This window comes from Lepisosteus oculatus, chromosome 9, assembly GCF_040954835.1.
Source record: "Lepisosteus oculatus isolate fLepOcu1 chromosome 9, fLepOcu1.hap2, whole genome shotgun sequence".
Taxonomy (NCBI): Eukaryota; Metazoa; Chordata; class Actinopteri; order Semionotiformes; family Lepisosteidae; genus Lepisosteus; species Lepisosteus oculatus.
In genome coordinates this window covers 7,969,176-8,237,713 of record NC_090704.1, presented here as the reverse complement: position 1 = coordinate 8,237,713, position 268,538 = coordinate 7,969,176, and the positions used below count along the sequence as shown (strand labels likewise).

The following is a 268,538-nucleotide window of genomic DNA, read 5'->3' as shown; positions in this document are numbered from 1 at the left end:
TTTCATTGTACTTGGAAAAAATATCGATTGCAAATACCACTATTCATTTTTCATACACAGAAAACATTTCATTTTGTTTTTATTTCGTGGCAGGGTATCAATTTCAATCGAACTTCATCACCTGAGGAGAGGTTGTTTTATTTTCCTCGCTTTTCCGCCCCCTGCTGGTACTCTTTCCAAAAGTACAGCTGGCAGATCTTGGCTTTGAATACATTGCTATTAATAAAGACGTCAAATATACACAAATATCTTGTTAAATGTTAAAATGTTATTAATAATGGTCCAATGAAAAAAACATTAAACTCACCTGCAAATAATCAGTAAGGTGTCAGACGTGATCCACTGTATGAAAGTTTTGTGTTTACATTGTGATGAAAACTTTTTTTCTTTCAGGACATCCCTTTTGATGTCTCCCAAGATCTATACTTACTAATACTGAATTTTCATTGGGCAGACCTAAAATGCATCAGCGTGTTTTTATTAGGATATCTATTAAACTCTCGTCCTCATAAGGATTAATACAACCTAATTCATACAAGGCATTACGTGTGTGAGGGGAGGGGGTTGGTGTTGTCTTATATAAATATAAATAGTCTTCCCAATCTAGCTAATACTTATGGGCTCATTCACAGTTGTAGTCTGTTTTATTTGGGTTGGAGCACAAGTCCATTTTTAAGACAAGTCTAAGAAAACCTTGTCATTAATTTGCATTATAAACATTGCAACACTAGACATATATGAAAATAGAATTTTCAGAATTCATATAGTGCAAATAAAAATATTGGTGTTGTTTACTTACCCTTGAGACAAAGGGTAATTGTAGTGTCTTATTATAAAGTAAAAAGAACTGCAGTATTGTAGCCAGTCTTATTGTACCTGTAGTATTATCCACTGCTGTAATGACTTGTAATGTAAAATTGTTTAAACATCCATCAAGTTCCAAATACAGTAACTGGTCCAGAATTTCTTTTTAAAATGACTCTCAGACCAAGGAAATGTAAAAACAGTACACGTTGTTGATTGGTGGTCTGAAAAGATTTAGTACCTTGTAAATATGAGAATTAAAAATTTCAAAGTAATTCAATTGAAAGGATTTCTACATTTAAAAATCATATTGCTGAAAAAATGTATTTGTAATGTGCTATTTTTACCATCAGTAGTCGTGCAGTTTGCTTTGGGTAACAAACCTGATGTATGTCAAAGTGACAAAATGAAGGAACAAATGAGATAAGATGGCATTTTCAGTGTGACAATTGTTGACGTTTGTTTGAACAAATCTGACATATTGCCTACAGTATGTGTGTCAGGAAAACCACATCAGCTTTTTACACACAATCAAGCAATCAGTCAATCAAAATATAATAGCATGAATCTATCTTTCTGTGGCAGAAATTATTCCACAGACATGATTCATCTGACACAAGATGACATGAGAGTAGATAATGATCTGGTTTTGCTACAAACCAGGTTAAAAATTAAGTACACCAAAGCTGAGGGATTATTTGTCTATGCCCAATGAATAATAAACCCAGAGTCTGTAAATATTTTTAAAACAACACTTTATTTTTTACGCAATTTGTAAATATTTTGTTTCTGTATTTTATGTTATTTTTCATACTTGATTGTTGGCATTTATTTGCTTATGAATATATGTACATCACCACCTTGAACTGCAAAGCAAAACATGGAAATTCTTTAGAAATGAAATTTGATTGCAACAACTACAGCTTTTTATTCCAAAGTTTTTTCATGAGAATTTGAGAAGGCCTGATCTGCAATTGAGCTGTCTGATAATCCTTTCACATGACTCGTGCAGTACTTGTGAATATTTTTTTAATCAAATACTATACTATAAATAAAATCTTTTCATTTGAAACTGTTTCAACATCCATGGGTGAGGTAGTACAAATATTATTTTTTGAAAACCAATGTAAATCCTTCTTGCACTTGCATATGTTAACTAAAGTGAAGGGGTTCCAGTGTATGTTAAACAAACTGTGACCAGTGACAAAGAAACAAATTGTGTCAGGGGATTTTTTTTAACTTTGGTTTGTATTACAAATTTTGAAAGAATTGCATTCACAGATTTACGTTAGCAGATAGGAAAAATAAATGTACTAAACCTAATAAAATCACTCTTTCTATGAGCAACAATGAAGAACAATCCTTTTTAAAAAAACTCCTTGTTAGTTAAAGCTCAATAAAAAGATCAATACATTTTAAAAACCTTCATTAGGGTTAGAAACATTGATTCCTTATTTTAATAATATGTGTTGGATTCTGTGTCTCTGTACCAGGCATTGGGACAGCTGTCGTGCCTTTTTCTCCATTAAAATATTCAGTCAAATAAGTGCTTTGCTGTGGAAATTCACTGCTTATCTTATTGTAACCTGGAGACTTTGGACAAAGACAAACATGTTTTTTCTTCATCTTCTCATGCAGAGAAAAACAAAAAATAAGAAAGATCCTTAAAAATGGAACACAGAAATAGTAAGATGCCCACAAAATGCAGAAGCTAGCCTTTGATTGAACTGTTCTTCCTCACTCAGAGTGCTCTACTTGTATCTCTTAGGAGGTATTAGTATTGATAGGGTAATGGTTTGCTGTTGTTTTACACCTGATGCTAGTTGCACTAGATGGCAGACTGTTGCATTCGAAATCCCAGTACAAGCCTGTTATTATTTCTCCCTGTAGTGTACATCATGCCTTTTCAAACCACAGTCCGTTCAATCCAGTGCTTTAGTGCAACCAGCTGAAAATAAAATTGGTAATCATGACTATAACATTTGAAGAGCTGGAATCATGGAAGTGTTGCACTGGTGTTGTCTGGATGGAGTGCCATTGAAGAAGCCCGAGAATACCTTGTTTATACAGAGAAATTCTTAAAGTGTGGACTGATAGATTTACAGCAGCAATCTAAACATTGATCACCCCTGTTGCCTGCCTGACACTCCAGACTCGATCAAGAAACATTGATCCAGACAATAGCTTAACTATTTTTTTTTTCACATCACTCAGAGTCCTAAAGTAAATTAGAAAAAGGCAACACAGGAATTTTAGCTCCATCTTGCAGTTTTACCAAGCCCGTTTTAACTTATCTTTTCAGGAAATATTACGTTTTTCTGTCTAGTCAGGTGACATAAAAATGTATGAAAACCGAGAGTAGGAAAGTTCAACATCTCAATGGAGAATCACTCCAGACTCCTAAAGTAATGATAGAATCAATACTTGAGAGAAACCACAGGGTAGACATGTTTAAAAATCACTGTAATGCAGCTGCATAGAGTGCAATTAGAAAGCAGGAATCATTTGTTGAATACTGTAACATGAAGGAACAAATGAAGTTCCACGCTGAAAGTTAAAGACAAGTCAATAAAGCACTAAGGGTTGGCTGTGGAGTGTTCTTAAGGTGAAGTTTTCTAGACCTGAAAAAGACTCCACAGCTGAAACCTAGTTTTTCTTTTACTTTTTCCATCCCTACTCGAATGTCTTCACTGGAATATGAAGTTGTCTTTGGGCTTGAAATGAAACTGTTGAGGTTGCCAGTGACCCTGGAGGAACAACTTAATAACACCACAGCGAACCCTAAAACCCAGGTTTAAGAGACGGAGGGAAAATGAGCCTGTCTGACTCTATTAAAGCTTGACAGTGCAGCACATGGCTCTGGAAAATGTGCAACAGATGACTTCCTAATCACAGAATAAAGTCTGTTCCGGTACCTCCGGGGACTCAATAAGCAATGTACAGTACCAGCAACAGGGCTGACACCACAGCAGCCTCCAGGCACAGTGGAACACATCTCTATTATATCTAATAAAGTCGCTCATCTGCAGACAAGGTCTTATCTGGTAATGCAGGCAGAACAGCCATACCGTGAAAATCAACGCAACAGTGTTCGCTTAGACTATGTCTCAGAAACATTAACTCAGACTTTCCGTGAATAAAACCTTAGAGAAACTCTTAGATATTTGTCTAATACGAAAGAAAGCACTCAGGGCACAGCTACGGCGATCATTGTGTTGTAGAATGCTATATAATTTAGTGCCTTCACTCAGGTTGTATATCTTTCGAATCTATTTTAATGATCAACCCCTTGCGGTAACCTCTGATTGTAGTTCTACACACAGCCATAAGGGGGAGCTGTGTAATAACCTAAGGGGCTGGATGGGAAGTTTAAGATATTGCAGAGCTCTTCAGCAGTAAATTCAAGAATGATTCCAAACAAAAATATCAAATATAAATATCAGCACAGATTGCATATATTATACTAGGCAATGCCTGATAGGAAATCCAAACACATATTTAGACAAAATCATTTTGTTTTAAAGTTACTTTGCTTAAGACTGAATATTTCAAATTGAATAATGCAAATAAGAGAAATGGACTGAGAACAACAGATTTGCTAAGCAAATGAGCTAGGCTTCACAACACAAAATAGGTTGTACTTATTAAAAATACATACACACTTTAACATTTTTAAAACTAAAGATGTGTTTTTTTTCTTGTTCTCTACTACATCCTTGAAGGCTGCTGTGTGGAGTAGAGGTTAGGACTCAGAACAAGAGGGTCATGGGTTCAAATCTCAGGTGAAATGATACTGTTGTCTCCTTGAATGAGGGACTTTGCACAAATTGTTCCAGAACATTCCCTCCTATATAAAGTGCTCTCCGGCTCATCATATTATAATGAGACATTGTTGTCAATTGACTTACCTGAAAAAATGTAATGAAGGTATAAATCTTAACAAATGTGAACACTTTGTTAAGATCTAGTGACGGAAGTCTCATTGAAGTCACTCTTATTCTTAATACAAAAACACAACACTTGTTTTCGGACATTTCTGCCACGGTGAAAAACTAGAGAGCTCAGAGGTTTGAATGACGACACAGCCAACACGTACTGAATAACAAATCTTATGAAATTGAAAGCTGACCATTACAGTATCAGACAAAGTGTGTTTAATGCTGTGCTTAAAAAGAAATGGTTCTTGGTTTGGCAGACTACAGTTCTGATAGGCTTTAGAACAATTTAAGTGTCTTGAATAAGTAGACACATAGCTCTTCTAATTCCTAAATAAATGTAATCATTCAAATAGATCTTATTCTGTTCTTTATTCTTTCAATTACTTTTAATAGCCTACTATATTTCAATAACTATCTTCCACATGTAAGAAAAGAAAGAGCTGCTAGGATATTTGGCAGACATAATAAAAAAACTGTCCAAAGGAAATTTCTGGATTACATCTCCGTTTGCTATATTTCTTCTTTTACTAGTAACTTGTAAAAGATCAGCCTCTCATCTTCACAAGAGTTGGCCATTTCTTAACAAAGGCCAACAGCAGAAAGGAACCCGCACAAAGTCAATATTAGGAAGTGGGCTGAAAGCCATTCATTTCCCTTTCCTTTTTTTCCTTTTGCCAAGACACAAACCCAGTTTTCTCAGATTTGTAAATGGAAGTTTCTTTCTTTATATGGCAAGAATATATCGTTTTTCTACGAGACCGAAATTCTTTGTTGATGCTAACCTTCAGATAAGGTATACTATGAAATGAAGGAAAAAAACTCAAGAAGATTTTTTTCCTTTCACACAGACTCAGTGGATCGACAGTATTTTATCCTTCCACATGACTTTGTTTCCAGAGCAAAACATTTTGTCTCAGCTGCTGCTGAAACCCCAGCACCAGCCATTACTGTCCAAAAGAGCAAACTACATTTTAAAATAATGAACACAAAAGGGGGTCCCTCTGAGGCCTTAATTCACACACGATTAATTCTGAGCTAAGAATTTGATTCTTAACTTTATTCACAGGTTCAGCATCTCATGTCAAGATTTTACCATTATTGTATCCAGCTTTTCAATGGTCTCATGTTTTTGTTCGTTGTTTTTGTTTTACTGTCCAGGGGAAGGGAAGATCTAATCGAAAACACGGGACAGGCGTTTTGGAATGTTCCCAGATTCCAGTCATAGTGGGGCACATGACGCCTCCACTCCAACCCAAACAAAATAGTATCGCAGCTTTGACTCCGTTATTCAACACTCCAAATCCAGGATTAGAACCGATCTAATCTCCTCAAATCCATCTTTTGTATGCAAATTCTGCCCATGAAACCAGTCTAAAAAGCCCCCTGAGCCCCTAGCTTTGTCTGTGGCAACTCTTGTACTCAGAGCTGTCAGTTACAACAACTGACAACTATGTTCATGGCAGGCATTGATTATGACACCCGAGCGCTTTCTCAACAGGCAGACATGGGATCCTAAAATCAATAGTTGGAAAAAAGCAGAGGCAGCCAGCCAGGAACTGGCAGAGTATTCTGCCCTGCTGAATGACTAACCCTCGTGTGCGGCCACCTCCAGGAAAATGATGACAACCTCCTTTTTATTATTCCCCCACCTCTGCTTGGGATTGCCTTTGTTTGGAAAGGACAAGAAGGAAACTGATTCCGTTTTGCGAATATCTATTATAAGTGACCATAAAAACACAAGAGAGGTTGCTAATGAGAGGACGTCATTTAATCCATTTCTGTTTGTTTGTTTAATTATTTAACTGAGGATGTGATACAGGAAAATGGAGGGCTGACAAATGCAATGGTCTGAGACGCTGCAGTAGAATAAAGTCTTTGCATTTGTTAAGATTTGTTGCTTCATTTTACCGGGTAGGTCAATTTGAGAACCAATTCCCATCTGTGACAAAGAGAGCTGGAGACCCATTTATATAGCATGGCATACAATGGACCAATCTGAGGAAGGTACCTTACTCAAAGGACCAATAGCAGACTAACATGGGGGATTTGAACTCACAACCCTTGGGTCCAGTGTCCTAACCATCATGCAACACTGCCACTTAAACAAACCCAACAAACAAGAAAGTATACAAGCAGTGTCCCAGCCACGATCTGACTTTCCTGGCACAAGTCTAGAGTTTTCAGGTGGAATATGAACACGAACTGATAGGCATTATACTTTTAATATACATTATGTATTATATTTTCACCTTTCAAACAACAAAAAAAATGGTTGGAGCATATAGTGACAAAACACCCAAAATTGCACTATGCATTATTCAGCTTTTCCTGGTTTCCGTGTTGTGAAGTGGAGCATATGTGCCTCCTGTCCTGGCCTGGACACCAGTCCTCTGCAGGATGACTCCCAGCAATTGGTGTTACCCTTTTGTACAGCTGAGAGGACTGGAGCAATGTAGGTCAAGTACTCTGCTTAAAGGCACAGGATCAGTGACCATTCAGAGGATACAACATTGCAGTCAGGAGATCGGTGCCTTAACTACTACTTAATACTCCCCACTGCCCCCCAGTAACACAATACGGGTGCTATAAGTCCAGAGAGGTGCATTGTTATTACTCCGTCAGTCGTGAATTCTAAGAGAATAATGATTGCGATTGAATAATGATTGTCCTTCCATGTGAAAAAGCTTTTTCCATTTGTCTTTGTGTAACCAACGTTTCGGCTTCATATACATCTTCTTGCAAAGCTGAGGAATATATGATAGCAGACATCAGATGTGAAGCAGCTGGCCATGGTTACAGATGAATAGATACCCTCGATATTTCTCAAGCATTATTAACACATGGACTCAAGCCACTTGCCTTAACAAGTTGTGGCAGGCTATGTAAAACTAGATAAACAGGAAAATGACTAGGCCTGGTTGCATAACCTTATGAAATTGATGCACATGACTGCGTTTACCGGAGTAGGAAGAATACATTCTGTATATAATGTGAATGAATCAAAAGAAAAAGAGGAACTTCGGTTTTTGCCTGTGTTGCACAAATTTAACTATACTGCACAAATTTACAGAATTGTGAAGGCAAGGACACGTTTACAAAACAATGTTGTTGACTGCACAGTATGCCTACACCCTAACCCTTCACTGACCTTTTTTTGATCCTGAACAGAAAAGATTATGAGGGGACCTAATTCAAGCTATGAAAATCTTCAAAAGCGCTGCCTTCTGCAGAATGGACAGGGAAAAATAAAGCTGGGGACTCATGAAAACTATGGGGAAGTGCATTTAAAACTGATAGCAGGGAGCTGCCTTTATACAAAGGGTTGTTGGAGTATGGAGCAAGCTACTGAGCTGTATGGTTGAAGCCAGTATCCTGGTTCCTTTTCAAGAAACAGCTGGATGAGATTCTTGGATCAATCAGCTACTACTGTACCTACCAAATGAGCTGGATGGGGGAAATGGCCCAAATATTACGTTCCATATCTACATTAAATCTGACTAGATCTTTAATTAAAGAGCTATTTCTGGGCCACATATACTGTAAAATGTGACAAATAGAGTAAACAAATGGCTCAAAACGAATATTACTTGATGGGTTTTTATGCAATTTAGGATCTAACATCTCATTGAGAGTACTTTAAACTGAAAGACATCTGTCTGAAGCTGAGCCTGGTGTTTCTTGTTGAGATTATCACTGGAGAATGGCTCCTAATCATCTTCCATTACTTTTAAATCATCTTTAGATTTTCTCACATTATTTCAGATTTCCGGCTCCCCTGGACTCTCACCACCTTGTTGGCTTTTATTTGCTCATTTTTGTGGAACTAACACTTTGAGAACACTTCAATGTTTTTTCTAGAAAGTAATGCACTGATACAGAATTTAAAACAAATGGTTTTTTTTTGCATGTGATTTACCACACCAATAAAGACGTGATGCCTGCTGTCACGTTTCACAGGACTTTTCTTTGAATAAATGTTGAGATGTTCTGAGTCTCATAAAGGATTACTATACTTATCAAGGCCAGCAGAGAACAGCTTCTTCTCATCAAGACAATTGTGTCTGTATTTGCCAGTATCTGTGAATGGAATTATAAACAGGAAATGAATGTTCTGTGGGAATGCTGTTCACATCCAAAACCCAGAGTATAGAGCACAATACCTTCAGGTGGCAAGTTAAATTAAACCTCAGTGTTGAGAATATACAGTATTCAGCCACTATCAGATGTAAATGGCTAAGGAAAAGAAACAGAGTTTTCCATTCCTGTGTAAAAACAAAAAATTCTAAGAGCACTCGAACAATTTCTTGAAACGTGTCAGAAAATCTATACTCCTACTCACTGTTTCAGATCCAACTCACGATGGAAATAATGTGCAAAGATCTGGCAGTTGTTGCCTGGCTGATGAAAAATGCACCAATCAACCAAGAATCTTTTATATTACACATCAATTAAAAAAACAAAAACAAAGAAAAGGCATTTTGGAAATGTAGAATGAAAAAGCTAGAGATGCAACAAAGAAACTATAGTGTATAATGATATGTCCCTGAACATGATACATTTCTAGCCTTCCTACAAAATGAACTGAAGATATTTTTTTTTTACATGTGCAGCATCCATCTACACGGTACTGTATGTAAAGCCAAGTTAGTTCAGTTTATATCTGTTGTGATCTAAGTTGTATCATGTAAATTGCACCTCTGTTTTAGCATGGCAGAGCTCCAGGGTAGTTTATTGTATTACTTTCTACTAAAGAGATCACAGCTCCTGAGTGTAGATGAATCACAGCATTCTTATGTGATCACACCACAGCATTTCCTTTCCCTGCAGCAGTACGAAATTGTGTTTTTGGCCTATTGGCTTGGAAATTGTTAATAGTTTTGAGACTTAATGTTCCCAGGTCACCTGCAGGTGATGAAAAACCTATGTAATTGAAGCTGCATTGGTAACTTAAAAATATTCACAAATTAACAGTGGAACATGAACCAAAGGACGCCAGTGGAAACTATGCAGAAGTCTGGAACCTTCTAGCCTATACCCTGGTTTCTTTTAAGAAACAGCTGGATGAGACACTGTACTTGGATCAGTTAGCTAATAACTTCCACATGGATAAGTGAGCCAAATGGCCTAATCTTGTTCGTAATCATTTTAATGTTCTTTATTCATCCATTTTATAACCTCTTCTTTTAAATGATAGAGGCGTTAGTGTTGCCAGCAGGGGGCACTGACCCTGCAGTCTGTGTGGGTGCGAATGCCCCAGTATACTAACGGGGACACTATACTGTAAAAAAGCGCCGTCCTTTGGATGAGACGTAAAACCAAGGTCCTGACTCATTAAAAAGCCCCAGAGCGTTTCTCCTTCCCACTGAGAGCTGGTGTGTGGGGATCAGACTGGCACACTATGGCTGCCATTGCATCATCCAGGGGCTGCACATTGGTGGTGGAGGAGGGGATACCCCATTACCAGTAAAGCGCTTTGAGTGGAGAGCCCAGAAAAGCGCTATATAAGTGTAAGCAATTATTATTAATGATTAATTCTGATAGCAGGGAAACAACGGGCACAAGGCAGGGTACACCCTGGATGGGACACTAGTCCATCACAGGGCAGACACACAGACGCAGACAAGCACACACTCGCACCTAAGGCCAAATTTTTTTTTTCTGGTTCTTATGTAGTTGTAAATAAATCCAACACATGTTGAAAAAAGTTGCTTGTGCTTTTGTTAAAAGGAGAAATAGTATGTTCTAAGTCAGGTCAGTTTTATAGTAGGAAAAATTTCTGGATATCAATGATCGAAATCTTTCCTTTTTTCTGGGGGGGGTTTGCAATGTATTTAATGGCATACTGATAAACTGATAACCAGTAAATTTAGTTGAAATTCACAGTGCCAGAGACATTCTTGGCCACCGAGACAGATTGCATTTTAATCAAAGCAGCAGTGACTCATGAAAAACAATTCGTTTTCTCCAAGGTCGGGGAGCCGGAAAGCCAAAGACAAGGACTGAATGTTTGCAAACACACGTGCAGGAGGCACATGCAAACAGAAAAGCTCGACTGTCTGAGGAACTGCCTGGTTGAGGGAGTTTCAATAGTTTTCTTCCTACCCAGAAAACTCGGATCTGATCCGGGTGAACCAATAATATGGTATGGTTTCACATAACCAAAGTCACGATAGCTCATGAGTAGTAGAATCTTCATTCCTTGGCAGAACAACTGTTTCAACACTGTCTGGCAAGTATACCCATAATGGATCTTTTCTCTACCACTAGAGGGCGCTAAACTGGACAACTGCTCTTCTCATTAGGATCACTGTGATTCAAAGGTCACCAGTTTTTATTTATAATTAATAATAATTAGAATTTCTTACACTTATATGGCACTTTTCTGGACACTCCACTCAAGCGCTTTACAGGTAACGGGGACTCCCCTCTATCCACCGCCAATGTGCAGCCCCACCTGGATGATGCGACGGCAGCCATAGTGCGCCAGAACGCTCCCCACACACCAGCTCTCAGTGGGGAGGAGAGCAGAGTAATGAAGCCAATTCATAGATGGGGATTATGAGGAGGCCATGATTGGTGAGGGCCAATGGGAAATTTGGCCAGGACGCCGGGGTTACTGTGCTTAGGCTTAGGTTTCGATGTGATTGACTCAGGGCGGACGCGAAGGATGGAGCTCTTGCTACTAAAGGGGATCTGCGTTAAGACACCGTGAATTCTGATTTCTGTGGGCACATAATTAAAGCTCAGGCTATTCTGATAACTGTGCCTGGGGTTTTAAAAAGGGAACTGCAACACTTCAACAGTCTCTAACCATGGTGGGACTATAAGAAGCAGGAGACATGCTGAGAGGTGTTATGATACCAAACTCTTCAGGCTGTGCACATAACATCCCCAAGCCTTCTCATTCATTTTCAGCCCTGTAAAACCGATACAGGCCAGAGCTTTATATGCAAAACAATTGCTGAAAAGTAATCCATGATAGTAATTTCACAACCTGCATTGACAACTTTAATTTTCAGTACAAAGGCTATGAAACTCAGTGGTCAATCCCCTGATCCCAACCAGTAATAAAATATTTCTTTTTTATTGCCATCATCGCTGCACTAGTAAACAGTCTACCCTGTGGTATTATGTGGCCTAAGTCCACCTTGACAAGATAGAAACTTCAGTCTAAACACTGTCCACCGCCATTATTTCTGGGACCTTATTTCTGGGACGCCAGACCATGTCATTTTCCGTTCCTCCTGTTTACTCTTTTGTAAGCGTGAGAGACGCTTCTGGTGCCAGAATCTACAGCTGGAGACAAACAAGGGCAGGAACTCAAGAGAGAGAGAGAAAAAAAAACAGGTTCATTCATTTCACTCAAGGACAAAGATTATGGCCAAGGGGACAAAGCTGCTGGACAACAATAGAAAATTATTTACTTGCTGAAGTGAAAGGAGCTGATGGCAGACTGGATTGTGTCGCAATTACCCCTTTGTGAAAACTCACCTTCAAAAGTAATGTTCTTAATCTCACAATGACCTTTAATGTACGTAGGAAGTGATATTAATATCAAGGAACATGACATCATTAACGATGAAAAACACTATACCAATGCAATAAATTAGGAGTAGTATTACTTTGTGTAAAACTCAACAAAAAACTAAAAATAGCAGAAAATACCCCTCCACATTTTAAATAAAAAATAACAATGTTTAGATAGAACTCACAATTTCTTCTCATTTCTGAGTACAGTCAATTTAAAAGAGGTACTGCAAATTTCAATGGGGCCGCATTGAAATTTAAAAACATGACGCTTTGAACTTTTCATTTAGCGAAATGAGGTTAACAGATGCGATATAGTCAGAATGTACAGTAATGGCAATGAGGAATTTCAATTCACTACATGAGTCTCTATGAGACACGACTTGCTTGATATTCTTAGAGAAGCTTGCTGCAGACCGTGTCTGACAGATTTATATGCAGACAAAGCAACAGGATCCTCGCAGGCATGCTTAATCACCATCAGAGAAAAGGCACCAGAATCACGCAGCACAGATTAAATCATGCTGATGTGATTCTGCAAGTATGGTGATGCCAATCTGCAAGGGCATTCACTTGGCCAGCAGCCACTAGCAGATGTATTGTACAGTACCTACATTTTAACTAAGACTGGGGTTACAACGGTGGGTAGCTCCTTTACTAGGATCTCTGATTTAATTTCAATGTACAGCAGAAAGTCCAAAAGAAAATGTCATCCGTTTCAGGAATCAACCTTTCTCCAAGATTAGGGTTCTGAAATGAACTTTGCAGTTCTAGCAGAGTTTCCATAACCTTTTTATTTTATTAATTATTTAATTTCAGTCTTTAAAAAATTCAAAGGTAATTTCACTGTCCTTCAGCAATTGAATTAGCAATTAGCTTTTGTACTGAACACTCCTAAAACATCCTAATATAATCTCCTAAAACAGATCCTAAAACAGATCTCACAATCAGAGATCAAAAAGAGAATAAGCTTTGGCCATTTTATGTGTCTGCTCCTTGCCCACTACCTGCTGTATGCGACAATAATTCCTACTTCCTACATGTCCAAATATCAGCTGGTATAAGCTTTTGTAATGTAAAAACAAAAAGACCTTTCTGTAGCATTAGACCTATTTGTTTTTCAGACACCCACTCTTCTGACCTTAAGGGCTATGGTTTCCTAAGAATTTTCAAGAGCGATTCACATTTTGCAGGCTCAGTTCTGCTCTACAAGTTCAGTCAATTAACTGACCGGTGCTCGTTTCCTGATGTTAAAGAGTTTTACACAACTTAATTTAATTATATCCAGTTTTCCTATAGAAGATAAATAATTATGTTGTTATTAATAACTTTGTCTGATCGGTTTTAAATCGGGGCAATTGTCATAAAAATACAGTACAGATCATAAATAACAATTGTAATAAATTTGCTTGGGACAGATTAACAAATGTACAGTACAGTAATACAATGCTACAGTATGCAGTCAAACCCATTGCATTCTAGTTACAGCAGGTCTCTGATGAACTGTTAAGGCTCTGTTTGGTATTAGGGCCTTCTGTTGCAGCGATCATGCTGAACAAATCACCTTGATAGCACTTGAAAGAGGTACAACGTCAACTTTGCTGGAGGGAGAATAAAAGTACTTTATTATTTTTGCCAGATTAAAGGTGCCATCGGAGAAACGCGTTTTGCATGCTAAAAAGAAGAGAACGAAATCATTATTTAAATCAGAGGAAAGCAACCAAGACCAATCTGAAATGGTTTCAGACAGGAAATGAAAATGACCATACCACCACTCTTTTATTTTATTGCTCTGTATCTCTTAAGATTAAATTAAAAGGGTTTTATGTGAGGAAATGGATGAGTATTGAATAGCAATAAAATTCCCACAAAATTCTCAGACCATTCCTGAGCAGACATCTTTATTTTTATTAATAATAATCAGATAATACGTGATGTAAACAACAAAAAATGGAAGTTGTGGCTTCTTGGCACAGCTTTTGGTTCTATGGTGGTCACTACCATGATTATTTTGTATACAATGTACTTAAGATCATTTTCTATTCTAAGAAAGCACTGATAAGAGCAAATATTGTGAGAAAAAATTCCCAAACTTTGAAAATAAATACGGTTTATTTACGATGGGCAGATAAGATCTGCATTCTTCAGAGGTGATGTCAAAGCAAGGAGAAAAAAATTAAAGATACATATAGCATCAACAACAGCAGCATCAATAGCCGAGGAGTGTATTACAGTATATCACACCTGGGAAGAAAAACAAATTGGGATGATTGTAATTTGATTTTTTACATTGATTTTTTATTCTTTTTAACAGGAATTTAAAAGCTGCTTTTGACAGATACTGTATATGAACTAAACTGTGTGGTAGGCTTTTGGACTTAATTTGAAACTCTTACTGGGTCTGAGATGGGAATTATTTTTTACATTTTTGCTAGTTCCATGTCATTATATATATATATAACATAGGCTTATTAACTTGACTTGACTTTTATATTTGTCTGTACCAAAGAAAAGCAAGGAAATCCAGGCGATTCAGGTACATTTTGTTGTTTGGATCCAGACACGTCCTAACTCAAAAGTATTTGCTTTTAAATAAGATGTAAGCATCTCCAGATGCAATTAGCTGCTAATATTTTTGAGAGATCATTCTATGTCCATTCTAGTCATGAAGAATTAAGGCTTCTGTGAAAACTACTGACATATTTTACTCATGCGATGAGGAGCCCTATTCTCATAGTGCTTTGAAATCAGACAATAACATAGGAGTAAAGGGGTAACCTTGACCAACAAGAAATCTTTTTATTATGCCATTTCTCTAAACATTCAGAACCTCTAGGACTCGCTATTGAGCTACAGAACCATGAATGAATTACTTAACCAAAAGAAGTTACCCACAAACCTGTAAACAATAATCACATAATCAGATAGTCTGTGTTTGAATTCATTTGATTCCTAAATGTTATATTTCAAATCTAGTTGTATTTTATAGTTATATTTTAGAATTTCCTCACACCTATACATGTACAGCAGAATTGAACAGCATCTCTATTTGCAAATTGTGTTGTTAATTACATTTTTACCTTTTCCAAGTCTGCCTTGAGTCTCTCTTCAGTGAAAAGTTTCATTGGCAGAGAGATTATGTTGTTTCATTAACAGATCTTTGATTGGGAAAATGTGGTGGCTAAGGATCTGCGCCTGTGGTTGGAAGGTTGCCGGTTCTTGTCCTGCGGCCGGCAGAGGAATCTTACTCTGTTGGGCCCCTGAGCAAGGCCCTTAACCCCAACTGCTCCAGGGGCGCTGTATAAATGGCTGACCCTGTGCTCTGACCCCAAGCTTCTCTCCATCTCTGTGTGTCTCATATGGCCAATATCACCACACATCAGTTGTAAGCTATAACTGATCTTATACCTTCCTGTTTTCATAGCTGTAGTCACTTCTCTGCCATCTTGCAAGTTTAGTACTTTTATCAAACCGATCCATCCAAAAGCAAATACTGTCTTTTGAGGTGCAAATGATTTTAATTGGCCACTGCCAATGATAGAAAGAATCTATAGAGTGAGCTGGAACTGTCCACCTTTGTATCTGAGGGCGTTTTCATTTGCGTGATGAAATGGTTGTGTAAATGCTGCCCTGTCCTGCTGTGCAATTGACATTTTAGTGCTCTTTTCTTTCTTTTATTGGATTAGATCCTGTTCTGTACAACAGACATTGTATTTAAAAGCATCGTAATATTTTTATTTGACTGGAACAGTCATTCATGAGAGTCAAAAGGCGATCATTTGTGATTTAGAAACTAAAATCCATGTGACCTTACTGAATTCAACAGTTTGAGGAAATTAATGTTTATCGTTTTCTGTGACAAGACAGCATAATTCAATTACTTCCCAGGCCTCTGTTGAAACAGACCTTCACTAGAAAATATTTAACATCATGGGCATAGAACTATAAAGAACTGCAGTACTTTTCCTTAATGTTCTTAGAGGCATTCGGCCTAATCTCATTTCACCTTCCAATCAAAACATGCCTGAACCTAACGACCTGTGTTTTACAGCCAAGCCCATTACTGGTCACAGTATCAATCCATCTGTGAATTGTACGGTCAGCTACATGATACAATCCATATCTGGTTATGTGTGGAAAACTTTGACTCTTTTTTATTGCTAAGCTGTCCAAAACATTAAAAGAAAAACAAGCCAAGCCTTGTTTGGGGTAGGGATTTGAATCAACACAATAAATATGCTGCACAAAAATACAATTCAGACGTTTCTGCCACGATTTTTGTTATATTAAGTAGGCAATGGTTAATAAAGGGATAGAATTAATTATTTATTTGACAGACTATTGTCAATTCATTTGGCAATGTCAGCCAGACATTAGGTACGCTTGTAATCATTGGTCTACTTTTCCATTCACATGTAAAAAATGAATCACATTTTCCATTTAGACTAACTGCCTTCCTCAGTTGTATTGAGAGTTAAACTACTTTCAAAGGAAAGACAGTAATGAAAAAGTTAAAGTATGAAACAACCACATTAAATTACTGCTTTTAACCTGCTATACTTAGCCCAAGCCAAATGAAATATGCAAGTGATTAGAAAGTATGGTGTTAATGCACTTAATGTGGAAACTTACTTCATGGAGGAAATTTGTCAGAGGCAAGTTACAGTAAATATGAAGACACTGGATTTAAATACAAAAACTACAACTAAAAAGCAACCCTTTTAAAATAAAGGAATGCCATTCAAATTCTTTTTAGGTTGAGCATCTAGACTAACCTACTTTCACACAGACAGGGGTTCTCTGTTCCTTGCCAAAACTGGTGACAGCCTTGAGCAAAGCTGCTTTGTCTCATCTCTGGTATGCTTATAAAGTTGTAACTGCTTTCAATAAAAACAAGTCCGGTTAATAAGAATTATCCTTCTATTTCATTGCTTGGTCAATTTTACAGATTCGCATTTAAGGAAAAGCTCATCACTTCAGTGATTTCTGACTAAATTTAACATACACCACTAGTAGCATATTCACCTGATAGTGATATTCTTTATTAACATTTATTCTTTAGGACTAACAGGGCAACAGAGAATCAGTGCTATCAATTTATCTGTAAAGTTTTTATTAGTGTTCTTGACAAAACAAGAAGTAGAAACATCCTCACGTGCAATAAGTAAATGTATTAACATATTTGTGACAGTTGGAGAACATTATGTATAATAAGAACTATAAAATCTATTTAGCAATAAAGCTTTCAAGATTTACCAGCTATATACTACAGTTGCAACCTATACGTTACCAAACAGTTTTGCCTTTTTATTTGTGCTTGTGAATTTTTGCAGCTGTAATACAATCTGAAGATAGATGGAGAAAAATTGTCATACTATAACAGTGAGCTGTGCTTTAAAAAAGTAACCTGAAATTTAGTCATCCAAAAATCTGAAAGACTGATTGCCCTTACTGGTAATCTAATTATTACATATGATGCAGTCAAGAAACCTTAAATATAAATTGTATGTATATATAGAATGTGAACTGAAATACTTTACCAGTCATCCAAAACCTCTTGGACAGTAAATGCTTTTTGATCATGATAAAGAGTTCCACTTCTTTTCTGGGGGAAGTGGGATTTGAGTACTGTCATGACACATCTTGATACCCTGGTCATCCTGTAAAGTGTTCATCTATTTGTCACAAAGTATCACTAATCTTATAACAAGATCTTCACAAAAATCCTGAAAGTCAGAAGACAGAAAAGAGTACACAAGCAAATGACCTGATATAGTCAAGGACTGCTCCAGCAACCTAAAGCTATTAATTTAATACATTCCGTTTAGTATAATACATCTGCTAATGATGTAGAGTAATTGTGCATTCAAGTTGAATGTCTCTTCCAACTACTGCTGCCTTTGGTTTCTGAGATGGTAAACCCTACTGCTGGTCGCATTTCATCTATCACGAATGTTAATTAAATGCAGGGATCTGTAGTGCCAGCAGCAAATTGTCTACCCATGCAAAAGAACAGGGTTTCATTATAGCAGGATCATTGTCTTCGCTGTGATTTGGCAACAGTAAAGAACTTCCATAACCTCAAGACTGCCCTGGCTTAGAACTCACCAAATAATAATTGGACAACCTACTCACCAAGTCATATTGGGACCTGAATTTCAGAAGGATCAGTGACTTGACTACTGGTGATGCTGACTAATGACGTTGTAAATACATTGTCAATAACAAACCTACTGTGTAAGTTTCTCAGCTTTTTGACTAAGATCAAGTGTGTCTCTTAACTACCAGTGAAAGTACCAGTAAAATTAATTCAGACCTGTACCGTGACATCAAAACAGGGCCTGTATATGTGGTCTGTTTCATTTTGTGAGACCCACTGTAACACATATAATTTTTTTTTATTTTACTTGCTAGCAAAATAATGTTATATTCCACCCATCTATTTTCTAAACCACTTTATCCAGTACAGGGTTGCAGGCAGAGTTACAATGTACAATACTGTAACAATATCAATAATGTAATTGGAATAATTGTTTAATGTTGTGGTTAATAAACAAGAAGGGGCATTACCGATATCACGAAAATCATTATTTTATCTGATCAATGAAAAATGTTGCAAAATAAGTATTCTTGTTTTCCTACAATATATTCTCTGCTCCTATTTAGTCTTTTGTGATAGGAAACATAAGTAAGGTGCAAAGAGAAATATATTTTAACTTTATATTGAAATTACACTCATTACCCAAAACAACGTTATTTCTGACCTAACAAAATCATACCACACAGTTTCGTCAAAGAGAAAATGGGACTAATTATGTGTTTCCAGAACTCCATTCCTGCCCATAACATCCTGCACAGTCTTTCACATACAGTCTTGCCAATCCAATACAAAATGAGCAGAAAAGGTTGCTTTCTTCAAAGTTCACTTGAAATCTTGATCATTATTTAGTCCCTTCATTAGCTCAATACATTATCCTTTATTGCTTGCTAAAGTCATTTGGTATCCTAAAATCACTAATCATAGGACAAGTAATTGGTCTGATGTATTAAATGGGGCAAGGTTTGATCATATTATGCTTGGCTGGACAGAGTATGGAAATGGTGTGCATCAAAGTCATTTTACCTTTGGGGCTTACAATAGTAGCTAATAATTGCACTGGTCCTCATATTGTACATGCTTACAATCCACTTGTGAAGAGAAACCCTTTGGTTTGATTTTCTAATTATAAAATGAATTTTTGTTACCAAAAAAAAAGATTTTCACTGCAGTTAATTTACAGGCAGTTCTCTCTGTGGTACTGTACATAGGGAGAGTCTTTCTCATTTACATTAGCCATGCAAATAGATATCCTGCCAGATCAGAGATGGTAATTACTTCTAGGCAGCAAACAATATTCAACAAGCTCTCTGGGACTGTGATCAAGTCTGTTCCACCTGGTTATCGTCAACAAAATCGTAATTTTTGTCAGAATTCAACAGGTTCGAAAGCATCTCAGAAGAGCTACAAAAAAGGCTGTACCCTCAGATAATGATTTCTGTTTAGACACTGTCACATGCTCACTTTGCAAGGGTGATTCAAATTAGCATTCCAATCTAATTTTCTAACCCTGGGGAATACACCATTTCTGTTGTCAGTATTTCAAGTGGGGCGATGTGTCAGAATGTAGTAGCTGTCTAGTGACTAAAAACAAAGATCACATGACAGATTCCCTGTCAAGCTCTGACCAGCTGTCTGACCCTTTCACATTCTCTGGTTCTCCCTTGGTCTTGGATTTTGTTTCTCAATCTCCACGCCATGCATGTTAGGAAAACAAAATGGAAAAACCGCAAAACATACAAAAGCTTGTGGTGACATAATGTATCGCTTAACCTAAATACACATTAGTGGCATGCCTTCAGATACTCTGATAATCTTCTGCAACCACAGGCACCAAAACATAAACTGATCTTATTTATTTTGTTATTAGGATGTGCTATTAACTATACAGGTATTATAAATGTCTTGTTGCCAAGTGATACATACTTTCCAAGTACATTCTGTCCGCACTTTAAAGGTTGCTGACACTGCCAAGCAGGGAAACATGTATCACATAATTCTGGTGTCCTCAGTTTTTTTATATTGACACAGCTAGCGCACTCAATGATTCACTTCGCTGTCAATATGCTACTTTCAGCACATTATCTAGATAACATTTCACAGAATGGGCACAAAGTCCGTTTTCCTTTTGCTTTCATCCAAGTTAACTTTGATAAAATGTGTGTCAGTGATTAATCTATTCAGAAAAGTAAATGAAGTTATTGTAACCTGTTGTGCTGTGGCTTAAGTAGGTTAACTGCATTAGAATATAATGCAACTGGGTTTCAAGAAAACACTTAAGGCAGGAGTACAGTGTACCAGAATTCAGGCTACATTTTGTTAGAACGAAGCTCAGTCTCACACTTTTATTTTTACAAGCAGACGAAAAGGCAGGATATTAATTTTTCTTCAAAATGTGGGTCAGCTTATTATGTGTTGATTAACAGTACAAGCCAGAAACACTATAAGCTGCCAGGAGCCCTCAATCTCATTATGTGTAGGTGTGTTCATTATATTTCAGTTCACCTAAAACATTTTGCATTTAAAGCAATCTGAAATATCAGCAACCCACCCTGCAGACATAAGAAGACGTTTTCTTTCCCCAAAATGTGTGCGTGAGAAAAATAACTGATTAAAAATGGAAGAGTACAGCCGTTTCAATTGGGACCTTACATATGCAAGCTTAGTCAAGTATTCCAAAGAGCAGCACATTTCTAAAGGGGAGGAAAGATTAAAGTAGAGTATTGACACATTGCAAGAAAAGAGCACTACGAAAATCATTATATGAACAACACAGGAGCTTGATTTTTAAGCCAAGCAACATTGCTTGGGTTTCAAGCCACTGCTTGTATACTTTTCCTTGTTAAATTTAAATGTGAAAATGCTTGTGTTATATAATTTAACTTTAATGTTTGAACAGAAATAGACCAAATTAACATTATTTTTGTTTCCACTGCCAAGGATGAGAATGAGTGAAATGGGGCATGGCTGTTAAATGTTTAAATTCTCAATAGGCTGGAAGCTGTCTGGCAAAGACAGCAAAACACTGATCTCAATTGGGATGCATCAGACATAATAGCCAAGACACAGATGGCAAGAAGGCTAGACTCTTGGGCCAGACTCTTCCTGATCAATACTTCTTAGACTGGAGGGGATTTTCTTTTTGTTTGAGCAATGTGGATCTGAACCCAAGCCCTGATTGCAGGGATCTGGCTTCAGAGACACTTACTGTACGGGCAGAATACTTCAAAACATAGAAAGGAGCCTGGAACCTAGGCTGCAGAACAAACATATAGTACAGAAACTCTTTTAGTAATTCAAAATCCAAGTAATTATTATTGTGCTTCTGCTGTTGCTGTTAGTGCTACTGATGATGATCTACTGACCATTTTTTACCCATAAATCAACACTGCTAACAGCCTTTTAAACTAAATATTTACTTTGCTATCATTCACATCATAAGCTTCAAATCCATTAGGAATATTTCAAACATTTCTGCAGACCATCTTAAATGACAACAGACAATTCTTCAGACCATGGGAACATGAATCAGCCAGTGTGAGATTGCTTCATTTACACCTTCTCTCCTTCAACAAGCCTGACTATAAAACAGATAAATTGCTTAAGAATTCAAGCCTGGGGTTAGTACATAGTCTGAATTATACTGACAATAAAGATAAGGCTCTCTGTGTGAGGTGGGTAGCCCTGTGCCTTGTAAAGACATTTGGGTCTCATCCTTGCTAAAGGGTTTCTATCGTTACTCCTATGACATATTTCAGCTCACAAAATATTCACCAGATAAATAATTTATGTTTAAATGAATAATATTTTTAAAGAATTTGAAACCCATCTCATTTATAGGGTGTAGTCTTTATTTCAATCAATTTATAAATCACCTTGGAGATACTTCTAAATGGATTCAGCACTAATTTTCAATCACTCTAAAAGCTTGATGTATTTTTGTGTATAACATCCTTTAGAGATTGCTATTGCTAAATATGTAGAATAAATTTTGGCTTCAAGTGTTTGCTCTTGCAATGCATTTTAATGAGTGAGACGCACACCGTGTGGTATGCAGAATATCTAAGAACAGCTTGATAGTTTATTTTTCCCTGAAGACTGACTGGATCACCAAATGATCAAATGCAATTTCATGCACAAATGTTGACAGATTTCTCGACAGAAATCTTTTTTTATGTACACAAAACTAAGAAACAATATTAAGAGGCGTTTTATTTCCATGGAAAAAAGTGAATATTATTGTAAATAAAACAACGAGGACATGAAAGACTCTAAATATGGACTTAACTGCACCAGAAACACCTTGACCAATAATTCTTAATTATGTAGTAATAACCAATTAACCTGCTTAAATTTCCAAGCTTCATAAAACGTAGTTTCACCTACAGTTGCCCATATATTTGGGTTTCCTGAAAGACTATGAGTCCAATTGCTATCAGGCACTCACTGACACCACTGCCAGTTTCAGTGGGTTTGCAGTTTGCACATCAACATAGTCCATATCCCCATGAATATTGGAAAACAGTATTGATTTACTGTGGTTCCAAGTGTCATTTTGAGATGGTAAACCATGTGTGCATAGAAATAGCCACAAAATATTTAGTTGAGGTAAATCACAAAGTGAGGTTTCATTTGCAGAATCGTATGATCATTCAAAATTAAAAATGAAAAAGACTCTTAGTACACCTTCTACCAGAAACAGGATACTCTTTGTACTCTGTGACATTCATTGCTACACAGCTTCTAGATCTCATTGTTTTACAGTAGATTTCTCTTGGCCCCTTGCCTACACAGTCAAAAGTGAAAGAAATGTATTGCAAGTTGTTTGATCCATTATCAGGAAGTTGCTGATTCCATTTAAGGGCTGTGATAATGCTGAGTCTATCCCAGCAAGACAGGGGGCAAGACCGACATGCAAACTGGACAGCACAACAGTGGATGTACAGATGTGTAGTTTGATTGTTTTCCTGAGATTTCATTTAGCGGATGTGCAGGAGCTGTGCAGTTCCCTGTTTGATTAAGCTTAATCCCATCTCAGCTGGCAAGACTGTCAAGTCAGAAAACAAAATGCTTGACTCTCGAAAGCTCGGTAGGTTGCACACAATCTGACATTTTGAAAATAATTTCAAACAGATGTGTATTTCTTGAGGTAAGGAATGAAGTAACAAGGAATTTAACCTTAAGGTATAGCTAAAAAAACATCGAGGCACCTGAAATAATGATGCGAGCACTGCAGGTCGGATAGCTGCCAGATATACTTCTTTTAAAAAATCCAATTATATTTTAAAACAGATGCCTACCTACAATGATTTGTAATAATGAAAACATGATTTTTAGGCCCTCTCTTTGATTATGATGTACTATAAAATTATTTTTTTCAGATGACATGCCACGTTGATTATTCAAGAGCCATATGCTTCATTTTGTAAGATGAAACAAAACCACAGCATCTTTGCCTATCAGAAATTCAAAAATAGCTGGCAGAAAATGCCTTGAATACTCAGGTATGACTGTTTACCATTCTCTTCCCAGCTCTGAATGTATCCAAGTGTTTGATTCATATTGAATGAGAACATAGGACAATGAGAGTGCAGAACATGTTTAATAAGTCCTGATAAACAGCCATTCAGGACAGTATGAAGTTGTTAAGCAAGTGGTAGCCATTCGGTTGCATTTGTCGGCCGGTTTTATAATGATGAGCTTAAATGCAGTGTGATTACAGTGTATTAATGTATCAGATATTAAGTGCTTTAGTGTTGCCCATAATGATTTAAAAATGTATGAGTCTTTCACTGGCACATATTTTGCCAATATGTCATAAGCACATTGTTTCAAACAAGGACAACTTTTACAAAATGTGTTCTTTGATTGTGACTGTATCTAGCAGGAGATGATTCTACCACAAAAGTAAAAAAAATATATTTTAGTGAGGCTATCCCACAGATAGAGACTTTTCAACTGCCATAGATTAGAGATAACTTGTGATGTGTTCAGGAGCTTATCAACTCAGCCAGCCAAGATCAAACTGTAGATAGGAAAATCTCCAAAGTAAATAGACTAAAAAAGGATCAATACAATGTTTAACAAGTAACTAACACAAGCGCTTCCTCATGTTATGTCATTCTGAACTAACGGTGACTACATTTTGGACCTAGCTGCCACAGTGCCACAAAACACACTGTAATTCTTATCAATTCTTTCTCTTTATTAATTTCAGGAAACATGTTTTTTCCCCTCTCATGTTTTTCATTGTGCTTAACATTTTTTGGCAAAGTGTTGTTCTTTAATTATGGTCTTTTGGAAATTCTGCAATGATGGTAGAAAATCACAAGATCCTGTGCTTGACAAACATGATCATGATGTTTCTGAGGTCTCGGGCCAATTCAGTAATAAAGTTAATTATCATTAACAGACATCCATTTATCATTGGCTCATTTTAAAAAATCACACAGCATAAACCTCGCTGTAATTTAAATAAAAAACAACAGGGGTTTTGTTGTATATGCATGACCTTGTTATAGAATTTTAGATTTAAGTGAAGGAGTGAAAGGAAATTACACAGCTACCAGTCCATTTCATGATTCTCAAGAGAGCTTCTTACAGCACAGAGGGATTCTTGTGAGGAAGAGACTATTAACAGGCTGCCAAGTCATGTGACAAAGAGGTACTGCAGTAGGAAGCTTGGTGTGTATGTCACCCATTTTTATTGTAGTGCTTACCCCCAGAAAAAAAAGATACAATGGAAGATCTTACATTTGTGACTTTGTGAGCATTTCTTCATTTTTATTTTATATTTAGTAGCATGGTTCAAGATGTTATTTTCTGCCTCTCTGGCCTGAATTCAGCAAACTGAAACACTGAGACTATCCATTGATGTTGCAGAATCAATTGGTGACTTTTTCTGCATCTGTCTAAACATTTCATGGTTGATTTCTGGGCGAGATATTGCTGAAAGACAGTGTATTAGCTAGGCAGACATCGTCTACAGAGTTGCAGAAGTATCCACCCTCTTTATACGATATCATTCATTCATTTTCTGACCACTTATTTCAGCTTGGGTCACAGGGGGAGTCAAATCCTATCCCAACAAGCATTGTGCGCAAAACAGGATACAGGCACTGTCATACTCACACCAGTGCCAATTCTCCCAGAAGCCAATTGACTTACCAGTACATTTTTGGACGGTGGGAGGAAACCGGCGCACCAAGAGGAAATCCACATGAAAACACAAAAACATACAAACTCCACACATACAGTATAGCTTCCCAGGTCCAAAATTGAACCTAGGGCCCCAGCACTGTGTGTGGCAGTGTGGGGGCGCAATGCTAACCACTGTGCCAGTGTGTCACCCCACAATATAATCCTCACACATTTATTTTTCTATGGAGCTATAGAAAGTTTGCAAGACATTTATTCTAATGGAGAAAAAAGCTCTGGATGGTTCCTAAAATTAGTTAATTCACTAGATACCTTACCTGGTATTTACTAGGATTAATAGAGGTTTAACAAACTTAGATGATACAGTATTGTTCATCTATAGCAGATAATATTATTTAAGATGGAGAGTGTCAACACTTGCAATTCATTTTCAAGAGACAGGGATTCTGAAGTGCTGGTTTACTTTTTTATGACCTCACACACAGAACATTGCAAAATGACATTTGCTGGCCTACCTGTTGTGAAACTTAACTGGCTTTGATTTGTTAAGACAGTTCCAGCAGTAATTTGTTTCAACATGCGTAACTCCTTACTTCTGTGTACAAATCATTACCTTGGCTCCCTGTTGAGTTTACAATTGATTTTAGGACACTTTGCACTTTTCCAACTGTGTGTCTTTGAAATACACTGGTTCAGCATTTTTTTGCTGAGATTTGAGTATTTGAGATTTGGTATAGACCTTCACTTAACATTAGCTGGCGAAATGCTTTTTACCTGTTTTGTGAAGCAGTTGATTTTAGGGAATTGTACATTAGAACAACTTTGAAATGTAATACCTTTTCATAAAGATTATTTATAATCAGTTAAAGTGGTGCACTGAATTGAAGTGCAATACGTTTAATGTAAAGTAAACACTAGTTTTAGTATTGTAAGATATTGATGGTATCGTATTGGATGTACACACTCACAGCATAAAATTAAATTGAAATTTGTCAACATAAAAGGAAAAATGCCATAACCTGTTTACTGTTAATTGCTGTTAAGTTAAAGTAATAGTTTACTTCACTGTAAATAAATGTTTCAGGACTTTTCAGATTTTTCATGATGATAAATTAACACATTGGGGTTAAGATATTTGTCTTTGAAGATATCAGTAAGAAATAGCACCAGGAAACCTGAACTGCAAATAATTTCAGGGGAGAAAAGATGAAAAATCAAGAGAATTTCACTCAAATGGAAACGAAACAGAAATCGTGAAGCTGGAGAGAAACATATAACATTAAATAGATTTTCATGAAGTGAGGAAGTTGAAAAAATGAAACAATCTTTTCAGTAAAGTAACAGATAATTAATAAAGTAAGAGATCTCAGTTAAAAAGTTAAAGCTCCGTGTACATCAGACCTTCAGTGCCCTCCTATATAAAATAAATCTGTTTTTTCCTAAAAGGACATTATATGCGGGTAGTAGCAGATAATTTTGTACACTTTGGCAAGACTTAGAATAAGAGAAAACAAGAATAATGTCTGCAATGTTCTTATAAGTATATCAGAATAAGGATATCACCGTGGTATACACAGTTTGTAGAGTTTAGCTTCTTATATTCCATTCCTTGCATGCAGTATGCAAAAGCACTGCAAATTACACTCTGTTTTGCATATTTATTTTGCCACACAGCATGAGTGTGCATGTATTTGTTTACACAACACAGTTTTCTCAAAATAAATGTCCTTAATGTAATAACATTTATGAAATTCCATTTTGCACAGTAACAGATACAGCATGCAATAGAGACAGGATTGGTGGGCAATTTAATCCGCTCAGCCTGTCCACTAGGAAATTTGAAGAAAGACAAGAAACAACACACAAGCATAATGTATGTCCTCAGTTGATTTATGTGTTTCCAAAAATAACCGGAGTAAGACTTTGGGTGGTTGAAGCCATGAAGCACAACTTCACAATATAGTAAAAACAGAAATCTTACATAACACAGTAACACAAAACCCGCTGTGTGTTAATGCCTGCATAAAGTCAGCTGCTGGCTTTGTTTTCGTATAAAAAATAACAACAGGGATTTCTTGATACTGAAAACAAAGCACAAATTCTTTACATCAAAAAAATAAAAATAAAAATATTGAAAATAGAAAGTCAACCCTTAATTTTTGAAATGTTCAGAATTGGGGGAATACAAGTCACAGGTAACAGTGCCATGCACTTTCTCAACATGATGTACAACCCCACAGAGCAGAACGACAGCTTTTCATGCCAAGCTAATCAGGTTTGAAACCAAAGACTTCCTGCAATCAGATGGAATTTCACTGGCATCCCCTATGTTAGTGGAAGGCAATGTAAAATGTATGGAGGTCCAGATCTATGACTGTCAAGCACCCTAGAAGTCCCCAGCAGACCTCTAATAAAATTTAAAGAGAAATGGAAAAGCACAAGCCTCATTGATGGAATTGTTTTGAAAATGTTTTTTGTAGGACCGCACCGTAGCACAGCGATTTGCATTGCAGTCTCAGAGCTCCAGGTTTACATCTCTAGATCTGGGGTGTTATTTACAGTGTGTGGAGTTTGTATGTTCACCCCATGTTTGTGTGGGTTTCCTGCAGGTGCTCCAGTTTCCTCACACAGTCCAAAGACACAATGTACAAGTAGGTTAATTGGCTTCTGGACAAATTGGCCCTTGTGTTAGAAAATGAATTAGTTGGATGTCTTTTGAATTAATTAATGATATTGGGGAGTTGATTTATACCTCCTAAGACAGCAAATGCCCATCAATCTCCATATGATCCACCTCTATACTATTCTTCCTTTTGAAGACCCTTAGATTTTGAGGCATGGATATTCTTGGTAGATCGTTTTACACTGTAAAAATGTTTGAAAAACAACCTTTCCTAAGACATTTTTCTTCATACGCAATCAAGGATTTCATCTCTCCCAGGTAGACTTGCCAGGTTCCCAAAATGGAAATTTAAGAGAGTTTTTTTCTTTTCTATAAATAATTCAAACTGTCAGAGCTTGAAAAAAAATCTGCTGAATATAATTCAAATGTAATTTACTGGTTATACTTATATAGGGATTATAACAAGGCATTACAACACAACAAAATCTGCTGTAAGAGATTACTTGCATATATCATTAGTGACATTTCAATTTAGGTTCCCAAAGTTTCTGTTGGCCTTTTTATAGAAACTTGACAACAGGAGGGGCAGAAACAGTAATTGTTTCAGTTTCTATGTGAGATGAAGAAAGAAAAGTGAATTGAACTAAAGCAGTAGATTTCAAACTCACATCGAAGCTGGGAGGAGATGTACAAATTTAGTTCTTTCCGATAAAGACAGAATTAAAACTAAAAACTGGGACAATCCCAGTTTGTACTGGGATGTCTGATCAAGTTAGTCCCAATACACCACTTTAAACCTATTGATACAGGCTTTTCTCACCTCCTGAGTCACGGTATACTACAACTGACACTGTGAAGCACAGATATAGTGTGCAGCCATTTCCCTTGGGTCCAATGAAACACATGTGTTACCCTGATATAGGTTTCTAAGGCCTATAAGTTTGGTAATATTCTTGTGTATTTTCCAGAAAAGGCAAATGATTCATTTCAGGCACAGAAATCCTTTCAGAACAGATACAGCATTGGATGTGCTACTTAAAATTCAAAACAGGTTCTACTGGAATGTCCCCACACTTTTTTTGACCTCTAGCACCACTGCTGCAAAGACACTGAATGGCTTTCGCTACTCATTTTATACCTTAAAGACACATCGTCCATTTATGATACTTTAATCTTAGTTAAAACAGGCTGCTGGCTGTCAGCAACAGTTAATTCAGAAACAGCTTGTTATACCTTACACTTCTTCTTTTCTCTTCTGATATTAGAAGAAGACCGCACTGTTTAATTAAACCGTTCGAAATTACCAAGCAACTGAGCAAATGAAAAAAAGGGACAGTAGGAAGGATATGGCTATGACCCCACTGCTCAAGGAAGGAGTGTAATTACTAAGACTATACATCGGTGCTTACCTGAAATGCCTGCACAACATCTGTCTGGTGAGCTGTGACGTGAGAAGCACTTAATCATCCTGTTGTCATTTACCACCAGGACTTTCTCAAAAGGGTGTTTCAATACACCTCATAGCGCCTTTGAAAAAAGAACACTCTTTAAACACAAAAGAGAGAAAACAAATGTATCTGGTTTGTTATGGAGAATAAAAACACATGGAAAACGTTAGGTTCTAGAACATACATAATAAATATTTTTGTTTTAAAGCAGCTTGGTTGTTATTATGGTTTGTTTTTTTGACATCTGTAAAGTTCAGTGAAATGATCAAGGTTTTACAAAGGAAGGAATTCTCCCTTTCCCTTTTTTTACATGGTCCCTGCGCCGACTATACATTACAGCTGTCTGCATGTCAACATGTTCTTTACCATAGGAAGTGTTGACATCACCTACCAATGCCGTCAGAAAGGTTCCATACAGGATGCACTGAACAAAAAGATTTTCAGTATACTAAACCAAATGCACGACAATCAACGTACATGTATACATTTCATGTGGTGTACAGTAACTGCCAGCAGTATCTTCAAACACACTTTTACACAATTGAATTTTACACAAGCTTTCACTGGGGCACACACTACAGCTGCTTGTGGAAATAAGATGAGGCATTTATTGTCTGTCCATTTTCAAACCGCTACCTCCAAATCTGGTTCATGAGGCAGCCAGAGCCTATCCCAGCAAGCAATGGGTGCAGGGCAGGGTACATCCTGGATGGGACGCCAGTCCACCACACAGTTATTTATTTTAATATGACATTATATATACTGTGTACGTTTGCATGGGTACCTGTAAAACTGGGGTTTATGTATATAAACTACAGTTTCATGTTGTGTGTTGTAATATTGATCCCCAATTAAGTTTTAATGGTCTATGTAAATTATAAAAACATGTTCATATTGAATCCTAAAAGAAAAGATCGAGGAAGGACAAAAAAACAAGACTTCTCCTGGAATCCAGAGAACGGACAAGAGAGATCAGATGATTTAAATGATTTATATGCGAGCCTCTTGAAGGTTTGTGTCTTTGTCAAACCCAATTGATATGGATGAATTATGACCCAATTTGCATACACATTTCTTTTAATTCAAACATTTTCATCTTTTCATCAGTCATGCTTTTTTTAACCTTAGATGCTCTGGATTTGATTGGTGCACTGGCCTTGACATGCTACTTAGTACTGTAGGTCTCAGTCATTTATGAGTGAACTCATTCATAAAGGAATCTGAAAGATAGAACCTAAGACACTGTACTCTTTTTGTTGGCACATTAATTCTTCACAATTCAGTATAACAGCAATAGTTGCTGGGGCAGGGAAACAGCCTGCTTACCTTCCTGTTAAGAAAATGCAACCCATTCAGATCCTTAGTTTTCTTCTATTTAAAATGAAAGAGGGGTGTACAGAATTGAGCTGGTCAAACAGCTTGGGTTAATTTACATGTTTCCACAGTAAATTATCTGACGGGAAATATGACACTTCTCTTCCCACATGACGTTGTTTAAGCTACTTCCAAATCACTTTGGAAAGTAGAATATTTTTATATGTATATTTGTAAAAGAAGCAAAACATCCTAGATATTTCCCATACGTTCCCATAGCTCCGAGACACTTCTATTCATATTATAGTTTATAGTTTATTATAGTTTATTTATTGTCATATTGTGCAATATGACTTGTTTGTGTACTGTTCTGTTCCGGTTTGTTCTTTGTGTGCTCTGGACTGTGAGTAACTCTTCTTAGTGCACTTCTCACTGTACTGATTGTATTGTATGTATTGTATTATTATTGTATCATTCATTACACTGTGGCTGTGTTGTCTGTGTTAAGCTGCTGTTGCACTGCAATTTCCGGGATCAATAAAGTATCTATCTATCTACAGTATGTATCTATGTATCTATCTACAGTATCTATCTGACACTTTAAGCATTTCCTGAAAGGAAATGATCATAAAACGTTAACTGTAAAGTCTGCCATTTCGTTCTAGTTGACACTGCTCTTGCCCCTATTGAATTTATCTCTACAATAATAGCAAAGAGTGGAGACAAATAATGACTGGTTCAGTTGAAATTTGTGCATGACAGGGCTGTAATTTTCCAGGCCAGGCCTCTCGTTAGGAGGTCCGATGCCTTGGTTCCAAAGCAATCTGAAGAGCTTCATACGCAAATGAATTGTAATTTGTTTCTTAACAACAACTGTTTGTTGAAATCTGATCGTGCGAAAAAAGAGAAAGAAATTGCTGTTCTGTGTGGAAATGTCATACTGTTTGTAGCAAAATGTGGTTTTAATAAAAGAACCATAAGAACAGCAATTTCCTGAAGAGTTAGCAGAGGCAGGTGACTTTCCTTTCTAAGTGCAATTGGGAATGCAATTGTACATTCAACAAGATTTATCCACACTAAAGAGTGTGTCACACACATACGTGTCCAAACACATACCTGTACATTGAGTTATCAAGCAACAGGCGTGAGATTTTTGGAGAATAAACTCATTTCGACTATTATTGAAATAAAACGTAACCTCTTTCTTTGGAAACATAGTTAAATGTAATGATTGTCACGTCTTTTTGTTATTGTAATTTCTTATTTAATAAAATGACCACATACATTCCACTATTATTCATGGCTAAAAAGCTTCAAGTTAGGCCTAAATTTCAGTGGAGAAATTTGATATAGCTTTGCTCTTATTAATGATTAAGATGAGATTTACTTTACCACTCTTTCTAATGGAGATCCATGGACTCTAAAGGAGCAGAGACAAGTAAAAAAAAAATACTGCTCAGATTTAAGGCATCAATGTGGGAGCAATATGTTTTCACGTTTGTAGTAGTTGATAGAATGTGAAAATGTTGCCCGTCTGAGATGATGAAACATTCTTTAAAGAGTAGTAGGTTATGATCTGTGAAAACAGAAACTCTAAAGCCGAACAAATACATCTTCCTGGTCCTTGCACTCTTCAAACCAAAGAGTTTTCATCTTGTAATTTTTTTTAAATAAATAATGTACACAGAGTCACGATGCAGAAGCAGGACAAGTAGTCTAAAATGGATGGATGATTTCAGTGAGGGCCACAAAGCAATTCCTTTCCACTGTTCTGAACTCCTGATTTATACCTGAATACAACAGAGACCTATGTACTGCACTTGATACATGTTTGTTTACAGTTGTTGCTTGGCTTTTAACATGGCTCTGCTCATAGAAAGAAAAGTGAGCATCTGTAACCTTGGCTATCGCACCTCTGCTGTCACACAGGGTGCTCATTAGAAGTAGCTAACAATGCTCTTACGAAGCTCATACGTCTGTAGCTGCAGTTTTGATCCAGTAATCCTATTATCATGCACATAGTAACCCTCACCTGTTCTGAGATGTTTAGATCTCCCTTGGCTCTCATAATCTCTGGAGTTGCATCACACCCTACTGTCAGTGATCTGAAATGATCCAAAAAGTGATGGTTCTGCGGTATTTTTGTTTTAAGCTCCGCTCACTGAACTGTCCGTTCCTGTCAGCAGGAAAAGCGAAGTGAAACAATTCAGGCTGCTCACTTTTCACTCAGAGGGGAAGCTTGCTCAGAAAAAAAAACAGGCAACATTTAGAACAAAAAAATAAGCTCGACAGAAAGATTGCAGCAAATCATGCAGTGTTCATCTGAGTCTGATGGAGTTAAAATTAACACCGAACCCCTATTTTGAACAGTGACAGAGGTGAATTAACATCAGCCACTTTGATGTAGGTTGATGTTTTGACAATACACACATATTCTTTGTATAAATATTTAAATATGTGATTTAATCCTTTTCTCTTTCTGCTCGTGACAGTGTTTCTCATACTTTAGCCATAGCGTATCATCGTTTCAGAGTGAAGGGAACAGGTAAAAAGGTTTTCTTTTAAGAAAAGGGTATTTTGCCTAATTTCTTATATGTTTAAAGGACCCTCTATATAAACAACTTAAAAAATACTTTCATGTGGTAAAAATCAATAAATGCTTTAATCTGTGTAGATCAACATGACTTGATCCAGTGTACATACAACAATAGTAGCAGTACTGTTTTATATCATTTTAAGAAGGATTCCCAAATTATGACTTAATTTTCACTTTATGTCAAGACATTCTTTTGTTTGTGTGCTTGTTTCTTTCCCATTTTCAATACTACAAACATAAAAAAACACAATCACAACTCCAGCTGTCAGTGCTGCTTGTGTTCAACAGAACTTATGCCCATCCAATCCATTATCTGGAAACTATCTATCCCTGATAAGTGTTACAGCAATCTGTAAATTTGTCATGAGAGCCTAAGAAAGATTACGGACAAAAGGAGGCCTTTTAGCTTGTCTCGGCGGTTTGGTAAATTTTAAATGTGCAAGCATTTTATCCTAGAATAAGAGACAATGCATCAAAAGACAATTTCTTTCCTTGAACCAGCCCACAAAATGAGAAATTTGCTTGCCTCTTAGCAACAAAAAGCAGTGTGGGTCCACATGTTTGAGATATGCTGCCCAAAAGAGGTTTACTTAAGCATACAAGGATAAAACATCTATTTAATAAGGTTGAAAAAGTATATACTGTTTGTAATCCTTCTATGAATGTTAAAAAAGACAGCTACCATAATAGGTTTGGTGTCAAGGTACCGTTGATGACATGCAATTATCATTCCCAAGCCTTTACATTATGCAAGACCAAACAACTTAGTGCCTCACTCATACATTGCCAAATATTGGAAAAGGTTGATATTTAGTCACCTTAACAAACAGATCAGAAAGGTGGTCACCCCAAAGTGGTTACACATTAGTTCACAAATGTGGTATCTTATCAACCTGAACCGCAATGGTAAGACAGCAGTTCAGATGGCTACTGAGACTCATCAGTGTGGATGGACCAAGAGGGTAGAAAAAAACATGGCCTCCAAAAAATCAATGCACACCAACGTGGAGATTCAGGTTCGGCTGCCTTTTGCACCAGGGTGGCGTTCAGCAAGAATTCAAGCACGTTACAGCTCACACGTCCACATCAGTGCTGATAAATGAAATACTCCATGTAAATCTGAATGAAGAGTCTGATTGTACTCGGATCCAGCTCTCTGGATTAGAGGTTAGGGCTTTAAACTTGTAGGTTTACAGTACCTCCAAGGTGGGACAATGCTGCTATAACCTTTTGCAAAGATTGATTTAGTAGTGTGCCCAGCTCTGTAACAGGCTATAGGTATATAAAAAAAGTGTCAGCCAGATAAATGCTAATGAAGAGAAAAGACAATTTTACTCACTACATTGAAAATGCGAACAGTGTTAAGATATTTCGTGTGTGTAGTTTTATTTTTCTGCTGGTTAGGCCATGCTTCAAATAAAATTCCTTAATTCAGGCACTTTATGATTTCTCAGGTAATGTTTCAAAATAACGCGGTTTATAAGGAATGTTTTAAAAAAACCCAAGTCAAACAATTGCGGACATGTATTCAATAGAACTATTGACGCACAAAAATGTTTTTCCTGCGATAGATGAGAACATTTTTGTTTGAAACAGTTCGGTTTTTAGGTTTTGGAAATGTGCTCATTTCTTGGGGGGCGGAACATCGCGCTTAGCACTACTCAAGACCTTTAACGTTATTCGACAATTCATCCGATAAATTTTTATAATAATAATTGCACTGAAAGGATGTATAGAGACACCTGAGTAAAACGTATCCACGTGTTCTGAGACCTATTCAAACGTTTCACTCAACGAACATAAGGAAAGATGGCCATTTGCTTTAGAAATGTCGAATGATAGTGCAGGTATAATATGTATCAAAACAAAAACGGAATACGCATGACGCGTTTATATGTGTCTGGCGTTATTCACATATTACCAAGACAATTTAGAAACAGGAAACCGCACAAGAAGTAAAAGCTAGAAACCATCTTGCTAGAGCACAGCACAGCCCGGAGCAGCCCCGCCCTGCCGAGCTGCCTGTTTGCGCGCAGCCCCATCACTCTTCCTGACGTCACCACGGCGAGTGGCGGTTCCCCCCCCCAGTCTTTGTTAAGAGCGCGCGCCACGCCAGCTCAGTCCGAGCTCGAGCTGGGAAGCGTTGTCAGGGTGAGCGGAGAAGTAGCGCGCCTCGTGTCCTTTTGCCGGCCGGCCTGTCTGTCTGTCAGCCTTCAGCGAAACGGGAGAATACTGCAGCACCCCACAGCACCAACTCTGAATTTACAGTATGTCTGCTATCGTCTACTGTCAAAGAAAACAGGTAAAGCGTGCCCCTTTTCAAATGTGCGGCAATTTGTAAGTCGAGAGAGTGACGTGTGGCAATTGGCCGGCGATGTGGTGTGGGGCGGCATCGTATTGTTCGTGTCCGGTCTATTTTCCTGTTATAAAATAGAAATGACCGAGACTATTTTATCAAGCCCTATAACTAGTTACAAATGGCGACAGGTTTACGTTTTGCACGGATACCGAAATTCACTTTGATGTATCCGGATGTATAATTCGTCATCTTATTTTTTTTAAGAAGGCCTTGGGGGTAGTAAAGTCGGTGGTCACTGAAAGCTGACTGCTGCACCGAATGTGTTGTCCGTCAGCCTTGACATTAGTGATCGGCTTGTATTTTAAAAAGGTTCGTTGCTTCTTCGGCATCTAGTCGTAATCTGGTTATTATAAAAGCTAGCGGATTGCAGAATGAACTGGACAAATGCACGTGTGATTAAGATGTTCATTTTTTTTTACAGTAGCATGGGCAGCTCAAGAAATCGAATGACAGTCGGGCCCTACCCTCTTCGGAAAATGTGTATCCATTATATTAACACACTTGAAACTTTATTTTGATTAGCTCGTTTTAAAAAAACGCTTTTCACTTGAATACGGTTGTAGTCAGATGGAGCGATTAATGATTTCTTTTGGCTCAGGAAGTTGTTTTAGAGTGTGGTCTATTGCGATGATTTAATCGCCCATCACTTGTATTGTTTTTTTGCTGAAATAGCAGTTGATTTTTTTTTTGTCTGAAGAGAGGCTTCAAGACTAGAGGATGTCTTGTGTGCGGTGTTTGGGCTCCAAGTGGTCTTGTGATCGGAAGGACATGATTCGTGCAGATTTCGTCTTCATTTTAACTAGGCAGCAATATCGTGACGTGCATGTCCTTTTTCATTTCTGTTGTGTAGCTTTAGGGCAGGGGAAGAAAAACGTGTCTGTCTTATATGTTATTCAGTACACGCTAGAATCCCCCCCAAACCAAAAAAGCAGAGTGCGATCTTCAATCTTGCGCACGCCTGACCCAGTTTTCGGTCTCCATAGTGGGGGTAGCTAGAGACGGCACTGGAAACCTTGAGCTGCAAGTTTATTGGCACTGATGCAATCTCTCACTCGAATTCATTAAAACTAGCCTGCTAAACTGATTTACAGTTTAGCCAGCGAATCGGAGACCTGCATTGGGACGTTGTCTCGCTATCTGATTGGAGAGAGTGGCCTTTGGAACAGTGGTCAGGGGGAGAGGTGGGATGACAGCTAGTTCGCACTAGGATCGTGCTTCAGGGTGGTTTGTTAAAGGGACAGTTAATCTAAAAAAAAATAGGACCGATCGTTAAAAAAAATGCACAACAAAATCCTAAAAAAATGCGAATCCCGTTGGAAGACGTCCTTTGTAACGTGGATACAGGAGCACAGAGCGAATTCGTGGTTACAGCTTCCCTAGAGATTGTCCTTCGTGCGAGCACTGCTTTTAATTTCGGGTTTTAAGATTCGTGGGAAATCCACGTTTGCCCTTTCTGAAACGGTGTGCGTGAGATCTCACGCATTATTATATGAAAAGCACATGGTGGCGAGTGTGTACTTCACACCATCGCCATAATCGTCATAATTCTTTCCTGCTAAAAGCAAAGGGTGCGGATTGACAGCTGTCGGACAAGATGTCTGATGTGTGAAAGTGGGGGCGCTTTCAAGACTAGAGGATTGAACCGGGAAACGTGACTGAACGGTTCTTGCTCCGGAATCGGGCAGTTCTGCGGTTTATGACTCAGAAGTACAGATTGCATTGCCGATCTGATCTCGTAGAAGCGTTTGGCCGTGAAATGTAATTTTTTATTCGTAGCGGAAACGCCGCTGGCAAACCGATTTGAGTCGGTTGTTTCTCACTGACCTGGGCTGCTTCTGTCAATGGCATTGCTCCACAGAGCATGCAACGTTTTAGTGGGCCCGCTTTTCCATGACTTAATGTTCTAGTTACAGCGTACTGTCATAAATATCAAATATAAAGGGCTCTCTTGGCACGGCTGGTGTATTACAGTGTCGCCAAAGCAATAATTAGCAAAACATTTACAGGCGCTTGCAACAAAAGCGCTGAGGCTCCCCCTGTTCCCAGGAGAACAGACTGGGCTGCAGGCTCTGTTGAGTTCTCATCTCTCTTTGCTGGCTTGGAAGCTGTGCTGGTTTGGGCAGATGTGGGGATTCTAGTACTGGTAATATCTCTCTTCATGGGATTGTGCAGTGCCTTGCATTGCTACCAGCAATTTGCACATTATCACAAACTGGATTGCGCAACAGAAAATAGGAGTACTCTGCCTGTAGGATGAGTCGGCCGCCTCTGGAGAGAAATATGTACACCTACCCAGGTGAACGATCAACACCGCAGTACAGGAGAAAGTGTTGTGAGAGATGTGTCACGTAGCAACTGTAAGCAGAGTACAGAGCATGGTTGAAGAATGTTCTTGTGGTTGCTTCCTGTGTTGGCAGGTACACACCAGCAGCATTGCGTTTGTTTGTGGTTGGCGTGTTTTCCACTTTGTGATACTGGCTTGCAGAGCTGAATTGCTGCGATTGCAGGGTATTCGACGAAGGTAACATTGCTGGTTAAAAGCTAAAAACAGTCAAATGCTGTGCATTTCCACAAAATGCATTTGCAAAGCCTAAAACAGTAGCCGCCTATTGAGATTTGAGAGAACTGCTTCTGGAACCGGAAATAAGGTGTCTGCTGCACATCTTCAAATATTTACTGATTCACGATAATAGTTGGATGAAAGGTTAGAACTTTCCGGATTTCTCAGACATTGGTTATGATGGGAAGGTTAGATAAATCCAGATTAGTGTGGATTTGTGTGGACCTGTTGTGTTTGTCCAGTCAAGACATTTGCTCTCACATCCGTTTATCTGGTTTATTTTAGGATTACTGTATATTGTAGAGGAATGAATAGGGGTTGTCACACTGAATAATTTTTTTAATTTCTGAACGGTGCAACAAGATAATGCGTTCAATAATACGGTATGTTTTGGCAGTCTTTGGCTTTGTAGTAATTTAGACTCAGGGGCCATTAATGTATGATTTCAACAAAAGTGGTTTGCCTCAGAATAATATGGTTATTTATGACATTTAAAATGGTATACATACTGTATATCATTAGGGAAAGTTGAAAGATTAAACTGTTTGCATTTCAGTAAAAAGCAATGTGATTGCAGTATAGTTAGCCTTTTTCCTCGTTTTTTAAGTTAAAGAGAATAGCCTACTCACTGTGAAAATCAAGAGAACTATTTCTGATGTTCTGAGGCAAGCTCAGAGTTCTAAACCTCCCTATCCTATCCACCGTCTTATTAATGTTGAGTTCTTCTGCAGTTACATGTTTTTAATTCTACAGTCAATTCCAGTCTTCCTTACACAATTTAAAGTTTTATTTGGAAAAACAAAATCTTTGTAAAACCTATTGGTGTTTGTAAGCATTTGGAAATTCCCCATAGCTACTTGAGTTTTTCTAGAATACTCTAGTTCCTGCAGGAAAGTTCCTGAGTTTCTTTGGAAAGCAGCTCATACTATTGTTGGCTAAACCAGCCTAGTCTGGAAAGCCTGAGCAAGATTCTGTTCAGGGTTCATTTTTCCTACTTTTAGAGCTTTGGTAGAAGTTGATAATAAGAGTAACATTAATCTGGTGGCTAGCCTTACACCTGTGGTTAAAAAGCATTAAAATCAAAAGTGTAAAAACATTTTGATTGCTCGTGTCAGAGAACCTAAAATGTTATTTCTAAAACAGTAGAGTAGTTTTGATCAGACCAGCTCTGTGTTCTCAAGGTGGAACTGGGATTAAAGGTGTATTCAACTCAAAGCTTTATGGACTGCTGTGGTGGGAACCCTTATTCATGTGGCTGGTGCTTCACTGCTCTTCAACTTGAAGGGGCCTCTTGAGTCCTTTCATTGTAAAATCAATCTGAGGCAGACGAGGAATCGATTTGTTTATGCTTTGAAGTGAGATACATGTCTTGGCCTAACTCTGGGAACATTCCAAATCTTGAAGCGATTCCTTTTTTTGAATAAAATCTTTCGACACGTATTGTTTCAACACGGCGTTACATGGGTTTTCGTGGTGGAACATGGAAAATGGTAAAACATCTGTTTCGTTATCCTGAAACTATAATCTCCAGCCTGTTGGTGCTGTCTGCCAGCTGTTGCATAACCTGTGGAAATGAGCAAACCAGCTTACATCTGCCCAGTGCCAGCATTCTCCCCACGCACTGCTGAAACCTCCACCATGGGATTGCCAGATTCTTAGGGCTGGGGAGCATAGGAAGTGAAAGTGCTTTACAGACGAGTTGTCCACAAAAATACTCAAATGTTTTTTAATATCAAACACTGTAATCTTGATAAGTCTTAGTTTGAACAGAATCCTGTCTTTTGTAGATATGGGAACAGCAATGTACACTAGGCATACAACACTGCGTAAAGATCCAAGAGTTTTGATGATTACAATCAGCTGATCCTATAGCCACTTCCTGAGCATCGATGCATTTGATTTCTGACTATTCATACTTTATAAATCTGATGTTTATTTTGTCATGCAAGGCTGAACTGAGACTGTATAATCCTGAGGATACAAAGTCACAAATACAGTTCTTTTTCGTTGATTGTTTATTGGTTTTTCAGGGCAGTTCTTTTAAGATGTGGCCTCAGCCCTGACTATATTACAGAGCCTTAAATGCTTGAGATTGTTATTCCTTCCAAGTGAACTTGGTTCATTTTCTTCCTTCCAACAGAATAGGGCCTAGCTGTTTGAAATTGCAGGATTAGGAAACTTGCTCATTTCTATCATGTCCAAGAAGATTTCCTAGATTATATTTGCAGTTCATTTGGTGGCAAGTTCAAACGTGAAAGGGGCAGGGAATCGGAACTGTTGACAAGCAATTTTAAATGCGTCAGGACAAGTTGCATCTTACTACGTACAATTCGAATTTAGTTATTAACTTGTGAAGATGCACTTAAACAGTCATTTTATAAAAAAAGGAAGATTACTTGAAATGATGTACTTTACGTCATGTATCATTCCTTATTACAAACTAGCAGCTCCCATGCTTTCCTTATTTAAAAAGAGATGATCTCGTTTTAACTCAATGATGTAATAACTTTAGAATGACAGACAGGAGGAAAAAAGTCTCTGGCTGTTGTAAATCTCTACAACACTTGGAACAGGCTACAGCCGCTATGAGTGGGGAAAATGAGGAGTAGGGTGTGCTTCTCGATTTACATGCAAGCAAGGCTATGGAACTTTCCTGCAAGACTGACTAGCATGCACTGTCGAGGACATCAGCGTTTGGAGTTCAGATGAAGACAGGCAGTTGAGAAGTGAACGTGGATATTGCCTAGAGGGGAAGTTTGGGCTTACTAATTCCTTACAGAATTATACGGCTATAAGACAATGGTGAAATTCCACGCCAAAAGTTTTATTGATGAGGGACTTCGAAGTACCAACTTTGTGTAAGATTTAAAAAAGATTAGAATGTGGGAATTAAGATGCATTGGTAAAAATCAAGAATTCTATACTATTATGCTAACCTTTTAAAACAGATTTCAGGGCAGTAGAAAAAATAAGATATTATTCAACTAAATAGTGTTTTATTCAAACTAAAGTGCTGATTTGCATAACCATGAAAGATACGCATGGTAAAATGATGACTCTAGCCTGAGCTGACAGTCTTTGGGAATGTAGCTTAAAGTATTGATCCTTTTTTTTAATCTGCTATTGCAGGGCAAGTGCTTGACCTGTGGGAGCTACTAAAAAGCACAGTATAATTTTTGGATTTTCGGCTTGTTTTATCGCCGGAAATCAACTTTGTAACAAACAGAATTAGTGCTGAGCAAACTGTTACTCACATGCTCTGTGGTCATGGTGCTTTTCATTTTGATCTCCTCTAAACATTACTCTTTTTTTTTGTAGGTTATAATGCAGGATCATCGCAGAAGAAACTCATTTCTATAGCCACGGGGATACCAAGGACTTGATTACAGTCAATCTAAGCCTGCTAGTTTTGCACCCCAGCTGCTGTGGCCTGTTTTAGCAGACTGTTGGCTGGCATTTCCTCTAACTCCCTGCTCTGCAAACGAAGACTCGGAACCCATCTTTCTTGGTCTGGTGCCAGTGCCTTCGTTTTTATTTCCCTTGGCTGTCACCAGTATTCTTTTGTCAAGTTGCATCATTCTTCGGTAAGATAATTAATGCATTGGGGATTTGTGCCGTGAAGTCAGACCACTTCGAGTTCATGTTGCCTAAGCATTTCGTTGTGCTATAATACAGTAAAGACGTGATTTGTTTGATCTTTTCTAAGGCCTGAAACAAAGTACCAAAATGGTCCCAAACGGATATTTAATTTTTGAAGACGAAAGCTTCCTGGATTCAACTGTGGCCAAAATGAATGCACTGAGGAAGAGTGGGCAGTTTTGTGATGTCAGACTTCAGGTATGTTTCGTTTACAGTTAATTAGTAACTGTACTAAAAGACCCTGGGAATATATTTATTCAACTGGTCTGTTATGCGTTCTGATATCATTATTGATATTACTAATGTTGCTTTTGACCATTCTTGAAATGTCTGTAGGCCTAGGCCTAGGCATAACAGCATAACTTTGCTCTTAAAGACTGATGGTTTTAAAAATGTACATTTGCACGAATATCGCTGGCCACTAAGAAGAAGAAACCTCCTGACCAATTATTTCTGACGTGCGATTTCATTGGAGTGCAATTTTTACTATCTTTTCAGGTCTGTGGACATGAGCTTATGGCACACCGAGCTGTCCTGGCTTGCTGCAGCCCCTACCTGTTTGAGATCTTTAACAGTGACGCAGAGCCTCATGGGGTGTCCCATGTGAAGTTCGATGATCTGAACCCGGAAGCAGTTGAAGTCCTGCTCAACTATGCCTACACTGCTCAGTAAGACTTGCTTTTTAACTAGTACGCTGCAATAATGGTCATCTTCAAAGGAGCCTTTATAGATCAAATTTGAAAGAGCTTGTATGACAGAGCAGTGGTGTTCCTTGTATCCATGTTACAATTCTCAGAAATCTTAAGGACTCCTAACTTGGGTTATCATAGTTCTTGAGTAATGAGGCACAAATGAGCTTGGCTAGTCTTTCTTAAGTAACTCAGTGGAGTGCATTCTGTACATTCTTGACACTGTTTTTTAAATATGCATAAATCATGCAATATGAATCTTGGAATTGTATTTTCCACTTACAAATGCCAAATACCTTTTTCTGTTACAGACTTAAAGCTGATAAAGAGCTGGTTAAGGATGTGTATTCTGCATCTAAGAAACTCAAGATGGAAAGAGTTAAACAGGTGTTTCTTCCCATTCTTGTGGTTGCTATACAGTTACTGTTGATTAACTGTATACTGTTAATCAAATCTCAGACTATGCATGCATTTGTATTGTAACATAATGTGAAAGTTTTGTTTTTTTTAATTTTATAGATTTCATACATTTCATTACAAGTATATTTGTTTGGAATCCCCAGTCTTTTGGGTTGCTAGTTGCTGTAATATTTAATTTTAGTTACCTAATAGTGAGAAATTAACATGATCTTTCAAATAATTAAACCCTTTTTATTAAATGAATGTAAGGAAGCTAATCGTTAAGTCTATTTGTGCTGTCTAGATCTGCGGTGACTACTTACTGTCAAAGATGGACTGCCAGAGCTGTATCTGTTACCGTAACTTTGCAAGCTCCATGGGAGATGGGCGACTCTTGAGTAAAATTGATGGCTACATCCAGGAGCACCTGTTAGAGATCTCAGAACAGGAAGACTTTCTCAAACTCCCCCGTCTTAAGGTCTGTACATATCTTTTCAATATCCACCCATAGTGATCCTCTAGATTTTAAAATGCTCTGTAATGGACAAATCCTTACGAAAATAAAAACTCCCAAGATGCTTGTGGTTTGTAAGATTCATTGAGGAAGACAAACTACTTCTGGGACAGCATATTTAACTTAATGTACTTTAAGAATGTCTATTAAAATTTGTAAGATATTTAGTCCCTGTAAGGAGTTCTGTATATTTCTTTGCGTTACAGTTGGAGGTAATGCTTGAAGACAACGTCTGCCTGCCAGGAAATGGTAAACTTTACTCCAAGGTGATCAACTGGGTGCAGCGGAGCTTGTGGGAAAGTGGAGAACAACTGGAGTCGCTAATGGAGGAGGTTAGTGTAATAACCAGTTTGTGTTTTGTCTTTCAAACATTGTAACATTGAAGGGTTGATTTCCCTCTTTGGCACTGTTTTTTGGTTTTGGTTTGTTTGTTTTTCTTTTTTTTTAAAGCCTTGGCCCTAAAGAATGTAAATTTTGCAGTAGGTGCCCCTAAACTGAAAATCTGAGGGGTTATCCAGGTGAGCAGAAAGAACCTGTTCAGTCTGTGTTTTTTTTTACCCTTCTTTCTTGCTAAGTGCTTTTTCAGCTCTCCTTTGCAATATTAGCATAAGGAATAGATACAAAAACTGGCAAGGGTCTTACTCGCTATTGATGCTCCTTCCTTTGCAGGTCTTAATATTTTGTAAAGTAGGTTAAAAATTCTAATGGCTCTTCCTCCCCATTGATTTATCTTTCCTTAGGTTTATTAGCCAAACCACTGCAGGATTTGCAAGACAGAAGAAAGCAAGACTGAATCCTCCAGGGTAATGAGTCATAAAGAAGCAGCTTCAGTCCTGCCCACAGCCAAAACACCGCTGCACTTCCATCTGTTGGCAGAATAAAAACAACAACTACTAAACAGACCACACTAATCGTGTTTACTTCTTCCAGCACAATTGCCAAGCTATCGAAAAACGTGCTGTTGGAAGTATTTGTGTCACCTGCCAAGTCTGCAAGCCATAAAACCATTGTAACAAGTTGTGTGCTTCATGGATTATGTTTGTTCAAATCAAGTGGCGCTTGTAGGATTTGATTATTTATCCATTTACTAGCATTTATTAAGTAACCAAATTCAAATCTGGAATTCCAACTACAAATGAAAGGCCGAAAAGTGAAACTTTTAAGCAAAACTAATTTATTGGTATATCACTTTTTTAACATTACTACATGAATTATCCCAAATATTTCAATGAGTACTGTTTACCTACAGTGAGTATAGCAACACTTGTAACTACAGTGTAATAACTATACAGTGCTAAGTGGTTGAGATGCCATAATTTATTGGCACCATCTTGCTAATCTATAGCTGCAGACTTGGTAGTTCGTACATGTTAAACAGTCTGCTTTTCCCCTCATGCAGCTGTTTAACTCAATTGTAAATACTGTTTTTTTTGCCAGAACCTTAAAAACTGTTCTTATTTCTTTGTATGTCTGATTAATGTAGAATATGTTCTGTACATCTGTATTTTCTGTCACTGTATTTGGGATCTACTCATTGATACTGCAAATTGGTATTCGCCTATCGGAATACAGTACAGTAATTTTGTAGTTTATAATTTACTAAACGAATCTGTACGTTTTCAAGAAAACCATCAACAAATTGTAATTATCTGCAAGTTATCAAGTATTTCAAAGTTTTTGTCAAACTATTATCAAGGGTAAGTGCAGCATCAGCCAATTTAGTTTCTACTAACACTGCGTTAGTCTACTGTAGTGTAGGAAACTAGTAAAGCTTTTTTGTTTTTATGGTGAGTAGCAAAACCTTTGAAACATGCATGGTTCTGAGGAGTATTCATTTTCACAATGTTAAAAATTCACCATTTTAGATGGCTGCTTTTGTGATCCTGCCTTAATAACGCCCTCCTTTCCAGCTGTCAGCCATGACGATGGCTCTGTTAATTAATGCTTGATGAGAGAAACCGGAATTACATGGATGACTTTGCATTGGCCTGAAGGTTTATTCAGCGTGATCAAGATCCCTGCAGAGTTTCCTTTAAAGCTGTATTTTCTCTTTAAACACCTCTTCCTCCAGCATCGACCACGCTTGTACCTGTGGGCCTTTGCGGAACAGGCTTTCAGTTCCCCGGGTTTCTGTTGTCATGGAGACAGCCACATGGGTCTTCTGTTACTGTTTTGCAGGTTCAAACGCTGTACTACTCAGCTGATCACAAACTGCTTGATGGGAATCTGCTTGACGGACAGACTGAGGTGTTTGGCAATGATGATGACCACATCCAGTTTGTTCAGGTACAGAACCCACACAGTCTTGGTGATGGTTCAAGTAGTCTTTTATAGCACACCTGAATTGTAGTACTAAACAGCTTCATGGTGTTTAATTGAGTATTTGAAATAAGGAAAGCTTTCACTGGTCTATTTTGCTAATTAGTTGTGTAGAAGCTACCCAATTAGGATAAATTTAATTTTGATTTTCTTGTTAAACTGAGCCCGAACTTTAGGAATTTAAATACTTATCAATAGGGAATTATTTAAGAGAATTATTTGGTCATTTTTGTGGAAATATTAATTGGACAACACTGGAAAATTTCTTAAAATCTTAAGCAGTGATAAGAGGTGGTTCTAAACTGAAAAGCACAGTACTATACATTTAGTCTGTAAAGGTTAGTGTTAAAGAATACATCTTAAACGTTTCTAGAGGAATCTTTTGGTGTGCTATAAAAGATTTACTGAGCAGTGTGAGGTTTGAGGGTAGATTCACATCTTTTAAGGTCTCAGATTGGAGTACACCCTAGCTGATTTGGTGTGTAGTATCCTAGAGGTGGAGGAGACTCCTCTCCTGTTTGTGTCTGTAGCTGCGCTTTGGTTTTGCAGAAGAAGCCCCTTCGCGAGAATGACCACAGGCCAATGAGCAACAGCTCCTCTGGAAGTCTGTCTCCCAGCTCTGTGAATCAGCTGTGCAAGCACGAGTGGAAATACATAGCCTCTGAGAAGACAACCAGTGAGTGAAGGATTAAGCTGTAAAGTAGTCTTTAGCACCCATAAAAGGGGATTTTTAGGATTCTTTGTAATCTCTGTCAATATGAACAAATGATTATAATTGGTGCAGTCTTTTACTCTTAGGCTTCCCATCATTCCCAAGACCAGCACATGCTGGATAGGTTGCAGCTGAACATTAATTTATATAGTTGCAACACTTAAATTGACCTAAAAGGATTAATTGTTTTCAGTTCTTAAAGATACCGGATGTTGCCTTTAAACCTACATTCCATAAGTAACAAGTTCTCCAGCTTTTGAAATGGTTCCAGTTGAGCAACTTGTTAGTTTAGTGACATATTAAAGAAATGACCCTGGCAGGAGTGAACACCAGCAGGTGTATGGGTTCCCAGGAAACCCCCTTCTACTAAGCTGTTCGTGCACAAGTAATTCTTAAGACCGAATTTTTCTTAATTTTCTAAGGTCTCATTACTGTGTAAGTAACGTCCTATTATCTTCACCCTAGACAACATCTACCTGTGCCTGGCTGTCCTGAATGGAGTGCTGTGTGTTATCTTCCTGCACGGCCGAAACAGCCCCCAGAGCTCCCCATCTGGAACACCCTGCATGCTGAAGAGCATGAGTTTCGAGGTGCAGCCAGAGGAGCTGGAGGAGAAATTGCTGTCTCCTATGCACTACGCTCGGTCAGGCCTGGGCACAGCAGAACTCAACGGCCGGCTTATTGCAGCAGGCAAGGCATTGATTTTGGTGATCTAAGGAGGTGGTAAAATCCAACAACCTTGCACAAATGGATTTTCTTAAAGCCCTTGAGGTTTAAAATCCAATCACTGCCTACTGACTCTACAGGCACTCTAGCATATTAGATTTGAATTTATTTCAGTAGTTTTTCTGTAATGAGTTTTTTTAAGTTTACATTTGTCAGGTGAACTGAAAATAGTGAAGTTCTTGCAAGATGATTAAGCTGTGATACTGTTAAGGTTGATAACCTTATACCTTGATTTTAATACCTTTTTGTATAGGTGGCTATAACAGGGAAGAATGCTTGCGTACCGTGGAATGCTATGATCCGGACAAGGACAGCTGGACTTTCATTGCTCCAATGAGGACACCAAGAGCACGCTTCCAGATGGCAGTGCTAATGGTAAGTGTCGCTTCAAATGTCTGCTTCATGCACTTCCCTTCAAAACGGTACTTCTTAGATATTTCTTGGACATGGTTTCCAAATCTCTTTTTACCTGTCTTTCTTAGGGCCAACTGTATGTGATGGGAGGTTCCAACGGACATTCAGATGAGCTCAGCTGTGGAGAAACGTATGACCTGAATGCTGACGAGTGGACTCAAGTGCCAGAGTTAAGAACAAACCGCTGCAATGCAGGTAAATATTTTATGAATTGGGTATTGCGACCCATCCTTGAAACTAATAAATATCTTTAATAAGAAATGGCACTAGAACAACTAGAAAAAGCTATTAAAATAAATAGTAAATGGGCATCTCTGTGTAACTCATTTCACCTGATCTGCTGTGCAGTGGAGTTTCTGTGTCATCCAGGTTGGTGCTGTGCTTCTGGGATGTGTTGTCCTATGTGTCGAGCTCTTTGGAATGAAGAATGCTATACTTCTGTTCTTCTGCCTCACAATGGCTCATGTTTTGTTTTTAGGTGTTTGCTCCTTAAACAACAAACTGTATGTTGTTGGTGGATCAGATCCATGTGGCCAGAAAGGCTTGAAGAACTGTGATGTTTTCGACCCTATTACAAAGATCTGGACAAGCTGTGCTCCACTTAATATAAGTATGTCCATTTTGTTAATAAAACATACTTTTTGGTAACATATTTTAGCACTATCGTAGCAATTTAGTGTAAGAGCAGCTTAAAATCTTTTAAACTCATTTCTTCTTTCAATCAGTTGAACTTTTTTGTAGTGATTACACAAACATCCTACATGCCATACAGTTGGAAGCAGGATTCAAACAAACCCAAGCATGCTCATGGAAGAAATGACTGAATCCACAATATAGTGTATTAGAGGTTAAGGGCAGCAAGTTGTCATTTCAGTGAAGTGCATTGAATTCCATTTCTGGGAGTCACTTGTATAACATTTGTATTGATCTGTATAGGGAGACACCAGGCAGCAGTGTGTGAACTGAACAACTTCATGTACGTCATCGGAGGAGCAGAGTCCTGGAATTGTCTGAATACAGTGGAGCGCTACAACCCTGAAAACAATACCTGGACTCTAGTTGCTCCCATGAACGTAGCTCGGCGTGGGGCAGGGGTGGCTGTGTACGAGGGTGAGTGTTCTCATACTGTTTTTTTTGCAAGGCTTTCCCCACATCCAGTGTAATGATACTGCAAAGTTGACATTTTGTGGTTCAGGAAATCAAAAGTTACAGCAGATGGAATTTTCCTTCTGTGATGCAAACAGAATGTTCATTCAAAAGCGCACATGTCTTTGCAGGAAAGCTGTTTGTGGTTGGAGGGTTTGACGGCTCTCATGCCCTGAGGTGTGTGGAAGTGTACGACCCAGCCAAGAATGAGTGGAAGATGCTGGGGAGCATGACATCAGCTCGGAGCAACGCGGGTGTGGCGGTGCTGAGGAAGTTCATCTGTGCAGTGGGTGGCTTCGACGGGAATGAGTTCCTCAACACCTTCGAAATATACGACCCCGAAACCAATGAGTGGAGTCCCTGCATTGATGCCTTTACCGTTAATTGAATGTGTGCAGCACCTTTCTCAAACTAACAGGCTTAGTGATGTAATTGTGTTTAGTGAAGTTTTACATGTGAGCAGGTTTGGGAGGGGGATTCTTCAGTGAAGATGGGTTTATGAGGGTGGGAAATAAAAATTCAACTGGGTTGCTGACTGCAACATAAATCCTTTGCATATTGCATACAATATATTGTGCTGTATATATTTTGTTTCATTGTTTTTTTTTTTTTGTCCTTATAAGAATGCCAACATTTAAGTACATTCTTTCTGGAGCTGAGTTTTTTTTTTCAGGAAAGGGTTTTTGGAGCAGAACAGTTTTCACGTATGTATTAGGTCATTTTTTCCCTGTTCTCTAGTGGTTAATGCAAGAAGTACTAACCAAGTTTAGAGCAAAATAAATGGTGATAACTAGCTGAGCTTTACGTTCAAGGATTGTTTCTAAATTGGGGAAATTTAACTTTATACTTTAGTTTCTAACTGGGAAAATCTGCAGTTAAGAGCCTTATTCACAAAATTATATGGCTGTTTTGTGTCATTTAAACTAAAGCTGAAAATGCGTATCAATATAGTGTATCTTTTATGATGGCCTTTTTTATATTTTTTATACACAGCTGAGCAATTTACCAATAGATGTAAAACCTAAGTGTCAGATTTTTTTTTTCAAAGCATTAAATTACTTTGGTTGCATCACATAAACATGCTACAAAGCTTCTGCCTTTGCACAGAAAAGTTTGGTACTGCAATTTTACAGATTGTTGTTGAACTGCAATGGCATTTTTGAATGTTAAAAATACACTTGTTCAGTATTTAAAACTTTCTTTCTGGTTGTAATTTTTAAAAGGATTTGGAGGGTGTGAAATTCCATATCACTTTTGTTACAAGCTAATAAGTTAATATTCCTTAACTAATAAACCATATCAACTCACAAAACCTGCATTTTTACTGAGCCTTTATTTTGTTTATTCCAGTGTGAACCAGAATAGAGAGGTGTTGCTATGTAAACGACTCCTCTTCTGGTTAACATTTACAGTACCTAATCAACCTTTTAAGTACCCTTTTTTGGTTTTGTTGTAAAAAATATCGTGCAAGAAATTGACTCACTGCAGGTCTAATTTGAACATTTCGAGCTGGCAGCATCAAATTTCAAAAGGGTTTTGGTGGTTGTGCCATAGTCCATTCCATGATAGTAGCCAAGCTGAAATAACTAGTTTCTGTCTTTAATAGCTCTGACTGCTTTTCTTGCACACACAGTAACCCATTATTCCCAATTTTCTCTAAGAGTGAGTTTTTAATCAGATAAAAAATGTAAAGTATACAAATAATCTTATAATGAAAATGTAATTAGAAGATTATTTCTATTCAAAATGTTCTTCAGTATTGATTTCAATGTTGGAAACCCACATCAATCTTCTTTTATATTATTGTTGGTGTTCTTCCACTTGTAGGCTGTTGGTAATATTTAAGACTTTTTGCTTTCAGTGCTCACTTTTCATCACCTGTTTATGATTATAATAAGATTGGTTTCCAGCTAAAAACGAAGCTACCTGCCAGTTAGGCAAGGAGACACAGAGAATGGAAAATTTTTACTTCTCCGAGTGGAATTAGTATTTCTATTTTAAAAGCAATAAAAAGAAGTAAAAATGCACATAACCTTAAAGAATTGCACTGAAGGGTTTAAAGAGGGGCATTATTCTTTGCGTGGGGCTCTGCTAGGAGCTGCAATTTTGGGTTTAGTATTCTAAATTCATAATTCATGTACCTAGTTCTAAGTCATTCTACAGTAATTTCTGGTACTTTCATTCACAAACGTTTAATCCTAAATCTTGTGAATGAAGCTTGGTGTCAGAGGCTTGGAAGGCCAGTCAATGAGAAGGCTAGACTTTACTTAGCAAGTAATTGAAGTTGGCACTAAGCTTTGCCCTTGTGTTCTTTTGCCTGGGGACCAAGGTTAGCAGCACTTTTATATCACATGATTACTTGAATCACTGCTACATCAGAATTCAGATTCCAGCAAAATGTCAAAGGAAAAATAGAGGCTAAAACAACACCAGGTCAATTCTAGAATGGACTTGAATAACCGCTAGCTAACTTGAATATGAAAGGCCAAAAGTCAACCTGGTACGCCTCTTCCTGACCTAAACAAATACCTAAGGCAATAAATGCCTCTTGCTGCACTTTAATGAAATCACAAATATTAGCAAGAAATATTCTATTGGTCTATAAAGCTGTCTGGAAGTGGTGGACTTGTTAATTTTAATCTAATATTAAACATATTAAAAAAAACATTTATAAAACTAATGGATATTAAACACGAATCCCCCTTTGTTTCATCAAGACTCTATTTTCTTTCAAAGAGCAAGATTCCATGCAAGAAAACAACGAACTAGCATAAACTTGTAATTGCCGTAATTCAGAGCTCAAGAAAATACTGAACCTGTAGTTTTGCTTGCAAAAAAGCCTAGTTGCTAGTGCTACTGCGACACTATCAAGTTACTCCCTACTTAACAGTATGATTAAACACTGAAGTCACATGATAACCCACACCGCATTCCTCCTAGAAAATGACAGCAGGTCTACAGTACTCAGAATTGCACAGTTAGTGTATCAGCTTGTCCTCACTGTAATCAAGCCAGTGAACTGGAATGTTGCTGCATCATGCTGTTAAAGGCACAGCTCCATGCTAGTATGTGATCAAACTGTCACCTTGACCTTAACACGTCCCAGACAAGAGATTAGAGTGAAAATGCAAGCTCTTTTCAGACACTGGTTTTCCTCCATCGGAAAATTACTTGCGTCTGTTTCCTTGTTTAAACATTCTTCTTTGCACCTTGTAATCTCTGCCTGCTTTCGTCACAAATCCTGTAATCCTCTCTTCCTTCTTTTACAACTGCATTGGCTCTCACATGACATGGAATTACAATATGCAAAGGGGAGAGACACAATGCATTCCCGTGCCCACAGTATGCCTCAACTAATCTGTAGCCTCAACTAATCTGTATTTATCGAAGTTGAATAAACATAAAATAACAAAAGGCACTGCGGTACTACTGGGGTTATTTGCTGTGGTACAATATAAACTTCAATTTCTTTTTACCCTTATCTCCCCATCTAGTCCAAGCAGTACTGAATACCTCAGCTGTCTTTGATTTTGAAAGACTAGCCTTTCAGATTTTTAAATTAAGCCAACATTTCATTTACAATGCAACAATAAAATAACTGCACTGCAGGAAACTCATAAATTACACCACCACATATACACAATATATGTTAGTTTCTCAACGACAAAACAATCACTTCGAAGAGAAGTCTTATTTGCACTGCAAATTTCATTATACTATAATCACAACAAGGTAGTCTGATTAAAACCTATGGCATGATGACAAGTAGCAAATGTATATGAATAAACATTTAAAACATCTGAATTTAAACAGTATAACTTCTTAGGTCCCCATCACTTTATGCAAACTGGTGTTTTTATATATATATTACTTAAAAACAAAACCGTATATATGTAGTATAATCATGATGTATATGTAATTACAAAAGTCATGTCTACAATTTAAAAAAAACTTTTTTTTATATAGTCTCAAAATAAACCTTTTTCCACAAACTTCAGAAACTAATCATTTTGCACTGGTTAAAACCACAGAAACTCTTAGTTTTGAGGCTCATCCATGAGGTCGGAGAATCCTGTCGGATACTGAGTATGTTTTACTAGGCTTAAATCTAGAAAATAGTGAATATAGGAGTTTGGAAAAAAAAGCGATGAGTATTACTGCAGTCACACAGGAAATTATAACAAGGCACTTATAATTATAAGGCATATGTTTAAAATTTCCTTTAGAGAAGATATTGAATACATAATACGGATTCAGACTAATTCTAAGAAACTTAAATTCTTAGCCTACTTTTTCACTTAATTTTGTAATGGAATAACCTACACAAACATCTCTGTGGATTAAGAAGAGAGGAGATATTTTAAAACAACTGCCAGATTAAACACAAGACACAAAGTGCAGCACACGCGCTGCAAAGTGGTATGTAAAATAAAGGAAATTTGAGGAAATTCTGCAGAACATATTTCTTTTAATGCATAAAGAACTCCTTTACAATTTAAACAGACTTGTAAAATGTACATTGCATAGTTCTATGAACAATATACATGTACATGTTGTAATTGGAAAAAAATGGAAATTATTTCAAGGTCTCATATACTGTGGTACAATGTACATGAGAGTAATATATACTGTATTTGGTGCCATGCTGTTTTTGTATGAAGCTCAGAATAACATGGTCAGAAAATGAGCAAAACATAGGCACAAAAATGGTTTTACCGGGAAATAAATATTTAATACATGAAGGCTATTACAAAGAGAAAATTACTTCTGTCTGTAATACAGAAAATCCTGAGTAATGAAGCAAAGTTTAAGTTTAACATGAAACTTTGGCTAGATCAGCTAAGATTTTATTAATTCTGGACATGGTGAAACAATATTGCTAACTGATAACATCTCTTATTGAGAAGTCCTTTGGAGGCCCTTAGATTCCCAAACCCACAACTCATTTAACATCCTTTAATAAGGGCGTTGAGTAAGGCAAGGTGTACAAAAGATTGAGATGCACCTGATATGGGCTAACTTTCGAGAACAGCGCATTTCCAGATTAACGCTCACTTTGAAGTTCTTAAATGTTTGTGTGCCTCTCAACAGATTCACCTGACAAGACATCCTACCTGCCACAAAGAGTAAAAACTTCATCAACTATTGGACAGGGTGCCTGGAACACCATGACAAAGTGATTAGTGTAGTGGCACTGTATAAACAGCACTGGCTTCAAATATATTCATGGCAAAGCATAACTTCAGTTTAGCATTGCTTTCCTAGTCTTCATTACACTGACACACTTCTTCATGATATCAGAGGTCGTGCAGATAGGTTGGACTGATGAGATAGGGGCCCCACTTCTGCTCATGGAAAACGTAATTTAACATAATCGGTCAACACACCAATATACAACATCTTTGGGAAATGGAAGGACAATGGATAACCCAGAGCAAGTTCCAGTAAATCAAGGGAGATCATGATAACTCCATACAACTTCATACAAAAGGCTCCCCAGCCAGAATCAAACCCGAGACTCTAAACTGTCATGCTAATATGTTGTCCATATTTGACACCTGATTAATCAATACAGTTCTTAAAATGGGGAAAACAAAATTATTCATTGCTTGCACAATACTATTATTGTAGTAAATATCTAACATGCAGTATTTACTGCTGCTGTTTTGCTTGCAAATGTGGAAATGCCAGATCTTTTAAAAAAGATTTTGGATCGATCAACTGTCTTTGCTTGCTGTTAAGACCCTCTTACCACAACAAAGTGAGGACGAATGGGCAAACTTTCTCTACAGTGAGTACAGAGGAAACATCATCTGCTTGGGACCCTGCAAGATCCACAGTGCCTACAGCACATCAGGCTTTGAAAGGTGCACTGATGCTGCTTTTACCGACAGCGCTGCAAGCTCCTAAGTGCCTGGCTAGCTCCATGTGATGCTGTTGCAAAGAAAGTCAAAGCTACCAACAATATTTGATAAGGTAAAAGGAAGATTAACAATCTTAAAACCTTTACTCCTCCAATATCATATAATACAAATCCAGATTGAAGGCCAGAATGGTGGGGTCCCTTTAGTTATTCCCTTTGATGTCTCCTCCTCCCCCCCTTTTAACACTGTATCCTGCAAGAGGGCGGCAGATACAATGAAGCACAAACTGTAATTGCTGTTATAATATGCTTTAATGTGTATTATATCACATTAAAATGAATAAAAACGCAAAATAAAAAGGTTAACCTGGCCATCTCAACCCAAAACCAGCACTGCTTCATACCTTAGACCTCTGGTCTGTCTGCCAGCTTTGAACCATTGAGGACTGGACTATATTGTAGCTCAATCTACACTTGCCTTTAGTGAGCTCATCCACTCATGAGGCCACATAGGGTACCTTGTATAAAGGGCTTTGATTACACAGGGGATATTCACCAGTGCAAAGATTCAAAGAAAGGAGTTTGAGTTTGCTACGTTCCCTGAGAACTAGGACTGAGAAAAACATCTGGTGTTACTTTAAATGGCAGATCAGAGTAATGTGGCAAAGCTGGTAATTAAAACTCACAAAGTAGTGCACATCTCTTCCTACCGCACAACCTCACCAAAGGTGCTGAATCATGCTGCTCAAGAATCAAAGTGCTCTGGTCCAAGCCTGTAGGATTACAGCCCAGGCTCATTCCCAGCCTGAGTGCACACGGTTGTCCTGCACTGCTCCAGATTGATGCTCAGCTCCACCAGCTGGCCCCAGCCCACTTTTAGCTTCTCCCTGAAAGGCACAAGAGAGAGGCTGTAGCACAGGTGAGCACTAGGGTCACTCAAAGGATCAGGTCTGGACCCACACACACAAGAGCACAGCGTTCCATCTGGCAGCCTTTAAATGAAGAAAACCTCTTCTACTGCTTAAACCGGACAGGTGCCATGAATCTTTCACAGCAAAGAGAAAGAAAAACATAGGTATCACTGTTGTGGCGATTCCTGAATGGTTTCCCCTACATCCTTTCTGTGCCGACATATTTCAATTTAAAGAGTCATCACTAAAGGTCTCAACAAATCTCAGTTTAATCATGATGTTCCTTTAAATCAATAGGCATTAACCAGGTAAATTCCAGGCACTGATACCCCATGTCTCATATTTGCTCACCTTCAGAAATATAAGAGGGTGAAGATGTACAGAATCCTACTATCACAGGAGGCCAAGGGGAGACAAACCTCTGAGGGATTAATTACATACACAGCAGTGGCATGCTGTGCTGGTAATTGTTGTGCACAGCAGGTTTCCAGAAAGTGTTCTTTTTAGCTCATCAACCTTTAACTGTGCCTGCGCTAAGCAATTGTTTTTTAACCCCTGATACAAAAATAAAACGGCATTTGGGAATAAAAGGAAAAGGGGAGATTGAAGAAATTGATTATTTTGTATTATTTCAACAGCTGACAAAAGACATAAGACACTCATTTTCCTATCTGCTTCCTGGGGCCTGGAAACAACATTGCTCTTTTAAACAGTTTATTTTACTACTGAAACTGATTGACACGAAAAGAATCAGTTCTGACGAGTCAGTTTAAAGCAGGGGTTTCCAGTCCTGGTCCAAGAGGCCAATGCTGCTTTTCTAAGTCGCCCTACAGTTCTAGCATCTGAAAAGCTGAACTGATCCAACTACACCAATAAAAAAGTTGATTCAAGTAATTAAGAATTAAGCTGAAACAGAAACCAGCAGACTGGTTCTCCAAGACCTGGACTGCACACATCTGATGTCAATCTCCTATTGAGGAGCTGCAGAACAAGTGAATACTTTTATCCTTTATTGGACTGTAATAGTAATAGAAAAACATAAGGCAGGTATACCTATTTGCACATTTTTTTCATTTTGTTTATGAAAATATATTCTAAATAATGTAACATACTGTTAGGAATGCACTGATGATGCTGTTATTTTGCATTACTGTGGCAATAAGTTAATGTGAAATGTTAGAAGTGACAATTTAAGGTTTTGGCATGACTTTGTTTGGAGCTACCTCTCTCTGGGGGAAGAGGGATTAAAGAGGTATATGTACTGGCAATTAATTCTACAACACCAATTTAATTATAGATTATTTCCTCCAGATATACATATGAAATAACAGTAATACCAATTACTTTTAAATCCTCCTATTGTCAAAAAAAACTAACCATGCTTGAATTGCCATGTAAATGCTGTTCACAAAATAATGCAGGCATTTTGTTTTCAAGACAAAGAACTTTCTCATATTACAGTACAGGAATGATAGAGTGATTCTTGGCTAAAGATCCTCACTCAACATACACAGCACAGCCACTTCTGTTGGTTCCAGTTCCTACTTAATGCTTACTTAAGTAAATCTCTCTGAAGCCCAGGTTCGGTTTAAATCAACATCTCTCCTTCCAGATGCAGTGCCACTATTTATAGTAGTGACTGTACCTCCAGGCAGATATGTAGATTTTAACAGTAGCACGCAAGTTTCAACTGGAAAAACACTGTTGTGTACACATCAGCTGTACATAAATTCAATAAAAGGTCACAACACATTTTCATTTCTGAAAGACCAATTAGGTACATGATTCACAGGATAAAAAGAACGTCTGAAAAGGCTTTAAAATATCCTTCATCTGTTCTATGGACTCCGTGATCACATGGAAACATGGAAAAATCAATATAAATTCATACATAAAATAATCCATTGATTCTTCATGAATAACATCTTCCTCACAGTACTGCTTCATGCCGCATCTAGTTTACTATTCAGGCAAAACAAGGGATTGTCCACATCCTGCTATACTGTTCACATTTTAATTTTTACAAACAAATCAGAGCATTTCATCTAGTAGCTTGGACTGAGTTTTTATTTCCAGATAATATAGAGGAAAATAAGCTCAGGATTAAATAACTTACAAATGTAAACCGCATGGCTCTTTTTAATTTGCCTACTGACCTTTAACTTACTATAATCAAATAATTCAAGCAGGTGGTATGGAACATGTGGTCCACTGCCAGTCTCATTAACAATTTCATTACCTTCTGCTGAGGATTACTAGTGCACAGTGGATATTTAATATCCATTACTCTATTTCTGTTGCTTTCGCTCTGCACGTAGCAAAAGTGTGTAGCCTCTCACTTCCAAGTAAAAACACAAACGTGCATAAAAATAGCATTAGAAGCCAAAAACACACTCCCCTGCGGCATTATCAACAATCTATGCTGCTTACTTCTGCGAAAAGGAATAACAATAAAACAATTACAAGACATTTCTCATTGATTTATCATGTACTCAAAATCAAGAACATCCATGACAAACAGTTGTCAGGAAACGATTAGCTTAAAAAGCAGTCCAGCGGGCATCTTTGCCAGACACAAGTACTTTATTATGTCACATGGGTGCTTAACCTCCTTAATAAAATTTTACCACACTTGCAGATGACCTTTTATAGGAGGACTGATGCATAATGTGCTTCTCGTGAAAGTCCACAGTTAAAAGCAAATGAAAAGTCAGAGACTAGCGATTGAGAACAACTCAATCATCATCAATTATTTTAGTTCACGTAGGGAGCTGCATCAGCATGTGTTGGCAGCAAAGGAACACGTAAAGGTTTATTCCATGCTGAAAAGAGAAGAAAAGAAACACAGCATTTTGGCTGTGGAGCCTTTTTCAGGTGTGACGTTAATTGGGTGTGAATAATCAATTATCTTAGACTTCCTTCTAATTCATTGCTTTACGAACATCTCCAATAACCAGTGGATAAGCTTTTTTTTGCATATATCAGTTTCAGAGAGCCCAGCAGTCCTGTTCATAAGGGATATGGCAGTGACCTACCCTTTAATTTTCACCTGCTAGCAATCAAATTGCATCACACTGGCTGGAAAACTACCAGTGCTTGTTAATCTTCAATATTTATTTTGTGATATGTAACAAACACAATCGCAGTGCAGTAAGTGAACTGCCAAATAATAAATAAATAAATCTCACTGTGTCAACCATTTCAGGGACTGATCTGTTATTCTACAATTAAAATACTATTTTAACAAAATATCTCTAAAACAGATATTCTGATTTTGAATATCACTAGGAGCTCAACTGATGCTTTAGTGTTTATTATTCGTAACCTCAAGTTTGTGATCCGTAACCTCAAGTTTGTGATTTTTGTGTGTTTGTGAATTTTGTGAGCTCGCAGAAAAAGTAATTTCATTGCCAGCAGGTACTGCTGCACGCTGCATTGTTGTGCATTTGATAAATAAACTTTGATTTGATTTTATTCTATTTCCAAGACTTATATGGTTCGCTTTTCTTCCAAGGCCTGACAAAAGGATTTCATCTAGATTTCTAAATGCTGTAAAAAAAAAAAATCTCCCTGGCTGAACGACTAAAAGTCCACAAATGAACTACAACTCTATTTTGATGTTTCTGATTAAAATGGCTGGATCAAAATGCCATCCACATTTGTCAGATGTTTGTTTTGACCCCTTTGCAGCTCAGTGAACCAGTAAATCTCTCCCGCTGGGTGCTAGACTTCAACAGCCACCTGTTTTGGCAGCATGTATTATTTATTTTGTAGGGTAATGGGGGTTTCATCATTCCCTGGCATTCAAATGTCAAGAGCCAGAGAACTTCCTGGTGGAGGAAGGGAAGATGATCTGTTGAAAAAAAAAAGACTGACGTTCTGAACGTAAACATAAGGCAGAAGAAGGTGCTTCGCAAATTCATACAAATGTCACCATGGAGACCTACAGTAATAACATGGTGCTGCCGCGGAAAAACACAGGCAATCGCATCCTCTCAGATTTGTATAGGTGAAGTTCAGTGAAGCTTTGAGCACTTAGCAAAACTATTCCACTGCATGGTAATTATTTATACGCTGCATCACTAATGTAACACTTCTGTTTTTCAACATAGCAACTCACCTCCCACTCCTCCAAGATGTTAACTGCTAAGACGACTCTTCTTCAACACTTTCAGCATGACTAGGCTTCTCTAACCGTGGAGAAGGTGCCAGTGGTTAAGATTCTGTTTTTTTGCGGTTGTTGGTGGCCAAGCTTTCTCGCGCTTGTTAAGGAAAGAAGGAACAGTCCTGTCCTAGTCATCCCAGTAGAAAACACGCTTGTGCTTTGTTTGCTATTACTTGAAGGTCCGCAGACGGTTTCTCAGATATTTGAGCAAAATATTTAAATGCAAATATACTGTAATACCTCCTCAGACATACCATTAGTACCAACCAAGTGGTCAGAGAATTCTCAAAAGATCAGCGATGAACAGCAAGCACAGTCTGCATGAGAAATGGGATTATTTACAGTTTCGTTTTTGTGAGTGAAACACAAGCCTGTCTTTCGGGGATATAAAGACACCAGTGGATCTACACTTGTCAGCCTCAAATACCTATCCTTCTACCTCTCCAGCTTCATCTTGGAAGCATCTACCTGGTTGTATTAAATATTGCAGAAACCGCCAACAAAAACCAACTTCACCACAATAATAACAGGGAAAACAGTTCACAACGAACAAAAAGACAAAATTTAGTACACCTAGAAACTAAATCCCATACCCTGTCTGAAGCCTTATTCTAACAAGGACATTGCTAACTATTTCATGTCAGGATTTGCATCTTAAAGGTAAAATGGATGACTTAATGACTCTTCTGATACTCAAAAAAGCTACTGTGGCTATCACCAAAGTAAGATAATCTTGTTCAGGTGCTTAATTTTAGAAATGTATATCCCTAAGAAGAGGAGTTTACAAATGACAGAGTATCAGGGTTATGTAACCGCCCTTGAATCAAGGTAAAGACGGCAAAGAGAAATTGATCTCTTGTTTAGAGAGAGGATATGTAATGCAAGGAGCCCCTTAATCATCCTTCAGACTGATTAACGGGAACTCTTCGGCATGATTCCAGTACCTCGGGTACGACAATGGCTTTGGCTTGAGCCATTCAACCCAAGGTGCTCGTCTCTCACACACATTTGTGAAAGGCACTTTGTGTTACTAATTGTTAATATTTGCTCAAGTGTATGTTAAAGAAAACTAGATCAAACAAGTCAGCCTCACATCACTTCTTTTCCTTGAAGAATAATCATGAAAAAGATTACACGTTCTATAAAAACACTAAAAGAGGCATTTATCACATTCATAAATTGACAGACTTAAACAATTGCTTATTTGAATGACTTTGTGCCTGAACATTTCTCTTGAAATTATTCGCTTTGTCTGTGTTTTTAAGCATTAACATGTATTATTTTAAAAACTTTTATTTTTATTTTTCATGGAGCAAAAAAGGATAGGAAAACACGAGACACATTACAATTCACAATGGGATTGAACAGATTCACTTAAAATACTTTAACTAAAAAATCTGTAGTTGTTGGAGGTGAAAATACTTGAACTGCCCATCAACACTTTTGAATGACATGAATTTTATAGATCTTCCATGATATTTGATTGTTCAGTTACTGGGAACAAAAGGAAACATATTTGAAAAGTGTTGAGGATAGTAAGAACAAATCTAAATAATGTATACACATCTGGGAATTAATATTCCTGGGCCAGGAATAATCATGAATCACAGGTTCACACATTTTCTGAAACATCTGAGTAACAAAATAACTTAAAATTCCTTGAAAATAATTTTCTTATGTTCATCGGCATTGGATCATAGCATGGATTGTGGGCTTACTCTTCTTGTTTTAAAACAGAGTGTATCGGTGCTTAAGCTGGGATTTAGAGTCACTGCCAGGAAAGACTTAGGAGAAAACGATGGAATGCGTCATGTGTTCTGAATCACCAGAATGGAAAGTTCATTGTCAGCTTTCATGAAGAATTCAGGTGCTTATTATGCATTGCACATCTAGTTCCCATTGAAAGGCATGGTGAACAGGTTTTCCACACGTACCACTGAACCATAGAGCCCTGGTCAAAAGAACAGGGTGTAGGAACAATGTACTGAAATCAGATTCCAAAGCACAACACTGGCAACTTGCCCAGACCCACAGTGCTAGTCTGCAAGGATCACTTTAAAGTTCCACTAATGTCGTTCTCATCACGTGCTCAGACTGTGCCCTAAAGCACCAGTCATATGAGGGCTTCACTAAGCATTTACTATGGTAGCTTGATGGATTAACTCATGATTTACTCTTGGGCTCACACCTCAGCTTTCCGTCTGTAGCAACACACACACTATTATTTATGCTGTGGCTGCTGTACAGCTAAGTGGAAAAGATAAATGATGAAGTGGTTAAATCCCAAGCTGGGGATGACTCTCAGAAGACTGGGTCTGGGGAAAGATAAGGCTGATTTACTTCTGCCAGTGGGAGACAAACACCTAACATGTCCTAGTAGGATCTTTATTTAATCTGATTAATGCTCTATAACAGATTTGGCACCTATCCTTTTTCTGACCACTTTATCCAGGGTTCCAGAGGAGCTGGAGACTATCTCGGCAAGCAACTGATGCAACACAGGATTCGCCAGTCCACTACAGGGCAGATGCACAGACACAAACAGGCGAGCACCCAGGGGAAACCCACGCCAACATGAGGAGAACATACAAACTCCAGGCAGATGACACCCCAGTAATGGTACCCATGACGTCAGCGCCTTGAGGCAGCAATGCCAACCAAAGCACCACAATGCCGAAAACAACAGATTATACACTACGGAAACATGATTCTACATGGAATGTCAAGACAATCTGTTTAATAAAAACAAAGGAATTAATAACTGATGTGGCGGGAATGTGTAATGTGTTTGGTGAAATGGGTTATTTCAATATAAATATTGATCAATACTGTCAATATTGATCAATCAAGACTGTCAAATGAGGTCAAATCAGCAAGACGTAGTACTAGTTATGTCACATTTAGAATATTTTTGCTTCATCTACGGTTAGGATAAATAAAGCTGGGCTGTTTCTTAAAGGACAATTGAATACGATGCCAAAGCCTTTTTTAACAAGAACAAAAATTATTGAAGATGTAAAACGGTTTAGTCTCAAGGGCATTAATACTAGTTGCTAATTGGAGAGTCACAATAAGCAAACCTGTAGTTTTTTTCCTTAAGACTTGATTATAAAAGCAATATTTCAAAGCATGGGACACGAAGGACACTTAAGACGCTGATGATATTCTCGTAGTGTATGAAGCTTCAAAGTAAACTGCCGCTCACCTGTACTCCTGCCGAGACAAGCATTCAAACAGCTCCTGCGCTGTAAATCTGGGCTTCATGCTGGCAATCTGAACATGGAAACGGACAGGAATCTCACATCAGTGAGAGAATAACACTTCATATCAATTACGAAATCATTCATGAAACACAGCAGGATTTATGAGCGTCATTATTGTCTGAAACAATATTAATAATGTGGTGGAGCAGTGAAAGCAACAGGATGTGTCGAGGATGTATGTATTGGAAACTGATACTACTATATTAGTGATATAGAGTTAGATACTGTAATCCCAAGTATGAACGTAACCGAGTTTGATGAAATGATGTTGCTGAGTAGTTTACCGGAGCTACAATTTTATACCAGAGCTGTATTTGGTACATGCTTACAAGGATCCCTAATACAGCATTTCATCTTATTGACGATCGCTAGGTCACTATCATAAATTCCATAATTATCATGGCACTGTGTTTGAAAAAACAGTATCAATTATATTCAAATTATTGTGAATCTGGACGGTAGATTTAGAGGATTCTCCCACAAACTAAAGACCTCTCTGCTGCAATACATTTTTACCTGAGGTTACACTGGACTAGACATTAACTCCCCCCCAACCTTAATTACCACCAACTAGCCTTAAACCAAACCGCAGCCTGAACTCAAACCCCTGGCAAGGGTAAAGAAAGCGTTAAATCTAGGGTTATGGTTGCTTCTAACATCATTCAAACACTGCTGCTTAAATGCCATTTGGCAATATTACCTACTGTAAATATACCATGGAGCACATAGTATATGGAGCACAAGTCTTCAAACATAAAAAGACAAAAGTGCAATTCAATAGTCATTATTGATTTATCTTTATTGTGTGATTGTATGGTCAGATACACATTTCCAGTTATAGTTGACTCCATGTGCTAACAGTTATTTCTCACCTCACTGGTGGTAATGAAAGTGTGCAGCACGCTCACATCTTCAAAGCCACTGTCTGATGCCAAAACCCTAAAGGACAATACAACATATCATTCAGAGAGTTTGGAAACCAGCTGAAGATGTATTTTCTTGTATGGAACCTTTAGTCACTGCACAAGTTCTAAAAGAGCAAAATGCATTTTTGAGGCCCCTTCAAGCAGTTTTTGTGAACAGTGAAGAGCCCCATAACTTAGTGTAGCCAACACCACTATTCCAAAACTGTCCTGGCGAAAGAGGAACCTGTTCTAAAGAGCAGGGAAAGGTTATGGTCCTTGAGTAAATAGTGCAGAAAGAAGGGGAAAAAAACACTTTCACCAGGCTTTATGCATTATACATGTCCTTTCCTTTCAGCTTCTGAATAATGGAAAAATCATGTGGCCCATGATGAGTCACTGAGAGAATATGTGATCTGAATGCTGGTGCAGTATCTTTCCGTCTCCTAGGCAACAAGAAGAATTTGCTAAATCTACCCTTCATCAAAGGAATATCAAAGGACAAGCAAACCAACATTATTACACTGCTGTTTAAAACGAAGGAAGTCTGAGTCTGGAATAACAACAGGACTCAGTACAACAACAAAAAATGATCTCTAATAATTCTACTGTCTTTGACCTTCTTATACCACTTAAGAGTTTATCCTGCTTAGAAAAACATAAGAGTAAAAAAGTATTATGCATTTAGTTAGAAATCTATAATGTTCAGTTAGTTGATTTAATTCGGTTATAGTCTTAGATATTTGATGAGAAATAAACGGCTTCATTATCATTCCTTTTAATATATTTAAAAAAAGAAGTCAATAAGTATGTGATTTCATGATTACGTACAAACCTGCCATTCAATATGTACTCATTTATTAATTCACTGATGTATTTCCAGCAACCTCTTTTATAGATTTATATTTGTCTTGTAAACTCTAAAACCACAGAAAATCCAGTAGGAAATGAATTGCATCATTTAAATAGCTGTGACAAGGCAGACAAGAAATAAAGGGCATTTAAATCGAATGGAAACAATGTTTTTCTTTCCCTATGGAAAATCCCCAAAATACAGTAACTAAAGCAACATCTGTATTTGGAATATATGGATGCTTTTGAATACGTGTTCATGCTTAGTTACTGGAATTAAATAAAAGTGATTTTTTTATTGAAATTGTTTTCAACTTTTTCCAGTTTGTGGCTGCACTAGCGATGGCACGTACTGTTTATTCACTGGAGGCTCACAGGGCTGGAGCTGGGTAATTGCACAGGCCGGGGCCCGTCCACACACTGACCTACATTCACACACAACCTACAGCAATCCCAGTGGAGTTAGAGGGCTGTGCTGTTCATAGCAGGCATAGTGCAGGATCCCATGTATAAAAAAGGCATCAGAAAAACTCAAGAGGGGCAAAATAAAAAAGTTTGAGTCCAGGGGAATGACAGGTAAATTAATTGCTGAGCTGTGTAAATCACCAAATTCATAAAACTTCATCTATCCTACAGATTTTATCAAGATACCCAATTGCTGCTACAAAACCACTCTTTATATGCAACTACAAACAGGCCTCTATTTGCAACTGGTCTAATGCTTATACAAGCACATTTATTCCCAAATACATATGTGTGCAAATATAATAATCCTGTATGTATACATACACAATTATGAATATATAGAGGTGGTCAACTGTAAATGGAAAAAAAAATATTTCCTTTTTAACATTTTATTGTATTATTTACATCTGATAATTTGACTACAACATCTTCATGAAATGGTCCATAATTTCTGTCCCTGGTATTTACATATTCTATGGAACAGATCAGTCTTCCAAAGTTGTGGATGGAGCATTTATTTTGATCTGTTATCTTTTTTTAGGTGTTGATAATGTTTTTAGGTTTCTGGGTGTCTGCCACAAATAATATGATACCACATTCTTACAGATCCTTTCACACCTTCAATGCATACATTGCTGTTAACCCCCTGAGATCCCAAGACAGAATACTAATATTTCTGATTCATTTACACCTACTGCTATAGACCTCAAGAAAATTACGCACATACGGTACATGTAATTATACATACATAAACATAAAATACACTGGACTGCATAAAGGAATGCAATGCACCCAATACCCAGGGCTTAACATCAGTATAAATGCACCGAATTATGTCACGAGTTACTTCAGCTCAGCTGAAAACCATTTATTCAACCTGGTCTCTCCTCTGCCTGTGTGCTTGACAGCAAATACAAATCACATTAGCAGATTCCACAGCAAAAGATCCTACTTATTGAGGTCTCTCTCAGACGGGTGATGACGCACTAGCTCTCACTAGTAATGGCATAACATTTTTTATAGTAAAGGCATAGCCCCGATGGAAACTAATGGTTTCACAAATTTCTACCTGTTTAAATATAATGTATATGGCCAAAGTCTGTTTCAATTTCCCCTTTCAAACCAAATCTCATTATTTTTAGTTGAAATGTCAGAATCTACCATAATAAACTGATATAAAAAGATAATTAATTCAATCAAGAAAACACAGTACAAACAAAAATTATGTCATCCCTCAACTCTTTAAGGAACTATAGACAAGAAGAGAATTATTAAAAAACTTACAAAAGTATCCTATAAAATGTTTAGAAGGAACACAATGGTATTCAAACCTTCAATATAGAACACATTTGTCAAAGTATTATTAACAAACCAACCATTTCCACTTTATCTGAAGCTGACTGAAAAAAAACACGTATATCCAATTATGGAAACATAAAACTTTTAAATTCTAAAACTGAACACTCTTATACAAATTCAACAAATCAAATACGTATCAAACCTAACACTTAACTGTATCAGATTGTTTCCTGTTCATAAAGTTACAAAGGAGTAACTGGAAAGGGTTAAAAGCTTCAACACGCAACACTTGTGAAATATGTGAAAGAACAATGTTTCGCAGGCTGTTCTGGCTCCATTTGATCACTGAGAACAAAAGACCCCCCCATGAAAATCTGTTCCACAATTAGCACCACAACTTTAATTTGTATTGGCAGTGCTGAAACCCTGTAAGGCACTGAATATTTGAAGGGAAGGTTCTCTCTAAAAAAATCCATCCTTAAAAATGAAAGCAGCTACAACTACAAGGCACAATACGGAGCAATAAGCTTGAATCAAGCTTAGAAAATGAAAACTTAAAATCTCAATGTCCTTTCACAGACATCTCAATTCCGTTAAGTTTTGTTGTGATTTTACAGGTTCAAATGTGCAGTGACACTTGCCTTTTGTCTGTTTTAATCCACAAGGGTTTTCCACAAAGCTGTCACATCTGTTGTCAAGTGTGGGGGAGTTCAAACTCCCTGGCAAAGCAAATCATTTCTCGATGAATCTAAACATTCCATACTTCGTAACAAAGGATATTTTATGTTGGCTTTGCGGCACACAATGGTGGACACTACAGAAAAAGTAACACATTCAACATATTTCAAAGTAAAATAAATAAGGAATGACATTAAAAAAGGGTTTGAAATGACAGCTTCCTCTCCATTTATATTTTACACTAGACAAAAGAAATTCATTGAATGCAACAAATTGCCCAATCATTTGTATTCAAATGAGTGGATGCTTTGCTTAATGCGTGCCCCTTGTTTTGAAAGATTCACATAAAAATATTATACATATGTGTTTGCATACCAAACCAAAGGAAAGCAGATAAAGTGCAGCTCCAAAAAAAAAGCGAACCCACAGGGAAAAGCACTGACTCCTGTTTTTGTCACAGTTTTTGTCTCTTCTGAAGATACCTATCGATCACTTCTGAGGCTGGGCAACGATGGATGGAACATTCTGCAATATTTTTTCATTTTCTATCAGCAGATGTCTTTGCTGTATGTGAGTAAGATTCAGTAGCTGTGCCATTTGTATGGTGCTGAATGGTGGAGGACTTTTTTCTACGTCTTCAGCTTTCCACTCCAGTTATAAAGGGAGGATGGCTTTATGAATTTCAAGAATCATACAAAATGTGTTTGGCATTTGTGTTAAAAACCTTAACACATATAAGGCCAAAATAGATCTTTTATAATGTGGTGATCACAAAAAAAGGCTTGATCTTAGTCCCATAGGCAAAATAGGAAAAAAATATTGACAAACCAGACATACAGCAGATATTGATTTCTGAACTTACTGCTAATAAGAACTTCTGCCAAACAAACAGAAGATTAAAATGTCTAAATATTCCTTGCAAAAGTTCTAATCTGTTTTATTTTATTCCTTTATATCGAGGATTAAGTGCCATGGTACAAATAAACTACTGCAGGTTACAACAAAGTCTTAAACAAAACAAAGTACTTCTTCAGTTAAGCAGGCAATTGTGCCTTCTGGAAAACCCGAATATAATGATAATGTTTGCCATACTTTCATAAAAAGTAGTGATTCGATTAGCGGTGCAGTCATGCGGGCCTGCTTTGTTTGCACTGCACATGACCTGTCAGTAATGAACATTTACTGTTGAGCGAGTCTTTTCTCACTGCAGAAATAGCCTGTGTCATTTTTCAGAAAGGTTGGAAAATACAAACAAATACTGAATGTGTCATTTTTCAGAAAGGTTGGAAAATACAAACAAATACTGAATTACAGATTTTTGGAGGATGAACAGAAATTACTCGGTAGCTGCTGGACTGGATTACATGTGCTTTGCTGGATTTTAGGCAATTCCAGACATAATACTTTATTTCCAACGTGTGCCACATTGGAAAATTATCACAATACAGTAGCAGTTTTAACTCCAAACAGAGAGAAAAACACAAAATCAGATCTGTATTTCTAAGAAGGAAAAGCAGGAAGCTCAACATTAAATTACTGAGGGCATGATTGATCTAAGATAGCAATTCCTAGAAAATGAAAACGAAAGTGGCTAAATTTCCCAAGCAACCTACCATATATCTTGGAAGATTTATAAATATTTTAACACACAAAAGCCAGAAGATAATAATTTCATGCCTTTTCCCCTTCAATATAGACATAAAAGAATGATTCTAACTGGAAAATACAAAAATCCAATCACCAGTAAACCAATGAGAGGAACACAGGAGAAGCAAGCTTTGCTAAACTGAACAAAAGTAGTTAAAAAAAACTTCAGTTTCACAAGTACTTAGCGACCGTATCACACACTGACCAGACAAAACACCAAACCAGAGCCCTCCAGCCCTGTAGAGGTAAGTTTACATATTAAAACAGTCTTCAAATGTCCACTTCAGACAGTGTATAAACAAAATAACCTTATTTTGAACACAAGGGAGACAACATAGAAAAGCTTATCCTGTTATTTACCCATAAACTATGATATTATAAGATGTAAATGGAAAAATGATGACAAAAAACTAGAGCCTCCCCCTCCAAAAGCATCTTCTTGGTATTTATTGTGGATAATTGGCAATATTTAAGTATTAAAAACTGCCCTGCAATGAACTGATGTGCAACCAAGGTGCAGTTCTACATGTGCCCTGTGCAGTATGTACCTGTATCTTAGAGCCTCAAAACCTGACCTAAATAAGTATATTCTTCCCTAGCTTTGCTACCCAAAAAAGCACTTGATTGTTAAAAATACTGACTAAAGACATATGTCGAAATATGTGGACTATCATGGTCAATACAAAAAAGGATAGCAAATTACAAAATAAGTACATATAAGAAGACAAGGAAAGAAATGCAAAAAAATAATGGCTAGAATTTCTAGCCAAATACTAGAGTTTAATTTCAAGCTAATTAAACTCCAGCACCCAGTTGTACACCTCCCTGTGATAATGCTTAATAGTAAACTTGCTGCACTGCTCGACTTTAGAACCAATTACCTGCACTATTAGTTTCGACTTCTTTTCATGGGGTCTAACACACCAGCAGTTTTCATTGCATCTAAACTTTATGGGAATAAATCCTTAACTGAACCAACAAATCACTTGGACAGACCCTTTGCAATTTGGGAACTAACCTAGGTTATAGAATCACTTAAGCACTCTGGAAAGAAGCTTAGTGTGTGCAAAAAAAGGTCAGGTACCAATGTGGGTCAAAGCAAGTAAAGTAAATACTGGCTAATAGCAATCCCCTCTTCCTTTACCTCTGGAAGGAATCCAGCAGCCCTTTCACGGCAGCCAGGAGTTTCTGCAGGCAGGAGAAAGCCTCATCAGGAGAGGCCAGTTTCTCTCCAGGCCCTCCTGTCCCCTGAGGATCCAGAGGAACCTGGAGGGCTCCTAAGACCGCAGAGCTGAAATTTAGAGAAAATAAAATAAAACAGATCTTGACAAATAACTTTTCTCAGAAGATTATTTTCACTCCAGTTGCCTATGCAGGTTTTTTTATGATATTCTCTAGCATATGAAGGCCATATGCAGTAGCTAGCTACATGATTTGGGTGTTAGGGACTAATGTGCTTCAAGATGTCACTGGTGTGACAGTGTGGCTGAGTCCTTTACTGCTCCTTCTCACTAACCACGATCTCAAGATCAATTCGTAATAATTTTGATAGTGAAAAAACTGACAGAACCTGTCTGATTTGACCCTCTTTCCTCATTTTTTTTCTTTCTTGTGAGATCCCATTTTTTGGTTCCATTTCTTACATTTAATTTTTTTTTAAAGCACTAAAATAGCAGATTCATGGAGGAGGGTTTATTGTTGCAGTAGATGGTAGCTTGTAGGAAGGATGTGAAATACCTCTGAGAGAGGAAATACATTGGACAAAATCAAGGTGCCGCATAAATAAAAACTTTGATATTTGCACTATACTGAAATAAGTAATGGAAGAAAGCAATGTTGTTTTGTTGCCTTTTGCAACAATATGCCCATTTACCTGATCTGACACGCATTGATCCAGATGTTCTCAAAAACAGCCCAGATATCAGCATGAGAAGAGTGTGGCTCCGACAAACTGTGCTCTACTGCCATGAGGGTCTCAGTGTCACCTGGCTGCAGGCTCCTCGTTCCATTCCCTCCTTGGGCAGAATCCACAAGGCCCTCCTCCCCTTGAGCTCTGCAGTCGGGCTGTGATCCCCAAACACAATTCAGCACAAGTCTTTCAACAGATCTGCACCAACTGCTATAAGACACGCCATTTGCAACCATTTTAAAAGAAAAACAGAATTTTGTTAATATTAGTTTCTGGACCTAAAGTATTCTTTGCTGATCTGCATCTAGAAGGAATATGTAGAAAGTGGAAATAGCTATGCAACTAGAGATTAATAGTACAGGGATTGTGTCTATGGATTTCTAAAGCCCTCCAGACAGGATTCAAAGAGGGAAATATTAATAGAGGTGTCCATGCATGAGCAGGAATTGTGACCTAGAAGTATTATGTACTAAAGGGGAACTTAAAGAGACAGACTTTGCTCTCAGTAGCTCTACAGCACCTGCAAGTAAAATGTGTTGAAGGAGAAGGATATGTAACCAGGAGATGCACTAAGGGCCCCAGTCATACCTGAGAAGTGTCTGGCTGCAGCTGTTTCAGGGCAGCAACAGCTTCAAGGAGAACGCTATTATAGCCTGATCTGGAACTGAAACCGTGCAACAGAGCATGGGCTTCTTGCACCACCTGCTTCATGGAACAACTATCAACTGTTCTACCTGAAGAGGAAGGACATGTTAATGCCATATATCTGAAATTGTAATGCATGCCTTTGAATGGAAATGCACAGTTCTCTACAAAACTCTCCATTTTAAAGAGCAATATTAAAACAGATTTTTTTTCTTGTGCTTGAGCAACTTTTTCTACTACAATTAGCACTGCATCGCAAATTTATACTAAGGTGATATCAGATTATTCATAATATGAAATAATCAGAAAGAATTATATTTTATGTACCAAAATGTACTACAACTACAACTTGGTTAAAATGAAAGACACAGATGTGCCGTAAATACAAAGTTAAAACAGTAATGAACCACACAGAATGTATTTAAACTATGGAAAATACATTTTGAAAAATAATAAGTATTTTGCAGTACCTGCACTTTTTAAAAGGCACAGAAAGCAACAGGAAACCAGGTTGTGCAATCTTGAAGCCAGTCTAGTTTATCACTTGTGAAAACATGCTCGTTAGGGTCATAGTTCCTTACACATGAGTGTACACAGACAGTCCCAGTCTGTTAGATGTTTTGAGACAATATCATAACAATGCCATGGAGATTTTAGTCTCCCACACCAACCACCATGTTATGGAATAACATTCATTTACATTGTGAATCGCAAATGACTACAATGTTTTTTTACTTTTATTCTTGGAAATGCAAGTAACTGAAAATGGATTCATGCAGCCAGTTCAAAAATATATTGCTCATTTACTGAAAAAGTTCTCGTATCTGTCCATTCTTCAAAGAGTGTAATACTTTGTGAAGTACTTTGCTTGGCGTACTGAATCATATTAACATTCCTGGTAACAGTGAAACTTACCTGGCATTTAAAACATTTCAAAAACCTCAGCAGATTGTTTTGAGTATCTTAGTTCATTATATCACATTTACCTTTACAAAGGCTGTCGCTGAGGAATTCAACAGAGTGAAGAAGATTCCTGCTGACAATACTTCCAAACACAGCAATCCAGTGTTTCTTAAAGCACTGCAGTAAGTCACTCAGGGACCAAGGAGGCTTTATATACACAATCTAAAGGCATGGAAATACTCAAAGGTAATAATTATACACTGAAAGGTCTGCAGCAAAATAGAAATTAAGTCATTACTTAAATATACATTCTTCATATTTAAGAAAGGTTAGAACACACTGGCATTATAATTTCCTATCTTAAGAAATTCTGAGACTGGACATATAATTATAAATTCTGACATTCCCTGTTTGGTGGCTGTCTGGGCTTTCTTCAATTCTTTGGGAGGTTAATCAACACCTTTAACCTTATCTCTGAACATAACTAGATAAGATAAGATCACTTTATAAGCCCTATACAATTTCTTGCATCAGGAATTTGTCTTTTTCCCCATACCCCAGCTTGCCCTCCATGAGACACACAGACAGGGAGAGACAAGCCTGGGGTCAGAACGCAGGGTCAGCCATTTATACGGCGCTCCTGGAGCAGCTGGGGTTAAGGGCCTTGCTCAGGGGCCCAATGGAGTCGGATTCCTCCTGCCAGCCGCGGGATTCGAACTGGCAAACTTACAGCCACAGGCGCAGATCCTTAGCCACAGAGCCACTGCTCCGCCCCTAGAAACTAGAGACTGACCCTTGCATAACCAGAGCCATAACTATAACATCTAGGCCTGTAATACTACTACTAATTCCTTACACTTATAAAGGGCTTTTCTAGACAATCCACTCAAAGAGGTTTACAGGAGCTGCAGGTGATATAGCTGCTGACTACCCTTGCACTAACAGGACAACCTGTCTACACTTAATCCAAACCACGTATTTGTTTCTAAATCTACTTCTCCCGAAATTGCAGAAAGTATGGGTGGTTTACCTCTAGCCAAAGATCACCAAATGCCTCCTTCATCTCTGCCTCCAAAATCGCACACAGCGCCCCCCTCAGGACTCCCTCGATGGCAGAGACAGAGCTCGCCAGAGCACTCCCTGAGACTGTTGCTTCTCTCGCCTTTTCCTCTGTCACTCTGCTGTTTGGGTCCAGCTCTTCAACGGGAACGCAATATGCTGGTCAATAGTGTCACAATGCCAAACATTTTTTATTTCTTAATTACATTTCAGAGCAAGAGACGTAAAAAGAGACATTTGCAAAAGAAAAGGCAATCTAGGCTAAACCTTAAAATTATTTTTTTTACATTATCCCTTCTAAACATCTTACACAAAGTATCTTTAAAGCGATCTCTCATTTTTTGTCATTCACCTTTGTGTAAGCTAAATCAGAATGAAGATAAAAACAGTAATGGATGATACAGTATATTACAATGAATATGTCTTGGGTCACTTTACAAACTGAAGCCTGGATAGTGGCTAATGGCTTTTTGGAAGGCTTAATAACCAGATTCTTCCTTTAAGATCTGCAATGCAACATTTAGGACAAGCCTGATTTTTGCCACTGTATCATATCCTGTTTAGACTGCAGGAAGTTTTTTTTTTTAATTCCCAAAGATCCACTGTTGTTTCTACAGTACATGCAATTAAACGTGCTGCAAATCTGTACCTGTCTGTGGGTGCCACGTGGGCGGGAGAGACTGGTGCCAGAGTGTATCAGCCTCAGATTTCAGCTTATCAGCTTCAGAAACAAGGTCTGCTTTGCTTACAGCTTTCACACCGCTTAGCAGTGCTTTACTGCACAGATTCTTGTCATTTCTGCAAGGGGGTGAGGAGAAACAAAAAAAAAGTAGGAGGTAGTCATAATAATGCATATGGTGGTAAGAATGGGGAAAAAAAGACCACGGTTGATCAGAAAAACAAGGAGGTCAAAATGCAGCCAAGTTTAGTTATTCCCTGTGAAATAACTGAAGTCTTTTTTTTTTAATGATTGACCTAGTCATAAACCTGGAAGAAAACCAAAACCTGCCGGTCTGGTTTAAATACAATTATACTGATAGAGTTCGGAGAAAGACCCTCCCTGTTACTGTACTCACAGTGGAGGCGTGGCTGGAGCTAAGTAGCGATGCCGTACATACTGTACTGTATGGAGTTCCCTGTAGAAAGTGTCAGAACACATTTGGAAAGACCCCCTTTACTGAAAATCACTTTTCTAGCCTGAAAGGCATTTACTAAATCCAGCTGCCCTTAACAAATGAGAACCAGCCTCTTCATGTTTTAGTCTAAACTACAGTATATTTTCATTCTACATAAAACCACTCAATATAAATCACGAAATGAGGCAAAAACATTTCTCGGGAAAGGTCCAAACTCTATATGAGGTAAATATGAAGAGAAGTAGTTCCTTGAGTTCCTATATTTATAGCAGAAAAAGAACGACTGGCTTTTAAAAATTGGAAAGTGACAAATGTTCAGTGGTGAAAATAAAATAATTCAATGATGACTCAAATAAAGCAGGGTTCATATCCAGCAAAAACTGTAAACAAATATTCCTCCCAATAAAATATTAGGCTGCAAGTGTATGTGTTTAGCATCTTTAAAGGTCAAATTATCATAACAGGTAAATACAAGATTATTAAGATTATCAAGTAACAAAAAATAAACATGACATAGAAAATTATTTTTCTTAACAATCTGGACTGATGATCAGTAATCCTCTCCACAAGGGAATAAGAAGCTGTGGTTTGCTGACACCTCGAAATGCATTTTAGAAAGAGTTGCCCCAGCATCTCACCTGGCCCACCCACAGGGACAGAGAGAGAGAGAACCTCACTCACGTGCATAAGATCACAGGCACTCCCGGGAACAGGCTCTGGTACTGCACACAGCAATGCAGCACGCGATCATCGTTGTTCTCGGCACTCAGGCCACCTGCATGACAAACCAAGCCAGGAGAAAATTGTGCTTTTTTAATTAGCACTCGTGTAACCTCCACTGTCCAGTACAGGAATTCATCTTCTTAACAGAGCACTACTGTGACAAACGGACATGCAGGCTTGTCGGGCTTCTCCTGAGAAGCAGACAGCTACTGTCTTACATTAAAATTGTCTCGGAGGGCAGACGTTTTCTTAATTGAGTTCATGTGCCACCCCTTTTAGAGAAACGTCCATCATCGTAGGTGGTGTTGAATTTTATAACTCATGAGACAAAGTGCTCCCTTTGTGCCAACTTAGATCTTTTTTTACAGTCTTTGCACAGCCGGAAACACACAGTTCATTTAAAAGCAACTTTTTAATACAAGACTTTACACAATCAGCTCACTTGTTTGATGCCACTGAGCTATGGCAAAGAAAGGGGAGGACTAACAGCATGCCAAGTAACTTCTATAATGTTTTCACGATCAATATAAGGGAAAAATACACTGCACTGTTATTTTATTTATTACCATAGCCTATTCTATGCTGAGAGCTCTGCCTAAAATAAACCGGAAATGTGGAAGATAAGACGATGCAAAACTACACTTCAAAACTAAAATCTCAAATTGTGGCCATACTATTGCTTTAAAATCCCAGGTGATCCCTTCGATAAAGCCACTGCTGATACACAAATACACAGAGGGCTCAGGATGACAAATCCGATCAAGCTGACTGAGCAGAACAAAAGCCTTTCAATGCTTCACAACCTGATTTTGCTTCCACAAACTAAACACTTGGCCTTCATCTTATATTATCCCAGACATGAAAACAAAAATAAAAAATAAGGAAATGAGACCATTGCAGTTATTGCTTTTTTAAATTTTAAACAATTCACCACTGGAATACCTTCTAGAGTAAAATAAAGATGATGCTTAGCTTGTTCCTAGTGCCATCTGCTGGTTGGTGCCAGGAATAATCAATATATTTAATAATTTATGTTCATACAGTATGTTACATAAACATTTAATTTATGAAGAACATTTCATTACAGAGAATCGTTATGTGCTTCATATTAAAAGATAAAGTTAAAAGAGGATGAATTAACTTTTCAGCGTCTACCAAAATGAGAAAAGACCTTAGCCAGGAGATTTTTGCGTATGAAATATGAGTACTTCAAGATATTTTTTATATGATCCCGAAAATTGAGAGAAGCATCGAACATTACAGATCCAGAATTACACTTTACTGATACGAAGACAAAGTACTTTATACATGACATAAACAATCAGAACGTTACATTGTTATGGGGCTCAAGAGAAGTCTCAGCAATGGGATTTGGGTCAAACATGTGGACACTCACATATTTTCTGAGACGCCTGCTGCATCGACTGTCCCCAGAACCGAGGCTCCTGGCTTTTCAGGCAGGTGTAGATGAAGTTCACGGCAGGTATGGCCTTATTTACCACATGGTTTGAAAACTTTCCATTCTTCAACGAATCCAGTTCCTGTAGCACCACCCAGGGAATGAGAATGTTGGGGAAACCAAAAACTGGAAAAGATCAGACAGACAGCGAGAAGAAATCTTATGAATGTTTATGGAACTTTAAAAGAAAATACATTAGGCTTACATATTGACAGCATCCATCAAATTACAATCTGACAAACCTCCGAGGCCACATGCTTTTATCTTCTTGACAAACTCAAGGTGACTGAGCAGAATGTTGGTATCCAGAATGATGATCAGGTCCTGATGCCGGTTTTCCTTACCTGCAGAATTTAAGAAAATAAGAGTTTCACATTTTAAACTGGGCTATTGTACCATTGCACTAAACATCTAATCTATCACTTTGTAGGCTGAACAAAATTTCAATCTATTTAGATGTTTTGAAGATTGTCATGTAAATACAGGGGCATACTCATTACTGGGCAACAGAGTTAAGCCCTGTTCACACCCCACATGACATGGGAAGAGGGGAAAATAACCCGTATTTCTGCTGCCTACTTTCACACTGGACATGAGACAACAAGAGATACTAGAGAATTGCAGGTCTGACACTGGGACTGATGATCTGTGTGAAAAAAAAACAACTTGCGTACTATTTTTGCAAGTGTTTCACCTGACAACTACAGTAAGTACATTATCTGTCAGCCATCAATATAAAAACAAAAAAATCAAACAAACAACCCAGCAACTGGAGCAGCAACCCAGCAAATTTCAAACAACTGGTCATACCTCTATGCATGAATAACCTTTGTTTATTTATATAGGTCATACTTCCATGCACAAATAACGTTTGGTTATGTCACATACTGTAAATGTAAAAATGCAAGTACCTTATTTTATTGGTTCAGTGAATGAAAATTATGAGAATCTGATGGGAAAACACAAATTAGTGAACTTGGCTCCTACAGGACACTATTACAGATTTTTTCAATGCTTATAAGGAATTCTGTCTCAAGGATCTGGCACTAATCTATTGATGCAAAGGGCAACTGCAGCTGAGAATATAGCATTATTGTGGAGAGCTTTGCAAAATGTTGGTGTGAACAGACCAACAATGTAAGTATAAATCTTTAATCTGTGTTCCGGGAAGGACACCCTTAGTGCATGTACAAGGCTGGAGAGCTCAACTTACGGAAAGAAAATACGCTCTCTTCCTCGGGGGGATCAATTTCCATGCAGGTCAGCTCCCCATAGCTCTCCACCACATCCCCAGCCAGTAGCCTCTCTGAGCGAGCCAGGTGGAGCTCCTCCACCAGGTGCATCTGCAAATGACCAGAGACCAGAGGACGGGCGACAGAAATCACTGCCTCAAGTAGCATTCAGAAAAAAGGGCTTTCTGCTGCTGCGGGGGTTACTGGTGAATTCAGGGGGTATCATGAGTACCTCTGCCATGGAACAGAGGTCGTTCTGGAATGAGAGAGACCTATAATACATGCAATCAGAGTCAGACCAGCTGTGCTGGCGCTATAGCCAGAACCAGCTTCTCTCACAATATCCAGTCCTGCATGACTCCTCCTTGCAAAGACCTAGCAGATGGGCTCCACTGCAGGAGCCCATTTTGTCTGGTGATCTCCAGGCTGCAAGATTTATCCTGTACTCGGGGGACAGGCGATTACCACATCAGTGGATGGAAACCTGGGGTGAGTGTACCTATAGTGGCACATGAAAGCCTTGCCGCTAAAGTGCCTTGTCTTTAGCTGCAGGCCTACCCATGTCCATCCCCAGCTGGCCCTCTTCCCCCGATATATAATCCCCTGCCTACTGACAGTAGTGTTTAAAGTGGAACTGCAGTCCCAAATTCTCAGACTGGTTATTACTTCTCGGCAACAAAATAAATTGACGGTACAAATTCGCAACATTTCACAACTTCCGACTTAAGCACAAAATCGTGAACTTTGTGAAAGTACTGTGTAGTCGCAAAGTTATCAAGGAGTTTGCGAGAACTGTGACGTGACCCTTCCTGCTCACTAGTCACTGTAACGACTAATGGAATGTGACATACAAGCGAATAAGGACAGGTTTTGAAGCAGACGTTTCACCTTAGAAATGTTTCAATGTGATCCGCATGCAGAGTGAACAAGTAAGTTGTATTTGTCTGCAAAACCGTCTCAAAGTCGAGAGCAATTTTTCTACTGGATTAAACGAGATGTCCAGTGTAACAAGGCCTCTTCACTTCACCAGATTTTGTCGCCTTATTCTGAATCTCATTCTGTGCATACCTGGGAATTTTGTGATTGAAATTGGAGGTTTTACATGTTACTTTGTGCATTTTACTTTCATTGTGGTTTGAAATGCACTCATCCAATGCTGATTTTTTTCTAAGCATGTATTATAAAAATTGAGATTATAATAATAATAATAATAATAATAATAATAATAATAATAATAATAATTGCTTACACCGCTCCACTCAAAGCGCTTTACAGGTAACGGGGACTCCCCTCCACCGCCACCAATGTGCAGCCCCACCTGGATGATGAGACGGCAGCCATAGTGCGCCAGAACGCTCACCACACAAGCTCTCAGTGGGGAGGAGAGCAGAGTAATGTAGCCAATTCATAGAGGAGGATTATTAGGAGGCCATGATTGGTAAGGGCCAATGGGAAATTTGGCCAGGACACCGGGGTTACACCCCTACTCTTTTCGAGAAGCGCCCTGGGATTTTTAATGACCACAGAGAGTCAGGACCTCGGTTTTACGTCTCATCCGAAGGACGGCGCCTGTTTACAGTATAGTGTCCCCGTCACTATACTGGGGCATTAGGACCCACATGGACCACAGGGTGAGTGCCCCCTGCTGGCCCCACTAACACCTCTTCCAGCAGCAACCTTAGTTTTTCCCAGAACGTTTCCCATCCAGGTACTGACCAGGCTCACACCTGCTGAGCTTCAGTGGGTTGCCAGTTGTGAGTTGCAGGGTGATATGGCTGCTGGCCATATGTGGCCTTAGCTGATGTGTGGTGAGCGTTCTGTCACACTATGGCTGCCGTCGCATCATCCAGGTGGATGCTGCACATTGGTGGTCAGTAATAAACTCTAACTTGCCCATTTCCATGCTGTTCATGATGAATGGATGCTGGGCTGATTCACTAACAGTAAAGAGAAATGCAAAATTCTTTGAGGACAAGCCCTGGAAGGAAAAAAACAATACTCATTCAAGGGGAGCCACCTCATCATACCCCCTCCACCGCCTTGTCGCTGTTATGTTTGATAGCTGCTGCTTGAAGAAGAGAAACTCAAGATGACAATGTTGAGAACTACTATAGTAGCGGGAGATAGCCGCAATTAAATTTAAAGAGCTGGTTTTAAATGCAAGTTGATTCTATTGAAAGAAAAAACAAATCTCGGCAAATAAAATGACTACGGGCTACGGAAATGCCCCCATTTCATTTGTTAAGACAAGGCACAGTTTATAAGCTGTATTTAGTTAAAAAGGATGAATCACAGTTTAAAAGAATTCCGTACCTCTTGGTCATTGTCATGGTTGTCTGGTGTTTGAGATGAGCGGCTTGGAATGTCGGCATACTGGTATAAAAAAAAAAGAGTACAAAGACATAAGAAACCTCAGGACACAGATACGCATCTTACTACTCACGCCCCGCTGTTCTTATGGTGCAAAACAAAAGGTCTGAAAGGAACAGAGATGAAGGGTGCTTTTTAATTTTGTTTTTACCGGAATTACATAGAGCAACTGTATGAATGTGATCATTTTATATTCCCGAGTAACCCATTAAGAATTCATTAGGAGAAATCCAGGCAGAAAAGAGAAATGACAATCAATGGAATTTATACCTAGATAACCACATGCAGTCAAGTGTCCGGAAAAAGGAATTCATATGCATTCAATCCTTTTTAGGATTGTACGTGGTAAGGGACACTTATGTGGGAAGGCATGATATTAGAGCTATTAAAATGTATAATTAACTGATCAAAAATACTATATGCAGGTAATAAAATGCAGAGAACAGAACGTCTGCATTTTCAGTACAATTACTGAGTACTAGCATACATTTCTGGTATATCCATGACAATTCGAAGCAGTTATAAGTTATTTGTAAAGGCAACACACCTTGCTAAATGACGACCATGTCCCACTGTGAGTAACTGTCTCTCCCCTTACCCCCTCTGTAGCTAAGCACTCCGCCTTCTCACTGAGGCTGGCTGTCGGCCTTGAGATTCTGGATGAGTGGGATCCTGAAGAAGTGGCCTCATCTTTATTCCGAGACGTTTGCGTGGAGGGCCTGCAGTCTCTACGCAGATCCTTAGCCTTGAGTGCTGCAGCAATTTTACTCCCTTTAATTTTTTTCAACAGCTTTGTAGGAGAAAGCGGAGAAAGTTTCACTCCTGAAAGGGGCTGCTTTTCCAGCCTCGGGGAAGTGACATTATGCCCACCCAATGAAGACCTTTTCCAGGTCTCGCTAGTAGCATCTAATCTACTGCTTTTTTTCCGGATTTTGAAACTAGTAAAACTGCTAGGGGGCTTCTCTCTTGGGCTGCTTAGAGAACCCTCAGAGCTTTCCTGGGAAATTCTCTTCAGCAGTCCTGAGTGTGTTTTGCACCTACTAGTTTTGTGTAAAGTAGCAAGTCCTTCTTCTTGGTTTTCTGGGAGCCCTTTGGTGCTGCTACTTTGTCCCTGAGGAGAAGAGGGGTCACTTTTGGAATACGCAGTATCCTTTGGGGATAATTTTGCACTGGTCCTTGCAAGTTTCCCTCCATCCTCCCGATGTTTCTCAGAGAAGGGCTTTTCTGTAGATTGTCCTCTAGACAATGGCTTTTTTCTGCTGTTGGTCTCTTCTAGTCTGCCAGTGCCACTGTAGACCTGGCTGTGGGCAGTGCCTGTGCTGGAGGGTATTTTCAGAGCCTCCCCAGTGTTTGCGCTTTTTCCCCATGATGTGACAGCGTCCTGCTTTCGGTAGGCTCTCCTAAACTCCCTATCTTCTTTTTTGCCACTGTGGGTGGGTAGGGTTTCCCCTGTGTGGAAAGAAGCTGCCTGTTCCTTCCTCCAGACATCCTTTTGTTCAGAACTACAAGCAGCGAGACAGAATGTTTTTAAAGTTAGAAAACTTCACTCTTAAGAGAACTTCCTTCAGAACCTATGTTGTCTACTTGCCCCAGTGGTGTACATTTTTGTGTGGAGATAAGAGGAATGATATCTTCATTAAATGGCCAGATTTAGCATAAAATTTAGCACAAAGGATTTTTCTTTTTGGCAAAACTGCACCCTTACGACATGTGCCTATATATGTATTCACCACACACGACTGTTAGAACAGCAGTAAAGCATTTAAAAATTAAAAAACTAAACATATATATTTTAATAAAATCAGCTGTCCATGAAACAATGCAGAAGCACAGAAAACATGTTAAAATGTTAAAAACCAAGAAACCATTTTCCATAGAATACTCCTCTTTAAAAGATATTTATAAACTTAGCATATAAAATCAATGTATTGGATTTCTAGGTTGTACTAAAAAATTTTTATAAATGCTTACCTCACACCACGTATATCACAGGTCTTGGAGATCTTTCTTTTTTTAGTATATTCTTCTTTCCATGACGTCTGCAAAATTGTAAATAAAATTTACTTTTGTTAGAGAGTCAAAGCTGAGAAAGAATCCCACTATGGTTTTTCAGTTTCTTTTAACCTAGTGTCCCCAGGTAAACACAATAAACCACATGGAAACGATCAGACTGCAAAATACCATTACAATAGCTTTTCACGCCAATCTGCTGACACCTGACCAACAAATCTCCTCACCTCATCATCGGAGGACGAAGAAGACTTCTTTCTTCCTTTCTCCTTTTTCTGCTTCTTCTTCTTTGACTTCTTCTTTGGCATTTTCCTGCACAACATGCACATGCAATGAGATGCAATCTTTGCTTACTCACTACTGTATATCACCCACATGCTACTCCACAAATGCTTTGCAGAACAATGCTGTGTCCAATATTTCCTTGACATTAGTATCCAAGAGCAAAGTTCCTTGCACTCCATAGATCTGTAACTCAAAACAGGATGTCTTGTAAGCAGATCATTTGCAACTCGTAACTCATGCTGCAGTAAAATACTAATATATACATATTAATTAACAGTCATTCTTAGACATCCATCCATTTTCTAACTGCTCCTTTCAATTCAGAGTTGTGGGGCAAATAAGATGCAAGGCAGAGCACACCTTGGGCAGGTCGCCAGTCCATCGCACAGCAAACACAGAGACACTCACACCTAGGGACCCAAGTAAACCCAAGTAAACACAGGGAGAACACACTGCACAAACACAAACAATACCACCCCAGGAGTTGTAGCCAGGGCCCCAGTTCTGCGAGACAGCAATGCTAACCAGTACATAACCGTGCCACCCATTCTTACACATTAATACAGCTATTTAACTTTCTGCATTTAGAATAGTTGCTTACATTTTATTTACAACTAATCTTTTATATAACTAACAGTAATTGATTTGACCCCAGCTGACGGGTGACAACACTGACAAGAACAAAAAGTGCTTTAAAATAATTTTTTCTATGCCTGGGCATGTGTTGCATCGGGATCAGAAATAACATATACAGTAGTTCATTCTTAACTCTTATTTTCAAAAGATGCATGCAAATTACTTACTGTGATTACCCACACATCATTAGAGACCTCTTAGAGAAATCCGACTGATTGTCGTAACTTATGATGGAGACATGGGTGAATACAGAGATTGATCAGGTGCCTGCAAACTGCAAATAGTTTTAGATTAAACAGGATAAAACGTCTGAGTAACCTGAAACAGCGAAAATACAGAAAAAAAGTAAATATCGCATTGCGTTACTGCTCAAGCAAAAAAAAAAACAGCGTTATCCACCCTCCAACAACCTTAAGAAAATATTAAATCTCATGAACATATGTGTTTTACCTTGTAACGTTAAACTACTTTTTCAGTCTAAGCACCAGTGTATCCCACACGTCTTTGCATTTGGAACTGTGTACATTTACCTTACTTCACTATACAGTATACATTTTATACTATTTAAAAGGAAATACATAATGTTTTCATATAACAAGTGCAAAACCTTCCATTTTTATCTGTTAACATTTCATTCGAGACTTACTGAAACCAACCCGACTGCAATACCAAACTTCCGTTTACACACCGGAGAGAGCGTAGTATTGCAATGGCTTATGGGAAATGTAGTTTTGTTTGTGTATATAACGGAACAGAAAATAGAAATTACGACTGAGAAGCATTATTTGACTGAAATTTGAGGTTTACAGGTATAATACAAAATAGAAACATCTGAATTACATACATTTCAGACATCTAAGTGTGGTAAAATAAGAACAGTATGTAACACAACTTTAATGTAAAACTAAGGGACATTTCGCTGTTTACATTTTAATCTTGTATTTTAAGCAATTTAATATTGTTTTATAATACTAATAATTATTAATAATAACCTTCTTCTAAATACTAAAAGTAGACTGGATGACCACAAGGCTGTCCAGGATATCAACGCAGAAACAGTACAGAATAAAACTCGTACGCTGTTTACGTTACTTTAGTAAAATGGCGGAAAAGAAGGAAGGAGACAATTCGCAACAACACCAGGAGGACGTTCCTAAAAAGGGTAAGAAAACACAACTTTATAAAAATATTTAATACTTAGTAAAAGATATCTGATGTAATTTAAGATTCTCCTTTGATTCTGCATGTGACCCAGAAGTGTTTCTATTTTTGTTCGACTTTTTTTATTAGCCAAAATAACAGAGGGCCTCATCACGGAGCTCCGCCACAGGACCCACTAATAAATAAACGAAATTTCGAGGACTCTAGTCGCGGTTTAAAATATATTTGTGATAACCATGAACTGTAAAATATTTACAATTTAATCTCGTTTATTTAATGTTATTTTTACTTTAAAAAAAGTAGTTGTGATTAATCAGCTTCAATCATGGTCTAGACACGGAGCTCTGCAACAGGACCGTATTGTTGTGGTATTACGCTAACAGTATACTCTAATATATTGACTCGCCCTTTTAATATATTACCTCTCCTCCCCACCAAATATTTATCTTTATTTTCCGCTGAGTAGATTTTGGTAAAAGAACATTTAATTTAAAACATTTGTTTATGTGTTTATGTGTTATGTGTTTACAGTACTCTAGTGTTGGATTATAGTAAGTAAAAGTTGTTTCTTTGCCAGTTTTTCACAGTAATTAAATTACTGCTACTCTTAGCCTTCCTATTTCTTAATGTTTTTGGTTGTTTGTTGTAGTAATTATGACATGAACCCAGGTATATTTATCCCTTACACTTGCGTCTGGCTTTGCCTGCGTATCGTTATTACCCTGCACTGCATTGTGGGAGGGGCTTACCAACACCCTCCTCTGCAACTTCACGCCCTTTGTGCTATGCTAGTATAGAAGACCATTTCTAAACAAAAAACTACAACCTTCTTTCCTGGAGAAAAAAAAACCCAGACATATTTTAGTATGTTACCTATAAAGTACTCCAAAATCTGCAAATTTGAATACAGTACAGAACAGAGATTCCACAGTTCCTGCAGTACTTGAAAATCCAGCTTTGGCCTTTGTCCTTGAAAAATGTGTTGCCTCAAAGTCTGCATGCCAGATACATAAAATAGCTAAACAGAGGCACAGGAAGCACTAAAAAGTCTGTTACACCCTCTTTCTGATAAACAGGTAGATGTGCCGTGCAACAATAAAACTTAGTGAAGGTTTGGAACTGAATACTTTTTTTTATGTGCAGAGGATTCAAGAGACTGCAAAACGAAGGCAGATGATTGCAAATCCAAGGAGTTAAAGCACGAACACAAAGACAATGCAGCAGAGGCCGTTTGTGAGGTGGAAACAAGCAACAGCAATGTCGGAACTGAGCCAAGCCTAGACAATGGGAAGACTTCCACTCTGCTCACTTCCACAGGTGAAGATTATTACCTGTTTTGCTTTCCTAGAAGGTGTTCTGTCCTACACTGGATCGGTAACCGATGACAAAATCATCCTATTTCTAATATTGATTTATTTTCTGGTAAATTTAATGTCAACACAGTGGCACAGTGATCAGCATTGCTGCCTTGCTGGGACCCTGGGTTCAATTCTGGACCTGGGCTGCTGTCTGTGTGGAGTTTGTATGTTCTCTCTCTGTTCCCATAGGGTTTTTTTCCAAGGTGGTCCGGTTTCCCCTTACAATCCCAAAACATACTGGTAGGTTAATTAGCTTATGGGAATACTGGCCACAAGTGTGTGTGCGCGTATTCACCCTGAAATGGACTGGTGTCCTGTCCAGGGTATACCCTGCCTTGTGCCTGTTGTTTGCTGGGATTGGCCCCACCCAAACCTGAATTGGAAGACTTTGTAAGAAAATGGATATTGAATTTAAGCAAAGGGAGACAAAACAATCTTTTGATTATTTGTTTCAGAGAAGCATATTTCCATTCATACTCAATTTGAAGGCCTGGAGAAGCTGGTAGACCTAAATGGAGGTAAGTCATACAGCACATGTCCCTGATTAGATTCAGTCTTGACTTCTGTTCCATCTTTTTTTTTAATAGTTGATATCCACATAGGATCACCTAATGTCATACAATTAAGACATAGGCCTTCATATGTATTCTGAATTCATATAAAAGACAGGGGAGTAAATAGTTTTTTCTATCTTACAGCTGGTAGAAAAGCATGCCCACTGTGCCCTGAAGAGAAATTTAAAGCCTGCTACAGTCACAAACTGCGCCGACATTTACAGAATCTGCACTGGAAAGTTTATGCAGAGTTTGAAGGTAAGGCTTTTCATACTCTAAACCTTTTTAAGATGGTATCCAAAATAGAGTCTGACTCGAGAGGAAGCCAGCTCTATACATAAAGGATGGACTTTATGTCTCTGTTCCAAGTTTGAACAGTGCATAGGTTTCTGGTTATGTGTAACACTGGATTTCTGTTTGTTGTGTTTGATGAAATATCTCAAATTAAGAGTATATTTATATCTTTCATATGAATAAAAGAAATATTTTGAATAATGTTGCACAGAAACCCTTTTCTCCTGAACGCAGATGGGTGTTTTTATGTTCTATGCTTTTGTTATTAACATTGTGACTGAATAAACAGTGACTGTATTGGCTTTCTTCTTGTCCTCATCCAGGACACCGAATGTGTATCTGCCATCTTCCTTGCCGACAGCTCAAGCCAGGCCTCAGCGGAGATCAGGTGTGGTCTTGTCCCAACAGATGTTTTCTTTTCAAACATTGTTCTAACTGTGTTTTAGTTAAGCACACCGTCTGTGCTGTTATTGTAGTGTTCCTGTTGAAGACAATACAGCAGGCCAGCTTCTTCTACTGATTGAGACCGAGATACTGAGATAGTGACCAACCAAGATAATTCCTTACACTTATTTAACGCTTTTCTGGACACTCCACTGAAAGCGCTTCAGAGGTAATGGGGACTCCCCTCCACCACCACCAATGTGGTGATGAAGCCAACTGAAAAACAATAGAAACAGACTTCTTCTATTGACAGTTTTTACACTGCTGACCATTTAACAACTTCTTTTTTTTTTTACATGGCAATGTAACCTAACCAAAGATCTGTCTGGGTGCTGGTGTTGCAGTTATGGGATGACTTCTTTCTCCTCAGCTGTCAAGTCGCCTGGTAGCTCATTACCACTGTGTCGTGTGCTCAGTTACCATCGCCCGCAAGACCGACATGATTAGCCACCTCAAACGCCACGTCAACAAAGGGGAGACCGAAGCGAGTTACACAGGAGCCACTGATGTCCCTTTTGAAATTGAAGGCAGGGGCGTCTTTATTATGATTTGAAATACAGCACAATCTCAAGCACTGACACTGCTCGACATGATCTCCCCTTTCAGAAAGGAAGGCCTGTGGCCATTTTCCTTTAGGATTGTGTCGTTTGTTTTTTATTAGCTGAATTCCACATGAGCTTGCGAGGGATTTTTTTTTGTGGTGGTACATCCGGCTGGAATTACATTTGTGATGGGCTGGACGACAGAGAGCCCACGAAGCTAGTTGAAACAATTACAGAATGAAAACCGATATACAGAGCAATGAAATTTTGGGTCCCTGTAAATGGGATGATCCTTCCCAGACATGGGCCCACATTTCTGTCCACCATGGCCTGTATGCACCACTGGATGTGGTCTTCAGCTGCTTGAGCTCACTAGTATATAACATCATCATTCCTGGGAATGTTCGTCCTGTGTGCATACCAAATTTCTTTGCACCTTTTAGGCCAATCAATTATATTGGCACCCTTTACTAGTCTTAGTTAGAATAGGGTTATATCCCTGTATTTGGTTTGCTGGACTCTGAACAGGTCTAAAGACGAGCCCCTTGGATACTATTGATCATTGCTGCATGTTAATTATTTTTTATCTCCCTAATCTGTGTGTTTTTTTTTCTTTTCTAGCTCCTGCTGGGCAGGCCTATGAAGTAATGAAGGAGCTGGGCACTAATGTCCAGCTCCTTCCCAACCACAACACTCCACAGAAGAGTGACACCTACTTTAACCGCAAAATGAAAATTAATAGGTAAGAGAACACAGACCCTTCCATTTCCTGCAGAAGCCCGTCGTCTGGCATTTTGTCACGCAACATTCACTCATAGTGGACAGAGATTACAAGAAAGATTTTCCCTGAGATACAGCCTGTACAAATCTGCAGTCTTATCGCTTTCTATCAGGCAATAGTGGCAATTTCTTAGAATTGTCATTTACTGTATCGTTTTTTATATACTTTTATAGAGGGGCCTCCAATCCCGGTCATTCAGAGTCCTAGTCCAGCAGTTTTATAGGTAGCCTTTAAATCACTAATTTCTAAAGGTCTGGAAGAATTCAAATATGATCAGATAAACAGGCAGTATCTTAAATTAAGTAATTAAGAGATCATTTGCAAATAAAAACCTGAATATTCTTCAGCCCTCAAAGACCAGTGTCCCTCTCCTTCATTCAGATCATTACTTGATTCAAAACATTACCAGGCCCATTTGCTTCATCGATCAATTGGCTAAACAAGCGTTCTCGTTCTTTAAATCAAAGGCCAGTTAGGGTGACCTAAGAATAACTGGATCAGGGATCTCCATGGCCAGGCTTGGAGACTGTTGCTGGAATTTCTGCGTCTTTCATTTTGTGTACGTGACACATTTCCGCAAGAATCAAGTGACGCGGGCTGCCTGCCTGTTTCTTGTTGCAGGCAGCTGGTGTTCTGCTCGTTGGCGGTGCTCGGAGAAGAGCGCAGCCCACTGGAGTGCCTGGATGCTTTTGGAGCCACAGGCGAGGACTCTTTGCTTTAAATGCTGTGGAAGCCAATGGGGCTCGTCGAGCAGGAAATTGAGCTTGCAGATAGAATAGACGCATTTCAATTCAGAGCAGACTTCGTTCCTAATACAAATGAAAGTCAGGGGCCAAGATTAATAGTGTCTTTGCTGCGTGTGGCATCTTAAGCATCCCATACATAGCAAATTTCATGTTTAATTGATCAATAGCTTACAACTTTACCCAATCTTTAGAAATCGATGATTTGGGGTGACCTGACCTATAAGTCCATATGGATAGGGCCTCTGCAGGACGAAACCTGCTGACCCCTGCCATTGAACATGCTGAAAAATAATGTTTTTTTTTCCTTTATATATTGTAATGTTAACCAGCACAAGCAAGGAATAAACTGTAAACTGCCTCATATTGATATAGATGCCAAAACTCAAGAGGGGTCTAAGCTGGTCTGACCCCATAGGCTGAACAACTTCAAAATTCAAGGGTATTTCCACAGGAGAGACTGAAAACAATTTCCGGAAAAATGCCCCATTGTCAAAGACTTGTGCCGAGTATGCAAATGTCCCATTTCATGCTATGTGCAGTTTTTAAATACACTGTTCAGATAAACTAAACATTTCTGAGCGGGTTAATCGCTGATTATATTGCCAACATGAATGGATAATGTATTCAAAACCTGATAGGCTGCACATTTCTCATGGCTGATTGGTGAGGAGACACTCCTTGTGAAAACGGCATAGAAATGGCTGGGCCATATGGCTTACGCTAAAGATTTCCCGATTGGCTTCGTGAAGTGAATAATGGATGTTAATTTGCCCTGGAGAAGGGTATTGTCTGTCTGCACCCCGAGGCCCGCGTTTATCTGTACAGTTTAATTAGGCCAGGCCCGCCAGCGTGAGCGCATACTGAGCCCGCACGTCTTCCTCGGTGCGCAGGAATCATGGGATTGCAGTGGGCGAAGCACCTGCGCAGCGCCGTGAAGGTCACCATCAACGACATCAACGAGGCCTGCGTGAAGATGATCAGGGAGAACTGCCATCTCAACCACATGAGGGTGGAGGGAAGCCGCGGCTCGAGGCACACCGACGCAGAGGGGCAGGAGCCAGAGGAAGATCCCATCGCCACCGTTGAGGTCACCAAAATGGATGCCAGTGTCATCATGCATCTGCGCCCCTTCGATTACATGTGAGTTGCAGCAGGATCACGGGTTAGGAGTTCAGAAACTGAAATGCTGTATTCATAATATTGATATTGTTAAGTATCGGTAGTTTTAAGTGGGTCAAAAGGCCCTTTTATCTGCTTGATTTGTTTTTTACATGTAGGGTGGAGGACTAATTGTGGTGCGCCAGTAGGTGGCGGTGTGTATCAGCAATGGTAATTAAACATCTTCACATCTGCATCAATGTGGCCAGAACTCCATGCTGTTTCCAGGCATGTTGACTCTCATCTGCCAACCGTTGGACTTTTCTGTTAAAAACAATGGTCATAAACCTGCATTTGGTTAACCCATTAAATCTGAGGAGATCATAGATATAAAGATATAAGCCAGTTTATGTAACTAACAGTATAAAAAACAATCTTTTACAGTTTGTACTTTGCGTTGTGTAATTAATTTGTAGACTTGGTTCATTAATTTAAATTCAGTGACACCGGATTTTGCAGGTTAATCAGGTTTTTTACTATTATTTTTAAAAGACAAATCCAACAGTTGATCAGAGCCCTCCATTCACAAAAACAATGTGGAGTCATGGCCACATTGAGATAGCACCCCCACTTGTGAAAGTGTGTATTAACATTGCTAATACACAGTGCCACCTAGTGGCACACCAGAGTACATCCTCCACATCCTCCATTTGTCGTATGCACAAGTGCAATGAAGTGCTTATTTGCATGTATGCACCAATACAAAGACATTAAAGGAAACACCGAAAACATAAACACAGGACAGCTGCAGCAACAACACATGTAATAACCTATAGCTTATAAAAGAGTCAGATAAGCAGTGTGAGGAAAAAAAACCATCAGTCTAAGCCAGTGGTGGGGGTAGAGTTCAGTAATCTGACAGCTTGTGGGAAGAAACTGTCTCTGGATCTGGAAATTTGTGCCTTTATGCTCCAATAACGCTTACCAGAGGGAAGGGGAAGAAAAGTTAAGATGATTTTTCAGGGTGTCATCAACTTAAAGAGTTGAGTACAAACCCTTAGAACTGGACATTCTGGAAAGTCCGACAGAAGAAAGTACAATATTGTGGTAACTAAAAGGTGTAGTTCCGAAATCGGAACGGCTTTTGATATTTCAACTAAAAACACGTGTTCAGTGTCCAGAATTCCTTTTAATGGCACGAAGTGTCGGCTGGTGTTTTCAGCCACCTGGATCCCTTCGGTACAGCCGTGAATTACTTGGATGCGGCCTTCAGGAATGTTCGCAACCTGGGGATCGTGTCGGTGACGTCCACCGACACTGGCTCTCTCTACTCCAAGTCTCTGAATGTGACGCTGAGGCACTACGGCTGTCAGATTGTCCGGACGGAGTACTACAAGGAGCTGGCGGCAAGAATGGTGGTGGGCACTGTGGCGAGGTAGGGCAGCATATACAGGATGCTTGACAGCACCAAGGGACAAAACACTCATTGCCTGTAATGGGGAAGCTGAGTTGTTGTTGTTTTGCACATTGCCTGTTGTTGTTGTTTTGCACATTGCCTGTTGTTGTTGTTTTGCACATTGCCTGTTGTTGTTGTTTTTTGCACACTGCCTGTTGTCTCTGTCTTTCTTTTGCTACACAATTGTATTGTTGTTGTTGTTTTTTTCTCTTTGTACTACTTACGTCCGAGAGCTAGCTAAATAGCATTTCGTTATACCATATACCATGTATATGAGTGTAATGACAATAAACTGAACTTGAAACTTGAAAACTTGAAACTTGGGTGCTGGGAAAGCTTTCGTTCGAAATCCCTGCGGCCTGTGGATCTTTACAAGTCAAATGTTCCGATTTAAATGGGGGGAGAGTGTTTGGTTTGGGGAGCGTGGGTTTTGAAAAGCTCCTGTTGGCACCAACCTAGAGCCAAAGAAGACGCGACAGCAGCAGAGCGCGCGTGGGTGTGCGCGTGTCCTGACCAGGTTTTGGTCCCCCTTCCAGGGCAGCGGCCCGCTGCAATAAGGGCATCGAGGTGCTGCTGGCTGTGGCACTGGAGCACTTTGTCCTGGTGGTGGTGCGGGTGCTGAGAGGCCCCTCCCAGGCCGACGAATCGGTCAAGAAAATCCGCCAGCTCATCCACTGCCAGTGGTGTGAGGAGAGGGTTTTCCTGAAGGCAGGCAGCATGGTGGAGGGTACGTGCTTCGTTCCCACGTTTTGCATGATGGAAAGGAAGAGCTTTAATGAAAAGGATTAGCTTTGGAAATTTGCATTGGCATGCAGCCGTTTTTTCCTCTCAGCCGATGGAGGTACCCTGTATTCTAATCCTTTCAGTGCATTGTCATATTTTGCACACATCTCCACGCCTGCTTCCTAACCATTGCAATTTACAAAAGCAACAGAATAAGTGAAGAAGTATGGACTGATACCCATTTTACAGGGTTAGAAATGGAAGTCTGGGTGAAGGGTAAACCTGTTAATCAAGCCCCTGAGGTATAAATACAGAACATGGGCGTTTTTATCCAGGCGTTCCCTACTACCACCTCCAAGGAGCTGAGATGTCAGTCCTCTTGCTCATCATGTAGAGGAGGTCTGACTGCTTTGTTCAAGCAGCACAGCTGAACCCATCTCAAGTGGGTTCAGGCTAAACCTGTCTGTCTGGACTTTTCACTCCTCTGTGCTACAGACCTTATTTTTTAAATAGGAAGAATACATATCGCCTTCATCAGATTGTCAGTCTGTTGTCAAGGTAGCAAAAGCACCTGGAATGAGGGAGCTGTTATACAACATGACTTATTTCTTGCACAGGAATGATCTGTCAACTGCTCTACGTTTGGGCCTTCTACAGTTTTTGTAGTTCTAATAAAATGTGTTGGGATGCTGTAGTTAAGAGCCTCTAACTATAAAATAATAAATTTGATAGTTCTATAATTTTGTTATAATTTAAACAATTTATAAAATGAAGGTTTATGTTATGCACAAGTGGTAAGCTTTTGATGGATTGACTGTGAACATTCAGGACTTATTTATTATTCAAGTTCCCTTTGGGTTACTGTTTCTACCTCTCTTTTCTTCTATCCAGAAAACCTCTACAGACAGCTGCCATGCAATTGCCATGAGAGTATGCCAGGCAAGACAGCTGTGGAGCTGGGGCCACTCTGGTATGTAAGGCTTGTGTTGCAGTGGACGTCCTGTGTCCCTGCTTCTTCTTCTTCATCTTCTTCCTCGCCTCGTCCTCTTCCAGGGCTGGATCTCTGTTCAACACTGGGTTTCTGAGACGGATGCTGTATGAAGCCAGTCAGCATGGCATGGACGACATCCTGCCGCTCGTGAAGACGCTGATCTGCGAGTCGGAATGCACGACGCTCAAACAGTTCTCCGTGCATAGCCCTACATCGCACGTCAGCCAAGGTACTCAGAGGCGAGACCCGGCTACCGTGTCCTCCTGCTAACCGACAGCTCCACGTGTGCAGCTCTCTGATTGTTTTGTTTTGTTTTTCATTCCTCAGAAGAATGTGGCGTAGTGATTAAAACCTCTCAGAGAGTGGAAGACGCGTCCAGCAGTAAGCAGTCCGTCGCACAAGGTCCTGAACGGTTGCACTATTGTGCTACCGAGAAGTAGCTGTCCATGCATGAGTAACAGCAAGGGTTTTAGTGCACTAATGGAAACAAATCCCACACTCGTGTGGCCGATGGACAAAACTTTCAACAGAACGTTTAACCCCATACTAATCTATTTAACTCTTTACTGGAATTTGTATATTGTCTGCATGCCTGTAGGAAAAAACAAGAGCTGGAACATTAGGCTCCATGATTACACAGTGTTGACTAGCGCCTTCACCAAGCAGAAAACCTTCTCCTGTGTGAAGAGTCTCTGTATGTCTGCAGGCAAGAGGAAAAGCAGTGAAGAAGCAGGAAATGTGCTGAAGAGGCAGAAATCCGAGGCGCCATTAGAACACCCTCCTTTCTACTACAGCATCCACCGCCACAGCATTAGAGGCATGAACATGCCCAAGTAAGGGGATCTCATTGATTGACCACATCTCTTCGTACCATACAAAACACACGCTCAGTCTACTGCTGCATACAAAATGGAACTGTCCATTGAAGAGTGGGGATGTTCTGAGTAATATTTGAGTAATATGGCTTCATATTCTGTCATCACCTACAAATCTCTTCCTCCCATGAAAGGGGCTGGAAGATATTGCCCGAGTTAGATCTGTCACTTTCTTGAACATACTGAATCGCATCAGGCTGAGAAGTGGATGAAAAACTATCGGGATACCATTATTAAGGAAATTACTGTGCCATCAAAAATGTGGTATGACACCATTGTCAGTCTGTACCCAAATTCCGGCCTTACAAACACTCTGCTTAGAATAGTGTGGAGTCGTCATGTTGTTATTCTGCAAAAGATTCTAAAAATTTCACTTTAATTCAGTGTACCATGTTTTTCTTCGTAGTTTATTCACTCCCTCGCTTTGTCTCCTTCTCACCAGGTTAAATAAGTTCCTACAGTATCTCACAGAAGCGGGATTCAGGGTCAGCCGGACCCATTTTGACCCGACAGGAGTCCGCACAGATGCCACCCTTGCCCAGTTTAAGTCCGTCCTCAGCAAGTACAGTGTGCCCACCTACACCACGACACAGACAGGCAGCCACGCTGTCGGCGCCGACGAAGTCAGTCGCAAGACGGAGTGAAGGACTGCCCGAAATGATTAGGTTCTCCCTACACTGAAACAGTTTGCGAGGCAATTAGCGAGACTTACATACATGTAATGACCACATGAAACAAAGATCAGTATGCACATATAGGCAGACAACAAGGCTGTGCTGCACACAGTTAAAGCAGTATACCTAGAAAAACAGGATTTCTATTTTTACATCAGGAGTATTTAGTCAGCATCTGGGGTTCTCATGGGTCAATTTTGAGACTGTTCAAGAGGGCCCCCCTGCACCTACAAACATAGCAATACAAAGTCAATATCATTACAGGGGATAAGATGAACTGCGGTTCGCTTATTAACGTTTTGTAATGGAATAGTAAGTTGATCTTGAGGATCCGTCAAAGGGATTGCTTTAAAATTAAAAGAAAGTTGAAAGCCCATATTTTAAGTGATGCGTGTCATCTGTGTTTTTATTTTTGTTACTTTATATGTATCCCTCCACACTCTGCATTCTGTATTTTGCTCCATTCTGACTAAAACTGCCAGGGAAAAAAAAAGGACTAATAATGTGGATATGTACAGTGTTTTATTGTACACGCTGTGGGCAAAAAGCAGTGGTGTTTCTACTGTAGGTGTGTAGCAAAACAGTAATTAGAGATGGAACAGTCATACAAGAAATACAGATGATTAAATGTTTGCATTTCAATTGGAGGCAGTGTTTGGTTTGTCAAGCTAATCAGAGACATGTAATAGGTTTATTCCATGCTGAAAAAAAGAAGAAAGAGAACACAACGTTTCGGCCGTGGAGCCTTCTTCAGGTGTGAGAGAGACAGGGCAGTAGGCAAAGGTAAAGTAGCGGGAGAACAAAGGTTGGGAGAGAGGAGGAGTGAGAGGCGGGAGCAGGGGACAGAAAGAGAGGCCAATCAAGAGGTGTGAAGTCAGAATGGGTGCAGAGAGGTGTGAAATGAAACTTCCAATGAATGGAGAAAATTTAAAAGAACAGTAATCTGTCGTTAAGGGAAGGGAGAATGTGTGATCCTAACTGCAGAATAATTTTAGTTTCGGTGGTCTTTCTGATGTATGAGTTCGGAAAACCGTCTTTGAGAACACAGACGGAGAGATTAGTGTGGTCGTGGCCGTGAGAGGTGAAATGAGAAACAATGGGCTTGGAGAGATCTTTAATCTTCACAGCCCTGACGTGTTCTCTGAAGCGGTCTCCGACATGCTGTGTGACCACAGTTCCACAATTTCATTTCAGCTGTATATTTGTTTTTAGTGGGGGGGTTTAATCTGAGATTGTAACCTAGAAATGTCTGTAAAGAAACGTGCAGCGCTAAGATGTATATAATGCTCATAAAATCATCTTGTATGTTTTTGTTTAGATAATGAAATCGTTGAATATCTGTGTGTGCATAATTTGAAAGTATTAAAACTAAGGGGATTTGGGAAATGCCTCCTAATAAAAACAAAATCTGACTTTTCAGCCTCAAAGTACTTCTGTCTGCAATTATGGTACTATACACTTCACATACACTTCCTGTTTGACACATTGGTTTTCACCAAAGTGATTGCTGAGGGAGATACTGAACATACTGGGAGGTTTTTAGCTGATTTCTAATATGATGGCTGATACTACTCCCCCCCCAACAACAAAAGACAACTTTAAAAGCAAAGATCATTATACAACAGCCAGAGAAGTGTCCTTTTCCAGGTTTTAAACTAATCCAAAATCCTTTAGGATCTAATGTCATAGCATTCTAGTCTTCTCCACAAGCACCCTGGCTGGACTGATGAATGAAACTACAACACAGTGGCACTTGAATCTTATCTGGCATACAAATCTTAGAATGCATATTATGCATGTTCCAAGTATTAATTCTAAACCTTCCACTGGACTGATTTACATTTTAAACTAGTCCACATTGTATTCTTATACAGTTATTGCCAGTTGACATGATGCTGTAATTGGTAGTTCTCTCAGCTGGCTTATTCATTTGACCATTAAAAGGGAGGTGCCTTCTACCTTCTCAGCATTTTTCTCCTTAAGATTTTACAATTATTAGCAAAGAAATAAGGCCATTTCAAAGCATTCAGTTATAGTCTCCAGCTTTAATGGTCTACATACCATGAGTTGGAGACAGACAAACTTTTTTTTTTAAAAGGGGGACTGCAGTCCCACTTTCTCAGACCAGTTATTACACCTTGGTAACAAAATATAAAACTTTAGAATTAAGCACAAAATCATGAACTTTGTGAAAGTGTCGCAAGTTGCCATGTTTTTGCAAATCCCTGGTCTCGCCCCTGGTGAGAGTTTCCACAAATCGTGGTGGAAATTTAGTCTTTTTTTTAAAATATAAATTGGAGGTTTTAAAAGTTACTGTGTACATTTTACAACATATAAAAAAAGCGTTGCAGTTTCCCTTAAAGAGAATGTAAAGGCTGTGCTTGTGATCCCATACTCCAGTGCAAAGGCCGCTGAACTAAATTGCTCCATCTGTTCACAATTTGCTCAGCAGTACCGAGATAAAGATTTTCAGGGAAGACAGACAAGGAAGTAGCAATAAACAAAGTGGAGAAAATCATTGCCATTCAGTAAAACTACTCTGATTGAATGTGGGGAACTCAGTCACCACAGATTAAACAACCTATGCATAATTGAATCTAAATGCAATAAAATGGGACCCCTGCCATTTTTTTTACAAACAGGACAACAAACTAAGGTCCTGACTACTTCATTATTGAAAATCCCACAAAACTTCTCAAAATATGCCCTGGTAAAATTCTATTTCAGTCTTATACAATCTGGCCCACCTGAAGTTTACCCTTATTTCATGAAAGTAATTTAGCACTTTTTCTCTGCTGTATAGTGGGACTCTAGCACATCACTGGGTGCTGCACTACAGTGTAGGATATAGGTCTTCCCCAGTGTGTTAAATGCTTTAGGAGCCTTTGGGATGAGAAGAGCTATATAAATTCAAGGAGTTATAACTAGTACCCTTGTAACTAAGGTCTGGAAACATTTTTGAATGGGTTTTGAAAAACCCTTAAAGACATGATTTGGTTCACATTCAAAGCAAAGAAGAGATGTACAACAGTTGTAAAGAAAACTTCTTCTGTAAAGAAGACCACATAAGGAAAGCAGAGAATTCATTCATACAGTATATATATATCTTTTTTTAATTTTTTCAAACAGATAATGCAGTTCAACCTTTTCAAACAACATCAAATTTAAAACCTGGTAACTATGTTTCATGTAAAAGATGCCTTCAACCCCCCCCAAAATAATAACATGCTTCAAAGATATTCAGGTCTTCAGTAGGCTTTTACTTTGCATGATCTTAAGGAAGCCGGTTTCATTCCCCTCCATTAAAGCTGAAACCAGGTTAAAAAATTAATTTAGAAAAAGAACAACCATCTCTAAATTTGTTTTGTTTAAGGATCTCACATTTAATATCAGCAATATTGCTTTGTCTTCTGAACCCGGGCATTTTGACAAACTATACTTAATTTTCTTTGACATTTGTAAATACTGCAGCTGGGGAGCAGGTCAGTTTCTGGGAGGAGGTTAACAACAATTTAACCACAAGCCCTTAAAAATCCAAGTGAAGGTCAGTCTGGCAAACCTTTGAGTACTGGCAACTCAAGAAAAGCACACAGGTGAAAAAAGGTTTCTAAGGACTGTCCGATCCGTAAGAAAGTAAAACATTGTTCGTCCGCGTGTTTTTATTAACAATGCGTATTGATCCTTTCTGTTTTCCATTTTATTAATAAGCCCTTCATACTTATCTGTAATGTTAACATGAAAGGCCTCTTTACAAATTCATGTTTAGAAATTAATACATGCATGTAAGCATATTTTCAGTTATAAAAGACACTTAATATTATCTGCAAATTCTTTACAAACTGATTATTTTGTTGGTGTGCACTCACATTGGGTACCAGTTTGTACTCACTTGTGGAGCTCTATTACTATTAATGTGGAAGTGCATTTAAAACTAAAGAACCCTTTACGCAAAGGGTTGTGGGAGTACTGAACTAGCAAGCCAGCCAAGTTGTTGAAGCCAATGCCCTAGCTTATTTCAAGAAATGGCTTGACAACATTCTTGGATCAATTTTCTACTACTAAATGGGAAAGAGAAGCCACATACCCTCCTTTGTGACCTGTTTGTAACCATGTTCAAGTTCTTAAGGAGCCTTTTTCCTTCTTTCATACAGAAAAGAGTGTATGGTTTGAACAGAAAAATATTTATGGGGATTACAAATTACTCATTAGCACCCCCCCCCTCCCTACATCCATAAAAAAAGACTGTAAAAAACAAAAAAGCAGCAAAAAAGTGATTCAGAAACATCTGCTTCTGAAACTAGTTAATCCAATAGAGAAATGACAGAGGAAGAAGATTCAGTCCGTTGCACAAGTCCCTCGTTTATTTGTGCTCCTTGGTAGGTGCAAAGTAGAGCTCCATTGGTTTGTTAACCTTCCAGTATTTCTCACTCACCAGCTCTAAGGAGAAGGACCCATTCAGAACCTGGTAAGGAGCCAAGAAAGACACTGTAAACCTTTCAGAATAAATTCAAACTCAGCTGGAGATTCTCCAAGCAAATGTTTATCCCTCCATCCCTACATGCTTACTATATCACATCTACTTGTCCCTCACTTAGTAACGCTCAATGTAGAACAGCTTTCTATTATAAACTGTGCCAACTAGCTGTCCCTCCCAAAAACGTAGTATACTGACCCTGCAGTGAAATCTAGCACATTGTTCCATAAACTGCACAGATGCAGCAAAATACTCACAACCACAAAATGCAGCACGCATTTCAGAATTCCAAATGGGTAGCAATTAAAAGCCTAGAATACTTTTAAGGTGGAAATATTTTCCCAGATTGCATCACAAGAGAAGTGTCCCCCTGTCTCAGCAACACGCTGAAGGAAATGACTGTGCCAAGAAATGCACAGCTTTTGTATGCAATATTCTGTGTATATTTGTAGTCCTCATTCCCATACCCTTTCTGTCACATGACTTTTCCATGCTCATTACATTTTAGATGGCTTTGCTGTTCATTCTAAAGATAAGTTCCAAAAGAACACCTTTGGGAGTAAATGCGCAATAAGAAAAATGTTAAAATAGTTTTAAAATCAGTCCATGCTCATGGAATAGACAAAGTTGTCATCTTGAAAAATGCAGATTTCTGTCCCACTAGGTTGTACGTACTGTGAATTGGCTGTTGGCCGTGGGGATGTAGATGGTATACTGCTTCTCACTGGCAGCTTCCACATTGATGGGATTGGCATCACCATTCTTCCGAAGTTCTTCTAGGGCTAATCTTACAGCCAGGTATTTAGAAAGGTGGTCAACTGTGGCATTTCCTGAAGTCTTAATGTACCTAGGCACAAATCCAATACAGCCAAGTTACACACACAGATAGAGAAACAAATTATTTCTCCATCAAGATAAGAATGCTCAAGACATAGACAAAGAAACACGCGATGGATCCATTTGTTATCAGCACAGCTTAAAGAGATCCCGGACACTAATAAGCCTTAAATAAGAGCTATCACTATAAAAAGCAAGCATTGAAATATAATTCTTATGCTCCTTTATAATCTCTTTTACAATTAATGGGAAATTATCCATCCCCAACTAAAAACATATTTAATTGAAAAGATTCTCTTCAGTGATAGTCAGGGTTTTGTTTTTCCATTTGCTACACTCTCTATTCATTTGTTGTCAGCTCCCAGCAAGCCCCAGTAAAAGAAGTCCCACAAAATACAGGCTGACAGAGGAAACCCACCTTGTCTGTGCAGCATCGTCTTTCTCCATCAACATGGGGTGAGGCCGAAACACCAGTTCAATCTCGCTGGCCCCATCCAGGGCCATGTCCCCTGCCCCGTTCTCGTTGGCGTTGTCCATGTCGAGGCCAGAGTCGTCAGACGTCTTGGTGCGTTTGATGCTGGGCCCTGCCTCTTGGTTACTGTGCACAGAGGCATTGCTGCAATGGGAGCTGTCGCCATTGTCCTCTGCACCGCTGCCATTCTCAATCTGGTGCTTCTTCCCCCTTTGAAGCCTACAGGAGAGGGATGTGAAGGTTATTGTCCCTTAACACCTATCACTGTTAACTTAAACTTTAATAGGGTGAACCTCAATGAGACCTTAATACATACAACTGTACAGCAGCCACTACATCTAAGACATCTGGTAAGAGAATCTCACTGCAGTGTTACAGTTTATCCATTCCGAATTCTATCTAAGATTGTATGCTCTGCAAAGTGTAAAATAGTATAGCTTTGACCTATTTGTTACCAATCATTTAAATCTCACATGTCCCAGAATCTGCAAATGCTAGCGTCAAACAGATCATTTTACTTCTGCACTCCAGACAGTGGGGGAAGAGATTTATGAAGATTATGCAGAGCGAACAGCAGATCTCACCGGTTAAGGGCCTGGATCTTCAAGCCCTCCTCAATGCTGTGGCTCAGAGCCTGCTGGTTGTTGTGTTTGCTGATGCGGGCCAGAACTCGCTCCTGGTGGGCCTCGTATTCATCCCTGCTGGGGTAGATCTTGCTGATCAAGGCGTCAAAGTTCGGGTCTGGCCGAAGCGATCGCTTGGACACCAGTTTCTTACGGCAAGTTGGACATTCTTTGTTCCTAAGAGACACAAGTGACACATTAGTAAACAGTCTAGATAAAATGCCTCACATGCAATTTGTACAGTTGCACATGTACCATGAAAATCATCTCATTTATAAAAATATCTAGGAAAACCACACACTATCTTCACTTTGAAAACAGTCAACGCATCTTTCATACTGCCACCCATTTAGAAACTATGAACATGAATCAAGCTCCATAAATAGGTAATGAGTCAGCCCAGGATGATTCAATATAACAGGTCATTTTTAGGGGAAAATGCCTGGTCCAGAAATTAAGGCATAAAAGCTAGGTAGACACATACATATTACAATACTATGCTCTGTTTAAGAAGAAAAAAAAATGAAAATCTATTAGGTTGAAATATCCAGGGGGAAAACGGCATTATGGTTCTAATTCTTTTCATTAAGCACTCATTAAGCTAATGAGGGTGAGTAGCAGGCATATAGAGTTGTCAGCTATGTTTTTCTCCGACACTTTGTTTTCACATTATTTCTACTTTTTGTAGTACTTTCAACCCATTATGTTTGGATCAAGATCTGCAATTAAAAGCAGAACAAATGTGAGGGCAGAGAATCAGTGTGTATGTTAAAATAAGGTGTGAAGGTTAGAGATTGTCTTGTTGATATAGGTCTTCTTGTTCTTTATCAGACGATTTTTTTAACAGTTATGTGTAAAGGATCAGTAGCATCAGTTATTACTAATAACCCAATCACATCTTTCAATATCTATCGCAGGTTAACAATGATGCTGCCAGAAACACAATGAATGAGCCATGTTTTAGAGTAGTTCACAACCCTGGATCGCAATGAGATTTAAAGATGACGCATTTTATCTCTTGTTACATGGGAGCTAATCTTAATGGTTTCAATACTGGAGAGCGTATACCTAGCTACACAACAGACAGAATGAAGATAGACTTCAATTCTGGAAAACTGCTCTGTTGTTTTGAAATACCTGTATCTCAAGACAAGCCACGAAACTGTTTATGTGCTTTTAAGGTTACAAGCAGGGTCCACTCTTGCTTCAGACGCCCCATACAAATAAAGACCTTAACCAATATTAACACCACTAGCCACTTCTGACCAGGATTCCCCAAGCAGAGGTGAATTATAGGAAGAGTGCCACATGGGAGAATGTGAACATAAGTCAGCAAGGGAACAGTTTGTTGAAATTTCAGGTGCCTGCAGGAATGTAGAGACATCAGCGTGTGATGTGCCTTGCTTTATGCTCACTCTCCAGTAAGGTACCATGGAAACTGATGCATGACAAAGGATGAATAGCTCTGACAGGTGGGTGTGAAGAAGAATGCTTAGAGGTCCTACTACTCCCAACAGAGGCTGGTGCTGGAAAGCCAAGTCACACATAACTGGTGACTGAAAACTGGGTGTATATACACACACATACACAGTTCCACACTTTAATAAATACAACCCAGAAGACAGCTGGTTGCAGATATTTACCCTACCCATAACGAATGACTGTTTGTCAGCGTAGTTATCTCAAAATAAACCATCTACTCAGAAGAACATAGGTAAGGATACATGCAAGAGGTCATTCGATCTATCTGATAGTACTGTAGCTTACTGATCCGACAAACTGAACAAATCCAGCCGTTTCTTGAAAGAAGCACAAGTATTGGCTACAACCCTATGGCCAGCTAGCTTGTTCTATATGCTCTCAACCCTCTGGATAAAGACGAGCCTCCGATTCTCAATTTTAAAAGCACTTCCACGTAATTTCCATTAGTGTCTTCTAGTTCAGTTTCCCCGTTCATTTCAAAGAAGTACACTGCGCCAACTCTGTCAATGCTTTTGAGGATTCTGAACACCTACTGTGCGTCAAGTCCCCTCGCTCCGTTTCCTGTTCAGCTCATTTTGTAACGCACCGATTCAAACATTCAGCTGGACGTTTGACCTCAGTGGTGCTAGAAACTTAGTGATGGTTTCCACAGTTACAGCAACTGAACAGACTTGATATAACCCACAGTATTCTGAAAGTAAGACGAGAATGCTTTCTCCCTTACACTTACAGAGGGAAAGTGATCTGCCTGGCAAGTAGTCACAGACGATTTAACAAGCATGGTGGTAAGCATCAGAAAAGGTGTTTTTTTATTTTTATTTCAGAATCTACTTCCATTCCACTTTTACTTCGAGGCACATACCCACTGCGGAGTGCTGTGATGATGCAGTCGGCACAGAAGCGATGTAGGCACTCCTTTGTCGTCATGGTGTTCTTCAGCATGTCCAAGCAGATGGGGCACATCAGCTCACTGTGCAGACTCCTTGGAGAGACCGCGATCTCAAGCCCGTCTGTGATCGCTTCCTGCGGGCAAAACCATACCATGCAGGTAGGTTTATAATAAGAAGGTAAGTTGCCGCATTAAAAGCATTACTTCAGAAACAGCAAGTGCTTTTTAATCCAACAAGAAAGATAAACTCTTAGCTACTGTAATTCCTTTACTAACTGAATGCAAATATGTACAAACTTACATTCTTAAATTTATAAGGTCAACTTTGAGGGAAGGAATGTACATTTTATTAATCTGAAGACAAAAATTCCTGTTTCAAAAAAGCCAGCGCTGGCCGTCTTACCTGCGGAGTCCTCTGCAGTTCATACAGGCTGAGTTCCCAGGTCTTACTGAGAGGCTGAACGCCATTGGTCTGCACTGTCTGAGTCATTCTTTCAAAACTGGAGACAAGGACAACAGTGTTTCTTGGCAAAACTGGAGGATGGCCTGCTTCTGTTTTGACATGAGAGCTCACCTTCAGAGAAGCCTTAAAAGCATGATGAACTGTTATATGCTAAACTCGTTTAAAGTGTGATTTTTCAAACAGTGAAGTGCCTTATGTTGAAACGAATACCTCAATATGTGTACAAATGACCATAGGAAAAGAACTCGCTTTGTCATTTTGTTATACATTTAGAGCATCTGCAGATAATATAGCTTGCCATTTTACCTGTTTGCCTTATATTAGTACTTTTATGCATTCTCTAAGAACAAGGAAAAAAGCTTAATTTATGTTAAAATCAAATGTGCAGATTCCACTGCGTACTAATCGTATTCGATTTTACAAGCTTTTCTACCGACTGGTAGCGTGCTTACCATTGTAAATTTGGTCAGCTCACGTTTAACAAGACATTTAATAATTTTCTATCTGCAGTAACAGACACGTGTAGCACCTAAGCTACAGTATAACCTTAGTCCTCCGTTTCACACCTAGCAAAAATTACTGAGATAAAATAATAACAGGAAACCAATGGGTGTTAATGAGTACCCCCACCTTAAAAATGAATACAGAGAATATTTTAGAGCCTAATTCAAGAAAAAAAGAGGAGGATGTGTGTACTGTTAGGTAGGTTAGCAGTTCACAATCAGCAATGCATCCTTGTGAATTCGCCGTTTTGAATAGGAAGACAACTGAAACATCAAAGTGGCTGCACAACTAAAGGTTGTTCAGTGAGAAAAGGGTGCCTTAAACATCAGTAGAAGCTAGAATTACTCATTTCTACACCTGCCATGATTTCAGACAACGCTCAATTACAGTTCTTAATATCCTTTGTTTGTGGCTGACAATTTACTACTAGCAACATCGCGTAAACGCAACAATGCGCTGGTCTGCAAATGGCAGTTTCGCTTTAACAAGCATCGCCGATGTTGCATATACACGTAAACATCAACGATAAAAAAAATAATTTCAACCTCTTTTATTGTATTTCAAAATGCGTTATACGACGACATAGCTCTCTAAAACCTGTAGTAACGTTGAAACGGCTAAGCCGGTATCTACATAGGTAGGCAACATCAAACCGAAGAGCATGTTATGATTGTGCATTTATCGTTTTCTTCGTGTTATAACATTAATCCAACCCTCTGCAAATGCAAAACCGAATACACCACATTACTGCTTCGTACTCGTCTGTGTACTTACATTTCAGTGTTTTGAATACACGGCACTTCCAAACGCTCTGTTCTTAAATCTCAATATGGCGAGCTACGGCTCCGCAATGGAGTTTGGGAAACGTAGGGAAATAAATATTCATTACCACACAACACCACACGAGAAAAAAAAAAGAAATATCTATAAATGCAAACCCCTATTACTGAAGGCTTATTGTTCACCCATCCTTTACGAAATTTGAAAATTACCATATTCTGTACTCCAGACTACAGACGTCAATTTAGCAATTAAACAAACATACAGGTAAACTGAAATCATGTTGCAGTAGGGCAAGACTGTGGGTGGTACCTTTTATCGCCACTTTGCCTCTGATATTCGGATACTAGTACTGTAGTGCAGTTTATACATTTCTGTGCAATCTATTGCTGGCCCACGAAAATGTGATTTTCGTGAAAAAGATTTTCGTGAAACGTCATCTTCACTTAGAAACCATAATGAGAAACAGCGCGGGAGTTTTGAAATGTGCCCTTTGGATTTCACAAAATACTGTATATAAGAAAGAAAACATAAATAAAAAAAATTTAAGACGCATACAGATTACTGTGCATATATAGTCATTAGCTGAAGAACACAGTGTGTCTGAATTGAATTCATATTAACTGCAACCTCAAATATTAAAAACAATGAGATGGTAAGTTATAAAATAGTGCTATGCAAGACAGAGCCGTTATATTTATACCTGCTTTGTACATTAGAGCAGAAATAGTATGCAAGAGTATTTATTTTAATAAAAGCCCAAACGCTTATTAAACGCGATTTAAATAAAGGCAACCACGACTCCTTCCTTCGTATTAATCATAACGGGAAGAATGAGTTTTATTTTTTGACGTACTATTTTATGTCTTCTGGTAATAACCCTACATTGACATCAAGCGGACATAATTATACAACGATTCATGAAAATGAATACAATTACACAAATACAAATAATACAAATTAATGTCGAGCATTGTATTAATTGTTGGTTAATAAATCATTCTTCATGTACAGAAAAAAAAGATTAGTAGGAGATTCAGTCAAATCAAGAGTCTTTAAAGTTTTCTAAAAATCAAGAACTCTACACTACTTTTAAAAGTTTCACATAAAATAGGCTCAAACAAAAAATAGCAGCTATTTTGAAAGGCGTGAACTGAAGCAGGATCACACGAAATGAAGAAAAAAAAAACGAAACCGACACGAAAGGCACGAATCTTAGCAGGAGGCGCTGCAGTGTTTAAGGAAGTTTGTGATAGATTTTGAGGACAGGGAGCTCACGATAAACGCCAGCGATCTTCTCCACGCCCGTCAGATCGCGACAGCCACGCAGCAGCAAGGAAGGGGCTGTTTGTGCTGCTCTGCAAGGCTCGACAGCTAGAGCACCTGAACCGCACACATTACCGAGGCAGAAGCTTCTGTGAACAGCAGCGTTCCAGCATGGGAGGGTCTTCTTCCAGTCTTCTGGATGAAAGCAAATGCAACTACATCCGAGGTAAATACAGATGAAATTGTTTTATTTCCCTAACAGCAACTTTGTTATGGTCCGGGTCTACTTTTGATACGCTGAAGCTACGCTGTACACCCTACTGGCACTGCGTGTTGAGCGCCTTTACCTTGAGCATGCCTTGATTATTGGTGCCTTTTGGAGTCGATGCATTCATAGAATAGGAAGTATTTTACGAGCTACACGCAGTGAAACAGCTTTTGAAAATAAATTTGTTTCCCTCTTAAACCATTAATGTAACGCTTATTTCCCGTATTTTAACAAAGGAGTCTATGTTGCCTGTAAGGGCAAGACAGCCAATGCAAATTACACCATACAGTAGTACTTGCTATGGTACAACAATAGTACAGTATGAGGTACCCATGAGTGCAGTGACTCTTAATTGTCATCTACAATTTCATCTGAATACATTTTTCCGTTTTGCCAGACGTATTTTTCGGTGATTCCTGTTCTTCTTCATATTTAGTTTCTAGTTTTGGAGTTCGAGAGGCATCTTTTCGTTTAAAATGTTATATAATAATTAGCCTACAGTATATGCTTATTAAACACACATATTTAAAACATATTTTTGCATCCACAAAACATTCAGTTGGTAAGGTTTACTTCTGCCCAGATCTAAACATTCCTAGCATTTTTTCCTAAATAGTACTTGCAGTACAAAATGATAACACCACTTACTGTAATTTTTTATCCAATTTTATTTTCTGTACCCAGAGAAACTGACTTCCAAAAATGAATGTTAAAGTTAACTAGGGTGTGCAATCGCATTTATACATTATAATTCATAGCCTAGGTTTATATTTGGGTACACCTGATAATCTAATAGCAAAGTATTTTAAAAAGACATAGCATTACAAACATCTATGAACACACAACATCTGATTTGCTTCTCACTCGACTAAAGCACAGTCCTATTTACTGTCAAAAAACATTTTCACTCCAGGCTTCTCAGGATGTACAGTATTTTAGTCAGTCTTTATTTTCTAAGCAGAACTTAAACTTTCAAGTCAGAAAAACAGAGGGGACAGAGACTCTTACGATTAATGAGTTTAATGAGAAACTCTGAATGCAAGTGGCTGGCATTGACTGATATAAAAACAAATCAGAATGCCTAAAAAAGAACTTTATAAAAACATGTTTAATTACTCAGCTAAGTCTTAAAACATCAAACCATTACCATTGTAGGGTTGTAAGAAAGCCCCTTCATTCCTGATCCTTTGTGTATTGTTGGATATTTACTTTTTGGAATTTGGAGAGACAGGCAGTACGAGATACGATGTACAGAAGCAAATTAATCCATTATATTTTGTAGGATGAGACCCAATTCAAATGGCTTCAAACTGAGCAATGATAATTTTAGTATACTGCTGAAGATACAGAGTTCTGTTACTTTATATTGATGTCTCCACAGACCACATTTCAGTCCAGAAAGTAAGACATTTGGCCAATTGAAGTATATCAATAAGACCTTAGCAGTCCGATCCAAAAGCACACCCATATGAATCATCGAGGCATCTGTCTGCTATTTGTACTGAATTTTTCTGTGTGCCAAACACCATAACCTCATTTCAGTTCACATTAGTGAAGCTGGAGAGACATTTTGTGCATGCACAGTTTTACATTTTGGGAACCGTGCTGATCAAGTCAGTTTTAAAGAGTAAACGTCGTATTTAAGATCTGAGTTTGGTTATGAGTGGCAATGTATGAAGAATAGAAGCAGCTAATTTTAGAACACGTTTCCACCGGCATAATCAGATTAATTAATCTGTTTTACAGGACACCAGTTATCAAGAAAAAAAACTACCGATTCCCATGTCTTTTGCTTGAAGCAGTGATGAATTCTTTACATTTTAGTTCTCAGCATTGATTGGTTGTTTTGGATTACTGTTTTGAAGTATGTTGGCATCCTTAAATGTGATTAATTTGTATAAGACTATTAATTCCCTGAGGGTTGATGTTTGTCTGATACATGTTTTTCTGTCTCTCTCATGATTGGTGAAAGCTGGAGAGCTTCATCCCTAATCCACAAAGAAGGAAGAAGCAGTTGGAAAACTAAAGGCATTTAAGTGTTTCAAAACTGTAATCTTCATTTTTCTTTAATCTCTGCAAAACTGTGGAGTTTGCTTTGAAATCTCAAATGCCCAGTGCCGGTACCGTTGTTATTAAAACATCCCCAAAACCACTTAAAAAGGCCTTTGCTCATTGTGGCGCCATGATTCTTTTTAACAATTAAAAAGCACATAATTACATTTTGACAAATGAAATCTACTTCACAAAGCATTCCATCCTTGTTTTATACGACCACATTCACATTTCCTTCCTAATTATGCATAGCACGATTTTTATTCCATCCCGACTCACAATTAAGGGGAAATTAATCAAAACAACTCTCTAAAGAAGAAAATGAATGAAGAATAAAGAAGATAAAGAACGAAAATGCATGGAGATGCTGGAGTTTGAGATTTTTTTAGATTCAGCGTTCCCACTAAAAGGTCTAGTGCATAATACTACTGTACATTTTCTTAACCTGCAGTGTTTTAGGGTTTTTCAGCTCTGTGTATTTTGGTGCAGTGTTGCCGGGCAACATCACAAATTGGTAAGAGTGCAGAGAACAGAAGCTTCTAACCTAGATTCACTGTCCCATGATGCTTCAGCATCACAGTATGCAACACATTTAGCATTAGAGCACTTCAAAAGTGAAACATCTTAACTTCTATTTAAGTCATACTTAAAGCATCCTGTATCTATTATGAGATCTGACAGCCGTTGTTTTTCATGTTGTGCTAACTTTAGCCCACTTGAAGTCAAGTTGCGTTTAAGCTTATACTCTTTGAACGTAAGATAATTAAAAAATAGTTTGTAAATTAATACACACCCATAGGAGGGCAGTCAATGGAGATGCCAGACGGAACAATATGTGAGTTCACCTGCTGTTGGTTATAGACTCATGTTTTGTTATTAGTGTTTCTCTTTCTCTTGCCTAGTTTTTATCCTGTCTGAAAATAGGAATTTATAGAAAACAGCTGTTGTGACCAGGGGATTTCGAATCAATCTTATATTTCCCAACTCTGTAGCAGAAGTTGGTTATATTTTAAAGGAAACCTTAAAAAGGTGATAAAACAGTGAGTTATTTCACATTGACAAAGAAACACTGAGGATGATAGAATAAAACCTAGTCTGGAATCTATACCTTTGTCGGATTCCATTAAATTAGATACCTCTGTTTACCACACAGAGAAAAGGATTGAAGGATTTTCTCTTCACGTACGGTAGCATACCAGTGTCTGACTCTCTTGGTCCCCTGCAAGAAAGCTTAATGCAGTATGATAACTCCTACCCACCTCATAAGCATTTTTATTTCAGCGCTCAGTAACAAAAAGCACTGCTTCCCAGTTTCACATTTCTTTGTTCAAACACTCAAACAGCCCAACCCACAAAACTGTGTATCAGGAGTTTGGATCAGGACACTCAAGTCGTTATCTAGCTGACCGACCTGCGCTGGGTAATCCTCTTAAGGGAAAACTCTAAAATGTGTCATGCCACTGATTTCTTGCTCTGTAGCTCTCTGGATTATAGAAGGCCTGGGCTTTGTGGCAAGATGGGTTTCTTCCTTTTGCTGTGTCAAATTTAATTGTGTGCAGTCTGTCGCAAGACAGTTCTGATGCAAGTTCAAAGGCATCTCTTAATATAGCGTGGACAGTATCTCATTATTCTATTGCAGAACCACTGAGCCCCTGTGAATAGAGCAGGTTGTGAATATGTGTCCATTTTTCTTTGTTTGTCTCAAGAAATCCCTGTTCATCCACATGTAACACGGAGTTGTTTCAGTTTTGTCCGCCATTTCACCTTTGAATCAAAACTCCATACGTCTACATAGCTTTTCACAAAGTGTTAGATTATAATACAGGTCATAAGCTGCAGGTGATTTCTTTATTGTGAGATATAATGAAGGAAATCACCGTTGTTCACAGCCGTGTCTCCAAGAGCTCAAGTTAAAGTAGTGATGAGTCTAGCTTGGCTGAGGGAGAGAATATTTTAATTAGGTGTTTGTTCACCACAGTAGAAATCTTAATAAGACATGTATCAGGCATTTGCTAGCAGCCAGCAAGCTGTGTTTCAGTAGTAAAGTACTAATACATGCTTTTAAGAAGTCATTTAAATTACAAATCAAAGAGGCCCTGAAGTGTATAGGTTTATTGTATAATTTGGTCATCTACTTTTTTCTAATTAGTTTTCAGGTATCTGTGTAGTTGTTGCTTAGTTGTGATTCCTTTGTTTCTGTTTTAATATCTCAGCATATACAGTATAAACTATTACAACGGCTAAAATGTCACTTAAAATACAATTTGCAATCCTCATATTTGTAACTGCTCTCCTGTTTTGGGAGGGATGATTTCAAACCCGTATGTATTTGTAGATTTAGTTTTAAGCTTTTACACTGTACAGTAGGTCCAAGTGCTAAATACAACTGAGTGTGTTTAAGTGTCCAAAAGTATTTAAAGCTTTATTTTAAGGCAGCATACTGGTTAAATAATGTCATTTACTTTTTTTTTTGCAAATGTTGCCTATGCGCTATTCAGACAACGCCTAATACGTGTTATTAATCAGAATAACATACTGTACTAAAGATTTCCTACATTGCATGATGTAATGTGTATAAAGTGCAAGTGAGTAGTTTCATAACACTGAGCACTCTATAGGGAATTCCTGCTTATTGCACTTTATGTATATACAGTATATGTGCTTTGCTCAAATACATCTACCTCAGCATGTGGTTTCATTAGCCAGCATGTATTATGTAGGCATGGACAACAACAAGGCATTGATTAAACACCTACTGTACAGTATATATGACCTTGGATGCTTTCATTACCACAGAAAATTTGGGATTAAAACTACATTTATAGCTGCTAACAGGGTTTGACAGAGTATTCAGTTTTGTAAACTAGCCCAAAGAAATATTCTTAAAATATGAGACACTGGTGATCAACATTTTAGACAACAGTCATTTCCAATTTTTAATATTAGTCAACTCAGGAAATTACTGTCATGTACTGAAGAATAACCATGGCTCACAAATGTAGTAAGATCTAATTAATTTGAAATCCAATTAAAGTGATCTGCTTAATATCTTCATCTTGCTTAGGTTTTGTTAGGAAACAAAGTATAATATCGATGATGATATTTGAAATTCACACAACATTATTTTTTTTCCAATTTATATTATATAATCACTATAAATAGCAGAAGCACAATACACTGGATATTGTTGAGCTCATACTTTTTAACTAAGGAAGTATAAACATCTGCAGGTAGCAGAAATTAAATGGTGTTTCCTTGCATGAACCGAGAAGCAGAATCGTACAGCTGCCCGATACTAATGTGCTTTTTAAATCTAGACTGCAGGAAATATGTGGTCTTTGCACAATCAAATTTTCCTGGCAATACATTTTTAAGTACAATAAGATCTATTAAAAGCTGAGATGCTGGCCTTATTCATATGGAAGCAGTTTTCTCTGCTGAAGAAGGCTTTGGAGCAGATTTACCTAATGTCTTTATTTAATAAATCTTTTTCTGTGTTGAATGTGACTGCATGAAATTATGTGACAAGCTGCAACAGTTTTTGATCTGGTAGTATCGCTTAAGGAAAGGCTTTCAGTGTATTAAAGGAGACATATCAAGCATTGCTAGTGCTCATTATGGAGTATTATAAAATAGGGCCACCCCAGATGTAATGTAAAATGTAAGGAGTGTTGTATAATCAGTGCATTTTATAAAGAAATGATTGCCCATACCTGATTTAGTGAATGCATATCAGAAGTTGGAAAATTGAACAGAAATTAAACTGTGCTGAAACCACTCGATGGCTGTCAAACCCTATGCCTCACAGGGAAAACAGGGCACGTAGTAACACTATATAGTACAAAACCTGCCTAGGAATCAAAACAAATACTTTCCTACTCCTGTGATTGCGCTGTGTCTGCCACCGTTTTGAACTTGAGGATTTCAAGGTGACCAATATTTGAACCAGTTTGGAGAGAATTAAGAGCAATTAAGAGGCAAATGAGTTCCTACAATGAATAAAGGGATAAGTGCTATGAACATCTGTTGGAAAGATTTGTGCTCCTCACAAAGTAGCTGTTATTGTGAAGGGAGATAAACAAAACAGCCCAGGATAGCTAGCACAGATAAACAAAGCAGCTTTCTGCTCCAGAGAGGAGGCTAAATGCTTTGAATACTCACTAGTCTGTAGAAATGCCCATGAAGCAGTAGCTCTGGAATATGAGGGAGCCATGCAAGGTCTGCCTTTATTTTAAACCTGTTCTATTTGTGTATCTATAATCACATTTGATTTTGTAAGGATGCAGGTGAAATATGACTTCATCTATAGTCCTGTGTCATTTGTCCTAAAAACGTTTTTCACTCCTTTCTAATTGGCTTGCAGCATTGCTCTGGAGAAGCCTTGGTATTAAATAACATAGTTCCAGGACCTGGAATGAATAAGCTTTTAACTGCAGAAAGGCACTGGATCTCATCTCTCTACACTTCTATAAGGGTAGGTTAAGCAAGCTGGTTGGCTCCTGCCACTTTCACTTTGTATGATTTTAACTGGATCACTGGGCAGTGTTGTTTTTACCCCACCTCCTCATTTACAGAAAAAAAAATGAACTGCTTTGTAACAGTTCATTTTACAGCCCAAGGCTGGGCAAGACTCACAAAAGTCATTGTCAGCCATTATATAATACTTTCTTTAAAATTATATCTTATCCATAATCTTTTGAAAAGGAGATACAGAACTCCTTTCTCTTTTCCTTGTCGTTTTTTTTCTACCCTTTCAGGCAAAAGTGCAAAGAAAGCACTAAAATATTAAAAAAGACAAAGACCAAGAAAGACCATTCTTGCTCATTGTTTTGTTGTACCTCATAATCCATGGAACACTCTTTGAAAGTATTCAGAGATGCTTTTTTTGACGGATGTGTGCAAGGGAATTCCTCCTGTTTTCAGTCTTGAGTTTATTTGCATCTCATAGCATAAATGAAGAGGCAGCAGGTCATTCCACACAAATTCTAGCCAGCATCATAGTGTGAATAGACTCACAGCTCACAGCAGGTCTTTGAAGTCTCAGCGCTGACATTTGGAGTTTCACAACTCAACAGCGCTTCTCCCCATGAAATCTCAAGGCTCCCTGATTCATTGTACTGTAGCTTTCCATCACTGCTAGGAGATCACTTAATAATGTTTAAAAATAATTTGATGAACAAGTTAGGCAAGATAGTTTTAAGTGTAGGAAACAGCAAAAGTACTATATTTATTACTGACTCAGCCCTGTTGATGTACAGAGAAATTAAGACATGCACTTGTGTCGTATTAGAAATCCCATGCTTGAAATGTGAAATGTATGTTGTTGGTTTTTCAACCTAAATAGATAAGAAAAAATTTTATCCCTGATTTCATTTTTGATTTGTCTTTGTATAATATAAAATGACAAATACAGTTTTTGAGTTATGTTTAGTTTCTGCAAGACATATTTAGAAAGATATAATATACTGATAAGGGTGTTACTCTGTGGTTTTTTACTTGTTTTCTAGTAGTTTTTCACCTCTTGTTTTCTATTACTACAGGTAAACAAATGGTACCTTTCTTCTACTACAATTTCATATATGTATTTACTCAGTCAAGCTACCTCAGAGTGTTCAAATAATACTTCTCATACAAATGGACAAATAAACAACATACTCTAGGTCAAACACTGGATGCTCTGGAGGTCAGAGATAAGACTCTCATGTTTAAACACTCATGGTTAATCATGGGAGTGACTTTTGTTTTTTGAAAGGAAGCACAAATTAAACTGCAATCATAGATTACAAATTTCTGAAAATACCTCAGTGCTGAATGCTAAACCCTCTTAAAGGGTGTGTCACACAGTCAGGGAGTTAAGCCAGCACCACTAAGTCTTTTGAGACATGGGTGGAACATGGATGATATTCCAAGGAGATGTTATTGAGGGTTTACAATCCTGTGCTTTTGGGAGTGTTGATTATTTACTGGCTGAAGGAAGTTTGTCATGGCCAGGCTGCTGACCAGTGATGTCCATTTTTTCGTGTTGATCATAATAAAGTAATACCTAGATAAGCAGCTCTTACCAAGTGTAGCTGTTTTAGTATGTAATGTCAGGTTCCTGTGTTTCAATAGATTAATATTCATTCTTATGAAAAACGATTAGATACGGTATGCAAAGTTTGTGGATTATCTTAGAAAGCACATCCTGCTAGCTCTTAAAGTAAAAAAAATGACAATGAATCAACACTACTGTGGCTACACAGAAGTAACTAATTGTATAATATCTCCCTTTTATTTAATCTTTTGTATATGTGACATTTCCCATTTGTGCCACTTGTGCTGAAAAGGTTTTAAAGGCTTCTTGTTAGAAAAAGAGGTTAGAAAACCTCTTAAGACTAATATTAAAATTTAGTAGCAGAGCGACCCTCATCACTGCTCCCTGCTTCAACAATAATATAGCTGAGCACACTGTGTTAATTGTAAACAGTGGTCAGAACACTTATGCACATTTTGCAAAGGCAAAATCTGTTCCTTTTGCTCATTAATCTGCCTTTAGCTTTCTGTTTTCATATTCTGGCTTTCGTCTGTTTGGGTTGGATCATCCATATCCCTGGACCATATCCGACAATGATATCATACATGTCTTTATGACTGCTGTTGTCCCAAAAGAAAAATCTTTCAACTGAATTTCAAAATATCCTTGCTCTTGCATGAATAGCTAATGAGAGCCTAAATGCAATTCAGTCACGTACAGGAGAGTGGGATTTAGTACTCATGTATCATGGAAAGCTTACAGTGCAGTATATCATGTACTGTATCTAGCACAAATGCACATCTGTGACTTGGCAAGGACCCCATCCTGAATTCAGAAAAGGAATAATAATTGAAGTTTTCAAACAAAAGCATGACTTTTCCAGCATGATTTTCTCAGCTGTTTGAGGATGAAAGGAAAGGGACAACATTGCTGAGCAGCATTGCAACATACACATTTGACAGTTTAACGAAATGAAATAAATGCAGAGCTAAGCCTTTTTCTAATTTTAATCGCACTGTGTGGCTAAATACCGTCGTTGGTAGCAGTGAAAAGACAGGGGTCTGAGACGGAATGCATTGTAAGCAGGAACCTGCTGGACTTCTGCATGTTTGTATTAGTGGCAACAGTAAATTACACATTGCCATTTCTAATCTTCATCTGCAGTGAAGGCATGCAGCTTTTTCCATGGGTCTGTTTTAATGAGTCTTAAACGACATCACTTACTTTCTCTTGAATTTAGGTTTGCTTTTTTCATTTTGGCAAATCAGAGATATTAAAAAACCCATGCGTTATTACGTGACAGGTGAGGCCTACTGTAGGTGTGTCAACTGTGATTGAGCTGGAAATCCTAAACGTATCTACAGGTAGTTGTTCTGCAGGGAAGCTTGTTTTATTCCCTGAAACACAATTAAAAACAGATTCTAGGAGTCAGGGTGCCAGGGCACTAAACCTTATTCAAACGTTAGAAGGCCTGCTCTGGTTGGGAAGTGTTGATGCATTTTCCAGGTTTCTACACAGATAGGAAAAACATATCCATTCCAGTAGGTCAGCCAAGCCTCTGGGTCCTACCCTGTCTCAAGCTGTCTAATCATTTATCTCTTTGCAACCACTGCAAGATTTATTTTACCTCCAACAAACCTCCTAGAAAACTCTCTTTTTTAATTGGAAGAGGGGTTCTTGAAGCCATAAACAAATTTTAAGACAGCAAAAGAAACAAAAAAACAATAAAAAACTACTTTTATTTGAAGACTCAAACACCACTTGGAATAGGATATAAGGCCATTTCTTTTAGTTTCTTTTTTTCCTCAGAGAGGTTGTAAAAACAAATCAGGGAGCTTTGATTAGTTTCAAATTTAATTAGCATCAGTTCTTTACTGTTAAGAGCCATTTTAAAAACCACAGTCAGTGCATCCAGCTATAGCTGGTTTCAAGAGAAACAGTGCTAGGATTTTAAAAAGAGAACTTGCTTCTGTCCTGTTCACCACAAGAACCTCAGCAGTTTTTAGACCCTGCTTTCTAGATTTTCACATGATAAATATTGTACATTCAGGACATTTTCTATGTTCAAAGGTTTTCATTTCATGTGTCTCTTACAAATGCCAAATTTGCTATACAAATACTTCCCTTTAATTAAATTTTAATTTGGTTCTATTTATGTAGGCTATATCTCTTTGTAAAATCAATTGTTCATCTTTTCAGTGTGTGGCATTAAATGGAACTTCTGCTTACTTGTGCTTGTATCGGCATTAGCAAATGCTAATCAAGAGCTTACAAAATATTTAGAGATTATTTTCAAAAAAGGCTAAAAAGAAAAGTGTATTATAACACCCCAGAGAGATTTATTTTATGTACATCAACTCCTTATTTTTGTCTTCTTCTGCCTGCCCTTGGAGTTTTTGCCATATTTGTGAATTTTTAAATACACAAATTGGTTTTAGCATGGTAATTTTTTACAGTTTTTAGTACATTCTATGGAACACAAAACAAAAATAAAGCAAGCATGTTCTAAGTAAATGCATACATTGACATACTGTATGTCTATTATCACTATATCCTGAAGAGCACTTTCTTTCCTACTTGAGTTGACAACAAATCCAACTTGGATTTATAACACTAGTGTAGGACTTTATGCCCTTTGTAGAGATTTATAACAGTGATAAAACCACTAGAGTACTGTCCGAATGCAATAAAATGTTTTATTATTACCTACATATTTGCACCTTTCAGTTACAATTTTGCTTATTTTGACACCCCTTGTGACATCTATCAGCATCATTTGAACTGAAGTTCTGCCAGTTCCGTTCCCATAGGAGAGAATGGAGGTCAGGACTGCTGCTTCTCTGTTGCAGGATCCTGGCCATAATTGCAATGTGGAGGACCTGTCTGTGTGGAGTCTATATGTTGTGGTCCTTGTTTTCATAGATTTTCACCTAGTACTCCAGTTTCCTCCCATCACCCAAAGACCCAGAAGTTTAATTTGACTTGATGATCTAAATGTAATGGTGTCTTTCGTGGGGAGTTAATAATTTTGGGGGAGCGTGTGTGTTCAGTTGATGCTCTGAGATCTGATCTTGAAAACTCATCAGATCTCATGCAAGGCTATACCTTGTCACTATTTCATGTAAGAATTTATCTCTGTTTAGCTGAAGCTACTTAAGACAGGTAAAACAGGTCCCACCAGTCCAGATTATCTTTTAATGAGACAGCAGCAGGATTCTAATCCAGTTTCTTAAGTAGTCCATCAAGAAAAAACACATTTGAATGGAATTTACAGTGAACAACTGTAAGAGGTCTTTTAAGGAAGAATTTGTCAAATTCCACCTTAAATTCTAGATAACTTGTTGAATACATGAATAGGCTTTCAGAATATAAATACAACTAATTTAAGCAAACTTCAATATATAAATAAAAGCATGACACTATTCTCAGTGCTCACAATGATCAGACAGTTTTCAATCTGTAGCTACGATCAGAAATTAAGAAACAGAGATTGAATTCTTGCCAAATTTCTCCTATTGTATGGCTAAGGATTCTGTTACTAATTGGTCTTGAAAGCAGATCACACACTTACTGATTCGTAATAATTTATTTAGCTCTGTCAGCACAGAAGTAGTAATGAGTATCTGTAGAGAGTTTGTCCTTCCTCAATTGCAATATCTTATATTTATCTGTGCATGTGTATCTGAATGTTATTACAAAATGGTAGTTAGAATTAGCCCATATAATGAAATTAAAAATCAGTTTTGGTTATATGTTCAAGACTTCAGCTGCTAAGACAAGTGTTAGTAATTATAATTGGAGTTACAATTCCAGGTTTTAACTGACTTTTCTGATCTTATCCAAGGCAGCGATCAATCAATGGTAACATAATAACAATGCCAAATGTAAAGAGGATGAAACAAAAGGTAATATCATAATATCATACTGTATACTGTACTTCAATGACTAGTACAGAATAGCAACAAGTCTGCAGTCACTGATTAATAAAAGATACCTCAACTTAAACATATGTCTGTTTTTTCATCGCATGCATATGCATACATCTCTTATGAGCTCAGTCAATTTGAGGGAAATGCTCAGCAGGAAATATATGGTAATCGTATGCTGAGAATCACAAGGAGTATGTACAACAGTACAGCTCTGAATATGCAAACCCAAAACCCAAAGAACACATGACTGCTTAATGAGCAATCACATTGTTCAAACACCATATCTTTCTTAGTCAAGACATGATTCTTCTTTTATTGCATTTTATGTGAATGAGTCTCAGGAGAAAAACATGCTCTAGCTGTCCTGAATGCAACCTGTCTTTACTACTGTAAATTGTATTTATTGTTATTTAAATAATCCTAAAATATAAACCTCCATTAGGCATCCATGTGCTGAGAGACCCTCCTGATCTGATCTCTCACTCCTTTTAATTTCTCCCATCTCTGGAGACATAGCTCAAATACTGCTCTCTCCTGGGTTTTCTACTGCAAAGGAAACCATTGCATTCCTTCACACACATCTGTACGTGCACTCCCCTAAAAAGCCACCAGTCTAGACACTGGACTGCTACAGCAGGATATCCATGCTGCTTAGATGTTCCTGTGTAATGTGTGTGCTCTAGTTATTTGTCTAGTATGTCGTGCATTAGGAAACAACTTTGTTTAGGATGACCTCATTTTACAAGCTTATGGAAGGTAATCCATGATATCTTAATATTTTATGAAAATGACTTTTCCTGTATTTTATGACACTTAATGTGTGGACTATTGCAAGTGATTTCTCATTTGGAAGTTTTAATACAGCCTTTATACAGTCTTACACTACTTATGTAGATCTAGCTTGAAGCTCATTAACTACAGCACCTTACAAAATTTACCTTCCCTCTGTCGTTTCTCTTTTATAGCCCTTTTCCCCCACTTTGTTACCACATACACTTTTCTACTCTCTCTTTATCTACTCAAACACATCCTGTCATTTGATTTTGGGATAATTATAGCGCAATTATACCATTTAAAATCATTATCTGGTTGGAAAAATGCTTTTGAACTGTCCTTTGTGGCAAGTCGATGCTTAGTACTGGGTCTTGTTGCTTTTCCATGAATTTGCATATGTATCTAGAAATATGAAATATTTTAAAAAAAGTTAGAAATATGTGGCATCGTGCTAAGATGTATTGTTTTTAAAATATCATAGACGATTAGAAAAAATAATAATACTGGTATAGTTTTAGACTCATGCCTTAAACTAACTTCTTTATTACTCTAATGATAGATATATACGTTATTGATCCCTTGAGGGAAATTGCAGTGCAACAGCAGCTTATTACAGACAACACAGCAACAGTGTAATAAATGATACAATAATAATACTAATACAATACATACAATACAATCAGTACAGTGAGAAGTGCACTAAGAAGAGTTACTCACAGTCCAGAGCACACAAAGAACAAACCGGAACAGAACAGTACATAAAAAAGTTGTATTGCACAATATAAATATAAATATAAATATAAATGTATTGCACAAGTCCCTGGCATATATTGCACAAAAATGGCTGTAAACGGGAAAAAGAAAAAGAACAGATGTATCCGTTTACTGTTCAGTCCAGAAACAGGTCACTGTCAATTTTGCCTCTGCCCAGATGCAAGGTGGATGCGTTGTACAGTCTTATGGCAGAAGGCAAGAATGACCTGTAGCGCTCCCTGTCGCACCATGGATGGATCAGTCTACAGGTGAACGTGCTCTTCGTTTCTACAAGCATGTCACAGAGGGGATGGGAGACGTTGTCCATGATAATCTAACAATATCACAGCTTTAAACATTGTTACATGGCACATGCACTATTAACTATATAAGGTGTACCTAAAGCTTTTCCCTCTCTACATCCTGCATAGTTTCACTCAGTCATGGGACCAAATTCCTTTCTGAAAATCCAATGTATCTTTTTTGATAGAGTGAAGAACATGGCATATGGATGTGTTTAGTTTTTAGCTTAGTTCTGCACAGGGATACCTTCGACATGGAGTGTGTATGTTCTCATCAAACTTGCAGGTGGTCTGGTCTCCACATACTTCTCATAGACATGCAGGCTATGTAAGATGATGCCTGTCTCTTTGTCTTGTGCCCATGTGTGTCCTGTGATTGACTGGCGTCCCATCCAGGGTGTAGTCTCAGCTTGTACTCTGTGCTTCCGAGACTTTGACAGGAAAAAGCAAAACATTTCTGAAAATGAATGGAAGTCAACATTATTATTAGATTGATTGCACAAGTAACAGTACCTTTGTTTTTTGCACAGCACTTACTATTAAAAGAAACATACCCACTGTACATGCATACAGTAACTTCAGTACTTCAGTCGTAAATATTGCAGTAACGGATTTATCTGTTCTGTGTGGTCTAGTTTGAACGTCACAGTAACATTTTATTTTACAAACTACAATTAATGTGCGTGACATTCAGTTGGTAGCTCTTACTGAGATTTTTATAAATAAAAAAATGTCTGATTCTGCTAATAATCACACCATTAATTCTTGCTTATGGTTGTTGAGAATATTATTGTCGTCTTCTTGTAATATGTGTTAAAAAAGTGTTTAATCACGGCTGTGTAGGCCTTATACTGAAGTGTTACCAACATCACAGAATGCGTCTTGGACCAATAGAGTCCCAACCTCTGCACTCCTAAAGACAAACACTTCAGTGCCATGGCTGCCTTCATGCTGCAGGAATGCTGGACAGCACAGGAAATCACATTCTCATCCTAACATTCTTTATCCTGGCGTTCCTGCTTTTTAGCTTATTTATTAGTCTGTGGCACTGAGTGAAAACCTCTGGGGTTTTTCCTCTGACAATCCATTTGTCTATTCCTATTCAGTTGCAATTCTTTTCTGTCTGTCCATTCTACTGATGCTAGCAGCTGCTAGTTTCTTTGTTTCCTGTCGTGCCCTGGAGAAATGTGTAGAACCACGGTATGCATTGGGCATCTTTAGATGCTGTAAAAGTCTTTTGGAACTGCTTTTGTAGGGTTCTAAGAATGTAAATAACATTAAGCAACATATTTCACTTCCAAATGTATGCAAATATGCAGTGAAAATCTGAGTTGAAAGTCTCTGCAGTTCGGTGCAAGCATTTCCAGTATGCAGATGATTGCAGAAGTTTACAATCGAATATGATTTTGTATCTTGTACGTACAGTATATAACCCTATTGTTTATTTGTAGTGTTCAGGTTGAAATGAATGATAATATTTATGTACCATTTACCAAAAAGAGAAGAAAGAGAAGCGAGGAAGCACAAGCTTGAAGGGAATTAGGATAATGTGTCCATCTAAAATCTCCACAGAGATTTGTTTTTGTTTACATGCTATCGCAGTAAAATACCTGTACAGTCTGGACAGTGAGACAGTCAGAGATAAGGTGTTGTTTCTCCTTTGCAGAAATTTAACAGTCGTAATCCAGGCTTGGACCAATTAATTGCATACCCTGATAGAAAACCCAAATCATCAAAAATAGTTAGCAGACGTGGCAGGGAATCTGTATATTTTACACATACATCATCATAGAGTGATTTTGAGTACTGTTAATGTAAATGGACCCAGAGAGATTCAGCAGGAATTTGTCGAAGCAATTTAAAGAAATCAAGTTTCAATATCTTAGGGATATAAACTGAAACAAAAGCCAATTTTTGGACCTGAAATATTGTTTTTTTTTACGCATGGCAGTCTCCTTTGTTGATCGCTCTTTGACCCCAGCACAAAAAATCAGAAATGTCTTTGTTTTGTCCTCTGCAGATGAGGAAGCTGCTACACTGTAATACTTACCGGTATATCTGCCCACATCGTGTTGTTTCAGATGAGATTCTGGTATCATGGCAACCTGTGTGTTGTTCCTTTTGCTGCAAGACTCTACAGCTAGCGTGTGTGGTAGGAGAAATCAGCCTGCAAGCACTGAAGAACAAAACAGGAACATCGATCAGGGGACTCAGAGTCTGAATCCAACATCTAATAATAATGCTAAGATAGAAATGGAATCCTTAAATATGCTTCCTAACAGGGTCTACCCCCCATGCCAAACAACCCAAAGGAAGATAGGGGATCCCAGCCGTGAATACATCTCATCCCCTTCATCTCCCCATGCTGCTTCCATGACACACCTCCATGAGAGGGGCTGTCCTCTGATAATTCATGTAAAAAAAGATTCCCCTAAAAAGTCCATATCTTTTACAAATAAACTACTATTTGCCTCAATCAAGATCCACCAGGATAACAATAAATAATCCCACTCTGCTACACTCAGAACAAATACAAATATGTCACTTTGAATCAAATAAATGTCAAATGTTAAAGTCCATGAGATGTCAGCTTCCCATGGGGATTACCATATTACAAAAAAAAAAACCATGCATCCTATGCAAATAAAAGTCAGTGTTAACAACGTGGCACAAAAGAAAGTGGCATTTTAGTCTGGTCTGCCGCCCTGTACAGACATCCCTATGGGGAAATTACACCATTGGTTCTGATGAATTTGAAAAGTTCCAATCATTTCCGTTCTCTAGAGCCAAAATATCACTTTGCCTACTCTGTCCTGTCTACGTGTTTGTCCTGTTTTGAATTTCTGTGGCTCTTTTATGGCGGCAAACGAAAAATAATATTTGTCTAAAGCAAATTCTAAAATAAATAAAGCAAGAGAGTATGAATGCATTCCAGCATAGAAAAACAAAATGCTCAGTGCTCCACTGGTGTGGTGGAAAATGTACAGTAACATACACACGTGTCCCTGATACATATCTAGAGGCCAATGGCTCAATGCTTTGGCTGTGCTTTCTCCTCTTAGTCCATCACAGACTTTTTTCATTTAATTTTCACTCCAGGAGTAATCCAAACCGCTATATAAACTTGACGATCCTGATTGCACAAATGAATCATTCATGTTTGATCTCGGAAGAAAAAGAGTTTTTTGTACCCCTCTTGTTTGACAGCTGCACAGGGTGAGAACTGAGTCAGAGGTCATTCTAAGGGACAAAGGCATGAACTTAAGATTCCGCTTCTATTAATTCCTATATCTTAGCTTCTCCAATTCCATCTGCAGTGTTGATTATTCTCTTGATGATGGAGTGTTTTCTACCCAATCAGAATCAACTAATTAAGAAACGAAGAAGAAAACACATTTCATTTTCGTTGATAAAAATTAGGTGCCGCAGCTGCAGGTTCAGTCATTTTTATTCTTTGGGATGCAAAAACAGTAGCTGATAGTTATAAGAGGCAACAGGTACAACTCTGTAAGATGAATTGGCTGGGTAAAAAATTCTAGAAAAACTGCTACTCATTTGGAATTGTTGGGCAGGATGTGCCACGTGTTTTCATGAAGATCAAAAGAATACTCTCCCTGCACTTGTCTGCAAAGTACTATAGCTCTTCTTGCATCATTGCTGGTTCTATTGATGCGTACTCTTCAAGACCAACATGTTACCAGAGAGTAACAGTAACCATGCTGTCTACATTTAATACAGAAGAGATGTTTCTGCCAACTTAATGGAAGAACTATAGCTAAGCGACACTAATCTATATACAGTAGCTGTATGACACAATAATACAGAGAAAAGCATAGCCTTGGAGATTGCCATAGACACTGGTCAGTTTTATGTGTTAAGCATTAATATATTATTTAACACTCTGCCAGGATTAAAAGGCAAACCCACTGGGGACCACAAACAGTAATGTGATCTGCAAACTCATCACAAAGTGCAGTGTAATCTAGAATCTGAAATAAGACTTGAGTTCATTAGCCAAAAAGGCACGGTTCCATATTCTGCATTCTCCTTGGTAACACTGTTATTTCCAGGGAAAATACATGAGAATGAGAGAAAAAGTATGGAAATTTGTGACCAGTTCCAAGTAAACAGTTGCTAATGCTGAACTAAATTTGGAAGGAAAAATGCAATGCGGAGAAAATAATCGGTTGGAGGCTAGACATATTATTTTGGCTGCATGCTGGGATCGTCAGTTCCAGCTGAACGTGCTAGAAAGTCAGCTGCAGCAGTCGATATGAACTTGTGTCTTTTCGTGCATGCTATGACCTGATGCCACCGAAATTCAAATACATTTTATGTTGCCTCCCTTTGAAAATTTTAAGTATGCATCCGACTGCCTACGATTTGCGTTATAATAATCATTCTCTACTGAAAGGCATTAAAATGCACCAACTTTAAAATTAAATATAAAATTCCCTCCAAACCATCCTCTGAGTCTTTAATACCTCTCGGTATATTGAGCTCTTCCCTTCTGCTTTCCTGAGGATTTTGTGAAATAGGACTTCTTTCCACTATAATGATGTCAGTCCCAAATCACAGACGTACCGTGTATTGGAAGCACTTTATTAAGCAGTGTAAAAACAAACCTTCCGTACACAGCGAAGGTCAAGAATACCTGGACTTTTTCCAAACCCAGCCAAGCTCATAAGCATATATATTGTGTCCAGAAACTAAACAAGTCAGGTTTGTATAGTAACATTAACAATGACAGGCAAAGGAAGGCGTTGTAAAGCAAGCGTGAGTCATAAACAGTGTCAAGCTGAAAAATGACACATGGAAAAAATGAAAAGTGCACCAACAACTTAGGGGGGCAAGACACCACCTTTCAATTTTAGAGTTGTTTTCGTTATGAAACAATTTACCAACTTCAGCATTGGCCACCCTTCCTCCAGAAAAAAAAAAGAAATAAAAATGATATTCATTTGGATTGTGTTCCAGGCCGGGCTGAAGCAGAGCTGAAGAATTTCAGCCCTCACTACAAACGCCAATATGCCATAGCCTTTTTCTCTGAGATTCACGATGAGGTGGAGCAGCACAAGCCGGTTCAGACACAGCTCCTGAAACAAAGGGTAAGTTGCAGCAGAGGCTTTGCCAGTGCTGTAAAGAGTCCTGTATGAAATAAATATGGAAAATAAGAATAATTCCTTATACTTATATAGCACTTTTCTGGACACTCCACTCAGAGCGCTTTACAGGTAATGGGGACTCCCCTCCACCACCACCAGTGTGCAACCCACCTGAATGATGCGACGGCAGCCAAAGTGCGCCAGTACTCTCCCCACACACCAGCTCTCAGTGGGGAGGAGAACAGAGTGATGAAGCCATTTCAGAGATGGGGACTATTAGGAGGCCATGATTGGTAAAGGCCAATGGGAACTTTGGGGTTACACCCCTACTCTTTCGAGAAACAGGGATTTGTAATGACCACAGAGAGTCAGGACCTCAGTATAAAATCTCATCTGAAGGACAGTGCCTTTTTACAGTGTACTGTCCCCATCACTATACTGGGGCATTAGGACCCACACAGACCACAGGGTGAGTGCTGCTGGCCCCATTAACATCTCTTCCACCAGCAACCTTAATTTTTCCCCAGGAGGTCTCCCATCCAGGTACTGGCCAGGCTCACACCTGCTGAGCTTCAGTGGGGCTGCCAGTTGTGAGTTGCAGGGTGATATGGCTGCTGGCGAAAACAATAATAAACTCAGGGACTGAGTGAACAGCTCTCCTGATATGTCAAAGCAGTGTGACTTACGCTCCCGTTTTACTCTGCAGGATGCCCTGGAGCCCGGGAAGGTCCTGTATGAAGAGAATATACTGCATTACAGCGATGAAGTGAAAAAGTGGAAGGAAAGGTTCGTGGTGGTGCGGGGAAACTACAGTTTGGAATGCCACGACAGCTACGAGGTGGGTTGGCATTATAAGCCGCAAGGGGCCAGTGTCGTTTTTCCAGTGGGAGGGCCCCATTTCCCAACCAGCCATGTTGGAACGATTGAAGAGGAAGGCGAACAATCACCGAGGAGGGCACTAGAACAGCACCTATTTCAAACAGAGACATGTGCCCTGTGTGCCCTGTTGCCCAGACTGTGCTGGCTTGGGTCTGGGCTGTGTCAGCAGAGCGTGACTGGACATCCCTGAGTGACAGTATGGCCTGGGTGTGCTTCAGATGTCCAGGGTATTGTTGGAGACCCCTGTGGCTTGCAGATATAATTGAGGCTGTGGTATCACAAGTGATGACCATATCTGATCTCCCTTGCCTCGGCTCTCCCATTGCTGCTGTGGGCTTATAGAATGAATACCAAGGCCTCACAGTGCCATTATTGATAGATGGCTTGCATGTTGCTTTTATATTTGCAGTGACACTGTCACCCAAGTGACGTGGGGTGTTCTATGCATTGCATAATCAACTGAAAGACACATTATTTCCTCTTCTTCTTATTTTAAAAACCTGTGGAAGACTATAGCAGCGAGCCGAGATTAAAAAAAATTGGTGTGTCCAACTGTCCGCGGCGCGGGCTGAAAAGTTTTTTAAATATAAGTAAAGGACAATGACAACAGTGGAGGCCCCTTGTGTGTCTTTAACAAGCCAGCTTCAGATCGAAAACCACGATTTCTTTTCTTTTCCCCGTTCAAGACCTTCGTGAAAGGAGTCGAGCCCAGGCTCAGGCTGCTCCCAACAGGAGGAACTGTGGTGACATCGCTGGATAAGTACAACACACTGGTAGACAGGTCCTTCCCCGACCCCAATAGTGAGTGTCAAACCTGCCAGTGACTTGTGAGTAGCACAGCTCAGTGGTCTGTGGAATGGAAAGTCAAATTACCTGCTGCCAAGCTCAACCTACTTTGCTTTTTTAAAATTCAGCTTTAGGACTAGTGTCCTGTAAGGTGGCACGGAACAGAATGCCTTTGAAATCCTAGAGTTTGAGCTTTTGAAATTAAGAGGTGTCTGATAGCAATTCTTATTCTTTAAGCGAGGTTCATAGACACCTATACATTTATTTGGTGCTGCATTTCAGATCACACCCAGAGGCTGACTTCAGTAGGTATCTGCTGAAAGCACTTGCTGGATCAAATCTGTGTGTAGTTCTACAACAACAGAAGCAACAGGGGTGCCAGCAGTCTGCAATCATGTGCTTATTTTGCTTGTTGAAAGCTTTAATTTGCCACCTCCACAGCCAGAGTGAATGGAAAACAACTTTCAGTAGCTCTCAGTCTGTACCTGATGACTCTTACCCATTTATATCTGGAGCAAGGGGAGGAGAACTGCAGCAGGCAGACTGTTAGACTGGCTGATCTTTAAGGGAGAGGTTTTCGTGACAGTCAAATGCCAAACCCAACACAATAACATGAATTGCCCTAAACTCCCACATCCAATTCACCAGTGGAGTTTGCTACTCTGAAATGTTCTAAAATAATTTTGGATAGTTAATAATCGTGGCATCTCTGCTTGAATCCCCTGGAAAAAAAGGCGGTAACTAGGATGTTTTTTGGATGTCTTTCGGAAATAAAACAAAACCAATAAGGAAGCACTGCGGTGTTCTATACACTACAAAATCAACTGAAAGATTATTTCCTTTCCTTTTTATATTAGAATCTGCAAGCATTTTATCCATTTAAAGCAATTTTTGGAAAACCCATATGGAATACCAAATTGCAGTTCAGCCCCAGTCACTCCTACCTTCCAACAAAAACTAAAAAGAATCAAGCATACACCCTCTGACACAAGTTTACAAAGCGAGGGACTTTAGTTTTCCTTATAACTCTGAAAAAAAACATGGTTTGGTTGTAGTTCTCTGTGGCTGGCCAGCTGTTTATGGACACCACCACTTGCACTGCCACTACAGGATACAGGTGGCTGATGGGATACATGGTTTTGGACCTTCACTCTCCAGAAGGAATAATCTGTTGTTGTTTTTTTAAATAGATGAGTTGCTAAAGTGTTCTTTCTCCACCTTCTCCAGCTAAAATATGTAGTGTATTACCACACTATTAGCAGGTATGTTTTTATTAAGCAGACTGACTCAAAATGACTTCAGTTCAAGGCTGTGTTTTCTCCTGCAGGTATGAGTGAAGAGGCTTCTCCTCCCCTGGTCACTATGCCTGACCAGTTTCCTGTTTACTTGCATCTGCCTTACCGAAAAGACTGGTACTTCTGCTTCCACAGCGAAGACGTCCAGAAACACTTCATCTCCATTCTGGAAGACTGTATCAGACATCAGAACCAAGGTATTTCAGGGACTGGAAGTGAATCAGGACTTGGGTTGGGTCAAAGTCAGAGAAATAAACCAACACACAAATAAGAAAAACGAAAAAGAAGGTGTTAGCTACAGCCCTCATCGTGCAGTATGGGTGAAATAATTTTGCATATGCATGGCAGGCGTTAGACCATAGAACACTGAGGTTTCACACCCTCATAATTATAAGACCAGGTGCTCTAAAACAATGAGCAAAGAACGTGTGGAACTTGATCACCATGCTTCTTGGTATTTTTCAATCGGCTTTATGATACTCTAATAATAACCAGTAGCAAGAGACCTGCTTCCTGTGTGGAAATGACTTCATCCTTTTCTTGTCGGTTAGTGGTTAGCAGTTTCATTAACATGTGACTGCAAGAGAAGCAAAAAAAGGCCATTTATTTTTACATTGATTGCAACTGATGATTTTTTTCTTTTGCTTCCCAAAAGATTGGCAAATATTGCCCTCAAAAGAGGAAGGTGGCACTTTTTTTTGTTCAAAAACTGAAAAACCACAGATTCAAATTGTATGTAATTGTGAAATAATCCAACACAAACAGATTTCAGACTGTGGAAAAAGTTTCAGTTTTCAGTTTAATCAATGTCAATGAGTCCTGTTAACCCACCCTTTTGCTTAACACAATGAATGGGGTTACCCTTGACTGCCTAAGACTTATTCTTTGCAATGTACAGTACCTCTTACTGCTACAACAATATTGGCAGAAATATTAAATCCACAAGCTGGGTAATAGTGGGTGATATAATGACCACATTTTTCACTAATTCCACACATCATAACAGAATAAAATACTGTAATAAGTACCATTCACTGTTACTATTCAGAAAAGTCTATAATACTCTCGTGTTTGAGAATTTGAGACCTAACGTCACAATAAGCTCAGTGTGCCGCAGGAGATAAAACACTTCCTCTCAAGTGGGCTGTGTTTCTCTTTCCAGACTTTCTCAAGAAGACAACATGTGATGTGCAGGCTTTCCTAAAGGCAGTGCAGTTCTACAGACAGGAGAAGAACCACTATGAGTCATGGGACATGTTAATAGGAAGTGATGCGAAGGTAGGTTATTTGTGGACAATCGATGTCATTTCGGTTTTTGAGTTCTTGACCAAAAAACAACAATGACCGAGGCAAACGTTCAGAAGTGTGATGGGAGTTGGCATACACACTTTAAGAATTAGGAATGAGACATAAGAATTACCGTCTTTCAAGTGAGACATTAAACCGAGGTCCTGACTCTCAGTGGTCATTAAAGATCCTCAGGAATTTCTCGACAAGAGTAGGGAGTTATCCCGGTGTTCAGGCCAAATTTCCCCCCTCAGCCTTTATCGTGGCCTCCAAAGTATCCCCATGTATGATTGGCTTGCACTTGCCCTGCGATGGACTGGTCCATGGTATAGCCTGCCTTGCGCTCATTGCTTGCCGGGTAGGCTTCCCGCGACACTGTATGGTATAAAGCAGTTTGGGAAATGACATGACGTTAGAATTAGAAGAATTAGCGTTTTTCACTGGGGGCAGAAAACGAAAGATATTCTCTTACACCCCCATAACAGTGCAAGGACAAAGCTGAGCGTCTGAATGGGGCCATTTATTTCACAAGATCTCTGTACATTGCAGTAACATAATAGTTAGTGTTCCAAAGTAGTCAGTTGCTGAATAACATGAATGGTGCATTTTGAAATGCCAGATCAGGGCTCCAAAATAATCAAATTCATCATATATCATTGGCATTGCCACAGGTATAATAATTCCAAAAACGATTATTCCTGCAGCTTTGTTATTTTGTAAACAGGATACATCATAACATTGTGAGAGAAAGCATACTTCCACGCACTTAATGATAGAGACATACCGTTCACTTCCTTTGACAGGAAGAATATTTGGGATTCTGTCCGATCTAAAAATATTTCATTTATACAGTGGTTAGCCACAATAAAAAAACAGGTGTTTCTTTCTGTTACTTATAAAGTTGACACTTTTTTTTCTAAATGACTCACATCCATGCATCTGGGCATTTAAAATGATGTCAAATAACTCGGGAGAGTGTAAAAAATTAAACACTTGTAAGTTCTCTGGAATTTGGTGTGCTTATCCCCACCGTTCTTTTCTGTTGTTGAGCTAATCTTGTTTGGAGGAAATTCCCTCACCGTACAGGAAATTGCTTAAAACAACTTTTGTTGATGTTCACACTTCAGCACAGAACACTGTGACGAGAGAGCCTTGTAGCCATTTGCTTTGCAGATTCTGTACTGTGCATCAGTCTACACTTTTCAATTCTGTGTACATCTGTTAACCACACAATCATACAATATTATACAAGTTATTCAAGTTAAGAGCATTTTATCACATATTTTCTGACAATATAATTGCATTTGTAAGATATGGGGGACCACATTCGTTTTGAAAAATGAAACTCTTTTCAGTTAAAAAAAAATATACGCTGTCACAGAATCTACTTGACTTTTAGATTTCCTGAGTTATTCTATTTTGATGTGTTTTCTAAACCGTTGAAGATCTCAATCTCAAGAACAACACATCTGAAAACAATCTCAGAGTCCCCCCCTACAGTTTGGTTTATGGTGGGCTGTACGTTTTGCAATAAAAAAAAACTTTAACTCGCCTCTAAACAACTATAATCCAAACTTAAACATTGAAATGAAAATTTAGATGATGTGGACTCTTTAGACCATAACCCTGTCACAACAATAATTTATTCCATGCTGAAAAAAAGAAGAGAGAAAAAAAAGTTTCAGCCGTGGAGCCTTCTTCAGGTGTCACACAGGTGTCACACCTGAAGAAGGCTCCATGGCCAAAACGTTGTGTTTTTTCTCTCTTCTTTTTTTCAGCATGGAATAAACCTATTACTTGTTCCTTGACAGCCTACGCATGCTGACGCAGCTACCCACCTGAAATAATTTATTACGCTGAGCTTCATTCACTAAATCGTGTTTTAAGGTTTTCAAGCTGGTTCCTTTGCACAAAACGTTCCATTAGAATCTTTTTCTGTGTTAAAAGGGTCATTGGTATTTGTCTGCTTGACTTCAGTCTGTTTTGCAAATGCAGTGCCTTGAAATGTTGGCCTCACTTCAAAATTATGTTTTCATGTAGCTCTACACAATAATAAGAGAAGCAGGCAATACAATGCGCTCTGAAAGTTAGTTTAGCTGGCAGTGAAAATGATAATCATAACATCACAGTATTAATAACAAGGTTGTGCTGTGAGATTGCGCTACATTGCTCACTATTAGATAGCCATCAGTGTGGGGTGTTGGATAGGGCACTGGACTCGTTTGGGGTTCAGTTGCTGGGTGGAACACTGCCGCTGTACTATGGAACAAGACAGACCCCTCCGATTGCGCCAGGAACAGGCCCAGCTGTCTAAACAAGAAGCCAGTACAAATATGAAATGCCTTAGACGTCAGCCAAAATAATTAACACTAATTTCTGTATTATCACCTCACGCCAGAAAAGAAAATACGCAGTAAACTGTAAAAGTGAAATAAAAGCCAAAACAAACTTCAGTTTCCTGTAGAATATAGGAACATTTATCTTGCTTCTATACTGTGTACTGTATTAAGTCACCACTAAAATATCAGTTGTACAATGTGACGTAGCACAGTAGTAAACCACATATACTGAAATCATGTACAATATTCAAATTCTTATGCAGGTGTGGGGAGGCAGCAACGTCATGAGCAGGAACTGTCAGGTCTTTTGCTCTGTGTTACATCAGGCTCTGTGACACTCAGGTGTTTTTTGCTCTCCTGCCTGGAAACGTGGGGACAGATTTACCAGAGTCCGATGTGGCTTCTCTCAGCTTGTGAAAAGGCCAGCTGTGCTGTCTGTCCCTCAGAGCCCCCCTGTTCCCTGTGTGTGGCAGGTGCTGAGTAACCTGGTGATGGAGGATCTGCTGCCCTCGCTGCAGACCGAGCTGGTGCCCCGACTGAAAGGGAAGAAGAACGAGCGGAAGAGAGTCTGGTTCGCTGTACGTGGGCTTCGTACTGTACAGATCTCAACGAGCAACTGTTATTTTTAAACTGGCCACCAGGGGGCTCATCTGCATTGACTTGTAATACATCCCCCAGTGAGCATAGGCAGTAGATGCAGATCACTCAAATGTGCTTCTATGAAAGCCAAATTAAACAAAAACGTTTTTTAATATCACAATCTAGCAATATTATTCAATGGTACACTACATACCTTTTTTAAAATATTTTACTGGGAGAAGTGCAAAGCAAGGAATGAAAGTTTTATATGACTGGTGACTTGCATATACAGTGTCCATTGGGGTTTCATACATTTAAGTAAAATAATGATTCTGGCATCTGGCCATATTCAACATTACTCATGTCAGAATTTAGCTCTCCCTCTTCCACTTCCTGCTCCAGACTGTGGAATCCGCCTACACCCTGGTCCAGGAGCAGGTGGCTGAGGGGTTGAACGCTTTGAAGGAAGAATGCAAGGAGACAGCCAAACAGCAGGAGGCCCGTATTCGCTCAGACATGGACCAGATTGTCAATTCTAAGAACTTCCTGGCTGGAAAGCTGAAAGGTACATGCCACGCTGCACGTGACAGGAGTGTTTTCCCCTAAGGATGCCCGTAGCTCCAAGCTAGCAGTCTCATGAATGGCTGTGAACCCAACATGTGACCTGCCCTAGAGAAGGGAGTGTTGTCTGGTGCTTGAGAGAACACCCAGATGGGTCAGCAGACATGACGACTGCTTTACCGGTGGCACTTTTAGAAGAGAAGCTATCCCTTTCGTTCGTGATTCAGTGTTAGCACCAGACGTCATACAGGGCACACTGAGATGGAAGCATGCTGGGAAGTAAGGGATTTCAGCAGATTTTTCCAGAAGATGGCATCATACGTCATCCGGAGTGTTCCATGAATAATCAGGGAGCACTCAAGGAATTAAGAATTTGGAAACAATTGAAATAAAAAAAAAAATCCTCATCATATTTTTTCAGTGCCTAACCTTGGAGACTTTTAAAATGAAAAATAAGCAGGAACATTAACATTGGTTTGTTAAATCACTCTTCACAGTGTTCTAAATCAACCATCCAATTCAGGGTTACAGGGGAGCTGGAGTCTATCCAGGGCACAAAGTGGGACACACCCTAGACAGGATGCCAGTTCACAGCAGGGCAGAGACACACACGCACACACTCACAGCAGGGCCAGAAACTGGAGCACCAGGGGGAAACCCACACAAACACGGGGAGAACTTACAAACTCCTCGCAGGCAGATAGCAGCCCAGGCCCGGAATTGAATGCAGGGCTCCAGCACTGTAACCACTGTGCCAACGTGTCGCCCACTGTTATAAGCCTTTGTTGTTTAAAAAAAAAAAGTTGTTTAAAAAAAAGGAGTATGGGCTGCTTGAAGTGGTGTACCAAAGCAAAGCACAGTTAAGCCCTTTGAAATGCAAGTATAGAGGTGAGGAACATGGCAGGTTGTCGCACTGTTGTTTGAATTAGGCATGGCCACGGCCTGTCTGTAGTGACCTGTTCCACTGCACCCCAGCCACAGTGTCGGAGCCCACAGTGAAGTGCTGCCTGGAGAGTGTCCAGCCCTACCTGGCCTCCATCCTGGAGGAGCTCATGGTGCCCATCAGCTCCGGATTCCAGGACGTTCGGGTCCTGGTGGAGAACGAGATTGACCAACTGGGCAAGGACTACCAGGAGAGCAACAGCACTGAAGAGCTGAAACAGGTGAGACTGGTCCTCATGCAACATCAGGCTCACAACTTCCCGAAACACAGCAGTACACAGCTGCTTCTGAGGCAGGTTGGTTGAGCATCTGCGCCTGCGTCTCCTGAAACTACTAGTGGGGTCAGCGGGGGGGGGTGTCCGGGAGGGATATTTTGAGCAGGCTCAGAAGGATGCTAGTGTTGCTGGCAGAAGAGATCGGAGAGTGCTGGAGAGCTCACCCCACCCTCTCCTCCACAGGCCCTGGGAAGCCTGGGACAAGTGAAGATGAGAGACTGCTACCAGCAGGTGGAGGTCCTCCGGGAGCAGCTCAAGGAACTCAGAAACCGCTTCAAGTACTCCAACACCACCCGCCTGGTCCACAGTACACAGAGCTACATGCAACAGGTGGGGCCTTCCTGCAGACGTTTGATTGCTGCATTGAATACATCTCCTCTTGGAATTTTCAGTTTGGTAGAAAGATAGGGACATTAAGGTTTACATGCCATGGCTTGGATATTCATGCACTGCATGGATAATGTATTCAATTCAAGAAGGTAGCTGCGTCAGCATGCGTAGGCTGCAAAGGAACAGGTAAAGGTTTATTCCATGCCAGAAAGGAAAAGACTCAACGTTTCGTCTGTTGAGCCTTCTTCAAAATGTTGAGTCTCTCTTTCTTTGAGCATAGAATAAAGCTTTACCTGTTTCTAATGTATGCAATGTCATTATTTTTAATTCAATAGATCCACATACATGGGTCTGTTGTCATTTTTCTATTTCCTTCTTTTCATTTATTTTTTCCCCCGAAAGCACCTACCTCAAACCTACGAATTAACACTAAGAATCTGGTGAAGTATAGCATTATTAGCTAGATTATAGGTGCACCACAATACACCATGTTTCAGAAACATCAGATGTCTCAAAACATTTAACGTTCTCAATCTCTGCTGCCCCCTTGTGGTCATTGGAGTTTTAAAGGGAATTTGTTTCAGTTTAATGATGAGATAAGATCACTTTATTAGCTCTATACAATTTCTTGCATTAGGAATTTGTCTTTTCGCATACCCCAGCTTGCTGTCCATGAGACACACAGACAGGGAGAGAAGCTTGGGGTCAGAGCGCAGGGTCAGCCATTGTACAGCGCCCCTGGAGCAGCTGGGGTTAAGGGCCTTGCTCAGGGGCCCAACGGAGTAGGATTCCTCTGCCGGCCGCGGGATTGAACCAGCAACCTTCCAGTCACAGGCGCAGATCCTTAGCCACACAGCCACCACCCTTTAGTGACACTAAACACTTACAATTTAACAAGGTTGTTAAAGATTAGTGTTTTCTTCTTCTGTATTTGAATTCTTCTCTTTAGCTGATGGATAATGTGGTGTACACCTTTGAAATGCTGCTTTTCACTGCCCTGAAAGATAACCCTGCCAATGTCCCATCTGCCATTGAGAAGGCCAAGCAGAGGGTTCTAAAGGTAAGCAGCCCCTTCTATACAGATCAGCCTCTTAGAGAATTGGGAAAATTCTCATTTCCACTTAATCACGTAAATGACAAGAAACAAAAGCCCAATGACATAAAGGTGCTATGGCCTATCTATGGTCTGAACACAGTATTTTATAAAAAGTGACAACAGATATGCACACAGAAAATGGCACAGTAAAGAGTATCTACCTCACCACAAAATGTCCACATTACCTTAAGGGTTCCCCGGTATCCTTCAGATCACTGAATATAATCTAACGTGTTTTAGCTTTACAAATATCCGATACTATTAAAATAACAAATGTATAAAAAATGATTACATCAAAAACAAACTCAATTTCACAATAATGTGTATGTCAATAATTTCATTTTAGTAGGGTTTACAGTGTCAATAAAGCAGAGCTCATTTTTAAAATGAAACATGAGTCATCTTCCCTTTGCTAAGAATGTGATTTCAGACGAAGCAGGCTTGATGGTTGATAGTTATCCATCCTGCACATCTGAATTCTCTTCCATCTCCCCTGCTCTCTGTCTGACAGCAATACGACTACGACAGCAGCACCATCAGGAAGAAGATCTTCCAGGAGGCTCTGGTGGAGATCACATTGCCTACAATACGGAAGACTCTGGCTCCCAGCTGCAAACCAGTAAGTGATCCATTATTCACTTTCCTGTCCACTACCCACAATCAAACAGGCTTCCACAGAATCACATTTTCAGTCAATCTGAAGGCTGATCTAGTAATTCCACTTTGAAGGCAAGGTGCTGGCCATACTTCTCATTGAAGCAAACATATCATCATAGTTCCAACTAAAACAAACACCTTCCTCCAACAGGTGCAGTTTATTTTTTACTTGAACAGCTCTATGCATGAGACAAGGGCTTTTGAAGATGTATTCTGTCATTTAAATGACAGGCATAATAATATACATCATAGATGTAATGCAAGATAAAGTCAAGAAGCTGCCCTCAGTGGGCCAAAAGACAACCCTGGCCACACAAATACATAGACATACAGTATCTTGAATTACAGTGATATGGAAACTCTGTCATGACTAAAAGAAACATCAAACAAATAACTACAACTATGTTTCTATATTATGCACAAATCTGTTTTGTATTGATTTTTAGGAGCTTCAGAAATTTGACCAGTACATCTTTGCTGATTATGCTAACTTTGTACAAGTGGAAAATGTCTATGAAGAAATCCTGTTGGAGGTCCTAGAGAGAGAAGTCAGCAAAGGTGAGCTGTCTGCTAATGTCATGCCTAGAAAACAAATACATTTGTTTTTTGGAACACATTTGCTACTTTTTTTTCTGTGTGCAAATTCTTCTTCAGCTTTACTACACTATTAACTTTTAGAAAGTCTTTTTCTGGATAATCTTTAATGCCTACACTTGCAATCCAAAGTGAAATGAAAGTGGTGCGCTTAGGTTCTTCCCTGCAATGAAAAAGAATGAAGCATTTTCTTCTTTTTGTTTCTGGGGCCATTTCACACAGTGGTGAAGGAAGCTGCGAGTGCAAAGAAGCACAACCTGTTTGTAGACAGCATGGATCTCCCCTGCGTGAGCCAATCCAGTTTGACTGACAGCAAGACCCCACCAGGATCCACCCCCGCTAGTCCAGCCAAGCAAGCAACAGCAAAAGAAACTCCAGCCCCTCAGCCTCAGGGTAACGGGATACACGAGTGCTTGGACCAGCCAGACACATCAAGCGTGTCTGTGGCAGAGAAGAAGGAAAATGGTTCTACGATCAGAATGCAGACTGACACAGCGGTACCTAGCTTGGACACAGGCAGCAAGGAGTCCTTTGCTAACAGTGTGGCAGCGCTCAGCCTTAACCCTGCCAAGGAGGAATCTCCAGCTAATTTCACCCCATCACCGAGTCAGGACACTGCTGGCAAACAGCCCGTTGCTGACAGCACAGGTCTACTCACGATCGGCACAGACCACGCGGTTAAAGAAAGAGACGAGAAAGCGGAGGAGAAGTCAGGCGAAGAGACTGTGCTCGCAGAGACGCAGGCTCCCGACAGCCTCCACGAAATTCGAAATCTGATGGCTGGACAAGGAGAGCTGGTAGAAGAGGAGTGAGACTGTCATGCCCACAGCACAGAGAAACTGCACAACAAACCCTCTGACAGCCAACAGAATCAGATCGCCCAAAGAGCAGAGAATAACTGCAGCATCAGCCAGCGATGTACATTTTCAACTTGAAACTTCGATATTAAATGAAAAGGACTGTATGATGATCACACAGTAATGGTTTAAGACACCATTTATTAATAACTGTATGTTGATTTAACCAAGTTCAGGATACTCGAATTGAAGTGTAAGATATTTCTCACACAGTTGCATTTAATGGAATTTGATGTCTAAATCTTTTCTTAGAGGTGCTAACTAGGACAATTGCAAGTAGTACAAGTTATTGCAAAGAAGAAATTTCACAAATTATTTAACAGCATCACTTACCTGATAAAACTGATCGAAACCTCATCCTCGACATTCAATTTTTCTAACTCTTAACTGAATTTGGCCTTAGCAAAGTAACATAAGCATTTTAATGACTGTTGCCTTCATAAAGACTATATAGAAGACTATATATATCAGTGCCTTCATATAGAACTATAAAATGCTAAAGCAAACCCAAAAGGGTTTTACATTTGAAACAAGGTAGATATGTAATGGTTAATTACTCCAATTAAAATGTGCAAATCCCTCATTTAAGACACAAGGCTTGCTTGTACACATAGTTGACAGGTTTAAAATGAAATAGTTCTAGATAATGCATTTGACAGATAATTACTTAGTCATGTAGTTTTAAAGGTCGCTATTTTCATAATTCTACTTGTTCTCTGTATACAGTTTAACATATAATTGTCATTCTGACAGACCTCTATATTTGACATATACTCTTCTGTCATAAACTGATGCATTAGCAGTTATTAACATAGATGCAGGCTTTGCATATTGCTGTGGTATAGTTACAATATAAATTTTTACTTTGTTGTGACTTGCATAGGTTAACAAAAATATTACAGTACACAGGGCTTTTCCATCTTTTCAATTACTGACTAAAAAGTACTGTACCACAAGCAATTTTCCTTGAATGCTAGGCAACACTGTCAAAATGGGGACAACTACCCTATTTCTTTCTAAAATGTTAAGTTATTGATATATAGGATCGCAGAGAAAGTGGAAAAAGTTAAGTATACATTTACTATATAGTTGTACATGCCCTCCAATCTTTTCCTAGTTGTTCAGAGCCTAATAGCTATCATATAAGCAGCATATTTCTTACATTGCCATAACCTGTTTTCTATGTAGTGATACATAATGTGGCAGTATGTCAATACAGTAGTTGTATTTAAATTACCCAAATTCAGAGTGATGAGTTTTGCAGTCTTTCTAAGTAATTGAATAGAAAACCACAAAATACTTGCTTTATCAAGTAATTTGCTGGTTACAAATACAATGAAAAAAGATTCACACACAGTTGCAAGCTAGTATCATTATCGTACAATTATTAATCTCTGAACAATGTTCTAAACCTTTAGAACAGCAGATGATCTTGGACCACTGATTTCTGAAACATTCCATGACTGAATAATAAAAGTACATAAAAGGACATTTTTTTACAAAAACACTGAGAAGCTATAAACACATACCTGTATATTTACTAGAGGCCTTTTCTGGATTTGTAGAGGGTTAAAGTCGGAGTGTTGCTTGATGATAGGGGATTGTTAAAAAGTGAACTATGGCTTTCAGATACTGGCTATTACATTCGCTGGCAGAGCGATTAAAAGAAGATTCGCAACAAACAATTGATCACACCTTTAATCTAAATATTTTAACTATTGCAATTCTTATTGTTTTTTTAGTTATCAATAGAACCATTGTCAATTATTGCCCCCACCTGGTTTTCTGTTTAAAATGATGGATAATTCTTCATGTTAATGGTCAAACTGGACCTTAAGTTAAACCACAAATAAAGAAGAGTCTTTTTACAGAAGTAAGTTGTGCTGATTAACAAAGCATGAAGTAAATTATAAGCTCTTTCTATGTGGTCTATTAAAATAACCAACACTAAGTTACTAACTGCATAATGTAAATATAGGAAAAAATGATATACAAAGATTGGTTTTGATATACACCCAGTTTAAGTTACATTACTCTAGATGAAGGAATTATTTGAATTATCTAAAGATTGTCAAAGGTGATGACTGACTTAAGAAACTCTCAATTTATTGTAAAGCTCTTATAGTACAATGTATAATAAAATATTAAACCTTAAGAGGGAGTAGTCCTTTTAATCTTCTGTAGTTTCACATGAAACTGTGAAACTCATTTGTTATTGATCTGACAAAACTCATGTGACATCTGTCAATTTCTATTGCCATTTCTTATCTGTTTTGTTCAGCTATGTTCTCCAAGTGGTAAATTCTGTAAAAATTAAGTTGCTTCTCCAAAATTCCATGTTTGGTTTTAAAAACATCATTTTGATTCAGTCAGGATTAAAATGTAAAACCAGAAAAAGCAAAAACAATTGTCAGAAGTAAATGTGTAGATCTTCAAGTCCTTAAAAAACAATTACAACTATTGCACATTCAATTTATTCACACTCATCCAAATGAATGAACTTATCAAAACACATGGATCAGAAGTTATATACTGACCTACTGTATACCTACTGTAGACCCACAAATACAATAGTCCATACAAAAGAAATATGTTAAGGACTGTTGTTTATACACTTTTTCACACAGCCCTTACAAGTAAATCAAATAAACAGCAATGGTTAAACTCATATAAAAATAATCTTAAAAGTAAACAATCTTGTTAACCAGTAACAAAAGTGAAAATGAAAGCAACGGCACAGTCCTGTAAAAAAATGTAGTGCCTGTTCCCCGTTCTTACCAAAAACAAGGAGTGCCCTTTCACCTCCTCACAGTTAAACTTTGTAATTCTGAGAAAAAAACATTCATGACAGATGGTCACACTGGGGAAGAATTGCTACACAGTGTTATCACAATTTACATGTATAACAGAATTTAAAAATCTTACAAGCACACTTCATGCAGAAATGCTGGGTTAAGCCTAGTGTCAAATGGAAAGTGCCACCAAAATACTTTTTAAGCAAAATCTATTTTTCCTATTTTGATGAATGTTATTTAAATGCTGTATGATAAGCAGAGTTACCAATTACCATCTGAAGATACAATGACTAAAAGCAAATTAAGATTCATTTATTGACAAAAATACTTTTTCATGGAGTTTCTAAAGGACAATGTACTTTTCTTTTAGCATTGTCCTATACTGTTTCTATGCCTTTACCATTTTTAACAAACATATACGCTTAAACATACAAGCATTATGAATCATTTAATAAATATACCACAATAACACCTATTAGCAATGCAATTAGAAATGCACTGGTTCCCAGCAGATAATCTTTCCGGTTTCCAGCTTTCTTATCAGGCCAATGGTTCAGCTATCAACCAATGATATGGTTGAAATATCACTGGAAAGGATAACATCCTTGAAGGGAAAATATTGGAATGTCCTTTATTTGGGAACCACTGACTTAGTGTATCAGATCTGTAGGTGTCTGAGATCAGGTTATTATTAGTGTAGCAAAGTGAAAAACGTTCATGCAGCTGTACAGTGTCCACTCAGTTTATCTGGACCCGTATCCATAGTAAAATTGCTCATCTGGACGATATCCGTATGCTGTAGCAGGGCGCCCTGGAACAGCGGCTGTCTGGCCAAATCCATCCACACCCGCACTACGAAAAAAAATAACATTTGTTAAAATTTACACCATTATAGGCTCCCGAGGAATGGGTAAAAACACATGTATGACGTATACTCAGCCCAACTCCAACAGGTCCACAATCCTGACCCCTTTAATGTGATCTTATTATGGATTATAAACATTATATCATACACTAAATATACATTAAAACCAACATTTACACCAGACGTTTATTTAGAATTTCTTTAATTCCAAAATCAAATATTTTGAAATTTGAAAGCAGTTTTACAGTGATCTTAAGAAGAGAATAAACACATAAGATTTCGCAACTGATGTTTAAAACTACAGATCTCAGGCTAAAGCATCTCTAGACTGGAATTGTCTTTGGAACGGTTGTTTCTCATCATAAAGTTAAAATATAGGAGCTGTTCACTCTGACACCACTAGGTGGAGACACACAATAGGTTTTGGTGTGTTATTGTACAGTATGTCCAGATTTATGCTTGAAGGCCTTAGCTGAAGCTTTTTGGACAATTATTAAAGGTGCAGCAATTCCAATTTGGCACAAAAAAAGGACATAGCTTTCAAACCCCACCTTTCATCTTTTCCCTCAAATAAATGTAAGTTATGCTTTTCCCCTCATGTATTTTAAAGACTGTAATATTTTGGTGATTGAGCAGTTTTGGCCCCTTTTCCTTAAAGGAGTAAGACCAGCCTTTCTTCCAAACTGCAAATCCAAAATGCATTTTTTCTGAATCAGGTTTTAACGCAGTCATTTCATATACATATAACATTTAGCCAAACAGAGCAATTGCTTTTAAAACCAACACAAAATTAATACCACAGAAATCAATTGATGTCATAACATGTCAATAGAACACATCTCCATCAAAGATATTAGGGATGGCTTGTGTATTTATATTTTGAAGTATTACTCTCTACTGATACTGAAGACCAGAGGCCCTGTAGGTTGATCATCAATACAATATAAAATCTGGAATCAGATATCAATTGGTCTGAACCAATCTACATATAAGGATCACCTTAAAATTGCAAATCTCTTGGTTTGCCACCATCAGGAATATTTTAAGCAGTGATTTAACCAAAGTTATGTAGCCATCCTGAGTTTCCACAAGTTACCACTTTGAAAAGAACACAGACTTTTGAGACCACATTACAATCCCATTAAACAGCTTAGAGAAAATGAGTGAGGGAGATTGATAAACTGTTTTTTTCTCAAGTTTAAATTGTAGCCTTTGGTTAGGACCAATAACCTTTAAAATATGAGCTGTTTGCTTTACCCCTACGCGCTTACATAATGACTTGTTGTTTTTAGCTGAAATCACTTCCAGCAATCTGTTACACACCGCCTTTTCAAATGCACCGTTCATGGGGCAGAAAATGTTTCTTTTTCCTATCGGCCTGCCAGTGCTGTCAAAACAAATTTCATTTTAAACTAAAAAGCTCTTATACTTCAAACCCTCTACATTACAAGGGCTGCTTGTGTGATCTATGACCTTCCAAATGTGACAGCTGAAGACTTCAACTGGCTGGAGGCTCCCTGGGATGGGACAGCACATTTGAGACCATGTCATCCTAACAAGAACTGCGGCTGTCCTATCCAGGGCTCAGGGGAACCATGACTTTAGTCACGCACAGACGAATCTGATCCAGATCTTTCACGAACATCACTGTTCGAAAATGAAGAACCAGGCAAAAAGGGAATTCCCTTTATCCAAAAGCATGCAGTTCAGGGTTTAAAAGGACGATGGTCTGTTTTAAACATGAGAAATCTTCATAAACAGGAAGATATTTGTAATGGAAATACATACATCAAATGAATATAGTAATGACATCAGAATGCCAAATAAGAGAAGAACCAATTTAGAAAAGAAAAGCAGAATTAACACTTCAGTTGTCTAATAAATGTGAATTAAAAGAAAGAAAACTTTTAAAACAAGGTTTTAAACTTTTAAAACAGGCCAACATGCAACTGGCTCAAATACTAATTTCTTGCATTTTTAATGCCACTCAGTGCATCAAACAACCACTGCAAAATCACTGGATATTACATGTCAAAATGATTAAGGGACTTCCATATCTGTAATATTAGTCTAAAAAAATCAAAACAATACTAACTCTCTGGCTTATAAATGTCTAGCATCTAAAGTTTTAAGATTCTCAAGCAATTAATATGTCACCCCATTTTGCAAAGCGGCTCCAAAATCAATGGAGACCAAAGGTCAAAAAAAGAAAGAGATCCAGTGTCTAGGTATAGCAATGTGGCTCAGTGACACTGGGGTGAAAGCCCATAAAAACGCAATGGAACTTTAACTAGACTTTGTTTTACTGTGCTGAAGTGGGCTTTTGCACAGGAAACATTCAGCGGTTTTACTTGTTCTCCGTCCTGTGGCTTTGATCTCGCTTTCTCTCTCTGTCACTTCTCAGGTTACACACCCTCGTTTTATAGCACTAAATCAACAGCAGGCGTTTTAGTTTGAACTGATTACACTTTTTTGGGGGGAAATGTTCTGCTTCATAGTTCAGTTTAAGCAACACTGTCACAATTTGAAAAGGGCTGCTTTCAAAGCTACATTGATTTCAGGGAAAATGTTGAAAAACAAATCTTACGGAACTTTTCTCGATAACTACCTTAATTTAATACAACAACTAGAAACCATAGTACTGTATTACTGCCATTAGGTTTTATGCTCTACAATATGACAGCACAGGTTGGTTCACTCAGTCCATATATCCCCTTTTACCCTCTTGGTTCTTTGGCAAAATAAAGAACCAGACATACAAAATAAAATTTCTGCAAAGGTTTGCATTATTCACATGCCATAACTGTTAAGTGATATGCAGGGTGGCCATTAAGAACTGGACACCTACAGACAGACAGGGGGTTTAAAGTTGCTCAGAAACTGAAAGTAAACAATAAGTAAAATTAGCACTAGAACTCTGCTGAATAATAATTATGTGTCAACTGTGATATCAGTTTACAAAGTTCAGAAAATATACTGCATTTTGCATATTGAATTATTTATTTTTAGTGTGCATTACTTAACATTTTCATTATCTGATGAATAATAAACTACAGTCGTAATTTGCAGTGACCCTCCCCATCAAATACTTTCAGAACTAGCGCAGCTTGTGAAGTGGTGCTTTTCCTGGAATCTAAAGGCCATCCCAGTGGTAGGGCATTCACTTACAGTTTCTGGATCAGAATAATAAATGCAATGGTTACTTCTGTTTATCCTGAAGCAGATGTGGTGAGTAGATTTTCAAGGACGTTTGAGCATGCAGCCAATCTCATTTGTTTTTAGAGTTAAGTCCACTTATTGAATTAGACATGCACCTTCAATTTGAATTATTCATAAAAATAGACTCTTCCTTTGAAGAGCCTAGCATTCAAATGAATAATTATGTTTTGGGAGGAGCAGAAAAATAAGCATGACCTTAAGCACCCAAAGAAGCTCATTCAATTCTAAAATTCAATTTAAATGGATAATCAATATTTGTACTTATTTAATAAATAATACTCTGCTCCTATAAAGGACTCATTGTAGAAGAAGCAGAACAGAGTAGTAGTCTGGGGTTCTAACTGCAAGGCTTTGGGTTCAAGTCCCTGCAACAGAAACTGCTGTAGTAGCTTGCTCACATTAGATAACATGTATGGAAAACATACATGTTTATCCATATTGCTCCAGCAATGATTAAAACAAAATGATTCTGCACATCTCTATTAATGTGAACCAGAATTCCTGTTACGGACTGAATCCGATCCAGTGGATTCAGGACTTCTAAACGCTAGAGAAACTGTAGTGATCCCAGGCTCGATGAGCCTCTAGACTTAAGCAGTGACTTCACCATTGTTTACCATTTTACAAACCTTAATTTTTAACTATTCAGAAACATGTAAATCTGCTGCTCTTATGTTGTAGCACACACAAATGCAATGGCACTGACACCATCACCATCACCACCACCAGAAAGTAAAAAGCAGTACTTTCACATAAACTGAAAGAGCTGGTAAGAGGTTCAAATATAAATGTTCTTTACCGTGATTTAGTAAGAGCAAATTACCATTTTTTTGCTCTTACTGCTTACTGCTGGATGGAGCTTGCTAAACATATTCAACCTCATCATCACTGCTACTCATCGCTTAGTAGACACAACAGACTAATCCTACCTCATTTGCCTTGCATGTGTGGTTGAAACTATTCATTTTTGGCTAGGCTTGTATTCTTGTCCTGTCTTGGAGCTGAATGACAGCTCATTTCTTGATAGTATATGTAAAGCTATGGTCACCGCATCCAAATAGAATCCGTCAACTATCATTACTCTTCACTCAAACAGAGAAGTTTGTAGATTTGGAGATCAGTGACATGTGGCATGTCCAAAAACATAATGAAAAATGCACTTAGAAATCAGTAGTGTGTGTGTCTGTCCTAAATCTCTAAAAAAAAAAAAACTCAAACAGAATGAAAAAGGCACAAGATTAAATACAGTAAGATCTATTCTGATCTACATTCTTTAATCTGTTATTTTAAGTTGACCTAGACAAAAAAAAAAGATTGAATGTTTGTCTCAAAGGCCATGATTAAACAGAAGGGTAACTTTCTGTGAGACACCAATGCAGCATGATGGGGCCAAACATTAAAAACCAATAGAGATGACCAGAACACTTTAATTCCATTTACAGAGCCAGTAAGGTTTTGCAAAAAATGTTAAAAGTGAAAAGTGAAGTTTTAGCCATTCCCCAAAACTCAAAAACAAAATAGATTGCCACGAATGTTGTTGCAAACATTTTTGTATATTAAGCATAGTCCAATACAGCTATAATGTACACTTTAGGTTGTTATTACTCTTTTAAAATAATGAAGAAACCCTGGCTTTAAAATCAAAGAATACTTCTTAAACGATCCATTAGTAGGTCTCCACAGAGTGCTGTATAATATTCAGGCAGGCAGTAATGTACTCCAGATGTAATTACCTGCTAGTGAAGGGATGCTGTCCCACCATGTCTCCATTCTGTACGTGAAAGTCATTGAAGAATTCAGGGCTGATTACACCATCAGAAGGAATTATTCCATCTAGGTCAAAGAATTGTTTTAAACAACTGAGATGCATATGAAGTTAAGATTTCTAATACAGAACGTCATAAATTCATAATTAAATTGCACAGGGGGATCCTGGTAGTGGGCAGCTATACACTTTTTACAAATTACAGATCACTAGATATTTACCCCCATCATAATAATAACAACCTTGAATCTAAAAATATAGAAATCCTTTATCTGAACACATATTTTTCAAACTGAAATCAGTTACTCTTAATCTAACACTATTACATTGTTCAGCTCTAACCCTAACTTCACCCTAATAAACCTTAAAACAAAATAACTCTAATCCTATTTCTAACCCCTTCGCACAAATAATCCATCACTTAACCAATCCACTTTAATGCTAACCTTAGCATTGTTTAACTGCTCTTTCCTTCATTAATCCTTTAATCATCATTAATCTATTAATAACTCATAGCTGCTATCAATATAACGCACTACAGATATTCTAACCTAATCTTAGCAAAATGCATGACCACTCATAATCATAGATAATCATAACCACAAGCCTCAGTGAGCAAAAACACAGTCCTGTCCTGGGAGTTTCTAGTCCTGATCCAAACCCAGCTGCTCAACCTTCTGAGACTGCTTCTTTAAAATAATACCCTCTCTTAGTCTCTAACAGCAATGAAGATCTCCGTTACCAGCACTGTAGAAAAGATCAGGCCTCTCCAAGATGTCGTTCTCATGGATGAAAGGCTCAATGCCATCATCTCCGTACATGAAGGGCTCAGCTTCATCCATCTGTCGGTTTTCCACCATTTCCAGCCACTGGGAGTTGTGCCAGCGGAATTTCTCACTCTGAATTTTCTTGGCCCACTCCTCATCATACTCCTAAAGAGAGCAGGGTGCAAAGTGAGGCACTGACATTTGCTCCTCCAGTAAACTGGCTTTTATAGAATCTGAAAGCAAAGGCCACCTGTTTATATATCGTACAAAAGGAGGTTAATGAATTAGGCATAATCCCAGAAATAAATAGAATAAAATGATATGTTGCAATCTGAAATTCAAATAAGGAATTTTTACAGGTTTTCACAGAAAAAACACAAGACCTATCTGGAATAAACAGGCTCTCAACCATTCCAGGAGCAGCTGATGTATGTGCAAGGGAAGAATGCAAGGATTGGCAGACAAGCTTCTTCGACACACCTGTGTGAAAGAGCCATTCATCTTCTGAGTTGAAGCCACTGCTTGAGGAGTCCTGGTCATAGTCAGCTGGTGACATGACCCAGACTTGAACCAATAACATCTGGGCTCAACTTGGGCTCTGAATGAGTGCTTTGGCTGGTGGGAGCCCCGTAATAATATTAAAAAAAAACCTGAAATAACACCTTTAAAAATATCCAGAATCTAAAATGTGGATATGCTTGTTTTGGTGATGCAGATTGGTATGTTAGTATGTGAGTTGGTAAGGCCCACTGAATTTTCCCAAAGCTTCAGGCTGCTTCTCAAAATCACCACACTAACCCTGAAATATCACAGCCTCTCTTGCTGTTGAAACCTGCTGAAGCCCCAGTCTGTCACCATGCAGTCTCCTACATTGATTTCAAGCCCCAAGCTAGGCCAACGACAACATTCAGTGACCAACATGGGATGTGATTTACCGCTGTGAACTACGATTGAATTTAGTGGCTTCAAAGAGAGAGTATTTGCTTTCAGACATGTCAGCTGTGCTGAGGGAGGTCACAGTGGAGGACTGGGCAGGGCATGAGAGCCCAGCCCCTCTCAACGGGGTATCACTGCAGGAAGAGCGCTCAACAGTGGACCTTTCGCTAGGCCACAGTGCACTGCTGTGTTTCAGCTGCAACACAACTGCGTATGAAAATATGAATTAATCAGATGTGTTATGTGTAGCTTGGCTGAGAAAATGTGTTGTTTTCTTTTCTCTCCAGCACATGGCAGATAAAGCCTTTCTTTCAGCTGCCCCTGTGTTGTGAATGCTTTGCTACTGATTAATCATTGAGACAGAGAGCAGGGCCCAAGAGCAATGACAAGCAAGGCAAGCTATAACTGAAACAGCTACATTGTTAAAGGGCTCACTGCCATAAAATTGGTAATGACATTTTGGTCAATATATGAAATGCTAACAAAATAATAACTATATATCAAAACTTTGTCTGCAAATCCCAACTACCTCTTAATAATCACCTTCACAGCTGAGTTAAACAAGAAGAATCAACATTCTCCTTATAAATGGATTCCCGAAATTGTGAAATTCAAGTTCTCACCAAACATTAATACTTAAAACAAGTAATTTTCTAAAATAATATTAAGTATAAAAAAAGGTTTGCGGCAATTGTTATGTATGAGAAGAATATTTTTAAGGGTACCTTATTGCGGAAACAATACTGATTAGTACAGTATGAAACCTAAGAAAATGAGGTTACACACAAACATTATGGCTAGTTATTTTTCTTGTCGTTTGTGGCTACAAAAATCATTTTAAGAATAAGAAAACAAACAGATCCTGCTATCACTGAATTCACTTTCAGCGGTTGCTGGATTTAATCAAGATGTGTACATAGCCAGCACATTGCAGGATAATGGACAACTACAGGTCTGCTTTCTGTTCTGCCATAGTTGATAAAAAACAGACTCCTATCTCACTTTAATGTGGTTACAGCTTATTAAGCTTACTAATAAATTCAATTAGAAACTTCCCCATACAAAGCTGGTATATTTAATTTAGCACTAGTTATCTGCTGTCAATGATAAAACGATGTTTGTCATTTTACGATTTGTGGTTAGCACACACCTAACAAAAAATAATCTAATTTTAAGATGCAATTGTTACTGCAAGTAGCAAGTCCTCAACTGAAAGGGTGTTAATCTTCTAGTTAAGGAAGTATTTAGTGTTGCAGATACAAAGTATGGTAATTAAACATGCCACAAACAATAATTCAGAGATTCTGAGAAGAAAGTGATTACAATAGAAAAAAAAAAGGTACACATCAAGACCGTGATCTATGAAGAATCCACATTAAATTGACAAAGGATACATCTTGCTACGTCTAAATATAAAAAGGGAACTAAGATAATCTAATTAATGTACCAAGCTTTTAGTTAAGTGCACTATTTTGTAAAAAGTTTGTGATTAAGGCAAGGTTGTATTATTCTAAGCCATCCGCATTTGTGCTATAACCATTCTAAATATCGCTACAAAGAGAAAGATGATACTCACATCAAAGCTGAACATGATCACAGTTTTATAAAATACTAAACCCTTGCACAAAGAGAAAGCAGATGTTTACTTTGTTAGAGTACGATCATTACCGCAATGATGTCCAGTGTGTTATCACAGACTTTTCTTATTTCTGCATTCTTGTCGTGCATCAGGTCAATGAGATAGGCTGGAGCTTCTGAGATAGAGTTAAAGAAAGGACGGAAAGTTGCTGTGGCTCACAAGCTAGGATGACACATTTAAAAACACACTTCAACAGAGACAGTCCCCAGCATTACATGTAGTAATTAAAAAAATAAAAGACCTGCAGAGAGACTTTGTAACGTAAAATTAACCACTCTTGGCTCTAATAGATAAAACTTGATCAAATTAGCTTAAAGCAAGAGTTAATGGGTGACCTCAGTAATCAGGGCAAATGAAAACACATCCGATCACCCACCTCATCCACTTAAAAAAATTGCAACTGATATTATCATGTTACATGCACACATTGGGGTCTTTCCCATTTAACTGTCTATTTACATATTTTTGGCTAAGAAAAAGGATACGGGTTTCTTTTATGATAACGTCTCTGGTTGCCTGATGAAACACCATCTGGTAGAAAACGTAGACAATCTGACAAACAAATTCATCATCTTCCTGTTCCGCTGCAAAAGAAAGTAAAAAAAAAAACAACAAAAAAATTATACCAAAATACAGATGGAAAAATATTTGCCCCAAAAGTTATAATTTATATATAGGAACGCAAAATTTAAATTGAAAATTTCAGTATAGTATCTCATGGCTCTCTTTATGAGCTTCATTCAAATCTTAATTTTCATTATTTTTTATTTCTATTTGTAATATTAAAGGTTCATTTACTATGTTTTATACATTTAGAGGATGTTCTGGGATTGTAATTTTCATTACTAACAATGCAGCCTACTAGGTATTTTGAAGTGTTAATAATCCAATCAAAATTCTTTGGCTGAATTTTAATACAAATTTGATTCATACTTACGGAGTGTACACTTAGTTTTGATGCGTACTTGAAGAATAATTTAGACACCAGTAACAGCTCACAAAATCATCCACAATGTAAAAGGAGAAGGCAGAGATAATGTTGAGGCTATTATAATTTTTAATAAATGGCATAAGTGTACACAATTCATTTAAAACTAACTTCTTAACACATAGGTATCGGTTTCACCAAGTCTAAAAGGAATACACAGTATATGAAAAATGGTGCAGAGCCACAAATCTTTCTAAATCCAGGCTTTTATTTTCCTTTTCTTCCAGCTCATTTTAACCATGCCTCCTGGGAAGCAAAGGTCTTATGAAGATAACAATGCAACACAAATTTGGCTTTCACCCACAGCTATGAAATAAAATAGTTTACAGACTGTATTTAGAATTGCTGCAAAATCAAACCAAAAAAGTGTTTTTTAAAGATATTATAAATGGCTTTTTTTTCTGAGCTGATTTTCATCACGTAAAACCATGCCAATTTCCTTCCTGGGATATTTAACATCTGCATTATTGGAAGCACACACAAATATTCAGTAATGTTGTAAAGGAGGTGGGAAAATCTAACTTTTCAAGATTCTCATGTGCTGTGGGAAAAATTATTTATGTACTTATAGACTTTTCAAGCTTTCCATTAATTATTTTGGTCAGGTATCTCTGTTTTCTAGTATGACTGAGAAAACAAAACGTTTTTTGAAATTTTGAAAGTTTGTAATTCAGTTTTTCAAGGAATATTCAATGAAATTCTCATTCCTGGTTATTTTTCTCTAATCATCAAGTTAATGCAGTTAAATAAAACAGACAAGTTGAATGCTGCTGTGTGTAAGAACTACATCTATTAGACTGTATGTCAACAGAAAAGTCACCTGAAAATCAATACCTGACCCATATTTTTGCTTGAACTTTTTTGACTTTCATATTAAATTCTAGTTAATATTTTAAAAATCTATTTTGAATAACATTTGTATACAAGGCAGTTTAGCCTTTGCCAACATGGTTCAGACTATGTACATTTTTCTGGAATATCTTTTAAATTTTAAAACTGAATTACAAAACAGATAGATGGAAGAGAGATGGAAGAAAAAGAGCATTGGGTGTTCTTGAACTCCATACTTCACTTGAAAACATTCGCTCACACAACCTTAGTCTTCCAACCAACTCAGATGATGCTTGGTTCACTAGGCATTTCTAAATCATATCCTAGAGCTAAGTTTTTTTCAAGGAGACTGTAATGCTGAATCTAATCGAGTTAATTAAGTGAGTGAAACCTGCTTAGTTCACCAACCAGAAGACAAAACAGACATGAGCTGAGCTGCTTGACCTAATGGCTAAAATGGGTGACCTACCATTAAGCAGTTCAATGAGTGCTGGAATGATTCCAGATTTTGCTAGCATAGCTGCACAAGAGTCATCCATTGAAACTGTCCCAATCATAATCACCACCTCTAGGATCAGGTCATCCTCTGCAGAGCCTGAGAAAAATGCAGAGGAAGAACAGAGGTTTGATACTTAACATCTCAATTCCAATGAAGCATTTGCAATTGGAAGATGGTGCAGCAGAATTGTGTTTACCAGGTTTGAGGCGGTCCTTCAGATAGGGAACCAGGTTGTACTCCTTCAGCACCAGCTCCCAGTCCAAGTCTGGGATGGTCAGGTTAGCCAAAGTCCCCAGGCATTCAATCACAAATTCCTCCTCTTCATCTGGACTAATCTGTGCTGCCAGGTCACCCACATAGTCCTAGAAAACAAGTCAATTAAAAAGTGGACTTCATTAGCCTAAATATGATCATTTACAGAAATATCAGTGACAGTGCTCTGAGGTAGCACTCATCAATTTAACCAAAGCATTGGCAAAGATGGAAGAGAAACCTTCATGTAAATAAATTCATGTTCATTCAATTCATAAAAAGGAAGGACATTGAAGCAAAAATGTGCTTACAATAAACAAATTCTTAGTGGGACCATCATGCTGAGAGATATTTCTGATCATTTTCATCAGAAGTGGATCTTTTAACTTCAGTGCCCTTTTCATTAGCATCTTCAAACCATTGCCTTAAAAACAAAGAAAGGGTGATTATGTGATTCATCTTAACTGGTCTCATTAAAAAATAAATCGTGTCTAGCACAACTTTTACCTTCACAGATCAGCTGTGCATTTCTCTTGTTGGCTGCCAGGTTAATACAAAATGAAATTAGTTCTGCTTCCATTCGCTCTTCGGCACATTCAAACAACATCTTCATCAGCTGGCAGGAAAGAAATATTGATCATGTCTGAACTGAAAACGATTCCAATACAGATTACCAATGTCGTCCTATATTAGAAATGGGACAAGCAAACAATGACTAATTTACAAATAGGAATGATCAGTTCTTTTCTAAAGCCTTGAAGATTCATTACAGTGCATTTCAAGTGCTCTCTGCAGATCACACAGTGTGTTCTCAAATGAACTACAGAGTAATTTGGATTTTCAAATATCTACATTAGGAAACACATTACAAAATACTTAATATTTAAATTTTAACTCTTTAGCCATCAATTGTTATCTTGTGATATATGTACAGTATAAAGCACTTACGTTATGCATTTATTAATCACAGGAACTGTTTTTGTCATTTCAATTTAAATTAACATTCAGTCTCTTAAGTCATTAAAACCAATGGTCTACCATTAAAACCAAATGTCTAATGCATATAGTAACATTACTGAAAATTAGCATGGCAACATTTAACTGTCGATAATTGTTAACAGCTCGATAACCGAATAGTGTTAAAAAACACCAGAAATTTCATATGTTTTACAGTTAATTTATATTTAAGAAAAAATGCTTATTATTACTATTGCTTGCAGTTTTTAATAAATCAGCCACTTTATCACAATAACTGGCACGAGACATTTCATGAATAAAATGTCAATGCACTGCTCTCTGGAATGGAAAATGGCTCACTAAAGAGGAAAAGTCTCCAAAGGTAAAACTTTTTAAATGCCCACTTGTAATTTGTAAATTTCTCTAAGATTCAAAGATTAGTGATTTGAAACAGTATCCTGCAGTCAAGTCAAATCAAGTCAACACGTCCAAAGAACTGGATCCGAGCAGTAACCCCTTGGCTGCTACCTATGGTGAAAACCAAAGCAATCACAAAATCACGCAGGAAATATAAAAAAACGGTCCAGCTCTAAATAACAGTCATCGTCATCGTTCGCTGATTTAACATTAAACAGGAAAGCATTAAAAGGCTGAGCGGGTTGTGAAGAGGCAGCAGTGTGCAATCAGACAAGTCCCATATTGAGTATCAGATACCATAGTCCCAGGACTGAAATCACCGCGTCTAGACTCTCTGGCACCTGACTTTACTTATTTACCAGCGACCAGAGGCCAACCCCCCCACTCCTCCCTCATTGCACACACCTCTCTCCCTCTCTAACATCTTTGAATGATTATGGCAGGACCTTTCTGTTCTTAAGGAATTTGTCCCCATGACCAACTACTCCCCAGCTCTGCTGTTTGATCTGCTGCTCTGCTCTACAAACTCCTGCAGATAGCTGGACACGAAGACGGAGGCTGTCATGAGGGAGGAGAGGCAGGCAGCATATCTTCAAAGGCATCAGCCTGCAGATCAAAGAGTATCTTGGTCCAAGCAAGACTGGAGCAGTACCTGGGGAGCTATGAACTGCCAGCTCGCTGGTTTTCGGCAAAACTTGTATTGAATATCATAATGACATCAGGAGTTAGCCATTCACGTTCATTGGTTACGTTATTAACAATAAAATTCTTTTTATGAGCATCTGGATGGCATTTTCACCTAATTAAACAAAACACGCATTTTAAAGATCCCAACAATGAACAATGTTGTTTCTTTGAAATCACTACCAGACAAACAATCTTAACCCCATGACCCTGCAGTCCTAATTGGTGCCGATCAGGCAATTGACTTGGCTTCGGATATATCATTAGCTGGAAGTGACTGGATGGAGAACACTTTTCATACTCTCTTTGTATTTCTCACTAAATTCCATCAAGAATCCGGTTACAAATGCCTCTTGTTCCGAGATTTCCGATTTTTCATGTAAATATGTTTTATACTCAAACCTATGGGATGGGTATACTGCTATGTTTTGAATACTTAAAAATTGTATTACAAAATTACAAAACAGTGAGTTTTGTTCCAGAATCTTTTAACACCTTAAAACCAACTATTGTGACTGCAATTCAAATTTGAAAAACACTGTAAAAAGGAGCAAAATACAGTTAAAAAATCAACTTGAAAGCTGATCAATTTATATAAATCACATATATACTGTAAAAATAAGTTGTTAAAATTGGTAGGCAGCAAAAGAAAGTGAATAAAATGCCAAGGTTTCTAGTGAGATGAAGACTAAAGTGATCATGTCATACAAATTAGATATAAGGCACTTAAACTGATGTGCACAAGCCAAAATTGCAAATAATCACCCTAGTTTCAAATTTTACTGTTTATCTGGTAGTTTTCAAACTACTACATAAGTACAAGCTTAAATAGATATATTCCATGGCTTTACAGCACAGCTAGAAATATGAATATTAGATAAAAAAAATATTAGAGGGTGATATTAATCAAAAATATTAATTTAAAATAAAATACAAAGTACTACTTGACTGACTAGAACTCAATGAAGTATTTTAGTAAGTAGCAATACATACCTACAAACAGTATTTCTTCTGAAATGGAATTGTTGTATCATTATATTAGTTCCTAATTGAGTTGCTCATTCATATGCTTACCTGGGGAATGCAGTCGGTATAAGCAAACATGGATTTGAACCTATCATCCATACTTATGTGGTAAAGGATGCACATTGCTATCTGCTTGTGGTTTTCATTACCTGAAAGAGAATGTTTAAAAGATAATATTTTGATTTTTATAAATTGTTACCTTTTGAACAAAATATTAGTATAAGTTTTATCATTTATACCATGTATACAATGACTATGATCAGCACATTTTGCACACACCTATGTATTTATTTATTTTTTATTTATTTTGTTTTACAACTATTCTGATGTCTGTTTTGCCTGTCTTGGGCTGGACTGCTGTAACACATCAATTTCCCTACGGGATTAATAAAGTATTATCTATCTATCTATACATATGATATTCACATGGCTGCATGCACATGAAAGACTTTTAGCGTAAAAAATCATCCCGTCTTTAAAGGAAATGATAAAAGTTAGAAACATGTACAAACAACATTAACAGTACGACCAGGACAATGTTCACTGAAAAACTAAAAAAATAACCAACAGACAAAACAATCCCATGACTGCTGAAAAACATGTATGGTAAACTCGTGGTCAGGCTTGGAAACGGATGACTTTCTCCCTAATCAAAGTGCTGAAAAGTTCTTGTTCTCTTCACTTGGGGCAATTTCAAATCAGTGTGGCCATTCATAAAAAAAACCTCAGTGTAATTTTAATGGCCACCACAAGAGACTACAATTGCAAAATCATGCTGTACTGTGATCAACAAACCCACTGCATCATCTCATTCTTAAAAGGCTGATGAGTACTTTCAGATCTCACAGAGCAAGATAAAGCTGACCTCTGGATACAATTTCTAATGTCTCAAGAACTGCCTCTTTCAAGACAGCTCTTCTCAGTGCTAAAGAGACAGGAAGGCGAGTCTGCTCCATGCTGTGTTAACTTCAGTGGATGTCTCATCTCCTGATCAATTTATAACAATTTATAATTTATAACAGAAATAACAGAAATAATAACAGCTTTATTTCGTTATATTTTTTAAGGAATGATCTATCTTAAAAGATACAATATCCAATTCTGCCACTTTCAAATGGAATCTTCTTGTACGTCAAAGTGCTTAACTTCTCTGGAAGAGTCTATCTGTAGACTGCTATAAAACTTTGTGCTACTTTTAAGGGAATATACTCCAAAACAAAGAAAAAAAAAACGTGCTGAAGACATTAAACACGAAACAGAGGGGTACATTTGTTAAATACACTAATAAAAGCAAATATTCTGAGCCATTGCTCTCAAATATTAAGATTAAAAGCACATAGTCAAAAATCACTATATGAACAATATATTTGTGTTTTACTGAAAGTATTCAGGTACTTCCCTAATCTGCTAGCGGAATGAAACAAATCATGAAGTTTGAACATTATGTGAAAATGTGAGAGCTAAGAAAAGAAAGCACTGGTTAAGGAATAAAATGTGGATATTGCGCAGAGGGAATTGTTCATGCCAGACTTGTACCACTGATAAATGATTTTGGCACAGAACTGCTGCAAACACAGTGAAATAAGGAACAAACTGAAAAACAAAAATTCATATAAATCCAAACATTAATTATGGCTGCCCCAGGGGACCTAAAAATCAGACACACACTGACCTATTACATAACAATTCATTTTGAAAGGAGACTGTACTAAAAAAGATTGAGACGCTCTAGGCAGTATTATCACACAGTCTATTGAAACCATATGGGGTTAGAAAGACCCCAGGAAAAAAAAAGTCGTCTTCGTTTAATTGGGAAAACAGGAGGAAGCATAAATTTTACTGCCATTAATAACTTCAAGCAATCCCGACCAGTCTTTACCGCACCCTGATGGCGGAGACATGTGCTTCTCATTAGAGCGATTGCCACATCTGACCCTTATTACTGCCTCACTTCATCGGTAGGAAAATGGAAGATTCTTTATGGGTTGAAGAGGGGCCTATTAAAGTTTCAAAATACTACTGTAGCCAGAAAAGGCCTGTTTAAAAAATAGCTGTTAAAAATTAATTATACAGGTTAAGGATAGTTATTGTAATATGTACAGTAAACTTTATAAGATGGATTTAAGCATTTTGCCTTCTTGAAGTTTACATGCATCAAAAGTACTTGTGTCAACAGTTATTTTTTTAACTGGTACTGAACTACTGTTTATAATGATGCAAGATTTTAATATGTAAAATACTATATTATAAAATAAAATCTATATATCTATTATATAAAATACTATATATAATACCATATTATAAATTCCTCATTTAAATAAACACTAAGAGTTTTCAACATTAAGAAGCATGACCAAATCTTTATTTAAAATACTGTATTACTTAGCATTGTGATGTACCTCTAAGAGAATATCTAATATCTGTATAATAATGTTGAAAAACTAAGACAGAAGACAAACTATTTAGGAGATGAATTACAGAAAAGTATCCAGTGCTATTTAGCTTTTTGTCACATTTATTGTTGAACTAATAAAATGTTATGTTTTTATATTAATGACCTACACAAAACTGAAAAAATTAGCAGACAAAACACTGACTCACGATCAATAATTTTTTTGATGTCTGCTTCTTGGTCTAATTACGTACATTGGTCTGCTGAAACCTGTAAGATACAGCCATTCAAATGTTGTGTAAACCTTAGTGTTAAATCAGAATTTGATAAATCAGTGTTGCCAATGTATACATTAAAAATAGTCAATAGTGAAAGCAGTTAAAAGATTAAATTATTGATTTATATTATGTGAGCCATTTGTGTTAGAAAGCAGGATCAAGGAAAAGTGTCCTGTCATACTGATAAATGACTGTTCACTTCAGGATAGATGTCAGCACACCCCTAACAAAGATAATATAGCATCTGTAGAAATCATGGCCTGTTAGTAGACAAGGATTTGTGAAGACACATGAGAGAATTCACATATTATGGATTTCATTATGTCTACCACTGCATAGAAATCTAGGAGGACACCTGTTCAGGTACATTGTACCTGCATGCTGACTGACATTGTGACTAACAAAATCACAATGTAAAGAAAACATGACAATGATGGGAGCTTAGCTATGAGACAGACAGGACTGAAACTACAAAGACTAGCTCCATCAAGAGCCCAAACTGCTACTAGTCGTATGTATTATCTTAGCCCAATTTATTTACTTGAATCGCTTTTCAATTAATGGCTTGTAAAACAAAAAGGTTATGATGTGTGTTCAATCAATAATGCATTCCAGCCGCAGTAGCAAGATTTTTAACAAAGTGCATATTTAGTATAGAGAAATATTCCCTGCAGCAATGTGCAGGCATATCCTTTGAATTCTGCTACCTGATGAATGTGCACTGCAGTAGACAGGGATAGATTACTTGGCAGCTGAAGGTCATTAACAGCTAGTGAGCAGCAGATGTCACACGGACAGTAAACACAGCACTGACAGCTCATCCCAGCCTCTCCAGACAAAGTATTTTCCATGAAACCCGTAACTTAGTTTAAAAAGGAGAGAGCCTACACACAGTATAACATGCTGAAAATATATATAGTGTTTCAAGTATTAAAACCATTAAAAAACAAAATATATATACATACATTAAAACTATGCAGTGCTAAGAAAAAGTAACAAAAGTTTTTTTCATCTTCCTACTCTGGTAGCATAACAATACTTTAATGCTTTCTCAAAACTCCCTTGCTTTTGAATTAAAGATTCAAAATTGTAGCTTGCAATGAAACATCTGATATCTATACAGTGAACATCAAACATGACAAAACAAGACTCATGCAGTCTTTAAAAAGTTTGATATAAAATAGAATCGGCTCTCTACACAACACAATAATCAACACTAAGATGCCTGAAACAACACACAAGAGCCACAATGACAGAAGAATGGCAACATCCAACTAGTGAAACACTCCATTTACAGCAGTACATGGGAAGAAAAGGGTTAAAGACTGTGTCAGTCAGCAATCTCAAGGCTCTGAACATCAACTGGTGTGTTCAGAGAAAACATTTATTTTAAACAAAAAGTGTTATTCTATCAAATACACTGCATTAATTATCCCTGATACCTGACACCCACAGGAGACATTTCAAAGGCAGCTCCATCTAGTGACTCAAAATTACCCACAGAAAGACTTCACAAACCACATACTGTATATAATTTCAGGAAACAATTTATTTAATGGCTGCAAAAGCTAGTTTATACCCCAGATTTAATAAAGGATATAAAGTGCTTACACCTGTAATATCTATTACTATAAAGTGATGTTTTATTTTTCAACAGCAAAACACTAAAATAATTAAAAGAAAGCATACCTGTTTTGCCCATAAATTCTAAAAGAAACTGCACAAGACTGAAAAAAATATTCCTCAGAAATATAAACTAAAGAAAAATGTACATTTTCGGCACACTATCAATGGTAAATTTCTATTCCTTCTATTTTTATCTTTATTTTACAGCTACCAAATTAATCATGATTTTTTTCAATACATACATTAGAAAGATTAATCACAGTAATTTGGGATATATCATTAATAACAGAAGCATCTGGTGATGCTTCTGAAATTACATTTCATAAACTCTGAACTGAATCAAGGTTTACTCAGATTGGCAATTTTTTTCCTGAATTAAAAAGATGAATATAGAAAGGAGGCAATTCTACAAAACAAAGACAAGATGCACTATAACAAGGACATGAAAGCTTTGCTTGCTTTCACATGAAAGCAGACAACATGCATTCTATGAAGAAGAAATGTCATACATAACTGAAGATAAGTAATTTTTTTATATATATACACAGAATTCAAAACCTAGACCTTGAAAAAACAGAATACCTAGACAGATAAACACCACAGAAAGAAATCAAGGATGTCAGGGAAAAAATATCCTCCTGTGCTCAATCATCAACTTATTGTGAGCCACAGGGGGATAAACACAGCTAAGGGAGCAAAAACTAAATAAGTATGTCATACATAAAATATGGAACCCACATGCAAACAACCTTTAAGACAGGAACTATACAACACACGGTACTAATGTGGCACATTACAGCTCATTTTATCAAAACCTTTCCAATTTGCTATGGTTCTAATATAGCAGATTTATAGATTAAACAGGAGGAACATTTTAAAACAATTCTAAAGTGGTTTAAGATGTTGATATAACTATTACAGGCATTGCTGCTGAAAGGCTGCTGAAATAGTATACATTTTTTTCTCGTAGCTTAATTGAAAACGAAAATTCAGCATTGACCCACAAGGCACGAATGAGCTAAATAGCATGAAATATTGTATAGTAAATACCCTATTATACTAATTGCAGGTATATCTTGGGAAAAACATGAAATATATATCTTGCCACAACATCTTTGCCAAAAGTTATATTATTGCTAATGCTTCCAAATATATATATATACCTAATCAATTCTCGGACTGTTTATTTTTCAGCTTTATTCTGGTTTACATGTTTTACTTTATTATGAGCCATAACTTACAATGCATGGAAAAAGTCGCTGTAGATTATAATGCTTTAAAAATGATGAAAAAAATTGTTAGACCCAAACATATTAAAAGCATGCGATGGTGCATGGAAAAAAACTAGGAAACAATCTTTCCATCAATATCTGTTACAAGCTCTCTGTGACAAAATAGGAATCCCCTAAAATAATTCACTGAAAGCTAAAAGCTGTGCAACCTTAGCTATTGTAGGCAAGGCTACAAAGTTCTAATTGCTGACAAAATCCAAAACATTTTAATGCCCATCAGTGGAGCTCACTGCAGCTACAGCCTCCTCTCTTAATTACCGGTCCTGCAAGTTCCTGATCAAACCTCCAGATGGCCACGAATGTGCGCAGGCTTACATATGAGCGTAGTGAGTTTTGGCAGCAGCCCCACTTGCACCATCTTGTTGCGAAGCCCCGTGTCAAAGGAGAGGTTGAGAAGGAGGCGCAGCGTGATGTTCAGCAGATCCTCATGCTCGCATGGAACCAGTTTGGCCAGTTTCTCAATGATATCCATCTCCGCCTGCAAAACGCAAGTAGAAAAAATTTTACAAAAATACGGGGGTCTTCCTGTTTCTCCACGGAGCAGGCTGAATGCTCTGGTTCATGTTACCCTGGCATTTGCAAGACGTTTCTGAAAACAGAGCATTTCCAACAAAGTAAGAAACCCACTCCAGTGTTCATCATCACTCCTATATAATCCACTTCTGTTACACTTAATGTTACTTTTAATGTTGCCGTTCGTTTCAGGAGAATGAAAACTCTTTGAATTAAAGTGCTTTTTCTTATGTGTTTAATTTTAATCATTAATTAAAAGTGCTGCTGGATGAAATATGGCACATTAACATAATGAATTTATCAGAAAATAGTAAGTTTACATGATTGCACAAAATTATATTATACAAACATATTATTAATATCAGAAGAAATCTACTTGAAGAATACAATAGTTTTATGACAGTACAGGATTTAGGATTTTCTTCAAAACATCCCTAAATACCTCTAAAACAGACATTGTATAAGATGTGCATTATTGCACAGTAACAATAAACCAGAAAACGTCATTTAAAAAATGGAACATATTGTCAATAAACATTTTACAGCAATTAAAGGAAAATAACTACAATGATAAATCCAAGGAAAACCTCCGTGTAAAAACACTAAACACAACATTTTAAATCCTTGTAAGAAACGTTTGAGCCAGTCTCTAACAAACCTCATGTGCCTCTAAGCATGAACCATCTGCCCATCTAATTCACAGTTTCTGCAACTAATTTCTGCACTCCCTAAGTTGTTAACAATCTTCTTTATTTTGATGTGGTCTCATTCAGGCAGAAAGGATAGTGAGAAAATCTGCAATATATCATTTTTGAATTCAGTTGGTGCACTATTTTCCCTATGAAAAAAAAAATGTGGTACTAATTTATGCCAGTCCAAAAATTAGATGAAAAGACATTTTAAGAAGTGACTTCTGAAATACTTATTACAGCTTATTGCTTTGCTCTTCTACTTCATAATGTCCATCAGTCTACTACAGCTGCCTTTGTTCTATTTGTCAGTGGAAAAACTACAGTCCACAAAAACCTATTAATCTTTCTTTCACCTTATTCTGGTACTAAATTACAGTGTTGTTCTGTCGTACATTTGATTTATACCATTTTAAGACCACGTTGAAATATTTTCAAAGAGAAGCCTAGTGTCTTTCTTATCTAAAAGATAGAGCAAGGAGAGTTTACAACATAAAAAGCCAATGCTTTCATTTGGTTTTGATGAATGCATGCATTACTCAGTCAGATTGGTTCCAGGTGGGACAATAAAGTACCTAGCCATTAGAAGATACAACATTATGTTTAAACATTCATTCTCACTGTCTTACCTTGCACTGACAGTACTGGAATATACTAGTTGTTTATCTTGTACCAAAGTGGTTCAAATGGCACAATCTTTTACAGTAATGCATGAGAATTTGAAATTAAAAATGATCGGGGAAATGCTTCTAAAAGCTATTGCCTTTAATACCTTTTGTGAGAACAGATCACAGAGACTTAAAAAAAGATAAGAATAAACCTGTGTTATACTAGTTTTGATCGAATTTCTTCTCGTCAATTCATATAAATCTTAATTTGAAGAACATACTTGTACTGAGCTCTGCTCATCTACAGAAAAGTACTGGCTATGGTTAGGTGCAGAACCACATGCTACAGAATATCAGTGCTGGCAAAGTCAGGAAAAAAACCTACTTTGGGACCCAGGTTAACACTCACAAATGTGCTTAAGCTTGAAGGACTCAGATCCTTACCATATCATTTTTGTTCTCCATGAAGATGCTGAGTTTCTTCAAGAAAGACATCACCAGGATGAGGAGCTCAAAATTATCTCTTTCCAGCGTTTTGACAAGCATGTGGACAATGTTCTTATTCCTCATCTTTAGTTCTGTGCGTGTGTCTTCAGCGAGATTCAAAAGCAAGTACAACGCAACTAGGTGAAAATGACAAAGAAGTATGTTAAAAAACAAAGCTGTAGAAGACTGGGTAGTTAGGAGACATCAGGTGTCAAAAAAGTGCTCCAAAAGAAACACAATTTCTATTTGCTCTGAAATAAAATGAGGATGCAGCAATCATATTTTATGATGCATTGTATCAATGCAACACATACCATAGAGCAGCGTAGGATTTTAACAGCAAACAACCCAGCATAGCAAACAACCCAGTCATGTTGTTTAAGCTGATATTCTGGCTTCTTTCAAGAAACAGCTGGATAAGATCTTTTCATCAATTAACTACTACCTTCGAAAGGACTAGATAGCCTAAATGGCCTCCTATCCTATGTTCTAATATACACTACTATATTTTATGGCAGAAGAAACAATCTCTAAGAGAGGATCTATCTGTATATATACTGCACTTATTAAGACTAACTAATTCACAGATTATGAGGAAAAGATTCTGTGTGCTGCAAGCACACTGACATTGAGTTCACAGATAAGACACAGGTAAGTTAATGAGGACTGACAGGGTGTCTAATTCTGAAAGTCACAGGCCAGTAGTCAGTAGCAATGACCATTGCTGGAAGGTGTATCATGTGACAACAGGTTGTAGATGCTTGTGGAATTGTGAAATTCTCTCCCACTTCTCTCATATACAAGCCTATACAAGCACAAAATTGGGGCTCTCTTCAATTAGGCTCAAGACCTGCAAGTAGAGTATTCATAACATGACAGTCACATTCTTATCTTGCAAGACACCCACTGTGACATAACCAGCAAAAGAAGATGCTTTTTCCTGCTAGAATTTAGTCATCAGGATGTGCTCACAGGAAGAGCAGCAAGTGAGGTCTCAGGACGTGATTCAGGCAGGGCTGTTAGGCCACAGCAATTACAACAACTGGGGTTCTGTGGTGATTAGACACTTCTGCCCAGACTACCAAACATGGACCTCCCCATCAATTGATCTGATGTAAACAAGAAGTAGTGTATCATTCTGCATCTCTATCCTGTACTTGCTGTTGCCATGAGAGTGGTCCACACAAAGCCTTGATGCAACACTAAAAGGGTCTTAACTCCACTGCTGCCGAGTCCATCTGAGACGACTAAGTCCAGCTTCCAACAAACCAGTGGTACAAAGGCAATCTTCTCTTCACAAGTGGTACATGGCTCCATTCTGCATTTTTCTAAATTTATTTTCATCATGCTTGACATTCAACAGGTTAACTTCATCACCTGTGCCCAATCAACTACCTCACTAATTAGGAGATATAGTGCAGTAAAAGTCACTCAAGTGTGTTATGGGCAGTCATGAATAATGCCAAAATACTGCATCAGCATCAAACATCTGTATAATATTTCTAAAAACACACATGCATAGAGGTATATGTTTCTTTTGATTGTCAGCATATATACACTACATCAGAAATCAAGATTCTCACTCAAGAATTTTGTAGATTAAATCAGTTTTTCATGTAAGACAGTATCACACTAAATATCTTTACTAAAACCACAGACAAAGAGTTAAATAAACATTTTAATTCACTGAAATATGCTACTTTAATGCGAGTTGAAGCTGCAGTCAAACAATTCTGAAAAAGAATGTTTAATGTTCCTAATTGTTAAATGAGCAAAAAAAATTTGTGCTACCTCTTAACAGCTGCTCTTGTTTCATCACAAGACCTTGGTACTTCTTGTATGCTTTTTCATATTCTTTCTTCAGATTCTGGTTGTCAGAATCATCTTCACGTAACTATAGTTAAGGAAACTCTCAGTGACTAATGTATAGTGCAATATAGTATATTAATTCAGCATTCGACACAATCTAAAACACTGATTTTAAGATTGATCATTTCTTCCTAAAACATAAAAATCTTCCTTTTACAAAATAAATAGCCTTTACATAATTAAACAGCTGTAGACAGAGTATAGATGTATATTAGCACAGAAATTCTTCTTTTTGAAAGAAGTACAAGAAATGGCCTGTATTTGAACTGACCACATGCTTATATTTTGAAAATATTCTTTTGCATCAGCATTCTGTTGTATCATGAAGAATAGAATACTGAAGCAATCACCCTTAGCTCAAAAAGATTCAACTTTAACATTTGTTACTGCACCTCAACAGACCTACAGTAAGTATAAGACACCACAAAGAAATAATGGATAAAAGGATATAAGCCTTCTTCTTTTTCAGCAGCTCCTCCTGCCACAAGTCATACCTTTTCAGCTCATGCTCGATGATGTTCATACAGAGGGCACCGATTTTGTAATGAGTGATGAGACCGTGGAACTGTGAAAAGCTTGGAACGAAACAAAAAGTGAATGATTTCAAACTGCATAAAAATGTTAATCATAGTTAAAAAACGAACAACGCGAGAATGGGACCTTTTGGTTTTGAGATGGCCTTGTTACTGTATATGTTTGAAACTTTTAAATGTAGAAAAGGGCATCAATGTTAGAGGGAAGACCCTGGCTAACAGTGCTGAAAATGTTTACATTACAATGCATTCAGCTGTGTAAAATTGCATTATTTTGAAACTTAATAATGATTAATTATGAGAAATAGGCATGAGGATTAAAAGTAGCTACTTTGTAACAAAAATCAACTCCAATGTTTGTATCACAGACTTTAAGGAGAACTTTCTTTCTCTTCTGGTCAAATTATAAGAATGTGTTAAATGAAACTATTCAATATTGACTGAATGCCAAAAGAGAAAAAAACAGTCAACTTCTGTAAACCTATAAAACAGCAGATAACACCAATTTTAGATGCAGTGCAATTTAGTTTTTAAAGTGCAGCTCCTTCTGCCTTTTTAGAAACGCAAGCTGAATCATTAATTTCACTCACACAAATCATTTTGAAAAATATGTCCTAAAATCAACTCCATTTTATATCATAAGGTCTCAGCCAAAAGCACCCCCAGAAGTATAGGGTGCAAAGCTGGATAGTGATCTAAATTACTGAACTTAATGAAATCAACGACTGAATTCTTTCCATGTTAATAAAGAACTTAAATGTATCAAATAAAATTATTTTAGCATTTAATTACATTCACTGACATTTCTAATGTTTTTAATATAAATGTTCCAGAACTTCAGCAGTTGGAAGAGCTTCTTGGTCTATACTGCTTTCCTAATATTGGATCTCGCAACATCAATGTGAGGAAACTTTGAAGGTGGATTGGCTGTCTAATTATACTAATTCAATTTTGAGAGTTTAAAATTATATTTAGCTAGCAAATTGGTTACAAATGGCAAAAAAGTAAACAGGGTTGTCAGACGCTGAAACGTACTTTTTCCCTGCCAGACACATAGCAAGTATATTTCCAAATTCAATAATAGAAAACTGTAGTGGTGACAAGCCAAAGACTCACTAAATCGAGTAAGAAAAAAATGACAGAATAAATAGTATCGAAATATATAGCAGTTATGACTCACTATAACAAACTTGTGGAATCAAAATATTGCATAGTTTTATCCTGTGCACTGCTTACCACATAAATCAAACTCTCTGTTGCTTGCAGCTACACTATATAGCACTCTTGTATGTTCTAATGTTCTACATTAAGTTCACTCTTATGTTCTAATAAGCATACCATAATTTGTCAAGGTACATTTCTCTGTGCAACAGTGGTAGCTTTATCACATTGTCCCTGAAGCACTTTTCACTAGACTAACACTGTTGTGTAGTTTAATACTTTAAAGGACGAGAAGATCATTAAAATCAGACCTCCTGAGGAGAAAACAAAATGATGTTCGAAGCAAATTTAAAGACACTCATAAGTACCTGGAGAAACAAAAGAAGATATAGATGATGGTGGTGGCAAGTTCTACACTTTGTTTCCAGTCTTCTCTCAGGACTCTGGCTAGAGCTCCCAGTGCAGTTTCTGATCAACAGATAAGAGAAAATAACTGAAACTGGGGTGTGTACTAAAAGTCCCCATAAGAAAGAAACTGTAAATGTATTAAATTCCTATCAGACCATAAGAGAGACATTTTAAAGGTTTAAAATCCTCGTAGTTTTCTGTTTTTTACAGATCCATGGATTCAGGCCCAATGTTAATCCTTCCCCGCAGTGGTAATTGAGTTCATATACGTGGTTTGCTGAAGCAGGCATTTTTAAATTTAAGATAGATGATCTGTGATAAATTGTGTCTGGTCCCTGTGATCTTAACAGTGAAAAGGCATGACTGTTTTGAGAAGGCAATTTTCATAATTTCCCACAAGTGCAGTGCTATGGGAAAAGGGGGGATATGACTCATAGTGTGAAAAAGAAGGGGACCAAGAATTCCCCTTGCCGGTTCATTCTGGGTAAACTGGAGTTGAGCAAAAATCTCATTCCTGTACTGTCCACAGGACACTGGAGCACCAGCTCACCGTTCTGCAGCAGTTCCTCCAGATTGTCAGGGTTGCGAGCAAGCTGGAGGATGAGGGCTGAGCCTCTGACTTTTTCGGGGATGTCCTCATACAACAGTTCAACATAATCATCTATGTCGTTGATGTTGGCCACCTCGTCAATCTGCAACGACAAAGCCATGAAACCAGCCAGAGACAACAAACAGGTTGTAAACCAAAGTAAAAGTGAACCCGGCCCACATCTCCTTACCTCCATCCCCTCAAAGGGAGGTGGATCTTTCGGTTTGCTTGGTTTCTTCTCTTTCTTTTCTGCAAGAGAATGTGACACAGATCAGAACATCTACGGAACTCTTTTACATAGTATCCATTAATCACCGTTATATCAGTTCCATGGCAATTTGTGTGTGTGCGCTTGTCCGCCACATGAAGCAGTGCGGTGGCTCTGTGGCTAAGGATCTGCGCCTGTGGCTGGAAGGTTGCCGGCTCAAATCCCATGGCCGGCAGAGGAATCCTACTCCGTTGGGCCCCTGAGCAAGGCCCTTAACCCCAGCTGCTCCAGGGGCACCGTATAAATTGCTGACCCTGCGCTCTGACCCCAAGCTTCTCTCCCTGTCTGTGTGTCTCTTGGAGAGCAAGTTGGGGTATGCGAAAAGACAAATTCCTAACACAAGAAATTGTATATGGCCAATAAAGTGATCTTATCTTATCTTATATCTCATGGTCCTCACCCTTACCTCTGCCACTGGGGGTGTGTCTTCGATTCTGCAGGTAGTACAGAAGCTGCTCCACTTCAGCCAACTTGGAAGGATGGATCAGTTTACACTCTTCGACTACTTTTCGTGCTAGAGAAGCTATATCCGTATTGGCATTCAGGCTCTTGAGGCGAATACTGGGAAGCAACAATCATTGGCATGTTAAAACAAGAACTTTGTAGTTTCTTTCGCTCAGTTCCACATTGTTTCTGCACTGTATCTCTGATCAGATGTTTACCCATGAAAATTAACAAGCAAGTGTTTACATTTCTTGTGCTACCACTAGTTTTATTTTCCACACATCTATCCATCATTAATGATAGTTAACAGTCAAAATATAATAGAATTCCTCACAATGTTTTTTTTTTTAATCAAATCTATATGCAGATCAGGTAAGGCAAAAAGAACTTTATATCATGTGTGTCAGCTGGCTGTCGCAATTAAAAGTAAACAGGTAAAATGTTATACTGTAAACTTAACAGCATTGCGCAAATCATGTTTGTCATAATTGACTTGATCAGAGACTCCTCAATCATTTATTGCTAAAGAGCACTAAGGCATTGTCTCTACAGAAGCCTGTATAAAATAATGATTAAAAAATTATTTGAAGCTTGTATTGATCAGTACATACAGACAGTAGACTTTACTATTACATATCCAATATTTTATTATATTTATTGTAATAAAACCTGTTTTAAAAATATTTTACTTATTCTTTTTTCAGTGCAGAATAGAAAAGTATCCACATAATTCAATTCAGATTGTCATAACATGGATTGTCGTTGATGATGGATCTGAACCAAAGCTAAAAAAGAAAAAGCATTTGACCTGGTCTGAGTCCAATTTAGGTGATAACTGTCAGTCTCAAACATTTAAAAGGGGTGATTCAGAAATAACATTCCTGAGAGAACTCAGTTTTAGTGGGAAAGTGGCAAGTAAGCCTTAGCGAACTTCAAGCCCCGTACAAGGACTTAAACCAAGAGAAATATATTTATTGGCACCTATCAAATCCACAGCAATTCTTAAATATTTCAGTGTCTGTCCATGGAGATTTATTTTACAATAAATCCATTCCAACAGGTTTATATATATACTGCCACTTCTAAAAATGTAAAAAGGAAATAAAATATGAACATTAAAATGCGAACCAATGTAATTTTAAGAAAGCTAGGCTGCACACCAACTCTACAGAATATACCTATTTAAAACATCACCACTTCTTACATTTTCTGGCACTCTTTCCGTTCTCCTAGCATGGGGTCTCCCATCTCACCCAAAATAGTAGCTTCCACCTCATACTGGACAATAAGGGCTTTCTCAGTTGGATGGACATCAATGTTTCCTCCCTTTACTTTTCTGTAGGGGAGGAAAAAGGCACACACAAAACGACTGAAATGCATGCAAGGGCCAGGCTCGCCACTAAGCTTCAGGGAAATATTAAAACAACGGCTTCTTTAACTACTGCAATGGAAGCAAAAAGGGAAATAGATGCTAAGGACTTACCTAATATATTACATAGCGATTTTACAAGGACCACTGTTTGGGGTTATGTCTTTTAAAGCAACCAGATACTGTGAAATTCATATTTAATATCAGCATTTACCAAGTGGTATTCAATCATGTACACAAAAAAAAAAACATGAAAAATAAATTGGAGGTATTTCATAGATATTCTACTTTCTCCTGTCTGGCTCATTTGCTATCATGGCAGCTGAATTAACAGCAAGCAGTCATGCATGATATTGTTTCCTCATTTGTATGGTCTTCTAAGATATAAACTTGGATATAAGGTATAAACAAATCAAGACATAATTCTCTCGCAAACGTCAATTGTCTGTGCTTACAACTCTTTTTTTTTAATCATACGTATTGTGATTATGATAATAACATGCTGCTTAGCCAGACGTTGAGTGACACTTGTCCCTCAAAGAGACAATGGGGTTTGAACTGGTGCTTTAGAAAGCACCGGAGGACAACAACATGTTTATTTTAATATTATGTTTGTTTCCTATTGTGCTGGAATATAAACACGTTCTGCTCCCAGCACAATATGGAGCAGAATCAAACGATAACGTGATGACCTCAGTTATGTGAAAATAATCTAGGTTCCTTTTTTAACTGAAGAAGAAATTACACTAAAAACACTGACGGCCCACACCCAAACGAGCACATACAATGAATAGCAGGGATTCGTCTTGGCAAATGATTCAAACACAGAACTGCAATATTTTCCAGCAAATGGCATTTAATACATATTCGATGGGCACGTATCAGTTTATAGCGCATTTTCTGATAAAAAGAGATGACATGAAGCTATCCCATCTTACACAGTCGCAATAAAAAGCGTTTATTTTTGCTTGCTTATTTTGCTGACAGCCCCTGCAGAATTGCATCTTACCTTTTTAAATACCGTGCGTCTTCCGTTTGCATCGTGTTTTCAATTTTTCTAAATTCGACGATTTGCAATGTTTGTTTCTATGAATTCAACGATCTCACTGTACAGTATTCTATATTTTATGATACAGTAATGATGTGCAACCGGCTGTTTCCGTTGCCAGGGTAAGCCACTACTCATCCCAGCATGCAATGTAGCAACAGTGCAGATAGAGAGGGTCGGAGCTCAGCTGTTTCTGCCGGAATGATTTGTTCTTGCGCCTCCTAATGGCCGGGATGACAAAAACATTTCAGCAGTGCTGAAATCGATAGCTCTTACAGATACCGATACCAGTCATAAACAAACAAGTCCAACCAAGGCCTTTCCTCTTATTTTCGTACAGCGTAATTACTGAATTTGTTAAAGCATTTCGGAACCCCCCAATTTTCTCTTCTATGCCTTTCTGTTGAAGTAATCGCTTTTGACATAACGTCACTATAACCATCATTTTGACTTCAAAGTGACAAATCACCAGCGAGGGCGGTTTAAGGGGTAACTAGTTAACACTGTAGTTAACACTGTCCGTTGGTTTAAAAAATGTACACGTGTTTTTCTGGCATCACGATCGATGACAAGTATTACTTTTTATTTATAAATGTGGAAAAGCAGTAATTTTCTACCAGTTTCGTTTTAAAATGCATTATAAATAGTACTATTCTGATATATTTAAGCAGTTGACATCGAAATGCGGTTGGCAGGATGGCATTTACAAGCAGAAAACGATTCTGTATTTAAAAGAAATGAGATACAGTACATTCCTAAAACTTTTATCATATGGTGAAATTAACTTTTTTCCCCCTTGTGTGAGTAGCACAGATCTTTCAGGATACTAATTAACGAGTTAGTGAAATATATAGTACCCAATGTTCATGTCTTTCCTTTGAACTTGACATTATTTGTAATAGCTACATAATTGTTGTGAAAACATTAACTAACATACCATCTGAAAACGATATCCACTGAATACTAGACTGTGTGATAGTTGTAAGTTTTATTGATCTGTTAACTTCTGTTTTGTCAGGCTGTGGGGTATTTAGGTTGAAATGCTTTTTTCAGTTTTAGATTTTTGGTTTGCTTTTAACGTTTACTTTCCTACGTTTGTACTCAGTACTCAACTTGGCTTCATAACTAGGTTATGGGGGGGGAGGCTGAGGTTTTACAGATGCAGTATACACAAGAAAAACGTCTGCATTAAATTTTAGTTTATTTACTTACTGCACGATTAAATTGTAAAAAAGACGGGTGAATGGCCTGCCCCTGGTTCGCAAGCCTTCTTCTCTACAAATATTTTAAAGAAAAGGTTACAAAGTGTTCTTCTACTTCCTAGGATAACCTGTTGTAAAACATCTTTCAATTTTTAGTGGGAAATTCAGTTTAGTGGTATTACCTCAATAACTACTGTATGTATTTAATAGAGAAGTTTGATAAAAGTCATTTGTGGAAATTATTATAACATTGTTAAGACATCCATTATGAAATTCTTATCATTCAAGCTAAAACTGTTTTAAAAACATTTTTCATAACTAAATTCAGGGAGTACCAACAAAGACACAAGCACTGGCTAAATCAGAAACGTGGTGAATTGAGAAAATGGTACATAACCTTTGAAAGAAGAGAGCATGTTTGAAAATAAGGCAACAAAACCAAGTATGTGTCACAACATTTCACCATGACAGCAGTTAAAAGAATTTACACTGCAGTCTAAAACATACAATGCAAATGACATGCCATAGTGGTTAAAAAAATAAATACACAGCTACTGAAAATATATACACATTATTTTTTTTCTATGGTGTCGTTTTTTGGCAGTAATGTACCTCATGATAAAGGGAACACTGTTTTCACTGTACAAAGTGTGGTGGGAAATGAATTGGTTGCTTATGTGATATGACAACTGGGAGTTTGACACTAGAAGCAGGCAGGACCTTACCTTCTGGAGAAGGAAACCGAGAAACCAGCACACCCAACAATACTCAATTCAAACGTAGGAAAGCAAGACTATTTTTTTAAATGTATGGTGTTTCACATAAGAGAATAAATACAAACAAAAAGAAGATGTATTGATTGTGTTCATGAAATGAAATTTGAGAAGGATTACTTACCAAAGAAAAAGAGATTTCTAGTTAAAAAAATTGATTGTTATAATTAGAAGTAAATGACCATCTTTACATATGTGGAAGGTTTTATTCAATCTCTAATTACACTGACTGAAAGATGTTCGTACTTTAACTTTTTTCTTGAACATAAAAAACACCACAGTTACACAAAACTAGATCTGAACTTTATCTGTGTGCCTTAAATCTTGTTGAACTGAGCTGTCTGAATGCAGATATTTTTAGTTCACATATGGAACAAATACAATGTGAATACAACTACTTTTTTGTACTGTAAGGGTGGAATACTATGAATAAGAATTAAAGAGGAAATGTTTAAAAGCTGCAACATTAACCAGATGTATTATGGTAAATGTAGGTAAATTCTGCAGTGAGGTTTTTGGCACAGATGTGTGCTAAAATTGCTTTGACAGGTCCTTGAGGAATAGTGTTGCTTATAATGTTCTAATATAAAATATGAATTAAAAGATTGAACAGACTTAAATATCCAATAATCACAGCAGCTATTTTGTTCAAGAAATTATCAATACAATAGCACTAGATGGAGCCATGCATTTAAGTGAGGAATGATTCAGTTAAAAAAGTAAAACGTACGAGGCATTAAATGAAATGGGTCCTGCTTTATGCCGTTCTGCAAGACGGAATGTTAAAGCATCTGTATTTCATCAAACAGGGGTTTACAAGGATACATTCTTTCTGTTTGATACTTTCTCCCTGATAACAGCAGGTGGTAAATTTAAACTGTTATATATACTGCCTTCGGTTTCAATTATGCGTTAAGTGGATAAACTTTCCTTGTTGCACCAAAGTAAATTTACTACGTGTCATCTTATATTGAAAATATATATTAAAAAAACAAAGAAATATGAATTTTGTCATGTTGTATAGATAAAAACATCTTTTAAATAAATTTTAAAATAAGTTGTAATATATGACAACATAACAATCACAAATAGAAAAAAATACAGATAAATGACAGACTACCCACACAGTGCCTCTATCAATATATAAGACAAGGAGCAAACTAATTCATTTTATTACCTATGTTATGTATTTAGACACACAGGTTAGTCAATTTTATAATTCGTTAAAATTCTATTAGAATATAATGAAATCCTATAGTAGATTTTTAAGACTTTCAGTAACAATGTAGGAGTGAAGGAGGACAGTTTCCCAATCTTTGTCATCCCCAAAAATGGTGTTTGGCTGAAGAGAAAATACATGTACTCTGTGTAGACCCAAAACAGACACAAATGTAACCGCTTAAAAAAAGACTAAGTTTATGTTTTTTGGCAAATCCTCCAAGACCCCTCACTCTCAAGGCTGCAGAATCACAGCAGGATGAGCTGGTCAGCATTACCGCCTGCTAGTGAGTGACAGACAGATCTGTCTGCTGCCCTTCAGATGGAATGGGACTGCAGTGCAATGGCAGAACCTCAAATCCTGTGATGTCGGTATCCACACGCACCAAATCTGGGAAGGCAGGGACAACAAACACTGAGAAGCAAGGGATCAGCGAAACGCTAATCTCATAGACAGAAGCTAATTTGCACTTAAAGTTGTAACGCTGCACTTATTCAGTAATGTCTGAAACAACAATTATGATTTTTGCCCTTCATCTGGAGCAGCACAGACAATATAACACAGCCACTTATTTTCTAACCGTGTTATCCTATAGGTGGGGGGTTTGCCAGAGCCTATCCCAGCAAGCAACAGGCACAATACAGGATACACTCTGGCCTGAAGGAGACGCCAGTCTATCCCAGGGCACACACAGATAGCGCTAAGTTCACATTCTCACCATGAACAATTTTCCCATAAGCCAATTAACCCAGCATCACATCTTTGATCTGTGGGAGGAAACCAGAGCACCCAGAATAAATCCACACAAACATGGGGTGAACATGTAAACTCCCTGCAGACAACACCCCACACTGGGAATTGAACAAACGGAAACAGCACTAACCACTGCACCACCATAATGCAGTCCCTTTCAATTTAGGAAACATTTTACAATGGAATTTAGGAAAAAAGGCTCTTTTCTTTTTATTGTACAGGGGATTCAATGTTACACTGTATGCATTAAAATGCAAACATTGCTGAGAAACCAATAAATAAAATTCCCTGTGTGTGTGTATGATATGTTGCACAAGTGCACTTAACCAGGCGAACAGGAAAACAGAGCACTTGGCTCATTTTAATCTCCCTTCAGCTGGCGAGATTTAGAATGGTTCTGGCACTTGCTGAGTTTTGTTATGGCCTTCTGTGTGTGTACTTGCACATGCTGTAGGTAGCCGGTGTTGATGGTTGGGAGCTGAGAAGACAGCGAGGCAGCAGATTGGACCTAATGTTTTCTGGGCATGGAGTAATCTGAACAGAGAGACAAGCTTCTGAAATAACAGATAATATTCCTTCTCGCTAAGCACTCGATCTGCAGTGCTTCAGTAGCTTTCAACACTTGAAGGGTGAGAGTGTGGAGCTGATCAGTTACAATGTCAGTGCCAAGGGTCATACTGATATAGCAGTGACAAGGCAACTGTCGGACCGGCAGTCGCTGAGCTGGGGAGGACACTCGGAGACCCACGCTTCCAACATGGACTTCATGGGAGCTCATCTGGCGTTTATATCACGATGGAAGGAGACTGACGACGAGTTATGTCGGCACAGCATGTCATTTGTTCTCCACAAAGCCATCAGGAGTGACTTCTTTGAGAGCTACCTTTACCTGCTGGAGACACTCCCCCTTGGTAAGCAGGCTAGAGAAGCTAGCAGCCGTGTCTCGCGCCGCACAGAGGTGTCCTTCGCCAGAATTTGCCTTCTGCTTCATTGCTCTCTCGTCTCTCTGGATCACCCAAAGCTTTATCAAAGCTTTATGTGAGCAATACCCACAAAGTCCCTAACAGTATAGCATGAAAGCAGCCACTGTTGGCTCTGTGATTCTGTGGAATCCTGATGTTGTAGAGTTTATTTTTTTTCTTTCCAGAGAAATTAATTTTAGCAACTGCCTTATAAAAAAGCATTTAGGAAAAATAACCTCCTTTAGCATATTTTGGCACAGGATGTATCAGCGTTTTTCTTAGCAAGGTGTTTCCATACATATCTTACACACAGCTGTTTACGTGATCAAGTTTAAACCCTAGATTATAAAAGCGAATATATTTTCCCCTCAGTTTTATGATACTGTTTTATGCTTTGTATAGCTACTCTCCCTGACTAATTTTTATTCCAATTTTCAGACTGATCTTAGCATTTGCTGAAGAGCGTGTGGATGTGTAATAGACTTTGTGACAGTACTGTGATATTTTATAGGTGTGCTGGTTGACAGCTTGTGAATTAAGATTTATTTTCTATAAAAAGAGTCAACGCAAGTTGGTAAATAAGTTTAAAATATGTGACTGAGCTCGGACTATCAGAAGGAAATGAAATAATATCGTCAGCTTAGGGTGAAATGTGATGTTCGGACCCTGTATATGCCAAAGGGAGAAATGCTCTTTTTAGCCGGGGCCAGTTGTTCTGAGAAAAGAAAAAAACAATAATGGGGATAATAATAACGGACAGCTCTATCTGCACACAAACCATGGGACTGTTGTATAGATTGTGGATCATACGGCCAAAACTAATGCCCTTCTAGAATAGACCATAGGAAGTCACATTCCAGGAGATCAAATGTCTTCTCTGCCTCTAAAGAAAGCACTGCATGAGAGGCTAGCTGATGGCAAGTTTGATCCAGGATATGGAAGATATACATACATGGTACTGTACATTCAGAATATGGAAATTATGCACACATTGTATACCCAGAATATGGAAAATAGACATCTGTTGTTAAGAAGCAAATCAACTTTCAAGAAGGCAGTCTGATTCTGATGTATTAGACGGCACATGTATGTTTTCATACACTGAAAAAGGACCTTTACAAAAGGTTTAATGTCTGAGTTTAATAACGATAATGGTTTATAGCATGAGCAGTCCAGGGTTCCTTGCGTTTTTAGAAGAAACAAAGTAGAGATGATTTTGATCTTTATGAAAAGAGCCAGTTCGCATGAAAAATGTGGTATTAAAGGGTCACGTTGATCTCCCACTGCTAGAAACAACAAAGGTGGGATGCCATCTAAGCCAGGAGATTTCTGTTGAACCAAACCCTCACCCTGTTCAGGAGTCAAGTAAGGCAATTTAAATCAATTTAAGAGACCCTTGATCTTGGTCAGGTTTTGACTGGTTTCAGAATTATAAAGACCTGAATAGACTTCTTGGAAAATGTCATTACCTTAAGCTCATGGTTAGAGAGTATAATATCGTTATTTTCCTTGAATACGTCAAGTGAAGCCAAACGCTCATTTAATTGTAGTGTTTGTGTGAGTTACCTTCTAGGCTGTTCAGTATGTTTGAAGTACAGTGCCCCTGTCTTGTGTTTGAGGAATTCTGCTGGAACATAAATGGCGAGGCTTATAAATTCAATGTGCAGATTAACCAGATATCTGTCTTATTCTTCTGTAAGTTTTTTGTTCCTTCATCATCGCAAAAGTTTGGTTTCTAAGTGAGAAGTCCGTATGTTATATTTTATATATGTTTATGCCTTATCAAGTCCACAAAACTGTATCATAAATAATGGTGGCATCGAATCATGTCAAGTACAACTTAATTCTGATACTTCTGTATCATCACTAAAACTGCTGATAATATTTATCTTTTAATAAATGGCTACAAGCTCCCAATTTCTATTATTCAAAGGGAGTAATGCTTTAAGTTTTAGGATAAGACATTGTAAATTGCCATAATCAGAAGCTCCTAAATGTTTACACCCAATTCAGTTCCTGAAGGGCCTTGTGACTTCTGGTTTTTGTTCAAAATTGAGTAGTTAATTAAACAATTAACCCAATTCTTCTCCACTATTCATTATTGTTCCTAAGGTCTTTCACAGTTGATTACACATGACAATCATTAAAAGCACAGTCACCTATACATCACTTCAGACCCTGGTTAGAAGTATTACAATCATGCAGCTAATAAAATAATCAGACCATCTATGTAATTGAGAACATGGTTGGAACATAAACCAAGAGACAGAAGGTCCTCCAGGAATAACGATTGATATCCCTGGCTTACAACTGTTGTGTAAATGCAGGAACAGAAACAAACACAGACATACAGTATGCTTACTGACTGAGAGAACTGACTGATGACTGTGATGCTCACTGTTAGACTGATATTAAACTGATGTAAAATCCAACAAAATCCAACATGTAAAATACAAATCGTCAAACTCAAAATAATGAAGACTCACAATAATTTTCTGTAATGTATATTATAAAAACAACAGCACAGGACTTAACAGGCATTATAGTTAAGCAAAGCACAAAACAATTCCCTGTGCTCCAGAAAGGCAGCACAGCTCACTGTTTCACCAGATCACATTGCCCCCTCTCACACAGAAATCCAAACACGCATGACAACAACAGGCTGGTCTATAAACACATTACAGTCACAGAAAAAAAAAATCGAACCTCAGTCTAACAATAACGCAACAGGTGCAGTGCGCAAACCAGGTATTGCTTTCTAATACTGTCTCGGGTCCTCCATTGCATAATAATAACAACTTTTATTTATAAAGCACCTTTCCAAATCCAAGGATGGTGCACGTAAAGAGAAAGAAAAAAATGACAATAAAAATTAAAAGGAAAAAAATAAACCAGAGTTTACAGGTTTATACAGTTAGAATGCAGGGCAGTCAGACATAGTCCCTGGTAAAAAGGTCAGTTTTAAGTTTGGATTTTGAAAAGAGTCAAAGAATTTGTCTCTCAAAGAGTCATAGGAAGGGCATTTTATAACAGAGGGACAGCAACAGAAAAGACATGGACCAAAGACGTTCAAGAATAAACCCCAGGTACAGTAAGCAAAGGAGCAGTCTGAAAGAAATGGAGCCTACAGAAGGGAGTGTAAACATGGAGGAGTTCAGGGATGTATGATGGAGCCAGATTGTTTAGAGCCTTGAAAGTCAGCAGCAACATAATTCAACATTATTGAACAATAATAAATAAGTGACTTTATAGGCAACCAATGTAGAGACTTAAGTACAGAAGTGATATGCTGCCAAGGTGGTATAGCTTAAAAGACACTTTCCTTGTTTACAGACAATAGGCAGAAGCAAAATCCTCTCCTTAGCTGCTGAAGGCAAGATAAGATGATTCCCAGAGAGATGCAGATCATATCATAACCCCAGGGATAGGTTTGGAGAGAGTCAGCGACACATCCCACAAAGCAAAATTTCTCAGCTATTGCAGTTGTACTGCAGAAATCCCAGACAGCCCCATTAGCGACCATTAGCGAGACAGGGCTTTGAAAGACCCTGCGGTAGCTGAGTTCGGCCTTGGATCTGGGAGAGGAAGCGCCCAGTTTAATTCTTCACTGGGAGCTCCCCACTCCCCAGAGTTTTCCTCAAAGTGCTGTGCTTTGAAACTGACCTGAAACAAATTTCTGGGTGGAGTCCATATGCATGATTGTAAAGCATTTTATTTTTGCGGTCTGATTGTTTGTAACACAATGTACAGTACTACTCAAGGACAGCAGCTCCACAACTTGAGGGCTGGGATCCTACAAATCTTATTGGAATCAACAATCAGCAAGTAATCAAGACCTGAGGAATAAAAGTGAGAATGTCGACCAATGAAATAAACACCAAACTTCAAGTAGTAAAAGGCTGAGTTGTACTAGAACAGCCTAGTACAATTTAAGACTAGAATTATCAATTTCTGGAGTTCTTCTCTATCTAAATCTATATGTCCCTGTCCAGGATGCGTTTTGCACAGCTTATATTAATGACCACACACATGTATATGTGGAATGCAGCCTGTTTTCCAAAATTGTCACTCTGAGCTGCTCAGACACTAAGGAGCTATGACCCTTACCAATCTGTTGAGCACATGTTGCTTGTAACTGGAGAACTTGCGCACAAATGCTGGATTGGCTAGAACATCAGTTCAGTCCCCTTTCTACTTTGCTGCACCATACAGTAAATGCACATGGAAAGCAACCAGCTGGAAAGAAATCAGACAGGGATAATAATGTAAAAATAAAATGACATCATGTCACTTTAAATCATGTCATTGCCAAACGCCTGGCACCACTGCCAACCCCTGCAGAACCAACCCAAGGCATGTCATCTCATCAGTGCACTGAAAGCTGTCTGGCTGATGATCCAAGCCCATCATCTGGATTAAGGAGGTTGCTCAAACTGGGACATTGACATGCTGTAGAATAAATGCTAAAAATAGTCCTAAAACTGCATTGAAAATCGCAGCAATGCAAAGCGTAGAACTAAACACCAGAAATAGATATCTCAAAAAAGAATTTACACATTCGTTTTAGCGAGGATATCTGCCACTTGTTTTAGCTGTGGCTTTCCTTCATTATTCATTTATAATGTTCAGTGATGATGCCAAGTAATGACTGCCTTGTGTCACCCAGGTGGCTTCTCTGCACTTCAGCAGTGGAGGAAATGGTTCCCTTCCTTTATGTAAAAGCTCTTTGAATCGTTTCGGATGAAAAATGCTTCTCCAGCATGATTAAAAGGGTTCTGCGTGTTTCTAAATCCTTTCCAGTCCTGCAGTGCAGTTTCTTTATTTAAGAACAGCAAATACTTTATTGTCTTACTTTTTTTTCCTTTACTTTATGATTCTAGGACAATGTCTTTTTATTCTTCTGCCCTCTGACCTCTGAGAAGAATTAGCTTTAGAGAGACAACAGTAAAGGGTTTTGTAAAAATGGATCTCAATTAACATGCCATTATAATTCTATTGACTAAGCATTGGTGTGGGAACTGGACAAACTGGCAAAGTGGTTAGCATTGCTTCCTCACAGTGCTGTAGACCTGGATTTAATTCCTGGAGTGTTATCTACGTGTAGTTTGTATGTTCTCCTCGTGTTCTCATGGGTTTCCTCCAGGTGCTCCAGTTTCCAGAGTCCAAAGACATACTGGTAGGTTAATTGGCTTCTGGGAAAATAGGTCCTAATGGGAGTGTGTGTGTTCATGTCTGTGTGTGCCCTGTGGTGGACGGGCATCCCATCCAGGGTGTATCCTGTCTTGCGCCCATCGCTTTCTGGGATTCTGGGATAGGCTCTGGCTTTCCCATGACCCTGTGTGTTGGATAAAGCAGTAGGAAAGTGGATGGATGGTGTGGGAACCTGTTTAACTTGCTAATGAACTGACAATTTCTTCCTAGTGAAACTGTATGCTGTAACCAGTGAGGTCATCGATGGAGAAAAGCAATTCTATGCCAGAGCACAAAACTTCTACAAAGACGTGCCTGCATCAGAAGAGGGAATGATGGGAGATTACATAGAGCTCTCTGATGTTGACATTGAAGGCTCTAAGGAATTCCTGAAGAAGTTTGTTGGGGTATGTCCCTCAGATCTATTTACATGTATGTTTTATACAATTTCATTGTTACAGATTTGAAATGCATGTTTTCAATTTCTGCATCTGATAATTATGATTATGGAGAATACGTATTGCATAGATATTAAAACAATACTAGTGATAGTAATATATATATAATATTAATTTAAAAAATAACCAAAGTATGGATATGCATATTACTATTCTTGTGCAACACTGAAAAAGTCAATTTTAACTTCTCATAATGGGTTATCCTTGAGACAAAAGAGTTTAATGGCAACAGCATGTGTTAACTTGCTCCTTTCTGTAATAATACTTGGACCCTTAGTAAATGTCTAATCTAAATTATCAAGCAATCACTGTTGCATTTTTTTTTATCATGAACAGAATGTGAAGGGCTACTGAGCCTAAATGTAGCACACAACACGTGTGTATATTAAAGCTTTACGTGACAGCGGGTACCAAAAATAAGAATCTATTTTTAGGTTCCTTCACAAGCCTGTTTGCAAGCTTTTCGAGGTGTCCTTCTTATCATGATCTCTCGGGATTTACAAGTTAATGTAGGAAGTCAGTGTATCATGTACACTGGCCAGGAACTGCTGAGTAGACCCAGATTCTAATTATTGCTGGGCTAAAAGTCTATTTTAATTTAGTTGTTCTTTAGTTGTAGGTTCTAGTTAACAAAATCTAGTTAACAAAATCTTCCATCTGTTTTATATGTGCAGTATTAACAGAAAATCTACATAAAAACTGTTGAGTTTTTCTGGGAACAGAAGTTTAACTGAACCATCTTTATTCACACTCAGAATAATGCAATAATTAGGTTAGATTATGCGCAAACATGGTCTTCAGTTTCATTGTTATGCAGTCATTTACTTTAAAGCTCTACGCCCTCTGATCTTCTGCCTCTGTCACTTCTCTCTTGTTTGCGTGATGACAAGTTCTGGTTGACATCAGATTCCCTGAAGCTAAAGTGTGACAAAACAGAAATTGTATTGGTGAGCAGCAAATGTCAGCTGAAAAAAGTTGGAGGGCTTCACAGTAATGGTGGATGGCTTCCCTGTTCTAGCATGAGCTGTAGTCAGGAATCTGGGAGTCACACTCTGTCCTTACTCACACTCTATCCTCAGTCAAACTTAAAAAAAATGATTAAGACTTTTTTTTACCTTAGAAATACTTCCCGCATTATGCAGTTTCTATCAATGTAGTTGTCTATGGGCTCCCTAACACACATCTGCGTAGGTTATAATATGTCCAAAAGTCTGTCGATAAACTTATTACTTGTTCCTTTGCTACCTGTGTAATGGGTGCATCAAATTTGACCAAATAATTAAAGATGTCTTTGGTCACTAGCAACGCTAATGGAATGATTCATGTGATAAAATTTTGCTTTATTATACATAAATACCCCTTTCATGATATCCATCCTTTCGACAAAAACTTTGGAAGGCAACTTATACTTATCAAATTAAGTAAAGCACAAAGGTCTGGAAATGCCTCATTAGAATTCCAAATCGACCACTGGCTGACCACTGACTTCCCTGTGGCTCAACCCCAACCAGTTATAAAATATATGAGGATACCAGCCAATGCTAAAAACCAAGTACTTACATTCCAATTGGGTTATTCTAAGGAATCAGATGTGAAGTTTCAAGTTCAGGACCTGATGACTCAAGTTCAGATACATTTTTCTGCATGTGAGCCCCATTGTAGGCCGAGACAATTGCTACTTGTGTGACCTAAAAACAGCCCTTCTGATAATAATTCACTGTCATCTTAGAACGCATCTCATTTTCTTTACAGAAACATGAGAGAAACGAGTGGCATTGGGCTGATCTTGCAAAAATACGGAGTCTACTTTCACATCTTTTTCTCGTTTCGGATTGCACGTGGTGTTGCTCTGGGCAACAGCACCAGCAGTGCTGCGGTTTCGGCAGCTAAGGTGCATGATGGGATGCTAAGCTGCAGTATTGCCATGGAAACCGATGGGGATCGCTGCCCTGGAGCTGGCGTTTTCAGGATCATGTTCAAACCAAGCGAGCTTTCGCTTAACTTTCCGAAATTTGTTGATGACATTCTCCTTTCCACAATTTCTCACCTTTGGGCAATGAACTTACAGAAAGGCGTGTGTACAGAGAAGGCAGTAACTGGGTGATGAAACAGGTGTCACCTCTCTCTGTCAGGGTCCAGGGAAGGCCGGCACGGTGTGTGCTCTGGATTGCGGGTGTGGAATCGGACGGGTCACTCGCAATGTCCTCTTGCCAGTGTTCGAGACGGTGGACATGGCAGACATGATGGAGGAGTTCCTGATTCACGCTCACGAATGTTACCTGGGTGCCGATGCGGACCGCATTGAGACTTACTACTGCTACTCCCTCCAGGACCTCACTCCGCCTTGCAAGAAGTACGATGTCATCTGGATCCAGTGGGTTGCATGTAAGTCTGTTCTTTTCCAGTCTCATGCATAGATGAGCCTTACTCGTTCCACACAAAAAGAAAGTATGACAGGAATACCAAAAAATATACGTCATCGTCTATACAGGTGGATGTTTTCACCTTTTATAGTGCCTGGAGACCAGACCACCTGCTTGGTCCTCAACCAGGAAGCCACCTTTCATTGATGTTTCACCTCCTTGCCCTGGTATATCTTCTAGCTGTGGGGCAATGACAGGGAAGTCTCCTTGCCACCCCCTGCAGTTTGCCTCTCTCTAATTAGAAGGTTTTGGCCCCAAGCTCCTATCTGTTCTCCTCAGCCATAGCCAGAATTGTCCTTTTCCCACCTCTTCGCCCAGAACCTTGCCTGCCATCTTCAGTGTTATGCCGGCCACTCCCACATTTCTGATTAGACGTAACATTAATGTGCTTATAAAGTCTTGGCATCCCACTTCCACGGGGTAGATTAAGGATTTCCAGCCGCCTTCTCTGCGTTCTGCTGCAAGCTCGGAGTACCTCAGCCTCTTCCACACCTATGTAGTTTCCATTCCCTCCTCCCATGGGACTGTCAGTTCTACAAGGAGCATGGTCCTGGTCTCACGTAAAGCCAAAGCAAAATCGAAAAATCGCAAACTTTCAAGATATATTCAATTCTTTTTTACAATTGCATTATGTTCGTCGATTTCAACTTCTGCCACAGTAGATGACCAGTATGGATATAGTCTGAAACTTGAGTATAGACTTTCTAAAGTTTTTAGTGATTTTCCGGATTGAAGCAGCTACTCATTAGCAGTTGAAAATTCAGTTAAATGTACGCTTAATTTAACAGCATCGTGATCACATGTAATTGCATTGCAGTTACGTAAACATAATAAAACATTTCAATATTATATTATCTTAAACATCTAAAATAATTTAAGAAAATTCACAGATAATATTTCTGAGCTTCCTACAGTACACAGCATGTTGGAGATGGTAGACACAGGGTCCCTTTTCAACACACAGCTCTTTCACAGGAATGCAGTGAACTGCAGAGCATTTTGGGAAGTACCATTTAGAATAGTAACTCCTTTCTCTTGAATTTGGTAAATACTTTATTGGCATACACACAAGAGTTCCTCCTCTCCCACTCAGGGGTGTAACTGTAGCAAATTATATTTTTAACTCTCCTTAGTTGTAGTGTTTGGTTTCATCTTCCTCCGTTACACACATGATGTAATGTGATGAGATGTTTATTTAAATTACACACCACAATATTTAAAGGAATACTGCCATTCATCTGAGACATTTTAAAAAATGTCCTTCCACTACCTGCCCAGACTCTCACCGGGAAAGGTATAGTAGTCTGAGAATGGAAGGTTGTTCCATAGACTGAACTTCAGTAACAGGATTGATTTGTTTAGAAGGAAACTGGGGCCTTGAGCAACCACTTGCTCGGACTCATGGGAAAGTGGGAGACTATAAGGTAGCTCTTGCCATTTCACAGCACTGAAAAGCCGAACCAAAATCCCTACTTTTCAAAAGACATAATAACCTTGAATTGTCTTCCTCGTAAGATATTGTCTTATATTGCACTGACAGCTCCAATCATTGTTTCAATGATCAGAGTTATCTATGCCACACTGATGAGCCCTATTAACAATAAAACAGCCGTCGATGGCTGCTAACCTTATACAGTACATGCAAAAGTGGAATTAGGACGTTCAGCTTTCTTGCAGTATGAAACAGCCAGAACTAATTAAGGTTAACTTTCCCATAATATCTAAATAATATATGATGTATATGATCAATATATATATATAATAATGTCTATGTTTGTCTCAGGTCACCTCACTGACAGAGACCTAATGGAGTTCCTGATACGATGCAAAGCCAGTTTAAAGCTAAATGGAGTTATCATCATCAAAGATAATATGGCCAGGGAAGGCTGCAGGCTGGATCCCATCGACAGCAGCTTGATCAGGCACATTGACATTGTCAAGAGCATCATCTATAAAAGTGACCTGGAAATAATTGGAATTCAGAAGCAGGAGGGCTTCCCTGATCAGATGGTGCCAGTGTGGATGATTGCCGTCAAATAATAAACTGCAAGTGAAGGACTGATCGCCACAGGAAGACCAACGAAGATCCCAAGCCATCTCATTGTAAAAATCATTGTCACAACTTCAAAAGCTTCATCTGGGCATGCAATGGCTGGATAGGAATCCATTAATTCTAAGACAAGAGCAAAGAAAAAGGCACAAAAATGAAAGGTGGAGGTCAACTACGTTCCTAAAACACACATAACTGTGCATAAAATGAGCTCTGCATTAATGTGCGCAAATGGATCTTTCCATCGCATTTTAACTGTGCCCACAGCGTGTTCAAGCCAGGCTTATTGGAGTCAGTCTGTCAGTGTCACCACTGTCTGTGGTTTCATTAAAAAAGTCTGCTTTGTTCATCCACTGCCTTTTTTTTTACCAGTTCTTAGAACAAATATCAGTGACATTTACACAAAGCTGTTTACAAAATCTAAAACACATAAAGTGGCAGTCATTCTAGTTGTAATTGGACTAAGGACAAAACGTTAAACAGTTGGTTGGATAATAATTGGCACTACCGTATTCACAGAAGGATTTCTGGCCACTTTTCACTGAAACCATAAGCAATCTTTTGTTCACAACCTTTTCAGAGCTGTAATCATTTGGAAAAATCTCAAATAGTCTTTTGTCCTTTATTGTATGAGTGCAATTTTTACAAACAATTTTCCTCTTAGGTCATACATTGGAGAGTTTTTCAAACATGCCACACCACAGAACTTCATAAAGTATTTCATGTGATAATTATGCACATTTCAGAACAACACAAACAACTTGGGGAGGTCAAAGTAAGAAATGACACAGAACAGAATTCAAAAGTTAAGGCATGAGTTTGTGCAACTCTGGCACAGACTCTTCAAGTAACATTCTTGACTGATCTCAAAATCACATTACATAACCACTCCCAAGAAGACATATTATACAAAATGAACACTCGATATTTTGTATGCACAACAGAAAAAATATGCATGTGAATTAGTCCAAACAATTATTTCTGTTGTTAAAGCTATGCTTTTCTATGTTTGAGCTTTAGATTCCTGTATGTAATTATAGTGTTAATTTAAACAACCACTACCACTACCTTTTGCACATAACCAACTGTTATTAAAATATATACCCTTTCTTAATATCAATGTAGATCAACAAGGTGAGATGACCCTACAGGGTAATATTTTATCTTTACTTACATATTTCAAATCACAATTTTCCATTGTTTTTAATTTAAATGTGTTTTTATTTAATTTTTTAGAGCTTCTGTAAGAAAACCATAGTGCTGTTTGTATCCAGATGTACATATTGTCTTCTCTCTCTGTACAAGGTCAAGTGATTTATTGAATTTTTTGTATTATATAATGTCATAACTGTAATGCACACGGGTAAATTTGCTATTTCTAATTAACGTCAACCTAATACCATTTACATTGGTGAATTGCAGACTGGTAAATGTATGGGGAAGTTAAGAGTATGGAGCTGTGAATGTATTTTAATATCTTCAAAAACACATTTGATGCTATTTTTGCGATACTTTCATTCTTTAAGAAACCAAGAATTGTGAACACATGTTTTGGAGAATTTTAATTTAATTGTTTGAGAGGTTCTAAAAAAACATTTGTTACCAAGGTTAGAAAAAAAAAACATCTGTTACCAAACTCACATTGTTTAATTTGATGTCTTTCAAATAATAAACCCCTTTAGAAGCCTTTTAATTTTTATTTTATATGTGTTACTCAACAATTAGTGTGCTGAAAATACACTCCTTATTAAAAAAATAAATAAATCTTACACCAAGGGAAATAACACTAAAGAATAACTGTGGACTGTGAAGTTATGTTAAATTTGACAAAATTTCCAATCTTCTTTCACTCATTTTTGGGTATTGCAAATAGTCCATATTTTCTCTGGAAAAGGCTGCATCTTGCCAAAACTAGTTTTTTAATCTAGCATACAGTTCTCCCAAATTATAATCAGTTCTATTTTAATTAAAATGTAAGTTTTTCCGTAATAATGGAAAATAAATTGAAAGAAGCCACTGTAGTATCTACAATAATATTCTGAAGATGCTTTAACTGTCAATCCATCAAGATTGGATTTTTCAGAAGACTAATGTTTTTATCATCTCTGTAATGCAGACTTTATTAAAGATGGATCATCTTAATTGTTTTCAAAATGTTATTTCTGGACCCATGTGTTTGCAATTAGTATCTAGTCTGATGTGCTGGTGCAGTCATATGTAGGAATGATGTCACTCCATCAGTCAGATAACAGGAAATTGCTTAAGAAAATAAAACTATATTTTGATAAATAAAAGACTAACAGTAATGCTTTTGACAAATACTGCTCCTACAGAAAATGTAACATTTAGTGAGTGAAAATTTGGTGTTTACCCTTCACTTCGCTGAGTTATTTTGTTTAATACATAAAATGATGGATTTTCTGAGGAAGTCTTAGGTTTGAAAGAAAGATAATCTATTTTTATTGCTTCTTTTGCCGTTTTGTGAAATAGTGTACAAAATGCTGTTTCTCACCTTCGGTTTTAATTTGTGATCTCGGGCGTCCTCAAGCTCACTAGTTAAGTGGATAAAGAAGGCAAACGCACATCAGAGATTACATTGAAAAACTTGATCTCATTTTGCGGAGCTGTCCCACTGTCTTAAGCCTAATGCACAAAGCCATTTTCTATACCCCAGAACAGTTCTTCCCAAATAATTTCAGTCAGAGCCGGACTTTCAAGGTCCCAAGCTTACTGCTACACGACAAATCGTTTTTATAGTAAGCAAGAAATTGCAAGAAATATGCCAAGATATAAGTTTTTATTTTTTTATTGCAATAACACTGCAAGAAGTAACATGTATGAAGGACTAAGCATAAACTTCTTCATGCAGAATGTTGTCACCGAATGCTTTACTTACAACTATTGTTGCCTACTATTCCACAGATGGCATTTCTACACTGACCTTTAGTGCTTTCACACACTTTGTTAGGCATTTGTAAGAGCATGTCAGTATAGTGGTAGATATGATTCCTGAATCAAGTGATATTAGAAATTACCAGCATGTAATTTCACAATTATCTAATATGCTTTAAATTGCAGTTTGGGACATTTTGTGTTTGTTTTTGTCTTATGAGTTTGAATTACCCTCCCTTTTTAAGAGTTTTTTATTTTCTGATAATGCCAGCAATCGTCTCCCATTAACCTTAGTCTTTTCAATGAGAGAAAGTGTGGAGGTGATTGTAAATAATACTGAGTAATAAAATTATATTGCTCAAGATAAGTTTGAGTACTACTCACCAAAAGTGAAAAAAGAGCCCTACTCAATGTGTTTCAGATCTGCGCTCTCATTAAAATAGGTAGAAGTCCTAGGATATTTCCTTATACAATTATCAGCTTGAAGAGCTTTGTTTTTGAATTTTGCGAATCGCTTAGCCCTGAAATATTGTTGGACAGGGAACAAAAACAACGATTCACTCATAACGGAGAATCATAATTGCCTTTCGCAGGCACACATGTTGAGTGCTTGCCAAATTGCAGCAGAATATATAGTATATTCAGTCATCTCTCTGACCTTTCAGGAGGCCATGTTTTTATAGAAAAACAGATCACTGAGATCTTCTCAAAGAGTTATAAAAACGTTCATAAGTATTTTTCAACTACCAATCAAAAACCACATTGTTCTGAGAAATTACTTTCAGATGGGTCTGTAGATAGAGGAGTGCAATTGTTCCTAGTTGAACAGACAATGCATGCTTTTTATCTGCTTTGGCTCACATTCAAGCTTGTCAGAAATTATCTACATGAATGCATTATGTAGTTTCCTCAAATATTCAGTCTGAATGCCCCAGTGTAATGTTTGAAGTTGCACAATGTGGAACCCTTCTGCCTCTCCTAAATGCCTCATGAATGGACAGTTTAAAAATGTAAAGTGGTTAAAAAATGTATCCAAATGTTTAACAAAATCCCACTAGATTGTGAAAATTAAAACTAATGGGCCAAAAGAAAAGCACTTTTTTTCCCTGTCCCATTTGGGTCTTTTGAAAAGTAAATCCTTTCACATTCTTTAAAAATTAAAGTTCAAAGTACCCAAAGGTTTTCAGTGCAGGTGCAGATGCCAGGAGGCAGGACACATTGCCAATTGTACATTCACCTTTTCAGTACTGGTTAGTAGTTTTGACAGTCATTGCTATCATTTTTAATATAGCTCATTTCTTTGGTCTCTGCAAAACGGGGATTTGAATTTATTAACTTAAACAAAGCTAATGGATTTAGTCATACAACTACAAAATTAGACAAGCTTCCAGCTGAGAAGAATATATCAACTATGACAAACCACAACAGCTTAATAGGAAAGGACACCATTGTGTTAAACCAAAGAAAAGGTCAAAATAATCTGATAACAATATTCATTGGTGAACTGTATATTTCAAATTTCATGTTTTTAGAATCTGCTAAGAGAAATGCTCAACTCTGATTATTATTTTAGTTTAAGAATATGTTAAATAAATATGTCACAGACCAAAGATCCCCTTTCACAACAAGAAAAAACTGATTTGTACATTTATTAGTTTATAAGTATACACCGAATAAAAACGGAATGTATTTTCTATGTGAGGGAAATACGGTTCACAAAAAGATTTTTACACCTAAATAATGGCAATTACAACTGGCAGTACCTTAGTAACAAATCTTAATCAAGAATAATGAAAATAGTTACATTGATGGCTTGCAGTGATATTATATATTCAAGGTAACTTATTTTGGTGATAAATGCAGTTTCTGAATAACTAGAATATTAATGTACATAATCAAATATTACTCCAAAATCGGAAATTAATTAGGAATATTTTGCTCAAGCTGGAAGTAGAAACATATCAATGAGCAAAATGCTGACTTCAGCTGTTCCCATTTATCAACAACATAAAAAAATACACTGGTCTTTCTGTCCTGAATATAACCTATTTGTCACTGCTTGTTACATGTCTGGGAGCCTGTGAAATGAGTCACGCTGCAGAGCAGAAATGTGATACTTTTTCCTTCCAGAAAAGGACATTTGGCTCTCACTTCAGAGCTTGGTGTCTCACAGTATCCCAGAACTGACAGAACGCTAGACTGAAAGACATAGACTGAGAGATGATATGAAACTTGCACCAGTCCTCTACATACTGTAGCAGTCAGTAAGGAGCGTTAGTGCCTGTGTTCGAAGGGTTCAACAGTCCTCACTGACCATGCAAGAGACTGGATAACCTTTGCTCAAACCTTTTGCTGTAGCAAAATCAAGCCCTGCAGTTGTAAACAGATCCCACACTTGGTTATCTTTTAGCTGCAAATGTTCAATTTCAGAGTTTGTATGCACATATCTGTCACCATCAGGTTTGCTCAGATTTTTAAAATAATTTTCTCCTCTTCTCATCCATCTCTGTTTGGTGATGGGTTCAATGCCAAGCCAACAGGTACAATTCCTAAACTGCTACATGCCATCAGTGTCATGTGATACAGATTTGTACCTATCGTAGGCAGCATAGATGCCATTTGAGTTTGAACTGAGTTGCTGCCACAAGTTGATGCTCTAAAACTCGGTGAATCTTGTTTATGAATTGTTTGTGGAGTCATAAGAAGATAAGAAAGGTTACAGATGAGAAGAACATCTGACCGGTTGAGATCGCTTATTGATCCAGCTGGTTCATGAAGGAAGACATGATACCAGTTTTATCACATGGCTGGGTAGCTTCTTCCACACTCCCACAATCCTTTGGATAAGGAACTGGCTCCTGTTCACGGCTTTTAACGCACTTCCACACAGTTTCCACTTCTGTCCTCTGGTTTGTGTTTCCCTTTTCATGTTAAAGAAGTCCACTGCATTGACATTGTCAGTGCCTTTGAAGATTTTAAATACTTGTATCAGATCCCTTTGTAGTTTTCTCTGCTTGTCTCTGTTCAAGGTCCAAAAGGTTAAGTCTGACAGTGTAGGGCTCTCCTTTAAGTCCCAGAATGCACCCGGCTGCTTTTCTGTGGACTGACAGATTGACAGCTGTGGCCTTCTTTGTCCCAGAGCTGCCTTTCAAGTCTCTGTCAAGGGCCGAATCTGTATTTCCTTTGCTTAGTGAGTTAAAATGAGGAAAACTCAAATCAAACTGACCTGACAATGTCAACAATATTGTATATGAGAGGGTGACTAAGGAGGCCTTACCCATAATTTTCCAAAGTTTTCTCATTAAACACCTTTACCTGTATCCATTCCTTCATTTGTATTATAAAGACAGTCCACTCTATAGGCTGAGAAGGGCAACGTGGCCTTTTGCTCGAGAGATATATTTTTATTTTGTTTCATGTATGTGTTAAAATGGAATTGTTTGTTTCCTACGCTCTGTCCCATGACCCTGGGAGCCCACATGGCTACTTTAAAGAACATTGGGGATTTGACACAATGACTGAAGCGTGGGAGAGCAAAGATCTTGTCGTGGAACTAAAAACCAATCTTCTCATACAGGCATTCCCATGAGTTCCTGGCAAGCTTTTATATAAATATAGAAATAATAAAAAAAACATTTTAAACCTGAATGGACTTTAGTGGAAAATGGATATTTTTATTAAGAATTCTTGGGTTGAGTGTCTTTTTCAACATGTTTTAAAAATTGACAGCGCTACAGAAATACTTTTTTTAGGTGATGTGTGCTGAACACAAATGTACAGTAGATGAACGGGTTTTTTTCTGTCAACGCCCAAATTCTGAGCGAATTCGGAATGAGGGTGCAGTGAGGCCTTTCAGCCTTGGTTTGGTTTGGGAAATGAGCTCTGCAAGGACTCATCTGAAATATTATAAGTGGGGTTTTCATATTTTGGGATTGCATGCTTCCTGAAACGGATTTAACCTAAAAGAAACTTGGGTTGACCAGGCTGCCAGTGCACTTTGGTAGCACATCTGTTAATCAGGAGGAGACGCATTGATAGCATGTGTTCCTAACGGAGTAAACTACCTCACAAACAATGGCTCACAGTGGGGTTATGTACTTCAAGCGTCTTGCCTGAGGTCACTGGCTGGGAAAGGGACTGTTCTGCAGGAAACCTATCTTGGACGTGGGGAAGGATTATTGAAAACAAATGGTAATGCAGTGAAAATAGTAAACATTGCTCTTGGGTATGCACATACTCTAACTCTGACTTTTTGTTTTTGGTTTTCTGGTTTTCGCCTGGAGCACTTTAATTGCTGAGCTGACTAAGCACCAAAAAGTGCTGGTGTGTGTAGTCGCACTGTAAAAGCTAAGTGTGCATTTCCATTCCACCAGCTCTCACAGCTGGAAATTAATAGCAGTGGCGATGGTGGGAGGAAAATTACATGTGCAAGTACATGCTAATTCATTCTAATTTGGTATAACAAACACCTAATTTAATTACATGAACTGAAGTTTAACAGTAAGCCACCCAATTAGATTTTTGTGTTTTTTTAAAAAAACAAACCTTATTATATTCTGGGGTTTGTTGTCTGCAACATGTGGAACTATGTTACTGGGGCAATTTTTACCTCTGGAAATCCTGTTCCTCATGCTGGTTTCAATTCCATAACCTTTCAGATCACAAAATAATGAGCCAAAATGGCTCACACATGCACATTATGCCCGCTGAATCATTTTCCACCAAACCAATTTACTTTCATGATTAAATATTTTTTCCAAGTGAGTCACAAAGCCCAGCCAGTTTTCTGGGCCAGCCCGGGGAACCTTACAGTGTGTGTTCTGGTGTTGGAATAGCGCAAAAGGAGAGCCATTCCATTAAATCAAGTAAGACTTAAAAAAAGAATGGCTTTAATAGCAGGTATTTCCTGTCTCTTGATCTAGGCAGGAATAACACATTTCTCTCCACAGGGTTCACCTTATAATAAGTTGTGGTTTGGTGCCAGTAGTTTATTATTCAATTTTTAAGGCAGCTCAGTGCAAAAAATCAAGGATTGCAGCACCAATTTGTGGCACATGAGGGTGTCTGGCTGAAAAAACATTGATGGCAGAAAACGTCTTCAGCTTTCAATAATGCTCACTCCCACACAGTGTGCAGCTCACAAAAAGTGTCTGCAAGCAAATTTGAACTACTCAGACATTCTTACATGAGGTAGTTTTTGTATTCAGGGAGAAGAAAACAGGATGTGAATTTTAAGACCGCACTTTAGGAGTTTATAGCTAAGAAACCTTGTTCTGAGCCTTGTATACAAAATGAACATTGAAAATCCTGCAATAAATTTTGAAGAAAATATATTGAATTCATATGTGTCACGACCAGTACTTAACTGTTTAGGTGAAATTAACAGGGCCATTTTCTGGGTGTTTCAGAGCGAAATGTTAAAACTTTAAAAAAACAATATACACTGCTATGCAAATGTCTCAGCTAATTCACGTTCAGAAGCTAGAATATATGTAGGTTGACAGCCAGCATCAGTGTTTCTTCTTTTCTAAAAACTTTGTTATATTAACATATTACATTATGTTAACATAACATTAATATATTAACATAAACTTTACTATAGCTACAATCAGCTATAGTATAGCTATAATTAGGCATGATCAGCCAAAGTGTAGTGTTGTCTTAGCTTGTCTGTCATATTTACCAGTCAAAAGGCTTCATTTTACACTGCAAAATACAGCTCTATCAGAATTAACTGTTTCAGTTGAAGATTTTTACAGCATTGTTAGAGCCAAAAATGGAAAGAAATGAAGTGAAAGTTGGCAATATTAGCTTAGGAAAATAGAAAAACTGTAGTAAACTGTATATTTCAGCATTACTGTTGATCACATAATTTATAATAAATGATCTGAAAATGTTTTTATTAATAACATTCAATAATAAAAGAAAACCTGAATACAGAAGTGTATTATGAACTATAGCTTGATATAATGATACATATTTGAGAAATGTAACGAACAGTTCTTTCCGGACCCTATGCGGACGACACAGTCCGACGTAGTGGGGAAACACTGGGGAAACGTCATGCAGGAAAAGGGGGCTGAAGACAGGGGGGCGTGTCCAAGGTGCGCTAGTGCACGGGGGAGGTGTGGCCGAGGCGAACAATCCGAGAGAGTAGTCCCTAGGGAATATCCAAAAACACACGAGAAGTCCAAAACCAGGAGATCCATCAGAAGAAGGAATTAAAAACCACGAAGGCCGGGTCGGAACCGGCGGACGGGGAACGGGAACGGAGGTTAAAACCTTAACGGGACCAGGCGCTTCCAGGTCCCGGACTCGCACGATATGGAAATCAGAGCAGAGCCCGGATGAGCGTCAGCGCCTGGCTTTTAAGGTAGGCTGGGAATGGGGAGCAGGTGCATAGAATACAGTCTCACGTGAAAGGGCTGGAGCACCCTTAAGGAGGGGGGACTATAATCGTGACAAGAAATGCCTATAAAAGTATAAGGCTAATTATTTAACATGGCACTTTTCAAGTCGGATCCTGAACCACAAATTCTGAAAAATAGTGCAGACAAGGAAATTAATTGAATGTAATTCAAGATGAAATGTGGTCTTTACAGAGAACATCTACGAGTGTGTTTTTACTCTTCTGTATAGTCATTTTGACTAATGTCGTTTTATCAAGTGCCTTTACTAGTCAATGTTTTACTGAAACAGCTCAACAACAGCTCCCTTGGGAAGTTTCAAGTTTTGTTCTTTAGTGTAGTGAAATAACATGGGTCATAAACTTGATTTCCGTTCATTATCTGTGTAAGTGGTGGTTACAGGGCACTCAGAGAGAGATTTGAAGTTGATTAGAGCTACAAAGAACAGATTGTAGCATCAAAGTCAGGGAGGTGGTTTTCCAGAGATTGTGGCATTCTTTCCTATCATTTACGTACTGGAATGTTTTGTTTCTTCTAGGTGGAACCTAGTTTTGGTGACCTGTGTCCACCGTGGATCTGATCCTTTATAACTTTTCATACCCAATAAGTGCCATATTCATAAATTTCCCAGAACTCAAGAGCCCAAGCAATACCAGTGATCCTTAGTTTTAACCATTTTCCAGCTCCCTATTCCCTAATGAAGAATATCAGGCTTAATCCTTAAACCGTATCCCAGTCCTCACCTTCCTTCTCAAAGCTTATCGTTACTCAAATAAAATTGTTATTTAACATCTAAAAACCGGCACACAAAGTTACAAAAAATCTTCAAAACCCAACCACAATAATAAAAAATAGAATACTTATTCTTCATTCTACCATTTCCCTTACCACTAACAAAAAAAAACTCCACAACAAAACACATTTAACTTTAAATGAAGATTTTACCTTCAAAGGAAGGCATTGTGTTGTGGCAGTTAGTTCTCTGCCCAATAGTTCTTAGGTCCTAGTGTGAGTCTGGATTTGGGACCTTCCTCTGTGACGTTTCCAGATACACAGTGAGAAACACAATGTTCTCTTGATACTCAGCACTGAAATCATAGGGCATTTTTGTGCTTTTACATCCATCCATTGTTCACTGTGACAGTGGGGTTTCCACAGGTTTCCAAGGAAACGAGCATCTCTAAACTGCCTCCCGTATGTGTGTGTAAATGGATGTGCTTTACAGGTAAGGCTCCAAAATCACAACGGCCCCTTGAGGATCTCTCACTGAAAAAGATATGACCATATAATTTAGCCCCAGTTATAGATTTAGGGGCTAGGGCAATTTGTTTGCTTAAATCACATTTACAATAAAGATGATTCTTAAATTCCCTTTATGACTCTAACGCAGATGTAACCCCTGCATTAACCTTAAATTAACCTTAAATCTCAACTTAGACTTAACCTTAACCATAACTTTAAATACATCCCAAATGTCATCCCAGTTCTAACATATCGTTAAACCTTCCCTTAATAAACTGAACTAACCCTAATATAATGCTCAATCCCACAATTCAGCCACAGTCTTACTTCTAGCCATATGTCTACTCATAACCGTAACAATAACACTAACACATTGTAACCTTAAACACGCACTATGTATACCATACCACACAGTACCATTTTATGTGATATATTATGCTACACAGCCCAAGCTCCATATATTACATAGAGCTGCTCTAGGTGCATAACACAGCCCTAGAAGCCACAATCCTAATTGAAAGATAGGGCTGCAACACAGTTCAGTGTAGTTTTAAAATAAGCTTATGACAGATGGCCATCAGAACAAGCAGAGAGACCCCATGTTCCTCTGCACTGAAATAATAGAGCACTTGTTTGCACTATAGTACCCTGAGACACAGCATGACCAGACGCCTCTGTTGCCGTAAATATTGTTTTTATGTAAACAGACATACTTGGAAAGAATGTCTATTTGATTGCCAGCACGCACGGAATATTTCTGATCTCCAGAAAGTCCAGTTTTGCAATGTCCAGTTGTCACATCTCTATCCTTGACCCAGTCTATCTTATCTTTTACCTTAGCCAGGTTTAAACACACTTACTGGGTCACGTGGCTCAGTAGCACACAGGTACTCTTGTTATTTTGACGTGTTAGAAGACCAGTTTCTGCACTAACTCCATCTCCACATCTACAATCAGTCTAAAGATAAACTTTGTGCTACGACTAACCTTAAAACCAGCCCTGTCCCTAAAAACACCCTAATACAAACATAACCACGCCAACTGAAACTTTAATGCAAACATAATAATATAAACTAATCCTTGAACATAAACCTAGCCTTAACACGAGCTCAGGCTTGAACCTAACATTAACCTTAACTCCCCAACATGCTGCACATCAGCTCTTGTACACTAGACAGGATATTTTCCAGCGTCATCTGTGGCTACAGCCAAGAACATGTATGATTTTTGTATGTTTTATGAACACATTTGTGAAATATGATTTTAATGATGGTTACAAATGGCAGGACTGCTGTCTGGTAGATGAATACTTTGGAGCAGTTTATGAAAAGGCAAACCATCCTGGCAGGCCTTTTATTATTAACGCAATGTGTAAATAGTTGTGGTGTGCCTGTTATGAGTATTGCAAACTCATTCCATAAACCCTTGATTAAATCACTGTCCTGCGGTTTTGCGTAATTAAATAAAAGGCACTTTTAAATAGACAGAGACTAAGTGACAGGCAGACAGAGACACAGGGTGCCAACGACCACGTCTGAAGAAGGATTTACTGTGGGTGTTACATTTTTGCATGCCTGCATGTTGGCTCTCTTTTCTAATTCTCTTAAAATGTATTTTTTAACAAAATGTTTAAAAGTAGTGGATGGTGATTTTTTATTATTATTATTGACAACCACTATTTTGGCCCCATAATTCAGAACATATTAGTGCTCCTATTTGCTTCATTTTAAAGCTTCAAAACCAATATTAATTCATATGAAACCTTTACTTAACTGGATGAAACAGAAACATCCCAGTCTTTCCCTCCTTATGTACTAAAAATCAACAGAACCCTAAAACTTCACAACCGCAACAAATTTTCAAACTACAAATAGCAAAGACTTAATAAAAAGAAATTCCAAAATGTGCCAGGTGCACTGATAAATCCTGATCACACACAACATATATGAGTTTGTTATGCTGATTAACATTTGGAATGTTAATTGGAATGAGAGTTCTCTCACAGCATCCACAGCATAATTGTCACGGTCTGTGTATTTCAGTTATGTAGGAGCTAGATTCTACTAGCCAGACCATAACATGTGGACCCCCCCATCAATTAGACTGCTGTACACAATTATCAGTTCATCTTTCTGCATGTTTGCATTTTTTGATGTCCAAAATGCATGCTACAAAGAGAACTGATGTCTCACTACAGAAGACTTCACTCCATTGCAGCTGAATCCACATGAGGTGTTCCTGCAATATACCAACGGCACGAATCCTCTGTTTTTTGATAAGTGAGGTATGCTGGCTCTTTTCCATGTTTATCCTTCTTGATTTGCACCAGGGTCAATGTTCATCACCTCATCACCTGTGCCTTATTAACTGTCCAACTAGTGAGATTGGTTATGCAGCAGTTACTAGCATGCATCACGGTTTGTCATCAGTATCCAAAATTCCTTTCCTTTCTAAAAGCTTACAACCATAAAATGAGTGATAGCAGATCTATTGCAAGGCACAAAAATGCAACATGCTTCAGATAATCATTTGTTGCATTATTAGATTAATCCATGCTTACAGGATACAGTAGAGTAGTAGGTCTCTGGTCTCAAAACTGGTGGGTTGTGAGTTTGAGTCCCTGTTGGGGACCCTGCTGTTGTACCACAGGCATGAGGCACTTTGTCTCATTTCTTCCAGTCCACCCAACTGTACGAATGGGAAATGGCATCGCTGTTCATGTAATTACCTGCAGAATATGCACGAGGTCATAACAAAACTGCTGCATTAAAATGTGCTCGTGAAAAAAGGGTTAACTCTCACAACAGAGCAATGCCATTTTTATATTTGAAAAAGAGATCTAGGCAGCTTTGGAAGATCCTAGGGGGTATTTTCATGGGAGTATCTTGTAACAGCGTGATTGTTACTCTGCCAGTCTAGAAAGTCTTCAATGCATAAATCATGAGCCGTTATATACAGAAAGTAAGCAAAATTCAGAAAGCATTGCGATATTTTATAATCTGAGCAAAAGGTAATTTCATATTAAATGTTTTACTCTGGTCTGTCCTGGAAGGAGTTAAGAAATGTTGTTCATTGTCACATGATGTTAAGAATACCGACAAAACTTGATCCCCTAGAATCCACATCTTGCCTGCAGATGTGGCGATACCACAAACACTTCAAAGTGCCTCTCCCTCAGACCAGCTCAATATTCTGACGCCAACTGTAAATGTCCTGGACACGCAGAGTGGAAAATATTAAACATTTCAAACAGCCTAGATACTGCTTCAAAAACATTTTATGACAAATCCTGGGTGATTTAGAGAAAATTGCAACAAAAGAGTTATCTCCATGTCTTGTTTCAAAACAAGACCAAAAAACCAGACAGTGTTAGTCTTGAACAGCAGCATGCTGTGTTAAATGAACCTGTTTAGTGAGTGATTCAGGCATCTAAAGCCTACGGAGTGTTCCAATAACGCAATGATAATTCCATTCCTGGCTTGTATATCGTGGGACAATCTCAAGACCTCTTAGGTATTTCTTAATATTTTCTTAAGTTATGCTTGGAAATGTGTCTGGTGTTTTGAAGAAATAGGAAAAAGTGAGCCTTACTGAAAATGAACCTCAGAAATAAAGCTTTTGAAGTAAAAAAAAAAAGCATAGTGTTGAGTTGTTTATGAACTCACCATAAATAAACGACATGCTCCTGACTGATTCATTTCATCTGTCAAGTGTGTGATAATGGCAAAGGTTTATTTTAAGGAAAATTTGGAAGTTATTTGATCAGCCCATAAGGTGTAGAATACAACATACAGTATAAAAGCTATGTCCTACATGTAGTAATACTGTACTTGAAAGTGGATAAATGGATAAAACATATCTGTTATCTGTTCTCTTTATAATGTGAGTTAATTAAACATGCATTCGGACCTTATTTACAATGTTCTAAATAAAACATTAGCAATTTCTTTTTCTGCCACTGGAAACACGTGAAAAATGTTTTTGAAAATCAGATGTAGTCTACGTTTTAACAGTAGAGTTTTTCTGGAATTGAATTGTATTTTCTTCTTTTTCTTTGACATCTGAAGTAACTTTGACCCTGACCATTGCTGCAAGGAGAACAGCAAAACAATCCTTTGCCACAAAACCAATGCAGAAAACCTTTGTTAAATCAAATCATTAGAAACAGAATAGCTGTCTGTTTCCACTGGAGGGTAAGACAACAGAATGCAATTATGAGAACTCAGTGACTGAGTCATAAAATATAATTTTATTCAAGAAGAAATATGTGATATTTCCTAATGAGCATGGTGCCAGATTAAAAAGATTAAAAGCAATACAAGGAAAACATGACATTCTTGTGTTCTAATTCATGTATTTAAAAAGATTTAAACTGCTAGTGAATGAATAAGCCCAGTCATTTGAATACTCATTTATATCCTCTTTAAATTATAAGCCATTTCTGTCACTTTTGTATTAAATAATCAAAAGAAACCCTCAACTAACTAAAGAAATAGGTAATTGGGTAGAGCTTTAGTCTTCCAAATGAGCTACACACATTGTCGATACAGTGTAAGTAAAGCCAATGAATTTTTGTATGCTAAATAAAATTATGTAAATGACATAAACCATACTTCAGATAGCTTACGATCTTGTTTAGAAAAGGATGTGTTGATTTATATCATTACTGTTAACATTATTAAGTGTCTGGCTGTAATTTATGGACAGTGGCAGTTTCTGCAATGTAGGGCGGGTTGCTTTATTGTCACACAAACTTAAGGCACAATCGAAGAAGAAAACAATTCTGTAAACAGTCAGCAAAAACCAATAAAACCAGTCAGAAAATTCTGCTCAACCTTGTTATAGTCTGAACAACATCCTTTTGAAAAACTAGGCCCAAAGGGTATAAAAAATGTAGTTGAGCAATCAGTTGGCTCAGTATTCAGAACCTCTAATAACTTGCAGCCCCGTGTTTGACATGTGAAAGAAAGAAATGATAGGAAGCTGAATAAATGGGGTTTAAGATTTAAAGAAACATTGAAGAGTCAAAGTAAATCTGTTGGCTGATGATACCTGCAGTAACTACAGCTGGCTGGAAAAGTTACTCTTATCTTTTACTTAGAAAGTTTTGACAAGCACTCTCACCTCCCAGCAATTAGTACCCAGACCCATAATTCCACTCTGACTACTGCGCCATGGGATCAGGGATCAGAGGATGTGTGTGGTATTACTGGATGATGTTATTATTGTTTTTTTTTTAGCTAGATCTGGGTCTTTAAATTACTGGTGATTCACCTGGGTCTGGAAAAATGAGGTGTGATACTCTCTCTTTTTTCTTTCATCTGTGGCAGTAAAGCAGACAATGTAAAAGAAAAAGGAAGAAATGTACCTTCAGGATTACTCCAGGTTTACACCACATATTGTGCTCTTTATATTAATAACCAACCAATTTTAAAAGGTGAAAAATATAATTTCCTTATTGGCCAAACAAAGTTAATTTCCTGTTTTGTTGCTAATGATCCGTTTGTTTAAGTATGCCCGCATAAACCATATGCATGCTTAATATTCCTATCCAATGTAGTGCAGAACTTTAGAAGTATCTAAGCGATAGAATCGTTATTTCATACGTGAGTTTGCTGATGTTTTGGGGATTTGCAGTAGGAAAAATATGAGGGAAACCATTGACAAAAATAAATTAATGGAGTGTTGGCTTTGCATCTGTTCAAAATTCCTTGAATTCTCTTGAGCATATTGAATGACCAGATATAAGGAATTGCAATGTCCTTAAAAGACACAACAGTTTTCTTTGTGTACTGTATGTATGATAATGTTGGAGGTATGAGCTGAATGACTCAAAAAGTCAATTAAAAAACAGCACCACCACCAAGATGGTACACATAAAAATACCTGTCTAGATGTTAATCTGTTTGACAAATTGCCCCTTGGAAATAATAAAGATTCTCTCACATTATCAGCCTATAAGACAGGCTTGTCTTCAAGGCCAACTGTTTCCTATTTCAAAAGTCACAAAATGTGTAATAATAAAGTTTATTAAAATAAAAAATGGTCTAAAAAGTGGGTTATTTGGGAGTGCTGGACTGTGTACTCCCATTTGAAAGTGGAACTGTGGCAAATGCAAAACAGCTTTAAATGAAGATCTGCTTCAGGAACAGTATTTATTTTCAAAAACAATGTTCTTTATTTTCCCATTAGGAGAGCTGAAGGCATATTGCCCACTGAATTTAATAAGAATAGGAGGGGCGGTTCATCTGCATGTGTGGGCCACACATGTGCACAGTGCTAGTTGTGCAGTTTAATATCAGTATATTCAGGCACAAGAAATCACTTTATTTGCTACATCAACAGTGATAAGAAATCCAGATTACTAACGGGTGATTATACAGCTCAGCACGTTTTTCAGAACACGTTCCAAGTTTTTCTACCTAACATTGTGTGTCCTCTCATTTTGGAGGATACCCTCTTTTCCAATAAGCAGATGCTTCATTTACAAGGATATTAAGATCTTCTCAGAAGGTCACATTTTAGTGAACAGCTCTAAAAACGACATTTGATAAATCCATGATAGACTCTTTATGCAAGTGATTTGTTATGGTCAGAGAACTAATTCTCGGTGATGTCTAACAGAAATGCAGACATGGATCACAACAATTTCTGTTGTTTGTGCTTCAGAGGAAGTTGTATTTGATTATGCTGATGAGTCTGGGAGGCGGGTGTGAACCCACAAAGACAGCTTCTGTGGGTGGCAGTTTCATATGGAATGCATTTTTTTTTCCAATTTGCCAGCTCACATTACAATTATCATTTACGCTCAAGCATTGCAGCAGAGTTCCAACATAAGAACACAAGGGCTTGTGGTCAAAGTGAAAAATAGATGATTTGTAAGCACTACAGTCAGTTAGAACTTACTGTTTCCAAGCTGCAGTGTTATTACAGTTCTAATCCACTAAAGTTGCAAAATTCTTTTGTTTCTTCAAAACATTTATGAATGTAACTCAACAATTTCTAAACTTAGTCTGTGCAGAAACGCAAACAGTTAACACAAGACAATACCTAATAATTCAAACATATGGACAACGAAGACTCCACTAACATTATTATATATCATTCTATTTTTAATTATGATCAAAATAATAACCTTTTCATTAGAAAAAGTTGACATTTAATTAAATGAAACTATGCAGAACATATTGGCTAACTGTTATCCAATAACAGTTGGATAGTGTCTGTATCCACTGTGTATTTCTGTCAATTGTCCAAACTGCAAAGTGTCTGGTCAGAATGGAGACCATGAATTCAGTCAGTAGGCAAGTTAGAGGAATAAAAACAATAAGCTGAACATTTCTACTGTTTGAGGCAAGACTGCTCTGCAGGAAAAAGGACAGTCGTTTCTGATCACTGTTGGTATCTTTAGCTCATAATCTGATAACCATTACTTGTTATAAATCCATAACAGGTTGATACGGTAACTACGAATATTACAGGTTTCTATTTAAGTAGGGAATGATCAGCAGAAGGGAGTTACTTTAACCTGAAAAAGCAAGATGATGTGTTTTGGGGATCAGGGTAGAAAAAAAAATATTCATTTTTTGAGGGTGTCATTCTGACTGTGTTTGCTTGGTTTGCTTTTACTGTACGGTTAAATGTACTGTAAATATCAGCCAGCTCCTTTGCATCATTCTAGAGTTGTTATTTGAGCAATATTGTTCCATCCTTTTCTTGAACATGCAACTGCAGCAGCACTTGTTTACCTAAATCAGATTTTTAAATTCAGTTTATTTGTCATATGCACATAAAATGCTTATTTGCATGTTATGAACGTGTTTCTGAAGGCACCTGCAATCTTACACAACTATAAGATCATTATACGTGTACAGTGGAAAACAAAATGTAAATGCATGTCCCAAGAGGGTCACGTTTTGAACTCACGGAGGTGTATCTACACAACTGTCTGCTTATAAAGGGTTCAAGAAAAAACTGAAATTTACTCACATTCTGACGGGCAGTCATTTGAATCATTGAGAGGTTCCTGAGAAATTGTTGATTGTTTTTGAGCAGCGCATACCAATAACTTACTTACCCACATTGAAAAGAAAGGTACTTAAAATATACTTACCTGCTCACTACACGTTACTTTAAGATATTTGTATTTATTCACAGAAACATATGAAATACATTGTGAAATATATTTGGGAAAAACTGCAGTGTTTTCAATCAATAATCTCACACAGAGAACATAATGGGAGATGGCAACAGTAGGCAGCACTAAATGTAAAAGAAAGTTTTCTTTGGCTGTTGCATTTTGGAAAATTCCAAAAAATGAATGTTACTGTGGTATGGACTCCGCTACTGTAGAAGAGCAGTGTTTACGATGTTTAATAAATTTGTTTTTTGTGAGTCTGGTGAGGTTTTTTTTTTTAAAGATACAACATGATTATAGCAGTAACATACGCAAGAATATTTATTTAATTTAAAAAGCTTTGCAGTGACTGACGCAAAAACATGATTCAAAAATTTAATTCAATTCAATTCAATTGAAAATACTTTATTCATCCCCGGGGGAGGGGGGGAATTTAAAATGTGTATTACGGGTCACATATCAACGACGAGGTAAAAGAAATGGATGTCAGGAAGTTACTGTACTTTGGCTAAAAGGGTCATTTTCATTCATCAATCTGGCACTATTATTATACCTATAAGGTCTGGTGTTTACTGGTCTAATGATTTTTGTAGTGGTTTATGTAGAATGATGTAGAAAAGGAGCCAATGTTACAGGGTATATTTTTCCAGGCACATGATTAATAATTAAATGAAGCTATTGTGGATAAATTAAAAATATATATTAATTATGTTTGGAGTGAGTTGGCCAAAACGTTTTTTACGCAGATTGATAAGGGCAGCAAGGAAAATGAAAGGTAGTTTGGTGGCCATCTTGATTTATAGGCAGGCATCTCTTTCACACATACTGTATCTATCTTTTTAGTATGGCTACTACACCATTACAGTTAAGAGTTAACTGACTAAGTATTTTTGAGCAGGAGCAGTTTATTTAGAAGGCCATGTCTTTCAACATAGTGCACAACTAATCAGAGGTGCAAAAAATTGCCTTGCAACTTTTGGTGCAACTTACAAACCTGGCAGAGCTTTCCCTTTTGATGTCTGCCAGGTTTCGATTGGTGTGGCGGCTAATACTCAGATAAAAAAATATAAATTCTTACAGTCTCAGGCAGACTTCAGCCACTGCCTTGATGCCTAAACATGTATTGGTAAATATGTGTGTAAGCTTATTCATTTTTAAAATTGTCCAGAGTTTGGTATTTCTGTACAAACTCTAGATCTTTACAAGTAAAAACATTTACATGTTTGTCTTAAATGATTGATCATTAACTGGAATACCTGGAAATAAATGGACAGATCAAGAAGTGACAGTGACAAGTCAAATCTGAAAAATAGATCTGAAACCTCTTAGGGTTATATAGGCATCTACAAAAATGGCACTCCAGCAAAGAAATTCACAAATACATTTAAATGTTGACACAAAATAAAAAGACCAGAAAATATCACTTCCACATAACTACAAAAGATCACCTGATGGGTGAAAATCTCTGTTTTGGCAAAGAAATACTTTCCTAAGACAAAGCACAAAACAGTCAGTTGTACAATTAAGACACAAATTAAAGACGTGTCTGCATCTGATTATATTTGTAGCCCCAAATTACTGCGAAATCCTATGTCACAGGAGTTTTACACTTGGATATTACACTAGTTAACAGACCAATATACATCAAGCATCAATATAACAAATAATAAATCTAATATAATTTGTTTCAGATGTAGATGTGTTGAGTTGGTAATGTTATTTAAATGTTATGCTGCCACGTAAGATTTAATGTGGTGGCTCAAATGTCAAAGTACACATCACAAAATCATGGCTGAAAACATTAGTTGCGAAATGAGTTTCTCAGACCACCCTCAAAAAGTATCTGATGTGGTAGCAACACTGGTTGATATTCACTTGGTCCAAATAGAGGTTTTAATATCATTCAGATGGATGGTAAATGCTGCTGTTTTGAATGCCATGTGGTTCCTAATGATTCCAGATCAAGCTCTCTAGATCAGGGTATCAGCTGCGCAGATCTTTGAATCTAAGCCAAGATGAGTTACCCTGAAAGGCAGGGACAAAGTCAACCTGATAGACTTCTTCGGAATCAACAGTGAAACATGAACCAGAGGACAAGTAGAAACTAATCTGGAGCAACCCAGCCACGCTGTTAAGACAATACCCTGGCTTTTTTCAAAGAACAGCTGGATGGCAGTCAAGACAACTAGCTGGGCTGAAAGACCGCCTTCCAGTTGTAACCTTTCTTCTATTTTTAAGGTCTAATTGTTCACAGCAGCTCACAAAACGCGTAAGGTGAGAGCTTAATTTGAAAACTCAAATGCAGAACGTTTTTTACACATTTATTTACATGTGCTCTAAAAATCATACTGAACAAGTCCATGAGACAGCCCTGTTTGTACTGCTAATTGATTGTAATTAAACTACAAACATCTGAATCAGGGATGTGATATAATGAAAATCACTCTTCAAAATGCATGCTTAACATTTGCTAAATGATATTGCATTGCAGTCAAATGTTTATTTTATACAATAATTATTAGCCATAACGTCAGCTTGTTTTTTGCCATTGAAAAGACAGCATCTGTATTCCAGGAGGGAATGGTACAACAAGAAAGCTGTGAATGAAGTTCTGCCTCAATGCATGCTCTACGGTACTTTCTCAGTGCTAAAAACATTAACATTGCGTTCATAATTTTAATTAAAATGATTTTGATAAAATATAGATTTTTTTTTAATCCAGCATTAGAAAGAAAATAAATCACACGTCTACATCTGTCTATTGTGTGTGTATTATGCACACCTTCCTGTACAGTCCTAAGGGCATATATCAATAATCTCCTTCGCAGATGTCTGAGTTCAGCCAAATACTTCCAATATTTCAAGGAAAGATTTATCCCTAAAGTTTTACAAATTAGTCTTAACCTTATTCTTAGTCTTAACTTTCCTCTTCCTCTTTTTCTTCCTCTTGTTCTTCATGTTCTTCTTGTTCTTGCTTCTGTTCGTCATCTTGTTCTTCCTCTTGGTCTTTTCTTGTTCTTGTTCTTGATCTTATTCTCATTCGCGTTGTAGAAAAGAGAACAAAACAGCTTATGGGGAAATTGGGCAAAACAGTACAGCTGTATTATACAGGGTGTTAAAAGACAAAAGAGAAAACAACCTCTCAAAAAGACACACCCTACATTTAAGCAAACTCTGTGGCTTTACTTCAGTAGAATACAATTTCTCTGCAGTAAAGTTTCCACAAAATACACAAGCTGTACTTTTTTTTTCTTTTAAGAAAGTTGTAAACATTTAATTGGGTTCATAATAAGCTCTAGGTAATAAATCGAAGCTGCCTGTGTGTGTTTGTGTGTGGTTGAAGGGTGGAGTATTAAACAATGGCTACAAATACATTAAATATGCACTAATCTTTGGGGGCAGAGATCACACAACATTACCTCTGGGACTGAGACTCAGCCAGCTCCTTTTATAATTAATATATAAAACCCTGAATAAACTATTTTCAGTGCAGAGAGAAAGAAAAACCCACACAGAGTTGCTGTTTGTTTGCCAACTGTGTCTTGCTGATGGTTACAATTCAGTAATCATAAGCAGATGTTCATTAATGAGTTTTTAAAAGATCTCAGGGAATGAGCTGTGCAGGAGCTCAGAGTGGTCTGATCTAAGCCTGGCTGGGACCAAATAGTCGACATGATAAGAAGAGTAACAATAAATACCATCTGAATCTGAAGACACAGATAGAAAGTAACCTTCTATATCAGGAGTCCCCAGTCCAGGTCTTGGAGGGCTGATGTCTCTCTAGGTTTTTGAAGTCTCTATAACATGAGCAACACATGGATAGCTGGGAGAAGCTGTTAAAATGGTGCAATGAAGTCAATAATGAGCCAATAAATATTGTGAAAAGTTCTACTGCACTGAATATCCTGTAGATACACAGTCCCTTTAGGACTAGGATTAAAGACCCTTGGTTTATGGCACCACTGCATTTTAATATTTACATATTAAATACCCCATTTAACTCATTTGGCTGATTTTGGCTCCTATCATTTGTAAGCTTTATGATCCGAGAATTTCATTCAGCCGTTTCTTGGATAAAGCAGTGCTATCAGCTTCATAACTGGGCAGCTTGTTCCAGACTCCCAGAATGCTTGTTCAAAGAAGCACGGCTTGTTTTAAAGTGCTAAAAGTACACCTTTAACAACACCATGTCTCCAAACATTCTGCTTTTGCTTTTTTCCCAAAATTGTCTAGGAGACATAAATTACGTTTCAGCATAAACATCGGTCTTCTAATGAAAATTGTTCGGTGTTCCTGATCTTCAAAAGTACTTGTAATGTTTCAAGACAACACATTTACTCAATGAAATTGTTTCAAATTGTTGATGGAACCTTCTTCAACGTTCACACAACTGAAGAAGGCTCCACAGCCGTAATGTTTTCAGCATGAAATTGTTTATCTCTGGTTAAGAAAACTATATAAGAACGTAAAATGATAAGAATGCCTTTTGGCTAATCTTGCTTAAGAAGTCTTTTAAATAAGCCTTACAAATGTAATTAAATAGCAGTGTTCACTAACCCGATGCAACTCAATCACAGGATGTAGAGGACAGGCTGAGTCTTTTATTTGGGGAATGTTGAGAAGGCAACAGTTAAGGATCTGTTGAATCTGAGCTCTATTCTCAGAAGGTCAGTTTTAAATTAAGTTGACCCTTTCACTGTAGAAAACTGTAGTACTGTACTGTGTATTCATTTTGCTGTACTGTAAGAAAAAAGGCACCATCTATTGGAGGAGACATAAAACCAACTGTCCATGGTCATTAAAAATCCCAGGGCATTTCTCGAAAAGAATAGGGGTGTAAACAATGGCCAATTTTCCCCCTGGCCTTTACCAGTCATGGCCTCCTAATGATCCCCATACAGTATATGAATTGGCTTCATAACTCTGTTCTCCTCTCCACTGAGAGCTGATGTGTGGCGAATGTACTGGCACACTACGGCTGCCTTCGCATCATCCAGGTGGGGGCTACACACTGGTGGTGGAGGGAATTCCTTATTACTTGTAAAGCTCTTTGAGCGGAGTGTTCAGAAAAACACTACAGAGGTGCAAATAATTATTTATTATTAAAATGCAGTGTATTTGGCTCTTATCATATCACAAACCAGCCATGAATTCTGGCAAGAAGATTACTCCCCTGGGTTGAATTAAGTAGCCGACTGTGATTCCCCTAGGAATACAGTTAAACATAGGTGTGTGAATCTGTCCACTCTGATCTCCTGCGGCTGTAAAGCATGGCAATCAAACCAACTTAATCCAGCAGACTGTCTTACTGCTATTGCCTCTACACCCCATCTACTGTGAATCAGTCCGGTACAGTTGGAAGAGTGTAATCTACAAAATTAAAACATTTTGCTTTTCTGAAAAAAAAGAGAACTTTAGTCATTGCAGTCATATGCATCTGTGGGCTTTTGTAGTCAGGAACACAAATTCGTCAACTGAATTATGGAAACTGGACATATAATGGAAACAGAAGCTTTCGACTGCTGAAGCCTCACAGCCTGTCTCTCACCCACACAGACAGGAATCTATGATAAATGTTTAAGTGTCTCGACAGAATTGCTGGATGAACGTTTACATCCAACGGGCTCCAGTTTTATGTCATTCATCCGTTATTTTATCCCAAAAGCATTAATTTGCTTGGCATCGCAGCTCTCTGAAAGACGAACAGGAAGCTCTTTTGGACATACACATGGCTATGGTACACACCACTTACATAGCTTCGTGTCAAGACCCATCAGTGCAGTGTTCCACAGCTGAAACCCAGGGCTCGGCTGAAGGTTCTGATTGTAAACAAACATGAAAGCAGACGTCTGTTTCCTTAACTGACACATAGAGATACTGATCTTCAGTGAGTAACTGTTGGATATTAGAACATACTGTCAAATTGTTCAGCAAAGAGTGATTTATCCTTAAGGGAATCAAAGAGGAAATGCAACTTTTCTTTTTTTTTCTCTCGGAAACCCATAAATTCAATTTGTATGCCAAGAATGCCCTCTTTGTACTTCGAAAGGTGGGCCAACTATATAAATAAAATGCACAGACAATAGAACATACACATTCCCCAGACAGACAATCTAAACTTGGATTTCAGGAAAACTGGCTTTATCAACATTTCATCTCATAAAAGCCCTTTATTTTTGCAGAACGTTTGGGTTATTAATGTGTTTTTGGAAGGTCAGAAAAGGTTCTCCATTTTGAGTTCCAAGACAAATGGTTGTGGGGATCATTAGAAAAGAGTGTTTTGTTATCCACACACTCAGGATGTGTGCCAGCATACACAACTTGAAAGATGCAGAAGAAGAGTTTTGAAGACACTGGGTGGGATGATTTAACCGAAGTATTGAATCTTATGATGAGCTGACAAGAATATTAGAACTAGTGGAAAATGGAATGGCTCCTGGCCTCTTGTATTAGATTAAACAGTTTGGCTCTGTAATCCCTTTATTCACAAGAAATCTAAAGTGACAAGATTGGTCACAGTGGCTTTGTAGCTTAAAATACCTATTTTTAATCATCATTATCCAGTTTTGCAATGTCAACAACTATATTTTCATAGAACTCAAATGGTACATAGGGACATCTGTGCGAGCTTGGTATGTTTTATGATTTACATCGTCTTTGTGCTTTCCTACTTCATTCACTCAGCCAAAAATGTTCAGTAAGCATCAGTAATCAACTTCGGTCCACCATTTTATTCATGAGCTTCAATGAGCCTCCTGAATGTCACCAACATGCTCACTCAAACAAACTAAAGCAAAAGAACAAAAACCCATAAAAGTCCATTTTAGATCTTTGACAGTCTGTCTGCATGTATTACTGCTCTCTCTAGCTCGTCCTCTTAATATATGGAGTTTGGTTGCTAAAACTAACCTTTCAGGCCTAAACACGGATTCATACCAATTTCTGTAAAGAAAACCCCCTGTTTAGGCTTACACACTTCTGATTGGATGAAACCTGCTGAACATGCGGTTCAGGACCAGAACCTATTATAGTGTACGTAGTGATTAAGTTACGCACCCTTACATTTTATTATGTGAAAAAGGGCTGGGTCATTGAGATTTCACACAGTGAAAATACAGCTGGGAACTGAATTTTGTTGGCAGGTATGCCCCCGTTATATGCGTTCTTCAAGGGCTGTTTCTGCTTATATCCAATTTAACATCCCTGTTCTTGCTTACTGCCCCATTCATTACTCTGTCCCCTCCCCCCTCCAGTTCCTTGTCTCTCAGCGGGCCTGCTCGCCTTCTGCTGGTCCCTCAGTTATTCCTTTCCCTCTTGAGCCGCTCACTCCCGTCTCTTGTGCCCCAGTGGTGAGGTCAGATACCTTGGGGAATAAGGACTGTACCTTCTCTGGCCACTTTCTGGTGCCGTCGCCAGACCCTCCTGTTTAGACACCTCCTTTGTATCGAATGAAGCACCGTCGGCATTTCTGGGCCTTGCTCTGTCGTGTCAGCCTCTGGAGGAAGATGACGAAGGGAACATTGTCATTCGGTTAAGCGTCGCAATAAGACGCACACACTGTCACCAGTGTGGCTCCAAGGCCTGTCACCTCCAGAAGCCCACTTGTGGAAAATGTGGATATCCAATGAAGTACAGGAGAAAGTACAACTGGAGTGCCAAGGCCAAGAGGCGCAATATCCCTGGAATAGGATGAGGCACTTGAAGGCTGTGTACCACAGGTTCAGAAACAACCCCAGAACCTAGAAGAGCTGCACTAGCAGCTTCCAGCTCCACTTAGACTGACTGTTTAAAATAAATATGCTGTTTAAAAGTGAAAAGAAAATATTACAATTACAGTACATAAGAAATGTAATGAAGGATACAGATGAGAGAGGGCTTTTCATCACATCTAGGTCCTTTAGTTCTAGCCCAGTCACCAAATGAGATCCACTGTAGACTTTCAATGCTTGTGATGCATTCCCATAATGCGGTTGTTGCTAAATTACTGTACAGTGCTCATGCACAATAGAGTACGCACCTGAGATATAAAGTGAAATGAAAAAGGAAATACACTGCCTTATGATTCTGTGCTTTTACATGTCAAGACACAAGGCTTCTGATTTTTGTGCGTAATAAATGAATAAAAACAAAATAAAATTTGTGGGAGTTATTTGTCATAATAGGTGAGATTTATCTACTGTCAGGACTTAGTGAGGACTTAGATGAATGTCAGATATGCCTTAATGTGTAAAACCATAGAACTGTAAGGGAGTGTATGTTCTTTTCTACTGTATATGTGGATTGTTGTTAAGTATTTTACTTTGAACTGATATTGACAATTCATAAACTGTATGGCACGGGTAATGTTTATACCACCTAATCCACTGCCCCACTTCCAAGTACAGCTTGCTCACTAAATATTTCAGAAATATAATAGCTTCCCATGAGAAATAATTAGTGGCCAAGCTGAACATATGTATCAAGCACTTATCTTATTCTTCCAATACACTGTCTTAACAGACTTTTTTAACTATATGATACATATATAGTTAATAGTGGTGATAGCACCAGAAATTAACAATAACAGGAATAATACTCTTTGAAATCCAGTAGGAACTACCAATTCTCAGATGCTGGCAACATGTACACATGGATATAAATTTAACACAGATAGATTCTCACTGTTTTATCACTGTAATAGACAAATAAATGACATTTAAAAGAAAACGTTAATCTTAATCCCTTTTTATCATTAAGGAAAACAAAGGAAATCTACCAAACATCAAATGCCATTTTCTGTCCTTGATGTTTGATGTAGCCAACAAAACTACATTTTTGAACATTTAGCTCAAGGTATTAAAGCATTTTTCTAAATATTTTAAGATTAAACTGTGGCATTTGCTAAGGCACATAAAAGGAGAGATGAAAATTTTAGCCCTCAAGATGTAATGTGTTTCGTTTGCCAGAACAACAATGTTTGACATTAGGCTTTTGTAGCATCTAGATTCATTCATCTAAGAGCTCAATATGGTTTCTATAATGTTTGACTGCCAAAATTTGATTCATTCCTCATTTTCATTTGTTCTCCCATTTATAAATCGAATTAAACAGTTAATAACATACTGCATACTGATAGTTTTGGTTACACATTAAAATAGGGCTACTCCGTGATTCTCTTCCCTACTCCACAATGAATCTTGTTGTACCTGAATATCTATGCCAGACCCATTCTGCTGATGGGCGATATTTTATGATTGCTACCAGATGTGTGCATTTTTCTGTCTGAGCAAGAGGTAAATCAGAAGAGGGAATTAGTCAGCCAAAACCATTACAGTTTAATTAGTGGATTACATGTAAGATCTGTTAAATATAATAGCCATATATTTGCAATATAGGTCAAACATTACTACTTCTCATTAAATCTCAGGTTGAGGATCATTTTAAGGAGAGCATGGAGAATTACACTTTGGGTTTAACTACAATTTGAATACCAGGAGGATTAACTTACTTGTCTTTTGCAGTTTTGAGATCCTGCCTTTTCACATATACTAAATTGTGCAATAGGCATCAGATATACTGACACAATTAGAGGCTGAAGTGAGAAAAACTGCTTTCTAGCCCAACCAACACCGTACAGAGAGAGAGAAAGTGTTACATTCCAATTACATGTGAATTAAAAAAATATCTTACCTTTCAGTTATATAAACATGTGCTAAACCTGAAAAATAAACTTACCTTTGCACAATTTTCCCGTTTTATTAATTTAAAGCTTGCAGCTGTGACACGTTAGTAGAAAATAATACCTATAACATACATAATCACATATTCAAAGTATGTTAATATGAATTAATGCGTTAATTAATATGAAAGAAAAATGGAAAAGCCACGATTGCACAAGTTTCCAAACCTAAATTAATTGAGTTGCACAAAATTACTTTAATGTAAAAAATGAGTCACCTCTGTGCACGACAATAGTGGTCATTCCATGACAACTGTGCACAACAGTGTTCAAAGATAATGAACTTCAAGCAAAGGTTTAACTATGAAGACCAAGGAGGTGTTTCAAATCAATTCAGGGACAAAGTTGTTTAAAGGTTCAAATATGGAGAACGGTATAAAAACACTTTAAAGACCCTTGATATCTCTATGAGCATGGTAAAGTCAATCATTAAGAAATGAAAGGTGCCCAGACACCGCATAGATCAAGCTGTCTCTCCAAACTGAGCAGCCAGACGAGGAGGTAACTGTTGAGGGTAACACTGTGAGGTCAACGGAGACTTTGAAAGAGTTATAGAATGAGGTGGCTGAGACCGGACAAAATATCCATGGAGCAACAATATCCCAGTCACTCCACAAAGGGAGCTTGCATGGAACTGACAAAAATCCCCATCTCAAATCACGCATGGGATTTGCAACAAAGCAAAGCCATACAGCAAACATGTGGCAAAGGGATTTTGTAGTCAGACAAGACAAAGTTAAACCTTTTTGGTCTATATTACATCTGCCACAAATCCAATATTGTGTATCACTCAGTCAGCACCACCCCTACTGTAAAGCATGAGGATGGCACCACTATGCTATAGTTCTGCTACTTATCAGCAGGGACTGGGAAGCTTGTCAAGACTGATGGGAACATAGATTCTGGCAAAACCTCAGAGGAGAAACCTGCCTCAGACCTAAAACTCAGACAAAAAAGTCATCTTTCAGCAGGACAATGACCTAAAGCACAGTCCCAAAGCTACACTGGGATGGCATAGGAATAAGAAATCCCCAAGCCACTCCAGAGTGCTTCAGAGTACAGAAAATCTGCCAAAACCCGTTCTCAAACATTTACACCTAGTTGATGTATAAAGTTGATAGAGACTTACTCAAAAAGACATGCGGCTATAATTGCTGCCAAAGGGGTGCTTCCACCAAATATTGAGCTCATGGGTCTGAATACTTATGCAATTGATATATTTCCATTTTTTTCTCTTTAGTACTTGCTAACATTTACTATAATGTATCTTACACTTAGAAGTCTTCAGTGCGAGCTTTGAATTAAATGTTAAGTTTGAAAAAATGTTTATGCGCCATTTTGTAATTTCACAAAATGGGAGGTCTAAGGAAGGGTTGAATACTTTTGCAAGACACTGTAAAGGGGGAAATGAAAGATCAGTATCAATCCAGTATTTCTAAACTATAGTAATGCAAAAGATGTGTTATTATCTGTCTTCTAGATACCAGTGTGTCATTAGCTGTACTCTGAATACTAGGATTATGGGCCACTGATTAAAACCATGTGCAAAACCATTTAGGACTTGGAATAGGAGGTCCTTATTTGCAGTAAGAGTTATGGGAGAATAAAACCAAACACAAAGTACAAGATAACTGATTTATTAGGATATTGCACAAAAAAGACTGACGGGATTCTTTGATTTAAAAGATGGATTAAAGGGTCTTCTTTTCTACACCTTTGTTTTGAATTATTTACTTATAGCAAACATTAAAGGGACTTAGAATCCAAGAAAACAGGAGGTGCATTTTTGCACAAAACAGTTGTGGATGTCTGGCAGCAATATGGATGTAGAGTCCTGGGATTGTTCAAGGAAAGGCTGAATACAATCCACAAATTAGGAAGCTACTTGCAGCCAAATGGACAAAGTGAGCAGTGTGACATCTAATTTTTCCCCAACCATCAGTTTTCAATCAGCATTGACAGATCATTATGAAAGACAAAAGGTTCAATCAATTTAATATTGGACCTATAATAAAAATGTAATCAATTTAATATTGGAGGGCAGGCAAGCAGTAATTCATGTATACATGACATTGAAATGCACTGTTTATTAACTGTATCTACTATGTGGATATAAAGAACACAATAATAAATATCAATGTGTCTTTTTCTGTTTTCCACATTAAGTGTGTCACTTCCAGTAAAAGGGATCTGTCAGGTAGGAGTTAATAGCTTTAACGTTCTAAACTGACTACATGCACGCTCAGCTGTTGTGTTTAAGCACAATTCAAAGTAAACTCTTTCCTTACATGTGGCATGGCTTTTGGGCTTTTTCCTGGATCTCATCCATTCCCTGATTAAGTCTGTGGGGTTTCTTCACATACAATAAATATTACTGGTCATCAGACAGGATGACTGAAGGCTTCTCAAAGCCAAAATCCAGAAAAGTTTCCAGCACTACAAATATGCACCTTCCTGCAGCTAAAAGACAGACAGGAATTGTCTTGACTGCCAGAAAATAAGTGTCATGTCCTTAAACTGCCTTGTGGAACAGCGTATAACGTCAAGAAACAGCAGTGGAGTGAATGTGCACCATTAAAGTATACTTAACACAGCCTATACCATTCCGAAGTTTCCACCCAATGTTGGCAAAGGCAAGAAAGTGGAATCTGAAGATTTATTCATTTAGGATCTATCTTCAAACCGGAACTCATTGTTAAAAATGGGCATCTCCCACGAAATTTAGCATTTTATTATCTGCCTCATCGAGAACAGATCTAAGTGAAAGGATATATCAGTTGGTCTAAGTCTATAGTGGTTTTTGAAAATACTGTGGGGAAATCAGAAATGGATTTCTTTGTATATCCATCCATATTCTAACCACTTATTGTAATTCAGGGTTGTGGGGGAGCTGGAGTCTATCCCAAGAAGCAACAAAAGCCAGCCTGGACAGGACGCCAGGTCATGGCAGGGTGGACAGACACAGACACAAACACAGTCACACACCCCCACCAGGGCCAGTTTTACCACAAGCCATTACCAGTATGCCTTTGGACTTTGAGAGGGAAACTGGAGCACCTGGAGGAAAGCCAGACAAACATGGAAAGAACATACAGACTCCTCGTAGATAGCACCCCAGGTCCGGCCATCTCAGTGTATTGTGAATTTTACTTACTATTTTACTAATTAACTGCTTTTGAGCGAAAAAAAAAAAACATTCGGTGCTCTTACTTCCTCTCACTGCATTGGGCTCCAGGAAAACTTGATTCCAGCCTTCCGTTTATGGTGAAAGGTGACGACTGATCAACCCTGAGTTCATTTACAGATATAATCAAATCTAAAATCCTGGGCAAAAACAAACACAGGAATATAAATGTCTTTCAATGGGGATAACTTGAATTTTAAACATCTAAAATGAGTTTAAACAGTATTCCTATTCTGTGTTCATAACCGTCATATACTACAGTATTGCCAGTAACAGCTGAAGCAATGATAGCATTGATTCCATTGCATCTCACTCAAGTATTATCAACAACATTGGTTGCTGCCCTGTGAAACATCACATCCTGGGAGCTCATTGTAGCCTCAGTGGGAATTCAGAAGAACAGTAACCAATCTCTGCAGACTGTTAAGCCTCTAAATGCGACCCCAGCTATTGTTTCTATTTTCAAATCAAAATACCCAGGGCTATAACTGGGACCGCAAGCTGTTTTCATGGGAAACAGAAATGGTTCTTTTTTTTTTTACTATTGATAATTGAAAACATAAAGCTTTTCAGATCACAAAGTGACAGCTGGAGGATATGTAACTTCCTCTTCTGTATAACACCATGGACGAGGACTCGGGGGTCTTTCTATTCTTTATTTGCAGAAAAAGACACAAATGTTTTCTATTAAACAATAGCTGAAAATGTCCATCCCACTCTCTCAGGAGCACTGAGGTTCTGACCAGTCGAAATGCGTCATGCGACATTCCACCTCCAGCTAAGAAGAAAATGACCAAAAATCTAGAACTTACACTTGATGCTTGCTGCCAAATTGATGTTTTTGAATATTTCAAGAATTGATGGTTTTCAAATGTGTGTTTCATACAGCTGTTGCTTATATGCCACACATTTTCATGTTTTTACAGGCCAGCCCAGAAAAGCAAGCCGAAGCGTTTTCCTCCAGCTTTGTATTTGCACAAAAACACAAATAGTTATTATGGTCAATTACTCTGACATCTTGAGATGGAAGTGGTATTTCTTTGAAAGTGATAAATGTTCTAATCGTGGTCTGAAAAGCATGAGTTGACTGGACTCTCACAAAATAATGACATATTCCTGAGACAGTGGTATTAGAAAATGTTGTCTCTTCACCCTCAGGTCAGCATGACAGACCTGATTCGAGTGTTCAAAATCTCAGTGATAAGTGGGTGAGTAGTTGTGTACATAATGTCAAGCAGAGGGTATTACTCCAAACTCAGTACAGATGGCAAGACCAAAGGTCAGAGATGGAAATTAAAGAACAAATTCAGAACAGAAGTTGGGAAGCATGGACTGCTGGTCTGAATGAGGTCAGGCAGCTGAAACATATGGGTCTTTTACACAGCAATTAGGTGTTCCCCTAGTGAGACATTAAAATGAGGAGGTTTTGATCCTCTGGATCTTCCCGTTTTGTTTAGACTCTTTGCTCCCTTTTACGTGGTTTCTAAGATTTTTTCCAATGTTTTTAGTAACAGTAAAAACAAGATATTTTTTCCCTTACCCATTGCAGTGTTGTCTGTGCTTCTGAACCTTGACATGATGTATGGAAGAGTATCTTTGGCCTGGGTGTATTTGTGGAATTCTTAACTTTTTCTCTTTTAGATGCTGGACAACTCTTCACAGGTCTTTGACTGTTCACAGGTCTTTTAGCTATACAGTATGTCTGCCTACTTTCTCCCACAAAAGCGCAACAGGATTCAATACTGGTAATCAGGGATACTGCCCAAGTTTCACATTCTAGATGGACATTAAGACATGAGCAGCAGGAGTACAAGGGTTGGAAATGTCCTGTTGGAATATTGTGGCATCAGGATAAGCTTGCAGGGAGGCATCAGGATAACCTTGCAGTAAGTGAGGTCCCAGGACGTGATCAATGCCAGGTTACCATCAGTTACAACAAGTTCAGTATCAGCTAAACAGTGCTGATAAGCCCATCACACTTGGTTGGAGGTATAAGCTTTGGTGTTTGTGTAGATGGAATTAACAGAGTGTGTTATTTTGGACTGAAAATCTAAATCAGCTACCAGTTTCATAGTTTACAATTAGAGTTATTAATTATAATTAGAACAGAGCATTTAAACCTACATACAAAGTATTATTTTGACATCCAGGATTTTTATAATTGTTGCACGTGACAAACAGTCAAGGTGGTAGGATTCCCTGGGTGAAGAATGTTTTCCGTGAACTGTTTATTCAACTTTCAGCTCAAAATATTAACAACCCTATAAAAGTGATATTATATCTCAACCACCGGTGTTTTTGTTGAACACTTTACGAAACTAGTAGCAGGTGTCCTGTTGAGAATTTGTGTTAACATGTATTTTCTTAAAGAGGATTGCTGGCAATTAAGCACATCTGTTTTGTAACTCAGGATTGTTGCTGCTTAGGTCTAGCAGAACAGCATGGGAGCTAGTAGGAATGGACAAGGCATTTCGCTGGATTTTTCAGCATGTTTGCTTTCAACCCTAAATAGGAAGACATGCTCACTTCTCATAGACTTGAACCTTTGAACCCTGAAGATGTTCCTAAGCACCAAAGGTCTCTGCTTTAAGGGACGCAGAGGTTTGTAGAAACCCCACAGAGAATCGTCTGTCTTTATCTCTCATCTCTCTGGCAGGCCCTCTCTATAATGGCGCATTAGTTCTGCCTGGTCCTTTATAGACCCAGCTCAAAGCCACTGGCGTCCTGAACGTGCTACAAATGACCATTAAATCTCCTACCATCTGGATCCCATGTACAAGCCAGCCTCTCTGCTCTGAGAGATTTATACCCTCCTGAGGTGTTTTGTGTTTTAAGCGCAGAAATAATTGGTTGCCAGATGTTTAAAACATGTGGAGGTAGGTTTATATGGCACTGGTTTTATTGTTTTGCTGCAAGAAAAAAAAACACTCAGGCACATAAAAGATTATGAGACTTGATTCTAATTTAATTTAATTTAATCTCACGGGTCAAAATTAGCAGTGTCACACTGATGAGCCTTAATAAGGATGAAACAGCTGTGCTGCCATCTAGTATCATGAAACAGCCAGAGCTAATTAAAATTCATATTCCCATAATATTTATAGTAAATCATGTATATATGCACACATTTAAAAAAGTGTTTTTGGATATTATTTTTGCATTATTATTTATCATCTTCCATTAGTTAAATATATTCAATTAGCGACATATTTTGTAATGACAGCTACGATCAGGTACTTCTTAAGATAATGTAAAGCTGCCAATCAAACTAGTTCACTGGTACTTAGGGAAAGTCCACTAATGCATCACAAAGAGCTTGGACTGCTTGGCAAGGAGAGGTATTCTGGCACTATACACATCCTTTGGAACTGTCTCAGAGGGCATGGATGTTCACAAATCACTGGCCCCAGTTATTCCAGCTTCACATCACATTAAGCCCCATGATGTTTCTCAAAAATACTGAACAGTTTTCTTCTCTTTGTAGTTAATAGCTCCTGACTCGTCCGACACCTCTTCCTTTTGTGTATTGGAGATGCCAACACACGCTCTGTCCTTATCTTTCTTCTTATTCCCTTTTCTTTGATCATTTGTACACAAGCACAAAGAAGAAGACATACTGTATAAGTACAGAAGACACCAGGTAAAGAAGCCAATAAGCATGTGGGAGGCAATTTCTAAATTTCTTCTAAAATATGACCATCACAGTATTGTTTGACATTCAAATTCCCCAGTATTTTTTGCTCTTTTTTTTTTCTTCCTAACTAGTCTACAGTATGTGTCCACTCCACAGGCTTCTCGTGTTCAAGGGCTCTATATCACCCTGAGAAAAAAATTCTGCCGACCCATCTCCAACATAAAGAAACTGAGCATTAGTCATTATCATTGGAGACAGGGGTAATTTCATTTGGGAAAGCCCACCCTTGTAGGGAGTCTCCTTACACTGCACGATACATGTGAATAAATAAATAAAGGAAGTTATTTTTGGTAGCACTCTGTTTTTCTATGAAGACATATCCCCTTTGGTCAAACATTTTAAATTTAATTATGATGGTGTTAAAAATGCTTACCTAAGCTCCAAAGGGATTACAAATGAAGCGCACAGCAGATAGAAATCGTAATAAATAATTTTTACATGACCAGAATATATTTACTGGAACCCTTTGAAAAGAGAGTTTTCTTAGCATGAAAACATTCTTTTTCAAGATAAAATGGGAACTGAAGTTTGGCATATGTAGTCTATTGACCATGTGTACTTTTTTCTTGGCCTTTATGAATACACTTTTTGTGCATGTATTGGTATTATATTTACAAAGTATACACACGCTTAAGATAGTGTCAGTTTCCATGGAAAGCATTAAAACGTTTTTTCTGTTATTGCCAGAGAGGAAAGTTTGAAAGTGGAGGAAATATCATAAATTATTTGCATGATGGAACACTAATGACATGATAATGTCTTCTATGATTTACTTGCTTGTCTGATTTGTTTGCTATTTTTCTGAGGGTATTCTAACATATGAAACTAGTATTTACTGGGAGCCCTGACAGGCATCAAAACAGTCGGAATGCTTGGTCTGATGTAAAGTGTTATGAAACCCTATTTCCTGTTTCCTGTCTGGATAACTTATGATGCTAAGGTGAACATCCCTCCCACCACCACAACCACCTTATACGGCTAAGGTACACACATCACATCAGATTTGTCAGAGAGGGCTGCCAATTTGTATGAATTAATAGGTGATATTTATATGTATTAGTTATAAGAAACCCAGCATACTTTATGTATAGTTTTTGAGTCAAAAACAACAAGTAGTGTTTCTGTTGGCAGACCAGCAAACGCATGGAAGGCTAATTTTGGAGAATGATACATTTCCCCTCTCAGCTGTTTTTCAAGTTGTAGCTGAAATATTTAAGCGTGTACTGCTTTACAGAACCAGAATGTAGAAATAAAATGCCCAGGAGGGAAAATGGGACACTAGAGTTTCAGTATGAGAAAAATACTTATTTCACGGACTTGATTAAATGTGACTAAGAATGTTGTCACAGCTTCTTCGAGTTGACAACCGCTAATCACACAGCAAACTGCGAAACCTCTTCAGAGTGCAGTTCCACTACAAGTGAACTGAACTCCAGGCACATACCCCGTAGTAGTGCTCAGTACAGTAGTGTAATTCAGGTAACCTTTGCATTAAGTTAGAAAAGTAAATGACTGGAGGAGGGCACACAATGATTCCAAATTAATTAACAGGGATCTGAAAATCTAAATAATTCCTAGTTCATTAGTCAAAACATGACTTCACTTCTCTCGATGCTGTCATGACAATAAATAAATGTATAATGTAAAACTACAGTAAGTATACTAAAGTAGTATGTAGGTATCCGTACAGTACATTATGTAACCAAGACTACATAAAATGGTCATCGAATAATTGTAGGATCATATGGTAAATGGAGAACATGATTACAGCATGTAATGGAGAATTACGATGTGATTACGAACTACGATGCAATACATTTGCATGCACGTTTGAAATGGTTTCCAAAAAATCTTACATTAACAAAGTTGCATGTTATATAAATCTTTATAACACTGGCAAATCTTCAGTTTAAATACTCTTCTGTTTTAGTACAACTTATATGAAGGCCAGTACTGAGCTCTGCCACTTAATTCCATTCTTTGGCATGTCTGTTGCCCTAACTAACGTACAGTGGAAAGAGTATGGAGAATAGCATAAGAAACACACGTTAAGACAGGTTAACACAGACCTATGCTTTTGTACCTAAATTAAACTGGACAAGGTAAATACAGAATTTTTTTTATGATTTAAATCTAAAATATTTTAGTACTTCCTGGGTCCATACTTTATTACTAGAAGTAACAAAACGAAAATATATATATATTATTGGTGTATTTTCCAAATCAAGAATGATCTGGCTACTCCCCCATGCAATTTGCCAAAATAAAATGACTGACAAAATTACTGTTGCTTTCTTGTTACAATTCTGTCGACTTCATCAGCCCACCACAGTCATAACTGCTTTCCCACATCATGGCTCCAAACATCAGAACTCCCCTTTTTAAGTGCTACTGGATGACGGTGGTCAAAATAATCATAAAAAGTGGATTGGGTTTAATATTGCGTGACTTTTTGTTTTAATGCCTTTTAACCTCAATTCTGCCAGCTTAGCTTCATATAAATTTTGACAACGATTACTGCGTTCTCAATTTGATTTATATACTGCAGTGTTTTGTTAAAAAGCGCGTGTTTTTATATTTTCCTCGACAGGCGGCTTTTGTTGAACTCCCCAATCCTGCCTTACCCTGTGTTATTCAGCCCCAGATGTTCCATATCAAATCTGTGGTTGTGCCAGTAAAGTCTGGCAAAGCAAAAAAATATTGTGACTAATGGTCTTTATAAAAGTACTCCTTTTCCTCTTATTTCTGCAAATATTATTAGATGTTAATGGGTTCCACTCAATGTCAGGCCTTGGAGGCAGTGGAGTCAGGCTGCGGGTGTCCAGTGGATTATTCTTTAGAATAGCAGGCGCCTGGGCACCACATTACCTTCAGGCCAATGTCTGGGGCACTAACCTTTCCACTGTTGTTACAACATTTCCTGTTAATGTCTCTCCAATAATGACAGCTTTTGATTTTGAAATGCAAATCAGGTACAAGCCACCAATAATTGAAGCAAGTAACAGTATATATGATTAGAGGGGCCAACAGAGAACTAAAGCTCAGTCTCTTGTTTCTCCGACAGATAGCTGAGTTGCATTGCAGCAAGAGAGCATTTTCAGTTGGCCTAGAACAGAGTAATATTTCGCTGTTGTGTCGAAACAATATTCATGACACATGACTTAGGGTCTGAAAAAAATCTTGCAGAAAAGATACTTGGGACGAACTATTTAAAATCCCAATTTTATTTTAACTTAAGTTAATGTATTATCATATGACCTCTTTGAATGTGTATAACCCAATCAATTCAGGTATGCCACACTGGCTATAGTTAAACGACTATCATTCTTACCTAAGTCAGAGGCGTAATGGTAAATTGACGTTTTAAAATCTTGAGGATATCCATCCATCCATTTTCTTACTGCGTCTTCCTGTTAATGGTCACAGGGAATGCAGAGCCTATCCTGGCAAGCTACAGGCACAAGAAGGGATACACCCAGGTGGAACACCAGTCCGTCGCAGGACTGACACAGACACAAACACAAACTCAAACTCATGTCAGGGCCAGTTTAACCTGCTAGGATGTCTTTGGACTGTGGGAGGAAACCAGAGCACCCAGAAGAAATCCAGGTAAACACGGGGAGCATACTGTATACAGACTCCACGCAGATAGCAGATACTGTAGGTCTGGAATTGAACCCAGGGCCCCAGTGCTGCAAGGCAGCAATGTTAACCCCTGTGCCACCATGCTGCCAAGTTTATTTTATATTATGACATTTACAAAGCAGATAACAATCTTGATTTAATTTTAAACATAAACTATTACACCGCTGGCGGCTCTAAATTTTCAGTAATTGCCTGTGGCGGAAGACTCTACATTTTTATTCTTCTCTTCCATAAGTCCTTTAAAGACCCCACTGCACTGTAAGTAAGAGTAGGGGTGTCCTGGCTAAATGATAGGTTGGGCGTTCATGCTCTGTCTGCCCTAAATTTTCTTAATTGGTGAAGTAACTTCTCACCTCTTCAAGCCACAAAGTGCCACCCACAGGGATACTACAGTTCAGTAGTAGACGTTGCTCCCTTCCTACAGGTGTAGCATTTTGAAACCTTTTGGATGAAAAGAGCTATAGCTCCACAGGTTTTGATCATGAAATTCTTAATTCTCCAGAACCAGAGATGGAGACCCCTTAAGCATATATGTGTAAGATAGTACTATTATACTTGACAAAATTGCTGTCTACCAAGACTATTAAGATGCCCTAAATACTCAAAATAATTTGTTAAGGATGCCAAGCTAGTGCCAGACAATTTAAAATCACTCCTAACCGTCATAAAATGTGCCCTCCATTAAAGAAATCTAAATACACTGCACCTCTTTGAGGACAAAACGCAAAGAAACCCATCTGCCACACAAGGGCTATACAGTATATTGTATTTTCCTTCAGTTTTCTTGTAAGAAAGTAAAACTCTTAACTCCTATTTAAAAGGGATCCTTTCAGACCATCGTTCAATTTTCTGGTTCATTAGACAACAACTTTTATTAATAAATTGCTCATCTAGCTCCACTTACTGAGAACTTAAACTATTTATTTTGTCTTAATTTTGTTGATCCTTTCATGGTCTCTTGTCTCAGTTGCAGCCATCAATTAGCCTTTTGCCTCTGGCTGTCAGTTCATTGGCCTGGTGGTCAAGCAGGTGAGAGGTTAATAAAAGAATGAGCCCAACTCCAAACAGCGTGAAGTCTGCTGGGAGTCTTGGAATTTTCAAGAGTGGTATTGAACTGTGTTTGCAGTAAGGCATACCAGTGCATATGGTTAAAGCAAGTACTGAACAAAAATCTGATTATAATTATATAATGTGATCATTAATTACAAATTTAAAAGATTAAAGTGAAATTTATGTAAGCAATGTTGTCAGCATTTTACCTGGAATGTGGCCTTCCTATGTCAGAACAACAATAAACTGACTAAAAGTGAATAAAAAACTAATATATTGCTAAAGAAATAAAATACATATTCATACTCTTGTGGTTTCATTTTAAATATCTCCATTCCCTATTGATATCATTGCTTTGCTACGCATTGAAAGCATAATACCCCCAAGAAAATATCTGCAGAAAATACTTATGAAAAACACCTACAATATATTTTTCTCCTTGTCTTCCTTTACATTACATATAGATCTGACTTTTTAACTACTCGTATTGCTTTGAGATTAGAAGAAAACGTTATGTACATTACCACATAGAAAAATGATCTGATTGCTAAAGACTAAATATTTCCTGAAAACCATGATTACGCATTCATAATGATATGGGTAGCTCTCAGTGAAATTATCCTCGTCTTCTAAAACTAAATAATTTACCATTATTTTACCATTATGTTTTCCTATTACACTCCCACAATCCTGATTGCATTTCCCACAATACAACATGAAATTGCTCAACTTTTTAAAAACTGTAGGACACTAATTTATAATTATATATTGAGGAGTAGTACCAAAGTATTGAATAATTATACAGGGATCTGATGCTACGCGTTGCCCATGGCAACAGCAAAAAAACCACACGCGTTCCTTGCTTTATAGGTGGCCATATTACTCGCCTAAAATACACTCCATGAAGTAACTTTTTATTACAAATATCCTAAGTTACTGTAAGAAATACATTTTAAACAATTAAAAAGGGATAACACGATAATTGAGTCAAGCAAAACATTTAATGTATATGACAGTCCGAGTAAGGCTTTTTAGAAGACACCAATAGAGGTCCTAGTTTGGGCCCTGACGTGGCAGCTGCTCAAAAATGGCAGTTTAGCAATGCGGAATTGGAATGATGATATTTTGAGAAATGTTTGTGAATCGCTTGAAAGTTTTAGGTTTAAAATTGAAAATAAAGAGACTGGGTAAGATATTTATGTGAACGTGTGAGGATATGGCTGGGTGGGCAGGCTTCTCGGATGAAGAGCTTCGGAGATTGCAGCAGAAAGGTAAGTATATCATTTTATGTCTTGTAGAACGAATTGTGCTTTACAGGGTTATTTATCATTTTACCTCATGCAGACTATTTTCTAGTCTAATACGTTTAAAACCAATGTGGAGTGCATTGTTTGCAGCAGGTAACGTGTCTGTGACTCATTGACTATATTCTTTCTGAATATAGTATAATTTAGTGATAATATTTTGGTCCCCGTCACAGAAAAATGAGAACTGTAGTGTCTTTATATTCATCTTTACGATGAACTGCCTAGTAACTTATTTTTTTCTTGCATGTGTAAAATGGCTCTGCCATTCAGAATGAAAAACAAAGCCTAAAACTGAGCCACATACATCTCTACTTCCTGAAAGTAACCTTAAAGGTAAACGATAGCGATGGCAACGAGAGGGTCATACACGTGGCATATTGAAACTGGAGCAGGCACCTGCCTTGTTTTGGTTTGGAATGCTCAAAAGCCGTCTTACCTGCAGATCAGGCTGCCCAGAACACCTCCGGTCGGGGCCGAAGACATCCTCCAACCAACCGGAGCCGTCAGCAGCTCCAGCGAGAGAAAGCGCTGCAGCTGGCGGCTCAGCAGGATGGCTCCGGTTCTCTGCCACTCGAACAGCAGCTTACCAGACCCAAAGTGCAAGCGCCCGTCCCGGCTGCTTCAACACCCCAGGAGAAAGCGGTCCTTCAAAGACCGAGGAGTATGAAGAGTGAGCAGGAAGCACTGAGTGAACAGACTATACCAACCACAGAGGCTTCTCCCCTTGCCAAGGAACTAGAGAGGCAGGAGGTGGAATTGTTAGTAAGTCTATGATATTTCAGGTGTGAGAGAAATGCAGGTGTTTCTCAGAACTTTAAATCATTTGGTATTCTGAATTTTATCTTCAGAATATATCATTATATGTATTATATTCACAAATGGATCTGAGTCTTACAAGGAACATGTAAAACAAAGGACAGGATCTAACATGTATTTTTAGTTAAAAATGTGTGACACTTTGAATAAATGACAGCAAGGGGGTGATGATGTTACGTGAAACATACCTACCAATAAGTCCAATGGTTGTATGGAAACATTTAGCTTATAATTATTTTGTCAAGGTATTTTCTGTGAAGGTTTATCGATGGGTCTCCATTGTTGTTGGCTCCAGTTCTTTTCTGCATTGTATTGTAAAGTTGTTGTTAATTCCTAACTTTGACCAGGCCTTGTCTTAATTCTAGGAGAGAGAAGTCCCGCCTAGAGCAACTTCAGCAGGAACAGCGTCTGATGGAAGAGAAGAATAAACGTAAAAAAGCTCTTCTAGCAAAGGCCATCGCTGAAAAGTAAGAGCAGCAGCAGTTGGTGTCACATTTTATGTTTATGTGAACGCAAGATTATTTTCCTGCTTTGTTTTAAAATACACTTGGCAGCATGATAGCACAGTATTTAACACTGCTGCCTTGTGGCACTGAGCCTGTGGGTTCAATTCCAGACATTGAGGTGCTATCTGTGTGGAGTTTGTATGTTCTTGTATGAGTGGGGCTTCTTATAGGTGCTCTGGTTTGCTTCCACAGTTCGCTTCTGGGAAAACTCGCTCTAGTTGTGAGTAGTTCAAGTAGGGAGCTGCGTCAGGATGCGTAGGCTGCAAAGGAACAAGAAACAAGTTTATTCTACGCTGAAGAAAAAAAGAAAGGAAACGCATTGTTTCAACTGTGGAGCCTTCTTCACAATTGAAGAAGGTTCCACAGCCGAAATGTTGTTTCCTTTTTTTTCTTTTCAGCGTGGAATACACCCCGTTACCTGTTCCTTATGGTTGTGAGTGTGTGTTTGTGTCTTCCCAGCTATACCTCACCTTGTGCCCATTGCTTAATAAGATGGGATAGGAGTGCCAAAACGGTGCTCAGGTTCTTAATTCATTAGGGTGAATGTGCTATTTTTTTGTGCTTATCGCGTTTAAGTTAAAATGGGAACCAAATGCTGTGCTTTATTCACCTGGTTTAAGGTCCAAGCGTACCCAGGCTGAAACTGTGAAACTGAAACGAATCCAGAAAGAGCTGCAAGCCCTGGATGACATGGTGTCAAATGACATCGGTATTCTGCGTAGCCGCATAGAACAGGCTAGTTGGGATTATTCCATTGCTCGGTAAGTAAAGCATGCTCACGGTACATTGGATTATTTTGTTTTTGAAAGATTGAAAACTGTTCTCGCTTATTGGTTAACTCAGTATATGGCATTCCTTTCTGTCTCTGTAATGTGTAGCATTGAAACATACTGTAGGATAACCTGAAGTTTGTTTTGGAGAACTTTAATGATTTTCATCTTGGCCTGTTGTATTTCTTTCTATACATATGCTTTGCTTAAAAAAGACTGAATGTTTCAAGAAAATATGCAGACGTGTTTCTGCAAACAAAGATCCAGAGTTGCAAAACATACCAAAAACAAGTCATTGTTTGAAATTGTACAGTTTCATTGTCTCCTGAGCTGGTTCTCTTAAAATTAATACTGCCCCCTGCAGGATTTTTCTAGTGTACATTTTCTGTAACCCCGACGACATGTTTTATGTGGTTATGATTTTTTTTTTTATTTGAATCAGATGAACTTTGGAAAAATTGTAATTAAGTTATAACTCAGTTTGCAGAAAAGATCTGACTTTCATACAGAGCAAAGGCATTTTTAAAAAAAAATAAGTCTTGTCTTGCTGTCAGAAAGCGGTTTGAAAAAGCTGAGGCCGAGTACATCGCAGCGAAGCTGGACCTGCACAAGAAGACGGACATAAAGGAGCAGCTGACGGAGCATTTGTACACCATCATCCAGCAGAACGAGCAGCGCAAGGCCGGGAAACTGGAGGAGCTGATGAAGCAGCTGGAGCTGGAAGCGGATGAGGAGAGGCTGGAGCTGGAGATCGAAGTGGAGAGGATGCTGCAGCAGCAGGAGGATGAAGCACGGAGGGCACCATCAGCCAAGCAGCAGGAAGAGACTGGGAGTGCCGACAGCAAAGGACAGGACCCCGCCGATCAACAGAGTCAAAAGGACGGTCCCCCCCCTGAATCGGGGAAAGAGAAGCTCGCTGAAGACCCTAGATCACAGAACATCAACTCGCATTGTGAAGCTGTAGTCAATGAAGTACCTATCTCTGCGTCATGAGGTGTCAAGCCTGAGGCTTTGCTTCATTGTTTTATACTTAATTTAAAAACCATGGTTGTCGGGGAAACAAATTGAAACAGGCCTGCAAAAGTATAATTGAGTACATATTATTTAAGTAAGGAGTATGTAAGAATGTATCTATGTTATTAACTGTGATGTAGATGTGTTGTCATAGGAATCCCGTCATGAACAAAGTATTTCCTCTGTAATGTGCTGTGATAATGGAAAGTATAACTTTCATTTTGGAACACGGAATTGTAACACATTTGTTACTATTTAGCAATATACAACTCCAAACAAATAACTTCTAGTTATGATGTTCATATTATCACAGCTCTGAAAGGACTAGATCGCTAGATAAATTCTGGTGTGTACCATTGTAGACAAGGGCTTCATGTGGAATTTTGTGTATTTAAGCAAAAGTGCATGCAGTGGAAAAACAAAGCTCTGCTTTGATTTAGTTTGATTTCTTTTAATCGCCCCTTCTTAACTGTAATTTCTGGTGCCGTCTATACCCAAAACAGACTCTTGTAAAGGTGCATGTCACTTGGTATTGCTAAATACTTCACTACAGAGCAGTGTGTTCCCCATGTTGAATATTTGAGGTTAGTTTGCATTTCAATTTTTAACCTCGTCTGGAACACTTAAAGTAACAGAAAAGAGTAGGTTTTTTATAATGTGTAGATGGACTGGTTTCTGATACCTGTTCAGAGAATGTGCTTCTATTTAAAGCCATTATAGTAAATTAATGCTTTAGTTTGGGGGGCCTATCTTTGAGAGATGTGGCAAAAAATTGTGGATTGATGTACCAAAGTGGCCTTTGTACTTATTCTGTAAATGAACATTCTCGAATCAGTGCCCTGTAACACAATAGTTTTCTGTGGCACAGATGTATACAATGCGTCTTGGACCACCATGTGCTACTTACTCATTCTTTACTCTCCTTTACCCGTGGAAGTCTAACGTAATAAAACAATAGTATGCACACCTTAAATTGATGATGAAGCATACCATGTGTATGAAAGTATGTACAGTATATCAAATTAGGTAATGAAATGGCTGGTACTGTTTAGTTGACTACAGGTTGGAGTGGTGGCAGTTTTAGCTGTAAATCATCACATTCTTCTTTACCGCATACCAGCAACAAGCCAAGGACCACAGTTTTGGCACCGCCGATGTACACAACTGAATGTTGTATGCTGTTCTTCCATGCAAGAGCTTGTATATTTAGAGAAAATGTGCACAATTTTGTAGAACCTAGAATACATTTTTTTACATACTGTGCATGCTGTGGTTTCTTTTGTTGGGGCTGGAGTTAACGCAAAAAGTGAGTTTCAACATTTGTAACTCACTGAACCTCAAAAAAGCATAATACTTTCTAGTATGGGTCATGTGCAACTGATAATTGTGCTTGTGACAAAGGTGTTTTTTCCTCATGTTTCTAGACATTCATGTAAAGGAATATTGTCCAGTTGTATATTCTTTTTTGTGTTGCATACAGATGTCTAGGTCTACTGTAATGTGTGAATGTACAATTACATTTGTTTACATCAATGTGCAACAATAACTATGCATATTATTGCAATTGTTTTAAATATTGCTTTTAACACTAAATTGTAAAATGTATGTATTCCTGCCAAATTATGGCTCTCACACCAGCATTTCTTGAAGAGTTTTGCAAATCCAAAGTCATTGTATTTAGTAAGTTCACTGTTTCTTTCAGGACTTCATTGTGTGAAGATATTTCTTGGCTTTTGTAGTTACTGGTAATTCCTTGTTTGAGCAGGGTAAGTGTATAAATCTGTCTCAATTCATAATGACATGTAATGAAAGGATATAAACCAGGTCCTGACAGGCCAACCTGATGTTTTCCATTCATACAATTCCATTTATTTTTTCTGTTTTCTTTAATTGCTTTTTAATAGAAGTATAACCGGAGTATGGATAAACCATGTAAAGGTGACTTATTTTCACAGCTTTAACAAGAGATGTGTGCATCTACATATGAAAATTGTAAATACTGAAAAGTACTTGATGAATGGATTTATTCATAGAATGGTTTAACCAAGTATTAGTATGATAACTCTGCTTGTCCATTTTAAGAATGCATACCCTTACTCTTATGCATACTACCTGTAGATGGCTTCTTTATAGAACACCATACAGTTCTAGGGCATTATATGGTATTGTGCATAGAATGAGATAGATTTCTAAAGACACTATTATTTAAAATGACCCTTCCAGGAGGTTGACTGTTGTATAGTAATAGTTAATGTACTGTATACAGAAATAAAATCTTCTGTTTTGTCCAAGTTGCATGACTCGGTACCATCATTTCATTCTTCAGAATGTTGCAGTGAAGGTCTCCTATGGACAGCTGTACTTTTTGTCATGAAAGAGGCATTGCAATCAAGATGTAAAGGGACTGCATTTTTATTTTTTGTACAACCGTTCATTGTATTTTTAGTATAGTAGAGGTGTCTGCTGAAGGCCTTTCAGCTCATGTTATGCGTTTCAGTTTTTGTTTTGTTTTTTGAAGGGTTTTGTGAAAATGTTTGTAATGCCAAATCGACTCTTACTGAATTCATCCAGCTATTTTGATGTAAAGAAAATGAGTTGGGCAACTGATTTGGCAAATGATTATGAAGCTGGAGTGTTCTAAATGGTACCAACCATCACACATTTAACTTTTTTGTTAAATATTATTGGGACTTCATTGCCAATAAATCTTGTGTGGGATTTACCACTTTTTAGCAACCTCTTTAGAAAGAACGAACAATTTGAATGTTAAACGCATGTGCACTGAGCATTTTATTTTATTGTTCGTGATAATATCATACCTTGACAGCATATTTTGTTGTTGTTATATCAGTATTCCTCTAAGATGACAACATATTCAGATTCTGTAAAGTCTGTTAAGAAGCCTTTAATGCGTAAACAATGTTAGAAAAGTTCACGGAACAGTTTTTGCTCCGACAGGTAGATGTCAGATACTATTTGTCAGACTTTGTGAATGAGAGCCGCCGCTTTTTTAAACCAGGAATTTCCCATGCAAATTTAATAACCTAATTCCAAAACAATAACCATCAGCGGTCAACACAGAAATTGGGGAGATTAACAGCTTGATTGTAATGACTTGAATGTTCCTGGCTATAATAGAAACCATACGCAGCGTGGAGAGCGGTTGCATAGCTATAGCATAAATTAGGTATAAAGGTATACGATTTTGTCAAATGTAGGACTTCAGAGAACGGCTTTCCCCTCGCTTGCTGATTTATGTGGAGCCAGTCTCTCCAGACAGGTTGGAAAAGGCTCTGTAATCCGAGAAGTGAAAAGATGGTGAGATCAACTTTTACTGAAACTTCGTGCCTCGGGCCATGCATTACTTATACATTTTTGACCTTGACACGCTGTGTATACCAAGTGAATTATATTAATTGGATTAACATAAATCATTAATAATTAGGCTGATTATTAACGTTTGGGATTTTAAAGGGGACACTATAGACTCGAAGCGAAGTACATTATGCGATTGTTAATGTATGACATAGTATCTAGAAGATAGAGCATTCCGCCTGAACTTGGATAAAATTGTGTATTTCAATACGTCTGACTTTTAACATTCTCCCACACTGTTCAGGCTCAAACCTTTTACATTTATAAGCCTCTATTTATCTGCAAGATGAAGACCGGCAGGAAAATGTACCGTCGTATATCCATGTTTCAATTATTAATCAGGTCTTTTTGAATCGGTCAACGCTGAGCTGACGACACGCACCACTATTGTCCTATGATTGATTTAATATCCCAAATGAAACAAAATTGAACAGACTGATTTTTTTTAGTCTTAATGCAAATCCAAATATGAACTTGAATTTTAGTTAAGGCCATGCTAAACTTAAGTAAAAAGTACGTTGTTTCCTTTTATGTTCAGGATGCAAATATGTGGGGCGAAAGATGTATCATCTTACATATTTACGTTATAAAAATTCCTTTAACAGGAACACACACTTAAACTACCATAGAAACAAGACCTCTTTGAGTCCTACCACCGCGAAAGAGTCTAACCAATAGGGTCGTGACCGTGAATTAAGACTTTTAGAAAATTAGTGTGCACAGTGGTTGTAATTTAATGAGCTGTACTTAAGAATTATTAGTGACAAATTCGGTCGTTCTTCACTAGCGGTTAGATCACTCGTAAATAGTGTTGAGCTACTGTATTATGAGGAAAACAACCACTTTCTAAATTATTCGTTTTAATGCATATACATTACATTATACTGTATATATTTCATTACAAAAGGTAACACAGTCGAAGGGCCTGTGAATTTAACCAAACACTGTCTCGCCTCCATCACTCAAAAATGATTACTTTGAAAATCACTCCATTAAATGATTAAGATTTATACACATAAAAATGGCAGAATTATGGGGTACGATGAATCCGACTATTCCAAATGTATAAAAGGCCTCCGAATGGAAATACGATAGTAAAATCGAATGATTAAATCCAAAAGGTTTACATTTTTAAAAACAATCGGAAAGAAGCGTTGCGCTGGTACGACAGAGGCCACGACTAAAATGACGTTCACCACGCTCGAGCAGTTAAACTGCCAAAAAAAATCTCGAATCGTAAAAGAAACATGCGGTAGACTATATATTCAGCGTGAAGGTTAAACGTAAGGTTTAAATAATTGTGTATTTTTTTTTGTAAATGCAGTATTTCATTGCAGGATTCATTTTTCGGTCTGTTAAACCGTTTTATAGTGGAAGATGGTCGCTGTAGATATTCTTTTTAAGAAGCTGTTTGATTTCCAATTATAACTATATGTTGGTATTATTGTCATCCTCACGACATACACTTTCACGTCCTGGTAATGTAACTGTCGTTTTAAATTTCAGGTTACCATATAGTGACACTTAAATATAAGTGTGTCAATGTAAAATATATATATATATTTGCACTGTTCGTGTTTTTTTTTTCCGAATTAGAATTTAAAGCTGTTCGGGTAACTGGGGGATGTGCGTGCTGTGTTGCTGCCGAAAATGATATTTCCGAAATGACTTCTATTAATGATGTTACATTTTTCGTCGTGCCTTGATATTATTTCGTGCACTATCACGATATTTGTTTATCGTTTTGTCGATTATTAAAAACGGTCATGTTCTAATCACTACTTAATATTATTTTAACTCGCTAGTCTTACTTTAAACCTTATTTAATTATCTGAATTAATATCATTCTTGTATCAATCCGCTGGGATCTTAAACCCATCGCTGTTTTTAATAATATGGAAAAAATGGAACCATTTTTACAATATTTTGCAATATACATTTAAATGAAATATTTCATTGTGAAAACTAAGTTGGTAATTTCTTTATCTGTAAAGAGTAACATCGGTGTGAATTTGCCTGACTCAGCTGTAATGTTTGGCTTTAGGTTGAAGAAAAAGTGGACATTCTGTCCCTCGAGGCAGAGTCGAATACGAAAGAACGTCACTCTCAAACTTAAAAATTGCTTAGTTTCTATAGTTAGATATTTCTCAGACTTTTGTGACTTGTCTATTTTATTCATCAATAAACGTTTTACAAAATTACCAACCCATTTCTGTGTGGTATGACACCCCCCCCACACACACACAAGTTTCAGGCGAATCAGTGCTGTCCAGTGACCCCTGGTGCTGATTAAAACAGCGCTCTGACCTCAGTCAGATTTTATTTCTGTAATGAGGATTAAATAGCTCTGTCTGTGCTTTCAGACTCTGTTTACTTGTTTATATACTCTGAACAGAAAAAAAAATATGCAATTGATTTCTTTAATTAGTCCGACCAAGGGATTTCTGTGCATAGTTTACCGGAGTTTAAAAATGTAGGATTTTGATAGGCCTTATGTAGATCTATTTACAGTACTGTATATTTCTCTCTCACGTTCTCACTCAGACACACATATACTCAAAACCTTCATTGAAATAAACTAGCAGGCAGACACCTTTGTAGTAAAATAAACACACTGCGTTCACAAAAACACCGTTGTTTTGTTAATGGTTGATATTAGGGACAGATTCTGTTGCCCGTGTTTTAACGACATTCTTTTATTATTTTGTTCAGTTTTGCGTGTATTTAGTTAAAAGTCATTTGTTCTACAGAGCCAGACTTCAAAAGTGTCGAATTCAACAATATCGTGCAGGAATAGTGAGCATAATAAGCTTTTATCACGGTAACTGCTGTATTTAGAAATAGTTTAAATAGACACAAACATCACCACTAATTATCTTAAAAGCCATTCTGTTGGACTTCGGAAATACTGGTCTCTTATACAACTCGACAAAAATTCAACGAATAGCTGGTAAATTGAAATTTGCCCATACTTAGCGTTGCTTAGGTACTATACTATTCCATTAAACTAATACAATGTATTCTCTGTCTCACGTCTCTCTTTTTCCTTATATCATTTCAGTTGAACTACGATAGGCTGCTAAACTCGAATAAAGCCTGCTTACAATACAGCTGCCTGTATTAATCTCTCTGTGTTCAACACTGTCTTCTGAACATTAATTACAATCTGCTTGTGGTGTCCCACATGAGATCAATCCGCTGTGAACTTAATGACACAGCCTGCACAGTTTACAAAGTTCGATAGATATGAGATTGATTTATCCTTATTCTGATCTGAAATGCCAACAAATTTGTGTCGCGACTGGTTTATCTGCATTAAAAAACGCGCCCTCTTAGTTTTAGAAAACGAGGGGTAGATGTTTTTTTTTTAATCTCAGACACCTCGCATGTAATAGAAGAGCCAATATTTAAATGCTATCAAGAGGGTGGAGGTTTTGTAATAGCTATATATCCTTTGGTCTAGAATAGTTTTAGGAGCAAGATGATACTGTCTTTCTGCCTTGTCTACTTAAGCACACATTGCCCCAAAAGGTAAATTAAGAGACTTTTAGTTCCATGTCTTTGTGAGCGCAACAGTTCAGACTCCATTAGTATAGGCACCTGAATTTTCGGTTCTCACCCTTTGAGGAAAGTACCGACTTGAACAGTCGATAAACGTTTATTTGATAGCTATTATTGAAACAAATATGCTCAAATCCAATGCACTTACGTGCCGAATACAGTATTCCCTTTTCGTTGCCTTGAGGAGATGGTTTTCTTGAATGTGTTTAGTCAGCAGCTTTTTAAATAATAAACTTAAGATTTGCTTTGTCACGGGGGGAAAATCGTGTTATTTTAGACCTCTTTAGACGTTTCTTACAAATAAAAAAATGGAAAAATATCTCTCCTTGATTTAATCAATACCTTAAATTATTCTCTTACATGTTTTCTCGAATCCGACAATCATGTGATGACAGCACAATATCCAGAAAATAATACTCGTTTACTTATTGCAACTGATCTTACCATGGAGGACATAGAGTATTGCATTAACTGCGCAGTTGTTTTTTATTTTACCTCTGATTCTTTCAATACGGAAAATAAAGGAGCTCTTCAGATTACTGCGATATATTGCAAGATGAAATATCATGGCACCAAACAAAAGCATTTCAATTAAGTGTTTCCTTTGATAACTGCTGATTTGTGTTTATAAAGCCGCATTAATATTTTCAGGAGTTTGAGTAAAACAATATGATATCTACAACACGCTGAAATATGTAATATATGTAGTGAAATAGCACCAAGGCATTATTTATTGGTATTTATTTATTGAGTCCGTAGCTCGCATAACCTGCTTTTTGGTGACACTCGCTAAAGCTTGTTCAAATTTAAAAGGTTCGTAAAGGTTTAAGAGAATGCATTTATTTGAGAAATGTATATCATCGCTGTATAATAAACGTTTTATGAGCCTTGTGTTTTGGAGTAAAAGTTAATAGCTCAAAGTAACATGCAAATAAAGGTTAGGTCACGTGTTCCAAGCCAAGCGTCCATACACCTGTGCGTATATTCGATCAGTCAAAACAGTTTTCAGAGATTTCTTTTTAATATATTGTTCTCATAAATTCGTATTATTGGTTCTTTTCTAAAGGTGACATTAGGAAAGCATAATTAGTCTTGTATCCCCCTAAAAGGCCGAAATACAGCCTTTATGAAAGTGTAATTTAGTGGTAAAAAAAATAATTCTTAATTAAGGAAAGCGGATAATAAATGATGCTCTCCACACTTAAAGATTCATTAAAAATATCATCTCCAACACAATATTCCTCTTTTGGAAACATGGTGAAGAGTATTCCGCAGTGTCATTCTTACTTCCTAATTCCTTAATTTCTAAGTTAAATTAGAACAATCCATACAAATTCATCTTATAACTGGCTGTTTTAACCAGTTCATCAGGAATCACTCTTCCGCTGTTTTGTACATTTAGATATACCTTTATCGCATTTGTCTAATCTTTAAAAAAAAAACATTTATCATGTCAGAGTGGCAAACTAAGTTTCTCCTTTATTTTGTCAGTCATTGGTGTGTGGTGTATTTTCAGATAGGTGGATATTTTGCGACTAACTTTGTGCAGTACTCGAGTCAAACCTCCTGAAAGAACGTCACCTAAAACAAAGAGATGTTTCTTGAGGATTTCTGAAAATCACTGAAGGAAACAGTTACTTTCATAGTACAAGGAGTTTCGCAGATTTTACCAGGAATAATCGCTGATAACTGCATTAATCAGAATAAAGTCACGTCTACATTTGTATGACTAACAAACGAAGAAGCATTTTTCTTTCAACCCTGGTATAAAGTGCCGAAGATTTTTTTTTTTTTACCGGAAGGTGTAATGAATATAATAACCGAAGATAATACAAGCTCGCATTATCTTATAGAATGGCAAGTGTTTCATTACGCAAATTATCACCCGTTGTCAAACTGAAAATTGAGCTAATCTTTTTATGCTGCCGAAGGAAGTGAAATGTCATGGTTATAGAGAAAGAAGAAGAAAACCAATTAAACGTTTGATGCCATTTTATTTTTTAAAAAGTATTTTTTTGAGAGACAATATCAGGACTGTGGACAGAAGGGCCCTATTGCGCTACACGTTCGCGATAAGGGTTTTCAAAACCGAGTTGGCAAAGTTATCGTACAGTTTCGGACGTGTATGAAATTAAAAAGGGAAAGCAAATTCAAGATTTAAATAAATCATATCCCACAGAAAAGATTACAAATGTTCCAATCTAATTGCAGATACGTTAAAATCTTAATGTTATTGTATAACGTAGTCATTATTTAAATTCCAACTTTCTTCTTTGTGTTGAGACTTCTCCTCAGATATCATAAAAATGCACTATAGCAGGCCTTTAAATTATGAGTTTGCCTGCCTAAGCCGCAAAGTTAAATCATACAGTAGTTCTGTCAGCCTTTCATTTAAACACATGGCTGTTTATATGTGTAGGTTTAAGTAACTTTGTGGTACATAAACACGATGAACTGAAAAATATTCACCCTAATTGCAATTTTCACAGCAAGGTTCTGTCCTAGAAAAAACAAAACTGTTTTATTGCAAGATAAACAAATTAATATCGGAGATATCCTTAACTTATGATTTTCTCCATTTAAGGCTCAATTTGGGTTTTGGTTTTTCTGAAAACCTTCAATAGAACCTGCAAATAGCAGGTTTGGTTAGCGAAAGATTGATTTTATCGTCCCTTATGTTAACTTGTTTTTTTTTTACTTAAACCTATTCACTAGACAGCACGGATCCGTGACTTAAATTCGACTATGTGTCGCATTTTCTTCCTTCAAACGTGTTTAACGGGGAAGCTAAAATAAACATCCCCGTTCCTTGAAAGGTACAATTAAAAAGTTCAGGCCAAAAGCTAGTTAATAAACTTCCTGCAGAGTTATTTGACGTTTCCTTCCTTGTCTTTTGGGCAAACGCGAAAAAGAAAGAAAACTTTCTCCGAACACATGGTAACAGGGTTTTGAATTTGGGCAGACTTGTAGATGAAAAAGACAGACGTATTGTACTGGCACCAACATGGGTGCTTAGGCTGAGAGGGGAAAGGAGATCTGGAGGAAAACTAATGATGAAAAAAAGTCTACTCCATCCCACCGCCTTAATTAAATGCATGGAAAGAACGAGAGAGGCACATCTGGTTTCAATCTGCATCTCTTTGATGGCATCAAGTGTTCTTTTCCCAGATCAGGGGCTGGAAGCTATAGGCTGTCTGTGGCAGCTCCGAGCTCAGTCTCCTGCCATTTGAACACATGGACCCCTTTTCTCTCCGTATGTCAAGACCCTCAAGTCAAAGCGCACGCAATCCTTGACTTTCAAGAGATTCTTTCACCTCTATCTTGGACATACGACACGATACGCACGAAGGCGGCCCATTTCGATTGGCAGGAAAGCAGGTTCTCTGATTTAAATGCGGAGAAAGGGTGCGAGCGTACAGTATAATATACATGGAAATTATGCCGTCCAATTTTCTTTTACGCACGCGATGAGTATAAAAAAAAGCAAAAAAAAAAAGTTTTTTACCCCTTTAGTGGGTTAATAGAATCGCGTCGAAGGCAGTTTGCATAGTGACCACATTCCCTCCCCCCCATTATTACAATAGCAGTGCTTTTCGAATTATGAATGTCAGAATCCCGTACTAATTAGTACGGAATATTCTATTGTACTGCAAATCTTAGTAGTTGAATTCAAGAGCCTCCCAAAAAAACAACAACAACAACAACATATTTCTTTTCCTCTTCTATTTCGGTGCCGATCGAATCGAAGCTGTAGTGTACTGTGTTCTGCTCTAGCCTGAAGCGGAGAACTGTAGAAACAGCAGGAAAGGAGAAAGTTGATTGAATTGGAAGTAGAATCCACCCAAAGTCTCACTGCAGCACTTTATCAAAACATGCAAATGAGATTTTTCGACTAGGATCTAAAACAAATCACGAGTTGTTAATTCCGTATGCAAATGATCACCGTGTTTGAAGTGGACGTAGTATCCTAGCTGTCAGATTATCTTTGTTATATTTTAGTGCGAGATGGTAATAAGGTCTCCCTTACGAAATTCAGGGGCTCCTTGCCCGCCTCAGATGTTTGCCAAGGATTCCTTAAGGTCCATAATCAGGGTGTTTTAGTGGTGATGGTGCGGCGTGTTGTGCAAGGGGAGGGGTGTCTTGTGATGGAGAGAGGGGGTCTGTAAAACGTCAGAAAGAGCACAAAGGCATTGCCACGTAATTACAGACTCCTATTAGGTCGATCTACCCTCCCAGGGGTCTCAAATTTTCATTTATTCCCCGTTCAGGCTCCCCCGGCATGCCAGTCTGCGCCTTTTGAAGTGCCAGAGAGCTCCTTGATCCAACCGAAAGAAGAACTCGCTCCAAAACGCAGCAGTACAGAGAGAGCCTTCTCCCATAAAGAGTGAACCGAGAAAGCTTACTCACATGTACATCTGTTAGACATCATCTTTTCTGTAACCTTTAGTCATTCATGCTTTCGAGTCAACAGGAGTGAGCAGAAGAACTTCCCCGAAGATGTTTTAAGATCCCGGGGCGAGGCGTTTCTTACCGAGTGGCGTGTGAGTGAGTGTACGGGAGATCGCTTGTGTGGACAGGGCACTGAAGGCAAGAGCTCTCTTGTTTACCAAACTGCAAAAAAACACTCGCGTTGGGTCTGTGTTTCTACCCCTCGTGATCTGCAAGTTCAAGAAAACGCCGAGAGCATTTCAAAGCGCCATTCCATCTGGATCTGTACAACTTTGAGCTCTTGAGTGTTTTATTAAGAAACGAAACGGACTGATTGCTTGTTTTGGAGGTGCAGCTGGTGCTTTTTGTACGTGAGGAATTAATTTTGGGGGCTCGTCTTATTATTACTTCAGTATTCTGTTTGCGTCATGACTTCTAGTTATGCACATGTAATGGACAGACAAGCTTCGATATCTAGCCGCTTGGAGAGTCCGATTACGGCTAATCTGGAAAACCTACAGGCTAAAAAGAACTTCTCAGTGAGTCACCTGTTGGACCTGGAGGAGGCAGGGGAGATGGTAGGCACACAATCGGAGGAGAGTGCCGGAGAAGCTGGCAGGAGTATGCTTGAGTCTCCGGGGCTGACGAGCGGGAGCGACACCACGCAGCAGGAAAGTAAGTGAGAAATGAGCTCTCGGGGAATTATCAAGGGGTCTCGAGTTGTGATTAACACCTTAACTCAGAAAGGATTGTCACATTAGCACATCTATGTCAATTAGACGGCGCCAAATGTTCTGACATTTGTGAGTAAGACACAGGAGAAAAAATAAACACCCCATAGCTTGTAGACCATACAAAAAGCTGTCTGTTTTCCACGGAGCTTGTGGTGGTTTGGTGGTTTGTATATTACAAAACGCAAGAATACATACGTTTTTCATAGCGTGAACTGACCCACTTGATATAGCTCTGCTTTTCTGTACTTTTAAGCAAACGCAGCGTACAGAGTTGGGAAACGTGGGGGAAGAGGCGGTAATCAAAAGTATAAGATCTTACAAGCTCATTCCGACGATACTTTATTCAGTTTGGAGAATGTACTAGGCCAACAAGATGTAAACTACTTAGATGCTTGTTTTGATGGAATTGTGCTTTCAGAACGAATCGTAAATCCTGTTTAACTGGCTGCAATAGATCATATCTGGCGCAGGCATTTAGGAACTGGCCATTAATTTGCCATTAACACTTTGATGTCAATGGAGTGTAGCGATGTTAGTGGATAAGATCAGCGAGACCAACCAATCTTCGCTCCAATAAACAAAACCAAAATCGGCACAGCGATAGTGAGCAAGTCAAGAAGGTGCTTGCACACTGCAGCATTTTAACGTTTCTTTGAATGTTTTTTGGGGGCAATTCAGTCTCAAACGTACAATTTCTGTTTGGAAATATTTCACCCCTAAGCATGTAATGTACAGATCTAAGCTCAAGAGTAAAAGACAACTGAGATTCCAGAAAACCATGAATAACGGACTTGCTATGGTGCAGATCGGCATATTTAAAGAAACTTACTGTCTTTATACTTTACCTTTGCTATAAACAATATAACACAGCGATTTCACAGACTGTCACGATTTAGCTGTTTCAGAAATTACGTTTTTCCGTGAAGTAGATCCGACAAAAAATGATATGCAGATGAAGTATTTAAAATAATTTTCTTTGATATACGAACATGCGTTATTCTCTGGAACAATTAGGAAAGATGGTCTGTGCTTTTCGTGGCAAAGACGTTTGCAGTGGAAAAGAGGCTTTAAAATCGAGACAAATTCAGCGCGTTGGCGATGGAATGAGAACAGTCTACAGCGCTAAGCAAAATCTCCTATAAGAACCAAACTAGCCCAATCAATTCGCCGTTCTTTCACTTGTCAAACATTTCAGCAAACATAAACAGAATAATTTGTACCAATTACTGTACCTGCTGAATGACTGCACAATTAAAGTAGGGTTTACCAAGGCCAAGTGTTGTGTAGTCTAGGTTTCCAATAAAAAAAATAACACCATTGAGGTACACGTCTCGTTTGGAATCGTGTGTCAACTAGCTTTTGTACAGTTTTTTCTCGGTACATCATGAAACGTTCTGAAATATTTTCAGTGAAAAATAACGTTTTTGCAAAAGCATTTAACATTTTACAGAAATAATTTAGCCGGCAATGGGATTTCCATTTTGTAAACAACGAGTATGGGGTTTCCCAGCAGCTAAATCAACTTAAAATAATAATGTTCAGACTTTTTATCTTTAAGAACAATCTAATGTCTTCGTGAGAGGGTGTACATAACTACGTTGTTTTTAAGAAAAAACGTGAAACCTCTTCGTTTTTTCTTGTGTGATGTGTTTGTGGATTTATAGTTAGGCCTGCGTTCTGCACAATCTAGCCAGAATGCGCTGTTTGCTTTAAACGTATAATCTTCAGACTTTCACAATCTTAAACTTAATAGGCGAGACAACTGAGGTTCAAGTATTGGCTTCAAAATGGGAGCAACCCAGTGTGATTGGTAATGATAGGTAATTAACTGCTTTCTTCCATTACTTCACGAGACGCGTGGGCATCTGTGTTAATATTGTTAGACTCTCTTATTTTAGCCGCGCGTCATTATTTGCACACACTATACAGTATTAGTTTATTTAAATAACGTACAGATGTAACGTCACCAGAAAATACATTTTAAAATTTAAAGGATAATCATCCTTGTTCTCTCTTGAATGTTGTGTGCGATTTCTTTTCACGAAAGGATACGTCGAAATTCCTAACTTTAATGTTTTACTTTTAGGCGCACAACTGCCTGTTCGTTTGGTTATATACAGTATTTATACAGTAGTTATATCTTTTTGGATAACATTCTTCAAGTAAATGTGTATACAGAGTCAATGTTTACGGACCCTGGAAATGTTTTAACTTTTTATGCTGAATGAGAGGAAAGAATAGATTACATTACGGTTATGAAATTGCGAATGACAGAAAGGGGAGTGTGTGAATCTTGTAAATTACACAGCTCGAAATATTATATATTTGAACTCGGCCCATATATTGCGAATTACACTTCTCTGTATCCTTTCCTGGGCTCACGTCAATTTTACACTGACACTTCAAAGATGGCAAGAAACACCCTTCTGTCTACAGATTTAGTCAGTATCTCTGTCTAGGGATAAACCTTTTTATTAGTCTAGCTCCTTGCTTGCCGATAACACACCTATTACATATAAAAAAAAACAACAACTTTGTTTTAGCCCACATAAAAGTGTTGCAAGAAACTTTGTGTTGAAGAAGAAAAATCAATCAATAGCATTATTAGTAACAATATTTACACAGACACGTGGTAATAAAACATGCTGTTATTTGTTGATTTTAAGCCAGACATTCATTCGGTTGTATTTGAACACAGATTGTGTTTTGTGTTTTTAGTTTACAGGTTCAAACATGTTGTGCAAAATAACTTCTTAGATTAATGCAGTTTATTTGTTGATGATCATATTGCATAGGCTACACAACAAAGTTATTTAACGTCGAACTCAGACATTATTACATATGTTTTTTAAAACGTAGAAGCGCCAAAAGGCCTCCATTAATATTGTGCGCAACGAACCCTTTGAACCAAAGGCTATAAATTCTATTCGGTTTAGACGGAAGTCAAATTATTTACAATTGTTCATTTGGTGATATAAGCTATGTGTAAAGGCACTGTCATATTGATCTTTTTTGCTGTTAAAATATTATTATTCGAGCTGTTTTAAAAATATGGATGTACACAAACCATAATTATTAAGCCGGTTAAACACTAAAGCGCTTTTAGTCTTAGGTTTTATGTTGTAATACGGGCTAATACGTTTTTTTTAAACGAAATTATAGATGAAATGTCAGTGTAAATATTTTTGACTTTCCTTCTTCTTTATTAGGTTTAAGTACTAGAGTGGTGTACTGGCTGGTAATTCCGTGTGAATTGGAGCTGTAGTATGCATGAGCTTGGTGCCTTAGGTACCAGGTTATCAGTTAGATTCCTCCAATTGCTTGTTGTTGTGAGCGTTTGCTTTCCGTTAACATACCCAGTGAAGTAGTGGAATAATAAAAAATAGTGTAATGACTAAATGAGGTAACAAGGTGCTTGGAGTCAACCAGTGTTAGGAAACAACTTAATTTAAAAACACAACATTTCTGTGTACCATATTCGTAGCAGACTTGGAAACGTGGTGTTATCAAATCATATCCGCATCTATTATATCATATCTACTTAAATATTTTATTATTTATGTCATTATTTATGTCATTAAGCGAAAATGAATAAGACTAGTGTATTGAAGCCTAGTTTTTCCGCATTTGTTTGTTCAGTTTTCTAAATTGATTACTGTAGACTATGCATGTTCCGTTACAAATTACTGATGTTATGAGCTCTTGATTTATCAATCATGACATTTCGGGGCAGATCATTAACAAAAAACTGATATCTGAATAAGCTATCTGCTAAGCGATTGTGCAAAAATGTCATGTGTTTTTTTTTCTTTGGGTGTTCTTTAAGGTCTCATTATCTTTTTTTATTTACAGTGGTCTAAATGTCACAATAAACAACATTCCTGGACATCAACATCGTTAATTGCGAGATATTGTGTGTATTTAAGGTGATATAAATTCCGTAATGACTTGCTAGGATAAATGTCCGAAGAGTCCGAATATCGTTTACGATATGGCCTATTTCATATGTTTTCAGCAAAACGGAATGCCATGCAACGTTTCTTAACGAATCAACGACACTTCCTTTTATTAATGCTGCAAAATCGAATGTTGGAAAAACATGCACTGACCCACATCTTGTACGACATCACCACGTTTAAGAAGATGAGCGTTAAGGTGATACCGGAAATGTAGCTTCATACTTGTCCTAGGCTAGCACAATTAAAGTAATATAATTATTGTTATTGCTGTGTAGTCCGGCCGCACATTACAAGGTAAAACTAAAGTTAATGCGGAGCTAAAGGAGGAGGGGGCGGAAGAGGACGCCATCCTCATCCTCTTTCATCTTTGGTTTGTGATAAAGAGCCTTCGAGTTCAGAGCTGATCAATCCATCAAGGAGAGACTTTTCCTCTCTTCTCTGAAGTTTTATGGGAGTGATTTTAGGAGTGATTGATGTGAGTCAGGAGTGTGTCTGTGGCAGGACTGAGATTCTCTTGAGATTTGAAGTCTGGAGAGATTTAAGAAAACGTCTTCGCTCCACTTTAGAGTTCTCTTCCACAACATTGTTAAACAGCCGGGTAGGACATAAAGTATTAAAGAGAAGACACGTCTTTGTGGACGTTGATACATTCTCAGAAGAAAAACCTTCAATATCTTTGTCATCATGATGTAATTAGCTATGTGTTATCTTTTAATAATAATAATAATAATAATAATAATAATAATAATAATAATAATAATAAAAATTGTACTTCATTGCGAAGTGTAGCGAACATAATATTTTACCACTCTTATTTTTTTTTGGGAGAATAAAAAACTTTTCAGATCAATTGTTGATTTAACCATAAAGACTCAGATGCTATGAAATATTTGAAAATAAAAATTGAACCGCGGAAGAATACATCGGCGCAGCTCTGGAAATTCTGAAGGAACAACTGAGCCGGAGAGGGGAATTAATGTACAGTTTATAGGCTACACGCAGGTGTGTCCAGTTGTGAACATGCAGGGCCGGGGTTTCTGCGGATTTCGAAGTGATCTCTAAAGCCGCAGCTGGTGAAGAGCTCGGAGAAGATGTTAAATTGGTCCGGTAAAGTCAGTAAGCAACTGGTTTAGCTCAATACAATTCCGCAGACCCACAAACCCGCACCGGCCCTCCAGGATCACAACTGGGTAACCCTGGGCTACAGTGTATTCATGCTGTGATATTTTAAGTAGGCCTACCATCTAATGTGGGAATAGTGGGAATTTTTACTGGATTTACTGGTTTTTCGTTCATCATCTTGAAAGGGCTAATATACAGTAATCATTACCTGATAAACATTTCAAATTCAAGCAATATAAATTAGATTATTTTACTTTTTCTTAGCTTTTCAACGAGCGTGGTTACGTCAGTGCGGTATTGATTCAAAAAACGTTGAAGGATACCAAATGAAGCCTATCATGAATTATTATAATACTTTTTTATTGAACTAGATATTTAACTCGTAGGATAATCGGCGGGTGTTTAATTTTAAAGTAATTTTAAGTTAAATTATTTGTGAAAATAAAAAACGCTAGACAAATAGCCTTTTATCCGTTTTCCACTGAAATTAATCTTGAAGTTAATTTTTTTAGTACTAGGTGTACTTAAAACAATATAATTTCTTAATTCAGCTTAATTACAAAGAGACTCAAACCGCTGCATAACACACTTTCAAAAAGTAGACTGGAGAGGTAAACTGGAGAGGAGCTTCACACGAACACCTAAGCATGTTGGGTTATCAGAAATGATTAAAAAACCTTAAAAATCCTCATTTGTAAATGATTATATATGGCAAAATTGCAATTTTCCCCCAATTAATTGTACAAGTTTATAACTTTGTATTTGAAATGTCTATAGCGAGTGACCCAGTTCTGACTCCTGGTTTGTTGGTTTTTACAATCTCACCTTCAGCTTTTTCATTGATCAGTGGTGGAAGGGAAGGAGAGTGTTCTGTCAGCTTGCATCGACATGATTTACAGCAACGGTAAAATAAAGAAATGAACAAATACTTCCCCATGAATGCCGTGTCACAAACTTGGTATCAAACCATTTCGATGTTTGTCCTGAAGTGTAAAGTAATTCCTTCCACTGGCCGAAACTGGTTCATAAGGAGTTTCACACATACCTAATATGCACAAATATGCAGTTACTAGCTTTGCTGCTTTTCATCAGAATAATGCTGCATAACTAGTTTAAGATCGCATCACGTAAAAAAAGTTGCATAAGCATTTCGTGTTTCATTTGACAGCACAGCTGGGGAAAATGAAGGTTCAAAAACATCAACAGGGAGGCACAACTCTAACAAGTACCATGATCAATTTGCATAGCTGTCCTGGCAATGTGTTTTGCTGTGAGAAATTGATGAAACCTCCCAGAAAGGGCCAAATCTTTGGAAACACTTGATCTTTGTTGCACAACATCAACCATGTTCTAAAAAAACAGAAAATGGGGCTGTGGTTATTAAAAAAAGTGGGTGGGTGGGGGTACTGAAATCTCTATATTGTTTTTCATGTTTTGTGTTAATATCATTATTGATTGCTATTATATACCTAGAAATGCTTTGGTATAATCATGTATTTTAAGTGATAAAGTCACACTGTTTCATTTAGCAAAGGTTTAGCAAAAATATAACTATTAAAAGCCGGTGTAGAGAACACATTTAACTGCTTCGCTTCTCAATAGGGAAACAAGTTACTTTCTCAGGTATTTATAAGTTGTAATATCTATAATTGTAATCCTATAATGTTTGGAATTATATACTTCTGCTCCTACACAAAATGCCTTTACAACCGGTCTTTGTTTGTAAGGGGAGTCTGCAGTCTTAGTTGTTATAAGTGTATGAACTATAACTGGTAGATGTGTTTTTTTCACATGGTAGATGAAAATATGGTTTGAAATGTAATTCATAACTATTTAGCAAACTGAAGTTGACATTTCCCTTAAGTGATACATTTTAATCAGTCAGCAAACTAAATACGTTTTAAAAATATGAACAATGGTGATACATAACCATATGCTTTGTAATCCAATTGTTTCTTTAGTATTGTAACTCTTCAACTCATTGTGGCCCTTGAACTTTATTGTAGGTGTACAAAACATTGGAAAACAGTAAATAGCATGCCAGGCACATTAAAATGCCACAATGAAAGAAAAGGAACACGTGGTTATTACAACAATTTTTCTTAGAAATTAAATGTTTTTGCAAACACAAGCAAGTGCATAGGTATTCCTTTGATAAAATGCTGACTTTTGTATTGGAGGTGAAAGATGCAGTAAGCTAAGGAATAATACATTTTCTTCCTTATAAACATAATGAATCAACTAGTTACTTTCAATCACAGTTGTTATCATGCTGTACTCTATTATGAAAAGTATAAATTTTCATTTGGAAAAGTTTTTTTTTTTGGTCCAATTAGTCTGTAGTACAATGCAATGTGAACATCACAACTTGTCGCTTACTTTAAACAAATGTTGAGTTTTCATGCACGACATACAAGAAGGAACTAATAGTAGATGACAATTAACCACAAGAGTTCTAGGCAATAGCACGGCAAGGTCAAAGAAGAATAGAAATGATACCAAAGTTAAAATATGTTGGAATAAAGGAACAGAAAGGAGATAATGGAGTTGTATGGCCAGCTAGTGAACAGTCTGAAGATTAGGTTATCTAAATCACAGAATTATTACTGCTAGCATTGAGTATTAAGACAATAAGTGCTGTAGTTAGCGAGTTTGAATAATGGAAATAACATTAAAACGCTTCTCTTGTCCTTCATCCGGGCAGTTTGTAATGCAGACAGTTTGCCTCTGTCTCTGTCTAGATGATCAGCTGAACGCAGAGGAGAAGAAGAAGAGAAAACAGCGACGAAACAGGACCACTTTCAACAGTGGCCAGCTGCAGGCTCTGGAGAGGGTGTTCGAACGGACACACTACCCTGACGCATTCGTACGCGAAGACTTAGCTCGCAGAGTGAATCTTACTGAGGCTCGGGTCCAGGTAATGTACAGTATGCACAGGACTTGTCAAGCCATTAAAGAAGCTTGTTGGTCACATACCTCCTCTTTAAAGGGAAATCTGAAGTCGGTTACAGAATTAAAACAGTTGTCAAGTTATTTTCTGGATCCGATGCTGTTCCCGGACTACGATATAAAATATAGACCTTGATAAACCTATATACTGTATATATACCTTGTGTGGTTTGTTTAAAGCTAATACTAGTTAAAAACAAACCATAAGATTTGGTCTGACTGTCACTAGAGGTGCTGATCTCCTCAGAACGACTGCATTGTTCCAACATTGCATTACCTAATATTAAAATACTGTTATCCACACAGATGCTGTTGAATGAGGGCTATGATTTTGTTCCATTTTTAAAATCCTTGTTAATTGGAATTTTACAATGCAGTTTTCACTCTGCACACAGCAATACTAAGAAACGTCTCATTACACCTTCACACCAGTAAAAGATGTTGGAGTTGAGTCACTTAATATACTGGAGTTTTGTTCTTTAAAAAAAAGGCATTGGTACCCAAATAGGGGAGCAGAAAATCTTTACATTTGTCTCTGTATTCTTGTGTTTTCTTGTAAGACACTTAGGTTTCATTGCGTGTGAAGTTTGTGTATAAATGTTGTAAACATTTTGTATTTGCTGTACGTAGAGGGTGTGGCTAGGAGAACACCAACATATTTCTATTATCAAATTAATTTTCTTTTCAAAGGAGTTTAAATTGACATAGGTCAGTCCATTGTTCTAAATTTTCCATCCAGGATTAATCGTCTCTGTCTGTGAGTCAGTGCCCCTGTCCCATCCAACGAATATAGTTTTTGCAGCAAGTATGTACTGTATTTGCTTCTTCTCCCAGCTTGGTGGTAACAGTGTGCTGTTGGCCTGCTCCCGCCGAATTTTTTCCAGGTGTGGTTTCAGAACAGAAGAGCTAAGTTCCGTAGGAACGAGAGGGCCATGCTCGCCAGTAAAAACGCCTCTCTCCTGAAGACCTACTCTGGGGATGTGACAGCCGTGGAGCAGCCTATTGTACCTCGTCCAGCCCCGAGACCCAATGACTATCTGTCCTGGGGTCCCACCTCACCCTACAGGTAACACCAGCACTCCGTGATTTACAATGTGCAGCTGGAAAAACACACCATCCGCTGTCTCTAGTTTGTTATTTCCAAATCCCTCCTTCTTATCTTTCTTGTCCCTTTATGTCACTCTTTGCCTCCTGTTCTGTTTATTTTACAGCCCTTGGAACTACCTCTGCTTAGCTCACACAAAGTTTAGTTTCGCCTAGGTTATCATCGTCTTTGTCTGTCACTCCCTCCCTTCCAGTTTTTTTCTCCTGCCTTCCCAGTTAATGCTGGAAATCTGAACGTAACATGGAAAAGGGACTTTATCTTCAAGGTTTTAGACATCTGCGTGACCCTCTCAGACAACCTGACGAGATACTTATTAAAAAATATATGTTTTTGCTTGCTCCAACAAACCTGATTTCTATGTAAGTTAACAATCAATGCGATTAAAAATGTATTTTGGGCAGGATTTTGTGTGACACTGGTATCGTTTGTTTGAATTTTAAAATCCTCGTGGAACTCAAAAGAAGATACAGAATAGTATAGTGTTGCTTTGGAAAAGCTGATTCTGAAGCAGTTAAGAATTTGTCAGTTGAATATATTTTTTTGGCACAACTACGTTCTACTTTTTTTCACATGACCAGAAACACAAAAGGGCGTGTGAAGCCATTAAAAAAAGTGAATGCAGGCATAACACCGCCATCATATGCTTACGATTTATATATTTTTAAGCTGGTATCCAAGTCCGGAAGGAGTGCCAGTGCGAGTATCACAGAAAATGCTGCCTTCAGAATGCAAGTACTTTTTGATTTTATTGATTGTTCTTCTGTGTTTGTTTTTTATTTCAATCCACCCCAGAGGTGTACGAAGGAGAAAATGTAGCTGCTTGATTGTAAAAGGAGGGTTCCCTTCTTTATCTGTATCTATATTTAGTACAGTAAACTCTCCCCTGTTTACTCTGGTGAAACCATTTAGTCCAGAAAGGCAACATCCTTATGGAGTAAAGATTCCTGTTGCACTTACAGGGAAACATTCATTCCTGAAATCTCATACATGTATAATACATGTTTAATGCATGTATACAACCCAGGTCTTTTCATGAAATGTACATTTTGTTCAACGATATTCAGAGTGCTCTTCAGACACTTGCCTTCTGTTTTAGCGCAGACTTTTTTCATATGAATAAATCTGTGTTGTTGTTTCTGATCCCTTCAGTGCCATGGCTACCTACCCACCCACATGCGCCAACACCAATACCACCCAGGGAATGAACATGGCAAATAGCATCGCTAACCTCCGCCTGAAAGCAAAGGAGTACAGCTTAAACCAGGTGCCCACAGTCAACTGATGAGACCGAGAAACGTTTTGGCACCAAGGGACTATTGCTCCACCAGTTTTCACAGAGAAGATGCTCCCCTGTACTTGCCCAGCGCACAACCCAGTTTGAGGCTGTGTAAAGAAATAACATCTCTTGGGAATTACAATCAGATATTCCTCTTCCTGGTGTGCTTTTTTTCTATTGATGACGTTTTTGTTTCAGATGTTAGAACCCACGGGACAATGAGAGACTGAACCGAATGTGAAACGATTGAAAACAACACAGTTAATCGATGAAAGATCAAAGTCCGTCCAACTTAGACATCAAAAATCCTGGATGCTGTATTTTGTTTTATAAATCTGGAAAGAACGCTAGCAACACATCTATTTTTTTTTCAGAGCCTAGCCATGGTTCTTTTTTCACATACACCAAAGGAACAATTCCAGTCCTCACCTTAGCCAGCAGCGCCTGAGCATTTAGCATTTTTGAGCATTTTTCGGAGACTTTAAATGGAAACTCTCACAACCTTTCCTCTGCATCTCCTGCCTATCCCGTTGGCTGCTCTCACCTCCCTTTGGATTAAAATATCTGACAAACATTACGAAATACACATGGGGCGCCCTCGGTGCTGAGAAGAACAATACAAAAGGATGATTTGTTTAAAAATATAGACTGGGAAATTTATAAACATTTTATATTGCTATTATTTTTATTTCATTTTTTCCATTTTATACCACTGACAAACAGATGCATTTTGAAATATATCATGTACATTATGCAGGCAAGCTTGTAACTCTGTTTGAGCAAACTAAAAAAAAAAACTTTCTTTTGAACATGAGATCCAATTGCTGTTTCTCTTTGTATACGTCTTTATTTGTAACTGATTTTAAATTTTCAGTACAATAAAATATGCAGTTCAAGCAATGTAGTTAAACCGTATTACACAGCTTCTAACTGGAGATGATCTTCAGTGAGAGGGAAACTTGCTGGCTTTGAAGTTTAGGTTATATCAAATTTATTTTTTTTTCTGTCGGCATAGAATGGTTTGTTGCTCTGTGTGTTCTGATTATTCACATTTAAATGCAACATCTCTACATGGGACTGTTGCTGGCAACAGTGATATGATGTGAGTGCAAATATACCATAAAAACAAAGGTTTTGCTGTTTTTTGTATAGCAATACAACAGTGCAGAAAAACACCATTACGAATAAATATTTCCACAAATGATGTTTTTTTTTTAAATTTTATTTTAGGAACAACGACTTAGTGGCTGAAAAGAATTTAATGGCCGAAAAAAAAGAATTTCAATTGCCTTCTTAACTAGAAAGTGAACCACCTGTAAATTTAGCAGAAGATTCACACTAAAGCACACGTTAGCGTGTCTGTCTGAGAACTGCCACTCTCTAAAAACAGCTAAGTGTTTCAATGTAAGGACAAAATGAACTGTATACAAGAGAGATCTGCCAAGCACATCTGAAGCAGCCCTACACCCTGTTTCCAAACTCCAACCACATTTCACCCCTTTCTGAAGAATTGATCTTTTTACACTAAATTATTTCAGATGAATGGGGTATTTCCTTTATGTGTGTGTGTACATGTGGGCACATATAGGGCTATGTGTACTGTTGTGTGTAAGAATGACTTTTTAACTGCTAGATGGAGTTCATATTTACCTTGGACGCTGGTTCAAATAAAAACTGTAATGATTTAGGAAAGAAAACTGTCATGGAATTTGTGCAAATACTGTAAAAGTGTTTTACTACCCCAAGATGGACTCTCTTGTGGCTATGGGCTTACTGAATCCACCTAGCTGTCCCAGGTCAAGCTTTTACAGATTTCGCTGAATGGAAATATTTATTTTAAAAACAACATTTTTATGATGCAGGAAATCCTTATTTCTTTTAAGTGGACCCTGTGGCCTCATTTGGTTTAAATGCCTCTGTAGTGTTATTTCTGCCTAATGTTCTCCTGATATTGCCACTTGCCTGTGACAGTTCATGCTTTCCTCAAACACCCTGATGTGAGCTGCTTGATGTTGTAAGCCGGCAGGGGAATTTGGTCTCCCTCTGCTTCATCTGGTCCTTGAAATGTTGGAGCAGCTGATCTCTTCAGTGGGCTTTGATCTCTGACTTGTATAACGTTCCCACTTGTCAGTTGCATCTTGCCTTTTCTTGATAAGCATCCCTATAAAGGTTTTTGTTCCAATTGCTACTTAAGCAGGAATACATGTTCTGTTGGGAATGATGCAGCAAGTATGTTTATCCAACACGCAGAATGGCTGAAATCTTCCTTAGAATGTCTTTAAGTCTTTAACGTTTTCAAAAGTAGGTGACAAAAGCAATCCTTTATTTTTCTCACAATCTAAACCATGATCTTGCACATTTCTGCGGTTTTATTCCCTTCCACAGAAAGAATGGCCACGTAAACTAAGAAGCGCGTTTGTGTCTTTATATACAGTATGGCACAAATGAAAGACACAGCAAGTCAGGAAAACAAAGTCATGATGTCTTTGAAGGTCTCATTGCTACTTTTCCCATGCTCCAAATTGTGTAGGCTTTCTCAGCATGAGGCTACAGCTGTCACTCTGGGGGTCTCAATTAAATTAGATCAAGTAGTAATCAGAAAGTGCCAACACCTTTCTCTTGTGTCTGGATGTGGTTTTAGCTACTACAGCAATTCTGCTTTGAAAGGAGTGTTTCATTTTCCCTGACAAACAACAATGAATGTGCACCCTTGTGAACATGACGCTGAAATTATTACAGCTGTACCGGAGGAGCTTCTGTTTGTAAAAACTGACCACATAATTTCTGTGCAGCTTAAGCCTTATGTTTCCCTAAGGAGAAATGTGCAGGTCAGCTTTCGGGTGTGAAACCATCTTTTTCCAAATATTGTTGTGATGCTGTTAGAGATCAAAGCTATAATGATAACTTTGCATTACATGTATCATAATACATCCAGCTAAATCATTCTTGCCAACAATGGTTGTCTATGTTGAAAGTGAATCAGGAGGCTGGGTTTGTTATAAATCTGTGAAGTATTGTGTTACTCTGTCAACACAGAAAACTAGCAGGCAAGCTCAGGTTCTGAAGAGTGGTACTGGAATAATGGTGCTGTTACCATTAAAGAACATTCTAGGTTTGGTATTCTATTTGAAGATGTGGGGAACGAAAAAAATAATTCTGCATCCTACCAGAATGAAATCCTCTACTTAGTAGAGTACTTGACAAAACAAGCTTATAGACATAAAATATGTCACACAGACATAACATTAAAATGGACATTTTTGTGTAAAAAGCATTTATATATTTTGTGTAAAATAGTTTATCCCTCTGGTAGACTTAAATTAAGTGTACTTTTGGTACAAGTCATCTAGCTTAAACCTACAACCCTCCATATATGCCTGGTATAACACGTACTGTACTTTCTCTGTTTCTGAACGTCTATACATTCAGTGTCTTTGAAATTAGCGATGCACCTCTCTTCAGGGCTCTTAAAGTACAAATTGTGTTGGCTGTGCCCAATTAAAACTCAGCATCGAATATCCGGTTTACATTATTTTTCTCACTTCACATCCTTACAGAAATAAGAACACGTGAAAGGTTAAAAATCCAGCCCATCTAGTCCATATCGTAGTTAAATGATCCAAGAATCTCTTCCAGCCATTCCTTTAAAGAAGCCAGGGCATCAGCTTCAATAACACGGAGAGCATAACTTTAAGTACTGGCAGATCTCTTCACTATAAATTTATAGTCACATTATATGACCTGAAAGTGTGAGAATTTGTGTGTGCGATAAAAAATGCATTACTATGAAATACATTATATATAGATATGCATTCCTCCCTGGGAAACATATTTGTGAACCATCATAAGTGGCATACACTTTGCTGGTGGAAATAACATTTTTACTGCCAGATCCATATAAGGTTTTACTTTTTTAACTTGCTATAAATCTCCAGCAAATGCTAAAACAGTGACGCTTTCATTCTGCTTTTTACATTTACGGTTGCTTCTCATTAGAAAGGAAGTCTTTAAAGTCCAGTGAGCTCATATGCCAGACCAGTTTAAAATTAATTTAAATGATTATGACACGCAATGAATTTGTAAGTGATACTATTTGGTTATGGGAATATTTGTTTTTTTCCATTTGTAATTTTTAGTATTGTATGTCCTGATAGGAATTTTTATAATGCCTTTAAATTGACTTAGAAACACAAGTTCACCGACAAAACCTTCCAGTGCCTTTTTGTCCCAAAAAGTTTTGTCATTGCCTTGAGATGGATGTGCCAGAGGTACCTTTTCAGTTTTGGCTTCAACCTCAACAGGAACGTTATTACATTCCTGTACCTGAAAGCAAAGGCAGATAAATGCTTTGAAATATAAAATAAGGTTATACGAAGCAATATCACTTATAAAAATATTTAAAAGATCCTACAGGGTGACAATCCATTTTAAATGCCACTCAATGCTCTATCTGAAATCAATACTTTGCCGATTGTGATATTTGTAGATCTGTTCTCTTTGCCAAACCTTATAATACAAAATTATAATTTCCCATACAAAATTTTTTGAAAAAAGGCTGGTTAGAAAGGTGTGAAGTGTACATTAGATGTGAAAATATACAGAGAGAGCCATTTTGTTTTTAAGGGGCTCACGAGGAAAGCTTGTGAGAGTATAAAGGAAGCAATCGACTACATAAACAGGAAAACAATCAAGTGACTTGGGTTGTGTATGTTTTATCTGTCACAGGCTTGCTTCAGGACAGGGCTTTATCTGAGTGGGGGGTAGTCTCTCTGTGTACCAGCAGCAAGAATGTCCTCCTGCTAGATCCTCGCTGGGTTCGGAGCAGTAAAATGTAAGTCCTTTCCCCCGTGGGGAGGTGAGTGGTTAATAAAGGCTGTCCCCAGTGTGGATCATCTCCTGTCTTGCTTGCCGGACTCCTGTCTCACCTTTCATGGTCAGGTCTGGTGACCTGGAGTGTTTCCAGATGTGCGTCGCTCCTGACCCCGGCCACAGCCCTCCATCAGCCCTGACGGCATCCCCCTCGGAGAGCCGGCACCTTCCACTAGTGGATGACATGCAAGGAGTTCACCTCTTCAACTCCACATCTGGAGCCCATTAGCAGTGAGACAGTTATAAAGAGTCTAGCTATGGAACTCAGATTCAACACGGCTCCGAGGAGATAGATTTGATTTGACTCCTAACTCCGGTGTCAATCCCCCTCCCCACACACACACACACACTTCCCATTTTTCTCAAGCCATTTCAACCGATCGCTTATGAATGATGACTGAAGCAAATTAATTTTCATATGTTACGAAGGCCTTATTAGTGCTCACGCCGGCCTTGGATAGTGACGTGCTTTGAAAAGTTTCACAGCTGTGAACAGTATGTGGTGAGAATGATGGGGGAAATAAGAAGAATGCTTGAAAGTTCAAAATGTAAAATGAAGCATGTTTTTCAGGGCCCCATTCACAAAAGAATTTCATGCTGTAAAGTTCACCTTATCCACGGGTTTATCTTTGGAGAAGGCGCACCCTATCACGTAAAGTTTATGTTTTCTGTCAATCACTGAGGTCTAACACAGAACTGAGGTGTAAGCTTTTAAGTAAAACGTGGGATTTTAATGACTGGAATATACAGTAGGAGTGTGTGTATGTTTCTCTCAATCGTTCGTTTTTACAGAGATACTGTTTTGGAAGAATCTTCAATCTAAATGTTGAACAAAGTTCAGAACCCAAATGAAAGCGTATAATAGGGGAATGTGATTCTGAAAATTAAGATCTGATCTAAATTTGCGCAAACTCCTTTGCTGTTGCATAATCCAGTTTCATATCACTTACATAATCTTAGCACAATAAAGCAAGGAAGCAAGATATGTGCATTTCAGGGGAAGTGAATTTCTCCCGACATTTATCATGCTGTCTTTCCATAGGATATCCAATTGCAGTTGCTAATGATCAGCAGCCAAACAATTTATTTAATATTGTTTTAACTCCCTGTCTGTAAAGGCAAAAGATGGCAACAAGTATAACATGTCTAGTAATCTTAATTTTATATGTACATTTCATGTCCAAACACAAAGTGCATTCTGGTAAAACATTCATTTAAATCCACGCATTGACATGTGTTCAACATGTAATTAATAAAAAATAACACATTGATCAACAGACAAAAGAGGTGCAAAAACATGTGCTTTTAAACCGTATTTCAAAGTACCACTAGTCTTGCCGGATCTAGCAGGACGAATTGGAAGACCATCCCAAAACCTAAGAGAGGAGGAACAAAGATCTCCCAGAGATTGTTGCCTCATGTCAGGGAGAGAAAATAGATCTGAGCCCAGAGAATGCAGACATCATGGAGATTTATAGGAGATCGCGAGTCACTAATGTGATCTGGAACCAATCCATTCAAGGCTTTAAAAGCAAGCAACAGTGTATGGTGATAAATGAAAGTAATATGGTATTTGGCTATCACGTGTATAAAAGAGCCTACAGCAGGTAGAAGTCTTCTGTACTTTCTTTTCATCAGCAACAATGTTTATCTTCATCACCATTCAGTTCTGTACTTTCCCACTACTGGCATGCAGGCTGTTCTGTGTGCCACACTGCCAAATGACTGTGGTCACCCTCAGTTCAGGCCCAGACATGGAGTGTAAATACCATGGGTGTTAGGTTTTGGTTCCCTAGTTTGCATAATCCCCCCACAAGAAATTTTCCAATAGTAATAGCTATTAAAGGATTTTTAGGGAACCAATGTTGATGCAGAACAACTTTCCATTTTCTTGTATTACAATACAATGCTATAATTAGCCGTATTTTTCCAAGAAAAAGGATTATCCTGTAATAAACATTTAAGCCACTCAAACCAACAGCTGTGGAGCTCCAGTATTGAATGAATTAGCATTTTCATTTTCTCAACCATAAATAGACCACTAAGTACAGTATTGGGGGGACGGATGGGTAATTATGGTAACTGACATGACGTACATTCGAGACAGTGTCACCATATAATCATGTTCAGACTTACTCTACGCAATGTATTTTCCTATGCACTTGAACTATTTAAAGTATTCGCTTTTTCAGACCTTTATTCTCAACCACAGAATACCAGAAGATATTAAAGTGGGTAACATGGCTCAGAGCAAACCGTCTAGGCATGGTGGCCCTAAGCAGACTACTCTATCACCCTTTTTCATCCAGCGGATTTTTGAATACCACAGAATGAACTGATACGAAGAGCTAGGTTTGTTCACAAGTGCTTTCGTGCTACGGAAAAAAAAACGCTGGGGAAGAAATTCTTTTTATTTTTGTTACGCCACCATCTGTAACTTTTTGGATCACCTCAACATGGCCACATTACAACTCGTGCAGAGTCAACAACGCTCAAAGACAGTATGTTTTTAAAGGTACATTTACATTTTGCGTCTTATTGTGTTTTTTTTTTGGTTACGTTTTTTCTTCAAAATCTTCTGTACCGTGCTTGTACAATGAAGGTGTTAACACCGTAAAGTTAACGAATAACAGAAAACTTAAAACTGTTCTCAAGTATATTTTTTCCAAATTGAATGTCCACAACAGAGCATTACAAACTATAAAATGCATTCCACGTGATAAATAACGTTTACTAAGCGTATAATTGTACATAAAACTGAATAAATATATATAATTAGTTCATGATTGAATAAATAAAATGTCTGCTTCATCTTGCTGTCACACGTCAACGACATCTTTCATCATCTCTTCAGCATGTTCAAACGTCATCACTTCAGCGCCCTCTGCTGTCCATTATACTGACGCATCTGAATTCTGTAAAAGTCCCTCGAAGGTACATGAAGGTTCATAGGTCCTGCCATAGATGAAACTAGTAACGTAAAGTAAATAAAAACTGCAAACGCCATTTTAGTAGCAATCATCAAGCGTTAAAAATGTAAAATCTGAGGTTAAATCAGTTACTCGCTGAACAATAAACAGTCACGTTTTAGGAATACCGCTGGGCTACATAGTTGTAGAATCCGTTTGGTGTGTTCTTGTATTTATTTGGTTGATGGGAGTCAAAGAACAGGTGAGATGGCCATTCCTATAAATCAAATCAAAAGGGCCTAGAATTACTTTAAAACAGAGGAGCTGATTTAAGGAGACCTTAAATATCACTGCTTGGAATGTCTTCAGTTTCGTACGTCATTATTTTTTAGTTTGTTTCTGGTAAACCTGCACGCTGATGAGAAAAGACTTTAGAGGTCTGCGAGTCCATTGCAAATTAGACCCAATTTGCTTTTGTCATAGCAAAGCTATGTAGAAATATAAAAATGCCAAGTTTTCCAGTCACTCCTCCACCCCCCAGCCACACACAGCCTCAGTCCCAGGGCTTAGTATACTGAAAAAAGAAAAGGGATTAGTAGAGATACATGTACATCTCTCATAAATTAAATGTATTTTCATTGCATATCTCTGTTTAATGGGGCAGGAGTCACCTTTTCACCTGAATTTACTAGGCACTTGGAGTCTAAGGTGACTACTTCTTGGCAGCCACAATAGTGACTCCAGCTGATAAAACCAATTTTTCTTTTCTTTCTTTCCCTCCTTTTTAGGCAGTGAAAAAGAAGTTAAAAAGCTGTAAGAATTCTCTGTGGTAACTGTCACTGAACTGTGAAATGGTTAACATAGGAACCTCATCAAGTGGGCACCCACACAGAAGGAAAATAAAAGTCCAGTGCTCTGAGGTGCCAGAGAAAAATATTTGTGTTGCAGTTTGCAGCTGTCAACAGACTTGTGCCTTATGGTTTTAGACCTTCAAATAAAAGTATTTTTAGCTAAATATTAAGGTGGTTTTCTTTTATTACACTTCATTTCTATTTCCCCACTCAGTTTACCACATGATCAAAGAAACTTCACACATCTGTAAATGGATCGTTGTAGGACATTTGAAAAATATGAGTAACTTGTTCCATGGTGTCTTTCGGGTATTATTAACTTAACTCACAGAACTGTCCATCACTGACACAACCCCCCAAAAAGTACTTACCAGGGTGATAAAATCAACTGAACTTAGCACCGTCACTTACTATTCAGTGCTTATTTATTTACACCCATTCTGCATTGCTCCCACACAGAGCTGTTTGTAATTAAATTCAAGCATAGCCCTCACAGGGCTGGAGCATATCATATAAATGGCAAAAAGCATTGGCTTGCTTTTGGCAGAATCCATAGCAAAATACTTAGCACATGGATATTCCCCATGTCATAAATACTAACAGAAGGACTGTTCATTTAGTACACGGGTCTGCAGATCTATAGTTCTGAAGGTTTTATAGGCAGCCTCACTGTTCAATGAGCCGAGATCTGGGAAATATGTTCGCTCCTAAGCCAGGTTCACACTACAGGGCTCGACACGACTTCTGGTTGAAGAGCATGCCAAATTAAACGACTGCAGTTGCTGAATCTCGCTACCTTTTCTGTCCTAGGGGGGTGTCAAATTATACGATTAGGAATCGCAGGGGGTGACTAATTACACGATTCCCTCATGACTTTTCTTTATGGTTCCAAATCTCGTGTTGCGCCATGAAAGCACCGCGAGGTCGCCTCCTTTTAGCAGCCAATCAGCGTGGAGCACACAGGAATAAGAAGAGGAGCGCCGCACGATAGTGAACAAACAACATGGAGCACAAGCACGTAAACGTCTTGCGAAATGAAATGCAGGCATTGTTCTCCACAAATAAACATCTTCAAAAATATAATTCTTTTTTTTTATAATTATAGAACAAATCTACAAAAATAAAATCGTTACAAATATTAAACGTTTAAAACAAATATTGTATTAATAGGCACGTTATCTCACAAGTACACATCTGGCTCGCTGCCCACCCCTATGACTTGCGACTCACTACGAGAAAATCAAACCAGTTTGATTTTATCAAAGCGAGTCGCAGACAGTGGTAGGGACTTTTGAGAAAGCTATGACTGAGTCGCTGGGGGTGTCACACTACACAAATGACGGTAACGGGGGGGGCTGCAACTCTACAACTCGTTGTGATTTTCTTACGATTATGTAAATAAAGACTACGACTGAAAATCCTAGGAAACGTCGTGTAGTGTGACGCCAGTAAGTAAGCAACTGATTGTGCTGATGTAAATCATGCAGAGCCCGGTTGGAATAAAAACCAGAAGACATTGCTGTTCCCCAGGACAGGAGTTGCAGAGTTGTTATGACAACAAAATGAGCATGCTTGATATCCCAGAGGTCTCAAACCCATTACCTAGTGGACACCCCTTTTCCTCCTGGTTTTTGTGCCAGCTGCATTCTCAGTCACATAGCTGATTTAATTATTTAATTAGCTGCATAGTTATCACACTTCTAACCAGGCACTGAGGTTGTTTATAATTAACTCTAATTTTGATAAAGTGAATACTGTATACTGTATAATGAACTGTAATAGGCCTCAAGAAAAGTTACATACAAGCCTAATGTAATAAATAGTGAGGGAAATGGTTTATTTGAATACTCAGATTGGGACAAAAACACAGCAGAAGAACCACAGCCTTAGTATGCGAATACACAAAAAAATGACAGCATATTGGAAAGAATAGCACCTTTCATAATGAAATCATTCTATACAGACAGCAGGTCGTTTTACGTTACATATTTATATAAAACAAAAAAAGGGGCATTTGGTGTTTGGGATGTTTGCTATGTAGCCTAAGTGGCACCAATTTGTTACATACCAAGGTTCTGTAACAGGAACGAAAACGTGTCTTGAATGTCAGGATGTGTTTTGTTAACAGAATCTTAAGACTGACTTGAGGCAGATCAGTGCAAGTGCTGTGATTTCATTTTTCAATAAATCTTTTAAAATACAGTCTGCTTTTCCTGGATTGAATTGTATCAATCAAGAACACTAAAGGCTGTTCACAGTCTAGACAATGTGCCCTGTTTTTCTCTATGGAAATACCATACCATGCCTGGAGGTTGGTCTTTCTCAGACTGTTTCAACCCTGGGTCTCAGGGTTGTACTGATAAAACCTCATTGAAAAGTTACAGAAAGAAAATCTTGCTGACATCCCAGACTGAAGAGAGATTCTGGAACAGTTTTCCAAAAGATTACATCAAAGTACATCAAAGCAAGTAACCACAAGGTTTTTTTTGAGGATCTTACAACCTTTTTCAGAGGGAAAAAAATAACTTGGCACTCCTCAAGTCAGTTTTTGTGTTTTTCTAAAAATTCAAATGTCAAGCAAATAGCAGCCCAGATTTCATATTAGGCCTTTGACAAAACCAATCAAGTAGATGGATACATATTATTTTTATATACCAGCGATAATAGAGAGAGAATGAATGAACTACAATGGTAACGTAAGTCAATTTCATTTTCATCACAACATTAACTTTTAACATATCTTTCTTCCAGTGTGAATGATGGTTACTCTACTATGAAACATGTTAAATTTCTTTCAACGACAGACAAGAAACACAATGCTTGTAGCTTGTATCGCACCTTAACAAAGCCTTTGCTAAGCAGCTGGAGGTGCTGTAAAAATGCAACCCCTCAATGCAGTTATAAATACAACCATGTAACATGCAGCTACAGAGCTAACAGAGCATGTTGCCTGCAACATGTCACTCCTGTTTGCTGAGGTATTCTAGAAGCCTGAAACAGGCTGATTTGATTGACCTTAGCACTTAACTATAACTAATTTAAGTTGCAGCACTTCCTCTTCTCATTATTCTTGGCTTTTTCCTTAAGATGGCAGGTTCCGGGAGAGCTGTAGTTCGTTGAGAAGGGCCAGCCCAAGGTTTGGCTTTGCTCAGTGCCGAACAGAGACACGGCTCCAGATTAACCTCTCAGAGGAAGCTGCGTCGCATTAAAACTCCAGGAGAACGAAAACAGGTCGTGGCATGGGAAGAAGAGAAGAAAGATGTTTTTCTTACGAGGTACCCTAACCGTAAATCTTTGAAACCTTACAGTGAAAAACCTGAAATGGAATTTATACCTCTCTGGTGGGTTGACACCTTCCCTCTTATTAACTCTGTTGGTACAGGCAATGTAAATCAAGCTCTCTGTACCATCCATCCTGTGGCTAGGTTGCATTTTTTATCACTTGTTCAGCTGAGAATTTTATTACTTGAAAAGAATTTACTTACCTAAACGTGCCCCCCAAAGCTGTCGCCAGTATTGGTAACCATAAACTCTTAATCCTATAAAGTATGAATGATGTCTTTGATATAAATATGTAAATGAGTTCATATATGTTTTGTTAAAGCATATTTGTGCCTGATTGTTTTAAACAATCTATCCTACCCTTCCTGTTTTTTACACAAATGTTTACATAAGGAATAGGACCTTGAGTTTGCAATGCTGCCTTCTTCTTCAGTGAACAGGGAGAAAAAATGATGGGGATGAAAATGTCGTGCCACAAAATCCACATATATAAATGAAGGCAAAATGAATAATTGTGCATGTGGACACAGCCAGAACTTTCTTAAAATAGGATGATATTTTTCTCACAGACAACATGTATTCTTAGAAGGAATACATTACCTACATTACCCCATTACCTGTAAAGCGCTTTGAGTGGAGTGTCCAGAAAAGCGCTATATAAGTGTAAGCAATTATAACTATAATTATTAATTATTCAGGTATTCACATTAAAGTACAAGAACAACCTCCCCCCCAAAAAAAAACAATACATTGATGGGTTTAAACAGTAGAAAGAGTTTGTGGTGTAGTAGTTTTAAATTCAGTAAAATCAATAGCATTTGTTTTTTTAATTGCCATTCCAGTTTATTTTCATATGGGCAGCTGAAGGTGTATTATCGGTTTTGGAGATTTATGGATCACAGGCTGCTGTAAAGTAGCTGCAGGAAGCTCTCTCTTCACGTCCACAAAAGGCCGACGATGAATGTTACAGGGATAAAGTAATGTGTTTAACATTTCGGCTCGATCGTTACGGCTTTGGCTTCACATGGGTTGGTACTGATTAATGTATTAAAATGTAATAGCTCATGAATATGTATTTTTGAGGAAGAATCAGTAGACGTGAAACTCAATCTTTAAGAGGGGCCTTTTTTTTTGGTCGGTGCATGTTTCCATAAATAATTTCATTGTTTAAAGGTTTTGTAAACCCGCTTTGCAAATGGGAAAAGCTCTGAAATTAATATCATCGTCACATCTTGTGCCAGAGCAAATCCACTCCAAACATGGCAATTTGGAGCTGAAGCCGGCCTGAGCAATCTGACTTTAATTTTCCCTTCTGACGGCTGCCTGATGGACAAACTTATTCATTTCCACTAACACAGGGAGAACAGGCAGCTGGCCATTGGAAACTGGACCCCTGAGTTTATTTTTTCAATTATCCATTTAGTGTAAGTGGCAGAGTTAAGATGAAATATCTGCTGAAAGGAAATTTTATTATTATCCAAGTACATTTAACTTAATATCTGATTAGCCAGAGTAGAATAAATTTCAAGATAACAATCTACCACTATTTACTTTTTTATTAAAATAAGATGATCCAGATTTTGGTCTACCTTGTTTTTGAATGTTTTACGGCTGGTCATGTTAATTGTTCTCATATTTGTAGCTGTATTGGTAAAGAGGTAATTTTTTTGGTTCTCTGATTTAATTAATGATTTCAGGCTGAATTGAAGGCAACAGCAGCCCAGTAATACAACAAGCAGAAATTATACAACAAACAAGAGAGATACAGATGTTGCTTTATTGAACACAGACACTGAGAGCTATAAATAATCCTTTAACATCCGACCTGAAAACATTTAATATCATAGAAAAGCCTTACAATATTACAGAATGCACAGAGATTGCATTTCAGCCGTAGATGTTGGTAGATGGGTGAGGGTTGGAGAATTGCTACTCTTTTTTTCATTTCAGCTGAGTTTTCAAGCAACTCATTTGCAGGAAAAAACATTTAACTTCCAAGAATTAAAAATGTTTCAGATCAAAAACATGAAAGGAGAAAGATTTTTTCCTTTTTTTTTAAATTCAAGAACATTTTTTAATGTTCACAGAGACATTCCATTGAGAGAACATACTCTTTTAATGGTCTGGTTTTATCTGAATGTGCATACAAATTTTTATTTTTATTTTATGACCATATAAACCAAAAACAAAAACGGTCAGAATTAACTTGTGAAAATTGGTGATTTCATAGTGGAATTCATAGCATGCTGGGTAGTCTGTACTCCTGATTTAACTGCACCAGTTTGTTGCATTCCATTCAGCTGTGCTTCCAATCACTTTCCACTCAGAGGAAACACAGAGCTTCGACAGGAAGTCTGCCCTGGACACTTCCTCCCCTGGTGAACAGGTCACTGATGGCAACTTTACCCTACAGGGGGTCTTGTCAGTTGCCTTGGCAATGATTTAAAGGCAAATAAGGAAGTGGCCTGCTTGTGACATCTGTTCCTGCTTGGGTACTGCAATCATGAGAGGATGAACCTCATCCAGAATGTGACAAGTGTCAACTGTGACATCTAGTAATGAGTCCTGTCCCATCTTGAGAGTCCCAGACATCTCATCCTCTGTCCGCCTCTGTCCTTTGATCAAGGCACATTATGCTGCTCACATAACAGAGCTGATAAAAATTCAACTTCTGTGTTAAAATGGAAATGACACTATTTGGTTTTTAGAAAAAAAATTACAGTACAGTATGCGCTTTTAAAATAATCAATTGGTGCAAAATATAGACCAACTGTACGGTATATACTACACTATGCTCTTGCATTTCTTCAAACTCTCTCTTTAAGTTCACCAGAAACTGTTTGCCTGGTTGTACCATACTGGTGCTTGTTGTTGCAATTTCTTTGTTTTGTGTATATATTTATTTTTAGCAGTCTGGCATTTTATCACAACTTTTTTAC

General features: G+C 37.9%; 9 protein-coding genes, 1 long non-coding RNA gene and 1 pseudogene across 21 annotated transcripts; 7 read left to right on the top strand and 4 right to left on the bottom strand.

Moving 5' to 3' along the window:
* The first annotated feature begins 35,611 nt into the window (after positions 1–35,611).
* Positions 35,612–50,294, top strand: ivns1abpa (influenza virus NS1A binding protein a). Of its 2 annotated transcripts, none has more exons than XM_006634652.3 (15): positions 35,612–35,807; positions 41,743–42,008; positions 42,131–42,261; positions 42,562–42,731; positions 43,064–43,139; positions 43,456–43,629; positions 43,872–43,997; positions 45,844–45,951; positions 46,534–46,660; positions 47,162–47,386; positions 47,676–47,797; positions 47,905–48,031; positions 48,315–48,446; positions 48,773–48,946; positions 49,114–50,294. In XM_006634652.3, the coding sequence occupies exons 3-15, from the start codon at positions 42,151–42,153 to the stop codon at positions 49,368–49,370; spliced, it is 1,929 nt and encodes a 642-aa protein (XP_006634715.1). In that variant the 5' UTR covers positions 35,612–35,807; positions 41,743–42,008; positions 42,131–42,150; the 3' UTR covers positions 49,371–50,294. The 2 variants fall into 2 exon arrangements, with proteins under 2 accessions (XP_006634715.1, XP_069050169.1); XM_069194068.1 differs by lacking the exon at positions 35,612–35,807 and adding an exon at positions 41,134–41,282.
* Positions 50,295–53,430: 3,136 nt separating this feature from the next.
* swt1 (SWT1 RNA endoribonuclease homolog) lies at positions 53,431–84,085 on the bottom strand. Of its 8 annotated transcripts, XM_069194064.1 has the most exons (20): positions 84,041–84,085; positions 83,562–83,712; positions 83,119–83,168; positions 82,701–82,785; positions 82,435–82,502; positions 81,011–81,965; positions 80,407–80,466; positions 78,075–78,204; positions 77,104–77,205; positions 76,799–76,987; positions 75,361–75,454; positions 74,193–74,341; positions 73,515–73,681; positions 72,568–72,706; positions 71,525–71,670; positions 70,901–71,091; positions 70,172–70,318; positions 64,057–64,123; positions 63,127–63,194; positions 53,431–55,732 (listed from the first exon to the last, which is right to left on the bottom strand). In XM_069194064.1, the coding sequence occupies exons 4-20, from the start codon at positions 82,779–82,781 to the stop codon at positions 55,627–55,629; spliced, it is 2,859 nt and encodes a 952-aa protein (XP_069050165.1). In that variant the 5' UTR covers positions 82,782–82,785; positions 83,119–83,168; positions 83,562–83,712; positions 84,041–84,085; the 3' UTR covers positions 53,431–55,626. The 8 variants fall into 8 exon arrangements, with proteins under 8 accessions (XP_069050165.1, XP_015210539.2, XP_015210544.2 ...); XM_015355053.2 differs by lacking the exon at positions 83,119–83,168; XM_015355058.2 differs by lacking the exon at positions 83,119–83,168 and having other exon boundaries at positions 81,062–81,965.
* Positions 84,086–84,113: 28 nt separating this feature from the next.
* On the top strand, positions 84,114–96,503 carry trmt1l (tRNA methyltransferase 1-like). 2 transcript variants are annotated; one of them, XM_015355062.2, is made up of 17 exons: positions 84,114–84,203; positions 84,492–84,556; positions 85,699–85,872; positions 86,369–86,431; positions 86,612–86,725; positions 87,085–87,149; positions 87,576–87,732; positions 88,369–88,489; positions 89,150–89,229; positions 90,165–90,414; positions 91,595–91,807; positions 92,365–92,555; positions 93,443–93,521; positions 93,605–93,771; positions 93,870–93,923; positions 94,249–94,375; positions 94,860–96,503. In XM_015355062.2, exons 2-17 carry the CDS (start codon positions 84,496–84,498, stop codon positions 95,059–95,061), a joined length of 2,118 nt encoding a protein of 705 aa, XP_015210548.2. In that variant the 5' UTR covers positions 84,114–84,203; positions 84,492–84,495; the 3' UTR covers positions 95,062–96,503. The 2 variants fall into 2 exon arrangements, with proteins under 2 accessions (XP_015210548.2, XP_069050168.1); XM_069194067.1 differs by lacking the exon at positions 91,595–91,807.
* A 618-nt stretch (positions 96,504–97,121) lies between these two features.
* Positions 97,122–106,106, bottom strand: rnf2 (ring finger protein 2). The gene is made up of 7 exons (XM_015355065.2): positions 105,610–106,106; positions 104,272–104,368; positions 103,842–104,002; positions 101,459–101,674; positions 100,821–101,093; positions 100,241–100,412; positions 97,122–99,553 (listed from the first exon to the last, which is right to left on the bottom strand). The coding sequence occupies exons 2-7, from the start codon at positions 104,356–104,358 to the stop codon at positions 99,452–99,454; spliced, it is 1,011 nt and encodes a 336-aa protein (XP_015210551.1). The 5' UTR covers positions 104,359–104,368; positions 105,610–106,106; the 3' UTR covers positions 97,122–99,451.
* A 720-nt stretch (positions 106,107–106,826) lies between these two features.
* On the top strand, positions 106,827–140,709 carry niban1a (niban apoptosis regulator 1a). Its single transcript, XM_015355061.2, has 14 exons — positions 106,827–107,107; positions 125,950–126,080; positions 126,784–126,915; positions 127,643–127,757; positions 129,070–129,234; positions 130,200–130,315; positions 133,137–133,241; positions 133,645–133,807; positions 134,779–134,966; positions 135,204–135,350; positions 136,300–136,410; positions 136,958–137,065; positions 137,550–137,661; positions 137,920–140,709. Exons 1-14 carry the CDS (start codon positions 107,053–107,055, stop codon positions 138,507–138,509), a joined length of 2,238 nt encoding a protein of 745 aa, XP_015210547.2. The 5' UTR covers positions 106,827–107,052; the 3' UTR covers positions 138,510–140,709.
* Positions 140,710–141,012: 303 nt separating this feature from the next.
* On the bottom strand, positions 141,013–172,126 carry kifap3a (kinesin-associated protein 3a). Its single transcript, XM_006634622.3, has 20 exons — positions 171,729–172,126; positions 170,555–170,686; positions 169,313–169,467; positions 168,829–168,887; positions 168,600–168,741; positions 168,010–168,109; positions 166,398–166,522; positions 165,870–165,968; positions 164,037–164,215; positions 162,098–162,260; positions 156,243–156,343; positions 153,618–153,726; positions 153,422–153,534; positions 153,055–153,220; positions 152,829–152,954; positions 151,026–151,124; positions 150,570–150,655; positions 147,941–148,130; positions 147,167–147,266; positions 141,013–142,201 (listed from the first exon to the last, which is right to left on the bottom strand). The coding sequence occupies exons 1-20, from the start codon at positions 171,758–171,760 to the stop codon at positions 142,093–142,095; spliced, it is 2,385 nt and encodes a 794-aa protein (XP_006634685.1). The 5' UTR covers positions 171,761–172,126; the 3' UTR covers positions 141,013–142,092.
* Positions 172,127–176,320: 4,194 nt separating this feature from the next.
* Positions 176,321–188,486, top strand: ntmt2 (N-terminal Xaa-Pro-Lys N-methyltransferase). The gene is made up of 4 exons (XM_006634623.3): positions 176,321–176,625; positions 182,098–182,273; positions 184,457–184,709; positions 186,531–188,486. Exons 1-4 carry the CDS (start codon positions 176,472–176,474, stop codon positions 186,785–186,787), a joined length of 840 nt encoding a protein of 279 aa, XP_006634686.1. The 5' UTR covers positions 176,321–176,471; the 3' UTR covers positions 186,788–188,486.
* An 18,393-nt stretch (positions 188,487–206,879) lies between these two features.
* On the bottom strand, positions 206,880–228,593 carry LOC107078329 (uncharacterized). Of its 2 annotated transcripts, XR_011190379.1 has the most exons (4): positions 228,510–228,593; positions 212,860–212,970; positions 211,228–211,294; positions 206,880–208,543 (listed from the first exon to the last, which is right to left on the bottom strand). It is a non-coding gene; the product is annotated as an uncharacterized lncRNA (long non-coding RNA). The 2 variants fall into 2 exon arrangements; XR_001479268.2 differs by lacking the exon at positions 206,880–208,543 and having other exon boundaries at positions 210,526–211,294.
* Positions 212,981–213,252, top strand: LOC102686831 (large ribosomal subunit protein eL37 pseudogene; annotated as a pseudogene).
* gorab (golgin, rab6-interacting) lies at positions 227,831–233,472 on the top strand. The gene is made up of 5 exons (XM_006634655.3): positions 227,831–228,037; positions 228,516–228,831; positions 229,255–229,356; positions 230,016–230,156; positions 230,720–233,472. Exons 1-5 carry the CDS (start codon positions 227,983–227,985, stop codon positions 231,156–231,158), a joined length of 1,053 nt encoding a protein of 350 aa, XP_006634718.1. The 5' UTR covers positions 227,831–227,982; the 3' UTR covers positions 231,159–233,472.
* An 8,785-nt stretch (positions 233,473–242,257) lies between these two features.
* On the top strand, positions 242,258–254,892 carry prrx1b (paired related homeobox 1b). 2 transcript variants are annotated; one of them, XM_006634625.3, is made up of 5 exons: positions 242,258–243,218; positions 251,100–251,275; positions 252,192–252,373; positions 253,079–253,140; positions 253,562–253,708. In XM_006634625.3, the coding sequence occupies exons 1-5, from the start codon at positions 242,972–242,974 to the stop codon at positions 253,615–253,617; spliced, it is 723 nt and encodes a 240-aa protein (XP_006634688.1). In that variant the 5' UTR covers positions 242,258–242,971; the 3' UTR covers positions 253,618–253,708. The 2 variants fall into 2 exon arrangements, with proteins under 2 accessions (XP_006634688.1, XP_006634687.1); XM_006634624.3 differs by lacking the exon at positions 253,079–253,140 and having other exon boundaries at positions 253,562–254,892.
* The last annotated feature ends 13,646 nt before the right edge of the window (positions 254,893–268,538 follow it).

Coding starts and splice junctions, on each gene's coding strand:
- prrx1b (XM_006634624.3), top strand. CDS start 242,972: ATGACTTCTAGTTATGCACATGTAATGGACAGACAAGCTTCGATATCT. Junction 243,219..251,099: donor CGACACCACGCAGCAGGAAA/GTAAGTGAGAAA, acceptor GTCTCTGTCTAG/ATGATCAGCTGAACGCAGAG. Junction 251,276..252,191: donor TTACTGAGGCTCGGGTCCAG/GTAATGTACAGT, acceptor AATTTTTTCCAG/GTGTGGTTTCAGAACAGAAG.
- kifap3a (XM_006634622.3), bottom strand. CDS start 171,760: ATGCAAACGGAAGACGCACGGTATTTAAAAAG. Junction 150,656..151,025: donor CGTTATCATAAAAGAAACCC/GTATCCTTTTTC, acceptor ACTCTATCTCAG/AAGCTCCAGCCTATCTCATT. Junction 148,131..150,569: donor ACACACTGGACATCATTGCG/GTAATGATCGTA, acceptor TGCTCTCTTTAG/GAGTATGATGAGGAGTGGGC.
- trmt1l (XM_015355062.2), top strand. CDS start 84,496: ATGGCGGAAAAGAAGGAAGGAGACAATTCGCAACAACACCAGGAGGAC. Junction 92,556..93,442: donor GGCAGGCAGCATGGTGGAGG/GTACGTGCTTCG, acceptor TCTTCTATCCAG/AAAACCTCTACAGACAGCTG. Junction 94,376..94,859: donor AGAGGCATGAACATGCCCAA/GTAAGGGGATCT, acceptor CCTTCTCACCAG/GTTAAATAAGTTCCTACAGT.
- ntmt2 (XM_006634623.3), top strand. CDS start 176,472: ATGGACTTCATGGGAGCTCATCTGGCGTTTATATCACGATGGAAGGAG. Junction 182,274..184,456: donor TCCTGAAGAAGTTTGTTGGG/GTATGTCCCTCA, acceptor TCTCTCTGTCAG/GGTCCAGGGAAGGCCGGCAC. Junction 184,710..186,530: donor CTGGATCCAGTGGGTTGCAT/GTAAGTCTGTTC, acceptor TGTTTGTCTCAG/GTCACCTCACTGACAGAGAC.
- rnf2 (XM_015355065.2), bottom strand. CDS start 104,358: ATGACTCAGACAGTGCAGACCAATGGCGTTCAGCCTCTCAGTAAGACC. Junction 100,413..100,820: donor GACGATGCTGCACAGACAAG/GTGGGTTTCCTC, acceptor ATTTGTGCCTAG/GTACATTAAGACTTCAGGAA. Junction 99,554..100,240: donor CGGCCAACAGCCAATTCACA/GTACGTACAACC, acceptor GCTCCTTACCAG/GTTCTGAATGGGTCCTTCTC.
- gorab (XM_006634655.3), top strand. CDS start 227,983: ATGGCTGGGTGGGCAGGCTTCTCGGATGAAGAGCTTCGGAGATTGCAG. Junction 228,832..229,254: donor GAGAGGCAGGAGGTGGAATT/GTTAGTAAGTCT, acceptor TCTTAATTCTAG/GAGAGAGAAGTCCCGCCTAG. Junction 230,157..230,719: donor TGGGATTATTCCATTGCTCG/GTAAGTAAAGCA, acceptor TCTTGCTGTCAG/AAAGCGGTTTGAAAAAGCTG.
- swt1 (XM_069194064.1), bottom strand. CDS start 82,781: ATGCCAAAGAAGAAGTCAAAGAAGAAGAAGCAGAAAAAGGAGAAAGGA. Junction 81,966..82,434: donor TGTGATATACGTGGTGTGAG/GTAAGCATTTAT, acceptor CGCTGCTTGTAG/TTCTGAACAAAAGGATGTCT. Junction 63,195..64,056: donor CTTTCATTACCACCAGTGAG/GTGAGAAATAAC, acceptor TTCCATGTTCAG/ATTGCCAGCATGAAGCCCAG.
- niban1a (XM_015355061.2), top strand. CDS start 107,053: ATGGGAGGGTCTTCTTCCAGTCTTCTGGATGAAAGCAAATGCAACTAC. Junction 127,758..129,069: donor GTCCTTCCCCGACCCCAATA/GTGAGTGTCAAA, acceptor TTTCTCCTGCAG/GTATGAGTGAAGAGGCTTCT. Junction 133,808..134,778: donor CCTGGCTGGAAAGCTGAAAG/GTACATGCCACG, acceptor ACTGCACCCCAG/CCACAGTGTCGGAGCCCACA.
- ivns1abpa (XM_006634652.3), top strand. CDS start 42,151: ATGGTCCCAAACGGATATTTAATTTTTGAAGACGAAAGCTTCCTGGAT. Junction 43,140..43,455: donor AGATGGAAAGAGTTAAACAG/GTGTTTCTTCCC, acceptor TGTGCTGTCTAG/ATCTGCGGTGACTACTTACT. Junction 46,661..47,161: donor AGCCTCTGAGAAGACAACCA/GTGAGTGAAGGA, acceptor TCTTCACCCTAG/ACAACATCTACCTGTGCCTG.